The sequence below is a fragment of the Bombyx mandarina genome, chromosome 10 (genome assembly GCF_030267445.1).
Source record: "Bombyx mandarina strain Sakado chromosome 10, ASM3026744v2".
Taxonomy (NCBI): domain Eukaryota; kingdom Metazoa; phylum Arthropoda; class Insecta; order Lepidoptera; family Bombycidae; genus Bombyx; species Bombyx mandarina.
Window position 1 is genome coordinate 13556397 of NC_143217.1, and position 241123 is coordinate 13797519.

General features: G+C 38.4%; 15 protein-coding genes and 4 long non-coding RNA genes across 41 annotated transcripts in view; 9 read left to right on the forward strand and 10 right to left on the reverse strand.

The window, feature by feature from the left end:
* Window positions 1-1226: 1226 nt before the first annotated feature.
* On the reverse strand, window positions 1227-10776 carry Prp19 (pre-mRNA processing factor 19). Its single transcript, XM_089730696.1, has 8 exons — window positions 10755-10776; window positions 6433-6534; window positions 6040-6189; window positions 5276-5409; window positions 3803-3943; window positions 3128-3304; window positions 2263-2504; window positions 1227-1957 (listed from the first exon to the last, which is right to left on the reverse strand). Exons 2-8 carry the CDS (start codon window positions 6449-6451, stop codon window positions 1327-1329), a joined length of 1494 nt encoding a protein of 497 aa, XP_089586822.1. The 5' UTR covers window positions 6452-6534; window positions 10755-10776; the 3' UTR covers window positions 1227-1326.
* Window positions 6551-10438, forward strand: LOC149502253 (uncharacterized). Of its 2 annotated transcripts, XR_016323714.1 has the most exons (3): window positions 6551-8015; window positions 8192-8263; window positions 8720-10438. It is a non-coding gene; the product is annotated as an uncharacterized LOC149502253 (long non-coding RNA). The 2 variants fall into 2 exon arrangements; XR_016323713.1 differs by having other exon boundaries at window positions 6551-8263.
* A 1339-nt stretch (window positions 10777-12115) lies between the features above and the next one.
* Window positions 12116-14407, forward strand: LOC149502254 (uncharacterized). Its single transcript, XR_016323712.1, has 2 exons — window positions 12116-12809; window positions 12901-14407. It is a non-coding gene; the product is annotated as an uncharacterized LOC149502254 (long non-coding RNA).
* A 658-nt stretch (window positions 14408-15065) lies between these two features.
* Window positions 15066-18678, reverse strand: LOC149502255 (uncharacterized). Its single transcript, XR_016323715.1, has 3 exons — window positions 17240-18678; window positions 16663-16783; window positions 15066-16571 (listed from the first exon to the last, which is right to left on the reverse strand). It is a non-coding gene; the product is annotated as an uncharacterized LOC149502255 (long non-coding RNA).
* Window positions 18679-22135: 3457 nt separating this feature from the next.
* Window positions 22136-45275, reverse strand: l(3)mbt (lethal (3) malignant brain tumor). 4 transcript variants are annotated; one of them, XM_089730665.1, is made up of 12 exons: window positions 45038-45275; window positions 43925-44149; window positions 43080-43841; window positions 38732-40843; window positions 37819-38044; window positions 32957-33096; window positions 32277-32448; window positions 31899-32082; window positions 31685-31750; window positions 31504-31561; window positions 29630-29818; window positions 22136-27357 (listed from the first exon to the last, which is right to left on the reverse strand). In XM_089730665.1, exons 2-12 carry the CDS (start codon window positions 44075-44077, stop codon window positions 27154-27156), a joined length of 4266 nt encoding a protein of 1421 aa, XP_089586791.1. In that variant the 5' UTR covers window positions 44078-44149; window positions 45038-45275; the 3' UTR covers window positions 22136-27153. The 4 variants fall into 4 exon arrangements, with proteins under 4 accessions (XP_089586791.1, XP_089586792.1, XP_089586793.1 ...); XM_089730666.1 differs by lacking the exon at window positions 45038-45275 and adding an exon at window positions 44436-44654 and having other exon boundaries at window positions 43092-43841; XM_089730667.1 differs by lacking the exon at window positions 45038-45275 and adding an exon at window positions 44436-44653 and having other exon boundaries at window positions 43080-43852.
* Window positions 45276-47451: 2176 nt separating this feature from the next.
* On the forward strand, window positions 47452-67112 carry BTBD9 (BTB (POZ) domain containing 9). Of its 4 annotated transcripts, none has more exons than XM_089730693.1 (14): window positions 47452-47704; window positions 48169-48289; window positions 51721-51884; window positions 52556-52619; window positions 53287-53443; window positions 54536-54635; window positions 55403-55531; window positions 56262-56421; window positions 58704-58932; window positions 59484-59643; window positions 61003-61130; window positions 61680-61998; window positions 62779-62896; window positions 64285-67112. In XM_089730693.1, exons 2-14 carry the CDS (start codon window positions 48217-48219, stop codon window positions 64425-64427), a joined length of 1944 nt encoding a protein of 647 aa, XP_089586819.1. In that variant the 5' UTR covers window positions 47452-47704; window positions 48169-48216; the 3' UTR covers window positions 64428-67112. The 4 variants fall into 4 exon arrangements, with proteins under 4 accessions (XP_089586819.1, XP_089586820.1, XP_089586817.1 ...); XM_089730694.1 differs by having other exon boundaries at window positions 47453-47704; window positions 48166-48289; XM_089730691.1 differs by having other exon boundaries at window positions 47453-47704; window positions 53275-53443.
* Window positions 48913-50590, reverse strand: LOC149502256 (uncharacterized). Its single transcript, XR_016323717.1, has 3 exons — window positions 50453-50590; window positions 49422-49568; window positions 48913-49115 (listed from the first exon to the last, which is right to left on the reverse strand). It is a non-coding gene; the product is annotated as an uncharacterized LOC149502256 (long non-coding RNA).
* Window positions 67113-67806: 694 nt separating the features above from the next.
* LOC114245998 (GTP-binding protein 10 homolog) lies at window positions 67807-69129 on the reverse strand. Its single transcript, XM_028178363.2, has one exon. The coding sequence runs from the start codon at window positions 69009-69011 to the stop codon at window positions 67851-67853; it is 1161 nt and encodes a 386-aa protein (XP_028034164.2). The 5' UTR covers window positions 69012-69129; the 3' UTR covers window positions 67807-67850.
* Window positions 69130-70634: 1505 nt separating this feature from the next.
* PGAP3 (Per1-like protein PGAP3) lies at window positions 70635-77901 on the forward strand. 4 transcript variants are annotated; one of them, XM_089730702.1, is made up of 8 exons: window positions 70769-70898; window positions 71001-71101; window positions 72187-72344; window positions 73241-73396; window positions 74129-74253; window positions 75019-75152; window positions 77036-77243; window positions 77720-77901. In XM_089730702.1, the coding sequence occupies exons 2-8, from the start codon at window positions 71002-71004 to the stop codon at window positions 77772-77774; spliced, it is 936 nt and encodes a 311-aa protein (XP_089586828.1). In that variant the 5' UTR covers window positions 70769-70898; window position 71001; the 3' UTR covers window positions 77775-77901. The 4 variants fall into 4 exon arrangements, with proteins under 4 accessions (XP_089586825.1, XP_089586828.1, XP_089586827.1 ...); XM_089730701.1 differs by having other exon boundaries at window positions 70772-70898; window positions 70979-71101; XM_089730699.1 differs by lacking the exon at window positions 71001-71101 and having other exon boundaries at window positions 70635-70898.
* Window positions 77902-88429: 10528 nt separating this feature from the next.
* LOC114245218 (uncharacterized) lies at window positions 88430-93126 on the reverse strand. Its single transcript, XM_089730740.1, has 3 exons — window positions 93018-93126; window positions 90250-92534; window positions 88430-89516 (listed from the first exon to the last, which is right to left on the reverse strand). The coding sequence occupies exons 1-3, from the start codon at window positions 93124-93126 to the stop codon at window positions 88719-88721; spliced, it is 3192 nt and encodes a 1063-aa protein (XP_089586866.1). The 3' UTR covers window positions 88430-88718.
* Window positions 93127-95073: 1947 nt separating this feature from the next.
* LOC114245211 (uncharacterized) lies at window positions 95074-99314 on the reverse strand. The gene is made up of 3 exons (XM_028177294.2): window positions 99208-99314; window positions 96730-98855; window positions 95074-95886 (listed from the first exon to the last, which is right to left on the reverse strand). The coding sequence occupies exons 1-3, from the start codon at window positions 99293-99295 to the stop codon at window positions 95074-95076; spliced, it is 3027 nt and encodes a 1008-aa protein (XP_028033095.2). The 5' UTR covers window positions 99296-99314.
* A 1282-nt stretch (window positions 99315-100596) lies between these two features.
* Window positions 100597-102490, forward strand: LOC114245325 (uncharacterized). Its single transcript, XM_028177466.2, has 2 exons — window positions 100597-100851; window positions 101693-102490. Exons 1-2 carry the CDS (start codon window positions 100597-100599, stop codon window positions 101885-101887), a joined length of 450 nt encoding a protein of 149 aa, XP_028033267.2. The 3' UTR covers window positions 101888-102490.
* Window positions 102491-103161: 671 nt separating this feature from the next.
* On the reverse strand, window positions 103162-126150 carry Drep2 (DNA fragmentation factor-related protein 2). 2 transcript variants are annotated; one of them, XM_089730468.1, is made up of 4 exons: window positions 126083-126150; window positions 113318-113414; window positions 110493-110666; window positions 103162-110171 (listed from the first exon to the last, which is right to left on the reverse strand). In XM_089730468.1, exons 1-4 carry the CDS (start codon window positions 126092-126094, stop codon window positions 109261-109263), a joined length of 1194 nt encoding a protein of 397 aa, XP_089586594.1. In that variant the 5' UTR covers window positions 126095-126150; the 3' UTR covers window positions 103162-109260. The 2 variants fall into 2 exon arrangements, with proteins under 2 accessions (XP_089586594.1, XP_028034435.1); XM_028178634.2 differs by lacking the exon at window positions 126083-126150 and adding an exon at window positions 114163-114953.
* A 3089-nt stretch (window positions 126151-129239) lies between these two features.
* Window positions 129240-146777, forward strand: Hsepi (D-glucuronyl C5-epimerase). The gene is made up of 8 exons (XM_028186401.2): window positions 129240-129443; window positions 130366-130483; window positions 131066-131208; window positions 132186-132761; window positions 133112-133246; window positions 133828-134012; window positions 134532-134696; window positions 135437-146777. The coding sequence occupies exons 2-8, from the start codon at window positions 130375-130377 to the stop codon at window positions 135801-135803; spliced, it is 1680 nt and encodes a 559-aa protein (XP_028042202.2). The 5' UTR covers window positions 129240-129443; window positions 130366-130374; the 3' UTR covers window positions 135804-146777.
* A 608-nt stretch (window positions 146778-147385) lies between these two features.
* On the forward strand, window positions 147386-153712 carry LOC114251951 (myeloid differentiation primary response protein MyD88). Of its 2 annotated transcripts, none has more exons than XM_028186399.2 (6): window positions 147386-147897; window positions 148343-148566; window positions 148727-148923; window positions 149245-149410; window positions 150270-150438; window positions 151332-153712. In XM_028186399.2, exons 1-6 carry the CDS (start codon window positions 147758-147760, stop codon window positions 151621-151623), a joined length of 1188 nt encoding a protein of 395 aa, XP_028042200.2. In that variant the 5' UTR covers window positions 147386-147757; the 3' UTR covers window positions 151624-153712. The 2 variants fall into 2 exon arrangements, with proteins under 2 accessions (XP_028042200.2, XP_028042201.2); XM_028186400.2 differs by having other exon boundaries at window positions 147590-147897; window positions 151338-153712.
* A 5360-nt stretch (window positions 153713-159072) lies between these two features.
* On the reverse strand, window positions 159073-172823 carry Elp2 (elongator complex protein 2). Its single transcript, XM_089730684.1, has 12 exons — window positions 172337-172823; window positions 171288-171576; window positions 170775-170984; window positions 170094-170312; window positions 168851-169083; window positions 168071-168221; window positions 166724-166918; window positions 165155-165277; window positions 162407-162572; window positions 161277-161541; window positions 159640-159851; window positions 159073-159224 (listed from the first exon to the last, which is right to left on the reverse strand). Exons 1-12 carry the CDS (start codon window positions 172460-172462, stop codon window positions 159095-159097), a joined length of 2319 nt encoding a protein of 772 aa, XP_089586810.1. The 5' UTR covers window positions 172463-172823; the 3' UTR covers window positions 159073-159094.
* Window positions 172824-176508: 3685 nt separating this feature from the next.
* Rtel1 (Regulator of telomere elongation helicase 1) lies at window positions 176509-180273 on the forward strand. Its single transcript, XM_028186396.2, has one exon. It carries the CDS (start codon window positions 176777-176779, stop codon window positions 179681-179683), a length of 2907 nt encoding a protein of 968 aa, XP_028042197.2. The 5' UTR covers window positions 176509-176776; the 3' UTR covers window positions 179684-180273.
* Window positions 180270-181023, reverse strand: mRpL21 (mitochondrial ribosomal protein L21). The gene is made up of 2 exons (XM_028186397.2): window positions 180841-181023; window positions 180270-180772 (listed from the first exon to the last, which is right to left on the reverse strand). The coding sequence occupies exons 1-2, from the start codon at window positions 180896-180898 to the stop codon at window positions 180300-180302; spliced, it is 531 nt and encodes a 176-aa protein (XP_028042198.2). The 5' UTR covers window positions 180899-181023; the 3' UTR covers window positions 180270-180299.
* A 6562-nt stretch (window positions 181024-187585) lies between these two features.
* Window positions 187586-241123, forward strand: part of mmd (disintegrin and metalloproteinase domain-containing protein mind-meld) — a 937314-nt gene continuing 883776 nt past the window's right edge. For 2 of the 11 annotated variants that reach the window (XR_016323709.1, XM_089730668.1), the window contains exon 1: window positions 239143-239273. Coding sequence is in view for 10 of the 11 variants with exons in the window: in XM_089730668.1 (XP_089586794.1) it covers window positions 239192-239273 (82 nt within the window). In the remaining variant the exon portion in view is untranslated. Of the gene's footprint in view, window positions 187946-217107; window positions 217168-238929; window positions 239274-241123 lie in introns of those variants that run through there. The other 9 variants (XM_089730676.1, XM_089730673.1, XM_089730674.1 and 6 more) reach the window with 8 other exon arrangements.

The window sequence follows — 241123 nt, forward strand, 5'->3', positions numbered from 1 at the left end:
GTGGTCAGCAGAAGGTCCAACAGAAAAGGTTCGTGCCCCTCGATATCTGGGACACGGGTGGGCTGTGTCACCAGCTGGGAGAAGCCGTAGGCCAAGGCGAAATCGTAGGCAGTCCGACCCGGGAGGTCAGTGGTTCTGGACCCCAACCACTCTTGGTGGTGAGCGCTGAAGTCTCCAAGGACCACCACCTCCGCAGATGGGTACTGCTCAAGCACGCGGTTAGTCCCCTCTTGCACATGCTCAATCAGAGCTGAACCTGCATCACTGCTGTGGGACCTGTACAGGCAGGCGTAGATTCGGGTACAACCCCCGTGATCCACGCGCAGCCACAAGAGGGACAGGTCCCGTTGTTCGAGGCCTCGTAGACGGCGACAACAGACATCAGCCCGAACGAATACACACACCCCGGCTTTACGCAGGAAGTTGTGCTCCAATACGTAGCCGGGGTATTCAAGATACGAGGTGTCATCCGGAGTTGATATCTGCGTCTCCGTCAGAAACAGTAGGGCAGGCTGCGCCGTCTCAAGATGGTGGTGTACGGCGTCAAGGTTGCTATGTAGGCCCCTGACATTGCTGAAATCCACATTAAATGTGGAGTAGGGGATCGCCGATATAACCCTTTTTCTGTTTATGATTTTCATTTTATTTTCTTTTGAGGATTTCTTTTGAGGGTCCCATATGGTCGATTCATTTTGCAGGAGTTCAATGAACTCCATCACCTTGGTGTTGTTCCAATCCATGATGAAGGTACGCTACACAGTAGACGTCACGAACTATGAAAATGGCGAAACGTCCGTTACCTGCGCAATCGTGGGCACAAATGGTCACACGAATGTGTGGGAGACTACGCAAAGGATCGCGGTTCGCGCGCTTTGATGTCCTTTAAAAACCGACACAGCTTGGAAAAGCACGAATGCAGCGAAAACTTTGCATAATCATTTGCAAATGTCGTCCTACACTTGTGGGTTTGCGTATTCGTGCGAATGTGAGTGACCGGTATAATAGTCATAACAGTATTTGTATAATTTGTACTTTGTTCTGTTGAAACAATAAACACAATAAAAGCACTTAACATTAGGGGCTCAGGAACGAGTAGAGTAGTTGCTGAATACACACTGATTGTTCAATTATTATTTTTCATTGAAAACATAATTGAACAATTTATGTGACGTTTGCAAGAGCATGAGTGATGGATGCGTTGAACCCCAATGTAAGGAAACAGAAACAATATCTGAAGATTTTAATTCCAGTTATTACATTTTAATTTGAAATGCACATTTTACAGCAATTAAAAAACGAGCCATCCATCTAAACTTATATCTGTTCTTATTCTATCCCGTAAAGTTTGAGCGTCCGGTCCATGCTGGTGGAAGCGAGGTACTGTGCGTTCTTACCGAACCTGACACCGGTGGCCGAAGCAGTGTGATCATTGAACACCTTCAATTCCTGCCACTGTCTGCACAAGTAGACCCTCACATCAGTACCGGCTATGGCTAAATATGTACCGCTTTGGTCGAAACACAACTCTTTGATAGCATAGTTTTCTTCCAACTGAATGGTCTTAAAGTTCTTTAGTTTTCTCAAATCCCATAATTTAACGCATGAGTCTTCAGCAGCTGTGGCTAAATAGTACCCATTCTCCGAGAAGGAAATGGAAGTAACTGGTCCTACGTGACCAGGGAAATTGGCTACATTGCTTTGCTCCTTTAGATCCCAAATCTTCACTTGTGAGTTTTCCGTTCCAGTACCAAAAATGAGACCGTCCGGATGGAATTGTGCAGTTGTGAGACTCACTCCAGAAAAGTCACTGACTTTTGTCAGAAGTTGTCCGGTGCGAATGTCTGAGAACGCCCAGTGTTGGTCTGAAGAGGTTGAGAGTACGTAGTCCCCAGTTGGATGCAGGGACAGACCAGTCACTGGGCCGTCGTGAGAACGTAGTATTGCCGTTGTTTGAGATCTGAAACAATTTCAAGATAAATAAATAACGTAATAGTTATTTGATTTTAGTTGAATGAAATTATTTTAAATATTTTAATGTAAGCACCTAGCTGTTGATTTACAATGGTTGATTATGAAGCTAATTCCCAAGACAGATTAAAAAATCCATTATTGCCTATTCCCAGTAGTAAATAAAAATAATAAAAAAAAAACACAGATTTCCTTTATGTAATGAACATGACCTTTGATTTTTTTTTATTTACGGAGTTTAGGTAAATAAGCAAAATTTTCTCCATATCATTCTCTTGGTATCTCCATACTCACGTTGGCACATTCCAAACCCGTATGGTATGATCTGGTGAGGCTGTGATGACCGTATCCTCATCTGGATGGTATATAACCCTGGTGACTTTCTTGGTGTGACCTTTGAGAATGGCCACAACTTGTTCAGTATCCTTATTAAAGACTGTTGCGTTACGATCGTTTCCTCCAGTCAAGAGTTTACTATGATCTGATGGATTGATGTCCAAAGATAGGATACCAGGAACACTGGCAGAATGAAGACCCTGAAAATGACATAGATGATAAAAAAATTAAAATACCTAACCATCATCAAAGTATGTTAGCCTTACTTTTAGATAATTGTAGTGCATGACTGAAGTGCCTTCTAGAAGTTTGTTGGCTAACAATATAGTAGTAAATATGCAATAATTTTACAAATTCTGTACATTTTATTTGCGATTTCACGGCCCAACTGGTGTAAGTGGTTACTGGAGCATGGGATATCACAACATGAATGGTGCCAACCCACACAAACATATGAGGTCTAAGTCTTAGTTGTATAGTATAAAGAGTGTCCCACACTTCGAATTGATACCCATTAATTCATGGTGAAGTCAGTTGGGTCGTTGTTACTACTTGTGCTGCTTACAATAAGTGCGACCACCACGATAATGTTATCCCTTAATCCAATTAATTCCTGTACATATGTTAGGACACTTAAGTGTTTTCTTAGAAAAACTGGTACCTGTTAGGAAACTTTCACCTCAGCATAGTCAATATGAGTACACTGAGTGTTTTACCATTCCACCACCCACACTTATATTTGTGACCCCCTGTTATAATTTCTACAGGTAACTATTGTTTACTTATTTTGAAAGGCTATTATTGCACAGCGCTAGATACATACAGGATGCGATGCGAGAGTGAGGAATGCTCTGATCTGCTCTGGTGCCAGCAGTCCCTCGGGCAGGGTGCGACCTCGGCGCTTCCGTTCCTGCGTGAGTGCGGTGGCGCGCTCCTGCAGACGAGACACCACGTCCGCAGACATGCCTGTTGCTCCCGCACTGCCTGCTGACGCCTCCGTCTGGACAAAACAATTAATTTAAAATGATGCATCTAAAATCAGTGACACATTAGGGTATCTACTTCTCTATATAGTTAGTCCTGACGTGTTTGAACAATCAGTGATAAATTTTATTTTATTTTTCTCTTAAATAATATTGTGACAACTTTACTAGCTGTTTGGTCTTCAATCTGTTCCTTTCTTAGGTCCCAAATAATTGCTAGATTAATTACAATAGAAATTGTTTCATCACTAATTAATAGCTCTAACAGGTTCAGAAACAGCTCAATTCCATCCAGTATTGTTTTTATATCAGAGTAACAGTTCTATTGATGATACAAATATGCACAGAAGACATTTTATTCATGTGCCAAAACACATCGTCATCAAATTAATTGTGTTGGAATTATTGTACTAGGAACGTTCAAACATCAACTTATATGGCTACACTACTATTAGTGGTGAGACACAATAGTAGATGTTTGTGTAAAATAAATATATGGAATAAACAATATTTACGGGGTGTGGTGCTTGGGGTGCTGCAATACCGGCTTGCGGCTTCAGTGTGGCGAGGGCCTCTCGCGCCGCTGTCACTTCCTTTGTGAGTCGGGCTATCACACGACACGCTGCGTCGTGTTGGTACAAGGCATGACTTAATTCCTACAAATATTAGTTGAATTTAATATGCATTCACTTTTAATATGTATTAAATTATTATTGACCTAATAGCAATGGCATAAACAATGATAGTCCTGAAATAATTTGTCTATTTTATATGGTGGTAACAAAACTTTAGATTTACAGTCGAGTGATAATGACTGTCATGTGGCTGAGCAGCAGCGTGATGGGCTGACTGCTTCAAAGATGTAGAACCATGTTAAAAATTCTACGATGCTGTGAGGAACATGATGGACATGAATCAATAGTGAGTGTGTTCATGTGATGAATGATAGAATGATGACCTCCAACCACAATCAATAGTCAACATCAACATATAATAAAAGCTAAACCAATAAAGTAAAAATGAATTCTTCTTGTCAGTCGTACACTCCTGGCGGAGTGGTCGTGGTTATGTATGTCTTAATGTTTGGTTGTGGCTTTTTAGAGATTTCTCCATCTCTCTCTATTTGTGGCGGTACATGTACATTCAGTAAGGGAACACTTCATAGATGAATCAAGTCTGTCCACCTTGTGGATGATCGGTAGCGAAAGCGTTGACGGTCTACTCTTCCTTGAACCACTAAACGTTCCAATGAGCTTTCATTACGAATGATATGTCCAAACATATTAAAGATTTGCAATTGCACATGAATAGGGATGTATTTTTTACTATATTTATTGGACAGACAAGATCACAGTTCATCTTTTGATCATGATAGTTACGAAATAATTAAGCTCAAAGAAAAACATGAAGTTGAAATCTAAATATCATAGCCATTTCAACTATCATGTCTTTAAATCAGATTAAATTCCTGCTTTTGTGCTCTATCCGCTATAATATATATGTCGGCGCAAAGTCACTGTTTAGTCAACTAAAAATAGTTGAAGTTGACTATATTCTTAATGATACACATATCAACAACTGTTTAAGACAGTATTCAAGAGAATTCATGACTAAGCTACTCGCACTATTCTAGTATAAATAGGAGTGAATATTGTCGCACAAAACATTCCAGCTCAAGCTGTTGAATGAGGCAGAGTTCTCTGCTGTTATCCTTGTACACTTGAAATTAAATAAATGGAATTCATTGGAAAAATGTGTCTTAATTACTGTCACTATGGAAGGCAATGATAACAATGAAGAGAATGGTGTCAGAAACGCTGACATCATCATTTTAAAAACCCTATGGAACCAGCCAATCTGTCATATACATAATATTATATTAGTATGTAAGCAATAAGCATAATAGTTTAACTGGTAAACATAATTTATTGTTCTATAGCTTTGAAACACACACGAGCTTTGTCATTTAAAAAATATTGATTACTAACTTGTCTAGCAGTCTGCAACTGCTGTCTCTGTGTGAAGGCATGTAACATCAGGGCGTCCCACTCATCTTGCATGCTTTTCAGTGTGGCAGGGATTGATGTGGCACTTGGAGGTTTTGGCTTTACTATAGGTGGTGCTATTTGAGAAATGAATTATTCATTACTATCTCTTGAGTTTTCATTGAGACTAGTTTTAGGCTTTGTTAAGCTGAAGTTTTGCTGTCTCATACGAATTATAAGATAGCATTATTATACTAATCTTCATAACATTATATTGTTTAAAAAAAATTTGTGTGACTATTTGTTGCATGATGTATATAACTTGATATTGCAATTTAGCTGTTCCTATATTAAACCTTCTACAATACCTTTTACAATAACTTGGTACCATGCATAATGGCAAAATGCCAATTAATATTACAATTTGTATTTATTTTGGGAAAAGGAGAGAGTTTGAACATAAGTTTGCAGAACTTTAACACTGGAATAGCTACTTTGCTGAACATGAGTACACAAAGTGTGGCCTTGGGGCTATGATGACTACAAATGAATACAATCTTGTACTTATTATTATTCATTACTTAATCAGACATTTAAAGTACTTTAAGAGTTTTCAGTCTCACTATTACAGAGTCTATCACACTCGTCAAAATTAATATCTTATGTATTGAAGTTGATAAGATATTGTTCAATTTATTATATGCTTTAAAAATTACTTCTTAACCTCTTGAGGAATTTAAGCCATTTATGATTGAAAGGTTCCTCACTTTTGATCTCAATAAGGTCCTCGACTCTCAACTCTTTGCCGTTAATAGGATCCACGCCATTTTCTATTATGTACTTCTCAATGATTCTCCTTTCAAACACAGCTCCTGACGTAGGTGATACCACTGGTACTTCGGGAACTTCATTTGATACTAAATTAATAAATTAGGTTATTCACATAAACTGTTAATTTTCATTAAAACTGTTAATATTCATAAAAATAGCGAAATAATCCTTATGAAATGGAATAATGACTTCTAAAATACAAATATCAAAACTTTTGTCTAAAATTGATGAAAAACTTTAGTAGCCCGGCAGGTACGCATCCGTTCAAAATAAACACACTTTAAACGTTTCGCTCCTTTAATTTACAATTTACTAAATTTGAAACTTACTCGCACAATAGAGAGACATTTTGCTTATGATATCACTTTAAAGGTTTGAAAATTCCGCACGGAGCCGTAAAATTACATGGAACCAAACAAAACCATTCCAACTTTCGACTCAGGGGGGTGCAACTCCCATACAAAGGAAAATAACATACAACTAGCGTCATCTTACTCCTGTGGCGACGTCATTTTTGTAACTTTTAGGCATTAATGATCTAATAAACTCACTAGATGGCAGATATGAGTTCTGACTCAATAAAAAATGTAGCGTACTTTGAAGCAGTGCTTCCACTTTTAGGGAATTCTCCCTTTTTTAGGGAAAAATAGCTGATATTTTGGATGATAAAGACAATTTAAAAAATACCAGGATTTAGGATATTTCGGGGTAAAAAGCAAAGCCTATACTAGTAACTGTTGTGAATTTTAAAATAAACGATAATTAAAGTAAAACAATGAACATTTTATTTTATGGAAAGAGAATGACATTAAGTCGAGTTGACAAGTAAAAGAATAAAACAGAGTTGTGTATAAAAACTATAAAGGTTTGATTCAACAGTAACCCTCTAGTAAAGTAAATCATAGATTAAGCCACTGCTTTTTCTTAGGGATTCCCCAGAATCCCAATAAGTATAATCCGCCAAATTTTTATTTACCTATTTTCGTTGATGTCACCAGAACTTACTTGTATTGTAATATACAGGTACTTCATGTACCATGAAAGATTATCATGGTAATTTCATTTACGAAAACCTTGTAATTGTCATTTCACTTTTGCTAGCAGTTCCTTCTTCAAAGACTGAGGTGGAAAGATTATTCAGTGTTCTCAAATTTAAAAACTGACAAAAGAAACAGGCTTTCTAATGAAACCCTGAACGGCTTGCTTCATAGAAAGTTCCCAACTTTGCCAGCAAACAATTGCTCAATTTTAGAACCGAACAGTGTTAGGTTGTGCAGCAAAAGAATATAAAAGCAATGCGTCGACTTCCTTGAAAATTCTAATCCTATAGATCTATGATCTTCTGGGGGCGTTTATATTATATATACCTACATTAAATAATATGCTGTGGTTTATTTTCTGTATTTTATTTACGCTTTCTATATGAGTCGTCTATTATCAAAGGTGGCAATCTGTGCATTTGGACAAAAAAAATTTATTGATATGTCAATACAGATTTATTTGAATATAATCGTCTCCTTCAAAGAATACGGTTCAAAACCTGCATTAAATAAAGGTTAATAGTTAACCTGTTATTTATCTAAGATGTCGTTCCGAAGAGTTTTGTGACTGCCAATGGAATATAAAGTCAATAATTCGTTTTTCTGATTTACCAATCATTGTCCAAAAGTCAGATTGCCGGCTTTGATAATAGTCGACTCATATAAAGGATTTATGAAAGTTGTCTAGGAAATTTTAGGGTAAATTCAAAAGAAACTAGGGTAAAATGTGTTAAAAAAAACGTAAGTGGAAACACTGCTTTGAAGTTTTCAAAATTCCAGGGCCGTAAAACAATCTCAAAAAAAAAAAAAAAGTTTTCAAAATGTCGTAGGTAACGATTTAATTTTTTAAATCGTTTTTTTTTGGTCTTGGTGTGAGTTATTTTACGTTGTAGTATTAATTTAGAGCAACTTTTAGCTTTATGAGAATATTAGACGATTAGACATTGAGAAACTCTGTTTTGAATTCTCTTTAGACATAACTTGGCTCCAATACTTTTTTCTTCGTTAGCGTTTCGTAAGCCTGTGTAACTATTTTCATTTCTTACAGAATGTTTATTATTAAAAATCAGCATGCCTCGAAGATCGAAAATGAAATGCTATTTCGGATGCCTTGATAACGGTGAGTTTACACTATTTTCCCGGTATATTATTTGCTAACATAATTATTATTCATAATATAATTAAATGAATTAGCACCAACTAATGGTCCTTCCTATTTCTGCAGCCTAGCTATCACATATGTTAAGTTTTGATCAAAACAGTCGGTATTAAGTCTCGTACTATCACACACACACCTCAGATAATAAAATTGTCTCGAGTGGGTGGAAGTATTTATGTTTTGCAACTCAGCGTATTATATGCTTATTGTCAAGTGGGCCCGAACTAGTTTTTTGGAATGATCAATCAGTCATGCTTTCCTGTTTAAATAAAATACAGCACAATTGATCTCACATCCAAAGTTAGATGATGGCATTCACGTTTTGTTTCCTGGTGTTTGATAACTAAGTTACACCAAGTGGCCTGTGACCACGTTCATCCTTCTACCCAATATAAAATAATGTTTTTATTTTTGTAGACAAAGGTTTGATAATGACAAAATTTTATGGAAAAATTATAAGGAGCACTAAAATGTCTGAAACATGAAAAGATTGATGCACTATATTTGAACCAGAACGTGTTATGTAATATATTAATTTGTAAGTAAGATTACATTAACACTAAATTTTTCATGGTCGTATTTTTTCAATATTTGTTACATACTTAAGATACTTTGTTTCTCCGTTTCAGAAGAGAAACTGATTCAGCAAGGAACGTGAACTCTCAAGGGATCTTAATTTTTTTTAAATATGTTTATAATTGATAAATTAATAATTGAAATAGTTCATAAGAACTAAATTGATGCCAATTTTGTTTTAAAATAGGTTGTTTAGTTCTTATAGTTATAGTATTACGTTTGAATAGTTGTAATTAGTAAGTTAGTAATATATGAAAATACTGATATAAATTTTTGTAAATAACCTTTTGTAAATTCTACGAGAAGATGATTTTAATTAATGATCAAAAGTCAACGGTCTTTAAAAGCATTATTTGCAATTATTTAGATTTACTGTGGAATATATTTGCTAAGTTGTGTTTTCTGTATGAGCAGATATAAATGAAAATGCCCAAACATGATTATGTTTCTTACATTTTCATTATGTGAAATCAATATGCTTGTGACTGAGTATATTAATAATTTATTAAAACTTAAGTGATAGACAGCAACCCCTATGGCACTGCTGAAGTTTATAAGCACTGGTGACCACTTATCATGGGCCGGGTTGCGTGCTCGTCTGCTGTTGAGTGCAATAAAAATTTTCGAAACCCTTTCTATTATTTAGATGTAATATTAGTGTACATTTAATTTGGATTAAAAGATAAATTTACATTTTATGTTTGCATGTGTATGTTTATAATTCATTTGCATGTAACGAACACCAGTTTCTTTTGTAACAAAATGTAAACTAATGGTTTGTAATGAATGTAATTAACTTTAAGATGATTTTCTTTCAATCTGCTGTTTGTTTCATCTAGTATTACCAAAGCTAAAGCATCAGAAACGTCAGAATAGAAATAATTTAGATAGGGAATAAAAGTATAACTAATGTAATCATGTCTAAGATTACTATAAGCGTCATTAAGTACAAACTATCAATATTTAAGAGTACTTTAAATCATCATTACATTTTTTAAACATTTTTTGTTTTTCAAATCATGTAATAAAACGTTTGTGCAGAACAAAATGTCACATGTTATGAACATGATTGTGGGTTAATCGTTTCTTAAATTTCTAAATGTTTATAAGAATGCTAAGAATAATTTAGTATTCACTTTAGTGTGTGTATTATGTCTACAATGCTAGTATAAATGACAATTATTGTATGACGAAGCATAGGTAGTGTTTATAGATGTAATATTTTCATACAAGGTCATGATCTGTCACGATCAACTTTAAGCAAGAACTGCTATAGTTAAGAAACAAATTTATTAAATTTAATTCAAATTGTCTACTATGTTTGTAATGGAAAGCTGACATGTTTATATTTCGCACAAATGACTTAAGTGACATTGAATGATTTGATTATCTAGACTTAATTAACTTTTAGATAACTTTCGATTTAATGTTATTAAGTACTCTAGTAGGATTAATCTAGAGGAGTTATTGTTATTCGAAATTTTATACAATTGTACGTTCATACTATCTTTTAACAGTAAATTGTTTGTAATATAGGGAAATTAAATAGCTTACAGAGAATTACAGCTTTTTATTTAAAAAAACTGTTTTCTCTCTGTATGAAAAGGTCTTATCGATTAGAATGCTGAACACAATCAAACGTTCTTTAATATTTCATAAGTACTACCGGGAATTTCAGCGATTCTAAACGATAAGATTTTTTCATAAAGAGAGTTAATTATAAAAAATATTAAAATTACTAAAAAAGCCACCTGGTGGGGGGTAGGGAGACTAATAATCGACAGCAGCGACGCCTGCTGTCCCGGGCTCTAACTAAAGCAAAAATAAAAATGAGAGTTGCGCATCTATCTCAAATATATTAAGTGTATAATCTATGTTTCGACTCTAGGCTTTTTGAGTTTTGTGCATAGATTATACACAGGGGGGTGCAACTCCCATACAAAGGAAAATAACATACAACTAGCGTCATCTTACTCCTGTGGCGACGTCATTTTTGTAACTTTTAAGCATTAATGATCTAATAAACTCACTAGATGGCAGATATGAGTTCTGACTCAATAAAAAATGTAGCGTACTTTGACGCAGTGCTTCCACTTTTAGGGAATTCTCCCTTTTTTAGGGAAAAATAGCTGATATTTTGGATGATAAAGACAATTTAAAAAATACCAGGATTTAGGATATTTCGGGGTAAAAAGCAAAGCCTATACTAGTAACTGTTGTGAATTTTAAAATAAACGATAATTAAAGTAAAACAACGAACATTTTATTTTATGGAGAGAGAATGACATTAAGTCGAGTTGACAAGTAAAAGAATAAAACAGAGTTGTGTATAAAAACTATAAAGGTTTGATTCAACAGTAACCCTCTAGTAAAGTAAATCATAGATTAAGCCACTGCTTTTTCTTAGGGATTCCCCAGAATCCCAATAAGTATAATCCGCCAAATTTTTATTTACCTATTTTCGTTGATGTCACCAGAACTTACTTGTATTGTAATATACAGGTACTTCATGTACCATGGAAGATTATCATGGTAATTTCATTTACGAAAACCTTGTAATTGTCATTTCACTTTTGCTAGCAGTTCCTTCTTCAAAGACTGAGGTGGAAAGATTATTCAGTGTTCTCAAATTTAAAAACTGACAAAAGAAACAGGCTTTCTAATGAAACCCTGAACGGCTTGCTTCATAGAAAGTTCCCAACTTTGCCAGCAAACAATTGCTCAATTTTAGAACCGAACAGTGTTAGGTTGTGCAGCAAAAGAATATAAAAGCAATGCGTCGACTTCCTTGAAAATTCTAATCCTATAGATCTATGATCTTCTGGGGGCGTTTATATTATATATACCTACATTAAATAATATGCTGTGGTTTATTTTCTGTATTTTATTTACGCTTTCTATATAAAGGATTTATGAAAGTAGTCTAGGAAATTTTAGGGTAAATTCAAAAGAAACTAGGGTAAAATGTGTTAAAAAAAACGTAAGTGGAAACACTGCTTTGAAGTTTTCAAAATTCCAGGGCCGTAAAACAATCTCAAAAAAAAAAAAAAGTTTTCAAAATGTCGTAACGATTTAATTTTCTATATCGTTTTTTTTTGGTCTTGGTGTGAGTTATTTTACGTTGTAGTATTAATTTAGAGCAACTTTTAGCTTTATGAGAATATTAGACGATTAGACATTGAGAAACTCTGTTTTGAATTCTCTTTAGACATAACTTGGCTCCAATACTTTTTTCTTCGTTAGCGTTTCGTAAGCCTGTGTAACTATTTTCATTTCTTACAGAATGTTTATTATTAAAAATCAGCATGCCTCGAAGATCGAAAATGAAATGCTATTTCGGATGCCTTGATAACGGTGAGTTTACACTATTTTCCCGGTATATTATTTGCTAACAGAATTATTATTCATAATATAATTAAATGAATTAGCACCAACTAATGGTCCTTCCTATTTCTGCTGCCTAGCTATCATATATGTTAAGTTTTGATCAAAACAGTCGGTATTAAGTCTCGTACTATCACACACACACCTCAGATAATAAAATTGTCTCGAGTGGGTGGAAGTATTTATGTTTTGCAACTCAGCGTATTATATGCTTATTGTCAAGTGGGCCCGAACTAGTTTTTTGGAATGATCAATCAGTCATGCTTTCCTGTTTAAATAAAATACAGCACAATTGATCTCACATCCAAAGTTAGATGATGGCATTCACGTTTTGTTTCCTGGTGTTTGATAACTAAGTTACACCAAGTGGCCTGTGACCACGTTCATCCTTCTACCCAATATAAAATAATGTTTTTATTTTTGTAGACAAAGGTTTGATAATGACAAAATTTTATGGAAAAATTATAAGGAGCACTAAAATGTCTGAAACATGAAAAGATTGATGCACTATATTTGAACCAGAACGTGTTATGTAATATATTAATTTGTAAGTAAGATTACATTAACACTAAATTTTTCATGGTCGTATTTTTTCAATATTTGTTACATACTTAAGATACTTTGTTTCTCCGTTTCAGAAGAGAAACTGATTCAGCAAGGAATGTGAACTCTTAAGGGATCTTAATTTTTTTTAAATATGTTTATAATTGATAAATTAATAATTGAAATAGTTCATAAGAACTAAATTGATGCCAATTTTGTTTTAAAATAGGTTGTTTAGTTCTTATAGTTATAGTATTACGTTTGAATAGTTGTAATTAGTAAGTTAGTAATATATGAAAATACTGATATAAATTTTTGTAAATAACCTTTTGTAAATTCTACGAGAAGATGATTTTAATTAATGATCAAAAGTCAACGGTCTTTAAAAGCATTATTTGCAATTATTTAGATTAACTGTGGAATATGTTTGCTAAGTTGTCTTTTCTGTATGAGCAGATATAAATGAAAATGCCCAAACATGATTATGTTTCTTACATTTTCATTATGTGAAATCAATATGCTTGTGACTGAGTATATTAATAATTTATTAAAACTTAAGTGATAGACAGCAACCCCTATGGCACTGCTGAAGTTTATAAGCACTGGTGACCACTTATCATGGGCCGGGTTGCGTGCTCGTCTGCTGTTGAGTGCAATAAAAATTTTCGAAACCCTTTCTATTATTTAGATGTAATATTAGTGTACATTTAATTTGGATTAAAAGATAAATTTACATTTTATGTTTGCATGTGTATGTTTATAATTCATTTGCATGTAACGAACACCAGTTTCTTTTGTAACAAAATGTAAACTAATGGTTTGTAATGAATGTAATTAACTTTAAGATGATTTTCTTTCAATCTGCTGTTTGTTTCATCTAGTATTACCAAAGCTAAAGCATCAGAAACGTCAGAATAGAAATAATTTAGATAGGGAATAAAAGTATAACTAATGTAATCATGTCTAAGATTACTATAAGCGTCATTAAGTACAAACTATCAATATTTAAGAGTACTTTAAATCATCATTACATTTTTTAAACATTTTTTGTTTTTCAAATCATGTAATAAAACGTTTGTGCAGAACAAAATGTCACATGTTATGAACATGATTGTGGGTTAATCGTTTCTTAAATTTCTAAATGTTTATAAGAATGCTAAGAATAATTTAGTATTCACTTTAGTGTGTGTATTATCTCTACAATGCTAGTATAAATGACAATTATTGTATGACGAAGCATAGGTAGTGTTTATAGATGTAATATTTTCATACAAGGTCATGATCTGTCACGATCAACTTTAAGCAAGAACTGCTATAGTTAAGAAACAAATTTATTAAATTTAATTCAAATTGTCTACTATGTTTGTAATGGAAAGCTGACATGTTTATATTTCGCACAAATGACTTAAGTGACATTGAATGATTTGATTATCTAGACTTATTTAACTTTTAGATAACTTTCGATTTAATGTTATTAAGTACTCTAGTAGGATTAATCTAGAGGAGTTATTGTTATTCGAAATTTTATACAATTGTACGTTCATACTATCTTTTAACAGTAAATTGTTTGTAATATAGGGAAATTAAATAGCTTACAGAGAATTACAGATTTTTTATTTATTTAAAAAAACTGTTTTCTCTCTGTATGAAAAGGTCTTATCGATTAGAATGCTGAACACAATCAAACGTTCTTTAATATTTCATAAGTACTACCGGGAATTTCAGCGATTCTAAACGATAAGATTTTTTCATAAAGAGAGTTAATTATAAAAAATATTAAAATTACTAAAAAAGCCACCTGGTGGGGGCTAGGGAGACTAATAATCGACAGCAGCGACGCCTGCTGTCCCGGGCTCTAACTAAAGCAAAAATAAAAATGAGAGTTGCGCATCTATCTCAAATATATTAAGTGTATAATCTATGATCTATGATTAAGTGTATAATCTATGATTATACACTTAATATATTTGAGATAGATGCGCAACTCTCATTTTTATTTTTGCTTTAGTTAGAGCCCAGGACAGCAGGCGTCGCTGCTGTCGATTATTAGTCTCCCTACCCCCCACCAGGTGGCTTTTTTAGTAATTTTAATATTTTTTATAATTAACTCTCTTTATGAAAAAATCTTATCGTTTAGAATCGCTGAAATTCCCGGTAGTACTTATGAAATATTAAAGAACGTTTGATTGTGTTCAGCATTCTAATCGATAAGACCTTTTCATACAGAGAGAAAACAGTTTTTTTAAATAAAAAGCTGTAATTCTCTGTAAGCTATTTAATTTCCCTATATTACAAACAATTTACTGTTAAAAGATAGTATGAACGTACAATTGTATAAAATTTCGAATAACAATAACTCCTCTAGATTAATCCTACTAGCGTACTTATTAACATTAAATCGAAAGTTATCTAAAAGTTAATTAAGTCTAGATAATCAAATCATTCAATGTCACTTAAGTCATTTGTGCGAAATATAAACATGTCAGCTTTCCATTACAAACATAGTAGACAATTTGAATTAAATTTAATAAATTTGTTTCTTAACTATAGCAGTTCTTGCTTAAAGTTGATCGTGACAGATCATGACCTTGTATGAAAATATTACATCTATAAACACTACCTATGCTTCGTCATACAATAATTGTCATTTATACTAGCATTGTAGAGATAATACACACACTAAAGTGAATACTAAATTATTCTTAGCATTCTTATAAACATTTAGAAATTTAAGAAACGATTAACCCCCAATCATGTTCATAACATGTGACATTTTGTTCTGCACAAACGTTTTATTACATGATTTGAAAAACAAAAAATGTTTAAAAAATGTAATGATGATTTAAAGTACTCTTAAATATTGATAGTTTGTACTTAATGACGCTTATAGTAATCTTAGACATGATTACATTAGTTATACTTTTATTCCCTATCTAAATTATTTCTATTCTGACGTTTCTGATGCTTTAGCTTTGGTAATACTAGATGAAACAAACAGCAGATTGAAAGAAAATCATCTTAAAGTTAATTACATTCATTACAAACCATTAGTTTACATTTTGTTACAAAAGAAACTGGTGTTCGTTACATGCAAATGAATTATAAACATACACATGCAAACATAAAATGTAAATTTATCTTTTAATCCAAATTAAATGTACACTAATATTACATCTAAATAATAGAAAGGGTTTCGAAAATTTTTATTGCACTCAACAGCAGACGAGCACGCAACCCGGCCCATGATAAGTGGTCACCAGTGCTTATAAACTTCAGCAGTGCCATAGGGGTTGCTGTCTATCACTTAAGTTTTAATAAATTATTAATATACTCAGTCACAAGCATATTGATTTCACATAATGAAAATGTAAGAAACATAATCATGTTTGGGCATTTTCATTTATATCTGCTCATACAGAAAACACAACTTAGCAAATATATTCCACAGTTAATCTAAATAATTGCAAATAATGCTTTTAAAGACCGTTGACTTTTGATCATTAATTAAAATCATCTTCTCGTAGAATTTACAAAAGGTTATTTACAAAAATTTATATCAGTATTTTCATATATTACTAACTTACTAATTACAACTATTCAAACGTAATACTATAACTATAAGAACTAAACAACCTATTTTAAAACAAAATTGGCATCAATTTAGTTCTTATGAACTATTTCAATTATTAATTTATCAATTATAAACATATTTAAAAAAATTAAGATCCCTTGAGAGTTCACGTTCCTTGCTGAATCAGTTTCTCTTCTGAAATGGAGAAACAAAGTATCTTAAGTATGTAACAAATATTGAAAAAATACGACCATGAAAAATTTTGTGTTAATGTAATCTTACTTACAAATTAATATATTACATAACACGTTCTGGTTCAAATATAGTGCATCAATCTTTTCATGTTTCAGACATTTTAGTGCTCCTTATAATTTTTCCATAAAATTTTGTCATTATCAAACCTTTGTCTACAAAAATAAAAACATTATTTTATATTGGGTAGAAGGATGAACGTGGTCACAGGCCACTTGGTGTAACTTAGTTATCAAACACCAGGAAACAAAACGTGAATGCCATCATCTAACTTTGGATGTGAGATCAATTGTGCTGTATTTTATTTAAACAGGAAAGCATGACTGATTGATCATTCCAAAAAACTAGTTCGGGCCCACTTGACAATAAGCATATAATACGCTGAGTTGCAAAACATAAATACTTCCACCCACTCGAGACAATTTTATTATCTGAGGTGTGTGTGTGATAGTACGAGACTTAATACCGACTGTTTTGATCAAAACTTAACATATATGATAGCTAGGCAGCAGAAATAGGAAGGACCATTAGTTGGTGCTAATTCATTTAATTATATTATGAATAATAATTCTGTTAGCAAATAATATACCGGGAAAATAGTGTAAACTCACCGTTATCAAGGCATCCGAAATAGCATTTCATTTTCGATCTTCGAGGCATGCTGATTTTTAATAATAAACATTCTGTAAGAAATGAAAATAGTTACACAGGCTTACGAAACGCTAACGAAGAAAAAAGTATTGGAGCCAAGTTATGTCTAAAGAGAATTCAAAACAGAGTTTCTCAATGTCTAATCGTCTAATATTCTCATAAAGCTAAAAGTTGCTCTAAATTAATACTACAACGTAAAATAACTCACACCAAGACCAAAAAAAAACGATTTAAAAAATTAAATCGTTACGACATTTTGAAAACTTTTTTTTTTTTTTTGAGATTGTTTTACGGCCCTGGAATTTTGAAAACTTCAAAGCAGTGTTTCCACTTACGTTTTTTTTAACACATTTTACCCTAGTTTCTTTTGAATTTACCCTAAAATTTCCTAGACAACTTTCATAAATCCTTTATATAGAAAGCGTAAATAAAATACAGAAAATAAACCACAGCATATTATTTAATGTAGGTATATATAATATAAACGCCCCCAGAAGATCATAGATCTATAGGATTAGAATTTTCAAGGAAGTCGACGCATTGCTTTTATATTCTTTTGCTGCACAACCTAACACTGTTCGGTTCTAAAATTGAACAATTGTTTGCTGGCAAAGTTGGGAACTTTCTATGAAGCAAGCCGTTCAGGGTTTCATTAGAAAGCCTGTTTCTTTTGTCAGTTTTTAAATTTGAGAACACTGAATAATCTTTCCACCTCAGTCTTTGAAGAAGGAACTGCTAGCAAAAGTGAAATGACAATTACAAGGTTTTCGTAAATGAAATTACCATGATAATCTTTCATGGTACATGAAGTACCTGTATATTACAATACAAGTAAGTTCTGGTGACATCAACGAAAATAGGTAAATAAAAATTTGGCGGATTATACTTATTGGGATTCTGGGGAATCCCTAAGAAAAAGCAGTGGCTTAATCTATGATTTACTTTACTAGAGGGTTACTGTTGAATCAAACCTTTATAGTTTTTATACACAACTCTGTTTTATTCTTTTACTTGTCAACTCGACTTAATGTCATTCTCTCTCCATAAAATAAAATGTTCATTGTTTTACTTTAATTATCGTTTATTTTAAAATTCACAACAGTTACTAGTATAGGCTTTGCTTTTTACCCCGAAATATCCTAAATCCTGGTATTTTTTAAATTGTCTTTATCATCCAAAATATCAGCTATTTTTCCCTAAAAAAGGGAGAATTCCCTAAAAGTGGAAGCACTGCTTCAAAGTACGCTACATTTTTTATTGAGTCAGAACTCATATCTGCCATCTAGTGAGTTTATTAGATCATTAATGCCTAAAAGTTACAAAAATGACGTCGCCACAGGAGTAAGATGACGCTAGTTGTATGTTATTTTCCTTTGTATGGGAGTTGCACCCCCCTGGTTTTGTGACCGCCATAGATATTTTTTATTTGATTCGACCGTTAGACAGGCAATGGGAATGAAGCTCATTCACCACTTGGTAAAAAAGACTGAAGCCATATCTACTGTTTAAAAATGAAATAGACCAAAACGAAGTTGAATAAAATAAAATAAAATAAAATAAAATGACATGAGACAAACCGTAAAAAATGAAATAAGCTGTCCGCGAAATAGTGGATATTTACTGAGAATTTATACAACTACTATTTAGAAGAATCTAACACAATACAACATCCACAAAACAATTGTGTTAGATTTACCGCCGCTTAAGCTCCCTGGCAGATATTAATTGTTAAGAAAAAAACCTATCTGATGCTTTCGTTTCTTATTTATATTAACTTCCTACAATATTGTAGGTTGTCCATTTCCAATAAAGCTTTTTTTTTTATTAATTTAAGTTGCTGACATCCATATTTAACACATCAAGCTTCTAAATGTAAAGAGGATAAGTTCTACACTCCATACCACTCATCCGTGATTATCGCACCATCTCCTTTGAGGCGGCGTGTGTACTGCCTGGGACGCCGCCTTGGGTTCTGGAAGCGGAGGCGCTCGCCGCTGACTATCAGTGGTGGGCAGACCTTCGTGCCCAGGGCGTGGCGCGTCCCAGCCCCAGTGTGGTCAGAGCGTGGAGGGCCCAATCTCAGCGGTCCGTGCTGGAGTCATGGTCCAGACAGCTGGCTGATCCTTCGGCTAGTCGTAGGACCGTCGAGGCGATTCGCCCGGTCCTTGTGGATTGGGTGAATCGTGACAGAGGACGCCTCACTTTCCGGCTCACGCAGGTGCTCACTGGGCATGGTTGCTTCGGTGAGTTCCTGCACCGGATCGGAGCCGAGCCGACGGCAGAGTGCCACCATTGTGGTTGCAACTTGGACACGGCGGAGCACACGCTCGTTGCCTGCCCAGCATGGGAGGGGTGGCGCCGTGTCCTCGTTGCAAAAATAGGAAACGACTTGTCGTTGCCGAGTGTTGTGGCATCGATGCTCGGCGACGACGAGTCGTGGAAGGCGATGCTCGACTTCTGCGAGTGCACCATCTCGTAGAAGGAGGCGGCGGGGCGCGTGAGAGACGCACAAACCCGCCGCCATCGAGCGGGGGCCAGGGAGGTGGATCTGGCCCAAGCCCTGGCCCTCTAAGTGTTTCGGGTCCGCCTCATATGTCGGTCTGGGGCCCGGCGAATGGGGTCTAAGATCACGACGTACAAGCTGCTCTGCACGCGTTTTACATAAGAGCATCCGGGTGATAGAAGGCCGGCTATCCTCGACCCACGCTGGTTCTGATCCAGCGGGGTATTTCGTAGGATAACCCATTCAAACCGGCGCCATCTAGGCGGGCTTCGGACAGCCTGCCGACCGAGAGGGCTGGTGGTCGTGGGGCCGACGATCGCTGGCCCGGCGTCCCGAGGGTGATAGGAGAAATGTGCTCCTCACTAAACGCTTCACTCCCCCCCCTTTGCCTTTTCATGAGTTCTGTCTTATGCGAGGCTCGGACGTGGGTTGTTGAGCGACCGGTTTTAGTCGGTTCGATTCCGCCCCGCCCGCCATCCCGGCGATTTCCTCCTGACCAAAAAAAAATTTTTATTGCCCTTGTAGGCAGACGAGCACATAACCCACGTGATGGTGAGTGGGTACTGTCGCTCATGGACGTCAGAAATGCCAGGGGAAAAGCTGCCTACTGTAGCATATTCAAACAGGAACTGAATTTATCTTAACAGCCTGGCCACGGGACATTCGCCGATACGAATATTCGCGCGGTGCGAACGGCGAAGCGTCTAGCGACTAAAATAGGAGCATAGAAATGTACCTAACAAGCCACGCGCACCGGCGACCGGCGAAGCGACCGGGGCGAAATGTACCGAGCGAATCGCGCGGGCGACTTACGATGCGGCGGGCGAGCAAAACAAATGCATGAATATGGACGGCGCGGCGCGGCGCAAGCCACGGAGTCGAGCGGTAGTCGCGGCGAATAGTGCAGTGATTAAATGAGTTTAGTTGTTTTCGCCGCGAAAAATGAACGCCGAAATTTTTATATTTTATATTTTTTATTAATTTTTTTTTTTTTTTAAACTCGTCGTGGCCGAGCTGATAAGACGTCCGGTGTTGAGCGATGCATCGGTAGTCGAATATCAGGCGGGTACCAATTTTTGTAATGAAATACGTACTCAACAAATTTTAATGTTCACGATTGATTTCCACGGTGAAGGAATAACATCGTGTAATAAAAATGAAACCCTCAAAATTATAATTTGCGTAATTACTGGGGGTAGGACCTCTTGTGAGTCCGCGCGGGTGGGTACCACCACCTTGCCTGTTTCTGCCGTGAAGTAGTAATGCGTTTCGGTTTGAAGGGTGGGGCAGCCATTGTAACTATACTTGAGACCTTAGAACTTATATCTCAAGGTGGGTGACGCATTTACGTTGTGGATGTCTATGGGCTTCAGTAACCACTTAACACAAGGACTGTGAGCTCATCCACCCATCTAAGCAATAAAAAAAATATATAGTTGAAATACTAGCTAGACCAGCTATTTGGAAGTCTAGCCACCCAAAGTATTTCTCGTACTTCTTGTGGAATTCTCCATCTATAGGTATACTCCGATTCTTATTCAAATCATGTACTTCACAATCTTTTCCAAATAATAGGTCCTGAACCAAAAAACTATTAATTTGTAAGCAATATCGAGATAATTTCGATATAGACATTTCGCTATCGGACTTCCTTACTAGTCGCGGCGGCGAACGTGAGTACCCGTGGCCTGCAAACGGTGCTGCGCGAATGGTCGCCTCGTCCACCGCTTCGCTGTTCGCACCGCCGATCCCCGTGGCCAGGCCGTAAGACTGCCAATCCGTTTTCTCAGTGTTTCATCTATGGTTCCTTTATTTTTTTTATTGCTTGGGTGGACGAGCTTACAGCCCACCTGATGTTAAGTGCTTACTGGAGCCCATAGACACCTACAAGGTAAATGCGCCATCCACCTTGAGACATAAGTTCCAAGGTCTCAGTATAGTTACAACGGCTGCCCTACCCTTCAAACCGAAACGCATTACTGCTGCACGGCAGAAATAGGCAGGGCGGTGGTACCTACCCGTGCGGACTCACAAGAGGTCCTACCACCAGTAATAAGCCAGTAATGAAAAAATAAGTTCCTGGAACTTTTAAGTTAAGTAATTATTGTAATATGAATTTCATAGCCGTAAAGGGCCAATTTGAGATTTACTTTAGTGGCAAGAAAACATGTTTCATCTAAAAATTCTAAAATGAAAGAATTGAACATAATTCTTTTAGTAATGTTGACTAAATTTTGTGATTGAAGTTTGAAGTATTTTTAATTTTTGAAATAGAAAATATATCCCGAAAATTTCGCGAAATAAGTCGTACCACTGATGACAACAGAAATGGAATGTAAATTAAAACTCACAGTAAAAACTTTAAATCGACAATTTATTGTTATTATTTACAGATAAAGAACAACATTCTAGTATTTCACGACAATAAAATGGCGCGCCCCTCGCTAGAATATAAAACTCTTATATTTCTAACTACATAATATGTACATGACTACAGCTTGTAAAAATATATTGAGAAACCTATGAGTTATTTACATTTAACAATATTTAGGTAACAACTTCGAAATGACTCATGGTATTTAAATATCATTAGTAAATATGGCGATAACTTCATAGGCATAAAATTAAGTTTAAAACATTATGCACTAACAAAAAGTCGCCAACACTTAAAAACTCTAAAATTAATTGAATTCATAAGAATTAACAAAAAAATGTTAATACACGAACAAGTATTTGCGGCCATTGAAAATAGAATACTACGTATTTTTTGCCATTTTTTAATATACATTATTATATTACAATCGACTTGGCGTAAGAATACGGTTATAAATTTTAATATGTACAGGTATAACACTAAATTGTTTCCTTACTTGTTCTCCTACAATCCATTATGCAGGCAGTCTTACTTGAAACAAAACATAATTGAAATAAGATTACTTATAATATTTAAGGTCACCAAAGAGAAAACTGTCAACAATTTATTATATTAATGGTAAATGGGAAAATTAAAAGAATTACATTTGACAAGATGTAATGTGGGGACGAAATATTTCTCAGTTAGGCATTTCATGAACTTATCCTAGGTCATCTACCTTGAGGTCACTGACGGGAAAGCATTTACTGAAAGCTAAAGGCCAAACTTTCATTTTTGAATAAAGTGGGACATGACGCAGGAGACTCGATAGGAATTGTACCGTTATAAAATTGAACCAGGAATATTTTTACTATTAAAAAAAATATTTCATTTTTCTTTATCATTGAGAATATTGTGATTTTTATTTCCGGCATGATTTTACTCATTTAGTTAAATATTTTTCAGTACTTTTTATACGTTTATAATGAATCACGAATACTTTTTATACACACGTCATAGTAATTACAACCATCATAGCCTAATAATATTACTATAGTAAACTTCACATTAAAATATTAATCTTCACCAGTTCTAGTGAAGTTTACCATAGTTTGTGATAAAGGTTTGTTTCACAGTCAGACAAGTTGGCTTTTTTATTGATATTGAAAGTTAAAAATATCAATAGGCGGATCCACACCGGACGATCCAAAGCGCTCAGATCGCGCGCGGCGATCCGTTGCGTGCGATCCGTTGTTGTCAGTTTTTTGGTCACGCACAAAGGGGCCTCAGTCGCTTGACGCGCGCGGTCTGGACGATTTAGAATCACGTGATCCGCCGTTATGGATAATTCGCAATGTATCCGTTTAATTTCCCTATATAGGGAGAATAAATGTTTGATTTGCAGTCATTCGTGCAAAATTAGCTTCAGCTCCATCATCAATTAACTCTTTGTAAAGACGAGTCCCATATTCCAACCGGTTTTTAAAAATTGTTTTAACCCAATAGTGTGTTTTTCGTTTTCGTAATTTTTGCCGTAAATATACAAGTAAAATGTAGCTTGCTGCTGCTACGGCTATTCGTCGCCGTCGTTGCACGTGTGACTCCATAGCCAGATAAAATTCAACTGATTCAGTATGGATCGGCAGGAGCGCGTTGGAGCAGCCAGTCAGGATCGCAAAAGATTGCTGTTGGATCAATCTAGAACGATCCACGCTCCACGCATCACGATCTTGGATCGCGGGATCGCCGATCCATTTTGGATCGTTCGGTGTGGATCCGGCTAATAAGCATCAAGTATAAGAGTGGACAGTCAAGGTTATCCAGACTAAGATGTCTGTCTTTAGGCTCAAAAACTTTGATATTAACTCACGTGAGTAACATTAAGACTTGTGGTGTAGAACTCGGGGATGACACGAAAGACCCTTAAGGGTATAAGTGTGAGACTTACATGAGACTATCCCAGCATGAAATAAGGGAGTGACTCGCTTGAACATAATCATTTTAGAATATGTCCAAACGATATTTTAGACAAACTGGGTCTCAAGTACCTTAAGAGTCGAGAAGTCATATTACTAACTAAATGATCAGCAAGAACAGGAAATCAGACCAAATAGCGTTCCATTGAGGATTTGTTGTATTCAATATTGAACAGGCTTACATTTAAGGACATACAATATCGTGATACCGTCGCACCGTCAAAACTAATCACAACCCCAATTTAAAGCATGATTTGTGCTCAGTCACATTTACACTAAAATTGGATTTAATTGATTTTGAAATTGGATTATAATTATATCGCAAAAGGCATAATTTTTGTTAAACGATTTCATGAAACCATGATAAACTTAGGGATTTTATCTCATTAAAGCATTAGTCTATTTATTAATTTGAATTTTTGTCAGAAAAGGTATATATGACTTTTAAATTGTAAATTGTTTTTTGGTCGTTTTCAATTAAATTCAAAGTCATGTTTAGATTCGATTTAAATTTTTTGTCATGATATTAAAATTTATAATTTAAAAAAATCATACCGACTAAGGATATGTGTGTTTACTTATAGGACGGCAAAACCATGAACCCAACAGAAATTTTGATATACATAGTTGTACACTATAAGGTGAAAAGGAACCAAAATTCCTAATTTTTTCATTTAAATTTATACAGGATATTTTAGAAGCATATTATATGAAAATGAGGCGGCAGACAATGCAATTTGGAAGATTGTTACAAATAATATTTGACTATTTTTGTAGCAGTGCAGTTAGATGCGCATATTCAACTCATGACATGTCGAATGTACCGCCTCCAAAGTATCGCGAGTGTGCCTGCCAATTAGCTACCTTCATACCCTATTCTGGGTTGTTTAACAGAGATTATCAGAGCGATTAATAGATGTTATTATTTCAATCAATCAATATTGTTTTTCGTTCATGTTAGATTTGTGGTTTATTTCAATGTTGGCTTCTTTACACCCTGTATCGTAACGACATAGTGTATCGTAATGGTAGCATTCCGATGTTGGCGACCGCGACCGGGTCGCGCGACTTACTGCTTGGTATGAATTTATATGGAACCCTAAGCGACACAAGCGACCTGTGGGCGTGGCTAGCAAGCGACCGTGGTCGCGCGACGCTACTGCTACTGGAGCAGTGCCGCCGCGCGACCCGCCACGTTGTACGTCAAAACGGCATCATTTTCCACACATGATGACGAATTATTAATAGATGTAGTGTCAAAAAACCACCTACATACGATTCGACACTCCGCTCATATCGAGATAATGTTATTCGAGACAATATTTGTGAAGAAATTGGCAAAACTCTTGTTTCCGAAAGCAAGGCAAACAACAATATGTGTATCATCTAGCTCTTTTCCTAGTTGCGGACAAATTGTCCGACATAATTGTACTGAGCACTAGAACACAACTGTATGCAATAAAAACTGCGGACAGACTGGCCGTCGGTCGCGTTGACATCGGAATGCCACTGGTCGTCAGGCGACAGCCAACCAAGGTCGCGGTCGCCTGTCGCCCTGGTCGCCAACATCGGAATACTACCTTAAAATGAACCATCAATCAAGAGCTAAAGCCTCTCACCGGAGCTAATGTTTATGTTGATTATTGGGTAGTTGTTGATATTATATGACATTGGGTGCACAAAATTGAACAATCGTGTCCGGAATCACCTGGTTTTTGCTCGTGAAGTTACGAAAACGTTCGATAAAGTCGACAAAAAATATTCTTTAGCATAATATAACTGCGAAGGTTTTTAGTAAATGAGTTAAACCAATACTAGAATCTAGAGTACACATTATGCTGTCAAGTTTAAAAATTGAATACAGAATATTTTTTATTGCATTTTGATAATGTTACTTGAACATCTGATTTTTTTTCAAATTTCTGAATACCAAACTGGTCTGTATTTATGTTAAGATTATGAAGAAAATTGTGTAATATATAAAAGTAGGTACACATACTGGTGTGTGTGCATTAGACACTTCTTTGGAGAGACTTATAGGATTATATGTGGATACATACAACTAACTTATGAAAGAGCAAAGAAATGTATTAGTTGAAAATGATTTCTCTTGATTAACGATTAAGAACATCCTATATAATATTATTTTGGTAGGCCCTTCATTAACATTGATAACAACACTGTCAAATTTATATGCACCAACATAAGTTCACATTAAATAATTAAATCTAACTTAAAGGTTAATTCAAACATAAAATAAAAGCGTGCTTATTTATAGCCTCGAAAAATATTGCTGAACTTAAACTGTATCTTAATAACTAAACAAAAGTCCTTTAAAAAAATCAAATGACTTACATAAACTCATACTATGAATAAATTAAATATATTAAGTCCATTATATTCCCTTTAGCACAGATTTTTCTTCCACTAAAGTTTATTTTTTATCATAGATTTTCAACCATCACTTCAGACATCAAAACATAGAATTTATTTTATAAAACACTGATTTAATACTTTGTACGTACGTCACTTCACAACACCTTTTATTTTGTTTTTACTTTTATTGTCACAATGAGATTGTATTGAATTTGAATAGCATAGCATAGCTTTCAAACAATGTTGTCTCAATCAAAATGATAAGAAAAATACTCTACATTTCACTATTTTTGGGTCCAAAAACAAATTAGTTAATAAACATAATCACACTTTTATTTTTGTATTCTTTCAATAACTACAGAAACGCTGTTAAAGCACTAACTGGTAACCAATTATTGACACGTATTGTCTCTCTCTCAACAACTTGTCTCTCTTGTAACTTGCAATAAATTTTCAATGCATTAATATCATTAACTCGAGAATCATTGTCTTATGATACGTCCACAGTATTGCTCAACATTTTAATATTGGTAAAATAGAAAATTGATGAAAAATAGTTATTTCAACATAAAAGACAATCACATACAATATACCACTGATCACGGGGAGCACAGTTCATTGGGCCACATTGACACATTACATAGTCATGATTACACACGTGTTCGGTCACGAAGGTAAAGCCGAACATATCTGACGAAGTTGCAAGAGCACTGCGTACAGTTTGACTGCAGGCCCTAGTCGAAGTTTAAGACAGGCGACAAGTTCTTCCCTTGAGGCCATCACAAGCTCAGCACCACCCATCTGAGCAGCTGCAGTGGCGGCACCTGCAGTGTTTCCTGCCACTCGCGCCACTAAAGCCGAAACTTCTTCCTAATAAAATAAAAGACAATATAATTATTCTGTAATATATAGTGAAAACTTCAAGGAGTCTCAAATTAACAATGTAATCACAATTTGTATGGTAGATTAAACAATGTAATCACAGAGCTTTGAAGATGACTCATTTCATAGCTCACACCTACAACGGTTGGCATTTTGGGTGATTTTTTTATATTGTTTAATTAAAGACTGAATAACATGTTAGTTAGATTACGAAAAAGATGGAGTCATCAAGTGTCCAAGCACCTGGACCCGAGACTGAGCGACGCACTTCCACTGTACCACTGACCGACATAAGTGGCTACAAATCACAAAAAAGGGTCACAGGTCGATGCTCAGCAATGAGCAATCGATTGAAGGAGAAGGAGATTACTGATAACTAAGTATTTTAGTATTAAAGGCGCAGTGGTATATAAATGAACAAAGGCTTATTTCTCAATCCTCACTAAAAACTTAAAGCAGTAGAGAACTTTATTAATCGCTTCCTATTATAATTTAAATGTATTATTTTATTTAATTTTTGTCTACGCCTATACGTGGTTTACTATTTATGAAATATATAATTTGTAACAATTTTTTCCCCTTGAAATAAATAATAATTTAAAATATAACTTCTTCTTTTTCTCCACCTTATGGGGTCGGCACAGCTAATTTTTCTCTTCCATTCTCTTTTATCAGTCGTCATCTCAACACTCACTCCTCTCTCTCTCATATCGTCATTCACACACTCCATCCATGTCTTCTTCGGTCGACCTCTTCCCCCTCTACCTTGCACTACCATTTCCATACATCTCCTAGTCACATGCATCTTCTCTCTACGCATCACATGTCCATATCACGCTAACCGTCCGCTCCTTAATTTGTTGTTTACCGAGGCCACTTTCATACTTCCTCTGATATACTCATTCTTTATCTTATCCATTCTTGTCACTCCACACATCCATCTCAACATTCGCATCTCTGCCGCATGCACTCCTCTTTCATGCTAACTTTCATCGCCCAACACTCAGATCCATACAGCACGACAGGTATAATGATCGTTTTGTAAATTTTTCCCTTGAGTTGAAGGGGCATTCTACGATCGCATGCTGTTGCAGAGACCTGTCGCCATTTCATCCAACCAGCGTTTATTCGATTTGTGACGTCCCGGTCTATGTTGCCGTCGTTCTGGAGTATAGAGCTGAGGTACTTGAAGTCGGAGCAGACTGGCAGGGATACACCATCTAAGGCGATTGGCGTGAAGTCTGAAGAACCACCAAAATCACAAAACATGTGCTCGGTTTTTGTTCGACTGATCTTCAAACCCACGTTTTCCAACCTTTCTTTCCATTTTGCCAATCTCCTCTGTATCTCAGGCCCTTCCTCTCCAACGAGAACAATGTCGTCGGCGAACAGCATACACCAAGGCGCCTCTTCCTGTATGTCCGATGTTAGGGCATCCATTATTAGGATGAACAGGTAAGGGCTTAAAGCTGATCCCTGGTGTAAGCCTACCGCCACACTGAACTCGTCGCTATCGCCAGCTGCGGAGCGTACGTACGTACTAGCTCTACCGTACATAGCTCGAACAAGCCGTTGGTATTTCCCTGACACTCCTTTCACTTTCATGCTCCACCACAAAACCTCACGGGGAACCCTATCATACGCTTTTTCTAAATCAACAAACACCATGTGCACATTTTTACTTGCACGGCGATATTTTTCGCACAATTGGCGCAGGGAAAAAATGGCGTCCGTTGTACTGCGTCCCGGCATGAACCCGAATTGGTTCTGTGATACCTCACTCTCATCTCTCATTCTTCTCGCTATCACTTTCTCCCAAGCTTTCATACTATGTGACATGAGCTTTATTCCTCTATAATTGTCGCATACCTGTATGTCACCTTTGCTCTTAAATACAGGCACGAGTGAACTTTTGCACCACTCGTCAGGCATGGCCTCTTCTTGAAACAATTTATTGAAGAATAAAGTCAGCCACGTGCATCCATCCGCTTTCAGAAACTTCCACACTTCTATTGGAATACCATCTGGTCCAGTAGATTTTCCATTCTTCATATCTTGTACAGCCTTTCGTACTTCTTGCATACTTATTTCCCTTACTACACCAGTATTTATCGGAACATTTTGCAGTTCACCACTCCAGTCATTCTCTTCATTCATCAACCTTTCAAAATACCTCTTCCATCTATCTCTTATAATTTAAAATATAACATTGTAACAAAATGTAATTGCTGAGATGCGAGTGGGTATGGTAGTGTCGTACCTGCGTCCAGAGCGCAGGGTCGGCTGGTAGAGCCAGCTGCGTGAGGTGCGCGTTGATCCGTACAGCATGTGCGGGCGTGAGTGCGGGCGTGAGTGCGGGCGCGGGAGAGCGGCACGTGGACTCGCTGTCCTGGTTCGTGCCGCGCCATCGCTTGCAACCGCTACTCGCGATCGAGTCCTCATCAGACATCTGAAATTTAAATATTACCAGCATTAACAAAAGCTGCTAGTACATTTTGTAAAACAATAATTATAATAATAATACACTAATACAATTTAGTCCCAGATTCTAAAGTATTGTAATGAAATCGTGGCTAGTTCAGATTCATTTTGAAAATTGAGTATAGCTCAGTATTTTTTATTTTTACGAGCAATAGGCATAATAACTACAACTTTTATGGTTTTATTTCATTTTAATTAATTTATGTTATTATTGCAGATGTTTCAAATACTTTAAAATCGTCCAGGACATCACACAATACTATACTGTAAAACTAGTTAACATTATTGACTATTTTTTTGTATTTTGTAAGTGATTTGTTGTTTGTATCTAGAATTTGGTTCTTACTAGAGACACCTTGCTGACGTAATAGAGAAAGTGTTTTTTTAAATCCTATTATCATTTCATCAGGATCAATGCCAACAACTTTTAACAATCTATACTTTATCTGTTGGGTTTTAGATGGATTCTTTGTTACTTTTAACATTTTCGCGTTATATTTATAACTACTCAGATCCAAAATTCTTCAGATTTACTATGATCTGTGCAAATATTTTGCTCTTCGTTGTATGAACATAAAGGTAAGTTCATACTAATACTGTCAAATAGAAGTTCATAATATTAATGTTAATGTGCAAGTTGTTGTTGTTGTTTAGGTTGAGTTGTGTTGGAGTTGATTGTTACTCAATCACGCAAAAAAATACTGAACGGATTTGGATACTATTTCTCCTCACAAGAATAGTTTTTAATCTGGAATAACATAAGTTAGGGTACATTTTGTCATAGTAAATTGTAAAACATGATGCAAAAAAGGCGGGTGTATTTACTATAATAAATACGACAGCATGTTTGCTGGTTGGTGATTCTACTGTAAATGGAGTACTAGTTTATGGACCAGGGTTAAAAAAGCGACTCTAACACCTTGTTCGGACTAGGCGAGTAGTTTAGTCGAGTACCGAGTAATTTAGTGGCTAAACTACTTGCTACTGCACATAAATCGTTCGGATTACGGTCCAGTAGAGTACACAAATGAGTGGTGTTTTGCAAGATGAACAGGCTGCAACGCAATAGAGTGAATAAACTGATTAAGGTAATGGCTAACGTAATGGCTATTTTAGAAGAGGTGGATGAGGAAATTTCTGTGATTAAGAAAAATAAGTTATGGGTACGAAAATGGATCAATAGAAGAGATAAACTAGGAGCTACTAGTCTTCTGAAGGAATTAGCATTGGAAGAGATCCCAAAGAATATTTAGATAGTTTGAGAATGTCTGAAAGTTATGTGAATTTTCTGTCGAAAATACACTCTCATATTCAGCGCAAAGATACCCATTTGAGAAGTGCCACTAATGAACTCGACTAATCGACAGGTTCGGAGTTGTTTAGTCAGTGAGCCAGTGAGCAAAGACGCGTGGTGGAAGACGCTACTCGCCCGATAAAAATAGAACAAAATGGATTGACTTCATTAATTTATTTACTAACCTACTCGACTAAATTTTTGCTGTTCAGACACATTTAGCTGCTAGATTACTCGGTACTCGACTAAAATACTCGCCTAGTCCGAACAAGGCTTTAGAGCTAGTAAGCTGTAACAAGTTCGAATTTAAGGAAGGTGACATCACAGTGCGTATTTTGTAAATAATAAAGTACACTTACAGGATCATTCTTCACAACTTCTTCAACCCGCTTGTGTTTTGGCGGTCTTCCGCGTGGCCTGAGACAATACAAAAAACACATAAAATATATTCAAAGAATTTATAATTTTCTAGAGTCTAGTTTCTAGAGTTTTTTGTAAGTTATATATTTTGTTGTATATTTTGTAAGTTTAAATCCATACCTATCTTTGGGTGCGTTGTTGTTCAGACTGCTAGCAGGTCTCGACTTTAATGGTTTCCCTAGAACCCTGTAAGCAGTGGTAAACAATGAATCAATGACATGTTTTTAATGGCATAAGGCATATTCCAGGCAAGAAACATAAAGTTGCAGTCTGCTTTGCATTGTAATATGGATGTGTTTACCATTTGAATGACAATGTGAGTAAGGAGACGTACCTCCTCTCCCTGGGCAGCACGAGGTCGGGGGTGCGCGGGGTGCGGGGCGCGTGCAGGGCGGCGGGGCGCGCGTAGGGACAGGCGTGCGCCGACACGTGCTGCTTGTGGGCGCCGCCGTGCGCCGAGCCCAGCCCGCGGCAGCCGCCGACGCCGCACGGACCTCTCATACTTAGCTCTTCCGGACCTTAAATGCATAACGGACACTTCATTTTTATTGAACATTTTAGTAACCTGTCACCATGGAAAGTATAAAGTGTTTGAAACCTGGGAACGCCAATTTCAATTTCGTCACCAGAATTTAGCAATTAAATTACTGATACAACATATTTTATTATTTTTCATAATTTCATTATAATTTTAAATATAATTTGAACTTACTGAGTGGTGGCTCGAGTGGGTGTCCAGTCTTAAGGCACCATCCTACCGGGTGCAAATCGGGTGAATCGTCATCTAACCAATATGACAAGTCGTCGGGCCAACCATCGAACGATACTCGAACTTGGTGACGTTTCACTGCCGTTATCGTGGCGACACGGATCAGGAATGGCACCTGTGAAAAACCAAAAAATTTAATTGACAAATAAACTTAGAAACCAGCAACCATTTCCCAATTATTTTCTTTAAGTTAAACTGAATGGTCATTGGATGATTGATAGAACAATCAAGAAACGATGATAAGTTGGTAATTTTTAATGTGAACTGAAGCACACATGAGATGTTCTATTTGCGTTTATGTTCATAATTTGAAATGAAACTTCCAAGTACATATAGTTAAACAATAAAGTACTATAAAAACTGACAACTGTTAATAAATACAATTTTTATACTCAATGAGACGTAATTTACAGACCCTGACCAAAAAATTACAATTCAGTTCTACTTTACACATTAATTTATTTATTTTACGAAGTAATGGAGATAATATATTTGGTGCTGTGTAATACTTACTTTCCATAATGGGGACTTAAGGTTTTTTGATAATAATATGCAAATCAACTTGTAACTAGTGCTATTTTACTTATCCAATCCAGTTATAAATATAGAATTATCTTTATTACCCTTTTATCAACTACTTCTAGTTTCATGCCCGGTTCGAATCCTTGAGGTAAACGGTGTTTAAAGGCTCGAGGTGGGGCTTCAGAGGAACCAGTTTCTGCCAGGTAGCTCTCCCACGAAAATGTGTCAGGATCTTTGTAAACTGTAAACAATAAAGGATTAAGTTGTGAAACTACGCAATAGCTTAGCATACTGGCCCCTCGTAATACTTAAAACAGAAATCAACTGTCAACATTTAGACAGCAATAAACATTGACATCCCTCAACTTTAAAGTAAGGTAAATTCATGCTGATATATAAATTAGATTTTGTGTAAAGGACACAGAGTTGTTAATCACATGATAAAGGATATATGCAATAAAATTATTATGTTAAAGCTTGGAAAGCATAATGTATCCGCTGTTTTTTTTTGTTGTAAAAAAACTCATTCACATGAAATATAAAATAATTTAAAACACATATTATAATTATTTTAAAACATATAGTTTTTTCAAGATAGTTTTACACACATAATCAATATTAACATGTGAAATTTTATATATTATGGTATTATGTTTCAAAAATTAAATTTAAAACTTGTTTAAAATATAATAGCTTTTATGGTAGGCAGCAACTTGGGTCTGCCCCAGGCATTGCTGAAGTCCACGGGCGACGGTAACCACTCACCATCAGGTGGGCCGTATACTCGTCTGCCTAAAAGGGCAATAAAAAAAAGATGGTGTCATTCCATGTTTTTTTCTAAAAACAATGTCTAACGCTTCAAATATTTTAGATAAGCAAGATACAAGAAGCAGAAATAATAAATAATACCCAACAATGCGTTTACTTATATTTTAGTATATATCGAAAGGAAATAATAAAACTCGTTTTTTTATAATACAAATGGTAGAGCATGGAGCCTAAAACGCCACTGGACAGACCCTGCCATGTTAAGTTTCAGAGCAATCATACATTGGACTATGAGATTGTAAACAGTTTGACACCAGATAGAATGAAATTAAAACAGTTTAGTTGTCAATAAAAATTAAGGAGAGTAATGATACAGTCAATGCATAATTAATTACTGTGGTTACAGTCCACTCACATTATTTTTACGAGTCAGTATTCGTGTGAAAACTCAATTTGAAATTTACGTGGCACGAGTAAGGTTTATTTTTCTTTACCTGTTTTCTGTAAGAAGTGAACCGCACCGCTACGACGCTATCGTCCGACTAATGAGTGTAATGTAATGTCACAACGCTATGTATTCATTTTAATATAGTATAAGCGTAAATACAGATAAATACGAGGTGTCGTTATCCTGTTAATTTAGTGGTTTGTTTGTTTTGTGCAATAACATATTTAGGAATAATTCTGTTTTACAATAATAGACGTATACACGAATATCGGGTATGATCGAATATCGATTAGTAGTTTAAATGAAAATATTGTATAATTTATTTTTCATCCTCGACGGCAACGGTTTCCAAGTTTTAATTGGCGCTGGGTATGCATGGAGAGGTAGTCTTCGAGTCAAATACGACATACGGATGAGCGGACAGACAGTAATAACCGTTATAAAAAGAAAGTAAAATCCGAAACGTCCCTATTGAATTTTTACTCCTATATAGGTTTTCAGAAGATGCCTCCAGAAGTAGATCTAAGCTTATAAAAATGTGTGTATCTTTGATATCTCAAGCTATGACACTGCTTTCAGATTGCGCCATCAATGGGCTCCGGTTATCATTTAACATCAGAAAGTAATAACTCTAGTAAAATAGGATATGAACACTAGGTTTATAATAAATAATAAAATACTCTAAATAAATCACTATTATAAATAAAAATTGAAAATTATAATTTTGTAATATAATAATGCAGAGCTGCGTTATCTATTGACAATCATGTATGATTGTTACGAAATAAGTATTGCAGTAAGATAATTTGTATTTAGAATTCGTTTTTTATATCTTAATTTTATGTGCATACGAGGGCGGCACTGAAAATTTCGGGAATTAACGAAGTGACACAACATTACTATTTAAAAATGTATTTATTGCTTTTCGAAGTATTCTCCGCGAAATTTGACACATTTTTCCATACGATGGAACCAATCATTGAAGCAACCATTCCATTCGGAAGTTGGGGTCTCCAAAATGGCCGTTTTGTAGGCGTCCACAGCTTCTTCAGGTGATGAAAATCTCTGTCCACGCAATTTATTCTTTATTTTAGGGAAAGTATAGAAATCATTAGGGCTTAGGTCGGGACTGTACGGCGGATGGTTTAATAATTCTATGTTTTCTTGCTCTAAAAACTCTTTTGTTCTGTGCGCGGTGTAACTCGCATTGTCGTGATGGAGGATGATGCGGCGGTTGCAGTTCTCTTTACGGAGTTCAGAAACGACCTGTGGCAAACAAATGCTAGCATACCATTCTGCATTAGCCGTTATTTGTCCCTCAAGAGGAATAGTCGTAACATGGCCGGTTTTGGAGACAAACGTGGCCACCATTTTTTTTTTGCAACACTCCGTGAACGAACAATTTTTGTTGGCTTTAACTCATTTTCGAACACCCAAACTCGTGACTGGTTTTTTGTTTCGGGTTCGTACGCGTATATCCAGGATTCGTCACCTGATACAATGTTGTATACAGCATTTGAGGATCCTGAGTGGAATCTTTCGAGAGTTCTGACGCACCAAGTAACGCGAGCCGCTTTTTGCTCTTCACAGAGCGAATGCGGTATCCATCGGGAAAACAACTTTTTTACACCTAAGTGTTCATGCAACATTATTTGTATTTGACTCATGCCAATGTCTAAAGTTGCCTGAATTTCGCGGTATGTCACATGTCGATCTTCCTCAATCAGCTTACGCACAGCATCAACGTTTTCTTGGGTGACTGCAGTTTTTGGACGACCTTGACGGGGATCATCACTGAGCTTGACACGTCCACGTTGAAACTCAGCAAACCAGCGATAAATTGTGGTTTTGGATGGGGCTTCATCACCAAATGCAGAAATCATCCGGTCAACACACTGTTTTTGTGTTAAACCACTTCGAAAGTCATAATAAATCATCGCTCTTGAATTTTCTCGAGTCAATTCCATTTTCTCAACGACCAAACAAGTTTGACAAAACCTCGTGACAAGACCGAGAATCTTTTTTTAAATAAATAAATCGTATTCGATTTTTAAAACCAAGGAGTTTTCAATTAAAAAGATTTTAATATGACAGGAACAGTGGAAATATTCCATTCCCGATACTTTTAGTGCATCCTAGTATTATGTCGATAGTCAGCGCCTTCAACATGAAGGGGAATGAATTTCCACCGCGGAGACCGCATAACAGTCTGCCTTCGTCAGGAAAAGTAAAGTTTGTAGGGAAGATTCCAATTGAATGTGCAATTTCGAAAAGGGCACTTGTCGCATATTTTGTCAAATACGTTTTTTCATATAATGTACTTTTGAGGCTTACTTTTGAGGTACTTTTAAGGCCCATTTTATAATAATTCCTGTAATTTTCAATTGCTAACTAACACTAAAATATATCTCAAAAGTTAATATTTTATATTTTACACTGCTTTAGAAAATAATCAGTTTTTTTCATTTCCTGAATATATTACATTTTTAGAGATGTGCCCTTTTCGAAATTGCATATTCAATTAAGACGTTGTTTTTTCTATCGCCACTACTTTGATGTAGTTTGACTGGCTTGATGTAGGCTGACCGAGAGATGGGAGCAGTGTCTTACGTGAGGTCAAACTTTGTATAGCTTGATGACATAAGATGTGAAGCGCGGTTTCGCCCCATAGAGGACTCGTAAAATTTTAGATTTCGCTTTACTTGTCAAATGATTTCAATACTGCTCCACTCGCAACATTAGCCCCAGAAATTGAAAACTTACTAAGCTAAACTTGCAAGAAATCTTAGAATTTAGACAACACGTCAGGTGGGGGTGGTCCGTAACGAAATTCAATCCACTCCGAATGCGGAGTGCTTAGCTCCGTATAGGTTTATTGCCTTACTAAATGTGCCTTCGCGACATTAACGTCACTTGGTTTTTGTAACATTCGATAAACTGAACTGTCGATGAAAAATAATAACATGACGAAACCAGCAAATCAGTAGTTCGTACAAAGCTCTCTGGTCAAGATGGGTGGACGAGCTCACAGCCCACCTGGTGTTAAGTGGTTACTGGAGCCCATAGACGTCTACAACGTTAATGCGCCACTCACCTTGAGATATAAGTTCTAAGAGATATAAGTATAGTTACAACTGCTGCCCCCCTCTTCAAACTGAAACACATTACTGTTTCACGGCAGAAATAGGCAGGGTGGTGGTACGTACCCGTGCGGACTCACAAGAGGTCCTACCACCAGTAATTACACAAATTATAATTCGCGGGTTTCATTTTTATTACACGATGTTATTCCTTCACAGTGGAAGTTAAACGTGAACATTTGTTAAGTACGTATTTCATTAAGAAAAATTGGTACTCGCCTGCGGGATTCGAACACCGTTGCATCGCTCGATACGAATGTACCGGACGTCTTATCCTTTAGGCCACGATGACTTCAAACTTATGTTGGAATTTTAATCAAATGAGCACATAATTAAAAATAAAATTATCTTTTAACAAATGTGACATGTGTAACATGTGAAAACCTAAGGACCACTATCAATATTTACCACTCATTCAGAAATGAATATCGTAACATGATTTACATCAGCATTTAGGGCTATTGAAACACAAAATTACTTTAATTTGTTACAAATTAGCTACATATTTAAAGTAGCATTTTATTTATTATGATGTAATTTTTTAGAGAATACCCTATATTACTAATAGCAGGTTGCCTAACAAAATAGTATGTCACTGGCTACTCACAATTAGGTGGCGTAAGGGACACTCCATTCAGCTCAGCCCAGCCCACGGGGTGTATGTATGGGGAGTTTGGCTCTACCCAGTAGTCGTACATCTCATCCCAGCTGTCAAAGTTGACAAGTATCCGATGGTCCAAGGTGTCAGCAACTGTTGCAACGCAGACTAGATCATTCTTCCTGTCTTCGGCTTCCAACTTCATGCCGATACGGAAGCAGTTTGGTTTGAAGATCTGTTTGATAGCATCAAGGTTTTTTTTGATTAGTTATTATACTGTTGAAAGTTCGTATTATAAGCCTGCTAAGATAAGTTCCAACAAAGCAGCGTGACTAGTTTAAAGGATGGGACAGTATTAGTAAATATATAGTCTCACTTAGGTGTCAGCATTCACATCGTTTCTATATGCATTAGTAGCTGGTTAATACAAGGTGGGTTCTCTTCCACTCTAAGAAATAAACAAATGGGACACTAGCAGGACTGTACAATGATACATCTAACTGTGTGACTGTATAACTGTACCCATTTGAAGATGCTTATAACATAACAGTCCAAGCAGATCTACAAGTTTCTTAGGAGCAGCTAAAACTGATTAGAAAGTATATGACAAACAATAACGCCCTTTAGTAGTTTACAGATAACAAACAGTAACTGAAAAGGTACTGAACAGAGAGCAGACCTTGACTAGAGTAGGATTTAGTCCTGCTTAGTTCTCCATTCATACAGCACATTTGAATAAATCTTTTTTGCCACATAATATTACTTTGTTACCAGAGTTGTGTCCCTGACAATGCTGAGGACTAAAAGCGACGGTAACCACTTACCATCAGCAGCTCAGGGCTGAAGTTAGTATCCATAAGTTTCAGTAAAGACAAACTAAACATAACTCTATTTTAACATCATATAAAAAAAGAATATTTACAGAGTTGGTGACATGCTGGAAAAGTTGCCTTGGTGCTGCAACAGCTCGTATCTGCTTCAAGTAGAGTGGCCACGAGAACGCGGTGGACGTGTAGGTGGCAGGCGGCTTCAAAGGACGTCCGTTCTTGTCGCACCAGCCCGGCGGGAATATGTTTATAGAATCGGCATTCACCCAGAAATCGTAAACATCAGGATATTCGTCAAAATGTAATCTCATTCTGTAGCCTTGGACCTCCGCCACGGACACCACACAGAACGACGACGGGTGCTGAGGATCTATAGCTTCCATTCTCATACCTACTCTGAAACCGTTCTTGTTTAATGGGAAGGGATTTTTGAATAATTTCACGGGTGCGGCTTTTGCCTTACACACTTCCAAGTATCGCATCCATGAGAAACCGTTCTTTCCACACATCCAAGGGTACTTTTCGTTTTCGACAGCCTCGTCCGACATCTTGAGCAGAGATGATTCCGACAGGTTCGTAGATGGCATAGAATCGTAATGTTTCAACGGCACTTTGTCGTCTTTACCGTCAGCTGGAATATCCGAATCAGACAACTGTTTCTTCATAAGTAACTTTTTTATTTTATTTCGTTTGCGGAGCAGTTCAGTTCGCTCACGATCCCTTTTCTTTTGCAGTACCTTTTGGACTTCATTCTGGCATGTAACACTACAGAAGTTCGGAGTAATAAAATCTGCCGCCATTCCGTGACAACCACAGCCATCACAGCAGAACATGTCCTCAGGAGAATTAGGTTTTTTATCCTGTTGCCTTTTCATTGGCGATTGATATTTAGAACAAGTACCATTACTTTCCTCATGGTTCAAAACACTTATTAAATCAATGATGCCGAATTCGTTGGCGCGAAATTGTAAGTTGCTGCCTTGTAGGGTAGCTATGCCGTTATTCCAAATTAGTCCAGGTGGATCCTCTTCTAACATCTCATTCTCTTGTTTAATTCTCGGAGGATCGACATATTCCTCAAGCTTTTCATAGTATCCTTCGGAATTTCTTTTCAGGGTCTCAATTTTTACTTTGTATTCATCACTATCTGAATCTCCCATATTCTTGGTGTCCAGATCTTTTTCTAATTTCTCATCACAGAACAATGAAGGTACACGGTGATCATCATTATTTTCTGTTTCATCCTCAGATTTCGTAATTGGTTTTTGTAAGGACAAATTTAAAAGCACATTTTTACCAGACATGTTGTCAGTGCAAAGTGATATACGTCTCTTCAGATTGGCGTTGGAGGTTTTTCGATCGCTATTATCAGAATTCGAACGTCTCAAAATAGCAGGAGCTGCAACAGTTACAGGAGCAAGATCATTCCTATCAATAATATTTCTGTTTAATAAGCTTTTTCCTTTTTCTGGTATGGCCAATGTGAAGGATTTTTCTCTGTGCGCTCCGTCTTCATCTGTTATTGAAACAGTATAAATATCGTCATTAAGGGATGCATTCGTCTCCGGTATAGACAGACAATATTCGCCTTGTTCGCCAGTAGGCTCCGCCCTAGATCCAGGAATGGATATCGCGAAAGGCTTTTCTCCCTTGGGACTTAGAGGTATGGCATTATCTTTGCCATTCATAGAACTAGATTTGCCTAAAGGCTGAAGTGGAGGCATTTCTGTGGCATCTATAGTATCGCGCATAACAGTGATGTTGCCTTGGGGATCATTCTGTATTTGGCCGTTAGCTATCTGGAGATTAATGATGGGTCCCTTAGACGCCATAGTCGCAGGTAAAGTAACTGGTAAAATAAATTTTGTATTCGGAATTTTCGGCATCGGCGTCAAAAATAATTTTTGGTTTGAATTGTTGGCATTTGTCTGGTTATTCGATATTAAGATGGACTGATTTTCATTGACTGGTTTTTGGTTCGATTTTTTCACAGAACCCAAATAAGCGATGGCCTGTTTGCTAGGTATGTTTGGCGCTATGCTGACTGGTACGATCATTTTTTCATTTTTAGGTTTTTGTATAACAATAGGCTGACTGGCATTTACTGGAGCCAGTATTGAAGATTTATTCTGATTTGATGCTTTAGGGGCCAAGTTTGGCTTGTTATTTACGTTGGATATCAAATGTATGTTTGAATTGTTTGTTACCTGCAACATTAAATAATATATAAATCAATCCGTTTTAAGTTGTAAAAACGTAGCCGTTATATATAAAGAATGGCACGTGTCGTAATAAAATTAATATAGCGGTTTCTATCAATCAAGGTTTATTCAAATCTATTGAGAAATATCTAGCCAAAACTCTGCTTAAACAAAAAAGAAAAACATTAATAATTCAAAGCAAAAGTAATAAACATTATTGTATTCATGGGTCCTTGATATGTATGGTAATAATTAATAGTCTTTAATTTGCTGAAAATAGAATTGATAATTATTCCATCACATAGATATAAGTCAATTAAATAAATACAGGCTGAATATTCAATTTATGATAAAGTACAGTATAACGAAGATGTTTTTTTGTAGATTTGCTGGTGGTAGAGTATATTATGTGTCCGCACAGGTGGTTACGACCACCCTGCCAATTCCTGGAGTAAAGCAGTCATGCATTCCAGTTTGAAGAATAGGATAAACGTTTTACTATATAATTGCATTTGAGACCCCATGGCTCAAGGTGGGATTGTGGTCACATTATGATGTCTATAGATCCCAGTAAGAGGTGAGCTGTGAGTTCATTCATCAACATAATAAAAAATGATCAAAGAAAAAAAATTTTATATAAAAAATTATGATTACTTAATGCAAATCATTGCCTGAATATTTTTACTATGATATTGAGAAAATTGGGGTTAATTTTTTCTAGAATATTAATAAAATACATACTTCAATAAAAAATATGGGGCTTATGCCGCGCGGGTGGGTACCACCATCCTGCTTATTTCTGCCGTGAAGCAGTAATGTGTTTCGGTTTGAAGGGTGGGGCAGCCGTTGTAACTATACTTGAGACCTTAGAACTTGTATCTCAAGGTGGGTGGCGCATTTACGTTGTGGATGTCTATGGGCTCCAGTAACCACTTAACACCAGGTGGGCTGTGAGCTCGTCCACCCATCTAAGCAATAAAAAAAAAAATGATAAGCAGAAATTAATATGGGAAGTTGCTGTGCTTCTCAGTTTGTTAAAAAAAAAAACCAACATAGATTGATGAATAAAGTTTAACTATAAGTACAAAACTTTTTTTTTATTGCTTAGATGGGTGGACAAGCTCACAGCCCACCTGGTGTTAGGTGGTTACTGGAGCCCATAGACAACCACAACGTAAATGCGCCACCCACCTTGAGATATAAGTTCTAAGGTCTCAAGTATAGTTACAACGGCTGCCTCACCCTTCAAACTGAAACCCATTACTGTTTCACGGCAGAAATAGGCAGGGTGGTGGTACCCATCCACGCGGACTCACAAGAGGTCCTACCACCAGTAAAAACGTAGAACAAAAGTAAAACTTATAAGGTTCATGTCTATCCTAAATATGGTCATTTCCTAACATCCATAATTCTTTAATTTTGGATAATCTCTATGGATTGGGTCATGTTTTTCTATTTTATTCTAAAATTTCTATTTTCTATTATTACTTAAGCTAAACTCATTATTGTGATTTTGCATACACCTACTTATATATAGTGAAACCATGGTTAAACACATCACATACATACTATTTTACTTATTGAACTAATCTAATACAAATATGAAGTTTAGAAATAAATGCTGTTATTTCAAATTCCCTATTCAATGTTTTTTTTAGATATTTCTACTCTGAACTGTTTTTCTTTTTTCTTTCAAAAGACTGTCATTAATAATGTCGGTCCTTATTTGAATAATAGTTAGTGACGGTAGTATTGCTCCATAATATTAACAATTTGATTATATTAAATATGCAAAGTGAGAATTAGCATAAAAGTATAATAAAAAATATTTGTTTTTCACTATTTGATTTTTTGTTTGATTTCAATTAACAATCCACCACCCTACCAAACTTTGCCATTTGCCAAAGCAGTCATAGATTCCAGAATAAGACTGCCTTCATTCAGTACATGTGAGACTTAAACATCATGTTGTAGGGTGGTTGATGATGATTACTATCACAAGGCTAGTCCATTCACGCACTTATGTAATAAAACAAAGCTGACAAGAGATTTTGATGATCTCCCAAATTATTCTGATGAATTTTTGCTAGAATTATTCCTCCATTCTGATTGTTTAGAAATGTTTTAGTTTGCATTAACAATTATTGTAAACGACAACAATCTTCAGGATTGTATAAATGTGCGAAATATGACTAGCATATTCAAATATAATTTTAATAGGTTATTTACTTAATCTACTTACTGGTCTTCTTACAATGATTTGTGGTGGATTTCCACTGGTGCTCGCCTGACTTATCATATCGGTACTAGTCACAGGCTTTAAGCCATTTGGTGTTTGAATGTACACAACATGTGGCATTGGCCTAGCAGAATTTCTAAGTTGTATTGAACTATTTGTAGTGTTGGGGATTTGGACTATACCAGGATTGGGTGCTATGTGCACTTGAGATCCTGTTGTGGTATTCATTTTCACTTGAACACCTGTTGAGTCTGGCATCTGAACTTGAGAAGAAGCGGTCACTGTTAGATCAGTACCTGAATCCATGTTTGACTGTCTTTGATTAGATCCCATATGGACGTGAATTATAGAACTTTGTATAGATTGATTGTTTTGCAACAAAGGCATAGAAGGTAATGTTGAGCCAGTCAGCTGAATGTTCTGACTTCCAGTTGGAAGCTGCAATGGAACATTGATTGTTTCACCAGCTGGAAGTTGAACGGGAACATTAGTTGTTCCAGAAACTTGTATTGGGAGACCAGTAGGTCCTATTTGCAAAGGAACTGTATTAGAAGTTGTAGACAACTGCACAGGAACATTGATATTTGATGTAGAGCCAGGAATCTGCACTGGTACGTGAACAGTGGATAACTGCAGAGGATAAGGAGAGTTATTTGTGTGAATTTTAACTGGAGCCAAAGAATGTGTGACTAAATTGTGTGTTAAAGGCATAGAGCTCTGCGGCGCTTGCATCGAGGACACGATCATACTGCTCGATATTGGTGCCTGAAATCAAACTTAAATATAAAAAATATACCATTACATATTATGCACTTTATTAAATATTGATAAACTAGTTTAAAACTCACACGTAATGCGTTTAGTAGCACATTATGCTGAGAATTATTCTGATTTATGCTCGGCTCGATCGACGTGTTCACCGAATTTAATAATCTTTTTTTCAAAATTTCCGTTTTCGGATCGTCAAACTTTTGAAGTGATTTGCACTGCTGTGCATCCATTTCTCGTTGCCGAGAACGATAACGAGGACATTACAGCCACTCGGTTACCTTTTACAATAAATTAATGATGACCTGTAATGCATTTAAAAATAAAATATCGCGAAGTGAAAAATCATCCAAGACGCACCAAGAGTGCGTAATGATGTCCTTGTGACGAAAAACTTTTTGGGAAAATTTACATTGTTGCTACGATTTAAAATAAATTTAATTTTCATTTCTATTTCTATATAATTTAATTAGTTAAAAATACGTTTTTATTTTTGAGTCGCACTCGTATCAATTGTGCAGCTACTTTTACAGAGCTGCAACCTCCTATCAGAAACTGTACGAAAAACACAAACCGAAATTTATTACTTACATATCTTGTTGTCTACCCGAGCCCGCGTAATTCACAATTTCATTATAAGGACATCACAATAAAGCTGAGTTTTTAAAACCATTTAAGAAAATGTATTGCATTTAACACAGCAACGATATTTACCTGCCCAGCACAACTGGTAATAAATTTGACAACATTGCGAAAATGTACCATGAATTTGTTATGTTGGTATATAAATTTATTACGACCAATCACAAGAAGTTATTTTCGTGACGAAGCTTTCGCGCCCGATTATTCAGCTAAAAGTCAACTTGTAACTTTGTAAAATATTAATTTGTCATTTATTAAACCTGAACAAGTCAAATTATGCCCTTTAAAGTAGTTTAAAGTACCAGACTCAAACTTGATTACGTACAATTTAGTAAATTCTACTTTTCTCAATGAAATCTCGATGAGATTGTTACTATATAATATATTTAGTTTATTAAACAAACAGCATGTATACTATTAATTAAAGCACATAACATCTTGTCTGAATCACATATATATATCTTAAAAAACACAAATTCAAAGGTAATGCTTAAAAATTAATTGAATAATATGGAACAAAATTTCAATAATTAGTGTTAATAAGTACCTACACACAACCTTCTTACAATTGTAAATTTAGTAATAACTATGTAATAATAAAACAAGGAAAACGGATTTATTGTATTGATATCAAAATTACATTTTTATAACCGGAAATAAAGTTTCGAGGATACGGATATATTTCCCGCTGATATCCGCTGATTTCAATAAAAATTGGTACATCAACGAGTTTTAAACATAAATGAAAAAAAAAAATTTACGAAGTTTTATAATTATAAAAGAAATGCAATGGAGCCAAAATACTCGAAGGAATCTAATTTTAAATTTCTCAAAAAAGAAATTAGTTTAAATTAAGTAAAAAATCTGACTTTTGTTTCTTAATAGGTATCATTCCAGAGAAAGTAAGCTACTTTGACAACATATTAAGCATAAAACATTTCATTATCATGACAAAAGAAGTTTTAGGATTGTACGCAGATCTTTGGAAATAGACCTCTTACATTGTTGTAATTATTATAAAATCAAATTTAATTCCAATTCTATAGCGAAAAAATGAAACTGTGAATTTTGTCCAATAGTCTGCCTTGTAGGTCTTTTTTGCCGTTAAGAGTGAATGTGGAGTCCTATCTAACAATAATATTTAATTCCCATCTTTGCTTAAGTGTATAATCTATGGATGGGAAACTTCGCTTCATATTAGTATTAATATTAATCGAAAATATATTTACATTAAGGAGAAAGAAATGCTACAACTCTCGAATATATTAAGTGTATAATCTATGCTAACAACTTATATAGATTTCAGTTACGATAAGTACAGTAGTTTAAAATAAGAACTTTAATTACCTAACTTAATTTTTAATACGCAGAAATTGAATAATTGTTTAAATTTGAAAAGAGTAAGGTAAAAGATCTGACTTTGTTTAGAAATAAATGCTGTTATTTAATCAGAATTAATGTATCAGAATGCATCGTGTGAAATTAAAATATTTAATAAATACAACATTTTCAAACTAGCGCACAAGAGATGTTTTATTATTTGAATTAGGTTACTTTCGTCAATGCATAATAATTGATAATTTGCTCACAGTACATAGGTACCTTTGGCAATTACTATGTTCGATTGAATTATTATACTTACTTATGAAGTGATAACAGTCAAAAGAAGGCTTTATGTATTGTCGTATAAAATATTTCTAGTTTAATAAATTTCTAAATTGTGTATAATATATTTAGCAAATGTATTATTGGGGATTGGCTGCACATTGAACATGACATTTTAGTTAAACTAACCCCAAGGTATCAGCCGATAGATATTTTTTTATTGCTTACATGGGTGGACGAGCTTACAGCCCACCTGGTGTTAAATGGTTACTGGAGCCCATAGATATCTACAACGTAAATGCCGCCACTCACCTTGAGATATGAGTTCTAAGGTCTCAGTATAGTTACAACGGCTGCCCCACCCTTCAAACCGAAACACATTACTGCTTCACGGCAGAAAAAGGCGGTGTGGCGGTACCTACCCGTCCGGACTCACAAGAGACCACCAATAATTACGCAAATTATAATTTTGCTACAATTATAATTTTATTACACGATGTTATTCCTTCACCGTGGAAATCAATCGTGAACATTTGCTAAGTACGCGTTTCATTAGAAAAATTGGTACCCGCCTATGATACGAACACCGTTGCATCGATAGATACGAATACAGCGGACGCCTTATCCTTTAAGCCACGACGACTTCAGTCTTATGTAGTTACGTGTGTTTGGACGATACCTTACAGCGTCATGTATCACATGTACGTATGTATATCGGGCATGGTTTACCAATGGAGCATTAGTTTAGTAATAGAGCTGCTCCATCAAAGCAAGCTTAACATACATACATAACAGACATACATTCTTGTTTAGACAAAAAAAATCGTCTAGTCCAGTTAAGTCTCAAAAGATTGTCAGCATTTTACCTGAAAATTATTAATTTCACTTCATTTCATCTTGTTTCATTCATCCAATCGCATGTCAGAATGAATTTCCGATAAATTAACTCCATTTCTTTCATTCCATTTGACTTATTTTCATACGGTAAAATATTTATTTAATAGACTTAATTAAAACTACTTTGAGGATTTACAATTAGTTACAGTATTAGTTATTCGAAACGTCTAAAATAATATAATCACAATAAAACTCCAGAGTAAACCGTAAAATTCGTAAAACCATAAGAGTTGTTTCAATTAAAATGATATAAACGAATAATTCGCTAAAGGAAAACAATTCAGGAGATCTTAATTTTTTGAAGATTTTAAGGCCTGGTGACGAGTATTCAGGCCCTCAAAGCAAAATAGAAAGTAGTTAGGTACGGTATCCAAATTGTCGACAGGAATGTTAGGTCCATAGATTATACACTTAATATATTCGAGGTTAGGTCGGTGACGGTGTCAGCCAAGTAATAGTATTCTGTGGTGTCAGCTGTCAAGTATAGATTATACATAGTTATTTATTGGTCTGAAACACATTTCACAATAAATAGACGGTAGATTTTTCTGACTGAAGATTTCTTAAATCTTATTAATAATAACACGATAAATACTTATTGTTTTACCAAGTTAAATGTGGATTTTATTTCAACGAAGAGAAGTCTGAAAGTATACGTTAAAAAATTACGGTATTTTTTCCCATGATAAGTCGTGTCATTGTACAATCTTTGTTAGGTACGTACATATCACAATATTCATACATTGTTTTTAATTATTTATACGTAAACAAGGACACTGCCTCAAATTTTTTATTCTTAAATTTATATGAAATTTAATATCTAGAAGGTACATCCTAGATATTTAGAATAAATCAAATATGGTTCGACTTTTGAAAAGTTCAGTTGTTTTTTACTGTGCAAATATTATCACCCTATAATTATAGCGATATATTTATATAAATTAAAAGTGCTTACAGTTGAGTGGTTACTAAGAGCATAATAACTGAATTGTTATAGCTTAAGTCTCTTTTGAAAGAATGGTTGAAGAGAAACACTCAGGAATAACTGTAGGGGAGAGTTCATTTGAGAGCCAAAGGATAAGTGGCAAAAAAGGAGAAAAAATAGACTGAATGCAGTATTTCTGGGTAGTATGAATTGACTTTGTGATGTGATAGCAAAACAAAACATTTTTGTTAGCAGAATATAAATCCTGTCGTATTTTTGGAAGCAGTACGTGTGTGATGAACCATGAGCAGCCAACATCAGTATATGTCGGTGAATAATGCTCCTAATGCCAGGGTTGGTGACATCGAGCACATTAGTGAGTACAAAACTAACACTTATCCTTACTGTATCTATATATCTTCTATCTGTATATCTATATCTATATATCTTATTTTTTTTGTAATAAAATATATTACAAAAAATTGTCTGGATACAGCATTGTTAGGCCTGCCGCTGATTGTGACTTTTGGTCACTTAGTCAAGTGCAATGAAAACTAAACACGGGGTGCTCATTATGGTGACATGATAATACTGTGACTAATAGTTGTAGCGGCAGGCAACACCGGAATGACGTGACTGTCACTCGCCCTGTGTATTACTATGGGAGTCTGCTCACTGGTGACTTTTTGTCACCCCGTCAGCGCTGCACATTTGCAGTAGAAGTATTCTATTTAAAAAAGTGTGGCTGTGTTTTGTTTTTAAAGATGTTGTCTTCTTTGCAAGAGGAAGACATTGACAATTAATTATTAATAGAGGAGGTAGAAAAGAGTCCTGCATTATATGCAAAAAAATTAAAGCAATATACCAGTATAATTTTAAAAAGAAGATTATGGGATGAAATAGTATTACACTTGTTTTCAACAAGAAGTTTTTCACAGGAACAAAAAGAAAATGCAGGTAATTGTATTAGTGTTTATTATACTTTACTGCATTACTTATTTATAATTATTAGATTAAATTAGAGCGCAATTATTACGCATTCGGTCTACAGGATCAGGTATGTAATTTCCAGCGGGTTCTCATGTCGTTCTGCCTTCTCAAAGTGGCGCAATGATTCTGACTGTAGATACCTACTGACTGAGTCAAGCTCCAGGTTATCATGGGGATCCACGCTCCTTAGGAACCATGGTGCTACCGCTATCCTGCAAAATCGAGGTTGAATAACTTGAAGGGGTTTCAAGTTAGTGCGGGCCGCGTGAGCGAACACTACGCTTGCATACGTCAAAATCGTCGAGTCGCTTGCGCTTCCTTGTGATCCAATGTCAATGAAGATGAATTTATAATCTGCGTCTATCCAAACCATTAAAACCATAGAGAAATATTTTTTATAGTTAAAATAATCAGATCCACTGTGCTTTGGATTCGTTATTTTAACATGTTTACCATCGGCGGCGCCGATAATATTAGGAAAGTTAGTACGCTCGTAAAACTGATCAACAATTTTATACCAGTCTTCTTCATTTTTTCTGCCATGTACAGAGGTTGCAATGCTTCCCATATAGATTGGCACGTTGAATTTACAATATTACGAAGCGTTGTGGCTCCAATTAGATATTCAAAGATATGTATTGAAACTTGCACCAGTTGCTAAATACCTGTAAATAAAAGAATGTTATTTTTTACAGTTAAAGTGATACAACGTCGTTGGAAAAATTTAAGAGTATGTTTTTCGAGGGAGCTTCGTTGTCAAAAAGACGTAAAATCAGAGCAACCTGAACCTAAATGAAAACGATACGTGTACTTTGATAAGTTACTGTTTTTGGTACCTTCTATGGAGCCAGGCAGAGAAACCTCAAGTAACGTGACATCGCTTGACGAAGAAGCAATTAGTGAGAGCGATTCTTCTACACCAGCAATAACACGACCAAAACAAGAAAAGAAGAAGAATAAAAGTTACGAAGAATCTTTATTAGAAATATTAAGAGATAAAACCAACCACCAAGACATCCTACACTACCTGACCCAGACAATTATTTCGCGTAATCTTTGGTTCCATTATTAAAGTCAATTCCTCCAGATCAGAAAATTGATTCACAAATTGTGACTTTAAACCCTAAAATATTATTCCCAATCTTCTAGTAACTATAATAATTCTAATTCTACTGCTGCAAGCATACATTCTTCCTCCACCACAAAAACCTCGTATATTTCCGATAAATAATATCCCCAGTCCAACCAGCACCAGCTCGTAAACTTCCTCAGCCAATAATGTCTTCAACCCAACCGCAATCTCAACCACCACCACCACCATCATCATCACCGCCTCGTGTACTTTCACAGCAATGTTTCAATCCCTCTGCATCCTCTACATCTACTCAATTTTTTTATGATAATATGTCTCCCCCGCTGTCGAACGAAACTGTGCAATCATATATGTCAAATTACTCTGTAGATGATTGTGATATTGCAAATTTTTATGCCTCTGATTAATAAAGATTTTTTGTTTTAATAAGTAATTGATGTATTTTTTGTTACTTACCTCAAATTGACCGTTAACCTTTCTTCTGCTGGAATGTTGCGAAATGTTGTATCTTGAAATGTAATCACAGGACCTACCAAAGACAGCAACTCATCGAAAGAGCTTATAGACATACGAAGATAATTAAAAAACTTAGATGGATACTGACGTAATTCAGAATATATAGTGTAGAATTTTCCTTTAAATAATCATTGCGTGTATATAGGATGCACCCAGTAGCGTCTTTTCCGTATCATTTCTTCTACGTATTTCAAGAGCACAAATCACGGCAACCTCGTTGAAGTCCATTACAAAAATGAACGCGTTTTGTTACCCAAGAACAGATTCAGTGAGCGCATCGTGGGTGACAACAGGTGATAGTAACAATAAGTCACGGTGACAAAAAATCAGCGGCGGGCCTTACATGATAATATACAAAGATTGTTTTCAGTTGCTCTGCATTTATTTAAGTTTAGTGACATTTACTTACTTCATAAAATACGATAAGTAAATGCATATTTGTAAATTAAACATGGTTATGCGTTTTAGAAGTAAATCAGTATAAACTTAAACTTCATCCTAAAACATCTCAACCTGAATGAATGAGACTGAACAGCATTTCAAACAAAACTGGTTTAGCATCTAGTATTTTTGCAGTTGTAAAGCTAGGTAGCTTCTCCAAGGAATTCTTCTAAAGACAGCGTAGATGATTCATGTTCATTCCATCTGAAAAGTCATGTTACTGTTCTACAGTATGTATTTCTGAATAGTTTTGTCAATCAGCCTCGTGTGTCCCAAAGATTAATGCCATCTGACAGAATTGAAAACGTGTTACCTACTCTAAGTTTAGGCAATTTTTTTATGACCAGCCGCCTGCCTGATGTCAACCCTCCTTGGGAATGCTTTTGTTGACCTTGGGGCTAGGTTGTATTGGCTTTGGTCAGGCTTTAGAGGAAGTGGTAGACCTAAGAAAAAATGGATCGATTGAGTGAAAGACGATATGTGTAAGAGGAGAAAGTGAGCGAAGAAATGGTATATGATAGAGGAGTATCGAAGGAGAAAACATGTTGCGCCGATCCCTGGTGACTGGGAGAAGGGCAGGAGAATGACGATGATGAGACAGAATTGAAAACATTTAAGACAAGAGGACTACTTGCAGTGTCTTAGAGAGAAATTCGAATTTGTTTTCAAATAAAAAAATTCGCGTGCATATAATTATTTTCTGTATATTTGTACAACTGTCATTAACGCATGACATTGTAAAAAAATAACATTTATCTTTTTCGCAGGTCACCTTTCAGAGCACATTGGCTCGCTATGCCTCTCATCAGAGTATTCCGACGTAACCCTCATCGTGGAAGGTCAAAGGATACCGGCCCACAAAGTGATTCTGGCAGCTAGCAGTGATTACTTCAGAGCTCTGCTTTATGGAGGCATGAGGGAGGCAAATCAGGTTTGTTGTATGTTTTCATGAATCGAATGAGTCGTAAATCTCAGCTAACTTTTGCGACTTTTAAACCATTGAGATTAGAGAAGAAAAATATGACACCAACACTGAAACATAAAGAAATGTTTACCCGATGCTGCAATTATAAATTTAGTGACTTACCTGTGCCCTTGTTTTTCATTCCTGTTGAGGGGTGAACCGTGAACCGTGAGGCGCACTGTATGGAGGACTCCTTCAAAGTGAGCCGATGACCCCTTGAAGGTCCCGGGCAGCGGGTGACCGGTCATTATTTCAAACCTTCAGAGAGGCCTATGTCCAGCAATGAACATCTGGAGAACGTTTCAATCGTAATAGCGGATCTTCTGGTTTCAGTATTTTTAACGTATCAAGATTGATATAATTCAGCCTTTCCCAAAGTGGGCGATAACACCCCCTTGTGGGCGCTGCAATCCTAAAGGGAGGCGGTAAGAGACCCAGTAAAAAAATAGGGGCGATGTGTAGAGGCTTGGGAGGCGATCTGTAATTTTATCTGGGACCACTGGCTATAGTGATTTTTAAGTATGTGAAAAAATAGGGGCGCTAAAAAATAATTTATTCTCAAAGTGGCCAGTAGACAAAATAAGTTTGGGAACCCCTGATATAATTGATTGAATGAGCAAACTATATTTCTTCATCAGGCCGAAGTTGAACTGCAGGCGCCGCTGCAGGCGTTCAAGGCTCTGCTCCGATATGTTTATTCAGGTACTTATAATTTTTTTAAACTGTTTTAAAAACTAACCATAACCTAAGCATAACCAGTAATTACGCAAATCATAATTTCGCGGGTTTGATTTTTATTACACGATGTTATTCCTTCACCGTGGAAGTTAATCGTGAACATTTGTTAAGTACATATTTCATTACAAAAATTGTTACCCGCCTGCGGGATTCGAACACCGTTGCATCACTAGATACGATTGCACTGGACGTCTTATCCTTTAAGCCACGATGACTTCGTTCGTCCTTCGTTCTTAATACAAGTAACCACACGTCACATTTATCTATAGATACATACCGGCTAGCTCTAGAGTCTACTCATCTTCATAGAGTATTCCCCGACTGCTAAATCTACTTCTTTAAAACTTCAAAAAGTGCTTAGTGGACAGTAGTCTGGCTGCTGTTTTTCCCTACCTGTTTGCTAGTAGCCTAAGGGGCTATTCCAGTTACACCCGGAAGGGTAAGTGAGCTCACGGGCTCGACTTGAGAGAATTTGATAACACTAGCACTAGTAAGAGCAGTGCTTTGCAGAATCTACCACCTGATTGGAATCGAGACTCATTGAGACTCTCGAGATATTCTCTTTACATTAGGAAAATATTGTGAACTTTTTTGAAGTCGGTCAAAATTAATTAAACAGGCCACTTCCCAGGTCACATGGGCCTCTCCATGCTGAGAGAGGACACGGTGCTGGACATGCTCGGGCTGGCCCATCAGTTCAATTTTCAAGAGCTGGAGGCGGCCATATCTGATTACCTGCGGCAGGTGCTGGCGTTGAGGAATGTCTGCTCCGTGCTCGACGCTGCGAGGTAGTGCTCAAACTAATTGCAACACTTTCTCAGTGACTTGAAACTTGTATATTTTTTCTTACGCGTTATCGAGACGAGTACGGCAAGCGCCCTATGTGCTAAGTGCGAATTTTTTAACGTTTTTCATAACGTAAAAGCTAACTCAAATTTGTATGCAGTTGGGACAGCGCCCTTAGCGGCAAATGTAGGCAAACGTTCCAACTCCATAAAAATTTGAGTTAACTTTTACTCTATCGAGAACGTTAAAAAGCTCACACTAAGCACACAATTCTGCGGGCCGCAACAGCTTCTAGTGTCGTAGCGGTCAAACAAACACGTGGTCTGCATTTCGAACGGATAACGCTCGTTAGGGGCTGTATGAAAAGTGTTGTAGTATAAAAAACGAAAATTATTACTATCATGAATATAAAAAAATAATAAATTTAAAGTTTTATTTCGGCTTTTGCTAGTCGTTTATGTATTTTTTTTTTTTTTTTTTTTCCTACCTAAGCTGAGAGCCTTGAGAGGCTATATCAGCGTAACCCTAACTTTTGTAGGTGAGCTCACGGGGCTCAAACCTGATGACGTTGCTAACACGAACCCTAGCAAGAGTCGTGCTTCGAAGAATCTACCACCGGATCGGAAACGCGACCCACTGAGAAGATCCGGCGAGAAACTCAGTGGGCTGTGTCTGAGAGTTAATTTACTCGTCGAGCCCTTCGTCGCAAGCGACGGGTTCGACGAGAACGGTGACCGGTGCTTGAAGTACCTAGAAGCACCGTTAGTGGATCGGGAGGATCCGAAATGACGTGTTTGGGGCGACGTCGCCTGCTTTTCGTTCTGTCCGCAGGATCGGGAATGTAGTTACCGGCGGCCACGACGAAAGGGTTCTCGTGTAGTGCCGCTTTATCGAAGTGGCGTTTATGTAATTGAAACTGCTCGTACGACAACGCTAGTAATGTACTACTACATGTAAAAAAAATAGAAAAAGTTGGTATACATGTTGAAAAATGTGTCAGTAAGTTGCACTGACAGGACTTATTCCTTAGTTTGTAGTTGAAGTGTCCATAGACAGATAGCGCGCACGCAATGCACCACGTGGTTTCTTGGCAGGCTGTACGGGCTCGACGCGCTGATGGACTACTGCTATAACTTTTTGGACAAGAACGCGTCAGAAGTGTTGGAGCACGAGACATTCCTTCAGCTGTCCGTTGTGAGTCATTTGCAAATGTATACAATGTGTTCCAAAATTCAATGATAAGCGTCCACCCGAGTGTGGACCTGCTCAATAAAAAAGAAAAATCTCAATATTTTTTAAAGTTACTGAAGAAATTGAGACCCTTTGTAAATTGATGCCTCTTAAAACTACAATGACCATAGTTTTTCAAATATTTCTTTTGTTTTTTTTTATATCGACAACTTAAGTTGCACCGCTACCGGTGCTACCACCACTACCCTTGAAAATCCCAGTATGCCTGTAATTTTTACACAAAAATCAATCAAAATAATTCTTGTTTCTTTAAAAATTTTGAAAGATTTTTACTTTTACTCTACTTTCACCTATCGTGGCGTAACAAAAGTATAGACGATACCATGGGTAGGTTTTTAAAAAAAATTACACATCCCTCCAAGATTCCAAACTGGTATAACACTCAATGAAAACTAGCCACAAAAACATGCGTATCGTTTTTCAACAAGAACTAAATGTCTGGCGCAGACAATTTTACATTTATTTTATTAATTTATTGCACTATTAACATTAAAGTAAATAATTAAATTGTTTGCCACTTGCGTTCATTGATACAGGTACGACATCGCATTAAAAAAGAATGCGGGTAGTTTAAAAAAAAAGTGTTTTTCTTGTAATTAGAGTTAATCACAGTGTAGCGTGAAGGGGATACGCTAATTGTTAATATTTTAAGTCTTTACGTTCACATACAATATTCACTATCATACAATAACAATCGACATTTGGATTAGGAAGCGTTACAAGGTCTGCTGGAACGCGACTCGTTCTTCGCACGCGAGGTGGACATCTTCAAGGCGGTGTGCAACTGGTTCAACGCAAACCAGTCGTGGGTGAAGTCGGAGGCCGGCCAGCCTCAGGTCGTGAGTACTTCATGCTACTAATCAATCTATCCACAGAGTAGATCAGCACGCCGTCCTTCTGATAATCAGCAGTAGTTGCTGACGATGGACGACCACAGCAAGGGACACAATTTGGATAAAAATAATTTGGGAATACTAAAGCCATTTCAGGAATTAACAGTCTGTCGTCGGCTTCATTTGAGAGCGTCAACGCAAAAGTGACCTAAGCTTACCATAGTTATTAGGTTAGGTTTAAGTTTTCATGAATTTGAATTTATTTATTTGGGAAACAAATAGTACAATACAAACATATAATATTTTAAAAAATAGCTAAAACAGTAACCAAATATTCCACAATCCAAATCACAATCAAAACCACAAAAAACCACAAAACCACAAAACCACAATCACAATCAAAACAGTTTCCACAATCAAAATCACATATAGGTAGAAAGTGAACAGAGAAGAGAAATATAGAAATTTAGAAATTTAAGTTACAATTTAGAATTTGAGTAGGCAAAAAAACAATACGCGCAAAAATAATGTTTACAAAGCCATCTGTTACCTATGGGTGAAACTATGGATAGGCCGGTTTTGCATCAAAATTTATTATATTTTAAATAAATTGCAATATAGATAATTATAAGCATGATTATGAAAAATTGTGGGTTAGGCCACTTTTGCGCTGACGACCTCATTTGTTAATTTCGTTATGCACGATTTGCCTCCCTAACTCGTGCTATCTCAATAGGAAAAGATCCTCAAGTGCGTCCGCCTGACCCTGATGAGCCTGGAGGAGTTGCTGACGGTGGTCCGGCCGTTCTCGTTGGTCACTCCGGATATGCTGCTCGACGCCATACAGGAGAAGACTCAGACCAAGAGCACCGATCTGCCGCACCGCGGGTTGCTGCGTGAGTGGAAACTGAATCTATACATTAATAAGCGGAGTAAAAACTTTGTACCCCTTTATACGAAAATCACGCGGACGTAGGAGTATTAGGACGTAGGAGCAGTAAGAAATTATCTGTCTTTTAAAGTAAGATGAAATTATGTATTAATTTTATTAATAGTAGTCAAAAAAAAAACAAAAAAAAAACTAAACTACGCTTTTTTGACAGTATTTATGAGAAAAATACTGGTGATACCAAATGATTACGCATATCAACTCAATTTCGAATATTTTTGGAAATTGTACACTTTTTATATGAGGGTGTGGACTCTCTACACCAGTTGCAGGGGCGTTAATGATGAGAATGTTTATGGGGGTGAGAAATAATAGTGTTAATTTTAAATGCCCAGCGAAGCGGACGGTTAGTAGGTAGTTGTGTATAAATTGAGGGCGTTTGATGGAGACGGGTGTTGGTGCAGTTGTAGTGTTGTACTTTGGGAGGTGTTAAAGGAAAACGTCTTCTTGCGTGTATTCCATGTTTAATAATCATCTTAATCCTAGCTTACTATTATGAAGACGCCTATGTTTCTGTGTGGTCCGCCTTATTAGGTGGACATACGAGATTACACCTATTAATTATGTTACTAGAAGTCCCGCAGTTGTCGAAATTCGACTATAATTAATTGGAATTGTAAGTTTGTACACTATTGTGAATTTTTGTATTTTATACTTTTACTAGCTGACCCGGCAAACGTTGTGTTGCCTTAAATAAGATTTCTAGGGAAATTCTACTGTAGAAATAAAAACCTCATTTAACCACATAATACCTCATTATAAACAAAAAAATATATCAAAAAAATTAAAATAAAAAATAAATGTTTGGGGTGGACAACCCTTTTCACTTAGGGGTATGAAAAATAGATAGTAGCTGATTCTCAGACCTACTGAACATACTATTGATACACAAATAAAACCAACAAAACATGGCTGAAAAATGTATAGTATTGTATAGCTCTCAAATATATTAAGTGTATAATCTATGATGTATAGTGAGTAAGTAAGACAGGAGACCGGCTTCGTCCCCATCCCTACTACGTGATGTTTGCTGGATCAGTGGTGACACCTGGTGGGGATAGCTGATCGATTGATAGTTGATCAGTAGTCGACCGGCGAGCGCGGGAGATCAAATTCAATTTAAAAAAAATCATAATTAAAGGAACTTGAAATTATAAACTCTGAATAAGAATTTATCGTACTACAATTATAATATTTGATTGCCATCTTGCAACCTTATTGCGGATGGAAAAATAGGGGTTGATCGTATAAGAGTGAAAATTGAGAGTAATATGTTTTTTTTTATTTTAAGTCATGATAAAACTAAATAAAAAACTTGCCAAAAAAATTAATGTTTATAATTAACAAAAAATAGGGGTTGATCATAGAGGGATGAAAAATTGAGAGTAACATCAGATTTTTTATTTTAATTCATGACAAAATAAAAATAAAAATGAAAATCTTGCCAAAAAAATTAAAGTTTATAAATTAACAAATAAAAAATAGGGGTTGATCGTAGAGGGGTGAAAATTTCAGAGTAATATGATTTTTTTTATTCTACGTCATGACAAAATAAAAACAAAATTCTCGCAAAAAAATTTAAAGTTTTTAATTAGCAAATAAAAAATAAGGGTTGATCGTAGAAGGGTGAAAATTGAGGATTGTATGTATTTTTGTATGTTGTATCATAAAAAAATAGAAATAAAAAATTTTGTCTAAAAAATAAAATATAAAATTTAGGGGTGGACTACCCCTAACATTTAGGGGGATGAAAAATAGATGTTGGCCGATTCTCATAGATACCGGATAAGCACAAAAAATTTCATCAAAATCGGTCAAGCCGTTTCGGAGGAGTATGGCAACGAAAACTGTGACACGAGAATTTTATATATTAGATAATCACAGATTTCGCCAAGACTACATTATAAAAAATATTAACAAAGACAAACAATATTTAATCTATTCTCAATTTGGTAACAGACGTCAAGAACAAAAGTTTGACAATAAATAGATGCATACTATGCGTCAAATACATGGTATGTAGTGTGTGTAATGTTTTCTTTATTGATTTACTGTGTCTTTTATGCATTATTTAAAAAATATATTAGCATTGTGCACTTCTTCTCTATATTCTCTATAAGTGTGGAAAATTTCATGCTCTTCCGTCCGCGCAATTTTCGTGAAAAGGGATACAAAGTTTTTGCTTGACGTAATAATATATAGATATACTGAACGCTATGCTATGCACAGTGCCGGAGGAGAACGTGGCGACGGCGAAGCGTGGCGCGCGCGTGCTGGCGGGCGACATGCGCGCCGCGCTGCTGGACGGCGACACGGAGGGCTACGACATGGAGCGCGGCTACACGCGACACGCCATCTGCGACGCCGGCGACGCAGAGCCGCGCGGCATCGTCGTGCGTCTGCACACCACGCTCATCATCAACCACCTGCGCCTGCTGCTCTGGGACCGCGACAACAGGTGCAAACCCACTCAAACTCATCAATAATAGTCCATTTAATTCTACTTTGAATGCTCAACAGTTTTAAAATAAATCGCCCATGAATATTTTAACTTTAATAATAATTTGAAATAGACAGTATACATATATAGAGGGGTGAAAGGCTATTTAATTAGTTTAAGTGGCAATTTTTCAGAGAGCCATTTAAAGCTTAAAATTTTGGAAAATATATCATAAAAAAACACTTCTTCAGCTATTTGAATGGAGTAAACTTATTGAAGTTCAAGTAAAAACATCGAACTGTTGATAATAATATCAAATAGTAATGTAGTAGTAGTACCAAATAGATGGTACGTAATAACCAAATGGTAATACCACCTTTAATTACAAAGATAAATTTCGCTTAACCCAAATAACCTTTCAAACCCTCGATATCAACGTATACCAAACAGACACCACTAGAATTAAATGGATCCCGTTCTAAAATGGCTGTTACGACTATCGATAATTTCTGAGGCCGAAGGTCGAAAGTTGTAGTGGCGCCAGTGCGTGACCCAGCCGACTTGAGCAGGTCGTACGCGTACTACATCGAGGTGTCGTTGGATCAGAAGGACTGGGTCCGAGTGATCGACCACAGTAACTACTTCTGCCGCTCGTGGCAGAACCTGTACTTCGAGCCCAGAGTCGTCCAGTACATCAAGATCGTCGGGACCAGCAACACCGTCAACAAGGTACCGGGATTTGTATTGTAGGCGCGCGCGAGTTCATGTCTTTTTTTTAAAAGGATTTTGTGATCTGGTAACTAAGACCTTTAGGTCACATCTTATTTTAATTTTTAATTTTATTTTTATGAAAAATGATAATATGGAGTGAAATGAAATGAGATGAGATGATATGGGATGAAGTATAATCTCAGTAAAATGGTGGTCATTTACTGAGACTTTTTCAGTGGACTTTTTGAAAGATCTCGAGAAGTTACATTCAGCGCCTTTGTTTCATTTTCCCACATTTAATTTTGTGCACTTTCACAGATACTAAATAGTTAATAAACCCCCGTTATTAGGCATTTAAACCTGAAGAAACACTAATTAGACAAAATCACACAAGTTCACACAAGTTCGCGTTCCCGCCAAAAAGTCCCCGAGTTCATGTCCATCCTGAGGAATGCGGTACATAGTGCTGTGAATAATTAATTATGGTAATGTCGATAATAATAACGACCGATTTAGTCAACAGCTATTAATTTGGTTTATTATACTTAAGGTAATTTTGCAAACTGTGAAATAAAATAAATCTGATAAGTAATTACTTATTTATTTCTAATAGAGAAAAACATTTTTTTAATTCCAATTCAATCACTATCAGATGAAAAGACAACCGACAGATCAGAGTCGGAATCAGTATTTTTTTCAGTAGGTTTTTTTGCCTGAACTTGTTGGATGCGGAGTAGTCATGGTTTATTCATAATGAAATAACACAATAGCGTTAGTGTAAATTTTCGGTATCGATAAGCTCGCGTCACAACCGTCAAGGACAACACTCGACGTCCGACAAACGCGGCGAGCTGCCCCCGCTCCCCGCGCGTCGCTTCTGGCCCCGATGGACATGGACTCGTGCGCATACAGGTTGCGTTCCACTAAGCGCCCACAACGGTCAAAATGCTCCTTTAGTCGTTCCACATAACGACCGCGGTCGTTGTGGTCGCGGCGAAAACGTCACTTATGACGTCATGACTTACGCTCACGCGAAGCTCACGACGACCCTTCTAAAATGGTGGGTCGAAGTGATCGTTGAGAAAATTAGCGGCGTTTTTAAAACTCAAAGCATCAAAAATGGCGACCGTTAAGCTTACGTTATTTCATGCGGAAAGAGATATTATCTGGAGCATTATTGCGACCTCTTACCAAATATCCAAGTGCCACTGCAAAAGCAAATTTTAGTTACATTTGAACGTAAATTAATTAAATACACCATCCATCCACGCTCAAAACGTTCTATAATCCATTCCACTTGAGTTTACGTTGTGAACGCTTAGTGGAACGCTCCCACAGTAAGTGTCTCAGTGGCCGGGTGTGCCGGTGCGTTCGCAGGTGTTCCACGCGGTGGCGCTGGAGGCCATGCACACGGCGCGCGTGCCTCCCCTGTGTAACGGGCTCGTCAAGCCGACACACAACGTGGCCACCGTCGAGCACTCCGCTGTGGTCATCGAAGGGATCAGGTAACCACTACTTACTATTTGCCTCCTGCGACGACGGGGTTCAGTTCATGAGACATAATAAAGGCTGTTCATGATATTTGAATATTTCGATTGGTAGGTTTTTTTCTGTCTTTGCCTTGAGAGGACATTTCAGAGTATACTTGTCAGGGTTACTCTCACACTCACGAGCTCACGGGGCTCAAACCTGATGACGTTACTAAAACTAACCCTAGCAAGAGCAGTGTTTCGCAGAATCTACCACCAGATCGGAAACGCGACCCACTGAGAAGATCCAGCGAGAAACTCAGTGGGCTGTGTCTGTGGATTAATTTACTCGTCGAGCCCTTCGTCGCAAGCGACGGGTTCAACGAGAACGATGACCGGGGATTGGTATCAAAAAGTACGTTTCGCAAGGACAAAGGCCGCCATACCCACCAGTTTCATGACGTCTCTGACTCCTGTTTCTGTTGAGCTGCGGCGGTAACTGCGATACTCCTCAATGGTTGCAATGAGCTGAAGGGTCTGCTCGGACTGGTGGGTCGCGCGCTGTATAGGGTGGTGTGTCCGCAGCCGCTCCCGCAACGTGCTGCTGAACGGCGACATCGAGCACTACGACTGGGAGCAGGGCTACACGTGCCACCAGCTCGGCTCCGGCGCCATCGTGGTGCAGCTGGCGCAGCCCTACATCCTCTCGTCCATCCGCCTCCTGCTGTGGGACTGCGACTACCGGCACTACTCGTACTACGTCGAGACCTCCCTCAACTACTGGGACTGGGAGACGGTCTGCGATAGGACCAGAGACGCCTGCAGGTCCTGGCAGGTCATATACTTCACGCCGAGGCCGGTCTCCATCATCAGGATCGTCGGCACCAATAACTCCGTTAATGAGGTGGGTGTATGGCACAACTAAAATATGTTTCTTACATTTCATAATTTATCAGTGTAAGTTGGCAGACTCACGGTCCGCAGGGTGACTAATGAGAGGAACTTTTTATTTGAGGTAGGCCGTGTTGTGAAAGTACACAACTGAGACTTAGAACTCATGACTCATCGTTCGGATCGTTAATTTGTTCAGCCACCTAATCAATAAAAATAAACCATTTTTTTTCTTGGCATACTTTATTTATGATTTTAGAGATAAAAACGCACATTGGTGACTTTATTTATTGTATCTCATGTCTTCGCTAATATAGCTAATTATATCAATGTAGGACAGATGACGGGCAGTATTCTTTGTTTTTATTGCCCTTGTAGACAGACGAGCATACGTCCCACTCACCTGATGGTGAGTGGTTACCGTCGCCCATGGACTTAGCAATATCAGGGGTAAAGCCAAGTCGCTGCCTTTTTTTATTTATTTTTTATTGCTTAGGTGGGTGGACGAGCTCACAGCCCACCTGCTGTTAAGTAATTACTGGAGCCCATAGATATCTACAACGTAAATGCGCCACCCACCTTGAGATATAAGTTCTAAGCTCTCAGTATAGTTACAACGGCTGCCCCACCCTTCAAACCGAAACGCATTACTGCTTCAAAGCAGAAATAGGCGGGGTGGTGGTAACTACCCGTGCGGACTCACAAGAGGTCCTGCCACCAGTAACTAAGTGCCTACCATGTGTGCATGTATTAAATAATAATTAATATTGTAATGGGATATGTGCGTGGCCAGGTGTTCCACCTGGTGCACCTGGAGTGTCCGGCGCAGGTGGAGGAGCCGCGCGACGACCCCGCCGCCAAGAAGCAGCGGCCCGCGCACGACAACCGCCTCAACCCCGCGCCGCCCGCAGGTACCTCGCGAAAACAACTCAATATTTGCATATTCGATATTGCATATTCGATTTGCATATTGCATGTCGAAAAGGGCACAGGTCGCATATTTTGTCAAACACGTTTTTTCTTAACATGTAGTTTTGAGGCTCACTTTATAATAACTCCAGTAATTTTCAATTGCTAATTAACACTAAAATATATCTCAAAAATTAATATTTTAAATTTTACACTGCTTTAGAAAATAATCAGTTTTTTTATTTATTTTCTAAGCTTTTTACATTTTCAGAGATGTGCCCTTTTCGAAATTGCATATTCAACTATATGCCGCGCTAATAAAGAAACGAATCTAAAATGGCGGCGGCGATCATGCGCTCTCACTCTAAACTATTGCTGTCCTTAGTCGCACACGGCGCGTACTGCAAGCAAAAAAATATCAGTTCTGAAATTGTCCTCAGACGCGCTCTGTTTTCTCTCAAATTCCGTCGTTATTTGTTGCATTTGTTCGTTATTTCGTGGTTATTTTGTTGTTTATTTTACACCCCCCTTTTTGCCAGGGCACTAAAGTAGAGTAAAGTACATTCTCATTTGTTTTTTTATATTTTTTTACAATAAGCAACTTTTTCTTTCTATCTTTTTATTTGTTGACGCTACCATCTATCAGTGCAGGTACATAGACGCCATTTTCGATTCGTTTCTTTATTGGCGCGGCTTATACAACCACGCACGCGCGTACGCAGCACCGCTAACACTCCGACACATCGTGCTGTCTCGCTACTCAATGGCTTGCTAGCCTATGCTCCGGAAATGGATATATTCCGTGATGGTTTGCAGCGATTTATAGCTGTTGTTAGAAGTTACTTAAGCTAATCTATATACGTGAAGCAAAAACTTTGTATCCCTTTTTACGAAAATTGCGCGGACAGAGGAGTATGAAATTTCCCACACTTATAGAAGATATAGAGAAAGAGAGCACAATGCAAATATTTTTTTTAAAGAATGCATAAAAAATACATTAAACCAATAAAGAAAACATTACGCACACTAACATTTATTTGACACACACACGCATACTTACTATTTTGTTTATTGTTAAAGTCTGAGGTCAAGTTGAGAATAGATTAATATTGTTTTTCTTTAATATTATTTGTCTATGGTTTAGCCTTGGCGAAATCTGTGATTACTGATTATATAATAGAAGTAAAGAATAGAACCATAATAATGTTCAAACTTATAATTTAAATTAATAATTATAGTCGAGTTTCGACTACCGGGCGACCGCTAGTATTATTAATACCTTAGAAAAGTTTTGGTTATACTGTTAATTTGTAAGGAGACTAAATAAATAAATTAATTATAGTTATTATAGTTGGTTACAAAAATAACGTTTGCCCCTCTCGTCCAACAGAATCTGTTGATCCCCAGCTGCCTCCGCCTCCCCCCGCTTCGGCCCCGACCCCCAGCCCCGCCTCGGAGCCCCCCGAGGGGGAGCGCCGCGCGAGGTCGTTGCCCCCGGCAGAGACGGCCACCGAAGCAGAAGAACGGTACTAAGACTGAAACGCAGATCCGAACGATCGATTACCAACCGAGCAGTCGTTAGTATAAAGTCGAATTTAAGTTTTAGATAGGCCTAGGTAATGTGCACTGCTTGACTAGGTGACGATCAGTGTGCTTAGTGCAAGTTTTTTAACGTTCTCGATAGCGTAAAAGTTAGCCCAATTTTGTATGCAGTTGGAACAGCGCCCCTAGCGGCAAGCGTAGGCAAACGAACCCATTCCAAACAAATATGAGCTAACTTTTACGCTATCGAGAACGTTAAAAAACTCACACAAAGCACACAGATGCCGACCTAGGAAGTGTTTTCGGGCAACGGAACAAATTCAATAAATCTTCGAACCTGCAATAAAACTGAAACATTGTTAATGAAATGAAGGATTAAGTAGTTTGGAAGTTTTGAAACGGTCTTGTGAATAAAGTACCTCAAAGATTACCATAGATTGTTTTGTATAACGTTTTGTTTGTTTGTCTCTTAACAAAATCCCCAAAGAAACGGAAATGTAGTTTCTTTTCACACCAGAGATTCAAAAGTCTTGAAACTGCGAATCTTAGTAATCTTTTTAGGGAATCCTACGATTTTATAAACCATTTAGCATAATCCAAAATTATCAATAGTATTCCATCCTCTTTTCACGAAAACAATATATAAAGTTGTTTTATTAACATATGATACAGATGTCTTTTATATTGAATTAAATCAACAGAAGATTGCATCGTAAAAGTGGCTTTAATAATCTTAGTAGTTTTTACACACAAGCAATTTAAAATGCATATCTTTAACTTTGGTTCCATTGTTGTGCCATGTACAAAACTAACGTTATATCATGTTGCTTACTATTGTACGATTAATAAATCGGGCCCTCAAAATTTCAATCGTGCATATGGTCTATAATAATCTAATGATATTTGTTAGGTCAAAATATACCGCTGTATTTTTAAGGTTAAATTCTGTATTGCCAGCATTCTTTCACCTAACCATGCTATTCAATGTGACATCGATAGTTATTTAGTTTCTAAGAGCTATTTTTTCTAGTCTTTGCTACTGGTGTTGCAAGCTTTTGTCTCTTGAACATCTGTATTATTCACTAAGTGACCATAGACATATTTTTATCACGTAAGGTTTTATATTTTTCCACATTACACTAATATATTTACTTCATTAATAATTTAATTAAGTGAGATTAGCATAAACTGTTATTACCTGTGGATAACAAGTGATTTTTACGTCACAAGGTACGTCAAATCCAACGATTACGTAGTATAATGTTTTTTCATTATTGTATATCTTACAACGAAATACCTGTAGTTTCATATTTTTAATAAAGTTTAATGTTGTTTGCATTATTATGGATTTAAGAATATTTTACCGTTTTAAAATTTGATATTTCCACCGAGTCCTTACCGAGAAATGCCCTAGCCGAAGATGTTAAAGATTTTTTTTTAATCTCGTTAAAAATGTTCATTTTTTGGAACATGCGTTACTAATCGAATAACGAAAACTACACGAATATTATTGTATATTCCAAAAGCATATAATTGTTGAGTCACATAAACGCGAAATTTAATAATAAACTGATACAAATTCTATAACTAAGTGTCATTGCGGTTCGAAGTATACGATTGGGTAGCTGTTAAGAAAAGTTATTTTTTTAAATAATTTTATACAGTGGACATTACATTAAAACAAATTAAAACATTTTATACAAGGTGAGGAGAGATTTCAAAAGGATCAAGTAATCATGTACGCTTAGAGATGTCTGTAAATGTCTATCTGAAAATTAAAAAGTTTCTCACTTTGATAACTTCAATTCAAAATGTAGTAGGTAAAATTCACACGCTTCAATTAAATTTAGCTAGAATGCGCTTTTCTGTAACACTCGTTTATGTTCAAGTTTATTGTTCATTATTATTTAATTAAATATTGGAAAGGGTGATTTATCAATTGGTCTAAATGTTGCAGTGTTTAAAAATCAGTTTCAAACACACAATATGTATTCAAACGAAAATTGTACTTAATTTTGGAATATATTTATGTAATTAGAATCTAACATTGAGCAATCCTGTCGGCATGCGATAGCTCAAGTTCGACACCGAGTATACACTGGCAAGCTATTAGTGAAGTCATCAGAAAAGTCAATTAAAACAAGTTTTTAGACCATCAGATTTTAAAACGTTTGCATCTCTATCGTTGTAATTATTAGGTACAGTAAAAAAAATAAAAGCGGCTTTTCACATTTTGTATTGTTTCATAAGTATTATTAAGCAGGGCCGTGATGTAAATATCAATCAATAAGTAAAACATTCCTTTAACTATCTTAATTTTGTTTATGTATTCAGTTGTATATGTGGACAGTTAAGCAGATTTTTATTTTAATATCATGTTGACTTCATCAGGAATGATTTGTTACAAATTTCTTTTTTAAAACTTCAAACAAATGTTTTCTAATTTCAATAGAATATTTAATATGGGACAGCAAGTAATTGTCCTATTTCAGAACACTGCAACATTTAACAAAAAGTTTGAAAAATATCCTAGGTACAGGTAATCGCCCTTAAGTTACTGTGATAAAATTAAAGGAACAAGCAAATTCCTTGTCCATTGGTGATGTAAAATATAGATTAGAAAGACAAACATGTAGACATTAATCATAATAAAAATATTTTACAAAAGTATGAAAATTTAGTTTAATTTAATTTCTTTCTTAAAATTTTGATAAAATGTGGTGATAAAAAAAAAGTGTGTAAATTAGTTAACATTGAGAAAGTAAAACTGTTCTATTTCTTAAATTTGCGTTTGAAGGTGTTGAAGCCGTTGTACTATAAAACAGACTTCGAACTAAAATCTCGAGGTGAGTAATAACCGGTTAGTGATAACCACACCAAATGGACCGTGAGTCCGTCCACACATCTAGGCAATATAAAAAAAACACATCAGCCCTAGCAATAGTGCTTCATAGAATCACCACTAGATTGGTATCGTGACCCACTGAGAAAATTCAGCCAGAAACTCAGTAGGTTATGTTGCACATGAGTTTGTCTTTGTCACATTGCCCAATGCCCAAAAGCACCGAGAGTGCAAAAACATCCGAAATGACATGTAAGCAACTGTAGCTGTTTAATGTTCTAATGTCTAGGTCAGTTATGTAACAATGCAGTCACGATAAGAGGGTTACTGTGCCGCACCATTTTATTTCTGACACTGTCTTCAGATATGTATCGGTTCTAGGTTTAAATCGTCGTGAAGACCTACATTCCTCAGACACCATGGTGCTCCGACGGGTATCCTGCAAAATCGGGACTATAACTTGGAGGGTACATCTTACAACCATAGCATGTACAATGATGTCACATCAAAATAAAAGTTTTATACATCCATATAAACATATCTGTATTGTATAACTGTATTTATTAACAATTCTAAGTAACTCTAGGTCCTCTTTCTCTTAACATACTAGTGTGTTTTCTAAGTAACTTGCTTGGTTCTACAATATCAGGGTCATTCTCATCTGCAAATTGATCCAACCTTCTTCTTAATAATTGTTTCAGCTGTTCTATACTTTCTCCTCTTTCTAGTGCTGAAATACCAATAATATCATCAAATTCAATCAATCTCTCAGGTCTTATCTCCTCAGGAATGGAGTTTAAAATATTATCCTTATCATTGTAAGACTCTTTTATCCTGTGTAATGTTTCTTCAGAGCCAGGGAGATCCATTTTATTAATAGCAAGTATTGCTGGTTTATTTAAAAACTCCTTATTGTATAATTCCAACTCCTTGTTTAACAGTAGAACCGTTTCTAAGCATGAACGATTTGGATGTTTAGGGCTTAACTGAAAACCTTTCACATCAGCTATAAAGAGTAACAATTTGGTTCTTTCTACATGTTTTAAAAATGTGTGACCCAATCCAATGTTCACATGAGCACCTTCAATCAGTCCTGGCAAGTCCGCAATAGATATCTGACGTTTATCTGCATATACCATGACACCTTTGTTTGGTTTTATGGTTGTGAATGGATAATTAGCTATTCGGGGCTTGGCTCTTGAAATAGCTTTTAGTAAGGAACTTTTGCCAGCATTAGGAAAACCAACAAGACCAATATCAGCAATTAATTTTAGGTCTAAACGTATATGATGAGTTTGACCAAAATGTCCTAGGAAGTTGTTTTGTGGAGTTCCTCCTGGCCCTCCTCTCGCAATAATTACAGTTTGGTCCTCTTTATCGATAGAGCCCAGGACTGTGCCATCTTCTCTATACACGGTCACACCCAGAGGCACTTCGAGTTTGATATCGTCACCCGGAGTACCAATAATTTTCGTTTTACGACTATCTTCCCCATGACCGGCGGTGATTGTTTTACCTCTGAATTTACTCATGATACGACGTAGGTTCGCAGTTTCTGTTCCAACACAGTAAACGCATCCTCCTTGTCCTCCCAAACCCCCCAATTTGGGAAGGCCGGTGCCTCCAGTTCCACCTTTTACATGAAGTCTAACAGAATCGATAAATTTGGACCGTAGATAATTGCGTGTTTTTTTTAATTCTTTACAAAACAGAGATCTAAATATGAGCACCATTTTCTCACTTCCAATCTAAAGCATCGATTGATTATAAGCTAAATATCAGTACCTAGACTATTTGTATTTTCAAAATTTAAAACATCTAACCAATTCCAAAATAACCAATGAACTTATTTTTTTTATGGGATTTTGTGACCTGCTAACTAAGACCTTTAGGTCAAGTGTTATTTTAATTTATATTCTTATTTTTATAAAAAATGATAATATGAAATGAAATGAGATGATATGGTATGAAATACAATCTCAGTAAAATGGTGGTCATTATCTGAGACTTTTTAGTGGACTTTTTTTTCATATAAAAAAGTTATCATTAAAATTAAAATAAGACATGACCTAAAAGTCTTAGTTACCAGGTCATATAATCCCTTTAAAAAAAGTTCATTGATACCATACCTACGTAAACATTACCATTACACTGATATTATCGTTAAAACGTACCGTAAAATGGGGCGATTAGGGACAAATTCCAACTTTATGAGCAATTTTAAGGTAGTTGTTGATGTATATAATGCTATATCAGGATCAAAATGATTGAGTCTTGGGGGCATCTTTGTTATCTAATTTAAAATTATGCAACTAGCATTCCAGTTTAAGCAAAAAATGCAAAAATAGGTGTAATCCCTATTTACCCGAAAATTGCGGTTAATTGGGACGAAATGAGAAATTGCCTAGGGTTGGCACTACTTTTATTTTTATATATAGTTTAAATTTATTTATTTATTTAGTTGCAACAACAAAGTGATCATCAATAAAAAAAATTGAAAAACTGACAAAAGTACATGGCAGACATCACCTCAATTACAGGTGCAATCGACAGTGCTGATATTTCTATCTGGGTTAAGAGATTAGGTGTGTCGGTTATTCCATGGATTAATCAGATGAATACCCCCACTCTGAACAAATATTAAATATTTTATTATGTATTACTTAGACATTTTTGTCCACCTTGAGATTTTATTGATCTTGTTACATGTCTCTGCAAAATCGACTTACTTATATTAAATTGCTTATCTATTTCAAATAAAGACTTATTCCCAATTTCGCTTCGAATAAACCAGATTTTTACCAACAAATTTAAAAAATATTGTTATAACTACATAGACAACCCTACAAACCTGTACCTATTTATACTTAGGTCGTTTCCATTTCACGTATTTTCATCCCAATTGACCCCTTTTTCGTTGTTATTTGTACCTAAGACGTCCCCAATATCCCCAAAAACAACAGATTTTTACATGTATTTTTATTTAATCAAATACATTAAAACCAATAACAACTGAGACTTACCTTTAATATATATGATGGTTCAAACATTAAATAACGTTTATAAATCATAGTCGTCTTCTATTATTATCAAATAAATAAAAGAGAGCAAAGTTTCTAGCACTAAAATAATGACCACCACAGGAAGTTAATTTGAAACGCGATTTTTTATAAGTTAGCAGCTATTATCATGCATATTCAGAGTTGTTTTGGGAACTTTCAACATTCTACTATTAAACTACAAAAAATGGAAGATTTTGCAACGAATATAAAACTTATATTGAGCGTCGAAAGATTTTCCCGGTTTTTTCCCGATTCGCCTGTCAATCCCTAATCGCCCCATTTTACCGGTACCTACATAGTCATAGATTATACACTTATTATATTACATAGTTACTAAACTGAATTATGATATTAAGCCAATTTTTTTCGAAATTAGTCTTTGAGAATATTAGTCTGAAGAATTGATTCTAATAATGGGGATCCCATTATTAAAAATAACTTTAGTTACAGTATTAATTTTAAGTTGCAAATTGAGTCTGTTATCGGCGAGCGAAGGCGATCGCTTGTACATATATAAAGATTGTCTCAAACGATGCATATCGAGGAATTGTGATGAAAGTAAGTGCTTGAACCAGAAGCACTCTTGACAATATTGTTATCAGACAAAGAAAAAAATTGCTATGCAGGGTTTCATGTAGCCTTTTGATGAACATTCTGCAGGATGAATGCACGTGAATTACTGTCTGCTGGATGTAGGCAGGGCAGGACCGGTCATTTTGGTGAACCTTGGGAGAGGCCTGTGTCCAGCAATGAATGCACAGGCATGTCCAGGTATTACCACTGACTGGTAATACTTTGCGAACAGATAGAATCATTATCATTCTGCTTATACTGTAATATTTTATTTTGTAGTCTTCATTCCTGCGATCTTGTGAAATCCAAGCATACTTATTTACCTACACTTCTGGTTTAGTAACCCAATCTATCTTCCAAATCGAGATCTCTCCACTTTTCCCGATCTTCTGCATTTTCTTGCAAATTATTGCTTAAAACTACATAAATAATAGATTCATTACATTCATCAATTGTTGGTAGCCTAATTACGGTAGGCAGTGTCCTGGCTCTGCCCCTGAAGTCTGGTGCCGGTAACCACTCACCTTCAGGTGGGCCGTATGCTCATCTGCCTACAAGGGCAATAAAAAAAAAGACAAATATAAATTGGGTAGGTAAACTTACGGGGCACAAGCTGAGAGAACCTGCAAATACTAGCAGTAAAAAGAGCAGTGCTTTGCTGATTGTATTTGCATCCTGCTGAGGAGATCTGAAGAGAAACTCAATGGCTCATGTCTATGGGCTAGTTTGCATATTGAACTTTTTCAATGTATATCATGCATTACACTTCTACTAAGAGTATTAGGAGAACATTAGTCAGTCGATGGTTGAATGCAAATATTTAATTAATTATTTTCTATTTACTACGTTTTTCTGTTTTTTTTTCTCAAACTGTTTTGTTTTTGTTTTACTTTAATTATTTAATTCTAGGCGATGCAACGCCCCAATCGTTTGTAGTTATTTAAATGCGGAGACATTTAAATGGTGTTTAGTTGTAAGTTTAGAGTTTATATAGTTTAAGTTCACTGTTTGTCATCCTAATAAAATAAAATAAAATGCTTAAAGAAAATGATGACTAATTGCGAAAATTCGTGATTTATACCAGCAACACCTAAAAACCACAAAATTTCAGGTTTCATTGCTCCCATAGCTTACTTAATCTATATATTGCTCCTAGTTATCAATTATCCTCAATTATGTTTATGAAGTACAAAATATGTATTAGATATATGTTCAAAGCTAAATAATGAACATCTTCAAAATGTCAATATACATCTATGCATGATTCTTTTAGATGGCCTTTTGTTCAGTCAGAATACAACAATACAACAGGATTTCTGGTGTAGGCTCTTCAGTTGGCGATGCATAGACGAGTGCAAGTATCATTGCATGTGGTCTGCTGTAAAGAAATTAGAGAATGCTGGTCGGCAAGTAGTCAAGTTTCATGGCAAGGTCAGTTAATATTTATTAGCTTGTAATCCATTCAAATATAATTAAGTGGAAGCAATTATTTTTTGTTTAGTACACTTTTGTTGGTCATGTAAAAGGAATGTAGTCCATGCAGTTAAATTTTATATTACAGGTTTTGTTATTTAATACTTTCTCAGTAAAATAGTATGCATTTTTTTTATTGCTTTGATGGGTGGACCAGCTCACAGCCCACCTGGTGTTAAGTGGTGACTGGAGCCCATAGACATCTACAACGTAAATGTGCCACCCAACTTGAGATATAAGTTTTAAGGTATCAGTATAGTTACAACGGCTACCCCACCCTTCAAACTGAAAATCCATTACTGCTTCACGGTACAAATAGGCGGGGTGGTGGTACCTACCCGTGCTGACTCACAAGAGGTCCTACCACCAGTGATTAGTGTGAATAGTGGTGGGATGTCTTATGAGCTTGCATGGATAGCTCCACCACCCTACCTATTTTTGCCGTGAATGAGTAATGTCAGTTTGAAGGGTGGGGCAGCCTTTGTACTGTAAAAACAGAGACCTTAGAATTCATGTCGCAACGTGGTTGGGGGCATTTACGTTGTAGGTGTCTATGAGCTCCAGTTTCCACTTAACAGCAGATGGGCTGTGAGCTCTTTCCCCTGTTGTAAGCAATAAAAAAAAGGTGAACTTGCTTTTCTGTGCCAATGCAAGTGTAGCTCAGGGACACAGTAGAATTTACATTGACATTAATTCCACATATATATTTCTTAGAAGGATGATGACCAGTTAATCCATGCAGTCAGCCATCTTCAATCCATCCAGTCAAACCTTCTTAAATAAATAACATACTGATAAAATTATACCTCTGCTTTGGCTTCACAGTAGTGGGGTAAAAAGTCAGTTATTTTCAGTGGCCATTCAAACGGATTATGGGTATGCAAGAGCCCGCATCGGTATTTGCATCTCTACTCAATTTGTTAGCAAACGCATACATGTATTCCAAATTAAGGAAGGAGTTTTCAATCAAATCGAGACCTATAGTGTTACTGTGGCATTTATTTGCTCTTGTAAGTATAAAGTCTTTTGAAGACACGTTTATATATAAAGACTAGCCGTACTCGCCCGCTTCGCTGGGCATTTAAATTAACATTATTATTTATTGTCATTATTATTAGGGAGTCCAACACTCATATAAATATTAGCCTATCCATTAAGTATTTTCTACATGGATACCAAGTTTCAAGTCAATCGTATGCATGGTTCAGTAGTTATAACGGAACATCCGTAAAAACCACTGTAGATTTATATATTAGTATAGATTACAGTGAAAAAGTTTTCATAGGCAGACAAGCAAAACATCTATTTCTAAGAAAATGCTTTTTTTTTAAGTATTGGTCTCAACATACGTATAGTTCAAGAGTAAAAGGGGCTTTACAGGGCAATTGATGTTCGTTGATATCAGTTGAGCAAGCTTCATTTCTCTCAAAAGCGTGTGTTAGAAGATGATCTTTTTTCCAATCCGGTAGTAGATTCATTCGCGAAGCAGCTACTCTTGGGTTGTTAGGTCTCCCTTGGAGGCGCTCGGGTAGCCGTTAGCAAATCTCGCCCTTTCTGACTGAGCCCTTGCTCGCCCACCTGTCCTTGTGAAACTGGAAAGGCCTCTGGGCCACCAGTAAACCATCAATCATAAAAAAAGACTTTTTGTTTTTTGTAAATTTCCTTCTGCTTACAGAATCTAGAACAAAATATCGCCCGATAAGATGTCGACTAGTCTATCTTCATAAAATATGTCTTAACAGGTGTGCATGAACGCGTGGGTATGGTCTATGGTGTTCCACACTAGGGATACTCCGTTCACAGAGTTCATGGACTACACGTGCGCCCTGTCCATGGTCATGGGGCTGTACGTTGCTGCTGTTGTGAGGTAGTTATAATCAAAGCGATCTGAATACAAAATAAAAGGAAAAGAGCTCTATCTCTCTCATCCCATACTTCCTGAACCTTTTACTTCACTGTATTCGAAGACCCTGTCATCATCTTAGTCTTTTCTCCCTCTCTCTCTCGACAGCGTTGCTATTCGCGCTTATGAATTCTAATGAACCCTAAACGCCAAGTGAGTCCTGAGATTAATTTCCCATGAAATCGTAACATTTGTTTAGCGTATTTTTGCTTTTGGTAATTATTATCTTGCATGTCAGAGTAAGTTCATTTAATAAAAGTTAACATATACGCTATTTATTTATTATTCGATTCGGTACACTTGCCGAACACTGATTTACGAGGTTCTTATACAATATTAGCTGTACCCGTCCGCTTCGCTGGGCATTTAAAATTAACATTATTATTTCTCACCCCCACAAAGATTCTCATAATTAACGCCCCCGCAACTGGTGTAGGGAGTCCAACACTCATACAAATATTAGCCTATCCATTAAGTAAGTACATGTATTTTCTACATGCATACCAAGTTTCAAGTCAATCGGATGCACGGTTTAGTAGTTATAACGGAACATCCTTAAAAACCACTGTAGATTTATATATTATTAGTATAGATATAATGCGACTGTATTGGTTGAGGAGTAATGTGCGACTGTCTTACTTCATGATGGCTCGATACATTGCAACTACTAGACATGCATGATAAGCTAACTGCAGCCGGCACAATTGGCAACAATATTTGTCTTTGTAGAATATTGCATAGTCAGAAGAAGATCGTAGCGACGCTGCTGACGGGCTCGTTGCTGTACTTCGCGACGCACGTGCGGCTGCTGGCCACCGGGGTGGTCGACTACGACTACAACATGACCGTCAACGTTATCTTTGGTAATTCTTCAATATTTTTTTTTATTGCCCTTGTAGGCAGACTAGCATACGGCCCACCTGATGGTGGTTACCGTCGCCATGGACTTCAGCAATGCCAGGGGCAGAGCCAAGCCGCTGCCTACCGCATAATACTCTCCACAAGCCTCGTTTTAAGAAGGACATGTCATAGCGCTTGGGAAACACCGTGGAGGGGAGCTCATTCCATAACCGGATGGTACGTGGCAAAAAAGACCTCTGGAAACGCACTGTGGATGACCGCAGTGGCTCCAGGTAGTATGGATGAACTCTACTCCGGTGGCGGGCGGTGCGATGGTAAAAACGAGATGCCGGTATCATCTCGAACAACTTCTCAGAGCACTCCCCATGGAACATACGGTACAAAATTAAGAGGGAACCGAAGTTCCTCCCCAGACCCAGAGGTTCCAAAAGATTCTGGTAATTCTGGTAATTCTTCGGTAATACTGGTGGTAGGTCTTGTGAGTCCGCACAGGTAGGTACCATCACCCCGCCTATTTCTGTCGTGAAGCAGTAATGCGTTTCGGTTTGAAGGGTGGGGCAGCCGTTGTAACTATACTGAGAACTTAGAACTTATATCTCAAGGTGGGTGGCGCATTTACTTTGTAGATTTCTATGGGTTCCAGTAACCACTTAACACCAGGTGAGCTGTGAGCTCGTCCACCTATCTAAGCTATAAAAAAATCATCTAGTTGTACTGGCGGGAGGGTGTACTGTGATCGCGTCCGGGTGCCGCCATCAGTTCTGATGATCTGTAACCCATGTGTATTTTTATATAAAGAATGCAATCTACTCACTGTAAGACAATTGTACATCCTAAACTGTGTATTAAAAAACAAAACTATAAAATATAACCCGGTAAGAAACAGTAGTAGACTCAACCATACGATTACTGTTGTGCCTATGATCAAGACTAGTTTTGCACAAAGACAATTTTACGTAAGGTCTTCATTTCTGTATAATAAAATAAACAAAGAACTTACTATATGTGATAAATTATACACTAAGTGTAAAATAAGCATCTCTAAATGGCTCAGTTTTAAAAACTGTGACGAAACAGAGGCTATACTATATAATATATTAACATACTATATAATACACACACACACACACACACACACACACACACACACACACACACACACACACACACACACACGCACACGCACACGCACACGCACACGCACACGCACACGCACACGCACACGCACACGCACACGCACACGCACACGCACACGCACACGCACACGCACACGCACACGCACACGCACACGCACACGCACACACATATTCATTTGTTACGTATAATTGGTAGTATTGTGGTATACCTATAAAGTGCTTTTATGGAAGAGCGGAGTCTCCTAGTACAGGTTTGCACACTTAAAAGGAGACTCCAATCATTGTTGTATGTATGTTTGTAACTGACTCCTTTAGACGCGATTTTGACCCACTTTAAACGGCCAGAATTCATTCAAACTTTGTAGATATATCGAGGACCGATGATAATACACCAATTTGATAAGGATATTCCATTATTCAATTTGCAAAATAAGTTTTTTGCCAATTTATATTATTTTTATTATTTTGCCAATTTATAGTCGATAAGGCAGGAATTGATGTTAAAGTACTTAATAGTTTTAAAAATGCGTTTTTATAGATTTTTTTTAGTTAAATTTTAATTTTAAAGTTTAAAAAAATTTAGTTTAATTTAAAAATAAAATATATTTTACACTATTTTCAATTTAAATTTATTAAAATTTATTTTCTATTTTTTAGTTGAATTTTATATGAAGTGTGTTTTTTAGTTTTTTTTTTCAACTATTATTAATTATTGTATTTTTGTATTTGTATTTATGTAACCGGTACAGGCGTGGTGGGTTCGTTTATCTGGCTGGTGTACGCGGGGTACCTGAGCGCGAGAGGTTCCCGCCACTCGTCGCGCATGCTGTGGTTCGTGACGTGCTCCGCGGTCCTGCTGCCGCTGGAGCTGCTGGACTTCCCGCCGGTCCGCCGCGCGTGGGACGCGCACGCCGTGTGGCACCTCAGCACCGCGCCGCTGCCCCTGCTCTTCTACCAGTGAGTCCTTACCTAGCTGAATTACGGAATGTTGCGCACCGAACCTCGTTGCCGGTTTTTTTTCCTACCTAAGCTGATAGCCTTGAGAGGCTATATCAGCGGAACCTTAACTAGTAGGTGAGCTCATGGGGCTCAAACCTGATGACGTTGCTAACACAAACCCTAGCAAGAACCATGCTTCGCAGCATCTACCACCGGATCGGAAACGCGATCCACTGAGAAGATCCGGCGAGAAACTTAGTGGACTGTGTCTGTGGGTTAATTTACTCGCCGAGCCCTTCGTCGCGAGCGACGGGTTCGACGAAAACGATGACCAGTGCTTGAGGTACCTAAAAGCACCGTTAGTGGATCGGGAGGAGGCGTGACCCTACCCAGTCACGACATGTACAAGTCGAGTCAGGAGGGCGGCCTCTGACTTCCCCCCGCTACATGTCAAAGATACGCCATGGCGATTAATAATGTTTCAACATTTTCAGATTCGTGATTGAAGATCTTCGTTATACGCAGAGCAGACAAGACAAACTTTTGTAAAAACCGTAACAATGAAACTTTAGACTGTTGATTTTTAAATAAAACAGAACTTAATCCACTACGAAGTGCTATGTGTACTAACTACTTGAGCATTATTACTGATTCAATAAACGAGAGCTCTCGCAAATTTGATTGGTTTTATTTTTAAAATAAATTAATTAAGCACCTGATTTATACTACTCAGTTTTTTTTTTTTTTGTGATTGGAGGATTACTGGTGGCCCGGAGGCCTTTCCAGTTTCACCAGGACAGGTGGGCGAGCAAAGGCTCAGCCAGGAGGGGTGGGATTTGCTAACAGCTACCCGAGCGCCTCCGAAGGAGACCTAACAGCTCAAGAGCAGCTGCTTCGCGAATTAATCTACTACCGGATCGGAATCGCGACCCGCTGAGAAGATCCGGCGAGAAACTCAGCGAGCTAATTCATGGGTCAGGTTGCACGGCGAACTCTTCGTCGAGTTCGACGAGTATGGTTACCGGGGTCCCTAAGCCTGCTCCTAGTGTTAGAGCTAAAGGCGTCTAATGCAAAGGTTATTGGATCTGATGGATCCGTAAGGACGTGTCTAGGGCGTCGACGGTGACTGGCTCCTGCGTGATCAGGATTCGGGGAGTAGTCAGCGGCGGCAACGATAAGGCGATTATCATGACGATTATCATGCCTTATCGAAGTACCGTTCCGACGCTGACTTCATGTATTTCTGGATAGATTCGAGGCTAACCTGCAAAAGCGGGATTGTAGAGATTGGAGGGTGTCTATGTGTGTGCGGGCCGCGTGAGCGAACACCACACTCGCGTAAGTCATGACGGGCCTTATGCAAGTTTTGTAAAGTGTCACCTTGTTCCGAAGGGACATTTTACTCCGCTTACAGATCATGGGGTAGAGTCTACCGAGAATAAACGCGGCACGGTCACGGACTGATTTTATATGCGGGCGGAATGTCATCGATGCATCCAGGGTAACGCCCAGGTACTTGACCTTCCTGGCCCACGGTATGGGTTGTCTAAAGAGAGTAATCGGGGGCGTGAGATTCCTCCTCCTAATCCGGGAGGAAATCCGTGTGGAGCTTCCCCTCTGAAATATCACCGCAGTACTTTTCGCTGGGTTGATGTCTATGCCCCATTTTCGGAACCACTGTCCTAGGGCTAGGGCTGCGCTCTGAAGCTTCTTCGCGATTAGGGACTTGTTTCTACTGGAATAGTAAACAGTCGTGTCGTCGGCGAATAAAGCTAACTGGGTCGGCGGCGACCGGGGAATATCGTTGACGAATAAGCTAAATAGGAGGGGTGAGAGGACAGAGCCTTGCGGGACTCCAGCTGTGAGAGATCGCGGGGAGGAGCGGGTTCCCTCGACTCTATATCGAAAAGAGCGGTTCGACAAGAAGTCCCGTATGATGAGCACGAGACTATCCGGCACGCCCATGTTGAATGGTTTGAAAATCAAACCGTTGTGCCAGACTTTGTCGAACGCTTTTGCGACGTCGAAGAAGAGAGCTCCCGTGTATAACGGTTTTGGTCGATTAAGCCCCACAAGAATGTGCTCCGTGAGGCGGTGCACCTGTTGAACGCATGAGTGATTTGTACGGAATCCGAATTGTTCATCGATGAGAATGCCCTTGGATGAGACGAAGTCTCTGAGGCGTTTGTAGAGCAGACGCTCATACAGTTTGCCTAGAGACATTAGGAGGCTAATCGGGCAGTAGCTTGTCGGATGATTTTTTGGTTTACCGGGTTTATGCCGGTATGCCGATAACGTCCGCTTCTTTCCACACCGCGGGAAAGATACAGTTTGCCATAGCGGCATTGAAAATAGATGCCAACATCACGATGAGTTGGACGGGTAGAAGTTTAATAACGCGGTTAGATATACCGTCGGAACCGGGAGCCTTGCGAGGACGTAGGTCTTTAATCAAATCTTTAACTTCCATCGGGGTGACGGGTGGTAACGCATCCGAGGGTGGCAAGGAGGCTCTGCCTGTATCGGCCAGAAGCTCTGCTTTTTCGTCATCATCGAACGCCGCGAATCGGCCTGAGGGGCCTACGAGGGGGGGCATAGTTACTACCGTATCCGATTTGAGAGTACAAGCTAAGCGGTAGTAAGACATTTGGGAGGGCGCGAGTCCTTCTAAGAAATCAGACCATCTGGCATCTCGGACTTCGGCGATGCGAGACTTTACGTCGCGTTGTAGGGCACGCATTCGAATACGGTTATCCACGATAGGATACCTATCGTAGGCGCGTATCGAGGCGTTTTTAGCTCTAAGGAGTTCCCTAATATTGTCGGGCAATTTGAAGCGGTAAAGGAAGTCCTCCGCTACAACTTGTTTCGATGACCTATCTAATGTCGAGGTGATGTGTAACGTTAAGATGTCTATGGCTTCGGCGGTATCCTGAGGAGACGGTGTAGAGTCCGGGCTAAGCGGGAGCGATGGTGGATCAGATTCAGCCAGGCTGATGCCCAGCGTGTGCCAATCCACCACAGTCCTCGTGACGGGAACGGAATCGGGAGCGCGACCGAGCTTCATAACGACGGGACGGTGATCTGAATCTAACTCTGAAACTACTTCGATCGAGTGTAAGCGCAGTGTTACGTTTTTTAATAACGCTATGTCGAGTATATCCGGGCGATGCGCGATATTTAGCGGGTAGTGAGTCGGGGTTAGCGGAGCGACGATATCGAAGGCGAGATCATCGACTAACGCGTCAAGCCGCTTGCCATTCGGAGTTGTGGTGTGTGAGTTCCACCTGATGTGTTTACAATTTAGGTCGCCCGCCAGAATGACAGAGCTTCCCATGCCGAGCAGCGCCTCGATATCACTGCTTAGAACGATCTTATCCGGTGGAAGATAAACGGACGCGATAACGATCGGCGCGTGTCCCGTCAGTGAGATTCGGCACACTGATGCTTCGATATTAGCGAGCGCGGGAGGATCAAGCGGGACGCAATGCAGGGCTCTTCTATAGTAAATGACGGTACCACCACCACGAGCAGAGAGCCTGTCGTTCCTAATCATGTTATAGTTTGCGATTTTAGGGTCACGGCGCGCGGGCTTAAGCAAGCTCTCCTGCACCATAAAGATGTCAATTTGATGGTCACGCAAAAAATCACAAACCTGATCACGTTGATTTGCGAGACCGTAAGCGTTAAAAAATCCTATCGTTACGGATAGGGGCTTTATTCTACTTATATACGCCATTGATTACCGGCGGAGTGAGGGGAGGACGTACGTATTTAACGACGCGTATACGTCGGCGTATTCCTGCACAACGGCGATAAAGTGTTGTGCAGTGGAGGCAGCGCGAATGGCGTCGCCCAAAGCGTTAACGCGCTCAAAGTTGATCGACTGAAAGAAGTCGATCGCTAAAGCGAGATTGTCGGCCGCGGTCGGAGGGCAAGTTGCGGGAGAGGGACGAGTCGCCGGGGCGGGACGAATCGCGGAGGAGGGAGTTGTAGCCGTGTTCGTGTACGGAAGCGGTTTCGCCCAGGCCGAGACACTGGCACCGGCGCCGGAACGAACGCTGGCTTAGCCTGCGACACAGAGGGTGCCGAGGCTTTGATGTTTGGGTGGGAAGCTCGGAGGCGGTTTTGGCGGGCGACGCGGCCATTTATTTTCGGGGCTCGGGGGCATCCGCGGTAATTTGCGGGGTGACCCTGTGTTCGGCACAGGACGCAGCTAGGCGGTTCCGTCGCGGTTTTTTGGTCGCGAGCGCAGAGGGCCGTGGCGTGATCGCCCAAACATTTAACACATCGGGGGCGCGCGTGACAGTTACGGGAAGAGTGCCCGTACAGTTGACAGTTATGGCACTGGCTAGGAGTGCCTTTTTTATGGGGGGCTTCGACGGCGATACCGGAGAGCCTACAGACGGTCTGTGTGTTGAAGATTTTCTTACCCTCGGGGGTAGGCTGAAGGGCGACTAGAACCATATTATATGGCTCCCTACCGCGACCGGTGTGCATACGGTGCACAGAATTCACTGGTAAGCCCTGTTCTAACAGATCGGCCTTGACGAGCTCTACACCTAACTCTTTAGGGATTCCGCCTTATACGCTCCTTACGGAGGTAAGAAGAGAGGGCCCTATGGTCGTCAGGTGTTTGAACCTTAATTTGAATGCCGTTCGCGAGGTTACGGGCATTCGTGAAATTGATATTTTTGGCCTTAAGGGCCAGGCAAACTCGATCCCAAGCTGCCTTCTCTTGAAGGATAACCGGGGGAGGGGTCTGGGTTTTATTTTTGCCACCGGACGCGGCGACGGAGTGGCACGGGCTAGGGGCGCAACGGGAGTCTGAGGTCGGGGGTGCGACGCGTTCGCGGCTTTGCTAATTTTAGCGGCCGCGGGAGCTCGGGACTCCGCGGCACGCTTCTTACCCTTTTGTACCAGGATGAATCCATCCGTGGATGAGGCGGGGGCGAGGTCGACCTCCATGTCCGAGTCAGAGTCGGAGCACGAGGAGGCGGGCGCAGGCGACCTACGAGCAAGTGTAGGTGTTTTAGAGGGCGCGACGGAGGCCGCGGATGATCGCTCAGCTGAAACGGTGGCCACGGCGGACGACGCAGCAGTTTTACTCGCCAGTATAGGCGACACGAGAGCGGCAGGCACGACGGAGGTTGCGATGCTCGACGCAGAAGCTTTGCACGCAGGTACAGGCGACGCAGGAGCAGCGAGCACGGCGGAGTCCTCGAGAGGGCTCGCAGTGTGATTGGCCTTGAAGGCCAGAAACTCTGAGGCGAGCTGTGGGTGGCGAAGTCGGAGGAATTCCGCGAATACAGCGTCCATGATCGCTGAGTGCCCAGGTGGGGCGGCCCCGGGTCTTGAAAACACTCGCCTCGCGGCGAGGCCCCAGCTCCTCGGACCTGAGCGGTTCTATTGAACACAGGTGGCGATGCGGTGTGATTACTACAGGACAAAGAAAAAAAAACACAACAAAATAGAAATAACAAAAAGAAACAAAACAAAAACTTCCAGGAAAAACAGCCTGTCGGCAGATGTACCACGAACACAGAAATAACAAAAAGAAACAAAACAAATAAAAACTTTCAGGAAAAACACTTGGTCGGCAGATGTACCACGAACACAGGCCGCGCGAACAAAGGCCGGGCGATCGAGTGGTCGATGAGCACGTCCGCACGTGACGGGTGCCTCTATCGGAATGACTACTCAGAGTACGTTAATGGATTTAGTATGTGCTTCAATGCTACTGCCCACTCCCACTGCGAACGTTGATGAAGGGGAAGGGTTGGACTTAAGATTCGCTAGATCCTACAATGACACGCACGTCTAGTCCACATTCCGATAGAGGCACCCGTCACGTGCGGACGTGCTCATCGTCCACTCGATCGCCCGGTCTTTGTTCGCCCGGCTTTTGTTAGCCCGGCCATTGTTCGCGCGGCCTGTGTTCGTGATACATCTGCCGACCAAGTGTGTTTCCTGGAAGCTTTTATTTGTTTTGTTTTAGTTATTTTTGTGTTCGTGGAACATTTGCCGACAAAGTGTTTTCCTGCAAGTATTTATTTGTTTTGCTTCTTTTTGTAATTTCTGTTTTGTTGTGCTTTTTCTTTGTCCTGTAGTAATCGCGCCGCATTGCCACCTGTGTTCAATAGAACCGCTCAGGTCCGAGAAGTTGGGGCCTCGCCGCAAGGCGAGTGTTTTCAAGACCCGGGGCCGCCCCACCTGGGTACTCAGCGATCATGGACGCTGTATTCGTGGAATTCCTCCGACTTCGTCACCCACAGCTCGCCTCAGAGTTTCTGGCTTTCAAGGCCAATCACACTGCGAGCTCTCTCGAAGACTCCGCCGTGCTCGCTGCTCCTGCGTCGCCTGTACCTGCGTGCAAAGCGTCTACATCGAGCACCGCAGCCTCCGTCGTGCCTGCCGTTCCCGCGTCGCCTATACTTGCGAGTAAAACTACTGCGTCGTCCGCCGTGGCCACCGTTCCAGCAGCGCGATCATCCGCGGCCTCCGTCGCGCCCTCCAAAACTCCTGCTTGTAGGTCACCTGCGCCCGCCTCCTCGTCCTCCGACTCTGACTCGGAGATGGAGGTCGACCTCGCCCCCGCCTCATCGACGGATGGATTCACCCTGGTACAAAAGGGTAAGAAGCGTGCCGCGGAGTCTCGAGCTCTCGCGGCCGCTAAAATTAGCAAAGCCGCGAACGCGTCGCGCCCCCGCCCTCAGACTCCCGTTGCGCCTCCAGCCCGTGCCACTCCGTCGCCGCGACCGGTGGCGCAATCTAAAACTCAGACCCCTCCCCCGGTTATCCTTCAAGAGAAGGCAGCTTGGGACCGAGTTTCCCTGGCCCTTAAGGCCAAAAATATTAATTTTGCCAGCGCCCGTAATCTCGCCAACGGGATTCAAATAAAAGTAACGACACCCGACGACCATAGGGCCCTCTCAAGTTACCTCCGAAAGGAGCGTATAAGTTTCCACACTTATACGCTCCAGGAGGAGCGCGAACTCCGCGTTGTCATACGTGGAATCCCGAAGGAGCTAGATGCCGATCTCGTCAAGGCAGATCTGATAGAACAAGGCCTACCAGTAAATTCCGTGCACCGCATGCACACCGGCCGCGGTAGGGAGCCATACAATATGGTTTTAGTCGCCCTCCAGCCTACCCCCGAGGGTAAGCAAATTTTTAACATTCGGACTGTCTGTAGGCTCTCCGGTATTGCCGTCGAAGTCCCCCATAAAAAAGGCACTCCTAGTCAGTGCCATAACTGCCAACTGTACGGGCACTCTTCCCGTAACTGTCACGCGCGCCCCCGATGTGTTAAGTGTTTGGGCGATCACGCCACGGCCCTCTGCGCTCGCGACCAAAAAACCGCGACGGAACCGCCTAGCTGTGTCCTGTGCCGAACACAAGGTCACCCCGCGAACTACCGTGGATGCCCCCGAGCTCCAAAAATAAATCGCCGCGTCGCCCGTCAAAACCGCCTCCGAGCTTCCGGCCCAGACATCAAAGCCACGGCACCCTCTGTGCCGAAGGCTAAGCCTGCTTTCGTGCCGGCGTCGGTGCCCAGCGTCTCGGCTTGGGCTAAACCGTTGCCGTACACGAACACGGCTACAACTCTCTCCCCCGCGACTCGTCCCACCCCCGCGATACGTCCCTCCCCCGCGACCTGCCCTCCGACCGCGTCCGAAAATCTCGCTCTAGCGATCGACTTTTTCCAGTCGATCAACTTTGAGCGTGTTAACGCTTTGGGTGACGCCATTCGCGCCGCTTCCACTGCACAACATTTCATCGCCGTTGTGCAAGAATACGCTGACGTATACGCGTCGTTAAATACGTACGTCCTCCCCTCACTCCGCCGGTAATCAATGGCGTACATTAGTAGAATAAAACCCTTATCCGTAACAATAGGATTTTTTAACGCTTACGGTCTCGCAAATCAACGTGATCAGGTTTGTGATTTTTTGCGTGACCATCAAATTGACTTTTTCTTAGTGCAGGAGACCCTACTTAAGCCCGCGCGCCGTGACCCTAAAATCGCGAACTATAACATGGTCAGGAACGACAGGCTCTCTGCCCGTGGTGGTGGTACCGTTATTTACTATAGAAGAGCCCTGCATTGCGTCCCGCTCGATCCTCCCGCGCTCGCTAATATCGAAGCATCAGTGTGCCGAATCTCACTGACGGGACACGCGCCGATCGTTATCGCGTCCGTTTATCTTCCACCGGATAAGATCGTTCTAAGCAGTGATATTGAGGCGCTGCTCGGTATGGGGAGCTCTGTCATTCTGGCGGGCGACCTAAATTGTAAACACATCAGGTGGAACTCACACACCACAACTCCGAATGGCAGGCGGCTTGACGCGTTAGTCGATGATCTCGCTTTCGATATCGTCGCTCCGTTAACCCCGACTCACTACCCGCTAAATATCGCGCATCGCCCGGATATACTCGACATAGCGTTATTAAAAAACGTAACTCTGCGCTTACACTCGATCGAAGTAGTTTCAGAGTTAGATTCAGACCACCGTCCCGTCGTCATGAAGCTCGGTCGCGCTCCCGATTCCGTTCCCGTCACGAGGACTGTGGTGGATTGGCACACGCTGGGCATCAGCCTGGCTGAATCTGATCCACCATCGCTCCCGTTTAACCCGGACTCTACCCCGTCTCCTCAGGATACCGCTGAAGCCATAGACATCTTAACATCACACATCACCTCGACATTAGATAGGTCATCGAAACAAGTTGTAGCGGAGGACTTCCTTCACCGCTTCAAATTGTCCGACGATATTAGGGAACTCCTTAGAGCTAAGAACGCCTCGATACGCGCCTACGACAGGTATCCTACCGCGGAAAATCGTATTCGAATGCGTGCCCTACAACGCGACGTAAAGTCTCGCATCGCCGAAGTCCGAGATGCCAGATGGTCTGGTTTCTTAGAAGGACTCGCGCCCTCCCAAAGGTCTTACTACCGCTTAGCTCGTACTCTCAAATCGGATACGGTAGTAACTATGCCCCCCCTTGTAGGCCCCTCAGGCCGACTCGCGGCCTTTGATGATGACGAAAAAGCAGAGCTGCTGGCCGATACATTGCAAACCCAGTGCACGCCCAGCACTCAATCCGTGGACCCTGTTCATGTAGAATTTGTAGACAGTGAGGTAGAACGCAGAGCCTCCTTGCCACCCTCGGATGCGTTACCACCCGTCACCCCGATGGAAGTTAAAGACTTGATCAAAGACCTACGTCCTCGCAAGGCTCCCGGTTCCGACGGTATATCTAACCGCGTTATTAAACTTCTACCCGTCCAAATCATCGTGATGTTGGCATCTATTTTCAATGCCGCTATGGCGAACTGTATCTTTCCCGCGGTGTGGAAAGAAGCGGACGTTATCGGCATACATAAACCCGGTAAACCAAAAAATCATCCGACGAGCTACCGCCCGATTAGCCTCCTCATGTCTCTAGGCAAACTGTATGAGCGTCTGCTCTACAAGCGCCTCAGAGATTTCGTCTCATCCAAGGGCATTCTCATCGATGAACAATTCGGATTCCGTACAAATCACTCATGCGTTCAACAGGTGCACCGCCTCACGGAGCACATTCTTGTGGGGCTTAATCGACCAAAACCGTTATACACGGGAGCTCTCTTCTTCGACGTCGCAAAAGCGTTCGACAAAGTCTGGCACAATGGTTTGATTTTCAAACTATTCAACATGGGCGTGCCGGATAGTCTCGTGCTCATCATACGGGACTTCTTGTCGAACCGCTCTTTTCGATATCGAGTCGAGGGAACCCGCTCCTCCCCACGACCTCTCACAGCTGGAGTCCCGCAAGGCTCTGTCCTCTCACCCCTCCTATTTAGCTTATTCGTCAACGATATTCCCCGGTCGCCGCCGACCCATTTAGCTTTATTCGCCGACGACACGACTGTTTACTATTCTAGTAGAAATAAGTCCCTAATCGCGAAGAAGCTTCAGAGCGCAGCCCTAGCCCTAGGACAGTGGTTCCGAAAATGGCGCATAGACATCAACCCAGCGAAAAGTACTGCGGTGCTATTTCAGAGGGGAAGCTCCACACGGATTTCCTCCCGGATTAGGAGGAGGAATCTCACACCCCCGATTACTCTCTTTAGTCAATCCATACCCTGGGCCAGGAAGGTCAAGTACCTGGGCGTTACCCTGGATGCATCGATGACATTCCGCCCGCATATAAAATCAGTCCGTGACCGTGCCGCGTTTATTCTCGGTAGACTCTACCCCATGATCTGTAAGCGGAGTAAAATGTCCCTTCGGAACAAGGTGACACTTTACAAAACTTGCATAAGGCCCGTCATGACATACGCGAGTGTGGTGTTCGCTCACGCGGCCCGCACACACATAGACACCCTCCAATCCCTACAATCCCGCTTTTGCAGGTTAGCTGTCGGCGCTCCGTGGTTCGTGAGGAACGTTGACCTACACGACGACCTGGGCCTCGAATCAATTCGGAAATACATGAAGTCAGCGTCGGAACGATACTTCGATAAGGCTATGCGTCATGATAATCGCCTTATCGTTGCCGCCGCTGACTACTCTCCGAATCCTGATCATGCAGGAGCCAGTCACCGTCGACGCCCTAGACACGTCCTTACGGATCCATCAGATCCAATAACCTTTGCATTAGATGCCTTCAGCTCTAATACTAGGGGCAGGCTTAGGGACCCCGGTAACCGTACTCGTCGAACTCGACAAAGAGGTCGACGTGCAACCTAACCCATGCATCAGCCCGCTGAGTTTCTCGCCGGATCTTCTCAGCGGGTCGCGATTCCGATCCGGTAGTAGATTCATTCGCGAAACAATTGCTCTTGAGTTGTTAGGTCTCCTTCGGAGGCGCTCGGGCAGTTGTTAGCAAATCCCACCCCTCTTGGCTGAGCCTTTGCTCGCCCACCTGTCCTGGTGAAACTGGAAAGGCCTTCGGGCCACCAGTAAACTTTCAATCATAAAAAAAAATAAAAAAAAAAAAAAATAAAAAAAAAAAACGTCTAGTCCACAGCGATCCGTAGTGTTGCTAGTTGAATGATGTAAATGCCATGCTAAAGTTTCTTAAGTGTTAATGTCAATGTCCACAATAAGATATTAATCCATCTCAGAGTTTTTCTACACAATACCTATTAAATTTAAACTTCTGAAATTCTATAGCTTAAAGAACGGGAGAGTTGGTTAGTTGATATTTACGATAGAACACAAGATATTTGATAAATTCCTGAACCTTACTAACGACATTTTCGAGATAAGTTTGCATGAGTTCCGAACAATAACATTTGGACCGTTGCGTCGTCGATCCACTGAGCAATTTTACCCGTTCGGTGAAAAATCTTTCCTTTGTCGTCGTCCTGAAGAAGGAATAAAAGAAAAGTTTCAAATCTTTTTCATTTATTTTAAACGAACACTGTATTTTTTCACAAATCTCAACATGTACAACACGACCAATTTTTACGATAACAACACATTTTGTCTTACTTCATATTCAACTTTCAAGAATGAATTTCTTCCATTGATCACCGCAGCGAATCCCCATATTATATTTTTTCAACCACGACAACCCTTTCGAAGGTTTCCTTTCCTCATAATACTTTTTCAAACCCACGCCATGTTTGATTTTCTCCGATTGATCAAAATTCGGTTTCGTTAAATCTCTATTATTCGTGGATACGTATGGAGTTCTCACAGCACCATCATTAAATCTCGTTATGTTACGAAACGGATGTTGCTGAGTATGTTGCCGAGTGGGGATATTAAAGTAGTCTGCAGCATACGGCCTAAATGGTTTATAATTTATTGCATTCGGAGTTGTATATGTGGTAAATCTGTGAGGGGCTCCAAAATGTCTCGGACTTATGACAGGCTCAACAAAAACGCTTCTAGCCTCGACGTTCTGACGATAAATAGGCTCGTTTTTAGGTCGTTTTGTAGTTTCCCACCAAAATGGCTGTTCGGACGAGTGTCTTATTTTTTCGTTTTCAAACATAATTTTTTCGTTCCACCGCCTGCGGTACTCTTGTTCCATATAAGGCTTTCGTTTGTTTTTATTTTCAGCGAAGTTTCTAGAACGCTTCGGTCGTACTATTTTCGAATGCGGTTGTTTCGAAATTTGGATTACACCTCTTTGTGTGCGCCTTGGTTTTTCGACTTTGTGACTATATACAGTTTGATAATCGTCTGAATCGCTTGATTCTGTTTCACTTTGAGCTTTGATCTTATCGTCTGTTTTTTTCTTGTTGAACATGTTCATCATTTTACTAAAGATACCAGTCTTTTTCTTTACCTGTAATTATATTTTTTTAATTTTATTTTTACTGGAGCCCTTTTACGTCTGCAGCGTAAATGCTGCCACCCACCTTGAGACACGAGTTATAACGCCTCAGTTTTTACAGTATAACGGTTGTCCCACCCTTTAAATAGAAACACATTATTGGTTCACGGTAGAAATAAGCAGAGCAGAAGTACTCTACCCGTGCCGATCTGATCTGATTTTTCGGGTTTTATTTTTATTACACGATATACTTAATTCCTTCACTGCGGAAATCAATCGTGAACATTTGTTAAGTACGTATTGCATTAGAAAAATTGGTATCCGTCTGCGGATTCGACCACCGGTGTATCGCTACATACGGCCGTTTTCCAATTACAGCACAAGAGCGCATTATGCGGCATAATGCTCAACTAAGCTTCAGCATAATTCGGCATTGTGCGTCACTGAGTCGCATTATGCTCTGTAATTAACCATTACTTAATGGTAGTTTTCCAATTAAAATTGGAAAACGGCCTACTAATGCACCGGGCGATGCTTTAGGCCACGACGACTTCAAATATACTACGTTTACGATTCAATCTCGCGATACTTATTTTATTTTTTGTTTAATTTTTATGCCGTAAAAGTATTTTCAGTTATGATATACTTACACATTTTCCTCCTACAAATAAAGGTAGATTGGTAACAAATCTCTATTCAGATTATTCCCGTCAAGATGATTCAAAAAATCCTTAATAAATCTTACCTTAGTTTTTTGCATCGGAACCACAGTATCACTGTCTGTTTCACTACTAGACACTTCGTCACAATCATCTCCTGAACGAAATATTCGCTTATTATCTCGTTTATCCACAGTCTTAGGATTAGATTCTACAACGGTATCAGATCCGGTGTCCATTGACAATTGAATATTTTTATCTTCTTTGGGAAAATCCGTCTGAGTGTTATTTGAATGAATAGTGCTTAATTTACTATTTCTGCCAACGGAATCGTCGTGAACGGTGGTGCTTACTGCGTTTGATTCTGAGGTGTCAGTGTTAATGTTTCTATTGCGGAAAATCTCCGAAACTACGTGCACAATTTTTTTGTCTTCAATCTTTATTATTTTTAAATCAGCTTCTTTTTCATTATTCGATGACGCAATATTGTATTCACTCAATGATGTGTCTTTAGTTGGTATATCTAAAGCGACTGATTTATATATCTCCCTAATGAGTTTATCCGTTTCCTTGTAACGCTGCTCTTTCAATTTATCACTGTTAGTTGGCATAGTCTTTCCAGTGGGTTTGTAATGTGAATTTTTGAAGCAACTACTGCAAAGATGGCGACCTGGGGTTTGTATGATTAATGGGTAGTTGTGCATGGGTGAGTGTCCGGGGTAGCAGCATAAGTTAGAAGCCATTTGCCTAGAACAGGTCGGCGGATACGGACTCATATTAAAAGGACTGTATGTAAAACTATTTAAGAGACTAGATCCTTCTCGCATGTTTGATTGAGATGATCCTTTTTGAACCGTGGCATCCTTTTTGGTTTTTTCTTCAACACTTTTCATGGTACTTTCTCTGACTTCCGTAAGTACGGTCTGTAAAATATTTTTAATTTGGCCCAAAGTCACTTGTGTTTTATTTTCTTGTCCAATTATTTTTGTCAAAACCTGTGGCTGGACATTATTTATAGGTGCATTCAAACACTTAGAATGCTGAAGTAAAGGTTGTTTTATAATTCCACTTGTTTGCGCGTTTTTTGTTTTAGATATAATTTTTGTGTAGACTTGACTCAAATCAACGCTGTAACTATTAGATGACATTCCGGTTTTTTGTTCTTTAAATTGTTTTTTGTTACGTTTATGCCTTTGCCTAATAAGATTGTTTGATCTGCGAGATCTAGTATTTATGTGATTTTCTTTACAACGAGCTTCAGTATGATAATTTACAATAACATGTTGAGGATGAGGTTTGACTCGAACGGTTTCAGGCCAACATTTCATTACGATTTCAGACTTCTTTTCTTTTGGACTATTATTAGCAAAAGTGTTAAATTGTTTTTCTTTAACAGGGATTACATCGTAAAGACTAGAGTCGTTGTAGATATTACTATAATTAACCTTCAACTGTGTTGGCTCCATATCATTGTCTAATAAGTAGTTATCAACATTATAAAACATGCCTTGGAAACAAGAGCAAATATCAGTTTCGTAAGGACAGGAATCAGGACTCAGATATTCATCCCTGCATATTGGTGACGTATATTTACTTCCGTCAGACATATAATCTTTAACAGGAACCGGTTGGTACTGCTTTTTAATCACTTCTGACAAATATTGATGACCTAAAACTTCGTGATAATTAGATAAAGAGTCAGGTGTCATCTCGTAATTATTAAAAGGCGTACGGTCAGTTTGGGCATAATAAACAAAATGGGTTTTATTTTTGCGCGGTTTTTTCATTTTGGAAAATAAATTCCTTAGATCTTTCGGTGACCAATGTTCTCCTGTCATTTTAGAATTGTCTTTCAATTCATATTTGAATCCGTTGGGTATAGCTGAAGTTGTAGGAAACATAGAAGATGCAGTTGAGTATTTTTGAAAGGATGATGAGCCATTAAATCGTGATGTGAGAGAATCCTCTGGGAGTTCACTTCCAGTGGAATCAGTTGTGCCATGTAACCTTGAAAAATTTTGTCTGCAAAATGCAGTATGGACAGATGTAGCGTTCGGAGGTAAATTCGAATCTTTAGCATTATTTTCGCCTTTGGAACTCTTCCTTAATTGATTTTTAACTTCTACAATTTCTCCATTGACATTCTTAATGTCTTCTTTTGTATTTCTTCTTTTATTCTCATTTCCATTATCTTTTGCACTTTTAGTGCTCCTAGCCGTTGTTACACTAACTGTATCTTCTTTGAAATTTTGTTTTGCGTTTCTAACATCTTCTAGTTGCCGTTCGAGTTGAATAATTTTCTGTTGTAGGTCCGTTACATCAATTGGTATACACGAAATAATTTTAACTTCCGTTTGTGATGGCGTGTTACCTTAAAATTCATTATAATATGTTCAATTTTAACAAATTTAACGAATTATGATAATTTTCGACTTTAATTGAAATAGAAATAATAAGGATATCCCATTGAGAAAAAAATTAGTTTTTTTATTATTTTAACAGATCAGGAAATAGATTCCAGAGCCGCCTTCTCACCGGGAACCACTGCGTACAACTAGTAATGTGGTGCTTGATGATGAAAGGAGATGACATGATTTTATCAAAAAATTCAATAGAGCACTGTGTGGAAGCTATCTAATAATACATGTGTAACATCTTCAGTTCTCAATCCCTGTCACCTAATTTTAACCTTTGGGATTTGAACTCAAAATGTTTTATATTTTTTTGTAATTTTTCGTGGCTCATAATACAGATAATCACGTGGGTACAAACAGTGAAGACGTGTACTACAGGCTGGTAAAATTACTGACATAGAATGTTTTTAAATATCAAATAAAATTCGAACACCACGGACCTAAATTAAAAGCGACTCGCCGAAGAAAATTTTCCACTCCCTTAAACCGTTTCCTGCACTTGTTCAATTCGGTTTTCAACTCTGTTTTCAACTCATTTTCGTCTACCATTTTGATGTTATACTGAAAAAGGCAACCGGTAAATTAATTCATTAATTTAAAAGCAATTTCGCACAAAATAATACATGAAATGCTTTTTTTTTTCATTTCAATAAGCAGACGATACAAACCGATATTTGCTACTTCCATTCGGACTGAATTACATTATAAACCAAATATTGCACTATAAACCTAGTTCGGACCGAAATACGTGGTTGCTTTGCTGCAAAAATAAGTAGCTTAATAGTGTCAAGTCGCGCGGATTTTCAATACGTGTGACAATGGGGAGTGGTGGAGGAAGAATTTTAAAAGGATAGTGTAATTGAGATTAATATTGTCATAGATTATTGTAATAGAGTTTTTGCTGGATATGATGTAGTAGTCACTTTGATGTAGTCGTCGCTTGCCCTAGTGTCCGGTAAGTCGTATCAATAGTTACAATAATATTTAAGACCTGAACTTACCGCACTATTAGTGTAAATTGTAAGTATTATATACACTAATTACTATTTTGTATCCCATAGAGTTAGTATTTATCGGGTAATAGTTAGTGCAATCGTATAAAATTTGTTTTCCAAAAAAACTTCTGTACCATATATTGCCTAAACTAAAAATTTCATTGTTCAAATAATTTTAAAGCAATGTGCCCAAATTTTGAAGATGTCAAGATTATTTATCGTAAGATAATGGTAAATTCTATGATAAAACGTCAAAACTTGTGACATATAGTGAATATCGGATGTAAGGTTTGTAAATAGAAGAGTATATATTGTATGTATTTTGAATTTACGATAAGTCAATGATTTTTTGCGCACGGAAAATAGGTAATTCCGGATGTATTTTATAGGAGAGTGGTTGTGTGGTGTTGTAGTTGTGTTTCCTAATGTAAACATTTTGCCTCGCACGAACCTCGCATGAGACAGAACTCATGAAAAGGCAAAGGGGGGAAAGTGAAGCGTTTAGTGCCGAGCACATCTCTCCCATCACCCCCCACCTCGGGACGCCGGACCGGCGGTCGTCGGCGCCACGACCACCAGCCCTCTCGGTCGGCAGGCTATCCGGAGCCCGCCTAGATGGCGCCGGTTAGAATGGGTTATCCTACGGAATACCCCGCTGTGTCAGAACCAGCGTGGGTCGAGGGTAGCCGGCCCTCCATCACCCGAATGCTCTTGTGTAAAGCGCGTGCAGAGCCGCTTGCACGTCTTCTTAGGCCCCCTTCGCCGTGAAAGGGGACCCGAAACACTTAGAGGGCCAGGTCTTGAACGAGATCCGCCTCCCTGGCTCCCGCTCGACGGCGGCGGGCTTGTGCGTCTCTCACGCGCCCCGCCGCCTCCTTCTGCGAGATGGTGCATTCGCAGAAGTCGAGCATCGCCTTCCACGACTCGTCGTCCCCGAGCATCGATGCCCCAACACTCGGCCACGACAAGTCGTTTCCTATTTTTGCGACGAGAACACGGCGCCACCCCTCCCCTGCGGGGCAGGCAACGAGCGTGTGCTCCGCCGTGTCCAAGTCGCAACCACAATGGTGGCACTCTGCCGTCGGCTCGGCTCCGATCCGGTGCAGGAACTCACCGAAGCAACCATGCCCAGTGAGCACCTGTGTGAGCCGGAAAGTGAGGCGTCCTCTGTCACGATTCACCCAGTCCACAAGGACTGGGCGAATCGTGCTTCGAAAACGAAAGAAACGAATTCAAGCTTAATATTTTAGCGTAATTTATTTTATGAGTACTTACTAGAAATTATTATCATCCTAATTTAAGCGGGGATTTTGATCATGCAGCATTTGATAGATGCATCGATCCAAAATAGTAAAGAGATTGAACCAAACATACCTATGTACCTAAGTATGTATATAACAATAAGTTAAAATCGTAATATATTCAACATATTTATTAAGAACATTAAACCAAAACAAGATTATTTTTTGTTTCTTAAACACCACAGGTCGGTGAAAACATTTCACAAGAACAACTTTGGCCGGTACATAGCTGGCGGTTCCCCGTAACTCGACTTGTCTTTACCGAGCAGAGTCCTTACGATCAAGTTCCTTGGAGAAAATGGATTTCTTTTGTAAAATAACTTCTTGAGTAGTGCATTTCTCATCTTTACATCTCCTTCAGCTAGTTGCTTCTGTTTCAAGTAGGAAAACGCAAGCGGATCTTTATTGAGAGGCTTCGGTTGGACATTCTTCCAGTTAAACAAACCCGGCTTTGTTTGATCCTCTGTTGAATTTTGTTGGGTCTGAGTTGAACAGTTCCTTTGATAATCGTCTCTGCGCGCTTGTTCCATTTGCATTTTGGTCTTCATTCTCTCAAAGAATGACATTTTCCTTTCGCTCTGCGTCGCTGTGCTTTTAACTTCGATCTCTTTTAGGCAGAGCGGCACGTTAGGTACGTGATGATCGAACGACCGACTTCGTGGCATTGGCATTCCTGGTCTTGGGTATTGAGGATGCGGAGGGTAGGTGGGATCGTATGGCATATGCGAATAAGAGTGAGGGTGATATGGATCTTGTGTTGGTGGTACGTTTTGTTGAAAAGGCGGTCGGTATTCTGGATACTCGTGATAAGGATGCGGTGGAATCGGAGGTCGGTGGTGGTATTCCTGCTCGTACATTGCGTAGTTAGTGATGTTTTGTCTGAAAGGCGGTGACTTCGGTTTGACATCCACTTCCACAGTACTTTCACTCTCGCTCAGTTCCTCTATAACGTCTTTTTTCTTTCTGAAGAGTCCGAACGATCGTAGTACTTTCGCGAATTTATTACGTTTACCCTGTATTTTAAAAATAAGCTTATTAGTAGACGTGTTACATTTGCGATGATAGTTAAATCAATGTTTGGGTTCGAAAATCGCCATAAAGAAGTATGATTTCCTAGTTTAATCTATACTAATATTGTCAATTTAAAAGTTTGTATGTTCTCAATCACGCAAAAATGCCTGAACGGAAACGGAACGAAAAGTTTGTAACCTAGATTAACGCAGAATACTTTTAATTTTTTAAATGATGTGATGCAATACATACATCACGGCAATCCCTACCCCTGCAGCCTCAAACTCGTAATATGTCCTACAATCACAAATTAAACAATAAATTTTGAATCGCTTAATAACATTTTGATAGATTTTCGAAAGTAATATGAAATATGGCCACGAGAGCTCAGGATTGCCAGAAGTAAAATATATGCATGTGCGATCCTGCGATATGGTCCACCACATGTGCTTAGATGGAGGATAGAGAAAAGTGATGTAGTGGAACTAGTAAAATAAAATGAAGTAAATGTAATAATACCAATGATATTTTATATGTAAAAAGAAGCAGATATGTTTCAAGCGCACATTAAGTGAAGACTCGAAAACAGGTCAATTGGGACGTTTCGTCTTTAGTCGCGTCTAAACAAATGCAATAATAATATAACAAGTGCAATCTTTTCAATTATAGCTATCTTTTTTACTCACGCGCTTATCCCATCTTTTGTACTTTTCATTAATGCTATTTGTCAACATGTGTGTGCACTATATCGGTAGGTATGTAGATATATATGGCGCGATCAGATTTGAAGAGTCAGTTACTATGAAGATAACATATCTGTTGTATAAAAAATCATTGAATAATACCTTTTCAGTAGACATAGATTCCATTGTAAAATCAGTTTCTGAAACTGTTTCGCTTGGCGTCGGTTCTATACTCAATCTTTCTAGCAGTGTGTCTGAATAACTCGCATACGTTCCATCGTAATAGTTGCCTGCCATTCTCGGCGTAATAGCTTCGCAACTCTTTGAATAACACTTCAATTTAGGCGTCCCGATTTTGACGTCGCGCTTAGAGGTGCGCATACTACCTCCAACACTTCTAGACGTCAGAATTCTTTTGTTTTCGTCTCTTGATGTCTCCTTTTTTCTACTACCAGGTGTCTCCAGTACATGCTTATATATTTCTTTAATAAGCTCTTCCGTTTCAGAACTGCAAACTTTGCTATTTGAAATTTTTGGTTTTTCATCTTTAGTGCAGTTAGCGCATGTGTAACTTGGCGACGGCACGACGTATCCATTCTGTATGCAATTCATTGGGCACACCGGCAGTATTGGGTAGCAGCACGGATTGGTAAAAGCCGGAATGTACGGAGGGATGTTTGCTTGATTGCTGTAGTTGAAGCTTGGCCCGCTGTTTGGTAGCATACTGGCGTTAGTGCTATTTAGTTGTATATTATTAGGCACATTATCGGCTGCTTTACTTGTGACGTCCGACTTCTCGCATTGCGATACCGTAGCTTCTTTTTTTATTTCTTGCAGAAAACTCTGTAAGATATCCTTAATTTCGCATAATGCTCTGTCCGTTTTGTCTGTGGACATATCAGTGTCTTGTGTTTTGTTTAAGTGTGTTTCGTGACATGTTTGATCTTCTATGTATGTATTTGGTCGGCTATTTAATGTTCCACTTTCGTTCCTAGAGTGTTCTGGCGCATTAGCCATATTTGTAGTTTTCATTTGACAACGGCCACTCTCTATAGCCTGTGGCGTTTCAGAAGAAAGATCACTTTCAAAAATTTCTTTTACATTTCTCTCGTGTCTGTTTGGTGATCTAGATTTTCTTTGGTGATGATAAAAGTAATCTTCGTAATGTTGCGCCTTAAGATTTAATTGAGGTCTATGCGTTCTAGGCGACGGAGGTACTTCTTTATAATAATGATGATACCTGATGTTATCTTCAGCAAACTTCCTCCTCGATTTGGGGCTAGATTTCTCTTTTACCGGTATCAAGTCGTAGAGTTCGGAATCATTTTGAGCTTCCATATATCTCCTGCGAGTTTTGATTTTAGCTTTATTGGAACTGTACAATCTTGTGTCGCAAATACTTCTCATGTCAGACAAGTCGATATGTCTTTTGTATTTAGATCTGTTTGAATCGTAGCAACACGAGCACAGCTCACTGCAGTCACCAAAATAATTGTTGTAAGAATATTCTTGGTCTCGGCACACAGGCGCGGATAGTTGGCTGAAATCCGATTCTTTTCTGCCAAACAATTTAACAGGTTTGTATTGTCTCCTAATTATATCTGCTATAAATTCATTATCCAAGTCACGGTTGTTATTCATGATTTTTTGTCTATGATGTCCTTTCTCTTTTCGTTCATGCAAGGATTCTGATCTGCCTTTGTAAGCGTGGTCTATATTTGCTCTATGGTATTGACGGTTGCAGTCTCCTGCGTGTGCACGTTGGGCCATCCTGTGACCGGCAGTCGACTCGTAGCTATCAGTAGAATTAATTGCCACAACGTTTTCGAGAGCAGATTTCGTTTTACGACTTCGTAAAACTGATTCATCAGGCACTAGTGTATACTTTAATTTATTCTTTTTTTTCTTCGTGCGCGACGTTTTGCTATCTACACGCGACACTTCAGTGCAACGGTTATTTTCATCATGTTCCTGACTTTTGGGCGTCTGATCACTTGGATCTGAACTCGGAAAGTTATTCTCCGATGTTTTGTAGAGTACTTTAGCTTCGCTTTCGTTATATTGTCCCTGTACACTTTGTTCTATCTGATGTTTTGAAGATGAAGGTACTTGTTTGAGCTCAGTCACGTTACTAGAAGGCTTTGAGATATTCTCTAAGTAGCTAATATCTTGACAATGTCTGGTCGCTTCATTCAATTGATTTTGGATGCCACCCAATCTATGTTTCAAGTCGGTGACGTTGATCGCGATACTGGAACTTATCTTTATGGATGGTTGTGATGAACTACCTAAAATAATGGGTATGAATTATTACGATTTAAATTTTAATTTCATGATAGCCTACTGGTATTTAACGTTCACCAGTAGTACTGAGGCCATAATATATTTAATTAACCAAGTCTTTTGTTATACTCGTAAATGAATAAGCCTTCAAAATACTTGGACACAGAAAAGGTTTTCTCAGATATTTATGATGAAGAATGAACATATTCATTTAGTACTCTACTAGAAGATTGAGTTCGGGTCTGAAGTTATTGTGTTATCGAAATTATTGTTCGCCATTTCGATAACAAATCATCCAATGTGCTATGTAAGTTCATCAGTAGCTTGGATCAGTAAAAGAACCCGAAAATTACTAACCCAATGCACGTCGAAAGAAATTCCTTATGACGCGGTACCTGTGCTTGGTACGTGGCGAGATACGGCGGCGTGGAGTGCGCAAGGTCATCACCAAACGTCGCTGATACAGTGCTTTCAGTATGATAGAAACAGAAAACAAAATTTGAATTAAATAAGATTACTAGTAGTATACAATAAACTATAATAACAATATATAGGTATTATCAATTATATTTTATATATAAAAAGACGATATAAAGGATATAAAGAATATGAGGAGAGATATGTAAAAATCATTGAGTATTATACAATAAGCCTATACGATAAGCAGAGTTCATGGCTCATCTAGTATTGAGTGGCTACGACACGTTGCTATCACAACGTGAATGTCGCCACACACAAGCTATGTGATGTGAGCTTCATGTCTCAATTGTATTGTATGACCAATGACCCGCCTTCCAAACAATGTATTGATTGCTCCGTGCCAGAAATAGGCGCGATGTTGGTGCATACCCGTAAGGGGTTAACAATAAAAACCTAATACCAGTACATTCCATTTAAAAATCGCAGTGCGTGGAATAAGGGCCGGAATAGGGTTTGAAGGGTGGGGCAGCCATTGTAACTGTACTTGAGACCTTAGAACTTATATCTCAAGTTGGGTGGCGAATTTACGTCGTAGATGTCTATGGGCTCCAGTAACCACTTAACACCAGGTGGGCTGTGAGCTCGTCCACATATCTAAGCAACAAAAAAAAAAATATGTATATATATTTAATTTAATTATATTTTACGTTTTTTCTAAAACAACCTCAATGGCTCTATTCATAAAGGTGGGTGCATCATAAAGATAGCGCGCGCACTGTCTTTTCCATTGATAAACAGCTTCAAACAATAGAAAGAAACATATAAGCTAGAAGACTGTTTGAATTATCTAATTTAACAAGCTTGTAGGATAAAACTCACCTTTTCACAATAATCATTCAGGTAATCACAAACCTAAATTTTTGACATGGCTCTTCCATGTTTCTTGAACATAAAATACACCGAAAATATATAAATTATGCTTATTGTTTTAATTTTTATGTAGCTACGGCTTTTACCAATGACTTTTGAATTTAGTTTGACATTATTTGACGTTATCTATGACTCATTCATAATGTAATGTTAAATGGCCAGTTTCAGTAAATGTTTAATTTATTGAACAATTATTCATTTTATTTAGGTAAATATTTGTGGGCTGGTTTATGTTAAAAAAAATATTTTTACATATTCCATTTTTAAGGAAAGTCTAGGAAAAAATGTAAAAAAGTTTATACCTACTTAAATAATACTCTTTGAAATTGCAAACTGTCATTTTATATATTTGCTATAAAAATATACTGGACTTCCAAATAGAGTAAAAGAAAAGAAATGATATCTAAGTTATGGCGCGCCGCTGCTTCCATACACCCGAATGTGCTTGTAATAAGAAAAGTTACCCCTCGAGTTTTCGGAGTCAGACGTATGGATCTATTGCCTCCGAACCAGTATAAGATTCCATTGCCAAGGAAACTGAAGCTGACCTACGCTATGAGGGTTTACTGGGAGATCATACCGCTGGTGCTCACATCGACATTCAGTATAACTTTATTGTTTTTGGGTATAGCTTGGTCCTTAACGAACAAGGTAAGTAATTATTAATTTCTTTTTTATTTATGTTATTGCATAGATGGGCGGACGAGTTCACAGCCCACCTGGTATTACCGGAGCTCATATACATCTACAACGTAAATGTCGTCACCCACTTTGAGATATGAGTTCTAAGGTCGTAGGTTCGTAGGGAATAATAGGTTTTTTATTTATTTATTCTTTATTGCTTAGATGAGTGGACGAGCTCACAGCCCACCTGGTATTAAGTGGTTACTGGAACCCATAGACATCTGTAACGTATATGCGCCACCCACCTAGAGTTCTAAAGTCTCAAGTATAGTTACAACGGCAACCCCACCATTCAACCCGAAACGCATTACTGCGTCACGGCTGAAAAAGGCCAGTACTTATCTGTCGGTAGGGTACCACCGCCCTGCTCATTTTTATTGCAAAGTAGCTATGCGTTTAAATCGACACTTCAACCTTATATTTTGGCAGGCAGCGTTAAAATTTCTGTGCACTACGGTAATAAGTTAACACCAGACGACGCATAAGCTTGTCTACTTGACTAGTATTTTTGAAATTGGGTTTTTAACTTGTTAAAAACTTTTACTGGTGGTAAAAGGGCTTGCTACCGTCGTTCTTCCTATTTCTGCCGCGAAATAATCATGCCACAGTATGCCTGTCTTATGAAGAGCTGTAAATGATTAAAGCTCTCATCTTGAGTCCTGACGGGATATCATGCGTCTGCATACGTTGGTACCACCGTTCTGTCCCGATGGGGAGACAACCGGTTATTCTAGTCTTGGTGAGTTCGGGGAACCGTTAAACATCAGGTGAGACTCAAGATATGCCAACAAGTTAAATAAACATTCAGATGGATGTTGTCTACTCAACGCACAATCGCGACAATATATCCAGAACTATGGACCTTCGGAATCCTTCCGTCCACAAGGTCATGCTCGTCAACCAGCGCTACGAGCCCTGGCCGGAAATGCAGGACGTTCTGGACAAGATGAAAATGGCCGAGAAAAGATCTCTAGCTAGGGCCCAAACTTGCAATCAATCCTAGTTTTTTTTTTCAACTCATTTTTGATGTGTGTCTATGTTTTTTTTGTACTTCTTTTCTTGTAATCCATATTGTAATAGGTTACTTTAGATCGTTTATTGAATGTTTTTTTTATAAAGACAAATTACAGAAGCGCTTCTTTCCAACGTTTTCTTATTTTTTGAGGTTATACAAGTGTCAATTATTGTTGTTCCTCTTTTGTTTGATGACAACAAGTATTACACATGGTAAGCGGACATAGTTTTATAGGGTGTGGCATCAGCAATAATTTAAGCTTAGTAGATAGTGGTTTTGCTGTGGCCCTAGCATTACTGACGTCGGTGAGCGAAAACGACCATTGTCCATCAGGTGACCTACAATAATACCTACAAACTAATCTGAATTAATAACAAAAAATACAGGTAGATTAGAGCATGCTCATGGCCCATCCGATGTTAAGAAGTTACCGGAGCCAATAACCATCAGAACCTTTTGTTTTGCCACCCACCTTCATGACATGAGATCGAAGCCTTCAAACTAGAATGCATGATAACTTAACGATAGAAATAGGCATCGTGTCAAAATTAAAAAAAACCTACGATGAGCTGTAGTTTGTACGTTTGTCAATGGTATGTTACTTGTAAATTTACATTTTTATTCAGTCTTATAAGACATTTTCTGGTTGACGCTTATACCTTCGTGCTGTTCAAAATATACCCGATCCTGTGGACAGCCGACGTCGCCCCAAACACGTCATTACGGATCCTCCCGATCCATTAACGTTGCTTTTAGGTACCTGTTTTTTTTATTGCTTAGGTGGGTGGACGAGCTCCCGGTCCACCTTGTGTTAAGTGGTTGATTGATGGTTGTTGATTGTGGACCATTGATTTTCTCGCCGGATCTTCTCAGTGGGTCGCATTTTCGAACCGGTGGTAGACTCTGCGAAGCACTGCTCTTGCTAGGGCCAGTGTTAGCAACACCTCCAGTTTGAGCCCCGTGAGCTCACCTACACGCTAGGGCAACGCTGATATAGCCTCTCAAGGCTATCAGCATGGGTAGGTTTAAAAAAATGCTGTTCAAAATGTCGATTGGAGCCATGATTACACGCTATTCATAATTCTGAATGCAACCATTTAAGAGTCACTATTCAGTATTCAGTGGCAAGAAATTTGAGAGATCTATGTCCAGCAGTGGGGACTGCTATAGGCTGATGATGATGATGACGATGATTCAGTATTCTACGGCGTGCGGCTCAAGGTTGAGGGGTTGTGGTACGACGATGAAAAATAAAACTAATATCGTTTCCAATATTTTTATTTTTAAATTAGTGGCAGTGAAGTTTCCGGTACGCCGTTATCGTTAACACAAACTGGTTCATTGGTTTCACACAATCGACACGTATAAAAATAAAGTTTGAAATATCAGCTCACATTATTAATATCCAAGCAATTCTTTCTACTGTTCCGGAACGACTCGCGTTTCTTTCGGTTTCTGACGTCTGTATATTTATTTATATAATAAATGAAACCAAATTATGTTGTGTAAAATGTTAAATGCAGTTGTGGCGATATTTTAATATATCCTATTCTGTTTCTGATCATGTATTTTCCATTTTGAATGCAAATATTTGTTTTACTACCTTTTATTTTGTGAATAGAAAAACCTGAGTGATCTATGGTTCATGGCAGACTAAATAGTATAGTAGATAAATCTATTAATAAGTTAACTTACTTTTCAATTTACTTCGGTAAAAAAACAGAACTAGTATTTTGCATTTATTTTTATAAATCGTGTACATTTTTAAGGAACTAACTAAACAGCTTTCCGTACATAAAAAATATGATGTACCTACTCTTTTATTTAACAATGACGAATATTACTAACGAAAAAAAATATTCAGAGATCATAAAACGCACAGCCTTCAATTTATTTGAACTTAATTAAAATAGGAGAGAAAATCTGCCACCGACACGAAGTATCCGTTTATAGCATTACTATTTAATTTATATTTTGGGGTATTTTGAGTATTTAGCATTTTAAAACATTCTTTTGATTTTATTGGTTGGAAGATGTTCGTATGTAATAATCTTGACATGTCAAAATTATCATCAGCCCCGTTATTTTAAAATTAAACTATACCCGCTTTTTTTATGAAAACATTATAACTATGAATATATTTTGCTATATAATAAGTTGTATATTTTTCCGTATATTAAATAAAAACATGCGCGAATTCAGACAATGTTAATGCAGCAACGAAATTTTGTTGTACTTTAATAATTATTGAATAGGCCTTAACTATTTATGGTAATGTTTCATGTGATACTTGTATCTAAATTTTTATTACGTATATTAATTGTATAACCTCTGATTTAAGAACTTCCTATAGTCAACGTGAATATAATGCTTCTGGCTATTGTTCATATGAAATGCGTATGTGACCATGGCCTCTTTGAGTTGCTGTTACACTTTCTGTGCTGTAGACGAGTAGGCGTGTCTTGTGTGCTTTTTGTATTAAGTACCAGAGACTTTTCGAAATAGATCCATATATCAATGGTATTGTTATACTAAAATTGAGATCCAACCTTCACAATTAATGAAATAATGTGATGGTCGAACCTATTGTGAGTCTTCACGGGTAGTATATGCTGCTAAGCCGTCAAATGTGTTTTTTTGTGGTTACGATAACCCGAACTCGTCTTTTCGTCTACTACAACAAAATACGGTTAAAAACAATGAACAAAAAGTTTAATTGTCTTCTAATATCTACTTGAAGCTTTGAGTCCTTGCGGCATTGTTTAGAGAAATGAAAAGATATGAAATTACATTCCGATCAAGTTCTTCATCTCCATTATTGAGGTGTTTTAATAAATTGGCTTGAATTTAATTTGAGCGGGCGCTGCATATCAAGCAATGTACTTGCTTGCTTCCGTGAAGAAAAAAAAACACTACCGACATTGACAACAATATCACACAATAATACGTGTCACGAACTATCCATAAAAAATTTATGAATGCGATACTGTTCGAACCATCGCCTATGAGGTCTACAAACACAGACTGCTTCATATCAGAAGAGCTGCGTTTTATGCACGTCCTATATACCGAATTCATAAATATGTGAGTTCGATTTGATTACGTCATCGCTTTATTGTGCGAGTCATTCGTGACCATGTATTAGGTAGCAGCGTAGTCTCTTAGGATCAATTGGAAGAGGACGAGGACTTCGGTTCCCGGCCACTCCCTCTTGTTCTGTGGAGGCGCCGGAGTCCAACATAACCTGGCCCGGTATCCCCGTGGCCGGGTATCCGTAAACAGTTTCCCAGCGTTAAAAAAAGCTACGTCTTGAAAGCTGCAGAATTAGAACTGCGGCTTTGCTGAATAAGCCCGGCGCCTTGCCCGTTAGGCCACGAAAGCTTCAAAATGATCATCTAAACTTCCATCCGCCTCTAAACGATTTTCTTAATTAAAAAAAAACAACATTTAAAACAATTTCTTGTCCCTATAATCAAATGTGCGTAACCGTGATATTATGAACAATATTTTAATTAATAATATGAAAATTCATAATGGTGTTTCATTCAATTGATTGAATTATTGTAAAGTGGTTCACAAATGAATACCCACATCTATTGTCAAATGCTCTAAACTAACAAATAACCTGTTTCTTTTTTTTTTGTAGTAATGTGATTTGTTTTATAAGTGAGTTACTTTTAAAGTCAACTAAACCATTGGGTAATTGTGAAATTACAAGTCGTGAATTTTAAGACTAGTTATAGTTATTGTTATTGATTTTCTGGAACAACTAATTATAAATTCGATATATTAACAGGATCATGTATTTTTTTTCTTAAATATAATTTGGCACAAATTATAATTAATCAAGAAACAAATCAGTCAACATGACGATACACAAGATTACTTTAATACGATAATTCTGACAGACATGCGACCTTTTGAAACTTTATCTTCATGTACCTTCCGTAAAACTCAGCCACTTCACAATTTTTATTCGAGAAAAACTTTTAATATTCCGGCGAGATGAGGTTTATAAAAAATATGATACAACGCAATCATTTAGTTCGCAAGGCGGAAATCTAGAAAATATTATCTTTGCCTGTATAGACAAAATTGGTAATATGATGAAATGCTTCCAAAAGCAATGTCAAACACGGGTAATAATCCTTAAGGTATATACAATACCAAGAAAACAATATTAATATAATCATAGGATTGTCGCTTTGATGTCGAAATGAATACGGAACAAAAAATCGAAAAATCGCTTTTGGGTAACAAAAGTCTTGTGTCGTTTACTAAAATTAGAAAAAGACTAAATTGTCTATGAAACTATTCAGTTAAAGATTTTTTTTCTGATCATTATCAGGTGAAGTAGCTCCCAAGTAAATAACTTGTTATCATTTTAATCCAATTAAAAACGTTCATTTGATATTTGAAAATGATCGTGTGAAATGAAAAAAAAAAAATCTCACTTTTCACCTCGCCTCGTGTCACTCGCGTCTCTAAATCTTATTAGCGACAGTCTCGAAATAAATAACGCACTAACACTTTTCTTCACTTCGATTCGAAGCTTTTCAAGAAACATTATGAATTAGGACAAATAACTTTTCCGAAAACGAATAAAAAAATAACTACACTTAGGTATTTAAGGTTTTTTTTTTACATCAAAAACATCAAAATCGAACATCTGTCGTGACAACCAGAAGGACCTAAGTTATATATTATGATTTAAGATGCTAGGCAGCGGCTTGGCTCTGCCCCTGGCATTGCTGACGTCCATGAGCGACGGTGACCACTTACCATCAGGTTGGCCGTATGCTCGTCTGCCTGCAAAGGCAATAAAAAATAATAATAATAATAATTAAAAGGTTCAAATTTATACTCTTTGTATGTAGTCAATGATGAAATGTCTTGACTGAAGCAGTTTGTTTTGTTTGAAATAGAATCGAGACGTAAGTTTCATCGTTAATCCAAGTTGCACATATTACGATGTGGCGGGTAGCCATCATCCAAACGTAAGATATTTGACAGATGCCGCCACAACGTCTTTAATCTGAGCACTTTATTTTCTATTTGTTGTTGAACAATTTGTCTTAATGAATATTGCTACTACATGTACTATACAAACAGGCATTGATAATAATTCTAGATCAATCTGGTTCTCATGACTTCAAGCAAGCCGGCTCGTCAAAAGCGAAAATTTATTAAAAATATTATACAATTTGATAATTACACATGATGGATTCCGATTCAGAATATAGGCATTTAGATGTAGATTAATATACAAATTATACTAAATTTACATCATAACACAGAGTAATAAAACATTGCAATGAAATCTGTTCAATCAATAAGGGGTACGATAATGTATTTCATTGAGCATTTATTTATAATGAAAGCCAATAAGTACAAGTATATATTTCGGAGAAATCCGAAAACTAAAAACTGGTGTCGGGAAAGTTGATCTTAAATACGTTTACCGTGATATCTCTGAATACTATATCAGTTTTCGTGATCACGGACGACGTAGAAAGCAATCAATAAACCGACTCTTGAATTTACTAAAATTCACCTAGCGTCAAGTTAATTAAAGCACGTACCTATCGCTGTAGAATATCCCCTCATGTTTCGGACAGTCTTTGCTAAATGTTACGTTCGTAATACAATTCTTTGGAACCTATTGATCTATTTTGTTTCCATCTCTGGGCTCGCCGGTGAACACATCAAGAAATGCATCTTGATTTAAATTATTATTTTTAATCGATACATTGTCACGAACGTTCTTGAGCCATAATTTTTTATATATTTTCGTTTCCAAAAAACAGCTGTACATTGATAGAGCACAGACAATGCGGCTCTTAACGCACTATTTTATTCTCATCACAGCGGAGGAAGCTGTTATCTCGGAATCACGAACCGCAATTAATTAAGAGCAAAACGAGCCGATCATAAATTAATTTTAAAATTATAGGATAGCTTACGAACTGTACAGACATACATCAAACAATTTCAAATTAAATAAGTACCGAAATCAAAAAGACATCAAAACGCTCCGTCAAGTTAGATTCAAATCGCGTCACAATAATCTTAACTATACAATTAAGAAACCCTCGCCGGGGCATGTAAAACTTATTAAATCTTCCATTATTATTAATATAATACATTTAATTTCGTGTATCCTTCACGATTTCGTACTATACAAAAATTAAAAAAACATTATAAATACGTACTTTAACTACAATATCATAGATCTAATAAGTACAAGAACTTACCTAATTCTATATTGCGTCGCGTTCGCCACGGTGACGACACAACGACGACACGGTGACGACTCAGTGTCGACTGAGCCGCGGAGCAATAAGACCGCGGCATTAGATACAACCTCTTTTATAACATTGAATTATTATTTTATATAATTTTCATATCATCTATTACAAATATTTTACGTTCCGCGTTCTCTCAGTTACTCATCCGAGACAAGTCTGACTCGCGAAGGAACGCGTATACTTGCTATTTGACGTCACGAAACCTTTCTTCATAATTCTACCGTGAATTTATGGAAACAATGAGCAAATTCATCCGCATGCAAAACTGTGCAGAGCTGCCGGCCGATGTTCGGTGGTTTGCGAGTCTTACTCCGATAGACACGCGGCGCTCTGAGCACGGCGGCGGTCGCGATGCAGACCTCAGTACCAGGCCCGGCGACCAGGGTCGCGACAGGGCCACGAAGTGACACAGTAAATCTATTTATGAATAGGTAAAGATAAAACGGTTATGTACCATTTTCCCCTTTGCTTCTGAATCGATTTCTTTTTTATTAGTTATTGTTAGTTAAGCCTTTGGAAATATGCAGTTTGTCGTTTTCGAACATTAAGAAAACGTCTAAACTAAGAAACCAGTTTTGTTCGACACAGTTTAACAGTTTATTTTGCTTTTATATGTTTGGATGAAACTATAATAGTGATTTGCAATTGACATCTCTGATAGATTAGTAGGACGATCGCGACTCGCCGCTAAAACGCATTCCGTTCGACTAACTTTAATATTATTTTTAATATAAGTTTCTAAGATTGAACATCTCGATGATTAGACAGTGCTGTCGTGTTCTCGTGACTCGGGTGTGATACAAGTGCAGGGCGATGCCGGTGCGACCCCGAGTCTTCGCAGACCGAGAGGAAGTCAGTTTCACCTATAATAATTTCGCTACTTATTAACTAGGTCGCAGCCTGGCGCGAGGCGGGCTCACGATCAATTTCGTAGTAAGTCTTTAGTGGTCGACCGGTCCTCTGGCGGGCGCAGTGCGGCGACGGCGAGCGCGCGGCCATGCGGCACAGCGCCATGCGCAGGGCGGCGGGCACGCCGGCGCCGCACAGACCCGATCAGAGCCGGTCTTCCTCCTCCTCCTCTTCGCCCTCGTCTCCGGCCTCCTCGTTCTCCTCCCGGTAGCCAGGATGCTCGCTGATCGCATAGTAGTTGCCGTTGTATATGACACCCAGCTCCCGCAGAGCGTCACCCCTGATTGTCGCTTTTATCGTCCAGTTATAGCAGTCGTCCGACTCAGACTCGCGGTCCAGCCTCTCCACGTCCAGGATCTTCGAACTGAGCCGCTCGAGGATTATGCCGATGTCTTTGATGGTGAGATGCCGCTTCTGGTCTACGCTGAGTTGGTCGATGAGCAAGAGAAATTTCTCGGACGTGACGGCTTCGTCCTCGACGAGTGTGTTTTCAGTTTCGCTTTCCGAAGAATCTCGATCTCCTCTTCGAGCAGATTCCGCGTCCAAAAAGCGCACGTGTCCTTTGGGCCGGCCTTGAGGTGACGCTCGCGGCTGTGCGTCTTGGATGGGCGAGGTGGCAACGCTTTTATGCACAGCGATACGGCGTCCTTCCTCGTGCAGCGCACAGCAATGGAAGTCGCACTCGTCGGGGGGCGGACGTGCCGGTGAGGTGGGGGCGGCGCGACACTCGGCCGTATGCACGTGCTCGAGGGAGCCGGATGCGCGCGACAGGCGGCGCGGGGCGGGGCCAGGCTCGTCGTGGTTCACGACGGTGATGTGCGGGGGCGGGGGCGGCGGCCGATCTAACGACGTTTGGATCACGAGCGAGGGTCGCCGGTCAGGCTTGGCCTGGCGGGAAGGAGAGCGCGCGGCCGGGGAGGCAGCAGGCCGCTGGTCCCAGTGCAGCACCACCGTGACGCGCCCCTTGTTGTCCATGATCTTCCATGAAGGCGTCTCATCGTGTAGTTCCAGCGCGTGGATCGTCTCGCATACTATCTTCGGGATGGCTGATATCGCTGGAAAGTCGATGAAGAAACTAAATTGTAGTTGCATCCAAAATAAATTTGCATCGCAAAAATGTAGGGAGCCTTTGACCGAGATATCCACGCTCGGGTCCCTCGTATCGACCAGCCGCCGACTGACTATTTTTAGTGTCTGGAGTCTATGAATATTCCAGTTCACAGGGAAAATACAGTTGACCTGCTTTCAGACTTAATAGGTTGAACTGCTATTCGGAGGAATAATAAATTTATTTATATGTTAATTAATTTATTTGGAAGAATTTTAAAATATCATTTGTATTGCACAAGAGAGCGGGATCAAATGTGAAGACTTACCAGCCTTGATGACATCGACGCCTGTGGGGTACCAGCGCTCCCCTTGCCGCAGCAGAAGCAGGACAGTGTTAGGCGGTAAGGTCCTCCAGTAGTCGCCGTCTTCCACCTGAGTTCCGTCGCTCTCTAGCACTAACCTCACTGGCTCACTCGCAGCTACCGATAATTTCTCTTTACCTATTAATTACCGAAATAACAAAATTAATTTTTAAAACTTAAAAATAAGTTACGTCTTGTTTTTTTCTATTAAGTTTCTGTAATTTAGTGTTAAAGCAGTTACACGCAAGCACCAGTGCTTCCGACGAGATTGAAAGACGAACTGGGCACGCGGTCCAGTTTATCAACAGTTCAGAGATGCAGCGGAGCCATTAATTTCATTGACCCGTTTTAAGTTGTTAACTCTTGCTCGTTCCAGGGTTTACTTTACGTATGGCTGTTTAAAAACAATTATACTTCATTGGTGAAGAGTATACGTCTCTCTTGACAGTGAATAGCGGCACTTATGGACTAGTCATGGCAATCGGTTTTGGAAAAACCTAAAACCAGTTGTTTTCGTAAACCGATACGGACGGGTGATTTAAAAGAAAACCCTTTAAGCTTAAGCAGCTCTATGAAGATACCTACTAATATATTTATTAGTGTCCATAAATACCCCGAATTTTTTAAGTTCAAAGATATCCTATGAAATTCTGGGATACCAGTAAGGAATTTATGTTCGGTGAGCACAGAATTAAAAAAAAAAACGGGAAATTTAAACTTTATATTATAACGGCGAACCAAGATACTAAGTGCTACAACTTTTGTAGTAAGCATGCTACGTATGCACCTATTATGGATACATTAAAAACTGATCCTGGAATTGAAGAAAGGCACAGAAGCTACAAGAACTTTCTGGAAAATTAATGCGCGTTTGGTGCAGTTTGGTAAAATATATGTCAGTGCGAGCTACTTCTGTATCTTCCGAACATGTGTACTCGATATCGAGATACGAAGTATCGTCACGCAGAAGCAGTACACAGACTACTGCAGTGGATCAATTCTATTTCGTAAACCAAAATTATGAATCAATCCATTGATTCGCCTATCCATTGCATAATCATCATTCAATTAAAAAAATATATTGTTGTCCTTTTTTTTTATAAACCTAAATTAATTATTTATTCTATAAACTAAATCAGTTTGAACCGGTCTTGAAAGCTTGTAATTGGTTGACATTATTATCTAACATGGACACTAATAATTGCAGGAGCATACTCATGTTAATGCTTACTAGTGAGGATTATTTTCAGCTCTCTTTAAAAAAGAACCCCACCGGGCCCGATTGACATCGCTCATTTTTGAAGTTTTAGGGACAGTTAAATAGATGAGTATACTCTGACTGCGTAAATTTACTGGTGGTAGGACCTCTTGTGAGTCCGCACGGGTAGGTGCCACCACCCTGCCTATTTCTGCCGTGAAGCAGTAATGCGTTTCGGTTTGAAGGGTGGGGCAGCCGTTGTAACCACACTGAGACCTTAGAACATATATTTAAAGGTGGGTGGCGCAATTACGTTGTAGATGTCTATGGGCTCCAGTAACCGCTTAACACCAGGTGGTCTGTAGAGCTCGTCCACCGATCTAAGCAATAAAAAAAAATGATAGGAAAGTAGGAGCAGGGAATACGCAGGGAGGAACATACCAACACGGTTTGTATACTGTTTTTTTTCCCCTACCGATTCGCTGGTAGGCTAAGAGGTTATTCTAGCTACGTCCGGACAGGCAGGTGAGCTCACGGGCTCAACCTGAGATAATTTGCTAAGACTGGCCCTAGCAAGAGCAGTGCTTCGCTGAATCAACCACCGGATCGGAATCGCGACCCACTGAGAAGAACCGGCGAGAAACTCAGTGGGCTGTGTCTATGGGTGTATACTGTATGTTTGGTCGTTTGAATATCCGCAGTGCCACTAGGCCGATTTTACTGAAACATTTTGTGTACGCTGTGCTGCGTTAAATGATGGGAAGTGGACATCAACACACATACATACATTCTGGCGGTCGAAGCTCATAATTTATTTTGATATAAAAATTTGAAAAATAAAATAATAAATAACGTTGCATTCACATCTTTTTTAAGTTGCTTTTTTCCCTACCTAAGTTGATAGCCTTGAGAGGCTATTTCAGCGTAACCTTAACTAGTAGGTGAGCTCACGGGGCTCAAGCCTGACGACGTTGCTAGCACGAATCCTAGCAAGAGCCGTGCATCGCAGAATCTACCACCGGATCGGAAACGCGACCCACTGAGAAGATCCGGCGAGAAACTCAGTGGGCTGTGTCTGTAGGTTAATTTACTCGTCGAGTCCTTCGTCGCAAGCGACAGGTTCGACGAGAACGATGACCGGGCTATTTGCATCAAATGCTTAAACATATACAAATAATTGAAGTAACACTTTTAGTAGTACTTACAAAGTTGAGACGATGCACGTTCGATTAAAATTAAAATTATCGTTTTTAAAGCAGTAAACATATTGTTTATTTAGAATTGGAGTGACTTAACTAAAAAAAAATAGTTTTATACTCTGAACGACTTATAAACATGTATTCTATCAGTTTGATGAAATTTTAATTAATAAATAATTTTAGTTAGAAAAGAACAAAGTACACTTTCCGTCTCTTTTAAATCAAGCGAATACTTTAATCTTTAAGGTATGCGCTTTAAGGCTTAAAGTATTAAAGTATTATAATCAAAACTGTAAAATTACAATTCTTCAATTACATTATTGGCGTTTACCAATAAACAAGAATTTTGGTATAAGGCACTTCCATTCCAAAGGTCCGATGTATGTACGTACCTCTGTGTATTAATTCCTCAAAACTAGTGACTACCAGTCCCTTCCTCACGTTTCGCGAACTGTCCCATATCTTGAAAGGCCTCTTTCCTCTAACCTCCTAAAAATTTACACGAAAGCATTAAAATATCTTAGTATTTTCATACAAGGTACAGTAGGAAAACTCTAACGTAACAGATTTTAAATAAGATGAGTTCTGTAGTAAAATAATCTCAAATTAATTGAAAAACAAAACTTAGTTATATACATCTAAATGATTCTGATGATGATTAAATTATTCAATCTGTCTTAATCAGAACTTTAATAATGAAATTAATGAGTTTTAACATAATATCCCAGACCGGGGATATGAACTACACATCATTTTGGCCCAGATGAGCTACGGCGTAGAGTAGCTACGGTGTAGTAGCCCGTTCGTAGCACTTGCACCGGCTGCAACGGTGCAACGCCCGAGCGACCTCGGAGCGCCCCGCGCCCCGTTGACACGCGCCCCTCGCTCCCTCTCGCGCCGCGATGCCCTGACACTCGCCCCGCCCCACACGCACTGTGCGTTGACCCACTGACATCGTCCTGCACGATCTTTAATCTAAACAGGGACCCACTCGCTGCCTTGATAATACCAATATCACAACATTTTATACTATATTCTCGAAACATGAATATTAGACTGTACAAAAATCTCAAGACCTCATTTGAAATCATCGTGAACTAAAAGCCATAACAAACACTCAATAAAAACTGTGGCATGGCGCGAGCACCGACACACGTAGAGACATAAAACCCATTACGACGCCGTCAACGGAACCGAAGTCTTCCTGTGATAAGTTCGACATAAAGCGTTGACATACCTCCTGTATCTCGACTATCATTTTTCGAGAGCACACTAGTGCACGAAGACAACGGTTTTCCCGCAGCGGCCCACATGCGATAAAAGAACGATGGAGAAGGTGTAAACTGAGTGTCGATTTGCGGTGTTGAGGTTATATGTGTAACAGAGAGGGCGCGATGCGCGCCGGCGGAGCGCGGCGGCCGCACTGGGCGCGAGTCGTGACCGGGTCGCGTGCCTCGCCCCCCGCACCCCCGCATCTCACCGACTGCCCCGCGCGCCCCGCACCGCCCGGGCCCCGCACTGCAGCGAGAACCCGTAATCTCTTGATGCCGTAAGATCTTGAAATTAGCGTTGCCGTTGATGCACTTTCCAAACGATTCAAACGGAAAGTAAAGACTTTTAAGTAATACAAATTTTTTGAGTTGAAACTTATGTGTCATGGAATAAATGCCGACATTGGTTGCACTGTAGAGTTATAAAATTTGTAGTTACTTGTGTTAAACTACCAGCTACTGCTGACAGAATAGTTTTAAATGTATTCGTAATAAATTAATGAGAATTACAAAACTATAGAGAAAATGCAAGAAATAAATATTTCTCAAAATCTTGCGGTCTCGGTGGTAATGCTTGCGGTTTGATGACTACGCGAACACTATTTCCAGATAATATGCTGATCGTTCTTTAAAAATCAGCTCTTACCTAACCACAAATTAGAGTCAGTCCCACACATTAAAGTACATAAAATACAAACTGTGTTTAAGTCTGAGCCGTGGGTCTACGCGAGAGCTACGAATGCGCGGTGCTACGGGCGGGTCGTAGCCCAATTACCACACCACACGTGTTGGATGATGTTGGGCTATAACAACCAACAGCTTTGGGTGGTTTTTTTTATACTTAACTCACAATTAGTCAGAACTTATATTAAAATTTATTGGTTACATTTTTGGATATAAGTATTTTTATTTTGTAAATAACGGGAATAGTAAGCGACGTAGCACGTAGCAAGATGGTGGCTAGGTGTTTTCAGAGTCATAGTATTGTGGTATTGGAGTTTCAAGTTGAGTTAAAAAATTGCCATTTTTATAAGTATTCTTATATTTCGAAAAATTATACGGTACGGTAAACTTATTATAGAACACATCCTAATATTTTAAGATGTATGGATTCCATAATCCAGCTCTGAAGCTAGAGATGAAACACCCGCTCAAAGCGACTATACCAACATCAGCAACAATTTAATTATGCCTATTTTATTTCCCTTCACTCAAACCGGATATTTAACAACTCTTGCTAGAGTTGGTGAGCTTCATCCGGGAGTGAGAATATTTTTAATTAGAACGGATAGGTCACTATCCTATGCAGCTTAGCCTATACCATATACTTCATATGTATGTTACCGTGAATGTTCGACGTACCTTTAGACAAAGGATTTATTCCTATTGTGTTAGATTAGCAGCTACTATACTCTTCAAACAAGAAGATTGAACCGAAAGATTTAACTAGTTTTCATCGATTTATTTAATAGAACTGAATTCAAGTGTAATAAATCATAAACCATGTGTTAAATCAATGTAATATAATATTATGGTAATATTTTAGTTAATTTTAAGTTTTCTAATATGTATTTTATGCGACAAATGTTGTTTAATTTTTTTTTAATAATTGCCTAACAATGAGTTATTTCATTTTTCTAGGCAATTAAAAGTGTTTCTCTAATACCGAATAACCCATCTTGTGTTATTTTCAAATTGTATCGTGTCCTGTTTTTCTACGACCGATAAAGGTTTTTTTTGTCGAACAACAAGAACAAAGTACATGTGAAAATTTATTACTGGTGATAGGACCTCTTGTGAGTCCGCGCGGGTAGGTACCACCGCCCTGCCTATTTTTGCCGTGAAGCAGTAATGCGTTTCGGTTTGAAGGGTGGGGCAGCCGTTGTAACCATACTGAGATCTTAGAACTTATATCTCAAGGTGGGTGGCGCATTTACGTTGTAGATGTCCATGAGCTCTAGTAACCACTTAACACCAGGTGTGTTGTGAGCTCTCCACCCATCTAAGCAATAAAAAAAAAAACGCTATCAGTATTTTATTAGAATTTTGTTTATACGTACAATGCGTACCAATAAGTATTTACTTACAAAGTATGATTTGAAAAAAATATTATGATTATGTGGGTAATTTATACGTGTAGTATAAAGTAATAGGAACTTGTGATAAAAAAAAAAACTAAAGAGGTAAGTATAAATACAGAGCGAGGTCACAACCACCACACAGATTACCATAAATGATTTAATTTGACACGAATTGACATAAGCTTTCGCGGGTAAAATTTGCAAGTATGGCGGCGTTGGTATAAAAAATTACGGCTCTGTACAATATAATTGAGTTTTTTTAAATTCATCATCGATCAATGCAGTGGCAACACACTAGTATGAGTAAGCGTTAGGACTTTTTGGCGGGAACGCGAGGAGTGAAGTTGTGTGATTTGTTTTATTTTGTCTATTTAGTGTTTCTTCAGGTTTAAATGTGTAATAATGGTGGTTTATTAACTGTTTAATATCTGTGAAAGTGCACAAATGTGGGAAAATGAAACAAAGCTGCTGGACATAGCTTCTCGGGTTCCTCCAAAAAGTCCACTGAAAAAATCTCAGTAAATGACCACCATTTTACTGCGATTATATTTCATCCCATATCATTTCATTTCATTAAATTTCATCCCAGTTGATTAATGTCTCAAATTAATCATCTTCATTTCATTTCACTCCATATTATCATTTTTCATAAAATTAAGAATATAAAGTAAAATAAGACATGACTTAAAGGTCTTAGTTACCAGGTCATAAAATCTCTAAAAAAAAAAAAAAAGTAAGCGTTAAAAAACGAAAACTTAGTGTAACTTATAGTTTTAAATTTAACCACAGTCAGTTTAGCCATGATTCAGTATACAAGTATACTGCGAGTCTAACCTTACACGACTTAGCAGTAGCATTAGCTTTAAAATTATAGATACCACAATTGTCTGATTAAGTTGCATCTGTTAGTACTTAAAAGAGTAATATAAAAAGTAAAAAAAAGATTATTGGTTATATATTACGGGTGTCTTCAGGTCTTATTTGTTTTTATAAGTGGCCACTATGACTTTAAAGAAAATTGAGACGGAGGCATTTGAAAATTTAAATGGACGACCTGATTTTTAGCGGTTACAGTAATTACATAATTGTTGTCCTGTCATCTGGAATGCAAAATTGCATTGCATCTACAAGATATAAGATAGGGGTGCCCATTAATTATGATAGCAACTACGGCGCTGGGGATTAGAGATTAAGGTAGGGAAATATGTGAAGATACTTTACTGGTGGTAGGGCGAATTGTAAACTCGAACTTATATTCCTACTTCTGTATAGTAATTGTTTTTTTTCAGCTGAAAGGGTGGGTCAGCACAATCGAGATTTCGATTTCATACATCAAGGTGGTATTCACGTTTTTGTTGTAGAATAAACTCTTACTACCAAACTTCCATAAATATTTTACTTTTTAAATTCTATCTGCCTGTCTCTGTCTAACGTGAACTAATATTTTTCTATTTGTACTTTGTAAGACACGGTGGTCGTTACAGAAATTGAGAGGTATGTCTGTACGTGACATATAATGTATGCTGTCCATAGACTTATTCGATATCTCCTTTGTTCAACAACTAAAAAGAAAAAAACATGGACTTTTCCGCGAAAAAACCATATACAGGAAAAAGTGGAACTTATCTATAAATAAATACAAAGACGTTTTCAACGGATACCCACGTTCGGCCCAGAGCACGGGTAATTACGGAAAATGGATTCCATCTGTGGGATTATCGACAGCACACCTGTGCGTGGGATGAAAGAGTAAATACTAAGACATATTTTTCCTCAATCAGTTTCAATGCAGCACCTGAAGCTCATTGAGTCTAAAAATGGCTTGACAGTGAGTGATATATTAATTTGGGGCGATTTGTGATACGTTTGATTCGCTTTCGCCTGAGTAGTAAGTACATAATGTGAATTCAGAGCGTATGGTAACCGTTTTGTGAAGCGAAAAAAGGAATAATGTAATACTTTACTTTGACATAAACTGAACATGTAGGATTAAGATGTACGTGCGATGTTTTAGTATCAACGGATAGGACTATGCAGTCAAAAGTCATAGATAGTACAAATTTTTAAATGGAAATACGTATTGTATTTTCTTAAATTTTCTCGAGGATTTTTTATTTCATTTAATTATGTTTAATTAGAAAATATAATATGTAGTTTTATTTAGGTAATAGGTACTTAACAAGTGTTTGCGAACTATTTGTGCGACGAACAGATAATATTGTGAATTAAATTATAATAAATTAAATTAAACCTTTCAAAATCTATAAATATGTGTAATTATGTAATTTTTGTAGGTCGTATTGTAAGCCTTTCCGAATAGATGCCATCGGACTGCCGATTACTGCCCGGAATGCATTGAAATGCTTGAAGGACGAGGCAATCGTAATGGACAATTGTAACTTCGACCTCATGTGCCAAGGTGGGAGACGGTATTAGCGTTGTGATATCTACGGGCTCCAGTAACCAATTAAGACCAGATAAGCGGTGAGTTAGTTCACACATCGAAGTAACAGAAAATAACTGTACTTAGAATAAGAAATCGAACGAACACAATTATATAGACACATAATTATTAAAAATTTAATAATAATGATTTAATAATTTATTTAATAATAAAAAATTTAATAATTAGCGTAATTACTGGTGGTAGGATCTCTTATGAGTCCGCGCGGGTAGGTACCACCACCCTGTCTATTTCTGCCGTGAAGCAGTAATGCGTTTCGGCTTGAAGGGCAGGGCACCGTTGTAACTATACTTTAGACCTTAGAACTTATTTCTCAAGGCGGGTGGCGCAATTATGTTGTAGATGTCTATGGGCTCCAGTACCCACTTAATAACAGGAGGGCTGTGAGCTCGTCCACTCATCTAAGCAATAAAAAAAAGAAAAAAAATTACATTATCATTCCAAGGGGGAAAATTAAATGCTTTTTTTATTGTAATGTATATCTTTATACGGCTTATGATCTAGTTTTGTAAGAAAACTTATCGTTATTATTATGTATTTATGTTATTTATCAATTATATTATTTAAAATTTAAGACGTTTATTATAATATTAAATCGTTTAGCACCTCTGGCGGTGTCTACGACCCAAGACCTGAGTGGTTAGAAAAAATCAATGAACAAATCCACGAAAAACAATATATTTTTTTCTATTTGAGTACGGAACCCTAAAAAAGCAAAGTTAATCATTAAATACGTTCGTTATAAGAAACAAATCGAGAACGTAAGAATGTTCAAGGTAGCATTCGTGTTACTGGCGGCTTTTATTGAAGATGCCATTGTCTCAGAATGACTGCGTGGCTCGAAAAGAGAATTCGGTTAGAAAAACGAATTAAATACCGGCCGCGGTATTCTGTTAGATCGGTGTGCTTAGGGCGAGTTTTTTAATGTTCACGATAGCGTAAAAGTTAACTCAAATTTGTATAGAGTTGGAACATTTGCCTAGGTTTGCCGCTAGGGGCGCTGTTCCAACTGTATACAAATTTGAGTTAACTTTTACGCTATCGAGAACGGTAAAAAAATCGCACTAAGCATATAGTCGACGCGCATCAAGCGGTCGCTGCCAGAACAATTTTTGCTCTTCCACGTTTTTTTTCCTACTTAAGCTGAGAGCCTTGAGAGGCTATTTCAGCGTAACCTTAACTAGTAGGTGAGCTCGCGGGGCTCAAACCTGACGACGTTGCCAACACGAACCCTAGCAAGAGCCGTGCTTCACAGAATCTACCACTGGATCGGAAACGCGACCCACTGAGAAGATCCGGCGAGAAACTCAGTGGGCTGTGTCTGTGGGTTAATTTACTCGTCGAGACCTTCGTCGCAAGCGACGGGTTAGACGAGAACGATGACCGGTCTTCCACCAAATAACTTGTCAAAAAGCACAGCGTACAGCGCGGATTACGTGCTACGGTATCATAAATTTGGTTTTAGAATTTAAACGCACGTCCCTTTCCAGAATTTAAACTCACAGATTTGAAACAGAAAGTTTCTTAAGTCCGCCTAAGATAATCAGCTGAAAATCTCAATCAATTGTATTGGTGTACCTACGCTTTGCTTTCGTCAAAGGCTTTCGTAAATTTTGTTTAGAATTGAAACGCACGTCCGTTTCCAGTGTCCAGTCCAGTCAAGTCTAGTTCCATTAGTCATATTAAAAATGTTAAATTTCAGAGAATAATAATTTGTACTCAATAAGTTGACAAAAGGTTTTTGATTCTGCCTAAGAAAATCCGCTGAAAATCTCAATAACTGTATTGTAATACTTACGCTTTGCTTTCGTTAAAGGCCTTCTATGTCTAGGACAAGCGAATGTTTGTGGCTCACACACGCCACTGATCACTCTAACATAGGGAAAAAGAAAGAGAGTAGTCGATTGAAAATGATGGATTTTTGCTGTCACTAAGTGATTATTAATTTAACTATACGTACTATTACTAATTGTTTTTAAAGTAAAATTTTGTTATGCGTGGTATGAGGATAGCCCAGAACTTTTCTTATAAAAAAAACACTCTAAAGTTTATAATCTGCTGATATATTTCCACTTTTTTTAACATTAACTGACTTTATATACTCTTGGAATTGTATATCTTATTGATATATAATATACTTAATAGTGCGTGCTTGTGTTGAATTTTTTTTTTCAGGCGTCCCCTACTAGTCATACGTCTCCTCCAAGATTCACCATAACGATCCTACACAGCCTGCATCCAGCAGATTCCGCCGACTTTTAGCAGGTCCTCGGTCCACCTCGTGGGAGAACTACCCACGCTCCACTTTTCGGTACCAGGGATATAATAAAGTCGTTGCCATTTTATGTTTACGATTTACGAAAACGGAAGCAATTACTCTAGTCCAACTTAGTTTAGGTCTCGTAATATGCAACTACAACATCAGAAATCGTAAATAAAAACCAGCTACAGCGCAGATGCCGTCTCCCCATCAATTTTCCCCAAGCTTATCAGTTTTTCAATCAATCGGTTTTCCATAATTTAAAACGGTTCCGTAGTCATCGCCCGTCCTCCGGGATAGAATGTTCTCCACTTTATTAACAGATTAATATTTAACGGAAGCATTAAAACCGTGGAGGATTCGGATGATGAACTAAAAATATTATAATTAAACCGCAGCCCTGCGTTATTATGCTTCATCAACATCGCAAGTCCAGCGCTGGCCTCATGCCACTATGGTCCCAGTTTCTATTTAACGAGAGTTCAAAAGCGCTTCACAACAGAGTGCTATGGAAATTACTTAGTTTTGTGTGCGGTTAATTTTCCTAGCTACAGTAATGCAATGTTTTAGTACATTTTACTCAGTATTCGACGTAAGTTTGATGTATTTTTTTTAACTTCTTTTAAAATACTTAGAACGAGCTCACGGTCACCTAGTTAGTATGCAGTGATTAATGAAACCCATAGATATCATAACATCACGATGCCGTCACACATCTTGAAAGATGAGGTCTCCATTTTTTTTTATTGCTTTTATGATTGGACGCTCACTGCCCACCTGGTGTTAATTTGTTACTGGAGCCCATAGACATCCACAACGTAAATGCGCCACACACCTTGAGATATAAGTTCTAAGGTCTCAAGTATAGTTACAACGGCTGTCCCACCCTTCAAACCGAAACGCATTACTGCTTTACGGCAGAAATAGGCAGGGTGGTGGTACCCACCCGCGCGGACTCACAAGAGGTCCTACCACCAGTAATTACGCAAATTATAATTTTGCGGGTTTCATTTTTATTACACGATGTTATTCCTTCACCGTGGAAGTCAATCGTGAACATTTGTTGAGTATGTATTTCGTTAGAAACATTGGTACCCGCCTGAGATTCGAACACTGGTGCATCGCTCAACACGAATGCATCGGACGTCTTATCCGTTAGGCCACGACGACTTCAAATCTACTATAATGACTGTCTCATCCTTCAAATCGGAAAGCATTAATGCTTCGCGGCAGATAGGAGCAGGGCGCTGGCATCGACTCGTGCGAGAGTGTTTTGGGAGGCTTAAAGTCAAAGGGAAGATCTTCCACTGAGCGGGTTATATTGCTCGGTAGACCGATGGTCCAAAAGTTAATAATCGGAACTTGTTATTTATTTATTTATTTATCTTGAAAATGTCAAATATCTTGTATTCTATGATGTCTACGCGACACAGTGTAATCAATATCCCGATCTACCAGTATTTTGTTAGCTTGTTAGTGAACGTTTAATTTTGAAGAAACAGCTGCAACGTGATACATTCTAAATTTCAATAAAATTAAATTCGCTCTTTTCTTTAATGAAATGTTTTCAAAATGAAAAAAAATATAGAGAGTGACATTAAAAAGTTATACGACGCTGTACACGCCTCAAATGATTATAATATAGAATGAATAGCAGTGTGTAGTATTTAATAAAATCAGTGGAATTAGTTTTATAATTTAAGAAAGACAGCAACCAATTTCGTCGTCAACTGCTTTTTAATACGCTTTCATTATCGTAGTGTGTATGTTTGCATACAACGTGTTACAAAATATCCCGTAATAATATAATTAATTATTAAAGCTTAAAATTTTTTCAACCCTAGTAAGCTGTTATATCATGGATTATTTAACAGAAAGGCCTACGTACCCATTTTACTTAATAATTGTGTACTTTAAAAGTTTTTCTACTTTTCATTCATAAATGTTTGATACCTCAATACAAGGATGTCATTATACTCAAGTACTGGCTTAAAAAAATTTCAAGTTGGAAAAAAATTTGTCAATTTCAAATCTTCTAATCTATATCAATCTATGTCCTACAACTGTTTCGAATAGAAATGTAGGTACATTCTGCATAGTTTACTCTTTAAATTTACTGAAATATGGTTTGCACATCAGTGAAAATAATAATATTTTTTAATTTTTAGGGGTATATTATACAGCCCGTATTACTACGGTTCTTAAATATTGTGAATGGACTCGTTATAAGGCCCCATTTAACCTCCTTTCGGCTTCATGGGTATTTGTAACACCTTGTATATACAACGGTCTTTTTGAACGTCGTTTTCAAAGACCTCAATATTTGGGATTAACTTGAAAATTTTCACACCCATGAAGAACCAATGATGATACACTAATTTTATAATTTCGATCTAAATTCTGGGCAGCATCAACAGGATGAAAAAAAAGATTTACTGGTGGTAGGATATCTTGTACGCCCGCTCGGGTAGGTACCACCACCACCCTGCCTATTTCTGCTGTGAGAGCCGTAAGAGCCGTAAAAAGTCTCGGTTTGAAGGGTGGAATATCCGCAGAATTGTAAAAACTTAGACATAGAACTCATGTTTCAAAGTGGGTGGCGGTATTTACGTTTATTTCTATGGGCTCCGGTAACTACTTAACCACAGATAGGCCGTGAGCTCGTCTACTCGTCTAAGCAATAAAAAATTTGTTAGTTCAGTTTGCTATTGAACATACTTTTCAGTTTTTAAAGTACATCTATTATTCTTATTCACTAGTGTAGTTAAGTAAATGAAATCACAGCTTAAAGATATATCCGGGTGTCAGCATGCATCATTGTTTTCGTGGCATTCATAGGCAAGACCATCGTCGACTCTTAATATCAGAGAGGCCGATCTGTTTGCGAGTAATAGTATAACCCTGAACAAAGCAATTTTTTTATTTTTATTGATTAGATGGGTAGACGAGCTCACAGCCCACCTGATGTTAAGTGGTTACTGGAGCCCATAGACATCTACAACGTAAATGCACCACCCACCTTGAGATATAAGTTGTAAGGTCTCAGTATAGTTACAACGGCTACCCCACCCTTCGAACCGAAACGCATTACTGCTTCACGGCAGAAATAGGCAGGGCGGTGGTACCTACCCGTGCGGACTCACAACAGGTCCTACCACCAGTAAAAAAATTGCAATGGCGAACTCTCCTGTGTGCTTAGTACGAGTTTTTTAACGTTCTCTATAGCGTAAAAGTTAACCCAATTTTGTATGCAGTTGGAACAGCGCCCCTAGCGGCAAACGTAGACAAACGTTCCAACTCCATTCAAATTTGAGTTAACTTTTACGCTATCGAGAACGTTAAAAAACTCGCACTAAGCACACTGATACATATTACATGTTTGAAGTTGTCGTGGCCTAAAGGATAAGACGCCAGATGTATTCGTATGTAGCGATGCACCGGTGTTCGAATCCCGCAGGCGTATATCAATTTTTCTAATCAAATACGTACTTATCAAATGTTCACGAATGACTTCCACGGACTAAAGGAATGACATCGTTTAATAAAAATCTAACCTGTAGATATTATAAATTGCGTAATTACTCATGTTAGGGCGTCTTGTGAGCCCGGCCAGGTAGGTACTCTAGGTACCATTATTCAGTCTATTGATGACGCAAAGCAGTAATGCATTCTGTTGTGAATGGTGGGGCAATCGACCATAGAACTAAGACTTAGAACTCATGTAACAGGGTGGGTGATATACGCTGTTGATGTCTACAGGCCCCGGTAACCACTTAACACTGTGTGAGCCGTGCGCTAGTTTACCTGACTAAGCAATAAGAAAACAATATGATTTCAGAAAACTTGAAACCTAGTGGTTGGTAAACAGCTGTCTCTCAGTTGTTTAGTTCTAAAGCCAAATGCGTTCGTTCCGAAGTCATTCATCCCATTAAGTTCAAACTTGGTGCAGTATCTGTTGTCGCTTCGGGAGAGCTTCTCTCTTAGTACCATCATCCTACGGAAGATGGCGCGCGAATAGCTTCAACGATTTCACACATAAGCGGTCGTCATAGTCGACCGCGACCGGATTTCACTAGACGATAATAAATTATTACTGAATCATTACGAATCTAAATTAAACACTAAATTAAATCTAAACACTAATGTTTATTGCAGATTCCAGAAGTCGTAGACATAATTAAAATATACTTTTATTGTTCAATCTTGCTTTTTTATGTTCACTATTATTATTTCTGACGTTCCGAATACATACTTTACGGATTCCGTATTTTGATTTTTTCGAAACTTTTTAGTTTCAAAAACTTAAAACAACGAATATAATACCGCTCCTAATGTCCAAACATTCTCTAAATGAATTATATTATACGAATTAAATTTTGTGGAAGTCTATTTATTAATAATTTTCAATTAATAATGTTGATATATTATTATAAAGTATATACTGTCAAAATGTGTAATGCCATATCTATTTTTATGCTCTGTGGGACTGACCGGGTTGGGTAATTATTACTTACCTATAACTTACAAATCATTAGACTATAAAGGCGCTTATAACTCGGGTAAGATACCGTTTTTGTATTGTAGTAACAAAAGGACGGAATTAAAATTGATTGTTTGGTTTAATTTTTTGGGTGTGTTAATTTTAATGCAATTAAATAAATGACTGAAATCTAGTCATATGGGATAACATGGGGTTTGTGGAATTGTAATGTGTTATCAGCATGTGGGGCTGTTCGGATTATTTAAGCTTTCGACACCGAGACGACAAAAATATACACCAAGTTATTAATACAGATCCTGAATATTCAGATCCTGATTGCATTTGCGACGAGTACGGAAGGAGCGAGACACCAAATCGGCTCCACACCCTTCACGGAGGGCGCCGAGTCTGCGGTAGGAGCCCTCGCTAGCGTCGTGCACGGGATACCCAAGGCTGCACACAGTCATCACTCCAGGCACAGGTCCGACACTGAAAGGAACGAGTCCGAGAGCACGAGGCGGCGGCGAGGGAGCGCGGTGCGGGTCGCGCTGCGGTCGCGGTTACATAAGCGGATCGGGGCGAAGCCTCCACGGAAGGTTACCTCTCTGGCCATCGCGGCATGTCCGCCGGAGGCCGGTGGCGGCGCGAGCTCACGCCGCCATCGCCGTGGGCCGGGCCCGGGACGCGTCGCGACTCGCGGGGCAGATAGCGGCGGTGCGCGCGTGGGCGACGATCGATGTGCGCGCCACGCCTGCGCCGCCCGCCCGCCGCTGCATCCGCCCTGACACACTGACCTCCTCGACGCTGCCCCCGCCCGCCACCCTACCCGCCGCTACATACGCTGATTGCACTATTTAGATAATGTCCCCTAGATAACGGACCCGATAGCTTAGTTCAAAGCCTTCGCGTCCAAGATGTTCTGCTCGGTACAGAATTCACATTAATATTTATAATAATAGCTCCGTACACGAATACAATACTTAATTAGTTTTCAGATAGTTGCGTACATTTCGTCAATGTTTAAGTACAAACAGCGCGATTACGAGACATTCATATAAATAATACAACTCGTTAAATTTTCATTCATAGTAGTCCATTGAACGCAGCTAGGTAGTAGCGCTTACATGATAAGCTTATAAGTCAAGTTGAATGCGACACAAAAGTTAGTATTTGTACCAACTTGTTTTTTACTGGTGGTAGGACCTCTTGTGAGTCCGCACGGGTAGATGCCACCACCCTGCCTATTTCTGCCGTGAAGAAGTAATGCGTTTCGGTTTGAAGGGTGGGGCAGTCGTTGTAGCTAAACTTAGACTTTAGAACTCATATCAAGGTGGGTGGTGGCATTTACATTGTGGATGTCTATAGGCTCCGATAACCACTTAACGCCAAGTGGGCTGTGAGCTCGTCCACCAATCTATGCAGTAACAAAAAAAATGTCTGCTACGTCTCTTTATTTGACTTAAGATTTATGTTTAAACGTGCATTGACCAGACTCGATATAAAAATAGCCTCAACATTTAAGGTCACTTTGTGAGGTCCTTGTCCCGGGGAGGACGATAGAACGCAGACAGAGCTCGTCGAACCTGGGTCGGGTGCTAACGAACTGTCGCCTAATGCTGAGTACACTGCGTTCAACTAATATTGGATTAGTGACGGAGCGACGCTCAGAATTCGGATTATTGTTTGTAAGTTGGAAACAATTTAAGCTTGCGATTTACTTCGAAGGAACATTTGATTGAGTTTAGATAAAACTAGGTTGTATTTGAATATTATTTTTGAAAATTAGAAGGGTAGTCTCAAAAGATCGCTCTTTAACATTAAGACAGCCCATTTTACTGTTGTCCTCGTTTGTTTGTTTGTGAATCTGTATACTTTTAATATCCTATGTTTGTATTATGAACGGACGTTTCTATCTGTCCGATTTTTTGAGTCCACAGAGATAAGAGCGCGTTACTCCTTGAGATATGAATTTGATGTCTCAAGTTTATTGAAGAATCGATTCCAATAAAATGTGGTACTCTATTATAGGATATTTTTATCTCATTTATTGTATTAATGTATTGATAGCATTATTCCATCTATGATCGCATCACCGACTAACTACTCCATCACGAATTCTATATTAATTGGATTTAACCGGATATAGTTTCCTCGAGTGCTATGAAAATTTTAAATAATGTATTTATTTCATGTCGATATAAAAAATATTTTTTTATTGTCTTTGTAGGCAGACGAGCATAGTGTCAACGGTCAGCATGTCATTTAACAAGATGAAAATGATGGTGCTCCTATCTACCTCAAGACGCGAGGTCGAATTTTCATTTGCATTATACAATAAATTGAAATTTTACCTCACAAACTAAGACTACGTCTCTTAAATTGACAAAAAAATCTTATAGAAGATCTACTTGTCTACCAAAAATACAATTAAAAACAAAGATACGACAATGAATATAAAACAATACCTAATTGTCTAACAGTTAGGCGTACCATAAATCAGATTGGGCGTGTGTTTACTGTGCTTGGATACCTATATCGCATTAGAGATAAACCGATTTGTCTTTGGAAGCCTTATTACTGTCTAGAAAATAACGCTTCGTGTCTGCCTCGCGTTTTTGTATGACATTGACTTAATAGTGATTTTCTACAGTTTTTAACTTAATAATCTCCTAATATAATCTGTTGTTGATACTATTTCATGCAAATAATTGAGTTATGAGTAATTTAGGGTTCGGGTCAGAAACTTAGCATTCAGGCTTTTCTCGATGTCATTGAGTAATTGTATTTTATTTAGTTAAAAATACATTATGGAGTTCCAAAATACTTAGAATTTTTTCTGAATAAATTATTTTCAATCGGCGCCATTGACAATGGCACCACCCCATCTATACTAATATTATAAAGAGGAAAGATTTGTTTGTTTGTTTGTTTCGAATAGGCTCCGAAACTACTGGACCGATTTGAAAAATTCTTTTTCCATTAGAAGCCGACATTGTCCCTGATGAACATAGGCTACTTTTTTTTATTTATTTTTTATTTTATTTTTTTTGGTTTGATGTGTGTTTTAATGTTTCCGAAGCGAAGCGAGGGCGGGTCGCTAGTATATTATATTGTTTAGTTGTAGTTAAAATTAGAATAACACTATTAAACTTTTGAACTAATTAGCTTTACTCAAGTGTATAGAAAATAAAAACCGATTAATTCCGGGCGACTGTGATTCATTTGAGACTGAGAATCGGTGTTCCCTGTGTGTTCTGCCACCATTCTACCACGTTTTCTACTGCGATCGCCAACCAGTATTAACAGCTAGTCGTGCGTACTATAAACCCGCACAGGTGGATATCATCGTCCTGCCTACATTGACTGCAAATCAGTAAAGCATTCCGGTTTGGACCGTTTTACACGTTGTAATATCTAATAGCTTCGCTAATTATTTAACATCAAGGAGCTTTTTCAATCTGAGTTCGAGAAATTAATAAATAAACTTGTCAGAAGAAAATGTAATTATTTTGATGAAGGCATGTTCCAACAAGTCTATTAGAGTTTCAGTAATTCTTACTATTTTACTTAAAGATTATTTCATTACATCTCATCCATCGCCTACGTTGTATGTTGTATTACCTCATCTCACTGAATCCAAATTGATTTCCAACATTATTTCCATTTATTTCACTTTTCATTCAACAGGGAGTTTTGTTGAAAATATTTGCTGTATGAGTAATGTTTCTTTTGCCTGTCTTGTGTACGAAACGAAAACTGAATGTCAGTTGTCAAAAGTCAGCTGAGAGTAGGTGCTTTCGTGCTTGTCCTAAAACTTTGTAAATGTAAATATTAATTTAAAAACACAGCCACAGAGTGTACATTATTCATTGGTTGTATATTCGAGATGTGGAAGTGATGTTGTTTAGAGTGTGCATTTGATGCAACGATCGGACGGATGGAAAATCATTTTTTGATACAAAGTAAGAAGGATTAAATTTTGTATTAACTTTTATATTTATTATTAAAATTAGAACACATTATTTTTGAGTTTAATTGGTTGGTCTCGTAGTTTTAGTTTCATTTTAATTATTAATGTTAATGTAACTTACGCCCACGCCCTGTAAGGGCCTGGGTACCTGATTTGGTTGCTATTTTTAGACTTACTAAAATATATTTTACAGTTGTAGTTTGTCTAAAGAATTATAATTTTTTCTTTAAAAAAAGAGGTTTTTTTTCTATTATATGCGTGGAAGTGGAGTTTCTTTAGAATTATATAATAGAACACCTTATGGCACATCCCATCAGGTAAGGGGTCACCAGAGCCAACAGGTTATTACAACAAGTAATTGTTGTAATAACCTGTTGCCCCTGTGAGGTTTCATTACTTTGAAACAATCTTTTGTTCTTTAATCTATAGTAATATATAAACCTACAGTGGTTTTTACAGATGTTCCATTTTAATTACTGAACCATGCATCCGATTGACTTGAAACTTGGTATCCATGTAGAAAATACATGAACTTAATGGGTGGGCTAGTATTTATATGAGCGTTGGACTCCCTACATGAGTTGCGGGGGCGTCAATGATGAGAATCTTTATGGGGGTGAGAAATAATAATGTTAATCTTAAATGCCCAGCGAAGCAGACGGGTACAGCTAGTCTTTTATTAAAATCTTTATTTAATTCTTGATTTTCTGAAAGGCAGATCAAAGCAGATAATTGGTATAACTGTAATTACAGTATAATATTAATATATAATAATGTTAATAAAAGAAGTTAATATGGTATTAATTGTTTAGTCACATTTATTCCAATTGAGTACCAATTTAAATTCAATATCACTAAATAAAATTTACATACCTGTAGGAAAACTTTATTTTATAATAATGAATTGGTTTTAGGTGGCAGGCATGATGCTGGTGCGTATGAACATGAAGACAGTTCTGGGCGCTCTCTGCGTCGCAGTACTGCTCTTCACTCTATTCTGGGGACACTGTGGTGATTTCTCTAGAAGACCTTGTAAGTTATTGTTAGTTAATAAAAGTTTTTATCTAAGAATTATTTTGTAATGAGCAAACGTATACTTTACTGGTGGTAGGACCTCTTATGAGTCCACGCGGGTAGGTACCACCGCCCTGCCTATTTCTGCCGTGAAGCAGTAATGAGTTTCAGTTTGAAGGGTGGGGCAGCCGTTGTAACTATAATTGAGACCTTAGAACTTATATCTCAAGGTGGGTGGCGCATTTACGTTGTAGATGTCTATGGGCTCCAGTAACCACTTAACACCAGGTGGGCTGTGAGCTCGTCCACACATCTAAGCAATAAAAAAAAAACATAGGAGGCTAATTAAACTCTGAGTGCTTTTGTTGATACTCAAATTCTTTAACAGAATTGAGGAAAATTATCTAAGGACAACAAATTTTGCATGATTACACAAGTTATCATTGGTAAATGTTAATATGTATGTATGTTATGTTAAAATGTATATTGCGACATTCATATAATAAATACACACTGCCAAAGCCATTACCAATCAATCCAATATTAAGTTATAAATATCATCAGAAAGAAAACTAATTTCTATTCTGTAATCATTATCAGTAGGTTCAGTTCTGTCTGAGCATGGTGACGGTGCAGATGACATTGAATGCATAATCAACGGAGAGTATTCAGTGTCATGTCGGCGGGATGGCGAGAGAGACGACGTATACGTGCCTTTCTCACTTGTACATAAGTATTTTGAGGTGAGATAAACCTACAAAAATTCTATTTTCTTTATCTGTTTCGACCTCAAGTAGAGAACATACCAATCTAAATGCTTATATTGATACACATTTGCAGTTGATCTGAGAAGAACATTACCAATAACACTACAAAATATTGTTATATAGTATGTGTAGAGCAAAATAAAAAACAATAAAAATATCAATTTATATTGAATAGGGTTGCCGAGAGCTCTGCCCATTGAAAGTGTTTTACTGTAGTATCTACAATTGTGTTCAGTTATGAAGTTAGAAGAGCATGATGTTAGAGGTACCTATAGCCCTAATGAAATGCCCACCCCTAATTTTACTGGTGTTTTGACATATTATTATCCAATCTAATCCCAATCCCAGACGGCTGGGTACATCCATACTAATGTTTTCCGCAAAGCGGGGCCGACATATTAGAAGTCATCGTGGCCTAATGGATAAGACGTTCGGTGCATTCGTGTTGAGCGATGCACCGGCGCTCGAATCTCAGGCAGGTAACAATTTTTCTAATGAAATACGTACTCAAACGTTCACGATTGACTTCCACGGTAAAGGAATAACATCGTGTAATAAAAATGAAACCCGCAAAATTATAATTTGCGTAATTACTGGTGGTAGGATCTCTTGTGAGTTCGCGCGGGTGAATACCACCACCCTGCCTATTTCTGCCGTGAAGTAGTAATGCGTTTCGGTTTGAAGGGTGGGGCATCGGTTGTAACTGTACTTGAGACCTTAGAACTTATATCTCAAGGTGGGTGGCGCATTTACGTTGTGGATGTCTATGGGCTCCAGTAACCACTTAACACCAGGTGAGCTATGAGCTCGTCCACTCATCTAAGCAATAAAAAAAAATTAAACATTTCAAACTAAAGCCATCATCATCATCATCATAGTGGACGAATAGAGTTTTGTTGTCTATGAAATAAACAAAACAGCCACTTTTATCAATAAAAAAAAATCATTCACAGATATACGGTAAGATAACTACAACGGACGGCGTTGAAAAATTCGAATGGTCGCACAGTTACGGCAAGATATACCATCCTAAGAAGAAATACGACCCGCGCGGCACATTCACCACGTTTGAGAACTACAACGTTGAAGTACGTGACAGAGTGAAATGCATCAGCGGGATCGAAGGAGTGCCGATCTCTACTCAATGGGACCCCAAGGGTTTCTTTTACCCCACCCAAATAGCCCAGTTCGGTCTGGCCCACTACAGTAAGTTCCTGACCGAAGCCGAACCGAGACGGAGGATCATCGATGATGGCGAGAAACATATAGAGAATTGGATCGTCAGCAAAGATGCCTTTATGGTCAGGGAGTACGACTCAGAATCACAAACGAATATTCTGAGGTTTTCTACGTCAGACCACGTGTCGAGTCAAGTGTGGCTGAAAGTGAACATTAGTCAGGATTTCGTGCTGAGTGCCGATGTGATGATGAAGCCCAACTCCTCGATGACAGTTGTACTGCAGAATAAGGAAAAGAAGGAAACCGTTTATCTCCACTATGTTGCGAGTACACAGCTTATTTATGCTCAAGTAAGTTATAAAAGTATTTAGGCTTTAAACTTAAAGAGTTTGTTTATTGGAAAAACTAACTATTCTCTAAGTGCAATGCATGGTTCAATCAAGATCAATTCATTAAAGAGTAGTACATTACTTAAAATGTAACAATAGTTGAAGTATTTCAATAAGAATGTTTCTTGGTAAGATGTGCCTTCAGGCATGGATCTCCTTCAGCTGTCTCCATTAGTCCCTATCAGAAGCAACGCTGGTCTAATTTGGGCACAGAGTTAAATGTATTTCATCTTTCCGACATTTTGTTGAAAAACATCTGGCTCTAATGGTTACACGAGACAGTAAAAAATAATGTGTTCTTTTCGTTCCAGGATGATCACATTTACTACGGCATCGGCGTGGAACAGAAATGGAGGAAGATAACGAGAGATCTCATAATCGACATGCAGAAGGGTTGGATCTTACAGGATAGACCCAAACGGAGGTCTCCTAGGAATAAATTTAAGGTAAAAATAAAAATGGTCCATTTTATGCTGAAGTGAGGTGTATTCCATGCAATTTACAAAACTTTCGGATAAATGTGGTTTATTTATATCATCTTCAAAAATCATAAAAACAGTGTCCTCGTTACTTTAGTCCCGGCACGCTGTGAAATGTATCTTCTGTGTAAAAAAAACGTTATTGAAGAGGAATTATTCGAATGATGTTTGTTTTATTTATGATTGAAAGATTACTGGTGGCCCGGAGGCCTTTCCAGCTTCACCAGGACAGGTGGGCGAGCAAAGACAGGAGGAGTGGGATTTGTTAAAAACTGCCCGAGTGCCTCCGAAGGAGACGTAACAACCCAAGAGCAATTGCTTCGCGAATGAATCTACTACCGGATCGGAATCGCGACCCACTGAGAAGATCCGGCGAGAAACTCAGCGGGCTGATGCATGGCTTAGGTTGCACGCCGACCTCTTTGTCGAATTTGACGAGTACGTTTACCGGGGTTCTTAAGCTTACTCCTAGTGTTAGAGCTGAATACGTCTAATGCAAAGGTTATTGGATCTGATGGATCCGTAAGGACGTGATAATGTTTGTACAGATATCAAGTGTAATACTGAGCGGCACGGGCGGGCTGGACAACGTGACGGTGTCGTCCAGCGAGCACATGGCGCAGTTCTACGCGGCGGCGAGCTGGCTGGTGCGGGCGCAGCGCGGGCGCGGCGGCTGGCCCGTGCCGGCGCGCCGCCGGGTGGCCGCCGGGGTCGCCGACCTCGCGCCCGGCTGGTCAGTACACATCGTCTAACCAGCTCGACTTCATATATCATCTGATCACATTTCAAAGCTTCCGTGACTTAATCGACTGCCCGCGAACGCAGGGCCTCTTACGGCTGACGCGTGCCGAATTGTTTTGTTTCTCTGTTCGTGTTTGTAATATCTACATTTGCCTCATTCACTCGTCATTTGATTTAAAAAATAAAATAAATATATGAAGACCTTATTGTGTGGCCGGTAGGAGGACTTATCTTTTTTTTTATTGCTTAGATGGGTGGACGAGCTCACAACCCACCTGGTGTTAAGTGGTTACTGGAGGCCATAGACATCCACAACGTAAATGCGCCACCCACCTTGAGATATAAGTTCTAAGGTCTCAAGTATAATTACAACGGCAGCCCCATCCTTCAAACCGAAACGCATTACTGCTTCACGGCAGAAATAATCTGTCCGTCTGTGTACGTATTAATTTACGTGATTAGTGCAGCGTATAAACAGCGGCTTGTTGACCCTGGGTTCGCTCGGGTACAGGTACTCCGCGATGAGCCAGGGCCACGCCATCTCGGTGCTGGCGCGCGCGTACTCCCGCAGCGGTGACGTCACGTACCTGCAGGCCGCGCGCCGCGCGCTCTACGTGCTGGACGTGCCCAGCCACGCCGGCGGAGTCAAGGCCCTGTGGATGGACAAGTTTGTTTGGTAATTTTGAACGTTTACCTATTGTAATAAGGTTTATTGTACATGTACTACTACAATATAGGATGGAGAACCGGTACACTGATTCATTTAAAAAAAATGACGTCTGCAATACTATACTCGCGCGCTATCACAGATCCCAAACAGTTAAGAGCCACTACTATCGCAAATTTAAATCTGAAGAAATACTGAAATAACATAAATTTCGTTCCTTGCGTTCCCGCCAAAAAGTATACTATCTACTCTTTCACGAATCAAAAAAATTTTTTTAAGGGATTTTATGACCTTGTAACTAAGACCTTTAAGCCATATCTTATTTTAGTTTTCATTCTTATTTTTATGAAAAATGATAATGTGGAGTGAAATGAAATGAAGATGATTAATTTGAGACATTAATCAACTGGGATGAAATTAAATGAAATGAGATGATATGGGATGGAATATAATCTTAGTAAAATGGTGGTCATTTACTGAGATTTTTTCAGTGTACTTTTTGGAGGATCCCGAGAAGTTACGTCCAGCGGCTTTTGTTTCATTTTCCCACATTTGTGCACTTTCACAGATATTAAACAATTAATAAACCACCGTTATTACACATTTGAACCGGAAGAAACACTAAATAGACGAAATAAAACAAATCACACAACTTCACTCCTCGCGTTCCCGCCAAAAAGTCCCGAATGAAAATAATGATGGTTCTGTATTGCCAATACAAAAGTATATAATAATACCATAAATTTTAGGTACGAAGAATACCCAACGAAGCCTCCGCTTTTCGTTCTAAACGGCTTCATCTACACGCTCCTCGGTCTCTACGACCTGCACGTCATTGAAGGTGAGAACTCCATGTCTCTAGCCAAGAAGATGTTTGACGATGGAATGACGTCACTCAAAACTCTGTTACCACTGTTCGACACCGGCAGCGGAAGCTTCTACGACCTGAGGCATTTCACGTTGGGAGTCAGCCCCAATATAGCCAGGTGGGACTACCACGCCACCCACGTTAACCAGCTTTACCTTTTAGCCGGATTGGACGATGATCCTATACTACTGAACACGGCCAAAAGATGGGAGGGATACATGCAAGGTAAAAGAGCGGCACATAACTGAAATGTGGGTAGTTCTCTGGAGAATTTTGTGGTGACCTTGTCTGTTTGAGCGGCGAGACTCAATGATTCTCGACTTTAAAGCCTCAACAATAAGGGCTCTTTCAGGTCTGAGGTTATGTGAGAGGCCGTGACAAGTCAAATTAGGGTGTACAGACGGTATACCCAAAAATCAATATTTTTGTAAGACTCAATGTGCGATAACAATAAAAGGCGGTTTCAAAGACATGGAATGATATAATTTAATTTAATTTAACTATTTATTAAGCACTTATATATTGCCAATAAATATTCGGTCTGGGTTTTAGTATTAAGTTTTATCATATCAAAATGTAGCATTCCATTCATATTTATTAACAGTATTCGACATTAATAATTTACCATTAATTTTATTTAGTAAATATTAGAAGTGAACAACAGTAGAATAACAAAAAAATGTTGCCAGGTTACAGGTGTTAACAAAATATTTTAAATTAGCAACATTTGCGATTTGAAAATATAATGGCTCGACTCGACAAACCAAATTCTTGATGAAGCATTCATGATCATGATCATTCATGATCATGATCATTCATGATCTCATTTCGAATAAACATATAGTTGTCAAACGAAAAAAGTGTCCTAAATATAATTTTTTTTACTGTGAAACTTATATGTCTTGATAATATATATCTACCTTCCGTCGCTGCGGTTATGTAGTCTAATATTTGAGTGACACTGAACTTTTTAAAAGGAATTTTAGGCTTTACGTTACACGAATAGCATGGACACCGGTTCCCAAATCTATTAGCGTGGCAAAAATAATTTATGTCGCTATTAAGCTACATTTTGATGACCGCATTATATATCGCACCTTTAGAGTTGAAGTAGCTTAACTAAACAATTTTAAGAAAACGAGTTTTATACTTCGAACCACTAGACATGAACTCTAACAGTTTATAAAATTAGACTGTCTCTTTTAGTTCAGAAAAGGACAAAGGTACTCTTTCCGTCTCTTTTAAATCATCCGCATACCTTAAAGTATTAAAATCGAAAAACAAAAAAGTTACAATTCTTCATTTTTTTGAGTTTATCAAAAAATAAGATTTTTTGATTAAGCCACTTCCAATTCTAAAGGTGCGAATTCTTATAAAATCAGTTTAATAAAAACACTTTTATAAAACCTTCTTGCCTCGTGTTAACGAATAGTTTTGCAGTGACCAAATTGCGTGAGTGAAGACTTAAGCGTTGTTGCCAAAAGTGTACGGTAGAGGGCGATCGATCGATGCACGCGCGTACCTTTGTAGTTTTAACTTAGTCGTTAATTTCGCGAATGCCTTTCAAAATTGTCGAAGTTCTGATACGTTCAGAATCTCGGATATCGTCAAAATTAACTCCAAAATCATCAATGACTTTCCATGTTTTTTTTTTCTCAAAAGAGCTTAGACTGGAGTAGTAGTTAATGTAAAAATAATTATTTCATTTTAGTTGGAATAAATTGATCTGCATGGTGAATGCAGTAGCAAAGAAATTTATAGTATACACAATAATCTGTGCTTAGTGCGAGTTTTGTAACGTTCTCGATATCGTAAAAGTTAACTCAAGTTTGTATGCAGTTGGAACAGCGCCCCTAGCGGCAAACGCAGGCAAGCGTTCCAACTCCATACAAATTAGAGTTAACCTTTACGCTATCGACAAATTAAAAAAATTCGCACTAAGCACACTGATTGAGTACTACGAGTATACTAGTACTATTACTGTCTACTATAAACACAAAGTATTTAGTATTGTTGATAATAAGTAGCCTTGTAGTCCCGTCGTGGGTAGATGCAGGTATATATTAGTGGTGCTAGAACCTCTTCTGAGTCCGCACGGGTAGGTACCACCGCCCTGCCTATTTCTGCCGTGAAGCAGTAATGCGTTTCGGTTTGAAGGGTGGGGCAGCCGTTGTAACTGTACTTGAGACCTTGGAACTTATATGTCACTGTGGGAGGCGCATTTACGTTGTAGATGTCTATGGGCTCCAGTAACCGCTTAACACCAGGTAGGCTGTGAGCTCGTCCACCCATCTAAGCAATAAGAAAAAGGTAGGATATTAGGCAGGCTGCTTCTGAAGAAATATGCTCTTTAAAGATGGTACCGATTAATTTTGCCATTAACCTCAGATCATCAGTTCGTCAGAATATGTACTTCAGAATTAAAAGTAATATATCTAAAATATTGCAATCAATTTGTTATTCCGGTCGCTAGTGTTATATGAAAATATCCCAAAATTTTAATAAGGATACATAATTGTTCTGTTAGATATATTTTACATAATATCCAATACCTTTTGAGTGTATTTTTTTTTCACACTAAGTATGAAATTGTATCACCTGGTAGTAACTTTTTCTAAATGATAGGTATTTATCGAATTTGAGATGTTAGCCATAAAAGTTGCCGATTTGTGTTATGGTGAAGTTGTCAAAATCGTGTAATTCGATTCATTTTGTTAACAATTCGTCAATTAATTAATTAAATAATTCATCAAGTTAATGAACGTATTACAACGGATTGCAAAGAAAACTGTGTAAGACTGATGATACCATGTGAAAATTTTGACATTAACGTGTGGAAAATACGTATCTCGTCACATTTGCTTGTAGTGCCTTTAGATTAGGACATAGTCGGCAGAGCTTTTACCGCAACTTGCACGTCGCTGTTTAGTAGTTAATTTAATGGCACCAATGCGATCTTGATGGATTTTAATAACTCGCGGAGACCCGGGCCACACTCTATAACACAATGTTAAGAAACTTTGTGAGCCTATTTATGTTTAATTTATGAAAATTTTGTAAATATTATGTATATTAAATTTACATAGGTTCTTAAGATGACCAAATGCGACAGTACGATAGATTTATAAAATCTAGTTGATAACTTCTCCCATTTGATACAAGGGGGTGGGGGTGTTAAAAATAGCAACATCAAGGGCGGATCCAGCTTTGGTGCCAGGAGGGGGTCACATAGTCATGGTCAAGTCAAGAACTTATAATTTAATTTTGATAACAATAGATACAAGTAAAAAGTAGGTATTTTATTAATGTACGCAAGTACTGTACTTAAAAATATTTATTCTTTATTGTACACTTGAAAAACTTAACACATAATAACTTGTACATATACACGTACATATTGTCATCTTCTCTTGAAGACATCCAGAGAAGCACTATCACGCCCGGAATGAGGCTGCTTATTTATATTCCATAACCGTGGTCCTAAAATCATTATGTTCAATATGTGGTCCACCTAGGTCCTGGAACCAGCTCAGGGGGGGGGGGTCATGACCCCCATTAACCCCCCCCCCCCTGGATCCGCCCTTGAGCAACATCGCATTATAGTTATCATTGTGGACTAGGGTAGTCAGCTGAGGTTGTTCATATGAAAACTAGAATAACGTAGCGTGAACGTGCTACGTAGATAAGGGGTAATTTACGTTATTACGTTTTTATCACATAATTCTCTTTACGAATTTTCCATGCATTATTGTCAGCGATATTGATGTAAGTACTTACTTCGTAATACCGCGACATTTAACTTAATATAACCTATTAAGTTAGGGCCTGCCGCTTAAGAGTCCTCGGTAGGATGTAGCGGCTTGGTTGACCACGCTTTTTTTTCCTACCTAAGCTGATAGCTGATTATTTCTGCGTAACCTTAGCTAGTAGGTGAGCTCTCGGGGCTCAAACCGGAGTGATGCTAACACTGACCCTAGCAAGAGCAGTGCATCGCAGAATCTACCATCGGATCGGAAACGCGACCCACTGAGAACATCCGGCGAGAATCTCAGTGGGCTGTGTCTATGGGATGACCGCTCACCATCAGGTGGTCTGTACGCTCGTTTGTCTACGAAGCAATAAAAATTAGGAATTCTTACAATATCAAATTACCATATCAGTATGTAATTTTGTATTTAGCAAAATATGTAACATTTTACTTCTTTTTTTTATTAGATTTTATATATTGCTTGGGAAAATATAGGTTGTACGTTATTATAGGTATTTTTAAATATTGCAACACTAAAAACGACTAAGTATTATGAATGTGAAATTAGCTATAATATCGTTAAAAAAAATCTTTTGACTATCATGATGGACGAATAAGATAAATGAATTTATTTTCACCACACAATAGTAGTAATGAATGTCGAGAAATAGCTCTCTTAGGGGTCATCCATAAATTACGTCACACGTTGATGGGGAGGGGGGGTATCACCGAAATGTGATATAGTGTGACAAGGGGCATGGGGGTCAATAGTTTTTTGACGTCCCATGTTAAAATTTAAAATATTAAAACGCGAAGCTTAGATGTGAATAAAAAACTTTAAAAATCTACAAACTTGAATTATAGTTATTAATAATTTAGCATTCTCGCTATGAGATTATCTCTCATGCAACGTCACTAAGGATGTTCCTGATGTTCAAATTCAGAACGAAAATGAAATGCCTGATATACCGGTAATAGAGAATATAAAAGAGTGATTCCAAAGTCCATGGACACTAGATAATTAAGTTTTTTTTATCTTTAATTAACATAATTAGTGGTTTATTGCTTTCGAACTATGTAGTCGTTTGTTTTTTCGGTTATCTGAAATATTGAACTGTATCTTGATTTTATTAGATTATAAATAAAAAGATTAAAAATAAGTAAAAAAATGAAAATAGCTAAATTTATGCATAAATTGAAAAAATGTGTGACGTCACATCAGGGAGGGGTTATAAAAATGTGACAACCTGGACAAGGGGAGGGGGGGATTTCGTGTGACGTTATTTATGGATGGCCCCTTAATAAAAGCGCTCTTTTTACAAATAACAAATAAAAAGCAGTTTTTCTCAAATCTAGCGTTAATTTTAATATCTATTAACTACTGGAATTATGTTTATTATTTTTAAATGACATTATTTCACAATATAAATGTTGATTCACAAGTCAGTTATTATAGTCAGCAGAAGCGCTGTCTGATTCAGCTCTAAAAACAAATTTTGCTAATCATTTTATCTTGCCTTCTTATATATTAAACAATATATAAATATATAATTTATTAATGAGTTAATGCAATGTTGCAAACTCTTTAAATTATTAATAAAAGCAAATATCTTGCCACTAACTTTTGTCAGATTAATATATTCATAACCTTATTCATAATTTACTGAATATTTATTCTGTTCACATAATTTTATATTTTTTTGTTTGGTATATTTATTTAAGGATTAATGTTCTTTTTAATAATTTATTTTATTGATAAGGTTAACTGTTTGGATTATTGATATTGATTCGCGATTATTAAAAGTTTCGGTACCTTATGACCTAGACCAGCGGTCGGGGAACCGGGGTAAATTACCCCAAATGGGGTAAAATGAAATTTTGGTGGGTAAAAATGAAATTTTTGTGAGTAAAAAGTATATATTGAACTGAAACTTCTTTAGAATCGTTGCGATTTCAAATTATTATGGGGGCTATAATATGAAAGATGCTAAAAAGAAGCCAATTGGATTTTTTTTTGTTCTTCGCCACGGGGTAATATCAACTTACACAAAAATATTTTAGGGTTAATAATTAAAAAAGTTTCCCAACCGCTGATCCCGACTAAAGTCATTAAAATACATTATCGTCGTTCAATAGAAATTAATACTAACTGTAATTTTTTTTTTGCTTTGAGTTTGTAATTTCGTTGCGTAATTTATTATCCTTTTAATACTAGAATACTGTCTGGAAATTTAATATTTACATAATAGGTTGTGTGTAAACTGAATGTTTGTGAAGCACAATTAATACGAAAATACTTAATGTAAATTGGAATGTAAATATGCATGAAAGGAAAAATAAGAAGTAATAAAATTGTTATTATCTTTTATGAAATATAATATAATAGTAAGAAAGCTGTTCTGCCGAATATCGAAGACTAATCTTAAATATTATATGTTATATTTTTAATCAACTTAGTGAACATTGCCGTATGTACTTTGAGTTTGAGAAAGAGATAATTTTGGACACAGTATGTGAATAATTTCAAAATATATATATTATATATTACAAATGTGACTACATATATAGTTTCTACCAGGTTCTAGCTTGCCTTCCTTTGCCGCTAGGGGCGCTGTGCCAACTCCGTACAAATTTGAGTTAACTTTTACGCGGTCGACAAGTTAAAAAACTCACACTAAGTACACCGTACTTTACTATTTACTAATACGTAATCCTCTCCATCGCTGTAAACATGTTTATCAGGAGTTTCCCAGTCCCGCTTTAGTGAGCATTGTACCTACGCTGTCGTCACTAAATCTACCAGTGGTCGTTGCTTAAGGCGGTTCGTGCTAATCTATTTGAGGTATTAAAGATAATATTTTTCTGAAGATTTTAATCATTTATAAATCTATAAATTCCATATTGATCTTAAACGAACCGTAGTGTCATTGATTTGAAAGGATATTTGGACATAATCTTCTGTTTTTATCAACCATTCGACGTAGTATATATTTTTCTCTATAATTACTGAATTATTCACGTCTAAAATTGCATTAGTCAACTACAAAAAAAAAGTTTAGATCGGCTCACAGTCGTGTTTTATTATTATATTGAATCCAAAACTGTTTTGGACTGTAACCTGAATTTGAAAGTATTTTGTGCATACGGTATTATTCACGTTGAAGTCATTAATTTAATTTTGTGTCTACAAGTTGTGGCGACATTAACATTCCATTAATAAAGAGCTTACTAGTAAGTATATTTCTAATAAGTGTTGTAATAACTTTTTATTTTATTTAAAGACTGCTTTTTTTTTCTCTACTTAAATTTTAAGGCACAAGACAATTTCAGAGGGTAAGCGAACAAAAATTTTAACTTGTGTCACTGTTGAGTGTTGATTGATTAACAAGTTATTCGTTATAAGGAAAACGTGTTATGATGTGTTTCGAATGTGATTTATGATTGCATGTAATGTGACATACTCGTACAAACAATGTCATTTATGGTTCGAAATTAAATAAAACACACAATGTAAAAGAACTAATTTCTTCATTACTTTTAAGTTCCCTAATATTATTCGGTGAAATTTCATTACAGCTTTAAAATCGTAAAACATTTCAATAATCACGATTTCTATTCATTCAATATCTTGTTTGTGTATTTGCTTACTGGACTTCAAAATCAAATCAATATCTTTTTTTTTTATTATTCAACATAAATGAAAGTACGTACTTGTTGAGCGTCAAAAAGAACTACCGCCAATTCACAAAAACTAGCCTCCGTCCTCAGAACTGGCAAGAAACTCAGCGGGCACGTCTTTTTTTTTTAAATATAAGATTTTTTTAAATATAAATTTTTACAAGATGTGTGACTTGACCCTGCACTGGATGATAAAGCAATGTCATTTAATTAATTTGACACTCAAAATGATGATAATAATATACTGGTATTTATTATCGTCATTATTTTTTAGACAACAAAATAGTACTTTCTTCTTCGTCGCTTTCTTCATTACTGAAGGTCGTGTCCCTGAAACTTGGCCGTGGCGTATCCCGTGAGCTGTTTCCACCCCGTCCGGTCCTCACTTGAATGGCAGTTGCGACTGGCAACCCAGTTAGTGTGGTTATTTGATCACACCAGCGGCTAAGTGATCGGCCGCGCGGTCTCTTTCCTTCGACTTTATAAGAAAAATAGTACAAAATACTATTATTCTTTCTTCATGAAATATAAAGCGCGCCCAGAACCAGGTAGTCTTGTGAGCTCGTCCCGTTCCTAAGCAATAAAAAATAAAAATGAAAATGGCGGTAAGGAAGGAGTACATAAAAAGGACAGCTACTCGTATGATTCAATGCGACACAATTGTAAGCAAATTAGATTAATCCTTCATCTATCCATATTCCCTATGTTTTATGAAGAAATATACATTATTTATTAACTTCTTGTTAGGCATAATCATACGTTGTCTTATGTTTACGGTCTTATTCGTAATTAGTTAGCAGAGATTTATAAGGTTGATGTAAGAAAACTATCAAAAAGTGTTAAGCTTCTTTCAGACCACGCTATAACATATAGCATATAGTATATAGCTCATAGCACAAATATATCGCGCACCATACATTGTTAAGGACACGTTCACACTGTACTATATAGGTATTATTGGCTAAGTATACGCTGCTATAATATATGGCACTATAGTATAGCGTAGCGAAAGCAGCTTGATTCTTAATGTCTCTTTCTCTGCCATTACGAATAAGACCGTGAATATTTATTATACAAGTACCTTAAAATATTTTAATGTCTTTAATACTAAACAAAACGCGTATTATTTACCCGCACGTAAAACATAATATGTATGACTTGTTTTATCTGGTTGTTAGAAATATTCTTTAAAAAATTCTTAAGAGATCTTTGGTAACATGGCTTGACCAGCTGCTCAAACATATATTAGAAATGTCGATGTGCATGGGCGAGTTCAATTTGTCATTAATATTATACATGTATACACAATAATAATGTCTACGACAGATCTGCACCTTATGCTCCTAAGTTGTTATGTGTGTCTTGGACACATTGTAGCAGCAAGTATCGAAATCAATTGTTAGATTCAAATAGATTTTACATGTATGTGTGCCTACTGCTACTGCACCCTTTTTTTTTCGGGTAGAGGGCCGAACCTCCTACGAGGTCCCCGCGCCTAGGGGGCGCGCGGGGTATGTGAGACTTAACGATCTGCAGGTGTTGAGAGCAGATCGCGGGCCCAAGGATTTTAGGGCCCACCCACTAAACGACTCCCCTGCACTCTTACACCCGACGTCCGATCTCCGTCCGGGGTCAGAACCTGGACAGAGTAGGGGGGTTCCCGCGGTCAACACTACAACCAGACACGCGGCGCCACCCCGAGGACGCCCGACCGACGGGTCGTCGAGGCGATAGTCGACGACCAACGACGTCGGTCTCCGCGGTACGGCGGCCCTACCAGGCCGCCCGGGCGGTGCCGCTGGTGTTCCGGGATACCCCGCTGGGCCAGAACCAGCCTGCCAGGTCGGAAGGCGATACACCGCCGACCGGGTTGCTCTTCAACAGTATGTTCGGTGACGACAGCGACGACGAAAATGCGGACCGCATCGCAGTCCGCAGCCGCCGACGCGCCGTCCCGTCCTCCTGGTGCCAGCGCGCTAGAGTGACGGTAGCGTGCGGCGCAGCCTCAACCCCCTTAGGTCGCCCCGTGACCATCACCGGGAGGAGACTGCCTCCTCATAGGGGCTGGAGCTGGACAAACGCCCTTCTCCGATCCCCGGCTCGATGGCGGCGGCACGGCGCCGAGAGGGAAGAAGAGCTCTCCCTCTCCCGTTCCGCCGCCTCCTTCTGCGAGATGGTGGACTCGCAGAAGTCGAGCATCGCCTGCCAGGACTCGTCGCTGCCGAGCATCTTAGCCACGACGGTCGGAAGCGACAAGTCCGGTCCTATTTTTGCAACGAGGACGCGGCGCTGCTCCGCGAAAGCGGTGCAGTACGCGAGCGTGTGCTCCGCCGTGTCCTCGTTGCAGCCACTGCAGTGGTGGCACTTCGGCGTCGGCTCCCTCCGGGCGACGAGGTGTAGGTAGCGACCGAAACAGCCGTGTCCCGTGAGCACCTGCGTCGTTCGGAAGGTGAGACGTTCTCGGTCGCGATTCACCCAGTCCGAGAGGACCGGGCGGATTGCCTCGACGGTCCGTCGCCCGTAGGCGGGGTCCGCCAGGCGGCGAGACCACGCCTCGTGCACGGCACGCCGAGATCGAAGCTTCCGCGCTCGAACTTCCGCCGCGCCAGGACGCGGCTCCCCCCTGGAGCGGAGATCGCATCGCCACGCGTAATCCGCAGCGAGCGCCTCCGCTTCCAGGTCCCAGGGAGGCGTCCCAGCTAGCACGCACGCCGCCTCGAACGAGACGGTGCGGTATCCACGAACCGCCCTGACCGCAATCGCGCGCTGCGGACGTTGCAACGCCGCAACGTTGTCGCGGGTCAGGGCGTGGCACCACACTGGAGCCCCGTACAGTGCCATCGACCGCACCACCCCTGTGTAGAGGCGGCGCACCACCACGTCAGGCCTCCCGACGTTCGGCAACAGCCGACTCAGCGAGCCGGCGGCCGCCATCAGTCGGGGACCTAATCTTTCAAAGTGAGCGCGAAAGCTCCAACGACCGTCCAGTACGAGACCGAGGTACCGCAACCCGGTTGCCTCGATCTCGACGCGAACGCCTCCGATCACGAGGTGGGCCCCCTGAGGCGGCGCTCTCCGGGCCCCGTGAAACAACAGGGCCTGGGATTTATCAAGCGCCACCTCCAGACCCAACCGTCGGATCCTGCCGATGACGAAGGCCACCCCCGCGCAGGAAAGACGGACAGACTCTCGCAAGTCCCTCCCCCGGGCCACGACCAAAGTGTCGTCCGCGTAGCATACTACGCTCAGACCCGGGCTGCTACTGCACCCTAATTCAACCGACTGTTGAGTTTCTTGCCGCTTTTTCTCAGTTGGTCGCAATTCCGATTCGGTAGCATTCATGAAGCAGCTTGGAGCCGTGGGTCTCTTCCGGAGGCGCTCGGGCGGCTGTTAGGAAATGCCACCCCTCCTGGCTGCTCGCCCACCTGTCCCGCTGAACCTGGAAAGGTCTCCGGGCCATAAGTAATCCCTCCCTCCTAGAAAAATAATCTAATTCAAGTAGCAATAGGTAGTATCGCAATATTTTCAATAAGTAATAATATAGATAGTGTACAAAAACTTAAAAAGGTTAGAAGGCACATACTAGGACATTTCTAAACAAATTCCAGTAAAGCCAAAACTTTGGCAACTGCCCTGTTTTCATTCTATATTTCACTTTTTTTTATTAACCATGTATTAAATTTTAGTAAACTAATTTTGTAAGAAAAATAAAGTAATTTTTTGTATACCTCCAAAATGTACATTAACGACACGGGAATGAACTTGTGAATGACAATAAAGTCTTGAATATCTGTTTTCTCTTTATTTTATTGTTCAAAATAGAAGTCTGAAGATCACTTGACAAGGGGCCTCTATGGACACATATTACCGCCGATCAAATACGAAGCAAATACGTGAGCAAAAATATTAGAAACTTAAATCTATAAAAAAAAACATTACCTATTTACAAACAGTACAACATGGGCATGCCAGACATTCTCGTGCACTTTTCACGAGATTTGAAAAAAGGGAACTCATTCCTTCTGTCTCGCTCTCGATTATAGCCAGAGACTTGTATGGGTTTGTCCTCGTTCGGCTTCTATCCAGTCTTAGCTTTAATGACATTTCCCGGTCACTGCAGACTCAGTTTGCCCTCTTCGTCGGCTCTATATCATACCAGTAGGAATAACTTTTATTCGTGAAGAAACTTTAGATCGCTGCCGCAATCCTAGGGCTGGAACTGGTAAATATAATTTTTCTCCTACCTACGCCTAGTTCTTATTCAATTAGTAGTAGTTTATTTAAAAATTAAAAAACAGATAAATTGTTTTTTATGAGTATGAGGGGGCTCCGCTCCCTTACCCCCTGCCAGGGCTTCGCCCCTGGACCCCGGCTCGGTACTCCACGAACTTTCGGCTTAGTAGGAGAAAAAATAGTATGTGCACCGCGGGAAAAAAGTAGGACATCTCATGCCGCGTGTTTGCAATTTTACACGTGGCAGCAAATGTCCTACTTTTTCCCATGTTCCCATGGTGCACAATGTACTATTTCTGGGTGAATAAAATCTGAGTTTTCGTTAAAAAATATTAAATTAGAAATGAAGAATTTTTGCTGAATATGGCAACATTCTATTTCTGTCATTCATTTATTTAAGTGATCATACGTCATGCGATGTGAATATTCTGTGAATGTTTTTTTGCAATTTTCTCCGTAAATATTGCATTTACCAAGTGTTTTGCCAGTGCTGAACTTCCAAAACGGAAGTGAAATAGAAATATATAAATGAAATAGTGCAAAATGCAGTTGAAAATGGCCAGCGACTCTGATATAAACAATCTGCCGTTATTAATGATTCCATATAAAACAAGACAAATGTTATCGTGCCTGTTGAATACTAAAAAAATTATACCTAGCGATGGACCTGATAAGCTGCCAAGGTAATTATGATTATATTAAATATTTTGTAACGAGCACCGACCCTTCAGTTATATTGTTTATGCTTATGTATTCAAATGACAAAAGAAAATATACGGCAGCTAATTATTGTTACAACACTGGACAAACAAGATGTAATCAACATGAATTAAGGTCTCTAAAATGATAAAGTAATTTATAATTTTATATATTTTTTTCATAATAAATCAAATATGCTTCTAAGGAAGAAGGCTTTAAAGTCTTTATTTTTATAACTATTGTATTTTATAACTATGAGTGCTTTGTAAAGAATTAGAAAGTTGCAAACTTTAATTTCGTTTAGAAAATTTTCCATACATTTTAAAACATGTAGGTTGTAGTTATCTGGGTAAAGTTGCAATGTGGTTTATGCCATTGAACCTGTTAGGTTGTTATATTCATAAATTGATTAAAAGATAAAAATTTAAGAGACTGGCGCGGCTTAGCGTCGCTGGTTGGAATATCATCACAGGAAGCTGGTTCCATCCACCAATGTAGCAATAAGACTGATAAAGTACTAGAGATATGGCAAAGAAACGGGTCTCCGACTGTTGGCCGACTTCTAGAATTTCTGCAGCGTTTGGACAGATTTGATGTACATGATGATGTGATAGATGATCTGAGGAAACATATAAGCAGAGGAGAATTAACTGGTAAGTTTATTACAGTTTCTAGATTAAAAGCGGAAAACAAGGATAAAATTATTGAGGCAAGAATGAAATTGTAAACTGATTATTGTTCTACTTTCCTGCAATCATTTTTATGAAAAAAAAACTTTAAATTATACTAACTGCAATTCACTTCATTTTTTAGTAAATCAGCCAGCATTTGAAGGAGGACAAGTTGCAATTAAACACAATGATATAATCTCCAATGAAGATGTGTATGTTCCTATAACGATTGATGATGATGAAGGCTATGAGCAGCATTATGATGCGTTTGTTCTGTATGCTGATGAGGACAGGGAATTTGTCGAGGAAATGATTAATAGACTCGGAGGAATGTTTCAGGTTAGATTATAATAATTTCTTTTCTTTTTAAAGATTGGTTAACTGTAGCAGTTTGATCACAAAAGGAAACTTTTTCTCATGGGAAACATTACATTTTTATTGTTGTGGATGGGTGACTCATATTAAGCTGTTATTAAATGCTACTAAAAACAATAGACGTCAGATTGTGTATACCCACATTGAGACACAGGGTCTTAAGTTGAAATTACCTTTGACGGGAAGAGGAAGATTGAGGAAACGGCAATTGTTTCAAACAATTTTCATTTCTAATCTGTGTGAGTTATATCCATTCTTAAATTAATCTTGTTCACATTGGTCCAGATATGCACTAAAGAGAAGTTATTGCCTAGCCACTCTACAGAATATGCTCCTGTGGCTCAGCTGATCTCGCAGCGGTGCCAGTATATCATATTAGTCTACTCACCGGCCTTTCTAAGAAGTCCGGCCAATACGTTCTATCGGGATTATGCACAGGCTATTAGTATCGGTAAGGAACAGGTATTTTCATATATGTATTAGATATTCTAAAACATACAACATTAGTGTTGTATTTTGTAGCTGACATATCAATTTTAGAATTGATATCATACATCATGGTCACGACCCTCAGTATTGAGGAAACCGAAGCAAGAAGAAGAATCATACATCATATATCAATTTTAGAATTGATATGTCAACTCAACGCATTGATAGGTCAATTGATATTAGATTCACTTTTTCTATCCTTCAAATTGAAAGAGATCAATTCTTTGAGTAGTTTTCATTATAAGTCATCAATCTATGCCATATAATGAGGAAAAGTTAAGCAAAATTGAAAACAACAGTTACAGGCCTAATGTATTTCAATTTTAAGATATTTTAGTGACGAATCGAGGATTTCGCATCACAAGGGTAAATCAGCAATTAAATTGTGACCAGAAGATGACCGTATTTTTTTTTTTTATATATATTGGTTTTTAGAAATTATATTTAAATACGAATTACCAAGAGTAATTTTTGCTGTGAACATTTTGCAATATACAGAGTGCCATTTAAAAAAAACGAAGACTAGATATACTGTTGATTCTTAACACTGTAATGTTGAAACTATTGTAATAAAACTGTTATGTTGAAAAATATAGCTATGTGATCACTTCAAAACTGTATTCAATGCAATTTATTAATTTATTTATTTAATAACCCAAAAAAGTTATAAATAATATTTTTGCATTTTGAAGGGTAGGATACTCTTTACTTTTATGCAATTAAGACCTTATACATTATAAGTTAGAGTGCAGCGTCTCCCTGTGTTTTAGGAACACAATCATATTACTTGAAAATTCTTAACTACATAGAATTCCTTTCAGAATCAAGGAATCGTGTCTTCGAACACAAGTTGATACCTATAGTGTACCAACATTGTGAGTTACCTGTTCATCTCAAGTACTACACCAACTTGAAGTACACGACATCAGCCACTTTCAACTTCTGGGACAAACTCAAACAGTCACTGAGACAACACAGAATCGTTCCCAGGTAAGGAAGGAGAACCTTATTGCTTTTGTTAGTGCAGCAGCTCAGACACAGAAACTTTACCTGTTATTTGGGCTTTTTGAACCTGCAAAATAGACAAAACTTTAGTATCTAAGAACTAAAGAGTTATTACAATCATAACTTTTTTCTCCTACCTACGCCGAAAGTTCGGTTTTCCTCCTGCTGTACAGGGAAGAAAGTCTAACTTTCCCTCCCGCTGTGCACGGAAGAAAGTAACTTTTCCTCTCGCTGTACGGAGAAGAAAGTGTAACTTTTCCTCCCTGGGTATAAGTGCGCATGCGCGTTAGTGTCTACGTCTGCTCTCACGCACCTAAAATTCTCCGCCATTGTTGTGCTCGGGTAATTTGCAATATTGTGTTTAATGTAAAAGTTAAATAAACAAAAGGCAATAAAATTTCATAGTGAAGTATTAAACAAAGATGAGTTCATCAAACAGTCTTATTCAATTGGTAGTAGTTTATTTAAAAATTACAAAACAGTTAAATTGTTTTTTTATGCCCCTGCCAGGGCTTTGCCCCTGGACCCCACCAGGGCTTCGCCCCTGGACCTCAGCTCGCTACTCCACGAACTTTCGGCCTGGTAGGAGAAAAAATAGTATGTGCACCGCGTGAATAAAGTAGGAAATCTCATCCCGTGAATTTTACACGCGGAAGGAAATGTCCTACTTTTCTCCCTTGGTGCACAATGTACTATTGTAATGGGTAATTATTAATTATTATTATTAAATATTTTAAATAATGTGTCCTTTTGTAGATAGAGTAAACAGTGGTAATCGACAAACTACACTTGGGCTGTGAACCGATCCTTTCATTTGCTCCAGCTGTTTTTTGAGTGCGTCGATGTATATTCCAGGGAAATAAATAAGTTATATCAAGTTTCAGGCTAGACGGCGCCACGTCCAGTCGTTCCGCATTAAACATAGTCGAGTTGACCAACTCAAACAACTTGACCAACTCAAACAACTTGGCCACCGAGTTCAGGTCGGAGAGCCACTTCTTCCGGACCTCCGACCACAGCATCGTCCCAAACGGTCACGACTCGAACTCGGCCAGGAGCGAAGATAACTTGTCCTGGAGTGGCGACTACAGCCAGGCCAGCGACGGCGTCGAAAGGATGAAGAATCTGGGCAGAAGATTTATGAAAGTTCTCAAAAGGAAAAAAACTTAAATATGTACTATATACATTTTTGATGCGAATCAATGATTTTCTAAGATTCATATTGTGTAAGTAACTAATGATTTAGTTTCTTCGAGAGGTTTTACGAATTTTAAACATTACTCATGATCTTTTAAAGATTTTATTTCGTATATGTTTTGTTAATTGTATATTTTCTTGATATCTACAGATCTTTTATGGCTGATACGAATTTCTCTTTTTATTGATCTTGTAGGCTGACAAGCATACGGCCCATCTGATGGTGAGTGGTTACCGTCGCCCATGGACTTCAGCAATGCAAGGGGCAGAGCGAAGCCGCTGTCTGCCGTTAAAATTTTTATTAGTTATTTTTATTAGTGTTAGTGTTTTAATGATTAATTGTGTTCAGACACGTACGTTTATATATAAATCCGGTTACCCGGATTCACAACTACAATGAGCATGAAAAATGTTATTGGGCCGATAATAAATAGTCCATAACATTTTTTATTTGACCGCTGTACAAACAAGTCAAATTGATAAAGAGATATGTGTTCATCGTTTACTTATTTAATTTGAATTATTGAAACAGTTACTTTTTTAGAAAACCAGTTTGAATAAATGTCATTTTATAAATTTTAGGTGATTTATCTTCGACTAACTTTAGTTGATTTTTTTCAATAAACCTTCATAAGTATGCTGTCTCATACTCTCAGAGGCTAAGTCTTATAAATGTTTATCTATGACAATCTATGACAAATTTTACTGGTGGCAGGACCTCTTGTGAGTCCGCACGGGTAGGTACCACCACCCTGTCTATTTCTGCCGTGAAGCAGTAATGCGTTTCGGTTTGAAGGGTGGGGTAGCCGTTGTAATTATACTGAGACCTTAGAACTTATATCTCAAGGTGGGTGGCGCATTTACGTCGTAGATGTCTATGGGCTCCAGTAACCACTTAACACCAGGTGGGCTGTGAGCTCGTCCACTCATCTAAGCAATAAAAAAAAAAAAAAAACATTCTCACAAAGAAGCTGAATATTGGCCAATACTAACCATTAAGGTTCCCGTTCTACCGTTTTCTTAACATCGCCAGCATCTGTCTATTATCTTAAAGTTTTACGATTATTTCGGAACACTTTTAGATTTTGACCGCACACTGTCAAGTTCTTTAATTTATCGAAAACGTCAAAAATAATCTAGTGATGGGTATTGAGGTTCGCGGGGATCCGCTGGATGCAGGCAGCGCAGGACCGGTCTTTGTGGCGAGGCTTGGGGGAGGCCTATGTCCAGCAGTGGACGTCCATGGGCTGATAGAGAGATGGGTAACATTAATATTAAGACAATTTCTTATAATATCCAATATTGACTATAATATATACGTATCCTTGGATTTTATAAATAATAGAAGCGTGCAATAGTGATAGTGATTATTTCTTTGGTAATTTTTTTTTAATGTTTTGCTTTTCGCTTATTATAAAAATCGTGATATTTTAACAAATAATACATTCACAATTTTACATTATTTACATGTAAATGTGTCGAGTCTTCCAAATGATCAAATGTATAATTGACGAATTATTTTTTTCACAAATCGCTTATAAAGTGATTTGTGTAGGGGGAGCGTTGTGGAGGGAGCGATTTATTCGATATGAAAATTGTAAATTTTAATGTAAAATTCTTTTTGTTTCGGAACCTTTACAGTTCACGGAACCGCGTAATAAATACGAAATTGTACCGAATTTAATGCTATAATCATTATTATTTTGGTATACATTTGTAATAAAAGCGCTTGCATTTATAGTACATATTTTTCAGAAAAACAAAAGTTGTATTTACATTATAATAGTAAGGTTTTAATGTGATAAACTTATATGAAAAATATTTTTTTACAATTGTACCGGGTGCATAATATTTACTTAGTCTTAATGTAAATATATTTTAAATATACGATTTGCTATTATATAAATATACATAAATTTGTAGAACATGCTTTTTATTAATTTCACTGTCGCTTTGAAAACGCTTTAGCGTCTATTCTTAAATCAAGAATTATATTTAGTAGAATTATATTTTTTCTTGTAAACGAAATTGGTAAATACAATAGATGTATTGATAAAAGGAATGGTTTGGTTTTGATAATTTTTCTCCCTCTTTTTTTTTATTGCACCCGTCATGGAGGCAACTTTGCCGCTGCCTTTTTTTTTCCAATTATTAGGATTTTTTCCAACTTCATTTAAAGAATGGGTATATCATGGCGCATAACACAAAAAGTAAAGTTAAATGGTATGTGGAAAATAATTCGGAAAACGAACCGGATGAGCAGTGTTTCTGAGGCGTAAGAGGGTGAGCTCTGCGGAGCATAAGTTCACGGTAATGGGATTGTCGATAATCTGAAGAGCTGTCTTCTGTGTGGAGCCCGATGGAAGTGGTTGTTATTTGTGAGCCCCGGCGCGGAGGGGGCGGTACTCCATGCGGGGCTGACCGTGCGCTTCGAGCAGTAAGTGTCGTTATTCAGGCGTGAATTACAGTTTCGCTCCCTCGAGGTTGTTCCGAAACAACCTTTGATTTGCCTTCCAACTTCCAAACGACTTGGTCGGTCGCCCTAAACACGTCATTACGGATCCTGCCCATCCATTTACGTTGCTTTTAGGTACCACAAGCACCGTCCTTACGCCCCTTCATGAACTATGCAAGTGTAGTGTTCGCTCACGCGGTCCGCACCAACTTGAAACCCCTTCAAGTTATTCATCAAGTTATGTTATCCCGTTTTTGCAGGATAGCCGTTGGGAGCACCATGCTTCCTAAGGTACGTGGATCTCCATGATGACCTGGAGCTTGACTCAGTATTTACAGTCGGCATCATTGCGCCATTTTGAGAAGGCTGCACGACATGAGAACCCTCTTGTCGTGGCCGCTGGGAATTACATACCCGATCAGTGTGCTTAGTGCGAGTTTTATAACGTTCTCGATAGCGAGCCAGTTTGCTCAAATTTGTATGCAATTGGGACAGCGCCCCTAGCGGCAAACGTACCCGGTGTTATTTTGTGAGTGCGAGTTCATATTAACGTTGTGATCTCGTAACCGAGTAATTTTACCGAAATTAGTACCACGAATGACATTGGTGCGAGTGCGTGTTACAAATTAGTGGATTTTAACGTTTCGATCGAGTATTTCTTTAGTAGTTCTCTTTTTCAAACTAGAGAGGCAAAAGTATCATGCCATAGAGCCTAATCTTTTTTTTATGAAAAATGATAATATGGAGTGAAAAGAATTTGATTAATTTGAAACATTAATCAATTGGCATGGAATGAAATGAAATGAGATCAGATAATATGGGATAACATATAATCTCAGTAAAATGCTGATTATTTACTGAGATTTTTTTCAGTGGACTTTTTCGAAGACTACGCGAAGCGACGTCCAGCGGTTTTGTTTAATTTTTTTACATTTTTGCACTTTCACAGATACTAAACAGTTAATAAACCAACGTTATTTTTTTATTGCATAGATGGGTAGATGAGCTCTCGGCCCACCTAATCTTAAGTGGTTACCGGAGCCCATAGACATCTACAACGCAAATGCCACCTCCCACCTTGAGATACTAGTTCTAAGGTCTCAGTATAGTTACAACGGTTGTCCCACCCTTCAAACCGAAACGCATTACTGCTTCACGGCAGAAATAGGCGGGGTTGGTGGTACCTACCCGTGCGGACTCACAAGAGGTCCTACCACCAGTAATTACGCAAATTAATTTTGCGGGTTTGATTTTTATTACATGATGCTATTCCTTTACAGTGAAAGTCAATCGTAAACATTTGATAAGTATGTATTTCATTAGAAAAATTGATACCCGCCGGCGGGATTAGAACACCGGTGCATCGCAAGATACGAATACACCGGACGCTTTAACCTTTAGGCCAGGACGATCTCAAAATTACACCTATACCCGAAGAAATATTAAGTACGCATTAACTAAGAAACATTAAATAGGCAAAATAAAACAATTCACACAATTTAGCTCCTCGCGGTCCCTCCAAAATGTCTTTTCATCTTTTTTTCCTAGTTGTTCAATTGTAAATGAATAAATCAAAATCAAATCGAGTTAACGTTCTATACGGTGAAAAATGAAGAATTGTGAGTGTGAGTTGAGATATGCTACTCGATCCGCAGGACGTTTATTCACCGAGAGCAGCAATAATATTATTTCTCGTATATTGGTAGCACGTGGTGTTTTGGCATTAGACCGTCTAAATGAAATACAACGCATTTTAACAGTATTTTAATGGGAACCAACTACTTAGAAAATTATTCGGGTAATGTCACGTGTTCAATACTATTTTGTACCTTTAGAATTAAAATGGCTCAACCCAAAATTCTTATTTTCTGGTAAACTTCAATATTGTAATATTTTATGTAATGTTTATTATTATCTACTAATGGTAGTCCAGTGGTCGAAATTAGACCATAATTTATTTAAATTTTAAGTTTGAACATTATTATAGTTCTATTGTCACCTTTCTATTATCATCATTTCTATAATAATCATTGCTCTATGTCGCCAAGGCTACATTATAGAAAAATAATATTAAAGACAAAAGATATCAATCTATTCTCAATTTGACCACAGATTGATAAATCAATAAACAAAAAAAGTATAAATGCATGTGTGTGTGTGTCAAATACATGGTAATGTGTGTAAGGTTTTTTTATTGATTTAGTTTATTTTTTTATTGTTTATGCACAATTAAAAAAAAATATTAGCGATTTGCACTACTTCTCTATATTCTCTATAAGTGTGGGAAATTTCATACTCCTCCGTCCGCGCAATTTTCGTAAAAAGGGGTACAACATTTTTGCTTCACGTATTACTTAAAATGTAGGTTCTTAATAATAATTCAGAAGTGTTTTGAAATATAAAACTAATTTTAAAATTTTTAGTTTTTTTTTTTTTTTTTTTTTTTTTTTTTTTTTTTTTTTTTTTTTTTTTTTTTTTTTTTTTTTTTTTATTTTTTTATTGCTTAGATGAGTGGACGAGCTCACAGCCCACCTGGTGTTAAGTGGTTACTGGAGCCCATAGACATCTACAACGTAAATGCGCCACCCACCTTGAGATATAAGTTCTAAGGTCTCAATTATAGTTACAACGGCTGCCCCACCCTTCAAACCGAAACGCATTACTGCTTCACGGCAGAAATAGGCAGGGTTAGTTATACCACTTCCATTCTAAGGGTGCTATTTCGTAAACAAACTTTGCCGTAATGTCGTAACCTTTAAAATACACGAAAACTGCCCAGCATAAACATATTTTTTTAGTAACTTTTGGAAGTATTAGAATTAGAAGTTTATTATAGAATTTATTTAATTGTAATTACATATTTAGACATGCTTAACATAATTAATCTTGGAATAGGTAATTATTTCAGTTTTTTTTTAATTAAAGAAATTATGTTTTATATCGGTTTAATCATTTACCCGTTGAACGTTTATAAAATGATTGTATTTACGGTAATACTGTTGATGATCTTCATTAGGTGGCCCAAATATACTAAAGTTATTACGAGCATCCATCCTTATTTATAAATGTGTAAAGAAGCCAAATTATTATTACATTGTTCAAATTTCTATATAATTTATAAATATATATCTGTATGTATGGATGTGTAAATATGTATGTGTGTGTGTGTGTGTGTGTGTGTGTGTGTGTGTGTGTATATTTCAATAGCTAGGTATAAAGTGTGCAATTAATTTCGAAATTATTCTTGTCCATCTAATGGTTGTCTGGAAGAGATCACTCTTAGCGATAAGACCAAGAATTGTACTCTTTTTTTTTTGTTAATATTGTTTCGCAATATTTATTCATTTTGTGTACAATAAAGAATACTCTATCTCACTCTCTCTCTCTCTCATCAAGCAACTCTAAAAAAAAAGCAATGATTTAATAAGAATTAAATGAAAAAGCAAAGAATTAATATGTATTTACAACTAAAATTTTCTAACCGAAAAAATATATGTGTATAAACCATTAGAATAGTCTGATAAAACCTTAAAAAACAACATTATTATTAAAAACGAAAGAAAAAAATCTTGATATTGTATTGGTTTCACGGCAAAATTTTTAGTGACTACTTAACTTGCTTGAAAGTGAAGAAATACTCTCAAAATCCATTAATTTGTAACTCGCACTCGCACATACAATAATCGAGAGGCTCACTTCGGTAAAGCTATTCGATACATGAGACAGCAACATAAACAAACCTTCTCTCTCCCACAAAATGAGATTCATAAGCTTACCACTAGGTGGCACTGATACAACTTCACACAAATTAAACATAACATTAACATCGACTGAGTAATTAAAAAAACTCGAACTAAGCACAGGTACATTACCCATTACCCGACTAATTATAAATATCGTTAGAAAGCTTGGCATTTCAATTAAACGCCTTAAAAAAAACCTTGCGTGCTACCAATTTAAAAGAAAAAATTATTGCTTCTCAAGATGAATAAACGTCCTGCAAATCGAGTAACTCGCACTCAGAGCTCCGCATGTTTCACCGTGAAGAGCGTACACTCGATGCGAGTCATTCGATTCGATTTTTGAAACTCGCACTAAACCTACCTGTGGACCGAATGGTAAACAGTCGACGTCGTCCAAAATACGGAATTACGGATCCTCCCGATCCATTAACGGTGCTTTTAGGTGCCACAAGCACCAGTCACCGTCCACGTCGAACCCGTCGCTTGCGACGAAGCGCTCGACGACTAAATTAACCCATAGATACAGGCTATTGAGTTTCTCGCCGGATCTTCTCAGTGGGTCGCGTTTCCGATCCGGTGGTAGATTCTGCGATGTACTGCTCTTGCTAGGGTTAGTGTTAGCAACACCCCCGGTTTGAGCCCCGTGAGCTCACCTACTAGCTCGGTGAATCTAGAATAACCCCTCGAGGCTACCAGAATGGGTAAAAAAAGACTCAGTCATTGAACTCCGTTCGAAGCATTCACTCTTAGATAGTTGGGACGAGAATAATCAGTAATGTAACAGTATTGTTTTTTTCAATTTTACTTTTTATCGCACAGACGGATGAGCCAGATGTCGCGCCTGGGGTCAACGAACTCCACAGCTTTAGGTCGAAGTATGACTATTGCGCTTCAAGCTGAATCTTTTTCCAAACATTGACTGCCGTGTAGGTCACCGGTGCCCTACGCGGCGTACTCAAGTAATTATGTCGGTTTCTGTTACTAAGCGCGTCTGGATTGCCCAACTTTGTCTTTTTTTTTTAATGTATGTTTTAGTCTTTTCTAGAAATAGATTCAGTCTCAGGTCTACGGATTCGTCTTTGCCAGAGTCTACTAGTTATTCTAGCGCCTTAGTAAGACGATTGAACAGAGAAATCGACATAATTACTTCAGTGGACCACGTAGGGCACCGGTGACCTACATTGCAGTCAACGTGTTAAAGATTAAAATTAAATAAAAAACAAGTTATTTCTCGTAATAATATTTATTAATAAGTTATCTTGAGGCGATGTATCCTCACGACGTGATCGGCGCCCGCACTCGCCAACAACGTTTCATCGCTACCCTCATATTTTGGATTAAATGTTAACCTCTTCACGGTCAGGTGATGCGCCGAGCTGAAAGAAAACAACCATTTTCATTTCTAAATGAAACATCTTTTCAATAATTTTATATTATGTATATCCGGTTTCTATTAAGACTATAAAAAAATAAAACCGAAATAGCTTTTTAATAAAGGTAAAAAGTAAACGACTGTTTTTGTACCAAATTTGATCCAAGTGCATTCAGCGATTCCGTGATTATTGAACAAAAAACATATAAACTTGGTAGTAGGACGTCTTGAGTCCGCGCGGGTAGGTACCACCACCCCGCCTATTCCTGCCGTTTGTAACAATACTGAGACCTTAGAATTCATATCTTAAAGGTGGGTTTTTACGTTGTAGATGTCTATGGGCTGAACACCAGGTGGGCTGTGAGCTCGTCCACCCAACTAAAGTTTTGTATATTAGTATGGATATGAGCGAGAGGCACCTGTGGTCCATGCGGTGCAGGAGGCGCCAGTCGTCTGCCCTGTATATGTCGACGGCGCCCGTCTCCAGCCCCACGGCCAGCACGCAGCGCTCCCCGCGCCCCGTGCACGCCAGCGCCGTCACGGAAGCGCCGGCCTCCAGGGGGCTCCCGAGCAGCGCGTACTCCTTTAGCGACGTGTCGGAGGTCGTATCTGATTTCGCCCACAAACAGACCTGGGGACATAGACCAGGTCGAGACTCAGTACACTGCAGCAGTCAGAGATTATAGGTATATGGCGACATTGCCACCACTATAACTTTTTAAGTCTATGACCAAAAACACACACGCACTCAAATCATATACTGACACTTTGACAGATATGGATTTTTGATGTAATTTTGGGGAGGGATAACGGAAAGAAAGGGAAAAGAGAATGACAGAGAAAAAGTAGATGGCGACGGCGGTTAAAAAATGAGTAAGGCGTAATAAAAGTGTTAATGAATTTTTAAATTATTATTATAACAGAAGATTTTGGAAAAGTGGAAGTTTTATTTTATGCACTGCCATCCCTACTCTACATTACTGATATGTGATAAATCACATATGGTATTATAATACCATGATGGACGAAATCATTATAAAATTACAAGATGATACTGAATCAAGTTTTTTATTTTTTATTGCTTAGATGGGTGGACGAGCTCACAGCCCACCTAGTGTTAAGTGGTTACTGGAGCCCATAGACATCCACAACGTAAATGCGCCACCCACCTTGAGATATAAGTTCTAAGGTCTCAAGTATAGTTACATTAGTGATTCAGAGGATATGTCGGATTAATTTCATTTAAGTATATATTAATTAAATAATTTCATGTATTATGAAAATATGTCAGAATAATTTCATATACTTAATTTGTTTTTGGTTTATTTTACTATTAATTACAATATAATATAAACTTCTAAAAGTTTAATTGTTTTTAATTTATTCTTTTCAATAATTGAGCACTTATTGTTCACGATATCTCAAGATTGGTCATCGCTGTCTAATCTCATGTGCGTCGCGAGCAGTAGTCAACCCGCTCCCTAAGGCGCGACCAACTAGTTCCGCGCGCACTATAATATATTAAGTGTATAATCTATGCGCACTATAATCCGCATATCGCACGTCTTTTGGCGGGAACGCGAGGAGTGAAGTTGTGTGATTTGTTTTATTTTGTCTAATTAGTGTTTCTTCGGGTTTAAATGTGTAATAACGGTGAGTTATTAAGTGTTTAATATCTGTCAAAACGCACAAATGTGGGAAAATGAAACAAAGCCACTGAACGTCTTTTCGGGATCCTCCAAAAAGTCCACTGACAAAATCTAAGTAAATGACCACCATTTTACTAAGATTATATGTCATCCCATATCATCTCATCTCATTTCATTTAATTTCATCCCAGTTGATTAATGTCTCAAATTAATCATCTTCATTTCATTTCATTTCACTGCATACATTATTCATAAAATAAGAATATCAATTAAAATAAGACATGACTTAAAGGTCTCAGTTACCAGGTCATAAAATACCTTTAAAAAGTATATCGCACCTTTGGATTTAAGACCCTTTTCGCAATTTTTGCATTTCGACTTTAATTCAAAAATGAAATGGCGCTGACCTTCCCATCCCTGGAGCCGGTGGCGAACATACGCGCGTCGGGAGCCCACGCACAGCACCACACGATCCTGGAGTGCACGCCGTTGCTCTTGTCGCTGGTGGCGGCCACCTCGAACCTGCTAGACCCCGGCAGCCGACGGTACAGCGTCCACCGCCGGTCCCGGGACACGGACAATAGCTTCTGACTGTCCGGCGAGAACGCGAGCTGCGTTATTGTCAGCGTGTGCGACTCTATCTTCTGTATTTGCTGCCATTTCGAGGTTTCCCTGTAATAAATGATGTATGCGCGCTGCTGAATGTGGCGTACACAACTTGAGATTTAGATAGGAAGTTTTTTTTATTTGTTGCTTAGATGGATGGACGAGCTCACAGCCCACCTGGTGTTAAGTGGTTACTGGAGCCCATAGACATCTACAACCTAAATGCGCCACCCACCTCGAGATATCAGTTCTAAAGTCTCAGTATAGTTACATAGGCTGTCCCACCTTTCAAACCGAAACGCATTACTGCTTCACGGCAGATATAGGCAGGGCGGTGGTACCCACCCGCGCGAACTCACAATACATCCTACCATCAGTAATTACGCAAATTATAATTTTTCGAGTTTGATTTTTATTACACGATGTTATTCCTTCACCGTGGAAGTCAATCGTGAATGTTTGCTAAGTACGTATTTCATTAGAAAAATTGGTACCCGTCTGCGGGATTCGAACACCAGTACATCGCTACATACGAATGCACTGGACGTTTTAACCTTTAAGCCAGCGGTCGGGGAACCGAGGTACATTACCCCAAATAGGGTAAAATGAAATTTTGGGGGTTAAAAAATGAAACTTTTGTGAGTAAAAAGTATATATCGAAGTGAAACTTCTTTAGAGTCGTTAAATTTTTAGTTATTGTTTTCTTTTCAAAATTATCACGGGGGCTATAATATGAAAGATGCTAAAAAGAAGCGATTTCGTTTTTTTTTGTTCTTCGCCATGGGGTAATATCAACTTACAAAAAAATATTTTGGGGTAAAAATTAAAAAAGTTCCCCGACCGCTGCTTTAAGCCTGGACGACTTCAAGGTATAATCGACTATTCCCCGTCACATCGCTATAGCGATTGCGGCAGGGTGCGGCCCACTGACCACAGCACGAGCGCGGCGTGCACGGCGTCGGTGGCCCGGGCGGCGGAGGCGAGCAGGGTCCCGTCGGGCGCGGCGTGCAGCGCGAACACCTCCCCGCCGTGCCCGTACAGCTTCTGCAGTTCCGGCCACAGCGTGTTCTGGACCAACGTCTCCTCAGTGGGCGGCTCTGACATACACACACACAATGTCCGAAACCAATCCGTGGGTATTTGAATTTTTACCACGTTAACACGGGTCGCGATTAACGGTGCCTGGACTTTTTGGCGGGAACGCGAGGAGTGAAGTTGTGTGATTTGTTTCTTCAGGTTTAAATATGTAATAACGGTGGTTTATCAACTGTTTAGTATCTGTGAAAGTGCACAAATGTGTGAAAATGAAACAAAGCCACTGAACATAACCTCTCGGGATCTTCCAAAAAGTCCACTGAAAAAATCTCAGTAAATGACCACCATTTTACTGAGATTATAATTCATCCCATATAATCTCATCTCATTTCATTTCATTTCGTTTTCATTTCATTTCATGCCATGTTTCATAATAATCAACTTCATTTCATTTCATAATATCATTTTCATATAAAAAAGTTACGTATCATTAAAATTAAAATAAGACTTGACTCAAAGGACTGTTACCAGGTCATAAAATCACTTAAAAAAAATTGATGGTGCCTTCGCGACTGACATCTGTCACTTGGCTTGCTTCTCGAACGGGACGGTACCCTCATGTGTGACGGTCTACGCTAACGGTTTGCATTATCACTAATCCTTATCCATTCCTGCCCTAAACCCTTCTCCCTAAGTGATACGGCGTGATACGACGAGGTCATCGGTTCCGGTGAGTGATTAGATGATATTTTGTTAAAATAATAGTATAGTAGTTAAAATAGATCGCGGCACATGTTCGACGGGCACCTCGTGCTGGTTTCCGGAGCCGTAGGCTGCCACGAGGGCGCTGGGTTCGGATCGAACACAGACACACAACATTACTATTTTCTTAAGATTTTCAAAAGACAATTTCACAAACGTTACGGCTATCATAAAAAATATTTGAGCCGTCACGGGACGCCTGACAGATGTGAAACATCGACATTATTTTGTAAAAGTAATATGCAGAAAATAGCAGATTGTAATAGGAACTAAATATGTCATAATGATAAAATAAAATATTACGAAAAAATAATTTGTTTTCAAGTAAAACACAGGTTATGTGTACTGTAGGAAACAACACTGTATACACTACGGAGTATACACTATAGGTATAGTCAGTGTAGCGAGAGAGATGGCTTAACGCCGGATCGAGTGGGAGAGAATCGGACAGTCGATTGCGCATGGCGACGCGTCGCCACACCATACACACTACTGCATATAGACTGTATATATATACCATCATATAACGTGGTGGCGCGTCGCCACGGCATGCGTCGCCACGCCAGAAATCGGTATACGTGCGGCTATAGATGTTTCACATCAATAATAGATATTTGCGTGACAATCAGACCATCGGTTCACTGAGCAATAAAGCTCGACGAAAGCTCTTCTTTGTCGCATCGTACAGTTTTGTGTCGGTGAACATTGCTTCAGTTAAAACACTAAGACCAATTTAAATTTACAAAAAAGCTGAACAGGACAGTTTCAAAATGGTTACTTGCGTAGAACCATCAGAGCGGGCAGGGAAAACGAGCTTAATTGCTTTTTTTTTATTGCCCTTGCAGGCAGACGAGCATACGGCCCACCTGATGGTGGGTCGTTACCATCGCCCATGGACTTCAGCAATGCCAAGCGCAGAGTCAAGCCGCTGGCTACCTCTAATAGTTCAAGTGGTTTACGCGGTCACCATAGATATCGACAACGCAACGGCCGCCATCTTCAAACATAAGTTCTAAGTCTCAATTCTACAGTACAACGGATGCCCCACCCTTCAATCCGGAGCATCAGCTTGCGAACTCACAAGGTGCCGTATCTCTAGGAATTACGAGAGTTAAAATTCTTATGGGTTCGATTTTTATTTCGCAATATCATTCCTTAATCGTCACTGGTCATTCTTGAACATGAGTTAAGTATATGGAGAATAGAGGTAAGGAGAACCATCTCTGTGTGTGAAAAAGTGTCCGTTAAAATCTACTAAATAAGGGTGGCGCTACAGTAGCAACGGGGCAAATTTAAAAAAAGCGCTGAAAGTTGTTGGAATAAAATAGAGAAATAAAAAAGGACGAAAGAACTGTAAGCACTACAAAATCACAAAAAGTATTTTATTTAAAGCTGATAAGAAAATGCAATCGATGTCTCCACGTTTTACCACAGCAATAGTTTTAGATTATATTGACGAAATTAGTTTGGACTACGTAAACATGAGAGGTCTTGTATATTGCACTGCCACTAACTACTCTAGTCATTAAATATATTAAATTTCCTAACTCAGCATACTTCAATCAGTTAATAACTGCTCTATTCATATCATACCCTCTCCCTGTGCTATCGCCATTTTGGAAGATTTTTCAACTGTTATTTAGTGCTGAAAGTGGGACACTTTTTCAAGTTTCTCCCATATGAGAAGGTTCTCCTTACCTCTACCCTCCATAGCTAAGTACTTATTTTCGTTACAAACATTTTAGTAACTCAGGTTCGAATACCGGCACAGGATATATATGTTTAAATAGGAATGGCCATTGATTATATATTATGATCACACATGATCACCATGGTGTTTATTCTACGGTGACCTTGAAACTGTTCATTCAAATTTTGAAACCTTTCATATCAACGGGCGCGAAGTAGCCGTCACCGTCGTCACCGGCGCCTGAGCCGTCCTGCTCCTCTATGAACACGGCCTTGTTGGACAAGCCCAGCGAGGGGACCGAAGCGCCCTCCGGACCTGTTGACGACGAACACAACTATGATCACGCTGCTGCTCATCTGATATGTACACTTATAAACATATCTAATTTGATTCGTTCCAAAAATATATTATGGACTAATCGGTTTTAAATTTTCCCGCTAATTCGTTGTCAGGTCAGGTCAGGTGACGTCATAAAACTCACAGCCTGGCGTGATAGACAAAACAGTACACTTTTTTTTTAAATCTCCATAAATGTATTTCCAACCTTACACAATTAAGCGTTTCCTTCTTTTTTTCCTACCTAACCTGATAGCCTTGAGAGGCTATTTCAGCGTAACCTTGACTAGTAGGTGAGCTCACGGGGCTCAAACCGAAGTGATGCTAACACTAACCCTAGCAAGACCGTGCTTCGCAGAATCTACCACCGGATCGGAGACGCGACCCACTGAGAACATCCGGCGAGAAACTCAGTGGGCTGTGTCTGAGGGTTAATTCGCTCGTTGAGTCCTTCGTCGCAAGCGACGGGTTCGACGAGGACGGTGACAGGTGCTTGTGGTACCTAAAAGCACCGTTAATGAATCGGGAGGATCCGTAATGACGTGTAGTGTTTCCTATTAACTTGACTTTGTATGTAGTGTTACGTAATCTTAGTTCGGTTTGTATTCATTATATTTATATACTTTAATCATTTTAGTGCTGAGCTTATTAACACATATTTTGCTGAAATTGCTAAAGGACTTGAGAAAATTACTTTATAAAAACTTTGAACTTAAAAAAAATACCAAAATCAATAGAAATTTCATTTAATTTTAGAACAATTAATTAAAGTCGCAAATTAATAAACTTTCAACTATCAGTTTTCAAATTTTAACAGAACATAAGAACATAAAATAAGACCTGGCTTAAAGGTCTCGGTACAGGAACATGAAATGTTAAAAAAAATTAATATGTGTGGCACTCGGGGACTGCCGCGGTAAAGCGTAGCGTAGCGTATTGCATAGCATTTTTTATCAACTTATGCAATTATAATTAGATAATAATAATTTAATATTAAAACAATAATAAAATAAGACCACGTTATATTTATAAACATTAACAAAATCAAAACACCAACTGTCCCCTTCACACTCATAAGCTAGTCTGCACGAGAGAGAGATGGGCAGACTTTTCATGATGCGCATGCAGTGCGTCATCACGCCGCGCGCTTATTCACAAACACTACACAAGCGCAACGTGTAAATGTGTTGAACGCGAGCTACATGGTAGGCGGAGTGGGGGTGTTAGGTTTTATTATCGTTACGGAATATCTTGATTCGGTCGCCGCGCTCAAAGCCCGCGATAAAGCTATGCAATAGCTTAAAATTGTGTATATTTTGTGATCACTTACATCTAAGTTTCAACGATTTTCGAGAGTAGCACAGATGAAGAGTAAATATTTATGAAGACAAAGTGAAAGTGGACACTGGTTATTCAAGCACGAACCTTTCTCGTCGTCTGCGACGAGGACTTCTCCCACGAGGTTCTTGAAATTGCTGATGAAGTTGTGCGGTGCTGTGAAGACCCTGATGACCTTCTCCTCGGCGGCGGACGCGAAGGTGGTGGCGGTGAGGGGGGCTACGGCCGACATGTCGTAGCCGTGGATCTGCGGCCGGGCCAGCTCGTGCCAAGCCACGGACCCTGGGTGTTATGTCGAGGTGTGAAAGGTTATTTGGTATAAGCGACATTTCGCTTAATACGCAATATTTATCTTTATAATTAAAGGTGTTTTTTATTACACGACTAACTGACCCGGCAGACTTTGTAGTGCCTCAACCGATAAATAAAAGACCTAAACTTTTATATAAAATAAACTTAAATCAAAGAAAAAGAATCCGTGCGACGGGGGACACAGCAAAAGAAAAACAACTTTTTTTTTTATTTAATTCGGAGCATTTTCATATTTTTCTAACTTTTAATTCAAGACCAAAATTAGCCAAATCCGAATAGCCGGCGAGACTTACGAACAGCAATTCATTTTTATATATAAAGAAGATTAGAATCAACAGTTCGACACGTTTTCAATTGAACTTCATTTTAGTTTATTACATTCAAATAGCTGAAAAAGTTTTTTGTTATGATAATTTTTTCCAAATATTCAGCTTTAAATGGCTCTCCTGTAATGTTGCAAAAATGTCGCTTTATCCAAATAGTCTTTCATAATAAACAGTTCAATTCGGTTAAGTTTTATGATGGATTGAGAGGAGGAATGCAAGGATTTGATAATAGGCCATAATGGCACAAGGAGAACATGTGGCTTTGACTCCGCATGGAGGATATGGGCAAGAAGTGAAAAATTGAGATGAGGATGATGTGGAGATAGAGTGTATTTTCTCTGTACTTTTCCCGCAATGGAGGAACCTTCACTTCTAATGCAAAATTTGGTTAGGTTTTTTATGTGAGACAAAAACTTTTTATGGCTTAGATGTGTGGATGAGCTCACAGCCCACCTGGTGTTAAGTGGTTACTGGAGCCCATAGACATCCAAAACGTAAATGCGCCACCCACCTTGAGATATAAGTTCTAAGGTTCTCAGTATAGTTACAACGGCTGCCCCACCCTTCAAACCGAAACGCATTACTGCTTCACGGCAGAAATAGGCAGGGCGGTAGTACCTAACCGCGCGGACTCACAAGAGGTCCTACCACCAGTATGTATTTCAGTCTCTGGTGCACACAGTACAATCCTAGTTCGGGGTGAGATGACCGTATGTGATTTTTTCCTGGTTACTACTCGTATTATCAATGTTCAATTGTATTGATAAGATTTTGATCAGCAAAAGTCCGAGCTCACCATCGCTCCTCCGGACCGGAGCGTGGAGTCTCGTAGTCTGGTCTGCGGAGACGCTGAGCAGGTAGCGGCCCTGGCGCGGCTCCCAGGCGACGTCCTCCACCGACATGAAGTGTCCGCCGCACACCACGCTCGGGGACCACTGGTCACTTTCCTGGGTCACACCGGATTATCCATTACAGCCGTGTCAATTGAGTAACCAATTATTACAAAGTACTTTGGTTTAAGCTGTCATCTGTCCTTAGATGAACATCTGGTAGAAAGCTGCGGATCTGGGAGCATTACCACTTCGATAAAACGGCACTACACGAGAACCCTCTCGTCGTGGCCGCCACGTGGCACGTCATTTCGGATCCTCCCGATCCACTAACGGTGCTTCTAGGTACTTCAAGCACCGGTCACCGTTCTCGTCGAACCCGTCGCTTGAAGCGTCGCTACAACGAAGGGCTCGGCGAGTAAATTAACCCATTGACACAGCCCACTGAGTTTCTCGCCGGATCTTCTCAGTGGGTCGCGGTTCCGATCCGGTGTTAGATTCTGCGAAGCACGGCTCTTGCTAGGGTTCGTGTTAGCAACGTCATCAGGTTTGAGCCCCGTGAGCTCATCTACTAGTTAAGGCGACGCTGATATAGCCTCTCAAGGCTATCAGCTTAGGTAGGGGAAAAAAAAAGGGAGCCTTATATCGCGTTCAAACTAAGTTAGTAACATTATATAATTTGATAACTTCTTTTCAATCTTTAAAAAATATTTATGCGACTCTTTATCACAGATTGCGATACCTACCTTATCAAAAGTCCAAATGTGAAAAGAGCCATTGTAACCATGTCCCAAGAAGGACATACCTTCTGGTCCAAAACGGCTCCCGTAGAAACCCAAGCCTCCGCCTCCCACTTCGCCCACCCTGACCTTCTCTACCCAGACACCTTCGTCTGTACTACTGGAGTCTGGCTCCCAAATAATCAGGGTTTTGTCCAGTGATGATGACAGGAGACGGTATACCGGCTTTTTAGTAGGACCTGGCGGGAGAAAATTTAATGCCATCATTTTATTTCCGCAAAAAACAAACCGTGCATTGAAGGGACCAACTGCGACAACTCACCGGACTCGACCCGATGTAAGAAGTACTTGATTACTGAATTTTGGGAATGTTTCTCTCAATGAAGAGCGTTCAGAACTCTTTTATTACAAGTTAGCGAATTTTCAACAACACAAATCACTTTGAGATTTTTTGTCTGGACCAGGTTTAACTTACAGAAAAGCAGTTAATGAGTGACTAAATGAGTGAGTTTTTTACTAGTGGTAGGACCTCTCGTGAGTCCTCACAGGTAGGTACCACCGCCCCACCTATTTCTGCCGTGAAGCAGTAATACGTTTCGGTTTGAAGGGTGGGGCAGCCGTTGTAACTTTACTTGAGACCTTAGAACTTATATCTCAAGGTGTGTAGCGCATTTACGTTGTAGATGTCTATGGGCTCCAGTAGCCACTTAACACCAGGTGGGCTGTGAGCTCGTTCACCCATCTAAGCAATAAAAAAAACGCCCAAAAATTTTGTTTTGAAGTTAAGAATGTAATGTATTATTTCTCTCACACAATGACTATTATTATTCTTTTTTTAATTTAATCCTATCCTTCCGCTATGTACATATATTGAAAAGTTCCATTCATAATTATCACTGTCAGTAGAGTATCGAGAGACCTTTATATTTTTGGAGTAGCGACCCGCCCTCGCTTCGCTTCGGAAACATTAAAACACACATGAATTCAAAAAAATAAAATTTTTTTTTTTTTTAAAAAAGTAGCCTATGTTCATCAGGGACAATGTCGGCTTCTAATGGAAAAAGAATTTTTCAAATCGGTCCAGTAGTTTCGGAGCCTATTCGAAACAAACAAACAAACAAATCTTTCCTCTTTATAATATTAGTATAGATATAGATGACCAGAAGAATATACATACTAAAAATACTAGCTTAGTAATTTGCTTATGAACAGTTCTTTTAGAATCTAATCACTCTTACAGGAATCTCACCATCAAAACTATAAGGATGCCATTGTACCCCATAGACCCAGGCTTCATGACCGGCAAGCACTGCCTCAAGTTTCACAGACCAAAGATTGTCATATGCATGGAACACTTTTTCCTCAACCTTAATCAGTTTGGACTCCGGTTGGGCTTTGACCTTTTGTATCCTCCACAGACGGATGTATGTATCTTGAGAAGCCGACGCTACGATAATTGTGTCGTTATCTGTGAAAAAATGTTATTCTGCTTAATTTGTGATTGAAAGCAGACAAAATGTCTCACACGGTGAGCAGTTATCATCGCTTATTGATATTTGTTATTTCTAAATTGGCTACCACTAACTAAATACATCATGTTTATTAAAACAATTTATTGTGAAATATATAATTGTTAATTAATTAAAATATAGTTCAGCGTATTCTCATAATTTTCTGGGAGAGTTTGAGAGAATATCAATTTTCTCAAGCTCTTGAGTGAATTTGTGTGAACCATTCTTTGTGATTTATTGCAGTAATGTAAGGCGCAATTAGTATGAATGTTAAATGTCTATATGCAGTCTGAGTAAAATATAACCATTTTGACATATTGCATACATTAAGTGTACGATAAGATGAGTACCAATGAAGAATATTTTATTACACTCTAATATTTTTTAAACAGTTTTAAATTTATTTGTTTATCACTTACCAACTTCCAACACGTCAAGTCCCCTAACCCAGTCTTCGTGTCCAACCAGAGTATGCGCTCTGTGATAGTCCTCACCAATGAATATATGTATTTTGTGGTCATCCAGTGCACAAAGTAATAGCGGTTTATTTGCGCATGGTAGTATTTGCGCGTGAAGGGTGAGACATAAACCAGAATGTAGAGATATACTTTGCTTGAGGGTTACCGTACCTGTGAAAGGTAGGAATAATAATGATAAAAGAAAAGATTGTTACCGACACGAGAACTGACATTTTCGCAGTCAGAAATCATATAATGGATAAAAGAAACAGTAATCAGAATGTACTGTGAAATTATTAATGCATGGTTAAAATATATATTGTAGTATCTACAGTATAATATAATATTATATTATATATGAAGATTTGTGCAAGAATGAATGTCTACAAACAATTTGCTTGTTCAATTATTAATCAGAGTTTATCTATAATAAAATTGTAAAAATATCTGTAATAAAATTTTCTTGCAACATACCTTCTATCCTTTCCCAAACTTTAATGGTAGAATCAGTGGACGCAGTGTAAATAGTAAGTCGGTCTCCATGGTAATTTCCATATATATTAGTAACTCCTTCTGTATGTCCCTTGAGAATACTGGTGACGTTCCAGCGACCGTTTTGTAATGTCCAGACGACAGCAGTCTTATCAACTGAGCAAGAAAGCAACTCTGTTGTTTGGCCATTGTGATTGTGTATCCATTTTACAGAGTTTACGTGTCCTGTATGGTGACTCAGTACTGTTACTCTATCTTTAGTTTTTTCATTCTGCAATGAAAGATATACAGTCAGATCAGTAGTTTGTGCTGTCAAATATTTTATGTGATAAAATGATCTATAGACATATATGAATAAATATAAGAGAAAACTAAATAGTTTTTGCAAAATTTTCATTTGGTACTAAATCTTAGTAACTCTGGTAGCTAGCTGCCTGTGTAGCTTTTTTCAGTGATATTACGGAGAAAAAAAATTTCAGCTTCGTTTCATAAACTCAAACACCCTCAACTGAAGAGCCTCTTACAACAAACAAAAAAATACTCAAATGAAAATAGAAGAATATTTATTTCCAAAAAACTTATGAAATAAACATAGGTAAACTGAGCACTAACCGTGGAAGAACTAAGTTTGGTTTTATAGTATTTCTTAAGAACAGTACATTTTTCTTTTCACACCACTATGGGAAATAGCAAAAGTAACTGTACACAGACATGCAAACAAAATCATAGACATAGGTCACTGAGTTTCTCACCAGATATATTGAATATATGATACCAGATAATTCCGATATGGTGGTAGATTCAATGCACTGCTCTGCAATTGTTAGTGTTAACAAATTCTCTCAAGCTGAGCTCTGCGAGCTTGTTTACCAACCCGAAGAAGCTGGAATAGCCCCTCGAAGCCACCAGCGAATACGAGGGGGAAAAATATTTTTTTCACCAGAATTGAGGTTATATTTTTTCTCAATAAACTATATTATGGTTTTAATAAAGAAAATTGATCTTGAACTAGAAAATTGTTAAAATCTTACCGGATCATAAACAACAACAGCATTACAGGCACCGTAACAAATTATCCCTTCGTAATTCCAGTCTACCACTTCAGGTTTGCGGTTACAGGCGACAGATGTATACACTTGTTCTACAGACACCTTCATAGTACCACAAAATACTTTTTTAAATAAATTTAATTTTCAAAAAAATCATGTACCCGTATCAGAATGTTAGACTTAACTAGTACACTAATATTATGAATGTAATAATAACATTATGTATTTTAAGTAGGTATTATTTAGAATGTTAGGTTATTAAATATAAACACAACTTTGACGACAGCTTAGAGTAGACACTTTTTTTTAGAAGGATTTTATGACCTTGTAACTATAACTAAGACCTTTAGGTCATGTCTAATTTTAATTTATATTCTTATTGTTATGAAAAATGATAATATGAAGTGAAATGAAGATTACTAATTTGAGACATTAATCGACTGGTATGAAATCTATACTTAATATTATACTTATACTTATACTTATATACTTATAATATTATAAAGAGGAAAGATTTGTTTGTTTGTTTGTTTGTTTCGAATAGGCTCCGAAACTACTGGACCGATTTGAAAAATTCTTTTTCCATTAGAAGCCGACATTGTCCCTGATGAACATAGGCTACTTTAAAAAAAAAAAAAAAAAATTTATTTTTTTTGTTTCATGTGTGTTTTAATGTTTCCGAAGCGAAGCGAGGGCGGGTCGCTAGTTTAATAATATGAGATGAGATGATATGGGATGAAGTATAATCTCAGTAAAATGGTGGTCATTTATTGAGAATTTAAAAATCTTAAAGGACATGGGCCATTTTCAGCCCAGCTAGTCGTGCTCTCAAGGACCCGAATGAAATATCTATAGAAAAAAACATTTTTACATACTCATTATAAAATTTTAAGGGTATTTTAATGGTGTGATAATTAAAATCATAAATAAAAAGAAATTAGCTAACTAAGCTACATTGATAATATTGAACGAGTTGCCATAGGTAAAATATATGTAGTTATTTTTAAAGACGAACAAACAATTTTTACATTCAAACATTAACGTACAAACGACGAACAAATAATTAATAATCAAAAAAATCTGAAAATCAAAAAAAGGGGGCCAAATTCATTAAGCCTTGAAATACGTTGCTAAAATTCTTTGATAATTTAGCGAATGGGTCGTTTGTGAATCTTATATTTTTTTGTTAGTGAAATTACAATGTGCTTATTTTTACATAGGTTCTTTAACATAACGATCGCGTAAAAGTTAGGTAACTCAAACTTTGAAGTCGTGGCCTAAAGGATAAGGCGCCCGGTGCATTCATAACGATGCATTGGTGTTCGTATCCCGCCGGTAGGTACGATTTTTCCAATGAAATACGTCCATTACTAATGTTCCACGCTGACTTCCACGGTGACGGAATAACACCGTGTAATAAAAATCAAACACGCAAAATTATAATTTGCGTAATTACTGGTAGTAGGAAGTCTTGTTAGTGCGCACGGGCAGGTACCACAGCCCTGCCTATTTCTGCCGTGAAGCAGTAATGCGTTTCGGTTTGAAGAGTGGGGCAGCCGTTGTACTGTAAAAACTGAGATTTAGAACTTTTGTCTCAAGGTGGGTAGCAGCATTTACATTGTAGATGTCTATGGGTTCCGGTAACCACTTAACACCAGGTGGGCCACGAGCTCGTCAAACAATAAAGCGAAAAAAAATATTGTATGAAGTTGAAACAGCGCCCCTAGCGGCAAACGAAGGGTAAGAAGTTAAAAAGCTCGCACTAAGAACACTGATCATAAACTAACTGGGAACAAACATGCACGGTCAGCCAGCCCTAAATTAGGATTCCTTGCACTTACTTCTTCCTCCTCCTTGAGTCGCATTCGTCATGTCAGAGGGTCACGACCATCTCGTTCCATTAGTTTTCTCTGGACGATGTTTCGCCATCTGCCTCTGTTCTCGGCGGTGTGTATAGCATGGTAAACTGTGCTATCCAGAATGGTGCGGATTTGGACGGAACAGCACATTGAGTTGCGGCCACAAGATCTTTGTCTTTAGTCTTGCCAATTACCTACCATAAATTTTTCAAGATTGTCACCACTCTTTCTAACAATCTGGCCGAAGAACTCAAATATCCTCTTGAGGCAGATAGTAGAGAGCCAGGTCCGGATATAGAGCTGTCTGGATATGTTTAACCGATATGCTGTTCACGGGATTCGTAGCGTTTTCTTCCAGCATCACATCTCGAAGGCGTCAATGAGGTGGCAATCAGCTGATTTCAACTGATACTTAAATACGTTTAAATAGATACACATATGAATATTAAACAACCTGATAATGACCAACCAAACATGTTCATCACGCGAACACGATCTTCAGCGTAACAGTCAGGGGTGCTAACTATTGCACTAGTCAGTCGAATTTATAAAGAAAAAGAAAAAAAAAAGATTAATTTTTATAAAAATGTATTTCTTTCATCTAAAGAAAAAACACACCAAAAATAGTTCATAGTGTTTTATTTTTCACAAAGCAAATATAGTACATCTAATATTCGTTTAGGTCCTCCAGTTCACTGGACTCTCAATAAATAACTAACATTTTTCTAAGACTAAAGTGCATCCTACCTCGTCTCGTTTCACTTAATTTCATCACAATTTATTAATGTCTCAGATTGATCAACTTCATTTCATTTTGTTCACTGAAGTAGGAAACCTATGGAAATGAAACGTCAACCAAAAATTCGTGCTACTGTGACGTCATCTGACCACAAAACATGGCGGTTTTAGTGCTGCACAAAAGATTTCAATGTTATCAGGTTTTATCGATAAACGTTCTTGGCTCATTTTATTTTAAATATTGTTGAGTATTATTTATTTGTAGAATTTATACTTTAATGGGAAGTAAGTAGGTATATTGTTATGTGCAAATATGATATGATTTAGATGGGTGAAATCTAAGACAAGTTCGTCCTTCGAATTTGCCAAGTAAACGATATGATGATTTTTAAAAGTTGCTACACTGATTTTATAAAGTTGTCGTTTGTCGCAAAACATAAAGATATGGCGTAGTACAGTGCCATCTGCCCATTTCTAGCATGCTAAATGTTATCGTATTTTGAGTACGTGTTTTTCTTAGACTATTACAATCTATTTTAATTGTTTTGCTGACTCTAAAGTCCGTAACACACTACCGCAGCGTACCCCAAGGAAGGTGCGCCGCACCATTTTAAACCCTTTCACTTGAGAGTGATTCAAATTTTAAACTTATCAAGGGACCGCGTGACAAAAAAAAACACCTACAGAACATTTATTCATTATTAAAAACGTCATTCCTTGTGACTTCCTCTCTAAAATCACATAATTATTAAATATTTAACGAATTTACAATAGTGTTTTACTCACTGCAGAATAAAACTATTTTATTTAAATAGTTACGAAGAGATTTTGTCAGTAGCCTTTTCCCCGAAATATCTAAACAGAATGTCTAAATATGTTTTGATGACATATTTTAAAGAGGTATTTATGATTAGTGTCATGATCAATAGATTCCGACCGAAAAATGGAAAGATTTTTCGGATGAGGGTTCCATAATGAATTTAAATATATATAGATAATAGTTTTGGGGCATCGACTTTCTTGAGATCCTACAAAATACGTTTTAATTATTATTTTTGTATGTTCTAAGCATGATAAATTATGAAATTTTATATAAGCAATCATATTAAATCGATATCAAAGTCAATAATTATTGTACAACCCAAAACAGACGGCCGAACTGACGTGACAATGACATTTGGTGCGCACAACATGGCGGATTTTCGGCCTCATTAGACGGAGACAGAGATATTTACGTATATTCATGTTTCATTTTATGTACGCACTGAAATACTGTTATATTGTTTTCCTGCGAGTTAAAGTGCTGAGTAAGAACGAGATAGATATATGTTTATGTATGTGCCTTCAAAATGGGTGCTATTTATATAAGCAATTGTACGTATAGAACAATATGTCGTGTCCCTACTATATAGGTCTATGATTTTGTTATATTTTTTTTTTCATAAAACTGAGTAAAGTGTAAATAATATGTAAATTGGCTGTATGGTATGAAACTTATACCTTTCTAGTTAGAAAAATGGGACTACTACTTTTGGCGGGAAACTTGACAGTGTGATGATGACATTTTAATAATGATATTAATTTACTATATATGAAGTTTATAGTTTGAAACAATAAATCCCATGGAATTCGTCGTGTGTATATTACATAGATTGGTTGAAGTGGTTAAACAATTTGTATATTGAATTCTTTCAACTGACATCCGTTGTGCATAGTTTTCATGTTAATTTTTATACCTAACCACAGGAATGATAAAAAGTGAAAAAAAGACTCGACTTAAAGTAAGATACACTATTTGAACCATAATTAAAGAAACTCAAATAAAATGCCTGATATAATGATATCCGGTATTCCCGTAAGTTTTCCTTTCGACCCTTACGATGTGCAGAAAGAATACATGTGCCGCGTAATTGAGAGCCTTCAGAATAATACTAACGCAATATTGGAGTCTCCTACCGGAACTGGAAAGACCCTTAGTCTATTGTGTTCATCATTAGCATGGCTACTAGTGAAAAAGGCTCAACTGCAAATGAACGCGCAGGTCGGTAATTTTTCAGATCACAGCGGTTTCACTGGCAAGTTAATAGATAACTTAAAATCTGGCACTGGAAAATCCAAGGATGCGTCTTGGGGTATGCCTAAAATCATATATTCTTCCAGAACACATTCACAATTAACACAGGCTATGCAGGAATTGAAGAGGTCAAGTTACAAGCATGTGAAAGCTGCGGTCTTGGGCTCCCGAGATCAGATGTGCATCCATCCCGAAGTTTCGAAAGAACCAAACAACAACAATAAAGTAAATATGTGCCAACTAAAAGTGAAATCTAGAACTTGCTTCTTTTATAACAATGTTGAATCTAAGAAGGATGACAGAGCAGTGAAAGGTGATGATATTTTAGATATAGAAGATTTAGTAGGTGTAGGAAAAAAATTAAAATGCTGTCCATATTATTTATCGAAGGAGCTAAAACAAGATGCTGATATAATATTTATGCCATATAATTATTTATTGGATCCGAAATCAAGAAAGGCAAATGGAGTGGAACTCATGAATAACATTGTTATTTTGGATGAGGCTCATAATGTTGAAAAAATGTGTGAAGAATCTGCATCTCTTCAGATTAGGACCACAGATATAGCTCTGTGTATTGATGAAATAACACATGTCATGAAGAGCTTTAGTGAGACTAGTGAGGAGCAGATAGATGCGACAGTTGATAGTAGCCAACCTAAAGATTTTACTTGTGATGATTTATGTATACTGAAAGAAATGATGCTGGCCTTTGAAAAGGCTGTAGATGATATAGAAGTTGGGAGAGAGGGTAGTACATATCCAGGTGGTTTTATATTTGATTTGCTGTCCAAGGCTGAAATCAGAGATCATAACCAAATGGCCGTGATAACCATGATTGAGAATCTCATTCAATATCTAGCAACAGCAAGTTCATCACCCTTTCAACGTAAAGGTGTTGGGTTGCAGAAAATTGTAGATCTTCTAAATGTTGTGTTTAGTGGAACTAGTCATTCACACAAAGAAAGGGTTAAGCTATGTTACAAAGTACATGTACAAGTTGAGGATAAAAAAAGCAATAAGAAAACAGAAGGTTGGGGTGCACTGAAGCCGAACAGTTCTAAATCTACAGAGAGGATACTAAGTTACTGGTGCTTCAGCCCTGGTTTTGGCATGAAGCAATTACTTGAACAGAATGTTAGAAGCATAATATTGACAAGTGGTACTTTAGCACCTTTAAAACCCCTCATATCTGAACTGGATATTCCAATAGGTGTACAGTTAGAAAATCCACATATTGTTAAATCAAATCAAATATGTGTAAAAATTATTGGACAAGGGCCAGATGGGGTCCAACTAAATTCTAATTATCAGAACAGAGACAATCCTAAGTATATATCCTCTTTGGGAAGAACAATATTAAGTTTTAGCAGAGTTGTACCAGATGGACTTTTAGTATTCTTCCCTTCATACCCAATCATGAATAAATGCCAAGAAATGTGGCAGTCTGAAGGAATTTGGACTAGTATTAACAGCATCAAACCAATATTTGTGGAACCGCAAAGGAAAGATACATTCAATGCTATCATTAATGATTACTACAGCAAAATAAGTGATCCAAGTACACGGGGTGCATGTTTTATGGCAGTTTGTAGAGGTAAAGTGTCAGAAGGGTTGGATTTTGCCGATATGAATGGAAGAGCTGTTATAATAACTGGGTTACCATTTCCACCTCTTAAGGATCCAAGAATTGTATTGAAGAAGAAATATTTAGACGAATTGAGAATGAAAGAAAAGGATTTTTTGTCAGGAGACGAATGGTACTCTTTAGAAGCAACCAGAGCCGTCAATCAGGCTATTGGCAGAGTTATAAGGCATCAGAATGATTACGGTGCTATTCTTCTGTGTGATAGCCGATTCAACAGTCCAAAATTAAAAGGTCAGTTGTCAGCTTGGCTACGTAATTACATAAATGTGTCCAATAAATTTGGTGAGACTGTCAGTGAAATATGCCGCTTCTATAAGAATGCTGAAATGGCATTGCCTGCTCCAAAACTAAAGCCGTTGATGTCAAATGAATCAAACAGACAACAATCTGTCAATGTTGGTGGAGTATCATTTCCAATTACAGTTGCTAGGACTGTTAAATCTACTAAAAAGAATGTAAGTCAATATCCAAATTCTAATGAAGTGTATGCAGATTTTTCAATGGATTTCTACAAAAATTCTCATTCTTCAGCTTATGTAAATGAATTTCGACCAAAACAAACAAAAGATTTATTTAGTGCTCTAGATACAAGTGTTGAAGCAAATGAATCTTCAACTCAGAGTTTAGTGACAATAAACAAAAGAACTGCTGAAGACAATTTATTAGCAAATGTATCTAAAAAGAAAAAATACAAAATTAAACCCTTTGGTTTTGATGAAAATTTGAAAAGTGAACCTAGTAACATAGTAGAGAAAACTGCACCTACATCACTAGTAGATTTTGTTAAAGAAATAAAGGTTTTATTACAACCAGAACAATATAAATTATTTCAAGGTTCAATATCAGCTTATAAAAGAGAAGGGGATTTTTCAGCATTTGTGACTACCCTAGGCAATCTGTTTGAAAACAGAAATATGTTTTATTTATTGAAGGGCATGAAAAGATTTCTTAAAGAAGAACATAAAAATAATTTTCAAGCATACTGTGATAAAGTTAAATTTGACACATGACATTTAGGTTTTGTATGTTTAACTATGTTGTGAAAAGATCCTTGTCTAAATTTTACATTGGCACCAGTAAAAATAGAAATTATGTGGGAAGTCATTATGCAAAGCCTTTTAATAGCTATTTCATTAAACATTTTTATTTTAATCTATGTATTAACTCAGAAATATTTTTTATAAATTTATATATCAAAGTGTGGTATCTGATAGAAGAGTAATTTTGTATTAACATGATAGGCAACTAGATATGTAAATTACGTTCAATGCAAAAAATAATTTAAATATTTGCATGCTATATTGATGTAAAAGATATGAAACATGGATTTGAAGTTTATTAAAAGTTTTAATGCATACCCAATGATCACTTTTTATGATCAACAATTCTAAACTAGAAATAAATTTTTATGCAATATTTCAGGAATTTTGTTACCAAGAACTTAATAATGCTCAGGGTTGATCTAGCTGTAATGATTTATGCCAGTCTTAATTAATGCAGCCAAGGAGGTGTGGTGATTAACTTATTAAAATTGTGAAATTGATATATGTAGTATATTTATGTCAAAATATTTTAAAAGTAAATAAAACATGATAATACCTAAGCTAGTTTTATTTCTAATCATAGTCAAACATTGTTTCTTCCCTCATTGATTTTGTTTCCTATTTCCACTGAGTTTATTCTTAATATTGTTTGTTGTGCTCTTTGAAAATTTATTCTCATAAATTGCTTCCTTCTCTTCTTTTTGAAATGGGTTCTAGTGTGGGATAATCCCTTAGAAATTATTGTAGCGGTAACCGTTACTAATTCAGGTTGGACCAATGGGCGGCCAATAAGCGAGAAGTCTTTAGTGGCAGCAACAAGTACTTTATCCAATGTTATTTGATCACCGATGTTTGGTGGCCAGTAGCCTTCGACGACAAGGAGATCACCATCAGTCACGCGCCACTGTTTACCAAGTATGTGTACAATTGCAAAATTTCTCGAAGCATTTTGTTCGATCAATTTATTACAAGTAGCGATGACCTCCTTCGATGTTTCTGCTACAGATTTGTTTTCAGATGGCACTAAACTTGTTACGAATCTCGATAAAATACCACCTGAAATGTATTTAATTTGTAATTTCGTCTTCAAAACCAGGTTAAATTTGAATTTTAGTTGTGCTTACCTTGTGTTCCACCAAATATATTAGCGACCCTTTGCAGTCCCGATCGCAGAAGTGCCATGATAGATGATAATTATTTTGTTATTAAATACTTCGATGTGTTTAAAGTTAATTCCTTCCCATTTAAAAATCAAAACATTTTGGAAATTCGATAACCTATTTCAATGACAGTTAACAATTTTTTCATCAAGTATATTGACGGCGATGTTTGTTTGGATAGGCAAAAAGATCGTTGCTCATTATGCCAAAGCTTGTGTAACAAAAGCCATAGCCATGTTATAAATCAAAGAGAAATGAATTTGATTATGAAATGAAATTGATTGAATCAAAATTAAGCGCGAGTGACGAAATTGAATTAAATGAGGTGAAAGAAGACAACATTTTAAGTGCCGGTAGATGGAATTTTTGGAAAACCCGAGAAGCGGCGTCCAACTACTTTGTTTTATTTCCCAATAGTTGTGAATTTTCACAGATGCTAATCGTTTAATAGGTGAGTTAATACAGGTTTAATATTAAACGAAGAAATACTAAATTAACCAAAGAAAACTTCACCCAATTTCGGTCTACATGTTTATGTGAAGAAATCGAGTTTAAACGTGGAGATTTGTCGACAGCGGTAGGAAATCGGACCACTTTAAAGAGGACGATGGTCTAGATTTAGCAGCTGGCAAAATGAAATTGATAAGAAAACATTGGAGACCTTATTAAGGTTAAGAGTGGTGGTGAAATTACCGTCAATATTAATACTACTTATTTACTTGAATGAGGCTTGTTAGCTAATAGAATTATGTTTATCTAACAAAAAAACTTCAGAGTGCACATTGTTATAATATAGAGGCGTCATTCTATTTAAGGATTTTGACGGCCATTTTTTTTTCCTGTCTAATCGTTGGTCTATTCCCACTTCGCACGCACCGGTAGATCACCGGGACCGGGCTCAACCTGAGAAAATTGTTAGCATTAGTCCTATCAACAGCAGTTCTTCGGTGAATCTAGGTACTACCGGATCGCAATTGCAACCCACTAAGAAGATCCGGCGAGATGGATATTGATATGCAGAGTTAATGCGGCTTGCTAGATTAGTTCACCCCTCGCGCCACACTCAACTAGTTCCTAATTTTTAATGTAGATGTCATCACAGTCACAAGTGATTTACTTAAAGCATGAATAGAATACACTAAATAATTAAGAGACTAAAGTTGGAATTGATTTATAATGAATGAAATGCATATGTGTATTGTACTGCTTAGAAAAAAATCATACCTATTTTTTCTAATGCAAAATGTTGTTTAAATAATTTATTTATCAACTAGCGACCCGCCCTCGCTTCGCTTCGGAAACATTAAAACACACATGAAACCAAAAAAAAAAAAAAAAAAATAAAAAAGTAGCCTATGTTCATCAGGGACAATGTCGGCTTCTAATGGAAAAAGAATTTTTCAAATCGGTCGAGTAGTTTCGGAGCCTATTCGAAACAAACAAACAAACAAATCTTTCCTCTTTATAATATTAGTATAGATTCGTCATGATAATGAGAAAATATTTGTTTTTCAAATTTATTTATTTATTGGTATATTTATTTATTTCTATATTTATCTATTTATTTATTTATTTATTATGATGGGTTACTTCATGAGCCATTTATATGTTATTATAATATGATGTACAAGTTTATTTCTTTAAATTATTTCGCTTTAGTTTCTTAATAAGATTTGGTTAGTGTTTTTCGCAGTTCAATACCTTAAAAACGTCCGCTAATGTTCGACCGCTTTTATTGCGATTTGATTCTCTCAGTCCCCGAGGACCGGGCGGATCACGGGCGGGAAGCTTCGCAGCGAGCCAAATATCTGGCCCATATCTCGTATGTCCTTACCTTGTTTTTAGCTATGAAAGACATAGAATATCTACTACTAGTAAAAATAGAGCTTAGAAACAATTCTGGAGGTTGAAGATATAAGAAGGAAAGTAGAGAGGTAGTAAGGAGTGGCTGCTGTAAAATTATCATCATCATCATCCCACAGTCGTCCACTGCTGGACATAGGCCTCTCCCAATCCACACCACTGAGCCTGGTCTTCGGCTTTCCTCATCCACCTCTTGCCGGCCACCCTTCGGAGGTCATCGCACTACCTAGCAAGAGGGCATCCCGCGTTACGTCTTCCGCAGCAAGGTCTCTACTCGAGAACCTGTCTATTCAACAAGGGCAATAAAAAAAAAACTTCAGCTTGCAGACTATTTGAGCTATCTTGATGACTTTAGTTCTCTGTCGAGTTAAGGGGATAGTCTAGCAGTAGAGGTGGTCGGTATCGCGCCACCTTATCTCCTAATGAATAGTCGACTATTGTTATGTAAGATCTTCTCTATCGTCCGAAGATTTAAAACATTAATCAGCTCTTAGATCTTAAATGTCCAGCGGAGGAAGATTATCCGTGGTCCACAACATGATGAAAGGCAGTTCTTATTATGATAAGCAACTTAAATGACACTTTTGATTAGCGCTACATTGATGAATCAGCTTAGTCCACCTGGTTTTTAAATTGCTCCCGGGATCATAGACATCACAACGTGAATACAGCCGTCCGTCTTGAGAAATAAGGTCGAAATCCCTATTAGATTTATAGAGAAGTTGTCCCGTTGTTTTTGTTTTTTCCTACCTATGCTGATAGCCTTGAGAGACTAATCAGCTTACCCTAGCGTGTGTAGGTGAGCTCACGGGGCTCAAACCGGAGAGTTGCTAACACTAACCCTAGCAAGAGCAGTGCTTCGTAGAATCTACCACCGGATCGGAAACGCGACCCACTGAGAAGATCCGGCGAGAAACTTAGTGGGCTGTGTCTGTGGGTTAATTCGCTCGTCGAGCCCTTCGTCACAAGCGACGGGTTCGACGACGACGGTGACCGGTGCTTATAGTGCCTAAAAGCACCGTTAATGGATCAGGAGGATCCGTGATGACGTGCTTTGGGCGACGTCGACGGTTTACCATTCGGTCTACAGGATCGGGTAGGTATGTAGTTTCCAGCGGCCACGACAAGAGGGTTCTCATGTCGTGCCGTCTTCTCGAAGTGGCGCAGCGATGCCGACTGTAGATACTTACTGACGGGGTCGAGCTCCAGGTCATCGTGGAGATCCACGTTCCTCAGGAACTAATTGTCCCACGCATCATATCAGTATGGCCAATGAAAAACTTTTTGCAGCTCAAATAGGTGGTATCTATCAGCGTAAGTTAAAAACACATCCCAGAGAAACAACCGTGGTTTTTTATCCTTAATATCCGTGGTGTGCCCGGGGCTATTAAATCCGGTTATCGGTTTTCCTTTGCTCGTATTTTGACGCCACGCCTTTGATGTTGACCAATAGCCTCCGAACGTACTCATAGATTCAAACATTCCGATCCTTTAGCGAAATGTAACGATTGAGGTGTTACATGAGATTCTGAAAAGCCTTTTGATAGGAATTTTATTGGTATCTGAAGGTTAGGGCATAGCAAGCCGTGAAAAAAACAATCGGCTGACCTACAGAGGAAAAAGGGGTATTTAAAACTTTTTGGTAAATTGTGTAATTTTTTTTTAAATCAAAAGGCTCTGGATTTTTGCCGCGTCATATAGTCATGCGTTCCAGTTTGAACCTGAATTTTAATTCCAGGTGAACCTGATGTTATAGTGTAGGACACAAATGAAACCTCAACCTCATGTTTCAAGGAGGGCTGTGACATTCACGTTTTGACGTCTACCGCCTCTGGGAACCATTACCAACCAATGGGTCAAGAACTCTTGTATACTTTCATGCATGCAATAAAAAAGCAACTTAAATGTAAGTATTGGAAATTAAAAAAAATGAAACCCAGGAAACTTTTTTAAAGCTTTTTTTTTACTCAGGAGACCTATATTTTTGTGGCTAACTATGTAAGTTTTCCCGGATAAAAATTAATCGAAAATCTGATTTCAAGATGTCTGCCGAGCGAATTCTGGTCATTATCTGTTTAGCTTTTTGACAATTTCCCCGGATATACAATTAAACAGACAGACAAGTTATAAAGGAACATATTAATTCGTTTGAATAAAAAAATCATTATATGGAATTCACAAAACGCCTGTTCTATATTAAATTTTATGTGCTTAGAGCAGCGCATCCCAAAAAAAGGTTTTTTGGCAAAACTTATTTTACCACCCACCTCCTTCCCCTTGAATACCGTTTCCCAGAAGGCCGTTAGATTGTCAATTTTTTTGATTTCACGAATGATTCCAACGCTTTGGTCTCCGTAAAAGATTTCATGATTTTTTTGAATTATTTGAATTATATCATCACTATTGGCACAGAGTTCATCTCATTAACTGGAACTAACGTGCCATTTGTAGTCAGTTTCTTCTTAACATTATCTATCCGGCATTTGCACGAGCTCTTCCCCAAGTGTTTCTATATATCATACTCTAAAAAGGTTTCACCCGCAAAATTGTTATTCTTGGTGAATTGGAAAATTGGCAGACGCGACAACTGATAATTTGGTTGTGTGCACTGAAGTAGGAAACCTATGGAAATGAAACGTCAACAAAAAATTCGTGCCACTGTGACGTCATCTGGCCACAAAACATGGCGGTTTTAGTGCTGCCCAGAAGATTTTAATGTTAGTAGGTTTTGTCGATAAACGTTCTTGGCTCATTTTATTTTAAATATTGTTGAGTGAATGTATTTGTAGAATTTATACTTTAATAGGAAGTAAGTATATTGTTATGTGCAAAGATGATGTGATTTAGATATTATGTGAAATCTAAGACGAGTTCGTGCTTCAAATTTGCCAAGTAAACGATATGACGATTTTTAAAATTTGCTACACTGATTTTATAAGGTTATCGTTTGCCGCAAAACATAAAGATATGGCGTAGTACAGTGCCATCTGCCCATTTCTAGCATGCTGAATGTTATCGTATTTTGAGTACGTGTTTTTCTTAGACTATTACAATCTGTTTTAATTGTTTTGCTGACTCTAAAGTCCGTAAAACACTACCGCAGCGCACCTCAAGGAAGGTACGCCGCACCATTTGAATCACTCTCACTTGAGAGTGATTCAAATTTTAAACTTATCAAGGGACCGCCTGATAAAAAAAAAACACCTACAGAACATTTATTCGTTAATAAAATTACAAACGTCATTCCTTGTGACTTCCTCTCTAAAATCACTTAATTATTAAATATTTAACGAGTTTACAATAGTGTTATAAAACTATTTTATTTAAATAGTTCCGAAGACTTTCTTGAGATCCTATAAAATATGTTTTAATTATTATTTTTGTATGTTATAAGCATGATAAAATAAGAAATTTTATATAAGCAATCATATTAAATCAATATCAAAGTCAATAAATAATGTACAACCCAAAACAGACAATGACATTTGGCGCGCTAAACGTGGCGGATTTTCGGCCTCATTAGACGGAGACGGAGACATTTACGTATATTCATGTTTAATTTTATGTACGCACTGAAATACTGTTATATTGTTTTCCTGCGAGTTAAAGTGCTGAGTAAGAACGAGATAGATATATGTTTCTATATGTGCCTTCAAAATGGGTGCTATTTATATAAGCAATTGTACGTATAGAACAATATGTCGTGTCCCTACTATATAGGTCTATGGTTGTGTGTCGCTCGCAGTTACTTCAAGATGTTTTAAGTAAAATACACCTCAAATTAAATAAAGCACACCTTAAATCACAACGAATCTTACTAAGCCTTAGAGCTATGTGCTCGCTTAGTAATCTTCCCCATTATCAACAGAATATAAATATAATTGCTGACTAAGCTGTCTCTGATACTTTTTTAACTATTTATTGCAAATTATTATTTAAGTTAAATTAGAGTGGATTTGGTTTTTGCTGCGGAAACACGTCCTGTTTGTACCACTTATTTTCAAATTTCCTATTTCCAGTAAATCAGTGAAAAGTTTCTTTTCAGTCCGGGCCGTAACAGTACTAGGATAGAAGTACGTGTGTTATATTGCTGTAGCTAGGACCTCGTCCAGTATTTATTACTTGTCCAGCGTGTGTCTGGAGGTAATTTTTTTTTACAATTTTAGTAGTGGGCAGTGGCGCGGCGTTGGCGCTGGCGTTGTTGACGTCCATAGGCGTCCAAAAGTGTTTATTCACCGTCCGGTGGGCCGTAAGCTCATCTACTTGCAGTTGCGATTTCGTTCTTGTTTCGGCACTCAATAAAATACACTAAAAACGAGCATTCACGGTCTCACCACCCGTGTTCAAAAACTGGATCAGTTATTAAAAATTCAAATTTAAAAATCTCTGGTTCGGCTATCTCTGTTGCTGTCTATCAATGTGTCCCGTATCGTAATTTCGGTTTTATGAGTTCGACTTTTTCCGCCGTCCTTCGGGGAGGCTCGGCGGCGTCTGGGGTGCGTCGCCATGGTAACGAGAGGGCACGACGCTCTCGCGCGGAGCCTTCGTCGCCAAAAATAAACACGAGGCCTCCACCGTTCATTGTCCAGAGCAAGCCAAAATAGCTCTAATGTCTACGTGCTTAGTGCTCTAGCGAAAACGTGCTCTGTCGAAATACGAGAGAAAAGAGTTCAACTTCAAATTCAAGGTAACACAAGAACGAATTTTGAATACCAATTGCGGGTCAAAAAACAATGGATCAATCTCGGCTGCCAGGTGTCGCTTTTATAATATTGTAGTCGAAACGATAAAGTTGGAAAACGGGCTTAGTTTTTCTTAGAATCGAGTTGAAGTTGGCGGGTGCGGGGCACGGCGCGGAGGATGCGCGCGCAAGGGTCGCGCGTCAGTCGCTGGGCGGCGCGCGGCCGGTCGCGGTCGATACCTGGACGCGGCTCGGGCACGGCCATGGAGCACGTCGCGTGCTCGCGCCTCCCCTCGGTCTAGTGCCGCCACCATGAGCGCCCGAACCCGCAGCCCCTGGCGCCACGTGCGCTGACACCCGTCGCGGTCCCGTCGCGCTCGTGAGCCCGGCTGCTGTTCACGGGTGAATGCTTCCCGGCCGGCTCTTTTGCTCGGTGGACCGAACCCTGTATGTTCATAAGGACTTGAATAAGTGTGCCATGTCAACGTCCTGATGTTGCTGAATATTGTCCCGTTACAGTGAGAGGTATGAACAACCAACCAGTGTATTTTAGTTGATATCACTTACCGGAGGCTTCGTAATCCGAAATCTATCACTCTGATAGGGAGCTGAGCGAGTGTGTTTAATGCTCATAAATTTCTCCCTCGACAAGTGGAAGTAGTTTACGAGATTGGCTGCTAAAGGTGTGGGGAGATATTAACAATTTCTCTCTTCGGCTGACGAAAATCATTTAAGATAACAGAAGATAAATAACGTTCTAGTGCAGAGAAACGATGCAATTTCAATAATTAATTGTGAGTTATATTATTTATTGAACTTTAATTGACGAATGGTGAACTAAGTATGTGTTTGTGAGAATCATAGATTACACATATCGGGTAATATGAAAATATATTTAATACATTTGATCAGCACGCGGACGATTCTTGAGATGAAAATCAGCTAACGTAATTGAAATTACTCCCAAAAAGCAGGCTATTTGAAAACAATATTCCTATAACTCCATATTCATATAATAACAATATAAGCCTCTTCACGAAATATTCACAGTAATTTAAATACATATTTTCCAATTGATATGTTTATGACAAACGTGTGATATTGACACGATATTGAATCTCTAAGATATTGAAATAGAGCAGGTGTCTTTTTTTGTTAATTTCTAACCTTTCCAATACTTTTATTTTACAATTTTAGCAATCACGGATATTGGGGTATTTTTTTATTTTTTTTTATTTTTATCGCAAATGTTAATAAATCTTTGTTTTATGATACTTTTATATGGCACGACATGCTTACCAGTGAACCAGAGAGCGTCCAGTGTACGGCAAGTGAAGCATGCTTGATATATTTCATGCTACAAGGGTAAAGAAGCACTTTATTTTACATTCACACTAATAATATATGAAGTAAATCTTCAACTGACTTTTCGTCAATGTGTTTCTGTTTCACAGTTCAAGAACCGATATAAGTTATGTGCGTATAAAACTGTGTGAACGTCGCCTAGGGAATTATTTTTGTTAAAAAGAAAAACGTGGTGGCCCGCCAATGTCGCGCACACTTGACAGTCCCACAAATAGTGCAATGCATCAACTGCTTTATTTACAGAGTTACAAGCAAACAAAATTGAACTTTTAGTCTGATAGTTCGAACGTATAAATCGCGCTTTTATTTATTGCCCGTTTGTGTTTTGTTCGAATTGATCTCCAGAACATCAGAACCGATCGAAAGATAAATGTATTTTTCGAGAAGAATATAAGACAAAACAATGTTCTTACGGAAATTAGAAAAAACTCGGTGCGAAATTTGAACTCGGGAAATTCAACTGGAGTCGCGGGCAAATTAGGTCAGTGGTAAGATTAAGTCGGTAATTAAGGTAAAAAGACCTTAACTAGGAACGAATAATGTCGAAGTAAGAGTACTAAGCCGTGGTGGCTAGATCAATGCTTAATAAGAGCCGGACAGATTATCTTGTAAGATTCTAAAATGAAAAAAATGATAGAAATGTACTGTTATTTCTGAGCCTTATAACGTGTCTTAAGTCAAGGTTCATTAAGCGAAGCTTGATAAGCATTACTCATGATGCTCATGATCGAAAGTGATCACTCACGATCATATGGGTCGTTGTTTGACTTCAGAGGAAATTATAAAGTTAATTTTTTTAGTGAGGTTGAATTTCACTCCCGTGTCAAAGTGGTGCCGAGTCGAATCATTTTTATTGCTGTAAATACATAGACAAGCTAATCCATTTAGTATTAAGTGAGAGAGCCTATATCTAAATATTACTGTCGCCACACATCTATTCATTCGTTCAACTAATGCGTGACGAATCTGAAATATACATATATATGTACATTTTACTGGTGATAGGACGTCTTGTGAGTCCGCACCATCGCCCTGCCTATTTGTACCGTGAACCAGTAATGCCTTTCGGTTTGAAGGGCGGGGGAGCCGTTGTACTGTGACCTTAGAACTTATGTCTCGAGGTAGGTGGCGGCATTTACGTCTTAGGTGTCTACGGGCTCCAGTAACCACTTAACATTAGTGGGCCGTGAGCTCTTCCACCCAACTAAGCAATAAAAAAAATATATTAGTTAACTCTAAATTTTTAGAACTAATTTCGTTCTTCGTCTTTCAATATTAATTCATTCCACAATTTGTGTTAATATAAAACGCGCAAGATTGAGCGTGAGATTCTAAAATCATTAAAGGTTTGATTTTAGAAATTTAATTTCTTATAACTAAGTACACAGAGGAACTTCGGTAGTGCGGGGTGGAGTATGTGAAGGCGCCCATCGCCGATCCCCTTGTACAAACAATATCCAATTAATTTTCAACGACATCTAATTCGATATTATAAGAATTTTATCGATTAATTAAAGCGGATTCGATCGACTCAACAGTGACAACACACCTATACTATGTGATCAGGATTCAAGTCCTGGTCGGAGTAAGTAACTCTGTTAAACATATTTGGTATTTGAGATATGGTTATATCTTTTCTTGTGTGTACATATATTTAGTAACAATGACACAGAATGAAATCCTATAATAGGGCTGTTGTATGTGTTTCTTTATTTCTAATAATTCGCATTTATGTTGTATATTGATGTAGTACAGAGATCGTTTGGAACCTCTGGGTCTGCGGAGGAACTTTAGTTCTTTTTGTATTTTGTATCATATGTTCCATATGGTTTTGTACCCTATTTTGAATTTTTGTTCTATGGGGAGTGCTCTGAAGAATTGTTTGAGATGATCCCATAATTTCGTTTTTACCATCGCACCGCACCGAAGTAGGATACATCCATACTACCTAGAGCCACTGCGTTCATCCACAGTGCGCTTCCATTGATCTCTTTTGCCACGTACCATCCGGCTTTGGAATGAGCTCCCCTCCATGGTGTTTCCCGAGCGCTATGAGATGTCCTTCTTCAAACGAGGCTTGTGGAGAGTATTAAGCGGTAGGCAGCGGCTTGGCTCTGCCCCTGGCATTGCTGAAGTCCATGGGCGATGGTAACCACTCCCCATCAGTTGGGCCGTACGCTTGTCCACCTATTAGGTTAGTAAGAAATATATTGGTTAAGACAAAATAATTTTATAATCTCCTTTAACACGGTAAATACGTTCCTACAACGTCCCGTGTTGTGCGAAGCCATGTTATTTGAGATCAGAAGGCAGTAAGGAGCCAAAAAGGAGAGTAAATTTTCTGAATGAATCATCTCAGCTATGCCCGTATGTATTTTTTTTACTTATTATACGTAAAAAATAAGTAGTAAAATTTAGGTTATTCCAATATATTGTGTGTTCATAGTGCATAACGTAATTTTTTAAATGTATTTTTTTAACAAAAATCTCTTTATCGTGTTGCAGAAGTATCGTGTTATAAGAGGGTGTTGGAGAATTTTATTTTCGTGTTACTGTTCTTTACTGGAAAGTGATTATCATAACCTGGGTGTCCTGATGTCTCTTGGATAGTAGTAGCCAAGTTCCGTGAAGCCCTATGCTCGTCTGGTTGACAGATAATTACGCTAAAGATATATGGATGATAGAAACTAAATATAGTTATATGAATGGCTTAGATTTTCCGTCCTCTTCGACGCTCGAAGTTAAAATGTAGCCTAAGAAAATCAAGGCGATTTTATGCTTTTTAATAAAACAAGGCACTAGCCGATAATTACGCTTTTAGGATTTACCATATAAATTTAAGCCAACAATTTAAATCACCACTTATGATAAATTTAATATTGGATCCAATAACTAATTCGGAGTTCAGAAACCTTAGCGATTTCGTTGCGTAGCTTGTTGCTACGTAATGCTACGAAGTTGTCTCGGTGCTACGAACCCGCTACACCAGGGTGAATCAATCAATAAGCAAGTTCAGACAGGTTGAGCCGTACCCTCTACTTTGACTACTGAAACCACACTAATGTTACTTTTTTATTTTTTATTTTCTTATCTAAGCTGGTAGTCTTCAGAGGTTATGCCAGCGTAATCTAACGAGTAGGTGAGCTCACGGGGCTCAACTAACACTAGCCCTAGCAAGAGCAGTGCTTCGCGGAATCTACCACCGGATCGGAAACGTGACCCACCGAGAAGATCCGGCGAGAAACTCAGTGGGCTGTGTCTATGGGTTAGTTTACTCGCCGAGCCCTTCGTCGCAAGCGACGGGTTCGACGAGAACGGTGACCGGTGCTTGAGGTACCTAGAAGCACCGTTAGTGGATCGGGAGGTTCCGAAATGACGTGTTTAGGGCTAATGTTACTGTTCACTATCATCACACCGGATGTGGGCGATACAGAATTTAAATCACTTATCTTTCAGCTCGTATAGTTCAGTAGAAATATATCTTTATGATCAAATTCATGCTGTTCTTTTTATATTGTATTGAGATTCTAACAAATATTCAAAGTACTCATGTTGTTGAGTCTATGTTGTGATAATTGCTTGCCGTCATTGTATTATTACCATTACTAGAGTACCAGGACCCAGACTATTGCTACCGTGCAGCGATGTGTTGCATTTTTTCTTTTTTTTTTTTTTTTCCTGCCTAAGCTGATAGCCTTGAGAGGCTATGTCAGCGTAACCCTAACTTTAGTAGGTGAGCTCACGGGGCTCAACCTGACGATGTTGCTAACACGAACCCTAGCAAGAGCCGTGCTTTGCAGAATCTACCACCGGATCGGAAACGCGACCCACTGAGAAGATCCGGCGAGAAACTCAGTGGGCTGTGTCTGAGAGTTAATTTACTCGTCGAGCCCTTCGTCGCAAGCGACGGGTTCGACGAGAACGGTGACCGGTGCTTGAAGTACCTAAAAGCACCGTTAGTGGATCGGGAGGATCCGAGATGACGTGTTTTGGGCGACGTCGACTGCTTTCCATTCTGTCCGCAGGATCGGGAATGTAGTTACCGGCGGCCACGATGAGAGGGTTCTCGTGTCGTGCCGCTTTATCGAAGTGGCGCATGGACGCCGACTGCAGATACTTACTGATGGACTCTAAGTCCAGGTCGTCATGGAGGTCGACGTTCCTGACGAACCACGGGGCTCCGACGGCTATCCTGCAAAAACGGGATTGAATGATTTGGAAGGATTTTAAGTGTATGCGGGCCGCGTGAGCGAACACTACACTTGCATAGGTCATGACGGGGCGTATGCAAGTTTTGTAGAGTGTCACCTTATTTCTAAGGGACATTTTACTTCGCCTACATATCATCGGGTAGAGACGTCCTAGAATGAAGGCGGCACGGTCGCGTACCGTCTTAATGTGGGGGCGGAATGTCATCCTACTGTCGAGGGTGACGCCTAAGTATTTGACCTTCGGGGCCCACGGTATGGGCTGGTCGAACATCGTGATCGGGCGAACGGCGGGGGCGGGGGTATTGACGCGCCTAGTCGGGAGGGGGATGCTCAGCGTGGTGTTCGGAGGGCGACCCCTTTTGAAGAGCACTGCTGTGCTTTTCGTGGGGTTGATGTCGATGCGCCACTTCCGGAACCACTGTCCCATGGTGGTAGCTGCGGTCTGAAGTCGTCGATGAAGCAACGCCTCCTTCCTACACGAGTAGTAGATGGCGGTGTCATCGGCGAAGAGCGCCAGATGGGTCTCTGGAGACCGGGGTATATCATTGATATACAAACTAAATAGTAACGGGGAGAGGGCGGAGCCTTGCGGGACTCCGGCTGTGACGTGACGGGGCCGGGAACGCGTTCCCTCGACTCGATATCGGAACGAACGGTTCGACAAGTAGTCTCGTATGATGAGCACGAGTCTGTCTGGCACTCCCATGTTATACAGTTTGTATATCAAACCGTTGTGCCAGACTTTGTCGAACGCCTTCGCTATATCGAAGAAGAGGGCTCCTGTCGGAATGGGTTTCCGCCTGTTCAGCCCTAGTAAGATGTGCTCCGTGAGGCGGTGCACTTGATGGACGCACGAGTGTCTGGCGCGGAATCCAAACTGCTCTTCTATAAGAATTTTATTCGCGGATACGAAGTCCCAGAGGCGTTTACGAAGGAGCCGTTCGTATAGTTTGCCTATCGCCGGGAGGAGACTGATGGGGCGGTAACTCGCGGTTTCGTTCTTCGGTTTGCCCGGCTTGTGTATGCCGATAACGTCCGCTTCTTTCCACGCCGCGGGAAAGATGCAGTTCGTCATAGCAGCATTTAATATGGTGGCCAACATCGTTATCAGTTGGGCTGGTAACAATTTAAGCGCGCGGTTGCGGATGCCGTCGGAGCCGGGAGCTTTCCGTGGTTGTAGGCTATCGATCGCCTCCTTGACCTCAGAAGTGGTAATGGGGGTAACGCGTCCGAGGGCGGCAGGGAAGCTCTGCGCTCGACCTCCCTGTCGACGAACTCGGTGTGTTCGGGGTCCGCGTGTTGAGTGCTGGTGGTGCACTGCTCTTGCAGTGCATCGGCCAGCAACTCTGCCTTGTCATCGTCATCGTAAGCCGGTGAATGTGTTGCAGTTTGCAGACCTATGTTATATTTGTCGGAGACGGTCATTAGTTTGGTAGTTAAACGAAACGCAGCACGATTCCTGAGAGATGGCAGCACGATTGCGGTATCGTCGGAACTCTGCTAACTTCGTGCTACGACAGAGCCTAGTTGATGGAGGCGCGTAGACGCCATCACACTTACCAACCAGCCTTCTTGAAGAGCGGTGCCTCCGTTCTAAGAACTGTCAGTCGTTTTCGTTTGCTAGCGTCAAGAGAAGATTTCTGGATTGTTCTGGGACAAAAAATGTGATTGGTGTGCTCAATGTTTCTCTTAGCTCGATCACCCTGTTTGTTTCTATGATGTATGACGATGGCGTTGGTAATTGTGGCTTCTCCGACATATTTATAAGAATACAATTGAGACTTTGAATGCTTTAAGATGAATAGTAGGTTATACTGTGAGTATTGGTACAAAGATATAATTACTCATGTCTTCGCACACTAGATAAACTTGATCCATGTAGATATAGTTAATGTACTTTGTATAATATGACAAATAAACTTACACTATACGTTGTTAACGATGAGCACTCGTGAGCACGTACCGAGGTACGCCTTAAGACGTTAAAATTTTCAATTCGTGAATTCAGATCGATTCAATTCGAAAATCGAGAACCGGAATCGCGTTGTTAAAACAAATGTACCGCAAGGATTAGTCACAAAACCGATCGTAAAGCAACGGGACACTATCGCGCATAAAGGATGCAAATAAGGATGAAAACAGACCGTATAAAATATCCCTTACCTTGCCGACCTATAAAGGCGCCTGTAAAATACAGTGGGACCACGGAATCCGATGACAGATTTGCCTTTTGTGATCTTTTATTGTACGAATATGGTGATTTGAGTAGCTTTTTCTGTTTGCTGCTAGACACTTGTTTACTAACTGTAGTGTCGTGGGGTGGTTTTCTATACTTTCGCATTTTTATGACCGGTTTGAAGGAACTGTAATTTGGCGTTGCCATTAGTACTAAAAATAATTCATTACGACAACTGAAAGAAGGAATTAGTTAATGAGCTTATAATCCATGCTGCGTTAAAGCTGTTGTAAGAGTCCATTGACATTACCACGCTTCCACAAACTCTCCTTAAGACATAGACTTATGTAGGCAACTCAACCCTTCGAATTGGAAAGCTCATGCTAGGCAGTCAGCCATCTACTTCACAGGCAGGCAGGTAAAACAATGATCATAACCAATTCTAAATACAAGGTACACATATATATATATTATTGCTTAGATGGGTGGACGAGCTCACAGGCCACCTGGTGTTAAGTGGTTACTGAAGCCCATAGACATCTACAATGCAAAAGGCCACCCACCTTGACATATAAGTTCTAAGGTCTCAAGTATAGTTAGAACGGCTGCCCCACCCTTCAAACTGAAACGCATAACTGCTTCACGGCAGAAATATTAATATAAAAACGATTCTGTAAGCCAGATAGTAATAATCTATTAGTCTGCGCAAAATAACAACACTATTCCTGTTCAAGTGCTTACTAACAAGTACTAATTGACTGTTGGGTGATTAGGATTAAATTAATGATGTTTTTTTGGTGTGATATATAATAATAATAAATAAATAAATATTTACTAACAATCAAGCCACGTTAACTGGTCCCGTGATAAGTTCGTAAAGAACTTTGGTTACAGGTACCAGATAACGGAAATAAATATAAGATTTTTATTATACACATACATATATTTAACACATCCATAACCCTGGAAAATACATTTATATTTATCATACAAATATCTTCCCTTGGCGGGATTCGAACCCGCGACCCCCGTATGTAGTGACCATGTCACTTACCACTACACCAGACGGCCGTTATACTAGGGAGCTCTGATTTATATTTAAATAGCAGCAGGAAACAGCTGACTGTCACTTCTCACTCTCTAGAGACCGTTGTCCCCGCCATCAACAAGCTATCAACTACACATATAATTGCGTGCGAAACGTCGGATAATGGAATTTATCATTTGCGATTTATTTATTGTAATTGTCGTCGTGTCAATAAACACAAGTTTTTTTTTTTATTGCCCTTGTAGGCAGACGAGCGTACGGCCCACCTGATGGTGAGTGGTTACCGTCGCCCATGGACTTCAGCAATGCCAGGGGCAGAGCCAAACCGCTGCCTACCGCTTAATACTCTCCACAAGCCTCGTTTGAAGAAGGACATGTCATAGCGTTCAGGAAACACCGTGGAGGGGAGCTCATTCCATAGCCGGATGGTACGTGGCAAAAAAGATCTCTGAAAATGCACTTACTTCCGTTAATTACACTTATTTCCAGGGACAATTATAAAACTCTATACATTTGCAATACTAAAATATTTACATTAACATTTTACGCAAAAAAATATGCGTGTCAGCTACTCTGCGCGATTGGTGTAAATTCTTTAAGTATCATTGTTATTGAATTTATAATACAATAGGCAAATGGGTTAATTAAACGAATCTCTTATGACACTATTTATCACGCTTTTTTACAATAAAATCATTTTATCTTACACTATTTTTAATTCAAATTTATTAAAATTTATTTTCTATTTTTTAGTTGGAATTTCTATAAAAGCGTATTTTGTTAGTTTTTTTAAACCATATTTTTTTAAAACAAAATGTTGTTTAGTGATCTAATCATAATAGCTTAAATATCGTAACTGGTATTATTCAATTAGCGTTTACTATCATTAAAATAAACTAATTTAATAACTGGAATTTAGCAATTCCAATGGCTTATTTAAACAACATACATTAAACACCTTTTCATATATCTTAACACCCAATTAAGAATGTAATCCTTTGTAATTTAAGTAAACACAAAAGTAACGTATAGATAATTAAGTTAATGTCATGTTAATTTGTTTACGGTATGAACTTCACCTGGGAATCGATCGCCGTCGGCGCCATTAACGCACACATTTACTTCTAATGGTTTTATGATTTGATTTCGAACAAATCCCTTAGAGGTGGCCTTCACTAAATATGTCAGGTTCAAATAAAAATTTAACACATTCATATGACCTTTGATTTGTAAGACACGAAAACCGCGGTTTTGGAATCCCTGCCAGGCCAGTTATAAGAATTTATTAATAATCTCTACTTTGGTTATTGTGGATTGAATTTAACTAATCTATATATATAAAAATGAATTGCTGTTCGTTAGTCTCGCTAAAACTCGAGAACGGCTGGACCGATTTGGCTAATTTTGGTCTTGAATTATTTGTGGAAGTCCAGAGAAGGTTTAAAAGGTAGATAAATATGAAAATACTCGGAATTAAATAACAATAGCAATTTTGTTTTCCCTTTGATGTGTCCCCCGTCGGGCTGATTTCTTTTGTTTGTTTTTAAGTTAATTTTATACAAAAGTTTAGGTCTTTCATTTATCGATTGAGGCATTACGAAGTCTGCCGGTTCAGCTAGTGTGTAATAAAAATCAAACCCGCAAAAATTATAATTTGCGTAATTACTGGTGGTAGGACGTCTTGTCACTCCGCGCGGGCAGGTACCACCACCCTGCCTATTTCTGCCGTGAATCAGTAATGCGTTTCGGTTTGAAGGGGGAAGCAGCCGTTGTACTGTTAAAAGTAAGATCTTCCAACTTATGTCTCAAGGTGGCTGATGGCATTTACGTTGTAAATGTCTATGGGCTTTGGTAAACACTAAAACATAAGGTGGTCCGTGAGCTCGTCTACACACCGAAGCTATAAATAAAAAAATGTGAAATATTTTTTTTTACTCCGACCGAGTATCTAGCTCGGATCCCGTGGTACAGTAGTCAGGATCGATAACCACCAGAGCAACGAGGCAACTTATAATTAGTATAAAGTCTGTATCAGAAACTGTTCTGTGTGTTTTAGTTCTGGTGGCTGCTAATCCTTAAACGGTTTCGGGTTAGGGCGGAGGGATTAGTTTGTGTTAAGTGCGCCGGGGCCCTCGCAATTAACGATTATTAGACTGTTTTAAACTTTGCGTATGTGCGTACGAGAGTCTAGTGGACGTGAAACTATTAAAACTTATTATTTTATTGTGATCCTGTTGTTTGTTGTTGTTGTTGTAATTGAAATTTTACGAGCGCGTAATAGCGGCGTGCTGTGTTTTGTGATTGTTTTTGTGTTTTTGCACGACACAAGTTTTTTTGAAGATATTTTTTATTAGTTATACGTTTGCAAGAACACAGCCCATAGATACCCTAAGTGGTCGCTGCCACTCACCTTGATACGTAAGGTCTAAGCCTCAACTGTGTAGTATGAATAAGAGCAGGGATGTAGTAACTACCTGAGCGAGCTAAGACGTTAATTATTTTAAATTAATGCTTAATGAGAATAGTTTGTCTTAATTTATACTTCTATACTAATATTATAAAGAGGAAATATTTGTTTGTTATTTGTATATTTACCAATTTTTTTAATCTCTAGATATAAATCAGGAGATCTGAAGAAGCACTTGATAGTATTGTGTGACCCTAAGGATTAATTATGTTAATGTATTCGATGGGGCCATGCTGGTTAAATCCCTATAGCGACGGTATAAATTAAATACAATTAAACAATGCATTTTAAATTGTCTCTTTATTTATTTTAGTACAAATATGTGAGTTAGTTGAGTACTCAACAAATGTTCACGATTGACTTCCACGGTGAAGGAATAACATCGTGTAATAAAAATGAAACCCGAAAAATTATAATTTGCGTAATCACTGGTGGTAGGACCTCTTGTGAGTCCACACGGGTAGGTACCACCACCCCGCCTATTTCCGCTGTGAAACAGTAATGCGTTTCGGTTCGAAGGGGTAGCCGTTGTAACTATACTGAGATCTTAGAACTTATATCTCAAGGTGGGTGGCGCATTTACGTTGTAGATGTCTATGGGTTCCAGTAACCACTTAACACCAGGTGGGCTGTGAGACCGTCCATCCACCTAAGCAATAAAAAAAAAGTCAACTTACCGCTCGCCCGATGTTAAATGAATAACGTTCAAAGAACACTTCGCAACAAGATTATGCAAAACGATGTTACTAAAGCCTCTAAATAAAGCTGCTAAAATTACAAACCCGTCTTCGGTTTGACCAAAGTCGGGTAAAACGTGTTTACGCCTTACTTTCTTCTTACCAGAAATAAAAGCTGTAATACTTTTTAATGTGGGTCAGTATTAGAAAGTAAATACATCAACAAGAACTCGCACTAATGTCCGGAACAGATATTAGCACTGAAAGCGTTCGCCCGTTACGAACACGCCCCTCGTTTTGGGATGCAATGTTCTTAAATAGCCTGCGTTAAGTGGAAATGCATTTGTTTTGTCGATTCTTCTTTGTTTTACGAACAGCAAAACATAAAAGCGCTGATTTTGGTATACGCTAAGGGTGTTTGAAATAAAATTAAAATTGATATCGTCGTCTTCAATAAGCTTTGATTTGAAGACGCAACAATAAACTTTGATTTGATTTGTACCGTATATTCCATGGGGAGTGCTCTAAGGAATTGTTCGAGATGATACCGGCATCTCGTTTTTACCATCGCACCGCCCGCCACCGGAGTAGAGTTCATCCATACTACCTGGAGCCACTGCGGTCATCGACAGTGCGTTTCCAGAGGTCTTTTTTGCCACGTACCATCCGGTTATGGAATGAACTCCCCTCCACGGTGTTTCCCGAGCGCTATGACATGTCCTTCTTCAAACGAGGCTTGTGGAGAGTATTAAGCGGTAGGCAGCGGCTTGGCTCTGCCCCTGGCATTGCTGAAGTCCATGGGCGACGGTAACCACTCACCATCAGGTGGGCCGTATGCTCGTCTGCCTACAAGGGCAATAAAAAAATAAAAAATAAATAAAACGCTATCCGTCAGGCGAAAGAGTTTTCCGGAGAAATCTGAAAATGTGTCTAAAGTATTCATTATGGCTTTTCCGTGTATCTCGTTAAAGAATAATTTGTTAGATGTTTGTGCAAAACGAAAATCATTAACAATAACATTAACACAAAAATTAATATTAATAACATCAAAAACATACAACATTTAAAGAGACAAAAGATATTTAGAGAAACATACGAAGTATCCAACAATGTCTGTCTATACGAATGATAGCTTTTGGTTTGTATTGTGTTTATTGTATGAACCACAAACGACTGTAACCACTTAACACCAGGTGGGCTGTGAGCTCGTCCACCCATCTAAGCAATAAATTAAAAAAAGAATGATCTAAACGATGCTCAAATTATCTTCGTATTGTAATATAATTTTTTAAATATTTTTATTACATTACATTGCGGTATTTTTATCAATCTAGGACTGTATAGGTCGAAAAATTGGACTATAACATTATTTGTATAGTAATAAGACTTTAGAAAAAAAATTATCTTTCTATTCGGTCCTTTAAGTATCTTCAGATTTTGTATACTAAGAATTAATCACTCAATAACAATCATCATCATAGTCGGTTGCTCACAGCAGTCGTGGTCATGTGGAATTCTTGTTTATTAATTTATTGACAGAAAACAATATCTACATAAAAAAAAATATGTAGTTTTTTTTGTTCTAAATCGAAACATGTTTTTCGTTTAGCTTGTTGTCACATCGCCGCTTCAAGTGAATGTCAGTCCGTGACCGCGTAGATGTCTATCGCACCATAGCCTCAGACCGCGACGTCGCTTGCCGCTGACAGATCGACCTGCCAATGCAATGCCAATTCTAGATCTCGGCACTAGAGCCGCACGGTCGGGTCAGCTTTTTTTTTCAGTCAGACAGACTTTCGTATTACGATGTTTGCCATATAGATTTTAACATTTAATAGCAATTTTAAAGTTATGTACTCGTGGTAGGACCTCTTGTGAGTCCGCACGGGTAGATACCACCGCCCTGCCTATTTCTGCGGTGAAGCAGTAATAGGTGTCTATGGGCTCCAATAACCACTTAACACCAGGTGGGCTGTGAGCTCGTCCATCCATCTAAGCAATAAAAAAAAAGTGTTTTTATCGAATATCCTGTTATACCAATGCTGTATTTGGTTGTTAATTAAATTCTGAAACTGAAAAAGCAACCACGGAAGTTAATTTACCAGATCCGGAGATGTGCGCGAACAAACAGACTGACCGACAATAATTAAAAGGATGGCTGGTTTCTGTTCTATTACTCTTCTTTAGTAACTTTCTATTTTTATAAAAAATATTCAATGTTCAGACATACCGGATTCTATTTTTTTATTATATATAATAATGTTGATGATTGATGTTGAGAATTCCGAATCGTTTTCCACGAATACAGCCATGACTTGATGGTTTTCGATCTGATTTTAATCACGTATCGATCTGAATTGTTTTATTGATTAAAATATGTTACTGCGAATTTCATTGTTATTGGTTTTTGTTATTGGAACTCGGTTGAGGCCCTTCCGATGGTAAGTGGTCAGCTGCCTACTGCTGACGATGCTCATCGATTCTCTTTAAACAGTGTAACAAGGGGCGTTTATTTTATAACAAGATGATAAGTCGTAGAAAATTATCTATACAATCTATATACTTAGTCTGGCCATAAATACTGTTACAATTAAAAATAAACAAAATACTGTAGGACTGTAAGGACTGTAGAAGAACAATAAACTATAATAATAATAATAACAGCTAAAATACATACCCAATAAAGTATCATTGAAATACTTGCTTTTTTAATTTACATTAATTATCCAAATAAAAAAATTGATCTTGATAAAATCAAAAGTCTGCTCATTTATTGCCTCTAAGGCGGAACAAAGTTCGCCGGGTCACCTAGTTAATACGTGAAGCAAAAACGTTGTACCCCTTTTTACGATAATTGCGCGGACGGAGGAGTATGAAATTTCCCACACTTATAGAACATATAGAGAAGGAGCGCAGAATCTTAATATTTTTTTAATTATGCATAAAAAATACATTAAATCAATAAAAAACAACATTACACACATTACCATGTATTGGCGCACACACGCATGCCTTTCTTATTGCATATAGTCTGTGGTCAAATTGAGAATAGATTAATATTGTTAATCTTTATTAATATTTGTCTAAAGTGTAGTCTTGGCGAAATCTGTGATATAGCTTTGACAATAGAATCATAATAGTGTCTTCTATATCGTTCCCTCACTACTGAGGATTGCGACCACATGCGACGTACTTCCAATGTGTTCGATCATGGGTGGCATGGACTGCATGGTACAGACTACCACCGAGTGCTTCTCTTGCCAGATCTGACCATCTGGCTGGTGTTCTGCCCACGGCGCGCTTGCCTTCTATTCGACCCGTAATTATGAGCTTGTCTAATTCATGTCTGGGAGACCGCATGATGTATCCGAAGAAGCTCATAACACGTTCCCGGCAGATGGAAGAGAGCCTTTTTCGGATGTCCAGCTGCCTTAGAATGGACTCGTTTGTTCTCATGGCAGTCCACGGTATTCGCAGCATCCTCAGTCACACCCACATTTCAAAGGCATCGATCTTTTTGATGTCCCGGCTTTTTATGCACCATGTCTCCGCCCCGTAGAGGAATATGGGAAAGATCAGTGCCCGCACCAAGCGCACTTTGGTTTTATAATACATAATAGTGTACAAACTTATAATTTCGATTAATTATAGTTGAATTTCAACTATCGGGGGACCACTAGTATTTAAAAATGCACCACGGATACCTGTAGTGACAATTGATTTTAGCAATAAGTTACGTAAATTTATAAACAATGCGCAACTGATTTGTTAACGTCTTCCGTGAATACGTATGAAGTACACAAATTTGTAGTCTCATCCTTTAAGCCACGACGACTTAATTTAAAACAATATCTAAAAGCCTTATAGGGGGAAACAAGGTATAAATATAAAAATTGAGGTATTGTATTCCGCATACCGTTTGGCTTATTTCTGCTGTGAAGTAATGACGCATTACGACTTGCTAATTAGGATAGCTGTTATAGGAAGCGATAAGGGGAGGTTTTCCATGGGCTGAGCGACTGTTTTAGCGTTGTTGTTTGGACTTGGGTCTGTGTAAATGTCCTCAATATCTGCAGATCGTCACGTCCAACATACATACACCGCGTATCCTCCTGGCCCGGACGTCTCCTAGGAGGTTCGACCTCCCGAAAACATATCCTGAAAATGTCTCTAGCGCGATTCAGATTCTCACCGGATCCTTTTATTTTACGAAAGCTACAATCATTGTACATACGTGATTGTTACTTCAATTATTATAGTATGGGCAGCACTATTCACATGCACTATTCACACGTCAGAATATCCGTTGTTATAGAGAAATTTCTGTGAAGTTTTAGCTCGGCTGCGTCACGGGGGCGTGCCAGTGACGTCACGGACGGAAATAGAACGGGCTCGGCCGAGAACCGACCTGCATTCAGGGTTGTCGAACATATTGTTAAAAATATATAGTAATTTAATTATTTCTTTATTTGCCCTACCTAATGGTACCGCGAAGCAGTCATATGTCCTGGTTTGAACGGTGGAACAATCGTTATACAATTGAGATTTCGAACTTAGGTCTCAAGGTTATATGCATATTGTGAGATCTATGAGTTCCAGGAGTCATTGAACATTAGGTAGGGCGCGAGCTTATTCAACCAACTATCTACATAATGGAAAAATATATAAAGGAAAATTCGCAAAATTTGCGGAATCATTATTTGAATTGATTTTATATTTGTTTTCATTAAGTTGATTTTAATATTTCCCGTTTGAATAATTTGAATATTGCATAAATGACATGTTTTTACACTTACACATGCATTGTATGTATTTTTTGAGTATTAATTGTGTTTAATTTTTATTTCAATGCACTTCCTATTATTTCCAATGCATTGCCTTTGGTGGACTGGTAGAGAATGCCTTAGGTCTGCCAATGTATAAAAATTAATGAAATGTTATCAATAAATAAATTTTGGCATTGGAAGTGCGGTGGCATTTATTTCTTGATAATCTTTTTCTTTTTTCTTACCTAATCGTTGGTAGCCTAAGTGGCTATCTAGCTACGCTATGGCTGGTAAGTCAGCTCACGGGCTCAATCTGAGAGAGCTTGCTAACACTGGCCTTAGCAAGAGAAGTACTTCGCTGAATCTAGCACGGGATCGAAATCGTGACTTACTGAGAAGATGGGGGGTATACTTACAGTGGGTTGTATCTATGGGCTAATTCGCTTGTCGAACTCTTCGTCGTGACCTGGAGAGAATTTAGGTTTGCCTGCAAGCCGCTTAAGCGAACACTACGCTTGCATAGGTCATGAAAGAACTTGTGCAAGTTTCATACAGGGTCACCTTTTTACGAAGCGACAATTTACTTTGTTTGCAAATCATGGAGTTATGGATGGTGATTTACGCAAAAGCTTATATTTTCGATGTTTGACAGCCCTACTCACGACAGTGGTTACTCGTCCTATTTCTGTTGCATTACGTATTAGACTGTGATTGGTCGTTGAATCGGGCTGACAATACGTCATGCTGTGTTCCAGACGTCACGGGTAATTCATAAATTTTGTATTTTCGAGCCGTAAAGGGAGAGAGAGATAAAGAGCTCTCTTTCTCTGTCTTCGTATAGTCGTGCAATAAAATGACGTAACGAGAATAGTTTTGTTTTTTGCAGTGAATTGTTTGCTGCAGTTATGCCAAATTAGGTCGACTAAAAATAACTAAAAACATAAATTATGCTTTCCCGGGTGGAAAACTGAGAGTTAAATCAATTGTTTTACCTTCAGTTGTTGAAAGACCTCTTCGACTAATGATTGAGATGAGAAAGGTTTCACATTTTTTTTATTGCCTTTGTAAGCAGACGAGCGTAAAGCTCATCTGATGATGAGTGATTACCGTCGCCTATGGACGTCAGCAATGCCAGGGCGGAGCCAAACCACTGCCTACCGTTAAGTACTCTCCGCAAACCTCGTTTGAAGAAGGACATGTCACAGCGCTCAGGAACCACAGTGGAGGGGAGCTCTTTCCAAAGACGGATGGTACGTGGCAAAAAAGGTCCCTAGAAACGCACTGTGGATGATCTCAGTGGCTCCAGGTAGGATGGATGAACTTTACTTCGGTGGCGGGCGGTAGGCGGTTGTCACATTGTCTTCTATCTCTATAAATGTCATCTGTGTTCTATTTGACTAAGCATAAAAACCAAATAACGTTGACCTTATGATCTTAAATTACAACATCAGCCAACAGGTCTCATAAAATCTCATTAAGCAGCCGTCGTTCATAAGGTCAGGGGCGGTTCAGGAATAAACTGCAGGTCGCATAGTACTTTCGCTTGAAGCTAATTTAGACCTACTATATTTAGACCTTTCGATTCAGTATTGAATGGACGCGAACGGTTATATGTTTTAGAATAGTTGACTATTATTTTGAATAAATACGATGTGCATCTGTTTAGTTTAAGTACTTGTGGTTTGTGAAGTCCGTGGGGAATCACTACCACGATGGGTTTTTTTCTTTCCTATTTGCTGGTAGACTGAGGGGCTATTCTACTATGACTGGTAGGGGCTTAACCTGAGCCCCAAGAATGCGCTGAGAATGTTCTACCATTGGCCCTAACAAGAGCAGTGCTTCGCAGAATCAACCAGCGAAACGTACGAAGGAAACTCAGTGGGTTGTGTCTATGGAGCTGGTTTCCCCAACGGAACTGTCATCGCTGATTTGAAGATGGAACAGCCGTTATGTACAGGGCTTTGACAGGGCTTTCAGAGTGGATGGTGGCAATCATGAACTTTTCATTAGCTCCTTTAACCACTCCAAAGAGGCGAGCTATAATTCGTTTCTCCATATTATTACTGGTGGTAGGACCTCTATATAGGCCGCTCGAGTAGGTACCACCACCCTACCTATTTCTGCCGTGAAGCAGTAATGCGTTTCGGTTTGAAGGGTGGGACAGCCGTTGTAACTATACTTGAGAGCTTAGAACTTATATCTCAAGGTGGGTAGCGCATTTACGTTGTAGATGTCTATCGGCTCCAGTAACCACTTAACACCAGGTGGGCTGTGAGCTCGTCCACCCATCCAACCAATAAAAAAATTATATATTATTCAGAATAGCACCTTAGTCCTCCGTGACCATGAAAACTGAAATGTGTCGTCGTAGCGTGGAAAATTGTACAAGTAGAATAATAAACGTGATTATATCGAAAAATTTGTGTTACTCAAGTGCACAGCTTGCTTGATGCTATGTTACTGATATTCGTTTCTTTTTTCGTATGGTCTGCACAGGACTTTATTTACATGAATAAGCTAAAAGTCGCAGGAATCCGCTGGAGGCATTCTGCATCGGACTATCGGCTATTGTGGCGAACTGCGGTGGTGGCCAGCAGTGGACGTCCGTGGGCAGAAATAAAACAGCTTTTTGACCTGGATAGTCCACGAAACTAATAGCTAGTTTACCAGGCAATGCACCAACCGAAAACTTATCCTGAAAAAACTCATGGTCACTGTTTGATAGTCCTTCTTCTCCTCAATCGTGTCACTTTTGACAGAGTGGTCGTGATCGTCATTTAGTGTTGGATGGGGCAAACTTGATGCGTCTCACGATGTTCCGCCATCTTTTCCTTGGTAGTCCAGTGCTGGTATAATTCATCACAGCTTCTTACGAAATGGCACCAGCATTACTGCGTATGTGTACTGCGAGGAACTGGACACAATGTTTTTTTATTTATTGCTTCGTAGGGTGGGCGAGCTCACAGCCCGCCTGATATGAAGTGGTCACTGTAGCCCACAGACATCTACAAGGTTAATGCGCCACCCAACTTGAGCAGCTCTAAGGTCTCAGTATAGTCACAACGGCTGCCCCACCCTTCAAACCGAAACGTATTGCTGCTTCACGGCAGAAATAGGTGGGGTGGTAGTACCTACCCGTGCGGACTCACAAAAGGTCCACCAGTAAAGTAAGATATTGCTCGATCTTATACGGCACAACAGTCGGTCTCTTATCTAGCTAGCTAGCTAGGGTTGGAAGTTGTACACCATCCACTCTACTTTTCAGATCTTGCGTCGACAGACTTGCCAGGGAAAAATATCAATACCTGAGATGCAGAACAAAATGCCTTTATAGAGTTTGTTGTATTTTGTACACTTGACTTCTTCATGAAGGTCATTGAAAAATTACCACTGGCTGGCAGAGATGCATCGATATTATGATGTATATTTTGAGTCATGGAAATAACAAATGACTTTTAACTTTCTATAAGCTTAACGGCAGTTTCGTAGGTAAATATGTAATATTATAAATTAGGCGAGAGTTATAATAATACTAAGGACTGGTAAATGTTAATGTGTCGAGGACTTTTTATTTTTATTTTATTTTATTGCTTAGATGGGTAGACGAGCTCATAGCCCACCTGGTGTTAAGTGGTTACCGGAGCCCATAGACATCTACAACCTAAATGCGCCACCCACCTCGAGATTTAAGTTCTAAGGTATCAGTATAGTTACAACGGCTGTCCCACCCTTCAAGCTGAAATGCTTTATTGCTCCACGGCAGAAATAGGCAGGACGGTGGTACCTACCCGTGCGGACTCACAAGAGGTCCTACCACCAGTAATTATGCAAATTATAATTTTGTTTTGATTTTTATTATCAGACAGAATAGAATAGAAACAGATAGAGTACAGAATTAGCGCACAGCATGTGTGGGAGCAGTGAAAGTGGAAATCGCCCACCGTTGCAGGTCAAGGCTTCCAAGAATAGCCTTCGGGAAACATTAGCCGTTTCAGTATAAGCCTCGATACAGATTCTATCTTTAGATAACCCAGTTTGTTCACGAGCTGATATGAAAGTAGACCTTGATGCTTGAGAATCTTTTTGTTCCTGTGCATTTTCTCGAGTGCGAGATAGTATTTGATTGTAAATACGTTTTTTAATAACTCGACCTTTGCTATCTGTGCAAAGGAATTTTTAAATTAATTTTTAACTTGAATTTTCACTGGTATCTAATAATGACCGATGACCATAGTTTTTTTATACCTTTGCCTTTACATCCTAAGCAGGACTCACAGGACAAAGTTCGAATTGTTATTAAAGATTACTGTTTTAATTTTTTTTTCGTATCTTTTTTGTGATTCGTTCTTTTTTGAAGCTAATTAATAAGAAAAATCACGGCAAAACATCTCCTATGTTACATCTTTTACTAATAAGGCTACAACATTTTAGATAACGAACGAAGCTCATAAAACATTGTAAAAACGATTCTTTTTGTTCTTTATTTTAAGAAATGTTTTCATAAAACGACAACGCCAAAAATCCAACCTTATCTATACTAATATATAGATCTACCGTGGTTTTTACGGATGTTCCGTTATAACTACTGAACCATGCATCCGATTGACTTGAAACTTGGTATCCGTGTTGAAAATATATGTACTTATTGGATAGGCTAATATATGAGTGTTGAACTCCATAATAATAATGACAATAAATCATAATGTTAATTTTATTTGCCCAGCGAAGCGCGCGAGTACCGCTAGTGTACTTCGTTGCAATCATTGGTTGAAGCAATCAATTGACTACTTAAGATATAGGATAGATTAAGTAATTGACGGGGAAGGAAGGCATGGATAAAACAAATATTTATTTATTTGGGAAACCAACAGTACAAATCAAACATACTATATATAAAATATAGCTCAAACAAAAAGATACTACCATCAAAATCACATATACACACATAAGTAGAAAGTGAACAAAGAAACATAAAGAAAATTATAAATTTAAGTAAACAAAAAAACAAGAAAAGCACCACAATACGCACATATGTACATCCACCTCTATTGTATGTGTATATATAAATTTAATAATACAAAATGTACCATAAAAATTCACCTTAAAAATATACTCATCTTAAATTGTTTTCATGAAATAAATACCGATTGAAACCTAATAAGATGTAAATTATGAAATTCGATAGCTTTATAATAAAATCCAATTCAATACACGAAAGCTTATTGTTATGAAATATTGGTCTACAGAAACCAGGGATCAGTTAAACACCTGCAATTTCTTCGATGAAATTTTAACTTGCTCATTAGTTTAGTGTCCTACGCTGTAAAGTGTTTCTAAGAACAGTTTGCTATATAGCAGACAAAACGTTGTCTCTTAAAGCAACCCTTTTATGGAAAGTCGAGTGTCATTAGAGCGAAGGGTGGTTGATTACATCAACGTACTAGCGATTGATACGACGCGGCAAAAGCTCTTGAGCTCGAAATTAGGTTAGAGAATCTCAGATGTGAAGTTTAAGATTAGACTTTTATTATTAGCTTTTATTGGCGCGCACGGCTGGTTGACCTGATCGTTAGTGGTTGGCGTTGATCATGGACATCTGCAATTATAAGAGCGGTGCCTCCGTCCTAAGAACTGTCATTCGTTTTCGTTTGCTAAAGTCAAGAGAAGATTTCTAAATTGTTCTAAGAAGAAAAGAAATAAACGTGATTGGTGTATTCAATATTTCTCTTAGCTCGATCACTCTATTCGCCCCTACGATGTCTGACATGACACGCATAATCTACATATACACATACCATTCTTTTAATTACTTACTCATATTTTTATCGTGTCTATATTAATGTGGATAATCAATGTAGTTGGAATCTTCACATAGATATTATTTGTAGTAAAATTAATTGATTCTCATATGCACTTTGGCGACTTACAAATGTTTTTAGATTACAATATGTAATCAAAAAACTGCATTACAGGCCTATCATGGATATGTCGCCTCAAATATCAGATACTGTATACCCCTCTGGGGAAATTCTAGTCACATAAATAGAGTGTTCATTGCACAAAAGCAATGTGTTCGTGCCATGTGCAATATTCATCCTCTGACTTCTTGTAAACCATTCTTCCAAAAACATAATATTTTAACTGTACCATCCATATATATACAAGAATGTTGTTTGTTTGTTAAAAAGCACCCACAATTATATAAATCGTATGGTGAGTACTGTCAATTTAATAAAAGATACCCTACTAAACTAATGTTACCTAATATAAATACTCGCTACTACCATACAAACTGTTATCCTATGACTATCAGAATATTTAATAAGATACCAAACAGCATAAGAGATCTTCCACTAACTCAATTTAAAAGAAAATTATAGTTATGGCTAATAGATAATGCTTATTATAGTGTCCAAGAATTTTTAAATGATAAGTGTTGTACATAATAAAATATTAGAATAAGAAGTGATAGAATGTAAAAATAGATAGATTTAGTAAATTTTGTGTTAGAATTAATATAAAAATAAGTTAAATTTTCGTATGCCTAAACAGGCGAAATATATGAAACTATGTCCTATATCCATAATATCTTGTAAACTATATTTCTGGCGAATAAAGATTTTCTTTCTTTCTTTCTTTCTTTCTTTCTTTAATAAAAAAGATACAAACGCAGTGAAAACAAGACCCTAATAAATAAACAAATGAGTAAATTTGAAAATTTAATTCCCGGTACATATTAAAAAAACAATTAAATTTAGAATTTATTGTCAGCCGTATCACTGCATAGTATAAAAAAAAGTCGCTTTCTCTGTCCCTATATCCCTATGTATGCTTAAATCTTTAAAACTACGCAACGGATTTTGATGCGGTTTTTTTTAATAGAGTGATTGAAGAGGAAGTTTTATATGTATAATAACATCCATTAAATAATGGAGAAATCAATAATAAATTACAGTTTCCGAAACGAAGCGAGGGCGGGTCGCTAGTATACCGCTATATACTCGTCGCTATATACGTTTCTAATGGCCAGTATTGTAAAATGGCAACTTCATAGGTTCAAAGACCAAATATTTATGTTGCGCTCTGTTAATACGCACTTTGATAATAATGATTTATTGAGAGACATATCAGAGCGCTCTTGTAATACCGTGATGTGAAGATTGTTTTAACATTTAATTAACCAATGGTAATAATAATAACTGATAAATTGCATTCTTGGTTTCAAAATAGCATAACTTCTGTTACTGTTAACAAATCAAACTAAATGGTCCGCACAAAACTCCTTTATTTGAAAATTAATTGTGTACACGATAAACGAATGTAATGACGCTGGAGGAAGAGGAAGAGAAAAAAAGCGCGGGGCTGTTTTTTGACAGATGTCAAATTCTAACGCGTTCCGATAAACGGTGTCTCATATCAAGTTGAATTAAATTAAACTAGAGGTCCCGCAGTAGGCGAAATTGGACTACAATTAATTTGTACACTATTATGATTGTATTTTATACTTCTATAATCACAAATTTCGCCAAGACTACACTATAAATATTATTAACAAAGACAAACAATATTTAATCTCAATTTGACAACGGACGTCAAGAACAAAAGTTTCATAATAAATAGTATGCATGCGTGTGTGCGTCAAATACATGGTATGTAGTGTGTGTAATGTTTTCTTTATGCATTTAATGTATCTTTTACGCATTATTTAAAAAAAATATATATTAGCGTTCTGCACTTCTTCTCTATATTCTCTATAAGTGTGGAAAATTTTATACTCTTCCGTCCGCGTAATTTTCGTAAAAAGGGATACAAAGTTTTTGCTTCACGTATTAATATATAGATAAAATCTTTCTTATCAGTTACAGTGCAACGCGTAAACCTGGAATAATATTTACCTATAAAATACACGTCGGTGTCTCAATATTTCAAGCGGAGGGTCGCGGAGCATAAAGAAGGTTTTCGCTTAATTAAACCATATCTTAATTGGAGTGGCGTCCGTTCCGACTCCCGTACGCGCTTCATGATAATTCACTAATTCATTATTCCAATAGTTTGTCCCCGAAAAGGTTGTGTCCGTTTAGTTCGCGTCTCGTGTTATTTAATATTGGTGAATACTGCAAATTTCTTAAAATCAATAAGCGCTTAATAAACGAAATTAGATCGTAATCACCGCAAGACTTAGATTCATTTTATATTTTTTTTAATTCGTGACTAAAAAAAACAAAGCTTTATTTCTAAATATTTACACAAAATATTATTTTAATAACCTAAAAGTACATATTATCCGCAACACGCTTCGTTCATTCAATTCATGTGATTCATTTTATGTGTAATGTTTTGTTGCTTTATTGAGATTTTGAGAAATACGTTTTTTGAATAACCTACACGTTATATATGTCAGTAACTGTCTAAGAAAAAATAATAAAATCGTTCCATGAACAGAATTTTGTGCTTAATTGTTTGTTATTTATCTGTTTGTCGGAGAAGCCACAATTATTAACACCATCGTCAGACATTTTAGGGGCGGATACGGTGATCGAGCTAAGAGAAATATTGAGTACACTAATCCCGTTTGTTGTCTTAGAATAATTTAGAAATCTTCTCTTGACGTTAGCAAACGATAACGAATGACAGTTCTTAGGACGGAAGCACCGCTCTTCAAGAAGGCTGGTTGGTAAGTGTGATGGCGTCTACGCACCTCCATCGACTAGGCTCTGTCGTAGCACGGAGTTAGCCGAGTTCCGACGACACCGCAATCGTGCTGCCATCTCTCGGGAATCGTGCTGCGTTTCGTTTAGCCACTAAACTAATGACCGCCTCCGATGTATTTATGTATGTAGTCTATATAGTTACTGCGATATTGGGGCCTATTCGTTCTAGTACTGAGTGAACATGATGTGGGTTGAGTAGGTATATGTCGGCTTTACGCCAGGGTTTTCACACCTTTTTTTATATATTTTTTTATTGCTTATATGGATGGACGGGCTCAAAGCCCACCTGGTGTTAAGTGGTTACTGGGGCCCATAGACATCTATAATGTAAATGCGCCATCTACTTCGAGACATAAGTTATAAGGTCTCAGATTTTATAGTTACAACTGCTGCCCCACCCTTCAAACCGAAACGCATTACGGCTTCGCGGCAGAAATAGGCGGGGTGGTGGTACCTACCCGCGCGGACTCAAAAGAGGTCCTACCACCAGTAAAAGACACAAATGATATTGTAATATCACACATAGTAGGCCAAGGCTATAAAACTCTGTTTCCAGTAATAACAGAGCTCCATATACAGTCGTCTGTGAACCGTTTTTAAAGAAAAAAATGAACCTAATCATTAAAATTGTTCCCTAATATTGAATGTATAATATTTTTTGTACAAATAACTTGTTCTCCCTAATCACAATTAATTGAGAAATCTTTTAATTGAAATACGTCGGCATTCAGAACGTCAATTGTATTTTAATTAGTATATTTTATTAATGAGTTCGCCTCCCCGGCAGTTCTAATATTGTTTATATTTTGATTAATTGCGAAAAGTTTAGTTTTCAATGAGTGCCGATGTTTATTTATTATTCAGACTGTTCTGCGGTTTGCTAATTAAAAAGTAAGGTAATTTAAATGGCCGAGATGATTAATTGTTCTTATAATTTTGAGTTGAGATCGTTTTGAAGTTCGGAAATGGAAAATTTGTTTGTAAGTTCGTGTGGATGGCTATTGGAGAGTGGTTCTTTGTAAAGCGGGTGATCTGTGTTCGGATCTGGTTCTCCCGAAGATTTTAAATTCACCGGAAAATATGAAAAACTATTGTTTCTTTTATTTTCCGTGGTGAGTCTCGCAGACTCTCGGAGATTTGAATATTTCACAGTTTCGCGGGAGTCTCGACCTGGACGCGCAGGACCGTATGTTGTGACGAGGCTCTGGGAGACCTGTGGTTGAAAGAGAGGGAGAGGGAATTATTAACATAAACGCACAAAAATAAATCTTACACTCATCATTATATGCTGAATGAGGTTTCTTGAATGATTAAAGAAAAAAAAAAGCATTTCCTTTACACGTTTTAAAAGCAAATCCTTCCACAGCAGAAACCCAAAGAAAATCGGCTGCACAGAACATGCGGTTTATGCTCATACAAAAAAATACAGACTGCCGCGACTCATCCCTGGGGGCTTACAAAACATTTCTTCCTACACTGTGCGGGAGGGCGCGATTCTTCGTTTTAAATCAATTCAATTTGTAAACGTTGTACGATTTATTCAATAGCTGATGTTGCTTAGGGCGAACGTGGCGATTTTTCTGGCGTCTCTCAGGCGAGGTCGTGGGCTTAAGAACGCTCATATAGTATACTAGCTTTTGCCTGCGACTTCGTCCGCGTGGAATAAATAGTTCACAAATAATGCTTTATTTTAGAACAAATATGGTTAGTATAAAAAACGTAACATATAGAGAATGCTGTTGCGGACTTTTTTTAGATCTTTTAAAGGGGAGCAATTCTGACATACATTATTATAGGGAAATGTTAACCGTTTCTGCAGCGCACGCAGCGGAAGCTCTCAAAATGGAAAAAAAACCCGATTTTGAAAATTCTTATTGGTGCTCCGCTTGTATTGTATCTTAGCGTGATGTTATAGAGCCTGTAGCCTTCCTCAACGAATAGGCTATCTAACACTGAAATAATTTGCGCTGAGATTAGCGCGTTCAAACAAAAACTTCAACTTTATAATATAATAGATATAGATGTTCAGCGAACCTGTTTGATCGTTTAAATCAATAAAATTAATCCTAATGGAATAACATCGCTCTGTGTCGCATCGTATCGTCGACAATCAGTCGGGCCAGGAGTTTAGATTGCTAAAACAGCGCCTTCTCTAACTTCAGCGAACAGTAATTCTAAACAGAAAATTGAGAACTTTTTCTTATTCACACTAATTATGATAAAAAACACTAATAGAACGATTATTTTCAGTTAATTGAAAATTGTTTATTTTATATTGTTTTGTTAGGGAAGTGGTGCTAATTATCTTGAGTCCTTGTTGTGAGAGGTGAACATTAGAATCCTCCAGAATTTGGCGAGGTTCAGACCTGATTAGTATGACTTTTTCTCCCCTACCTATTTGCTTGTAGCCTAAGAGACTATTCATGCTTTGCACGGATGGGTATGTGAGCTCACGGGCTCAACCTGAGAGAATTTGCTAAAACTAGCCCTAGCAAGAGCCGTGCGTCGCAGAATCTACCACCGGATCGGAATTGCGACCCACTGAGAAGATCCGGCGAGAAACACAACGACTTCTACGGCTTAATCACGTATTTATTTACATTTTGTATTTACCTGCGTTCCGAATGCCTTCCATGATGATGAATCTTCTTATCGTGAAGACAAGTCAAACAAATTGTCAAACCTTAATATTCTGCGGTAAGCCGAGATGAACACAATAAGAATTATTTTTTGACAAATCATAAGGACGTAGTTAGTGTAACATTAAAGTTTTCACGTCTTAGATGGAAAAATAATGAAAAAAATAGCGCTAGTTTTCTTGAGGCATGCTTGATTATTGCGCAGGCTTATTGCCTACGTTCACACAAGGTATTTTGTGGCAGACAGAGGTATGACGTGTCCATCTATCAGTACGAATGGAGATCTGGCGGGCTAAAAGGCAAGCCGCATACCATATTTCATACCAAGACAACCTAACAAAGACATACATCGTCTGTACATACGTTTACCAACAAGGCATCACATGGTCCACGTCGTGTTTACGACCTCTTGAATAAAACTAGTCCTCGATGCCACTAAAATTTGTTTCATGCTCGTTTATTTGAACGTAAAAATTTAACTTTTACGATTCGCGCATTCGAGAACGCTGCTCTGACGATGTAAAAATAATTATATTGGCTATCAAAGTCCGTTTGGCTTCTTACAATTGAAATTTAACTGCAGTTGAGCATTTGTTTTATTGAAAATTATTATCGCACTCGCCAGCGTGTTTAACGACCTATATCTTTTAAGCTATTGCATAACTTCTATCGCGGGCCTTGAGCGCGGCGCCTGAATCAAGAAATTCCGTAACGAAAATAACCTGACATCCCCACTACGCCTACTATGTAGCTCGCGTTCAACACATTCACACGTTGCGCTGGTGTAGTATTTGTGAATAAGCGCGCGGCGTGACGTCGCACTGCATGAGCATCATGAAAAGTCTGCCCATCTCTCTCTCACGTGGTCTAGCTTATGAGTATGAAGGGGACAGTTAATGTTTTGCTTTTGTTAATGTTTATAAATATAGCGTGGTCTTGTTTTATTATTGTTTTAATATTAAATTATTATTGTCTAATTGTAATTGCATAAGTTGATAAAAAATGCTTTGCAATAGCTTTACCGCGGCAGTCCTCGAGTGCTATACGTCTTTTATTTAGCTTTGCGTAAAACTGCGATTGAGGAGTGCTTATACCTATTATTAGCGTAGCACGATGGTTGGAGCCAATATGGTGCTAAGTGGTTCGGAGTCCATTAACATCGCAACGTGAACGCCGTCTTCCGTTTTGAAACGCGTAGCTAAAATCGAAATTGTAGGACGGCTACCCACCATTCAAAATGGAACGCTCACCAACACGTGTTAGACACGTGTTTATTTGGTAGTTTGGTATCTGTCTGCGAGATTAGAACATTCGCATCTTTGATCCGAAGAACATCGAGTGTCATATCGTTTTTTTTTAGATGGGTGAACGAGCTCACGGCCCACCTGGTGTTAAGTGGTTACCGGAGCCCATAGAATGCCACCACCCACCTTGAGGTATGAGTTCTAAGGTCTCAGCTTTTACAGTATAACGGCTGCCCCACCCTTTAAACCGAAACGCATTACTGCTTCACCGTGCGGACTCGCAAGACGTCCTACCATCAGTAATGGTATTATAATGGTTTGTGCGCCGATGTCTTTAACACTTCAGTGTTGTTTATTTATGTTTTGTTTTTTTGTTTTTGCAGGATTCGTTTTACAATAATGCGGTAGTCAAATGGAGTCTAGCTTTAGCGATACGGAAGCCGGTGAGTATTAGATTTGTTTATCTATCTAGAATAGTGACGTGATTATTTTTGTTACGTACCATCCGTTTGAGAAATCGATGTTTTGGGAAAGGGTAATTCGATGTCAACACGGGGCAGTCGTACTATAGACCGAAGATTTAGAGCTCCTGTCTAAAGCAAGTTGAAGGCATTTAAATTGTTGATGTCTATGGTCTGATAGGTCATGAGCTCGTCCATTCGTCTCAGGCTTACAGTGCGACAGCTGCCCCACCCTTCAAACCGAAACGCATTACTGCTGAAATAGGCAGGGTGTTGGTACCTAACTGTGCAGGACAACGAGACGGCCTTCCAGAAGTGGTAGGTAGATGGTAGGGTGTCTTATGTAACTAATATCTAATTGCGTTTAATGAAAAAGTTAAAGTAATCTATCGACCGAAGTTCATTGATAATATCTCGACAGGAATTAAGGGACTTTGTTTTCGACAATGATTTTAATTTACTTGTTTAGGAGAATTGTAGACGGTAGCGGCTTTAATTCAATCACAGCGGCCCGTCTACGTCAAAAAATACTGTTATAGAAGGTGAACCATGAGCATTCGTGAGCAGACTTCTCGTAGTGTTAAACTTTAAGGAAAAACTAAAAACATCGTACGCCCCCATTCTCGAATCTACGACCTATTGACTAGCAGGCACGGCGAGTGTGTCTTCTTAAAGCTTTGAGTCGTCATACGGCCTATCTAGTGGGGGTAGTTGTCAATGGGCATCAGCAATGCCAGGGGTAAAGCCAAACCGCAGGCTACTGCTGAGGATTCTAACCAAAGACCGTTTGATAAAGGTCTGGGAAACACCGTGAAAGGCCTCGCCTGGACGTCAAGGACTCCAAGGACGAATGTCTACAAAGCAATATCTACGAGCACAGCTTAAGTGGGCGATCTATACGTCTGTCTACGTTGTCAATGAAAATAATAAATTTTGGAACATCACCGTTCGAGATGGTTCCATTATGACCTGGAGTTGTATAAGGGCTATTTCTCCGAACATAGCGGCGCTACGGGCAGGGAGCGGCCAGTAAATCAAGCCCTCCCTCGAACATGGACGTTATATAGATTTAACGAGCCTCGTTGTTTACAACATTTAAGAAAATACTTTCTAGAATAAATCCAAAATACGATTTTAATGTATTTTTTTAATGCTTATAGGGGTGGACCAGCTCACAGCCCACCTGGTGTTAAGTGGTTACTGGAGCCCATAGACATCCACAACGTAAATGCGTCACTCACCTTGAGATATAAGTTCTAAGGTCTCAGTATAGTTACAACGGCTGCCCCACCCTTCAAATCGAAACACATTACTGCATCACGGCAGAAATAGGAAGGGCGGTGGTACCTACCCGTGCTGACTCACAAAAGGTCCTACCACCAGTAAATACAAAACACACACATATATTGGTTGTCAAATATTTACGCGAGTGTTCAGAAATTTATTTTGTGTAAACTAAAGAATATATATCAGTTACGATACACCTGGATTCTGCTGCTTTAATTGTAAAGTGATATTTAGCTTAGCTACATGGCATAATACATTATTAGTTATTCGCTACGAAGTTCGACGGGTTAGCTAGTACCAAATAAAACGGACCTTTAATTACAGAGATAAATGTCGCGTATTAAACAAAATGTCGCTCAGACCAATAAATAGCCTTCACCTTCGATAGACCTATCTTTTAAGACAGCTATTTACATTGGGAAATTGGTATTCCAAATTCGAATATATCGTCCTTGGACCAATACAAAGCGTGCGGACTTTGATGGATTGGCTGGTGTCGGTCACGGCGCGTGTGCGGAGATTTTACTCAACCGTCCGAGATTCATATGAAGATTATCGTGCATTCATCGTGTTTTAATAAGTACGAATAATTATATGCGTCATTTGTTACGGCGTGATGCTCGTGTTTAGGACGACGATTTATTTTTCTTCTTTTTATTGCCTTATTAGGCAGACGAGCGTGCAGTCCACCTGATAGTGAGTGGTTACCGTCGCCCATGGACTTCAGAAAATCCAGGGACAAAGCCAAGCTGCCATCTGCAGTTAAAGCTGTTTAACTTGGGCTAATCTATTGGAATGGTGATACGTGAAGCTGCAGTCAATTAAAACTATAGTGTGACGTAAAAATAAATGTATCGATGATAATAAGGCATAGGATTTAGAAAGATACGGCATTATTTAAGGATTAAAATGAACCCTTTTTATTTATTTTTTTATTGCTTAGATGGTTGGACGAGCTCACAGCCCACCTGGTGCTAAGTGGTTACTGGAGCCCATAGGCATCCGCAACGTAAATGCGCCACTCACCTTGTGATATAAGTTCTAAGGTCTCAAGTATAGTTACAACCTTCAACAACAAGTTTGAACCTTCGAATACAAGGGTTTAAATCTAGAAATGTTGGTGGTGGAAACAATCTATTTATCTCTATACGTCTCGTAACATAAGCACAATTGCAAGAAATTTCGATGCTACCAAAAATATTCGTAAAAAACTACTTTTAAATACTCCCCCGAATTCGTGGGAGGGGGGCCGCGAGCTATGGCATCGGAACCTTCAATCAATCACCGACTGACATAATGACGTCATCCATTATCAATTATTGACAGAGCACAGGGATCGGATGCCGGCGATTTTCCAAGTTTTCTGCCTGGAGGGATATAAGACATGAAGGTTTTAGATTTGTTATAAAAATGTTATCGGCGTGGATCAGGCTTTCCCAAACATAAAGCCCCGCAAACTATCATCGTACTTTCCTAAAACGAAAAGTTAAGTGAACAAGACAAGAGTTTAAGTGAACAACACCAACAAGATATTCAAATATATAATTATACAGTATTTCGAACTGAAAATATGTTTTTTAAGGGATTTTTTGACCTGGTAACGAAGACCTTTAGGTCATGTCTTATTTAAATTTTTTAATAATAATATATGGAGTGAAGTGAAGATGATTAATTTGAGACATTAATCAACTGGGATGAAATTAAATGAAATGAGATGATTAAGGTTAAACATTCGTATTCATTGATTTAGAAGGTTTTTTTAAGCCTTTTTTTATTGCTTAGATGGGTGGACGAGCTCACAGCCCACCTGGTGTTAAGTGGTTACTGGAGCCCATACACATCCACAACGTAAATGCGCCACTCACCTTGAGATATAAGTTCTAAGGTCTCAGTATAGTTACAACGGCTACCCCACCCTTCAAACCGAAACACATTACTGCTTCACGGCAGAAATAGGCAGGGCGGTGGTACCTACCCGTGCGGACTCACAAGAGGTCCTACCACCAGTAAGCCCTGAGGTAACTCGACCTTTTAATCTGTGTTAGCTGTAATAATAATCACCAATAAAATGGGAAGATTTTATAAGACTTAAATAAGACCTTTTGAACAAACCCGATAAGCAATGTCTTGTGGTTTTGATACTTACTAGTGGTCCCCTGGTAGTTGAAACTCGACTATAATTAATTGAAATTATAAGCTTGTACAGTATTATGGTTCTATTGTCAAAGACTATTATACTTCTACATATAATCACAGATTTCGTCAAGACTACACTTTAGACAAATATTAATAAAAACTAACAATATTAATCTATTCTCAATTTGACCACAGACCACAGATTGTTTGATAATAAACAAAAATATGCTTGCGTGTGTGTCAAATACATGGTAATGTGTGTAATGTTTTTTTAATTGATTTAATGTATTTTTATGCATAAGTAAAAAAAATTAACATTCTGCACTTCTTCTCTATATTTTCTATTAGTATGGGAAATTTCATACTCCTTTGACTGCGAAATTTTCGTAAAAAGGGGTAAAAAGTTTTTCTTTCACGTATTAACATATAGATATCATATGGTATGATTACCAAGGTGGGTGGGGCATTTACGTTGTGGATGTCTATGGGCTCCAGTAACCACTTAACACCAGGTGGGCTGTGAGCTCGTCCACCCATCTAACCAATAAAAAGATATACTAAACGATGAATTATGAAACCAATAACATTAAAACAATGGAATGGAACAAAACACACCTCAACACTGCATTTTCACTATAAAGTCTCTTCCGTTATTAATTTTCATAGAGAAATGAATTTAAAAAAGGTATCGGTGTGACCAATAATTAAAACGAAGTAACTTTACGTATAATTCTAGTGGATTGGCAGCCCTCGCTCGTGGAGGTAAAATCGATTGATCATAAGTTCGGAAACACTATATTCATGGTAATCTAAGTTCGGTAACGTAACTTGCGCTAGATAATTACACACGAATAGTTGCACGCTTAATTATTTCTTGGTTTTGTTTGCAAATTAACTTGGTATAGGCAAATGGTTTTCGGCAAAATCGCTGGAGTTAAGACGTATATAGGTCGAAGGATTAACTTGGTTATTGTTATATACTGTAACTCACGGTACCGCTAGTTGAGCACGAATTGGCGGTAAAAAGTGCCGCACTCTGAATGCCGTCACTCTTTTTAACACAGAGCCTTTATCTCTGCAATATTTATCCAATAAACTATAGCTATCTCCCTTTTATATCACTTAGTTTCAGGACTTTCAAGATAGGGTATTAAGGTATCTTAAAGTCTTCATCGCTTTATTCATCTATACTAATATTATAAAGAGGAAAGATTGTTTGTTTGTTTGTTTCGAATAGGCTCTGAAACTACTGGACCGATTTGAAAAATTCTTTTTCCATTAGAAGCCGACATTGTCCCTGATGAACATAGGCTACTTTTTTAATTTTTTTTTTTTTTTTTTTGGTTTCATGTTTCCGAAGCGAAGCGAGGGCGGGTCGCTAGTTATTTTTAAGTATATACTGCGGTTTTCTATTTGATATAAAAGTAACAGTCGCCGACGTAAAATATGTTTGGGCTCTATAGTTTCGACCTGGTATAGGACCATTCCGTCCGCTCCCGTGGTAAATTAAGTAAATATATTCACTGGTAAACACGCTATATCTCTCAGTGTCATGGTGTGTTGCGATCTCTAACCAGTGATTACTGGTTTGGTGATGTGGTTCATGGCTCATAGAGGCAGGTACAATTACTTTGCTTATTTTTGTCGCGATGCGGTAAATGATCTCGGTTTTTTTTTATTGCTTAGTTGGGTGGGTGGACGAGCTCACAGCCTACCTGGTGTTAAGTGGTTACTGGAGCCCATAGACATCCACAACATAAATGCGCCACCCACCTTGAGATATAAGTTCTAAGGTCTCAAGTATAGTTACAACGGCTGCCCCACTCTTCAAACCGAAACGCATTACTGCTTCACGGCAGAAATAGGCAGGGCGGTGGTACCCATCCGCGCGGACTCACAAGAGGTCCTACCACCTGTGATTACGCAAATTATAATTTTGCAGGTTTGATTTTTATTACACGATGTTATTCCTTCACCGTGGAAGTCAATCGTGAACATTTGTTGAGTACGTATTTAATTAATGTTTAAAGAGCACCGCTTACAATACCATTGATATTTCTATCTCATTTCGGAAGGTGGATGCCATCATTCATACGGTGTCTATGGGATACTTTACATCACATGGATTGTGAACTGTTTGACTATATATGCGATAAAAAAACACTTTTATCTCTCAGTCTTAAATGGGATTTTGGGTCTTTCTAGGCTCTCTATATTCCCTGAGGAATGTTCTGGGAAACTGTTGGAGATGACGCATCATTTTCTTTCATAATTGCACTGTGTAGAGCGCTTTAATATGTCGTTCTTCTAACGTGCTTCTAGGATAGTCTTCTGCGGGAGGTAATATCCAAGAGATGGATATGCTCGGACGCCTTAATGAAAAGGTCCTTAGATAAAATTAAATCATGGGGTTTAAATTTAAAAAAAAAAATGACGCATAACGTTTCGTCAGCGCTGTCAACTGTCAAAAGTCGAAAAATGATACACGACATTACGTGTCTAAGAAATGTTTTCGAGTTGTTGTCTCACGTACAGCCGTTGGCGAGATGAAATAGCGGTTGGCACGTAACAATGTAGCGGCGCCCTTTGTCTCCGTGTGATTAATGTGCTCCTTCGAGATCCGCCTTCCTGCATCCGAAGGCGGTTCGGCCACTACGTGTGTGAACTTGAGACTTTTAGCATTAATAGTAATTATGATTGCAATGTTAGGTGTCCTTGAATTTGTTTATTTTAAAATGAAGTTTGTAGTAGCTGAATGCGTTCCAGAAATGCGTTCAGAATTTGCAGTTTAGGTCGAGGCTGCTGAGATTTTATGTTTAGCATTATCCACCACTTCAGAAGTAGTTTTTTTTGTAAAAATATAATTTTTTAGATTGCTTAGATGGGTTGACGAGCTCACAGCCCGCCTGGTGTTAAGTGGTTACTGGAGCCCATAGACATCTACAACGTAAATGCGCCACCCACCTTGAGATATAAGTTCTAAGGTCGCAAGTATAGTTAAAACGGCTGCCCCACCCTTCAAACCGAAACGCATTACTGCTTCACGGCAGAAATAGGCAGAGTGGTGGTACCTACCCGTGCGGATTCACAAGAGGTCCTACCACCAGTAATTAGGCAAATTATAATTTTGCGGGTTTCATTTTTATCACACGATGTTATTCCTTCACCGTGGAAGTCAATCATGAACAATTTTTGAGTACGTATTGTTATTGTATAGTTATTGGCGAAATCTTCCAAAAATCTCTCAAGTCCGCAGCGTCAGTGATCTCTGTATCGTAATGCCAGCAAAACATGTTTACCGGAACACGAAGCGGTGCCCTCGCTGAGAACTGTAACACTCTAGTGATTTTAAAAGCTTGCATTATTTAATATTTATTGTCAACGGCTTAAAGCATCATTAGATGATTTTAATAATATAAGTTCAGTTTTCGGTTTTAAATTTTATGAATAAATTGTCAACTTGGTAGTTTTAGTGGACGCGAGAAACTAAAATAATATAAAATATAATTATTATTTTTTAAAAAACAAACAAGTAATGCTTTAAAACAAGAATTGATTGTTCATGAGGATTTGGGTCAAAAATTTATCAGATTTAGTTTTTTTTTTGTTAGACTATGGTTTGTAACTTGAGGTAGCTTGTAGCAGAAAGTTAGCCCGCAAAATTATAATTTGCGTAATTATTGGTGATAGGATGTCTTGTGAGCCCGCACGGGTAAATACCACCACCCTGCCTATTTCTGCCGCGAAGCAGTAATGCGTTTCGGTTTGATGGACGGCAGTCGATGTACTATGAAAAATGTGAGACCTTAGAAACCATGTCTCAAGGTGGGTGGCGGCGTATACGTTGTAGATGTCTATGGGCTCCGGTAACCTCTAACGCAAGGTGAGCCGTGAGCTCGTTCATTTATCTAAGTAATAAAAAACGTAGATTCACCGAACATGCCAGAATTAGTATTAGACGAACAAACAATCATTCTATTTCTTTCACACGCTTTTACTAGCTCAGCCTGTATCTATTCGTATAAATGTGACAGAATTTTTAAATGTAATTTTCACCAACTTTGGAATCTTCGATTAACTTGAAAAGTTCGCACACATATCAAAAATCGACGATATCATCATCATTATCCTGCCCTTCTCCCAGTCACCTGGGTCGGCGCAACATGTTTCTCCTTCCATACTCTTCTATCATATACCATTTCTTCGCTCACTCCCCTCTTACCCATATCGTCTTTCACACAATCCATCCATTTCTTCTTAGGTCTACCTCTTCCTCTATATCTTCCACATTCATAGTTAACACTCTCTTACCAACCTCATTTTCATTTCGTCTCATCACATGTCCATACCATCCCAAACGCGCACTCCTCAGTTTCTCTGTCACAGGTACCACTTTCAGACTTCCTCTAACATATTCATTCGACGATAATATACTTGATTTTATTATTTTGGCCCAATAATTGATCAGGGGATGCGGGATGAAAGATATGGATTATATTTCATTTTTAGTTCGGTTTACTATTGAAGTGTGTATAATTGTTTAATTAACAATATTTACTTAGTTGAAGACAGAAGGTCTCAATTCCAGGTCCTTTAAAGTAACATAATTATTCTTTAAAATTATTTAGAATTTGAGTACCTTTTACTATAGAAAGTTGAATAGTGGAAGGAAACCACGTGGATCTAGAACATCCCAATTTATTAATGCAATTAAAATTTTGATTAATTGATAAATCGAATCAGTGGATCATTTTTTATAAGTATAATATAATAACTTGGGGCCGGAATCACGCATTGTCATCTGATCAAATTAGGATTTCCTGTGTTATGGCTACCGGAAACTGACATACATACTTATATACGTTTAAATACATATTATATAGATAGTAAACACCCAGTAAAAGAGCAAACAAAACTGTTCATTACACGAATGATTGCCCGACGTGGGAATCGAACCCACGACCCTGGGGTCGCTAGCTACTGCACTACCGGGTCAGTCTGTCTTAGAGCTGTTAGTTACTAAGCATGGATTGAACACACTAAACAACCAATTCGTCCTTTTGACAAGACCGTCCGATCCTTATCCTGACGCAGAACCCGGAGGAGCCGGGGTAGTAATACAAATCAAGTGATAGCCGTCCAAAGAGGCCGGAATCATAGTGCCATTTTGTGAAATGTCTCGTCCTAATTAACAGCTCAAACGGGACAGTCCCGTAATACGTAACACACATTAATGACTAATAGCACACACAATTATTAAACATAATTATCAGTTGTCGCGAATTGTACGTTAAAACAATGGGCGTTCATCAGTTTCGCTACAACGCGCTCTCTAATCCGCCTGTATTGTCCGTCCTGACATAATTTAGCGTACCACGCCACGTACCGGGAATGGCGAATAATTGTTTACATAATTTTTAGGTTCGTTATATATGCATTACGTTGTATTGATATTATTTTGGTTTAAAGGGAAATCTGTGTACAATGAAGACGATTACTGGGTTAGAAATACGAATGTATCTATGTTTTTGTAGATGTCATAGCCTAAAGGATAATACGCTCGGTGCATTCGTATCTAGTAATGGTATTCGAATCCCGCAGGCGGATACCAATTTTTTTAATGAAATACGTACTTAACAAATGTTCATGATTGACTTCCACGGTGAAGGAATAACGTCGTGTAATAAAAATGAAACCCGCAAAATTTTAATTTCGATAATCTTATTTCTGTCGTGAAGCAGTAATGCGTTTCGGTTTGAAGGCAGCCGTTCTATTGTTACTAAAACTGAGACCTTTTATTAAACTCATGTCTTAAAGTGGGTGACATCATTTACGTTGTAGATGTCTATAGGCTTCGGTAGCCACTTAATACTAGGTGGGCCGTGAGCTACTTCACCAATCTAAGCAATAAAAAAATACTGCTGTTGTACTCGTCAATTCGTAAAGTAGAAATAAGAGTTTGATAGCTCTCTCACGACACATATTGTACTATACCATATATTATCCACCGATTTCATTCAAGGAAACACGTTCAGCTGTCTTGATATATAGAACCAAAGCCTCAAATGTGCTAAAATCTGTATCTCTCATGTGTATCAGGCTTAGACATTTATACTCTCAGATTTTTAGTTCATAATTCAAATCGTGGATTATGTTGCTTCGTATCGCAGTCCGTCGGATTAAAAGGACAGGATGACATACCGACAGTATTAGCAATACGGCTTAACCGCACTGACAGTCAACTGACAGTTGCCTTGCGAGATTGTGTCGTCAATGCGCAACGTAATCAGCCCGCTGAGTTTCTCACCAGATCTTATAAGCGGGTCGCGGTTCCGATCCGGTAGTAGATTAATTCGGGAGACAGCTGCTCTTGAGTTCTTAGATCTCTTTTAGAGATTAGGTGGAGATCGGACGTCGGGTGAGAGAGTGCATAGGGGAGTCGTTTGGTGGGTAGGGCCCTTAAACATCCTTGAACCCGCGGTCTGTTCTGAACACCTGCAGACTGTCAAGTCCTACATACCCCGCGCGCACCCTAGGCGCGGAAGCCTTACATGAGGCTCAGCCCCCTGTCGGAAAAAAGGTCTCTTTTGGGAGTCGCTCGGGTAGCTGTAAGTAAATTCGATCACTCCTGGCTGCGCCCTTGCTCACTCACCTGTCCTGGTGAAACTTTAAAGACCTCGGGGACACCAGTAATCCTTTCTTCTTAAAAAAAAGCGCAACGCAAATGCAGACACGACACGATATTTCTGTCAAGCGCATAAATACAGCAATGTAATAGATACAGCCACAGATGGTAAATGCTCGAAGCTGCAAACTGTGATTATGGTTGCTCAGCACCAAATTTGAGTTTAAATTTCATTAGAATCCAATAGCAATCTTACTCCACAACAGGTTCACACTTGGGTAAAAATCTTTAGGGTAAGAATTCGGCTTGTATTAAAGCAAAATCAAAATCTTAATGTGTCGCAAGGACGCGGGTGTTCGGGATTGAGGATACCGGAGCAGCGATACTGTAATTTAGTAGCTTGTGCTGTGAATCAAATATTGTCATTTAATATTGCAATAGTATAAAGCATCAGGATATGTGTTTGTTTCTTCTTCTTGGTCGAGTCGATTGTAACTGACACACTTTCGCCATAAAACTTGGTTCATCGCATTCCTCAGGATGTTTTAGAATTTTTAAGATGGCTCTTTGCCTTTGACTTGATCGGTCATATGATAAATGCCGTGTAAATAGTTGTTGGATGTGTGTCATATCCACACTTAGCGATAGTTACAGCAAAATATGGCTTGATTCAACTGGTATTCCACACTTAATGAGACCTTCGTAACTTTTTTGAAGAGCTTATAGTTTGTAATTACGTAATAAACGGTATTACATCATGAGCGATATTGAATTTCAATGTGTAAAGAATCTTACCAAGTAAGTCTCGTGTTTATAAATGTAAAAAAATGGAACAACTTTAGTTGGCAATACTACAATTAAAATTTCATCTATTCCAAAAACATTTGCCCAATTAGCCACGGAACCGATTAAACAAAACCGATTCATTGAGCTTACCCCAAGGCTACACCCCTAGGGGGCTGGTGCAGCAATTGTTTTTTTTTTTCATTCTCCTCTGTCAGCCGTCATCTTAACACTCACCCTCTTTCTCTCATATCGCCATTCACATACTCCATCCACGTCTTCTTCGGTCGACCATTACCTTGCACTCCTATTTCCATACATCTCCTAGTTACATGCATCTCCTCTCTACGCATACCACGCTAACCGACCGGTCTTTAATTTTGAAGTCACTGGGGCTAATCTCACACTTCTTAATATACTTTCCCTATATACTACTTGACAAATAAAATCAGCTCAGCTGTGTATAAAATAATAATTAAAAAGAGTGCAATTATCGAATCAAATCACCAGAACCATCATGTAAATTAGTTTCAAAATAGGGTAATTGGGTTTAACATTAGCTAGTAGCTTTGACGTCACAAAGCGTCGCATCACTACTGTACAAAAGGTTTACGAGCGCCCTATGATTTATTCCCTTTATTCGCTTGCGTCTGACATTGAGTGAAGGTATGAAAGGCGCCAGCCCACGGCTAAATTTGCAGGCTCCATGTTATTTTACGTGATCTTATATTTTAAATGAACAATATAAACCGTAAATTTCGTTTGAAATGTTTCATTGGGTTTCGATGCTTGAATTTCAATTACTTTTTATTAGTTCTCGGGGCGTTTAAATTTATAGTTTGATAGGTTTTTATTAATTTGTTTAGCGTGTTCTTTGTATTTTTCGTGTTTGTTATTTTTCCAAACAAAAAAATTACCTTTACAGGTTGTGTTTAAGTTTCGTTTTTTATTTGTATAGACAGGTGAACAAATTCACGAACCCGGTATATTGTTGGTTACAGAAGCCCAGAGACATTACAAAATGAATGAGGAATGAGGCCGATGTCTTTTTTACTGATGGTAGGACCCCTTCTGAGTCCGGTGATCCACCCTGCTTATTTATGCCGTGAAGTAGTAATGCGTTTCGGTTTGAAGGGTCGGGTAGCCGTTGTAACTATACTGAGACCTTTAGAACTTGTATCTCAAGGTGTGTGGCGCATTTACGTTGTAGATGTCTATGGGCTCCAGTAACCACTTAACACCAGGTGGGCTGTGAGCTCGTCCACCCATCTAAGCAATAAAAAGAAAAAAAAATATTGTATAGTATAACGGCTAACTTTCAAGCAGGAATGGTTGATGTTATGTTACTAATGTTGATAGGACGGTGCTACCTTTCAGTAGCAGGGTGCAGTTGACGTAATTACCACGCTTTTACTAGCTTGGTATGTTACATTTTTAAGCTTCATGAACTTCGGCATGAAACAGCGTCTGTTTTTCATCAGTACAGGCTAGGATGGTAGCTTTTCGGATGCGTTTCACGACGAGATAACCGCCCGTGGAGTACCTTGTCGTGCAAGGAAGGGAGACGGTCAAGGCCGTTCCGTAGTTTTCAAAGCGATGGTCATACCTTATCAGTACTGCAGTCGGAGGTCCCTTAAATGAGTGCAACAGATTGACCGCGAGGCGGGAGACATGTGGTAAGACGCGTCATATCTACCCCCCATGACCACGTAATGATCACGAATAGTCTGCCACGATTGAAACGATAAGAACAAGCACGAACGTTTGCTGTGTCTTGATTTTTTTTTTAAATATAATGTGTAATAAGTATCTTAATTTATCTTATAATAAGTATATTTAACGTGACCCTCAAGTGGTTGGATTAACTTTGTTTGTGCAATACGTCAAGGATCTAATATCCTAACCGAGATAGACAGGATAAAATAAAGGACAGGATAAAAAATATTATTAGTTCACTTTCGTATTTAAGAATGTTTCCTCTGTTTTATGACATGAAATAAATAACTTTGTTCACCGATATTTTGTGAGTAGTGTTAATGCACGATCAGCCGCCGGGTACTGCAAAGGTTCAGTGTTCTTTTGTGGCTCTCTGATATTCAAGGGACATGTGTGTCGGTGACGTGTGACACCAGGATTGGGGGCTTGAATTTTCATACGGCTTTGTAAAAACGTGTAACTATTTCGAAGCATATTCCAGCCGAAGCCGTCTTTTGAAACCTTGAATCGCGTTTCGTAATTAACGCTTATAGTCTTTCACGATGAATGAATAAAAATCGGTTCCGTAAAAATTATAATTTGTGTATTTCTGGTGTTGGGAGGCCGCAGGCTAATTATCATCCGACTATTTCGGCTAGGAAGCAGTAATTCAATAAGAATTCCCAGCAAACCAATAAACTAAGAGAAATTGATCTGACATTTTAAATTGAGTGGCTCTATTCGCCTTGTTGATGTCTTTAGGCCCCATTAACCACATAATACCAGGTGGGTTATGAGTCTACGCTCTAGCCGCAATAAAGACTTACTATAGATATTAATGTTCACTATACTGACTTTCTTTTTATGGTATTTTCTATGTTTCACTTACGGTTTATGCTTTTTTTGTTTTATTTACATTTCATCATCATCATCAGCCCACAGACGTCCTCTGTGGACATAGGGCTCCCCCAAGGTCTGCCATAATGACCAGTTCTGCTCAGCCCACATTGTCAAGCTATTATTTGAATTTAAGCCAAGCACAACCACTCGATATGAATACTGTTACGCTGGTCAGAGTAACGCCATCTGTCGTCGATAGGTAGAAACGAATATCAAAAAGCACTAGTAATATCGAGAGCGCTCGAGAAGTGTAACGCCATTTATTATCAATTAGCGGAAACACACATCGAAACGACTACTCTTGCCGGGAAGGTTCTCGATAATTGTAGAATTGTCGTGTCGACCATAAAAGCGTTTCAGAGATGATAGTAATCGGTTCTACTCGAAGCGAAACTGTGAACGGATCACCCGAAGCGAAGCGGAAGAAGTGAATTGCGAATTGTAAAGTGCTCTGTAAATGTTTTAAGTGTTAGATGGGGTTTCATTTTGTACTTAGGTGGAAGTTTTATTTATCCCGAACCCCAGCCGTATAACAATACTCTTAGGCCATGAACGTTCAAGTTCTGGCTATTTTAGCCGATTAGTAAGGTCTTTTGGAGCCTTTTTGGTTAACGTCTTTCAGCTTTTCGTGGGCAAGAGCTGTTCATCACGAGGCTTTACTTAAAGGATTAAGAAATACACATGGAAAATTCAAACAGAAACCGAACCTAAAGCGCCTCATGATTTAGTACCAACGAAATATATATTTCACTTGAAAATGCGCTATGAAAATTTTCATAACCACAACCCGTACGTGCCCGGCAGAGTTCACCACTAAAACCCTGTACAGTTTTAAGAGACACGTCATCGTGGAAGCGCAGGTAAAATAAAAATTTCGAAACGACCAGGTGTCGCAGCGCTCAATAATGCAAGAACTGCAGCAGAGGTGCTCGCTCGTTGAGCATTTACATAGACATGACGTCATATTTCGATGTATTTTATGTTCGACGTGTGTTCGGTATTAACGAGGTTCTGAGTATTGGGGTGTGCGGTTCTTGTAAAATGTTCTACTTCTGTTAAACTGTTAATCTTTAGAAGGCTTTAGAGGAAGACGTAGACCTAAGGAGAAAGGGATGGATTGCGTGCAAGACGATATGTGTTGGAGGGGAGTGAGCGAAGAAATTGTATATGATAGAGGAGTGTGGCGGTAGATATCATACAACGCAATATATTTGACAGATGCCTGAGTCTCGCTTACGACATTTTCAAGATAAGCTCGCATATATACAGTTCCGAACAAAAACATTTGGACCGTCGGTCTACCGAGCAATATCACCCGCTCGGTGGAAAATCTTCCCTTTGTCGTTTAAGCCTTCCCAAAGAAGTATGGAAGGAGAAAACATGCTGCGCCGATCCCAGGTGACTGGAAGAAGGGCAGGAGAATGATGATGAAACTGTTAATTTTTGAAATAAATGATCCTAGCGGATGGTGGGTATACAATCTAATCTTCCCGATTGCCACTATTGGTTTGAATCTTTCAGCTCTTTCCCCAATTTCAATGTAGAGTACAGGTCGTAAGGCATGTGGTAGGTCCACCTATGCTGGCATTATGGCCCTGCCTACTTTTTTCCGCAAAGCGAAGCATTTCAGAGTCCTAGTCGTTTTTTCTAATTAGACAGAGACATTAAAAGTTGAGGAGTAATATCATGTGGTGGTGTCTCAAGAAGGAGCCATTAATATCAGGCTGGTGAGGACCTTGCTTAGAGTACATTAGATGGCTAAAAAGCACTTATTTACCATTTAATCAATTTATTAATCTATACTAATATTATAAGAGGAAATTGTTTTTTTTGTTTGTTTCGAATAGGCTCCGAAACTACTGGACCGATTTGAAAAATTCTTTTTCCATTAGAAGCCGACCATTGTCCCTGATGAACATAGGCTACTTTTTAATTTTTTTTTTTTTTTTGGTTTCATGTGTGTTTTAATGTTTCCGAAGCGAAGCGAGGGCGGGTCGCTAGTCAATTTATAAAATCAAATCAATGATTTAATAGGATTTGGGAAAGGACAATCTCACATTGCGGTCGTATTCAAACGACGCAAGTTTCCTTGCTTGCGTCACAGATAAGACCCTGCTGATTTATTACGTGTTGTAATAATGATGCTATAAAAATCTGATTACGATTTAATAGCAATAATAATTTTAATAGCAATAATAGTTTAACTTTGGGTTGTTTTTCATGAAGGATCTGACTTTATTGACTTTAAGAGAACGCAGCAAGACTATTGAGTCTACAGCAGCTACAGAAGGAAAGTACCTAAGAGCTGAGCTCTGTGCATGTGTATAAACGACAGCAGTGTATTACATATTATAATATATTTCTACTGGCGTTAGGAGTTCATGTGACCTCGCACGGGTATCTGTTTTGGGCATTGGGTTAACTGTTGTAAACATCCAACTGTGGGCTTATTAGCAGACGGTCAGTTATACAATTGAGCCTTAGACCTCTTGTCTCAAACTGGGTGATGGTGTACATTTTGTGGTGTCTATGGATTACGGTTCCGGTCACCGTCCTCGTCGAACCCGTGCTTGCGACGAAGGGCTCGAGATACAACCCACTGAGTTTCTCGCTGGATCTTCTCAGTGGGTCGGGTTTCCGATGCGATGGTAGATTCTGCGAAGCCACTGCTCTTGCTAGGGTCAGTGTAAGCATCACTCGGTTTGAGCCCCGTGAGCTCACCTACTAGTTAAGGTTACGCTAAAATAGCTTCTCAAGGCTATCAGCTTAATTAGGGGAAAAAACAAGATTACGGTAACCACTATAGCATCAGGATGACCATGTTAGTAATAAAAAAATACGAGTATAGTAAGACATAAGCATATGTGGCGATGACGATCAATTTATTCTGATACTTAACGCGCAATATGAACGCAGAAGTGTCGCTTCAAATAAAGGCTTACGTGGTTTACCAAAATATCTACATGATGGTTGTATTTCATTCTGTTTTTCTGGGAACAATCGTAATCATAAATAAATGGAATCGTAAAGTCATCTTGGCTTCCCATTTCTACGGAAGTTAAGATACGCATCAATCGCTATACGTATACTTAATATTGAAATCGTTCGCATTCAATTACAAACCGCGGCAGTGAGCACCGTAATCCGTTACGGATATTAATAAACGTTTTTCATTCAGCTCACCACTTTTCTGCTTTTTTATAGGGAATCTTTTCAAATGTAAAAAGGCACCTTCCTTTAATCATCTTTCATCTGATAAACTTTTGAGACGATTACGAGAATTTATGCTTTAGGAAAAAAAAGCGACTGTAGTGGTTAGTCAATTATTTTGAGACCCTTAAATACAGTATAAAGGCATAAAGGAATAAAGTAGATCCTGGTTATTTCAAGGACATGAACGTGGTTGACTAGTTATTTAAGCATATTTATGGCCACAGACTTAACATTGAAGAGACTTTCTCGGTATTACGGATGTGAAATGTGAACCCCACCTTTTTTAGCTGGAAATACTAAATTTCCTTCATATAACCAAGGTTGAAATGTCAAATGTCTTCCTGGCCTTACAGTAATTTTCGTCCAAACTGCTTCTCTTCTTTTCAATTCTACCTTCCTTCCTATCCTACTAAGATTTGGGTTAATACAAGGTTAATACTTAAGCCGTGCTTGATTGACCTGATAACGAAGATGAAAGAAATAAGGGGAAAAAAGGGAGAATGAACTTTGTAATGTTTATTGGTTCCATAATACTAATACTAAGTGGATTGGGATTTAGTTTACTTATAAATAAAGAAAAAAAAGAACCAATTTTAAAGTATTTTAAACACAAAATCTCTTCATTTTATCTTTTGCTTACTACGACCAGTTTACGACTTGAATTTCTCGGAGGAAACTTGTCAAAAGTCCTGATGCGAACCTGTCAAGTTGTTAAATCTGCCAGTCTTGAATTGTGTTTAGAATTGACTATAAAACTGAGAAATGTAATGTGAAATATTTTTGTCGAATTTATGTGACGTACAACGCGTTTTACGAGTCTATTTTTCGTAAGCAACAGTTAGAGGAGAAAATGGCCTATATGGTGTTAAAAATGACTATTATAAATATCACAATGAGAGTATTGCCTTCATGTCACGATTATAGGAAGTGAGATTCCGATCTCTGAGCATAGCGGCTTCACGACAAACAGAATAAGGAATGCTTTAGGCGCACAATATATTATAATGTATTTTGACCTCACTTAGGAATTTCTGTTGGTGGGCCTTATAATTCACGATATGGGACATACTAGTTGCTGCAACCGTATAATCTCCCTATTCACTCTATCTATCCGGAAACATATTTTCCAAACTCAATTCATATCAATGTCATACAAGGCATGCCACTTGGAGATGCCGTGCGAATGTTGAACACGTGTATGCAACGAGTGGATTGGACCATCAACTGAATTCTGAATGGAGGCGGGTACGTGTGCGAATTTTTCATTGCCTCAAGGCATTGTGGTGTAGCTTCATATTTGAATGGGTAAAGGAAACTGTACGTTGAATTCGTATTGTTACGCGCTGGGGTTCGGGATAAATAAAAATTCTACCGAATTACAAGTTAACACTTAGAACACTTAAAACACTTCACAAACAGTTTAAAATTCTCAATTCACTTCTTCCGCTTCACTTCAGGTGATCCGTTCGCTGTTTCGCTTCGAGTGGTTTTGATTACTGACTGCGTGCCATCTCTGCAATGCTTTTATAGTAGATAATTGTGTTTCCACTATCTGACAATAGATGGCATTGTACTTCTCGAGCGTTCTAGGTGCTATTAGATCCTTCGATATTCGTTCGCCTATTCAGCGATAGATGGCGTTACTCTTACCGGCGTAACAGTGTCGATCTGTGTTATTACAGATAGTTTTTTAAGGAGTTACGTCGACAAATTAATTTACTTTGAGATTATCTGAATCTGAAGAAGAAACTTGTGGTCGTTTATCAGTTTATTTTGTCTTGTCTCAATGTTAGTCGCTGCATTTACGTCTATGAGCTCAGCAACCGCTTTAGGTAGACAAGCTCATCGAACTCAAACAAAACAACAACAGGCGACCTCTTTGTGAATTCATTAACTTAATATAAAACAGAGGATATTGTACTCCAACGTTTTCCTGCGAAATTTCTGGAAGGAGCTGCTATTTATTGGAGTCAGTCATTTGTCAGTCGAGTTTGGAGCTTCGGAACTTTACAATCTCAAAGTTTACAAGCTTCCCGACTATCTATTATTAAAGTTGAGTTCGTTGTTAACGAGACGTAACTGCTTACGGTGTCGATAACGAGCTGCGGTGGAGGGTTTCTGGTGAAACTCTTTTTAGATATTTACCAAGATTATCACGTTTATGATATTTTTTGTTTTTTTTTTAAGCGATCGCAGGAGTTCATAGACTCTTACTCGAACTATGTGGGTTCAGCGCAGCATGTTCCCTTTTCCATTCAGGCTTAACATACGTCATCTCTGCACTCAAACCCTTCTCTCATATATCCTCTTTCACGCAGTTCATCCAAGTCTTTACGCCCTCTCCGAAGTTCATAAACTCAGCGGTAATACTACTTCAAGCCTCAACAGCTTTGAAATATTGGCAATTTTTTATGGCTCTTGTAGAGTGATGAGCATACGGCCCACTTGATGGTAAGTGGTTACCGTCGCTCATGGACGTCAGCCATGCCAGGGGCAGAGTCAATCCGCTGCCTGCCAAAAGAAGATTGCTTTTCAACAATTTTACTGGCGGCAGGCAGTAATATGAGGCAATAGGGTTAGATAGGAACAAGCGCGCTCTGATTTGATGGAAAATTTTTGCTAAGCACTAAAGTTAAGGCTTTCACCTCATGTTTCAAGGTGTATAGTATTCATGATATCTATGGCTCTCCAAACTATAGCGTGACAAGGCGTGACGTAAATTTGTTCAATCATTTGACGCAATAAAAAAAAACGGAAGTGGTAACAACTAGCCTACCAAGAGTAATGGTAGTATATTTTTCCTTTTATCGAGTCAAGCCGATATTTACCATGATAAGCCACACTTTTTTGATGATTAATTGAGACGTAACAATTTAGGTTTCTATCAGGTCGGGGCTGCCATCCCAACTGCTAAGCAATCATATTTGATCAGTGAAAGAGTCCAAATTATAAGATCAAAACCAAAGTGTTTCACCACGTCGAAGAAAATTAGCTGGAACAAATTAAAATTTCAAATCATTTAATTCAAATGTGATTGAACATTTTTATTCAAAGTAAACACCACCTGTCTAACACTGCTTCCGAAGAGAGCCACAGTGCAAGAGAGAACCAGCGAAACAAAAGTATCGGAAACAACTTTTGTATATTAATGAATAATTAATTGTCAACATAAATTTTAAAAACATGAAAAGAGATCTCTCGTTGCGAAATGAGCAGGATTGTGGTTCTATTCCTTTGGCTGGCGCTTGATTAACTCTCACCTGAAAACACTCGACAACCTTTTAGCAATATCGCTAACACGAATAACACTGTTAGCTACAAAGACCAACAAATGTACCAGGAAATCTTGTGTTTGAGGAGATAATTCTATTTTAGTGTAGCTGTCCGGCAGCGCCCTGACCCCTGTCAGACGAGGCCTGCAGGTGACATGTCGTAATTTGCCGTTAACATTTTATTCAGTAAGGCTCATAATGAAGGACCGGAGCTGTCGATTCTTGAGTACTCACTGGAAATCTGTTAACATCATATAGGATGGAATGTGTTCCATGGTCTAATAAGTAAATCATGGCTGGTTTTGACATTAAGGTCGGTATTTTATTTAGTTGGGACCGATAACTTGGACTGGTGGTAGGACCTCTTGTCTACTAGTCCGCACGGGTAGTTACCACCACCCTGCCTATTTCTGCCGTGAAGCAGTAATGCGTTTCGGTTCGAAGTGTGGGTCAGCCGTTGTAACTATACTGAGACCTTAGAACTTATATCTCAAGGTGGGTGGCGCATTTACGTTGTAGACGTCTATGGGCTCCAGTAACCACTTAACAACCATGTGGGCTGTGAGCTTGTCCACCCATCTAAGCAATAAAATAAAAAAAGATAAACTGTTAACTAAGTTGGGGGTCATTGACATCATGAGTTATGACCGACTCCCACCAAGACAAGAGGTCAATAGCTGTCTCAACATCCAAAATGGAAGCCATTACTTGCATTGATTGTTTCGCCTTAGATTTCGACGAGATGGTGGACCGTAAGAACTTACAACAGTAAATTGTGGTCGTTTGTAAGAAATTTTTATTGCCCTTTTATACAGACGAGCATACGGCCCACCTGATGGTGAGTGGCTATCGTCGCTAATGGACGTCTGCAATGTCAGGTGCAGAGCCAAGACGCTGCCTACCGTTAATTTGGATTTGGACTATTGATGATACGGTTATTGATGAGTTGAGTAAATTGAATTATTATCACAATGCTATACCAGGAGCATAGCCAATCCAATATCTACCACAAAAACCAGGCTATTAATAAAAATGTCAATGCTATTGTAGTGGTTAATCAATATCGACGGGAAAAGAATTAAATTAAAATTCCGAATTACACCCATCAATTAGCCACTTTACAATTAGCCCGTCAAATTACAAGCCTCCATTACCAAAACGGGATGCTGATTGTTTTGCATAAAAAACATTCAAGCTCAACTCCACCCCTTTTAATTATTTTGTATTTTTTTAGAAGCTTATTTCGTTCATCTGTTATAATCTTCGCGGCTTTTCCACCCCGTTTTCCAAGGATTTGTTTTGTAGTATACTGGGTCATGTCATTTTTTTTTTCGTTCGAAAATGGAAAATTATTTTTCCATTTACGTTGAAATAATATTTTACTACGACACATAAGTTTTGTTTCCGTTCTATTTGAGTTCACGTGATTAAGAATGTAGTTGATATCATCCAAACAATGACGTGTGTCATCACGTTAAGGTCTAGTTTAGATTACAGAGTATGAACAAGTAATTACAAGTACGCGAATTATTATCAATCTATTTTCGTCAACAATAATTAAAAATTTTTATGTTGGCATCACCGGATACTTAAGTTTTTAAACAACATTTTAACATACCTCATATATTTTTACAATAAGTACATAGGTTATATTAATATTCAAGGTATTTATTAGTAAAATTCGACTTACAGAAATGGCAACTTTTGAAGGAAAAAAAAAGCACCTTAATGACATTTTCATGTTGGCACCTCAGTAAATGGTATTCATACTCTCGCGTACTGAGCGACACGGGTTTTTCTACTAATTAAAATCTAACAATGGCCGTGTTTCAGCGGTAATGCGCAAGTTTTATGTACAAAAGCCGATGTAATGACGCGTCAAGAACACGGACGGCTACACGTCGCTCACTACTAACTTTAGAGACGTATTTTATAAATAAATTAGTTATTGGATTTTTGAGCGTACGCTTTATTTTCTCGTTTTTTGTGAAGTGCCAATCAATTGAGGTGTTGTTAATTTTACATTATTATTTAAGTGTCAGTAAACACCTAAGAAACATTTTTTTAAAACAGCGCGATTGATAGTTGACGCATTATGTGTTCATGTTTCGGCAAGAGCCAGCCCGTCTGCTTTGGAGGGTCTTGTGAAAGGCAATTGACGGAATCCACCGGTGAAGGTGAGTGTTGTAGATCATGAGCTCCCGTGGATATTTACAAACCGGTCTGTTCTTGTGAAGTAATCATGCGTTTCGGTTAAAAATGAGGAGCAGCCGTATACAGAATGGAGACATCGCCATCATGTCTTGAACTATTCACATTCGTGTTGCGATGTCTGTGGGTTAAAAGGTACCAGTCAAATCTCACAAAGTTTAAAATTTCTACGCGATTTCTTCGAAAACCCACATCTACTTGGAGATCGCAAAGGGTACAGTCGTTTAAATGTTCCTTTGAAATGATTCTGAACTTTCCAATTCTCTACTGTCAATACCTACCTTTTTCCTTATGTACCATGATCACTTTGTGTTTTAGTTGTACATTAGTTCTACTTTTGTATGTGGAGCATCTTATGTGAATGAATCAGGAATTGTATTAATAATAATTTCTATCTAAAATCTACGCATATGATTTAATTGAAATACGAAAATCAGCTTTATAAACAACACCACTGCAGTTGATATTCCTTTAAAAAAAACATCGGACAATTGGCGTTTTGCTTCTAATAACCTTAAGCGGATAACGTTATTTTTTTACTTATATATTTTTTATCTATGGCCTTCTTTATATATACTTACGCAAATATTTGTTGGAAATTTTTATCTTAAGAGATCCGAGGTTAACTATGAGAGAACGAAAACTGAAGTTTTATAAATTCAAATTGTTTTTTTGGAACGAAGTTCCTTATGGGATGATGCGGAGGGGTACCCTAACCGGGAAAAAACGTCCGTAACGTAAGATTTTTTTATAAAATTATGGGGGCAGCGACAGATTGGCCGCATGCTCGGCTGCCTAAAAGGGCAATAATAAATATCGATGGATGCTGACATTGGCATATTGCGTCAGAGTAGTGGTTATCTTCAAGAACGAAGAAATTATGATGAGAGGAATCATGTGAGAGCAGTATAAGCTTTGTTACTTATCCGTTTGAAAGATGGGATAGCCGTTGCACCGTAGAATCAACATTCCAGGCCCGTGTCTTAAAGTGCCTTAACCCTGCCTATTTCTGCCGTGAAGTAGTAAATGCATTTCAGTTTGAAGGGTAGGGCAGCCGTTGTAGCTATACTTGAGACCTTAGAACTTATATCTCAAAATGGGTGGCGCATTTACATTGTAGATGTCTATGGGCTCCAGTAACCACTTAACATAAGGTGGGCTGTGAGCTCGTCCAACTATCTAAGCAATAAAATAAAAGTGTTCAAAAACATGTATTGAGGTTGATGAGTCCCAGCAAAGACTTTCCACCAGATCGATCGTGAGGTCGATCACCCTTCTATTGCTCGTGGTAGGCCCGCACGGGTAGATGCCAGTCTATTTCTGTCTCTGTCTATTTCTGTAGCTGTTATGCTATAGAACCGAGAATCAGAAGTCATGACTGAAGGTGCGGGTCAGCATTTACGTTGTTCATGTCTATGGGTCCCAATAACTACTTAACAGCGGATAGACCGTGAGTTCGTTCACCCGTATAAACAATGGTAAAATATTATAGCAAAAATCCAAGATTCTATTCTGAGAATTACACTAACGATTAATTATAAAATTATAATAATAGTTCGTTTTTACTATGGTACAAAAGCATTATTCTCGTAATTTTGAGACAATCTTGCAATATTCATTACGAGAAATATATTTGATTATTATTTTCATGTCACTCAAACACGTAGAATTAAAATACAGTTTTAAGTTATTATTCATTAAAATTACATTTATTAAACGAGAATTACTTAGATGTAGTTATTATACTTACAATTCTACCATCACACGATCACTAATTATGTACATACGTCATACTGTCGTAACTTCCACGTACGGA

What these genes read in the sequence shown, in the direction of transcription:
- PGAP3 (XM_089730699.1), top strand. Translation starts at nt 70,754, where the DNA reads ATGGGGATCCCATTATTAAAAATAACTTTAGTTACAGTATTAATTTTA. An exon ending in TGTGGCATTTATTTGCTCTT is followed by an intron (nt 73,397 to 74,128) that starts GTAAGTATAAAG and finishes ATGTCTTAACAG; the next exon opens with GTGTGCATGAACGCGTGGGT. An exon ending in CTGCCCCTGCTCTTCTACCA is followed by an intron (nt 77,244 to 77,719) that starts GTGAGTCCTTAC and finishes CAACATTTTCAG; the next exon opens with ATTCGTGATTGAAGATCTTC.
- LOC114245998 (XM_028178363.2), bottom strand. Translation starts at nt 69,011, where the DNA reads ATGGTGCTCATATTTAGATCTCTGTTTTGTAAAGAATTAAAAAAAACA.
- Rtel1 (XM_028186396.2), top strand. Translation starts at nt 176,777, where the DNA reads ATGCCTGATATAATGATATCCGGTATTCCCGTAAGTTTTCCTTTCGAC.
- BTBD9 (XM_089730691.1), top strand. Translation starts at nt 48,217, where the DNA reads ATGAGCAGCCAACATCAGTATATGTCGGTGAATAATGCTCCTAATGCC. An exon ending in GCATGAGGGAGGCAAATCAG is followed by an intron (nt 51,885 to 52,555) that starts GTTTGTTGTATG and finishes TTTCTTCATCAG; the next exon opens with GCCGAAGTTGAACTGCAGGC. An exon ending in GTGGTCATCGAAGGGATCAG is followed by an intron (nt 61,131 to 61,679) that starts GTAACCACTACT and finishes GTGTGTCCGCAG; the next exon opens with CCGCTCCCGCAACGTGCTGC.
- LOC114245211 (XM_028177294.2), bottom strand. Translation starts at nt 99,295, where the DNA reads ATGACCTTGCGCACTCCACGCCGCCGTATCTCGCCACGTACCAAGCAC. An exon ending in TTTCTTTCGACGTGCATTGG is followed by an intron (nt 98,856 to 99,207) that starts GTTAGTAATTTT and finishes CCATTATTTTAG; the next exon opens with GTAGTTCATCACAACCATCC. An exon ending in AATCTATGTCTACTGAAAAG is followed by an intron (nt 95,887 to 96,729) that starts GTATTATTCAAT and finishes TTTAAAATACAG; the next exon opens with GGTAAACGTAATAAATTCGC.
- Prp19 (XM_089730696.1), bottom strand. An exon ending in GGACCTTATTGAGATCAAAA is followed by an intron (nt 5,410 to 6,039) that starts GTGAGGAACCTT and finishes TTTCTCAAATAG; the next exon opens with CACCACCTATAGTAAAGCCA. An exon ending in TCACTCTCGCATCGCATCCT is followed by an intron (nt 2,505 to 3,127) that starts GTATGTATCTAG and finishes TGTCATTTTCAG; the next exon opens with GGTCTTCATTCTGCCAGTGT.
- Elp2 (XM_089730684.1), bottom strand. Translation starts at nt 172,462, where the DNA reads ATGAAGGTGTCTGTAGAACAAGTGTATACATCTGTCGCCTGTAACCGC. An exon ending in GCATCCTTATAGTTTTGATG is followed by an intron (nt 169,084 to 170,093) that starts GTGAGATTCCTG and finishes TTCTCCCGCCAG; the next exon opens with GTCCTACTAAAAAGCCGGTA. An exon ending in CTGCACCGCATGGACCACAG is followed by an intron (nt 159,225 to 159,639) that starts GTGCCTCTCGCT and finishes GTTTTCTTTCAG; the next exon opens with CTCGGCGCATCACCTGACCG.
- LOC114251951 (XM_028186399.2), top strand. Translation starts at nt 147,758, where the DNA reads ATGCAGTTGAAAATGGCCAGCGACTCTGATATAAACAATCTGCCGTTA. An exon ending in GACTCGGAGGAATGTTTCAG is followed by an intron (nt 148,924 to 149,244) that starts GTTAGATTATAA and finishes ACATTGGTCCAG; the next exon opens with ATATGCACTAAAGAGAAGTT. An exon ending in CAACACAGAATCGTTCCCAG is followed by an intron (nt 150,439 to 151,331) that starts GTAAGGAAGGAG and finishes AGTTATATCAAG; the next exon opens with TTTCAGGCTAGACGGCGCCA.
- LOC114245218 (XM_089730740.1), bottom strand. Translation starts at nt 93,126, where the DNA reads ATGGTAGACGAAAATGAGTTGAAAACAGAGTTGAAAACCGAATTGAAC. An exon ending in GCGAGTCGCTTTTAATTTAG is followed by an intron (nt 92,535 to 93,017) that starts GTCCGTGGTGTT and finishes ATGAATTTTAAG; the next exon opens with GTAACACGCCATCACAAACG. An exon ending in TTCCGATGCAAAAAACTAAG is followed by an intron (nt 89,517 to 90,249) that starts GTAAGATTTATT and finishes ATATAATTACAG; the next exon opens with GTAAAGAAAAAGACTGGTAT.
- LOC114245325 (XM_028177466.2), top strand. Translation starts at nt 100,597, where the DNA reads ATGATATCTAAGTTATGGCGCGCCGCTGCTTCCATACACCCGAATGTG. An exon ending in CTTGGTCCTTAACGAACAAG is followed by an intron (nt 100,852 to 101,692) that starts GTAAGTAATTAT and finishes ATAAACATTCAG; the next exon opens with ATGGATGTTGTCTACTCAAC.
- mRpL21 (XM_028186397.2), bottom strand. Translation starts at nt 180,898, where the DNA reads ATGGCACTTCTGCGATCGGGACTGCAAAGGGTCGCTAATATATTTGGT. An exon ending in TATATTTGGTGGAACACAAG is followed by an intron (nt 180,773 to 180,840) that starts GTAAGCACAACT and finishes AATACATTTCAG; the next exon opens with GTGGTATTTTATCGAGATTC.
- Hsepi (XM_028186401.2), top strand. Translation starts at nt 130,375, where the DNA reads ATGATGCTGGTGCGTATGAACATGAAGACAGTTCTGGGCGCTCTCTGC. An exon ending in TTGTACATAAGTATTTTGAG is followed by an intron (nt 131,209 to 132,185) that starts GTGAGATAAACC and finishes AATCATTCACAG; the next exon opens with ATATACGGTAAGATAACTAC. An exon ending in CACAGCTTATTTATGCTCAA is followed by an intron (nt 132,762 to 133,111) that starts GTAAGTTATAAA and finishes TTTTCGTTCCAG; the next exon opens with GATGATCACATTTACTACGG.
- Drep2 (XM_028178634.2), bottom strand. Translation starts at nt 114,183, where the DNA reads ATGATAGTCGAGATACAGGAG. An exon ending in TGAGGAATTAATACACAGAG is followed by an intron (nt 110,667 to 113,317) that starts GTACGTACATAC and finishes GGTAATTAATAG; the next exon opens with GTAAAGAGAAATTATCGGTA. An exon ending in CGTCGATGTCATCAAGGCTG is followed by an intron (nt 110,172 to 110,492) that starts GTAAGTCTTCAC and finishes TCGACTTTCCAG; the next exon opens with CGATATCAGCCATCCCGAAG.